The following is a 248,176-nucleotide window of genomic DNA, read 5'->3' as shown; positions in this document are numbered from 1 at the left end:
CATATCTAAAATCGAATCAGATGAAAATTACCTTCACAGTATTTCCTTGTAACAACAAAATCCGTGTCAGCCCTTCTGCATTCGGCTACTGTAATATTATTTGTAATCTCGCCTCATTTTGGTCACTTAAGTGGCCGGCATATCAATCTACACCCCGTGTTAACACAGGCATAGACTTCAAAATATATTGACATGATGCGGGGTGCAGGGCTGATCCGTAACGGGCCGATTTTCAAAAACTTTAAATTCAAATATTTTCAAAAACCAAAGCTATTTTCAAAACCGACCTAAAGCCAAAACAGGCAACGTACCTTAGCCCGGCCCGTCTCTAGGTGTCCATTGTCTTCTAGAACAACTCCAGGATGTTGGCCCTGCGTTGCTCCTTGCCCTTTGCGACCGTGTTGGGGTTGACGACCTCAATGATGAGCCCGACGCTCAGCTTCTCGATCAAAGAGCGCGCCAGCCCCTTCTGGGTCAACTTGTAGCCGGCCTTGACTGACTTGTAGTTCTCCCATTCTCGAGAATCGGGCCGTCCTCATCCTCTTAAGCTCCTAAAAAACATGTTTGTTTTAGAAAGATAGGTATTTTGATTCATCTTTTTTATAAAGTGAATAATGCTGGCCACTTTCTTCAGCCCCAGGCCACCTGGGCAGCACCATAAAGCCGTTGTTGTGGAAGCTGCTGTAGATGTTCTTCCAAAGGTGCACGGGGTCAAAGTAGACAAATCTGCTTGTTGCCGTCGGCGTAGGGGTTGGTTTAGGACCATGGTGTTTCACTGAAAGTTATTAGATTGAAATGTTACATAAAATAAAACACGTAAAAGCTGAATGTTTTTTTTAATATGGACGCCGAAATGTCTAAAATAAAATTTTGAGACACAAAATCCAACATGGCCGCAGTAGCAAAACAATGAGCTTTTTCTGCTTCTTTAAAGATATTGAAGGTGAAATAATTTCATAACAAGAGAAAACAGTGTTTTAACATGTCTAACATTAATTGACAGTCAAATGTAATGGCAGAGGCATTCATACAAGTTCCAGGAAATAACATAACAGATGTGTGCGAAGGCACAATTACAGGACTTGCAGAACAAGCCCACAGTCAATCACAGGAAGGGGGGCAGCCGCTCTCTTTTGTGTCAAAAGGCGGGTAAAACAACCCGGCTGTCCCGCATACTGAGAGGGACCCCCCGGAGATAAAGAGAGAAGACCCCGCCATCCTGCAGAGGAATTTAAACCAATCAGAGCAAGCTAAGACTAATTGCAGATATCACATAGCCAATCAATAGTCGATAGGAACATGTATTTGCATATTGTGTAGTATGAATCATTCTTGGGCAACTCGGGGTGTGTGCTTCTCCTGATAGACACAGGGAAGTACGAGGCTGTACTGAGAGGGACCAGAGACCCAAGTGCTGTATTAGATTTACTTGTTAGGAATAAATCCACTCGTGTGTGAAAATGCCGGCTTCCTGACGCCTTTCTTTTCAGAACGAATACGCGTAATTGTTGGAAGAGTGTTTGGTGATAAGGTAAAACTTATATAACACTAAAACGGAGTCAGGTAATTATTGCGTAATATTTTAAGGTATGAATTATTCCCAACAATATGGACGTAAAACATTCTCGATTCCTATGTTAAAAGCAGAAAACGTGCAGGTAGCATTTATTTTGCGTAAATATTACCGACTATGAGGCTAGTCAGTTAAAAAAATTAGCCCCCTCCATGTGTAAAGAAAGAGCTTTTTGCGTTGAAAATTCTTGTGAATAAATACTTAATCGCTGAATTCTTTATAGATATTGACCTGAATCAGTCTCGATTTTTGGTTAAAAGCAAAGAACCGTGCAGGCAGCATTTATTTTGCGAAAATATTGCGATTTTGAGGCTAGTCAGTTACGAAAATTAACCCCCGCCATAGCAAAACCGAGCTTTTTCCATTGAAAATTCTTGTGAAGAAATGCTCAAATCCCTGAATTCTTTATATATATGGACGTAAAACATTCTGGTTTTCTACGTTAAAAGCAAAAGAAAACGTGCAGGTAGCATTTATTTTTCGTAAATATGTCAAATGTACGGTGGCCGAGAGGTGTCAGGTGAAATGCAAAGTCCAAACACTTTGCAAATAGAAAAAGCACGAACCCCAATTGCAAACGCTTTGCAAAAGAAAAAAAGCTTGAATGCAAACTGCCATAACACGATCCCCAATTCCTAAAGCGCGATCGCAAATTGGCAAAAGCACGAACCCCAATTGCCACAACACGGCAGCAAATGGCTCGCAGCACAAATGCAAATTGCAACAACACAATCCCCAATTCCTGAAGCGCAATTACAAATTGGCAAAAGCAAGAACGCCAATTGCCACAACACGACAGCAAATGGCTCGCAGCATGAACGCAAAAGGCTCACAAGACAATTGCAAAGACGATGACCCAGAGGTTAAAAAAAATAATAATAATAATAAAAAATACATCACTTTGTATATTGCTATAGACCCCAATCACGTGACGTCACAACTCCGCCCCCCTGACTGGTGCCGCCATATTGTCCGTCAGCTCATCGTGTTTACATATTACCGCTACGTACATTACTCCTATTGCTGCGTGTTTTTCTGCTTGTCTAAGGAATCGCTGCCTAGTAAATGAACCCAAAAACCTTCCTGACAATTGTTAACATTGATTAATCATAATGGTGAAGGCATGTGTGGCGGTTGGTTGCAGTAACAGAGAAGATAAACGGTCATTTTAGTAGTTGCTGGTTGCCCATCGTTAAAAGGGCAAATCTCGAAAGCAGCACGGTTTGTTTATCTCGGTCCATGATGCGTTTGTGTCGACAGCCGTTAGACAGTGGCGAAAACATCAGTATGATGCCAACACGATCGCAGACATCATCAGACGGAAACTACGAAGCTCGTCGCCACGGTCGCGCAGCAAGTAGGTGAGCGCAACAACAGGTGTTGTGCCGAAAAATAGCCGCCCTGCGTGAAATGTCCCCCCTGACGGGAGCGCCCACACGGAAACAACTTTCTTGTACCGTGAATATGTATTATTTTACTCTGCTTGAACTAATAAATGTCATACCTGTGTGATTGTCATTGGGATATGGTCCTGAAAACCTGTAGACTAATACATTTCTGTTCAAAGATGGTTATGTGGCACAGTCCACGATTTGTTACTAAAGTACAGTACTAATATTTGTGTAATTGTTTAAAACTGATCTTACAGTTGTAAATCCATTACTGTAATGTGTCCATGAAAACATTTGATGTTTTCACGTCAATAAAGTGTTATAAATAAGCGCTCCCGTCAGGGGGGACATTTCACGCGGGGCAGCTATTTTTCGGCACACACCGGCCCGTTGTCGATCAAGTTTCATTTTACAATCGTGACAACGGTGAGGCTCAGCTGACCAAATGTCGGTTTATATTCGGGCCGGTGCCGATTTTGGGTACCCGACTCCTCATCGTGACATAAACTGGAGTATGATTGGAAATTTTGTGGTCTCAGGACGAGCTTTGACGCACAGGACGGGACCGGACGGGAGGAAACATTGGTTTGGGCATCAAATATGGATCTGGCGACTGGATCGACCGAAGCTTTTCCAAATAACGGCTTTTATGCAACTCATCCAGTGAGTTTACAGTGTCTGAAAGCACCGGGGCTTCCATAATTTGCAAGTGAATCCACCTTTAGAAACTACGATAATTGACAATACGACACACAATGACGGACAATATGGCGGCACAATACAGCGATCACGTGATTGTGTGACGTTGGTGATTGGGGTCTATATGTGCTTTGTGACCATCTCTACGGGCCTCCGTAAAGTTGCCCTCCCATCAGACGCAAATTTATATAAAAATGATGTTAATCGTTTGTGCTGCAATGGTTTTGTAGATACAGTATTATGCTTTTATTGAAATATTAATTTCGAGTGGGGATGTCACTCATAGCTTTTTCTTAGCTTAGCTGCCGCAGCTAATGGAGCGTACCAACTCCCTCAATAATAGAGGGGTGTAACAACTAGCAAGAACAGAGCACAAAAAAATTCAGGTCCATTTTGCAGTAAATTGGGGGGCTTGAGATATTAATGTCGAGTGATGACGTCCCTCTAAGCCCCTCATTTACTGCAAAATGGTTCGGAATTGGTGCCATTTGTTTGTGCTAGTTGTTAGTTGTTAGGACACCCCTCTGTTATTGAGAGAGTTGGTACGCTTCATTAAAATAACAGAGGGAGCGAGTTGGTACGCTCCATTAACATAACATAACAGAGGGGTGTCTAACAAGTAGCACAAACGAATGGCACAAATTTGGAACCATTTTGCAGTAAATGAGGGGCTTAGAGGGAGATCATCACTCGAAACTAATATCTCAAGCCCCCCAATTTACCGCAAAATGGACCCGAATTTTTTTGTGCTCTGTTTGTGCTAGTTGTTAGGACACCCCTCTGTTATTGAGAGAGTTGGTACGCTCCATTAGCTGCGAGAGGCAGCTAAGCTAAGAAAAAGCTACGAGTGACGTCCACACTCGATATTAATATCTCAATAAAAGCATAATACTGTATCTACAAAACCTTTGCAGCACAAACGATTAACATCATTTTTATATAAATTTGCGTCTGATGGGGGGGCAACTTTACGGAGGCCCATAGAGATGGTCACAAAGCACATATAGCAATATACAAAGTGACGTCTTTTTTTATTTTTTTCTTCTGGGTCGTCTTTGCAATTGTCTTGCGAGCCTTTTGTGTTCGTCCTGCGAGCCATTTGCTGTCGTGTTGTGGCAATCGGCTTTCGTGCTTTTGCCAATTTGCAATCGCGCTTTAGGAATTGGGGATGGTGTTGTGGCAATTTGCATTCGTGCTGCGAGCCATTTGCTGCCATGTTGTGGCAATTGGGGTTTGTGCTTTTGCCACTTTGCGATCGCGCTTTAGGAATTGGGGATCGTGTTGAGGCAGTTTGCATTCGTACTTTTTTTTCTTTTGCAAAGCGTTTGAAATTGGGGTTCGTGCTTTTGCTATTTGCAAAGTGTTTGGATTATGCATTTCGCCTGACACCACTCGGCCACCGTACAAATGTGCCACTCGTCTTTAAGTTCACTGTGGCGCTGCCATACTACTGCGAAGAGCATTTTACGTTGAAATTCTTGTGAATAAATGGTTAAACCCCTGAATTATTTATAGATATGGACGTAAAACATTCTCGATTTATATGTTAAAAGCAAAAAAAAAAAAAAAACGTGCAGATAGCATTTGTTTTGTGTCAATATTGTAAAAGGCTAGTCAGTTATGAAAATTGGCCCCCTCCACGTGTAAAGAAACAGCTTTTTCCGTTGATAATTCTTGCGTGAATAAATCCTTAAATCACTGAATTCTTTATCGATATGGATGTAAAACAGGCTAGATTCTTGGTTTAAATCAAAGAAACGGCAGTTGGCAGTTATTTTACGTAAATATTGCGAGGTATAATGGCAATACTGTGGCTGCTAATTTCTCCCATTAATTTTTTTCTACGTCTCAAAATGCATGCATGGTACGAAAAATATATAACTTCCTTAAATCCTTGAACAAATCACTCCTGAAACAATCCTTCCTGTTTGTATGCGGGACAGCTTTCGTACTTTTTAAAAAATCTGGCTTAAATCCTTGCTGCATGTGCTGACTCCGACATGCTACTACTGTACTAAATGAAGCGAGTTTGGTCCAGCCCCCTACGGGCTGACATTTCATAGTGAATACCAAATGTATCCAGTCAAGTAAATTTGACAGGCTGCACAGATTGTTAGAATTTTGTCCATGAACGATCAACGAAATGATAAGAACAAACATGCAATCTTTTAGGTGGATCCTTAAGGGTATAGCAAGCCAAATCCTTAATCTGCTGCTGGCTTCGATTTAAGGCGTATGGCGAGGTAGATCCACACTGGCGCTTTGAAGCTGGACACTGTTCAAAACATTCCAGTTCCAAGCATATACTGTATACAGTGGGGCAAATAAGTATTTAGTCAACCACTAATTGTGCAAGTTCTCCCACTTGAAAATATTAGAGAGGCCTGTAATTGTCAACATATGTAAACCTCAACCATGAGAGAGAGAATGTGAAAAAAAAAAAAAAAAAAACAGAAAATCACATTGTTTGATTTTTAAAGAATTTATTTGAAAATCATGGTGGAAAATAAGTATTGGTCAATACCAAAAGTTCATCTCAATACTTTGTTATGTACCCTTTGTTGGCAATAACGGAGGCCAAACGTTTTCTGTAACTCTTCACAAGCTTTTCACACACTGTTGCTGGTATTTTGGGCCATTCCTCCATGCAGATCTCCTCTGGAGCAGTGATGTTTTGGGGTTGTCGTTGGGCAACATGGACTTTCAACTCCCTCCACTGATTTTCAATGGGGTTGAGATCAGGAGACTAGCTAAGCCACTCCAGGACCTTGAAATGCTTCTTATGAAGCCACTCCTTTGTTGCCCTGGCTGTGTGTTTAGGATCATTGTCATGCTGAAAGACCCAGCCACGTCTCATCTTCAATGCCCTTGCTGACGGAAGGAGATTTTCACTCAAAAGCTCTCGATACAGTGCCCCATTCATTATTTCCTTTAGACAGATCAGTCATCCTGGTCCCTTTGCAGAAAACAGCCCCAAAGCATGATGTTTCCACCACCATGCTTCACAGTGGGTATGGTGTTCTTCAGATGCAATTCAGTATTCTTTCTCCTCCAAACACGAGAACCTGTGTTTCTACCATAAAGTTCTATTTTTGTTTCATCTGACCATAACACATTCTCCCAGTCCTCTTCTGGATCATCCAAATGCTCTCTAAGTAACCGCAGATGGGCCTGGACGTGTACTTTCTTCAGCAGGGGGACACGTCTAGCAGTGCAGGATTTGAGTCCCTGGTGGCGCATTAAGTTACTGATAGTAGCCTTTGTTACTGTGGTCCCAGCTCTCTTTAGGTCATTCACTAGGTCCCTCCGTGTGGTTCTGGGATTTTTGCTCACTGTTCTTGTTACCATTTTGACGCCACGGGGTGAGATCTTGCATGGAGCCCCAGATTGAGGGAGCTTATCAGTGGTCTTGTATGTCCTCCATTTTCTAATAATAATGATAATCCCACTGTTGATTTCTTTACACCAAGCGTTTTACCTATTGCAGATTCAGTCTTCCCAGCCTGGTGCAGGTCTACAATTTTCCTTTCTTTGGTCTTGGCCATAGTGGAGTTTGGACTGTGACTGAATTAGGTTGTGGACATTAGAAGAAGTTATACCTCTTTGACAGCATGAAATCTTGCTTGTTTTTAGGTGACCGAATACTTATTTTCTACTCTAATTTGGAAATAAATTGTTTAAAATCAAACAATGTGATTTTATATGTTTTTTCCCCCCCACATTCTCTCTCTCATGGTTGAGGTTTACCCATGTTGACAATTACAGGCCTCTCTAATCTTTTCAAGTAGGAGAACTTGCACAATTGGTAGTTGACTTATTTGCCCCACTGTATTTGTGTGCAAGATTAATCATTTAAAGAATATTGACTGCTGTAATGCTTAGTTGTAGAAAGAAGCTTGAGAAATTTTCGGCAAAATTAATGTCCTACTCTTGTTTTGTGACTGGTGAGATGAATGCACAATGATACTGTATATGACAGATTTTTAAGGCATAATAAAACAACTACAGTAGGTCAGGAATTCCACCTGACAGTGACAATGTCTTCTTATATATTTTTTTAACCTTTATTTATGAATTTATTTTCTGTAGAAATCTATGCGGTTATGTTATGCAACATTCATAAAAATGTATTTAGTATAGTGCTGTTGTTTTTAGTGTTGATTTCATATATATATATATATATATATATATATATATATATATGTGTGTGTGTGTGTGTGTGTGTGTGTGTGTGTGTGTGTGTGTGTGTGTGTGTGTATACTCACTGGCCACTTTATTAGGTACACCATGCTAATAACTGGTTGGACCCCATTTTGCCTTCAGAACTGCCTCAATTCTTCGTGGCATAGATTCAACAAGGTGCTGGAAGCATTCCTCAGAGAGTTATGTCCATATTGACATGACGGCATCACACAGTTGGTGCAGATTTGTCGGCTGCACATCCATGATGCGACTCTCCCGTTCCACCACATCCCAAAGATTCTCTATTGGATTGAGATCTGGTGACTGTGGAGGTTTAGTACAGTAAACTCATTGTCATGTTCAAGAAACCAGTCTGAGATGATTCCAGCTTTATGACATGGCGCATTATCCTGCTGAAAGTAGCCATCAGAAGTTGGGTACATTGTGTTCATAAAGGGATGGACATGGACTCAGGTAGGCTGTGGCATTCCAACGATGCTCAATTGGTACTAAGGGGCCCAAAGAGTGCCAAGAAAATATTCCCCACACCATTACACCACCACCACCAGCCTGAACCGTTGATACAAGGCAGGATGGATCCATGCTTTCATGTTGTTGACGCCAAATTCTGACCCTACCATCCGAATGTCGCAGCAGAAATCGCGACTCATCAGACCAGGCAACCTTTTTCCAGTCTTCTATTGTCCAATTTCGATGAGCTTGTGCAAATTGTAGCCTCAGTTTCCTGTTTTTAGCTGAAAGGAGTGGCACCCGGCGTGGTCTTCTGCTGCTGTAGCCCATCTGCCTCAAAGTTCGACGTACTCTGCATTCAGAGATGCTTTTCTGCCTACCTTGGATGTAAAGGGTGGTTATTTGAGTCACTGTTGCCTTTCTATCAGCTCGAACCAGTCTGGCCATTCTCCTCTGACCTCTGGCATCAACAAGGCATTTCCGCCCACAGAACTGCCGCTCACTGAATATTTTTTCTTTTTCGGACCATTCTCTGTAAACCCTAGAGATGGTTGTGCGTGAAAATCCCAGTAGATCAGCAGTTTCTGAAATACTTAGACCAGCCCTTCTGGCACCAACAACCATGCCACGTTCAAAGTCATTCAAATCACCTTTCTTCCCCATACTGATGCTCGGTTTGAACTGCAGGAGATTTTCTTAAACCACGTCTACATGCCTAAATGCACTGAGTTTCCGCCATGTGATTGGCTGATTAGAAATTAAGTGTTAACGAGCAGTTGGACAGGTGTACCTAATAAAGTGGCCGGTGAGTGTATATACACATACGTTTTGGTGGATAAAGAGAAATCAAAATGTGTTCAAAATATTGTTTATTTTCCTATTTTTCTTATTCGTAAAAATTAGATGTATTATTATAATTTTATCATATGAATGTAAAGCACATTTAATAAACTGCTGACATTTGAGCGCGATCTCCTGTATATTAACCAGAAGAAATGAAAAAGAACAACAGCTCTCCCATGTGGTTAAAGACAGGACTTACAACTGTTTGAAAAAAATGCAGCCTGCCAATTTTTTCTTTCCCCAAAAACGTTATTACTGTCCATACACTACTAGTATTCTAAGGAAAGTATTTCCAAAGTCTTTACAGTTTATAACGAGAAAGGATTCCAAAGTCTTTAGAATTTATAACGAAACGGATGTTAAAATATTTTAATGCATGTTGTTTATAGTATACTTTATAGAACCCTTTGTGTACATTGTAGTGTCGTGGATCCATTGATGTGAGTGACTAATATATGCGTAATATTACTGTACGTAATATAAATATGATAAATTCCTATTTGATATAATTGAAATAACACGATTAGTGTAATTTACACTATCGTAATTGAATATAGCGTGGCTTGAAAATGTTTATGTATATAAAAATATTTTATTTTATTAATCATGTATGATTTTTATAGCAATAATGAAATTGCTCATGGCAAAAAAGTTGCAGGAAATTAAGATCATTTACTGTTGAAAATTCAAAGGGGCAACAGTTGGACAATTTGTCAGAAGTGCTGCCTTAATGATTGAAGTCACTTATTGAACACACACTAGAAATCTGCCCTAATTGTATCAGAATTAGCAAGAGTTTCTCTGAAGATCATCCTGAGGGAATGCGTGAAATGTGTTATGAGTGTTATTTTCCTGTGGCTCTGCAGAGAAAACTGTTCATGGGAAACATGTTTAATATTTATGATTCAAAGTCCTTAACTGTGTGCTGTCAACAATACACATGAGTTGGGCTGAGTCACAAACTGCATAATTGTGATGTCAAATGTAACAGGAGCCAACACCGTTACATAATTATTCAGAATACGATTAGTGCCAGTGGGTGAGGGGGTGGGGGGGGTCTGTCTTACTTTATTCTGAATTTATAAGTGAGAATTATAAAGAACTATGACCAACCATTGCCCCCCTGTCTTCCGTATAATTAGGATGTTTTTTTTATTTTTGTTTTGTTTTTTAAGAAGGTATCTGTATTTCGTTAGCCCTATTCAAGAAACTCATAACTCGTTTGCTGAGATTGACAGCGCTGGACATCCAGTCATGTTTGACCGGAAGCATTAGCCATAGACTTTAAAATTACTTGACTGGACACATTTGGCATTCACTGCGTAACGTCTTCCCGTAGGGGGCTGGACCAAACTCGCTTCTTTTAGTAGTAGGTTGGAGTCAGCACATGCAGCAGGGATTTAAGCCAGATTTTTTAAAAAGTACGAAAGCTGTACCGCATCCAAACAGACAGAAAGGATTGTCTCAGGAGTGATTTGTTCGAGCATTCAAGGTAATTATTATATTTTTTGTACCATGCATGCATTTTGAAACGTTGTGGGAAAAAAAAACAATGGGAGATATTAGCAGGCACAGCGTTGGCATTATATCTCTCAATATTTACGTCAAATAACTGCGAACTGCCCAGTTTTTTGCTTACCAAGAATCGAGACTGTTTTACGTCCATATCTATAAAGAATTCAGTGATTTAAGCATTAATTCACGAGAATTTTCGATGCTCTTTCTTTACACATGGCGGGGCTAATTGTCGTAACTGACTAGCCTCATAGTTCGCAATATTTACGCAAAATAAATGCTACGTGCACGTTTTTTTTTTTTTTTTTTTTGCTTTTAACGTAGGAATCGAGAATGTTTTACGTCCATTTCTAAAAAGAATTCATTCACAAGAATTTTCCACGGGAAAAGCTCATTGTTTTGCTACGGCGGCCATGTTGGATTTTGTATCACTAGATTTTATTATTTCATTCCTACGTCCATATTAAAAAACAATCAGCTTTTACGTGTTTTATTTTATGTAACATTTCAATCTAATAACTTTCAGTGAAACACCATGGTCCTACGCCGACGGCAACAAGCAGATCTTCGTCTACTTTGACCCTGTGCACCTTTGGTAGAACATCTACAGCAGCTTCCACAATAACTGCTGTATGGTGCTGCCCAGGTGTCCTGGGGCTGAAGTAAGTGTCCAGCATTATTCACTTTATTAAAAAAACGATTCAAAACACCTATCTTTCTAAAACAAATATGTTTTTTAGGAGCCCGAGAGGTTGAGGAAGGCCCGATTCTCGAGCCGGAAGGTGCTGGCCAGGTGGGAGAACTACAAGTCTGTCAATGCCGGCTACAAGTTGAACTAGAAGGTGCTGGCACTTTCTTCGATCCAGCTAGAGCGTCGGGCTCATTTTGGCGGTCGTCATCCCCAGCACGGTCGCCATGCTTAGGATCCTCGCCATGACCACGGGCAAGGACGAACACAGGGACACACAGTGCCGACCTCCTGGAGATGTTCCAGAGGACAAGGGAGACCTGGAGACGGGCCGGGCGGTCCTCAAGTGGCCATATCTCCCCATGGCACACATGGCGTCCTTTTGAATGTCACTGTGGGACACCCTGATGTGCAGGAAGCACAAGAGCACCTGGTGGAGTTCCTGGCGGTCCCTCTTCAACTGTTTTGGTGCGAACTTCTTCAAGGATGTGACTTCAGAAGCGACGAAGAACAAGGCCTTGGAGTGGCCGGCCGGCAGGAAAAGGAGCAGAGTCGAGGAGGGCAGAAATGAGACGGCGAGGAACAGAAAGCTGACCAGAAAATGCAAGGCATATAAAAAGGCTATGTGATTGTTGAAAGACGAGGCTCACATCCTGGAAACACGACATCGATGCACTGCCTGAATTATAGGACTATTTCATAAGAATTTTATATTCATGTTTATTTAGATTTTATACTTTATACTTGCAAGTCACTTTTGAGATTTTAACTTATTTTATCCTGCACTGTAAAGGGAGATGCTCCACATTTTCATTGTACAGCTGTATAATGACAATAAAGGGCTATTCTATACTATAATAAATTGTAATTGTATATAGAATCTATTAATAATCTAGCTATAAATTATTTATAGTAAATTATTTATAATTGATTCTGCATGTTTTCCTACAGTAATAAGTTTCTGATGTGAAAACAGTGATTTATTAGCTGTTGAAAACGTGCAGTAAATAAAGAAAAATTTGCTTTTAAATAGTTGCTATTTTGGGCAAAAACTTGATATGTTAATATGATATGTTAAATATTGCTATTGATCCTGAAAATATAGGTGATTATCTCTGCATTTGGTGATTTTTGTGCATCTAGTGTCAATTTTGAGAGTTTTATAGCCATTTTAAGTTTTGTTATACGTATATAATAAATAACTAATCGTAGTTTTATACGGGAACGACTTTGAATTTTTTGATGCCGCTGCTCATGGAGACTCATATATGACTAAGGCAGAGGTGCCTGTTTTGGTTTTAGGTTGGTAGCAGCTATGGTTTTGAACATATTTGAATTTGAAGTTTTTAAAAATGGGCCCCAATATTACGAAGTCTATGCATTAGCATTCATAGCCAGTCCCCCTAGTTTGAATGAAATGCGCGTCTATCATTGTCAATTGTAGGCAATGAGGTAATAATCTCTTTACTTGAATTTAAAAAGATAGTAATAATAACAATGAATAACAATGACAAAATGAAGGAAAACGGTAAACATTCTCTCATTTATTCAGATTTCTTGTATAATTGAAAAATGCTAACAACAATACAACAGATATTCTTGTAATTTATTTAAAGATTTTTTGGGCTTAAAGACAAAAAAAGATTTTAAAAAATGCTATTTGTTCTTAATGCTATTTTATAAATTGTTTATCAACGTTATTAGGGGTTATACCCAGAGTGGGTTTCAGTTTTATATTCACTTTGTTTTTGTTCGAATTTAATTTAAAAAAAAAATATTTTTTAATTTAATTGTTGTTTTTGTTCATAAAACACACACAAAAACACAATAATAAACATCTATAAAAAGCCCTATAAAGGCTTAAAGGTGCTCACATAAAGTCAGATGGGTTTGAGTACAGATAGGAGCGGTTCCTATTCCATTATGAATACTGTTGATGCAGCTAATTTGTTATCGTCTCTCATTAATTCTCATCGGTATGTTGAATCTTTGGACAGGAGATCAGCATATCTAGTACAAGCTCATAATCTGTTATCTGCCTTTAGGCAATCAAAGAAATGTAGGCGACTAAGTTCTCGAAGTAGGTCGAGAGAAGATTAAATAGGGACTAAGAATGTGTTGTATGTGCCATCACTAATCAAACACAGTTCTCTGATTAATATTGAGACACTGGATAATTCTGCTAATAAAATGCATTATTATACTGTGTCATCTGTTTGATTTAAGTACAACTGATTAATTCATAATATGCACATTTTTACATGAAGCGTCTGGCTCCCCTTTAGTGTAAAATTTGTTACACTTTTGCAAGTTTTCAGACTGCTGACCAGTTTCACCGTTGTTTTTTAACCTCACACTACTTCAGCAGAGCCTCAACTAACATCACAATGGAAAAAACCTGGACACAACCTATTTGCATTGCTGCCTCCTGGTAAACAGTACTGATCACATGCACAAATCAAGGACAAACTGATTTAAAAACAGGTTAATCTCAATATGCTTCCTGAAAAAACAATGAATTATACACCTTTTGCAACCATTTCCACTTCAAGGCAATGTGCAAAACCTGTCACAGCTCCTCTAAGTTTGGTCTCCTCCTTGCTCTTCCATCATTCTTGAAGGAGGCTCTTGAATCGACCTCACTGACAGCCAATTCCCAGTCCATTTGATGACGTTAAGAAATCTAATCATAAAATTCATGGTCCACCTCATGTCACGGGCGAACTCGGTTTTGATCACGCAGACAAGGATTTACAATTGGCAGCTTTAGAAAATGTATTATTAACAAGTGTCTGCCCCAAATAGATCTGGGAGGAATAATCCATATAAACACACCCACCCCACAGGAGAATCGTTCGTGATAATCTTTTAGGACCATTCCCCTGAGCCTTTTCATCCCTCTGAAGAAGCTCTCCAAAGACATTTGTTTTTATGGATTTTTTGCAGTTCATAGGGATTTGTTTGGTTTGAGTAATTCATTAAGAAGGACAGGCACTGGATTTTCCAAATTAAACCATAAAATATTCTTTGTTCGCTCTCTCTCTGCTTTCAGCTACCAACAGACAAATTGTCTTGTTAATCGGCGTGTCGATATATAACACTGACTCCATTGAGTGGCATGTATCAAACCGTGCCGAGGGATTTGCGTAACTCCGACTAGAGAGGGCACAGCTGCTTCCAAGGTCGTACAAACAATCACCTCAGTGGAGGCTTTCCATAACACATGCCAGTCACACAATGGGGCCTATGCCTGAATATCATGGTGTCTTGTATGGACTGAGCTTGAAGGGATGCAGCTGGTCATGTGGTCTTCATGACAAGCACCCGGTGGGCAGGGCGGGACGCTTGTGCTGTGACATATGTCAACTCCATCCTGGCATTTACACTGCTGTCTATTTAGAAATAATGATGAACTACTTTCCCAGTCAGGAGAGAACTGACCTCCATCAAGACAAGGCACTACAATTCTAAATTGGATCAGAAACAAATTCTGCACACCTCTAGCATATGGAGGAATTTTTTTCACTGTGAAATTTATAATGCTCTCACATTTACTAAAATGTACAGGAACCTTTATCGTTGTGGAATATTTTAAATTCTCGACAATTAATTATAATATACAGAGATCTCTCGCCAATTTGCGCTTCGAAATTTGCCCTTTCAGTGATTCGCGGATTTCTGAGGTACTGAGTAAGGCTCCCTTGACACAAATGCGGTGTGTCATCTTCATCGAAGTGCATAGGTGTTTCATCATCATCATCATTGTCAGTCAAGGAGGGAGCATGCATGTACAAATCATTGTTTTCTTTTAGATATACATATCTTTTATATCAGAATTATTACATTTGCCATGCTTAAAAAACACTTATAAAGATATATACTAGTCCATATACATATTATTATTTTTTTTTTTTAATTATACTTTGGTTAAAAAAAAAAAAAAAACAAGAAAACATTTCTTTCATATATCTATTTCCAATGCTGTTGAATCTGAATAAGTATATTGAACACAAAAAACAAAAACAAAACCATTAACCGCGAAAAATGAAGGATCACTCTACTGTGTATGTGAATTCAATGGTGTGAGGTACATTTTTTGCTTGTATTTAATTTGTTATTGTATTTTTATTGCTGACTGACTGAATTTTTGAGGCTTTTTTATAAAAACACATCTTAGCATCTTAATTTATTAATGCTTCTGCGTTGAGGTGACGGAGTAGCGATGGTGCAGACCCTACGTCGTCAACAAGCATTGACAAGTTCTGCGTCAAGGGAACGCGTTGCTCTATAATACACCCTCAAGCCACTAGAGGGGTGTTGCGTTGTGTTTGTGTGGTTTTGGGGGACTCTTGTCGAATGAATTCCTTGAGTTTTCTTCCAGTTTGACAACAATGGCAACGAAATTAGACAACAATGGCAACGGAAATCGAACGCTTGAATGTGGATCTTCAGCTTATCAACATTGAACAACAAATGTTAATCATACAAATGTTGAGGCGCAGGCGATGCGGAAGATGGATGCGGCGGTGGTCTGTCCGACAGTGGATGCCGCACAGATACTGGCAGTCACATTACGAATTCTAGCCTCAGGTGGAAGCCAGCAAGCTGCAACAGCTCGCTTCAAACTAGCGTCAAGCAATGTGTCCAGCATTTTGCATGAGGTCTTCAAAGAATTTTGGACAGCCCTCCAGCCTGATTTTTTTGCCGTGTCCTACAACTAGCCAGTTGGACACAGTAGCAGATTTCTGGCGGCTATGGAACTTCACAAACTGCGTTGGAAGCCTTGATGGTAAACACGTTATCATAAAAGCACCGAGGTACTCTCAATCAGTGATGATGTATCAAGTGTGTAAACTGTCTGTTGTGAAAATTAAACATCATGACAACTCTTTTGACAACACACCTGTGCTTTATTCTTCATATACTTGAAGTGTAAAATGTAAATAAGTCACAGACTCACAGCTAACATTTCCACAAAGTAAATGATAAAGTGCACCGATCAAAAATACGACATAAAGGGATATTAAGCTGGCAGTTTTTGGCCGGCTAGGTCAACGCTTCGGATGGCCATTCGCTTCCAAACACACACATACTTGTCCCGGAGGTTCCTCCATTTTTTTATGCATTCGCTGATCTCTCCTTCCATGAATTGCTTGCCATTTGGCAATCTTTATAATGCCTTGATGAACCATTGTACTGTAGAGGTGGTCGGACTTGCTGAACTTTTCGATGATCCTCTCATCGCCGTGGTCCATTTTTGAGTGTAGCGCAAGAATGTAAATGGCGGTGATTTCGCGCTGAACCGGTGTTCTGCCAAAATATCCTACATCGGCGAAACGTCCTACATTAGTCGAATTTGACACCTAAAGTACTACCGTGCGCTCTAAACTTGTTTTGTTTAGATGCATACAGGAATAAGGTACTAAAAAAATGCCTGCAGAAAATACTTAAATGTAGTTATATCAAATAAGGACGGTTTAAACACGCTACGTGACTAATGTGGTCAACTGCTTCAAAGCTAACACAAAAAAACACAATGGTTAAAAGTATGAGAGGGTAATACATGCAAAAAGTATCTTTGAGGCTGTGAAAAGGTTCTAAATAACTAAATAAAAACAAAAATAGTGAGTAATCGCCGCCTCTAACCGATGTGCGCATGCGTGTGAATGCATGCGCAAGCGCCCTGAGAATTGTGTAGGACGTTTCGCCGTGTAGTAAGGAATGGCCGAACACCAGAAACAACAGTCTGAGCGGACTAATCACAGTCCATTTGCGCCACGTCACCACGCTTAGTCAGGATTTTGTGGAGGTGCACGTCAGGCTACGGCGGAATGTCGTAAATCGGGTCTGCCTTGATGGCGTAGGTCTGCCGCAAAAGCATAACTCGGCCTTTAGGGTGCAGTTTCCACTCAGTTGTGACCAGTTCTGCCTTTTGACCCAAGTCAGCAAAGATAAGCGGGACTTAAAATGATTAAATGGATAAAAATAGTGTTTTCAAATAATTATTTTTTTGTACAGTATATTTATGCAACTTTCATATGCCTCTCTTAAAGTTTAATATATTTTGCATTATGTTATGATTATTATCATTATTTAAGGGATTGAAGAACTACCCTGACTTAATATGGTACATTTAAAAGAAAACAGTTTTTATTAATATCATTATTATTTTTATTTATAATTATCATGATGAATCTTTACTTTTTTTTTTCTCTTATTATTTATTTATTTTGAATACATTTGGTAAGTAAGTTCCTTGCTTGACTAAATATCACCAAAACTCACCCAAAAAATGAACACTTTTTTTTCTTCTTGAACAGGACAAACTCTCATAATGAATAAACTAGTAAATATGCAGCCAATTTATGGCTGATTATAATAATTTTCTACAGATAAATTCCGTTCCGATGAGCTGTCTCTTTAGCTTAAACCACAGTAAGAGAGAAACACATTTATTTTGGTTCTTAATGCGTATTTCATGGATGTTGCTCCCGCTAGTCAAAAATTTGTTTTAACGCATGGTCGAACAAGCGGAACTTTTTCCGTGAATCATAACAACACAGTACAAACTGATAATTATTACTGGAATTGCTAATGTTTGGTTTTACATCAGCCCAAAATTTTGCATTAACACTGACACATTGACAAGAACCCAGCAATGTGTATGGTATGTATTTTTTTTATAACATTGCATTGTACTGATCTTACTCAAAAACTGACTCGCAAATAGTATTTTGACTTTTCACTGACATAAAACAAGAATATTCTGCCTTGTGTTGATATTTGTCCAGCCACTCAGATCTTGGTCCTAAATAGAAACTCAAAGCCATATCCTTTTATAGAGCTGCCACAGTTGATGGCCATGTCACCCAGCATGTGAGGGGTGGGAATGGTACCTGAGGGCACTGGATAAAGAGACCTAATTGGCCACTGCCAGCCACTTTTAGCTGGAGCAAGCCACCTTCTGACACCCTCTTGTCATGGCCCCAAAGAAGAAGGATGAGCCCGCACCTGTGGCTGCGCCCAAACCGCCACAACCTGAACGCCCTTCGACTCCTGCGTTCAACCCCTCATCTATCACGGTAAAAAAAACAAATAAATAAATCATAATCTTCATTACAAAAACAGCATCTGGAATTTAAGGGATTTATCTGCGTTAAGTGTTGCAATTGCAGACATTGGAGTGTATGGAAATTAACCCACAGTAGAACATGGTAACATGTAACAACATAATTTTCTCCTAGAATATTCCACAATATGACAGATCTTTTTTTCTTGTTTGTTTGTTTGTTTGTCTTAAATGAGGAAATTCCTCTAATATTCTGTTACTGTTGTTGGAATGAAAGTACTTTATTGTGAGTGAATGAAGACAATGACTAAAACATGCACCTGGATGCTGAGCAATGATGTCATCAAGTCCAAAATGGCAATAAAAAGAATCAATGGAGTATAGGGGTGATGTTATATCAGTTCATTGAATGAAGCTTTTTGTTTCGAGCATGCACAAAGAAACAGAAATACAGTATAACTCAGAATAATTTTTTGAGCTCAAAGGGAGTGCACTCAAAAAAATGAAACATAGTATTTATGCAAATATCTTATTTCAAGTGGGTACACAAAACTGCTTTAAGTAAGAATTAAGTTTTGTATTTAAATACAAAATGCCTAATTGATTTACTGTATATTTCGGACTATAAGTAGCACATGAGTATAAGTCGCACCAGCAATAAAATGCCCAACGAAGAGGAAAAAAACATATATAAGTTGCACCGGAGTATAAGTCGCATTTTGGGGGGAAATTTACTTGATAAAATCCAACACATAGAACAGATATGTCATCTTGAAAGGCAATTTAAAATAAAAATACAATAGAGAAAAACATGCTAAGTTTACAGTATGATAATGTTACACGATGCATGAACAACGTGCGAACGTGGCCGGTATGTTCACGTAACATAGCTATTAAGAGTTATTCAGATCACTATAGCATAAAGAACATGCTAACAAGTTTACCAAACCATCAGTGTCACTCCAAAACACCAAAATAACATGTGAAATGATATCATAATGTGTTAATAATTTCACACATAAGTCGCTCCTGAGTATAGGTCGCACCCACAGCCAAACTATGAAAGAAACTGCGACTTATAGTCCGAAAAATACGGTAAGTATGGCTTAATAAACACCTTGATTAGCTTAAGCAATTCCGATCCGAACCTTTTACATGCAAAATATGTAACCACGTTCTGTAGAAATTAAGCAACATGTCCTCTCAAAAAATATTAATTCAAGTTGAGTAAAGTTTACACACTAGAACTATTTACACGTAACGTAACTTAAAAAAGTAAAAAAAACTACATACAGTACTTTGTATTGAATTCATTTTGTCTTCTCTTTACTTTGATGAGATCCTTTTTCACAGACAATGATTTTTTTTTTGTTCATTTACCTGACATGTTTCGGTGTGTTACTTCTGCCCTCATCAGAGTGTCCGAGGTTAGACTGAAACCACAATCTCTGAATTGTTAGGTGGGCGTGCAAACCACTGTGCCACCTTTATCATGTGATATTTTTTTAACAAGAATACTATAAGGCGCACCTGACTACAAGCCGCCACCCACCAAATTTGCCACAAAAACGGCATGTGTTTATAGCTAAGACGCACTGCATTGTGGAATATTTACACCAAAAGGTATTAACCGTAAAACCTTTGACAACGGCATCATATGACTGTCATAAGATCAAATGAACCACCATGAAGCTTTGAACCAATTGGCTACAAAGCTTCAAGAAGCTACATTTGGCCATCACTGCTCCCTTGGGGGAGACAGTCAACCTCTGCTGCCACCTACTGTCAACACTGTTGTTGTCCAACATGGCTCCTAGGATGCATTGCAGTGCTACAGATGTAAATAATCAAAATTCATGTTCTGTGCTACTTATTTCTTCAGTTACTGTTCCAGTTGTTTCATTAATTGCTAGTTATGGTATTTGGTAACACTTTATATGACAGTGGCGCCATCACACTGTCACGATCATCGATGAATGCTTATAACAGATGTCATTTAGTGCTATCCGGCAAATTATTACACTTTTGAATAGATGTAAAAGATCCAAGCAAGACATAAATGGAGTTAGTGACATTATTTGCCGGATGACTTTAATGACATCTGTCATAAGCATTCAGTAATGCCCATGATAGTGACATGTCATAATTATGACGATCTTATGACAGTCTTATGACACCGTTGTCAAATGAAGTGTTACCTATTAACCTAAATAAATCAACAAATAAGCCGCAGGATTCAAAATGAAGGAAAAAAGTTATATTATTAATTAATTAATTATGCACTGCATAAATATATATATATATATATATTTTTTTTTTTTTTGCATTTTTGAAATATTTGTTTTACTACTTTTTAGATACATTTTTGGGCCATTTCCTTTGTATTAAATATCAAAGCAGCACATTTGAGATCATGGTCCTCACGTGGACCTTAAACCACACAGCATGGCCTAAAATTCAATAGACAGTAGCGGACAGCAGAGTCAAGGTCAGTGACAATGCACCACAACGACAGCAGGGCTGCAACTCGATCCAGTGGAGGCACTCGGCTTTTTATTTGTTGGGGTTTTTTTTTTTGTGTGTGGTTTTTTTTTTTTCATTTCACCTTTATAATCTGATACATGAAGACTTTTCTGTTTCTACAGCTGGAATTTACCCCCGAGCAAATCGAAGGTATGCTTTTAGGGCCCTCGTCTTGCATGCTATTTGTAGAAGACTGAGGTGGTACCCTGACTAATCTCTTTGCTAATGTGTGGAAATACATTGGGACAGCAGCTGATGACCAGTGCGTTACTGAAAAGCTCTGGAATCACAACTTCAATTTAAATGAATGGTTGAACTCTTTAGGCTTGTTGTCTGTCTGGATTCTACTTTTACACCTTTTTTCAAATCAAAACCAGCTATCCAGAATTTTGACATTTTGTCATAGAATGTCTCCTCATTCATGGGTGCAAATAAGGGTAGGATAGATCAAAGTGAGATGTCATTTTGACTTCTCAAACGTCATGGTTGAGGGAGAAATATGATTAAAGTTTTTTTTTCCCCAAAAAAGACTTCAAAGATGCCTTCCAGCTGTTTGACAGGACTCCCAACAGCGAGATGAAAATCACCTACGAGCAGTGTGGCGACCTAATCCGAGCATTGGGACAGAATCCCACCAATGCTGAGATCATGTACGTGCTTGGGAGGCCAAAAGCTGAAGGTACGTGTGGTGTTTATGTGTACTGTGTGTGTTTGGGAGTGTGCGTGATTGATTTGACACTCTTTAGCTCAGAGTAGCTCACTGTGAGAGTGAGTGTGTGTGCATGTCTTCCTAATTTATTCCCCTTTGCTGTAGACATGCAATCTAAAATGCTGGATTTTGAGCAGTTCCTGCCCATTCACCAGCACATTTGTAAGGCCAAAGACCAAGGCACCTTTGAGGACTTTGTGGAGGGCCTGCGAGTTTTTGACAAGGAGGGGAACGGCACAGTCATGGGCGCGGAGCTGAGACACGTCCTGGCCACGCTGGGTAAACATCATGTTTTTGTAATCCATATGCTGTGAGGATGAACTGATAGTCTGGAGGTCTTTTAGGCGAAAGGATGCGTGAAGATGAGGTGGAGCAGCTGATGCAGAACCAAGAGGATGCAAACGGATGCATCAATTATGAAGCTTTTGTTAAATACCTTATGGCTTCTTGAAGAAAACATGATTTCAGAGTCATTGATGAAAATTTGGCTTCCCTACATTGGAAAAACAAGAACATCATCAATGTGAATATCTTTCTATGCAGTAAGTTTTGTCCTAATCCTATTAGTGATATTTGGAAGAGATTCCTACTGTTCATAACGTAAAGCAATGAAGGAAATAAAAAGAGAACATTTCAAATTCATACAGCAAGGTTGTATGGGGAATAATCTTTTTCTATGTATGTATATTTCGACCTTGACCCCATTTTTCAAACTATTATTTTCCCCCAAATTGATAGTGCTCCTTATAATCCAGTGTGCCTTATACAGTATATAATTTCTGGTTGTGCTTATTAACTTCAAACCTATTTTGCTTGAGCAAAATTATACTATAATACCCGAGGAAAGTATGCATTCATCATTCATAAAACAAATATAAGAAAAATATGATAAAACAATAAATACAATTTAAAAAAAAAAAACTAATTCATGATGTCTACTGCCCATGATTAGCTGGGATAGGCTCCAGCACCCCGTGATCCTGGAAGGATCCATGGAAGATGAATAATAATAATTACAATAATAAAGAACAAATAACAAATGCAGTTCATTGATGCAATATAGTGCACCGTATGAGTAGGTTCACCTTTTGTATGAAAATAAAATTGCTAATTGATTGATTGATTGATTGATTGATTGACTGATTGATTGACTGATTGATTGATTGATGTCCATAAACTTCCATGGATTTCAAGTTACTTACTGTTGATTTTGGAGCAATTCCATTTCACTTCCTGTCGATTTAGGGGCCATTCTGGGTCAACACATGTTGATTTTTTTTTTTTTTTTGGTCAAATCAGTTTTGTGATCATAAAAATTAGAGATGCAGTCGAAAATTCGGCACTGAAAACTTTCAGCCTAAATTAGAGTTTTTCGGTTAAAAGACCGATTGTTTACCACCGTGGTAGAGCCATAGTCCTCTTGTGATGACATCATCAAAACACGGCAAGAAGCAAAACTACTGGTTCAGAACCAACATTCTGCAGTTTGGAAGTATTTTGAGATATCAAAGAAATATAGAAATAAATTAGTCAATGGAGGAAAATATAATACAGTGGTACCTCTACATATGAAGTTAATTCGTTCCAGGACCTTGTTTGTAAGTCGAAATGGTCGTATCTCGAGCAGGGATTTCCCATAAGAATAAATTATAATGCCATTAATTCGTACCACAGCCCGAAAACCTACGCTAAATCCTTAATAAATATTGCTAGTACTATTGCAAATAGTAACTACACAGAGCAAAACAAATAAATTATGACAAAAAATATGAATAAAAATATAATAAAAGTAATAATAATAATACCTGTTATAATGTAACGAATCAGGTATTAATGTGGCAAATGTGTTTACATGGTCTACCTGAACGCATCGCGTGGCTGACTTGACAGAGTGAGAGAGGCCGTTTTACTTTCACTTTTTTTTTTTCAGCTGCTGCGGAGAGTAGGCATGTGTTGCACAAGTTCTGAAATAAATGATAAAAACCTGACGAAGCTGGCGATTTATTTGGTGATTTTACCACAATAATAATTGTCACCTTAACTTATGAAGACTGACGAACGGATCTCGGAAGAGGACTGTCGAGATCGTAGACATTCTACAGCCGTATTGTTAGGCCATTTCACGGATGCGCACTCCACGCTCATATTTTTCTATCATTTCTACCTTAATTTCAATGGTAAGCATGACCTTTTTTCACCACCTGCACTGAGCTTCTTGGAACCCGTGATTTCTTGCACATGAGATTCTGCCGTGCATCCGTCAGCGGCGCTGTCATGTCATCGTATTTCAAGCATTTTGTCGGATGTAGAAGCATATGGTGAGTCAAATTTTATGTCGGATGTCGAAAAGATAGTGTGTCGAAGGGATCGGATGTCGAGGTATCACTGTACATTTGCTTCATTGCTGCCACACGTGCGGTCCGAAATTGCTTTCAATTGATGTCCCACGCCACATCGAGTACAGTGCATTTGAGCCCATCCGTGGACATTAGAGCGAATGGTATACAAATAATATTTACCGTAATTTCCCGAATACAAGGCGCACCCATGTATAATGCGCACCCCAAATTACCTTGTAAAATCTAGTGAAAATTATTGTACCCGTTGATAACGTGCACCCTAATTTTAGCACCAATAAATGGAAGAATACAAGAAAACAGAGCTCGTGTACAGATACAGAAATGTCATGTTACTGACTGGTAAAACACAGCACAAGCATAGCATTAGGGCTGCAGCTATCGAATATTTTAGTAATCGAGTAATCGACTGAAAATTCTATCGATTAATCGAGTAATCGGATAAAACAAATATATTTTTAGGTGAAGAGCAATTATAAATATACATGAGAAAACAAGACATTTCATCTAAACTTTAACCATTTTCAGTCAATCAATGTCTTTATTTTCAATGTATATTGTTGAAAACAGCCAACAATTGCATCTGAGATGTACCTAAAAATGCCGTTACGCATGATAACACACATCACTTAAAAGCTAGGATTTTTTCCCACGTGTTTCAATTGAATTTCTATTTGAGTCAAGCCATTTTTAAGTTCTAGTTAAGTTTTAAGTTAGTCTAAACTGTAAGTGCTGATAGGATTTTGACTTTTTGCAGTGTTCAAAATAAATGTATGATACAGGCTGTATTGGAGCACATTAGGGACCAGTGCTACTTGGTGTTTTATCCAGCAATGACTACTGAGTTAAAATTGATAGTTAGCATTATTAAGTTTTTATTTTACACCCTCATCACTCCACAATGCTATGTTATGTTAAAGCCTGTATGTAAGACATGTTAGCCACGGATCGACAGTGGTCATAATTAATAGAAACCTAGCCCTCCGCAGAGCTAACGTTACGTGAACTAGTAGTGATAGTAGCGTTAATCTTATTTATTAGCGCTTAGCGCTCTTTATTAGCGCTCTTTATTAGCGCTTAGCGCTCTACTGCTTTAAGATGGCGGCTGTTTACTAACGCTGCCCAGATGCGGCCGAGTCTGTCATTTCGCATCTAGTTCAACATACATGCGATCTCTATGAGACGCATCAGACACTACCTGCAACCAACGTAGCAACGTGCGGGCTAGTATTTAGCAATGTCGGCGTCGTTTGTAGCGGCTGTTGGCTGCAGTAATTTTTTTTTTCCCCCCCCCCTTCTTCCTCTCCGCACGTGACATCAGCGCGTTGTCCCGCATTAAAAGTAGTCCGAGCAAAACGTGATGCTTAGAGCTGTCAAAATAAACGATTACTCGAGGTGAATAAAATTACTCGGATCACTTTTTAAACTCGAGTTACTCGAGTTGCTCGAGTATTCGTTTCAGCTCTACATAGCATATTGGTAGTTCAAAACATTACCATAAACTGACAATATTTACGGTAATAATATGATCTGACAACTTCTCCAACTTACCAGAATCTAGGAGAAAACAAAACAGATGTGACTTTTCTTTTAAAGACTGCTGTATAACTTGCTCGTTTCATGATGAATAAATGTTTCTTCCATGGATTCATACGGTAAAATGAAAGTGAGAACGTAAGTCGGAAACCGAGAGAACTCATCGCTGTCGACACGACAGTAACAATAGGAACTATTGTTATTTGGGTTTGAGTTTCCCGAGGGACAGATATAGTTGACGGACACACACAGGAAGTCTGTGCTGTTACGTTTCTTATGGTCCGAGTTGCAGAGCTGCAATAAACGTTTACTCAAATGAGTTCAAAAAACTAAATTCTGTGCTTTATGAAGAGTGAATATATATATATATATATACATATATAATGTATATATATTTCTGTCTCCATCCATGTACCCGTTTATAATGCGCAGCATGATTTTACAAGTTGATTCTGGGGAAAAAAGTGCGCGTTATATTCGGGAAATTACGGTAGATACTTACATATGTATTTGCTGTGGATTAGTACAATACATTTATAGCACCACCACTTTTTGCCACATTTTTTTCCCGAGACTTCCACATCCCCTCTGCCAGTCGCCATTTAGTCCGGCCGGGAGTGATTTTGTTCGTTTTCGTCACCGCTAAAACTCGACCCACTCGCCTGGCTCTCGATCGATTCCACTTGTTGCATGAGAAAACACAGTCTTATTTTAAGGAGTAGAAGAGATTGTAATAGCCTTGTAAAGAGCTTTGCTAGTTTTGACGAGAAACTTTTTTGTTGTTGTTGTGTCACACAAAAGTACATCGAGATCTCATTTATCTTAGCAACTGAAGCAATAAGACCCATTTTTCGAAAGTCCCAATCTTGCAAGAAGGCACATTTATCAAGATTTCATCCACTGTGAGGTGTGCGAATAGATTGCTACGACAACGTCGGCACTTATGCTATTGGACGCGAGTTTGACACAAAATGCTCACTGCGCTGGGAACACACCCTCTCATAGGTTTTCAGAATCGGCACCTTTCAAACTAAATTTCTCGAGCATCTGGGGTTGTAGAACCATTGCCAAGGCAAAGGGCATGAAATGGAAAATAGTTAAATAAAATAATTTTTAAAAAATAATTCATAAAAAATTAATTATATGCATGTGTATTGTGCCTTTCGGTTTTTCGCCAAGTGTTTCCAATATTCTGTTATTGATTTCGGCCAAGAATTTTGCTTTCGTTATATCCGTAATGAAAATACAACCCTTCACAGGATCATGGGATTTTTAAAAATGTAGTCGTAATAGTGTGAATGACATGGGAGGAATAGGTGCCAACATTTTTGCGACAAAAGAGGATTCTTATTCTTATTACATATTCTTATGATAAATAAATATGATAAATTGTGATTAATCCAATTAAAATATATGTGACGATGGTTTTGATAAATAAATAATCCATAGAATTATTCGGGGAGGGGATTAATCAATGATGATTTCATTTGTACACATTGATTCAAAATCATTTTAAATAACCAGTGCAGAAAATACTCAAACATAAATTGACTCTGATTGAATTACTGTTTTGTAAGCCAACACCAGAAGTCTGCCAGGTCCTCCCCTATAAGCAGCCGACGGCTAAACAACGACAGGTGTGTGGCAAGACACTGCCCAAACTGCATTGCAGACATGGCAATAGGAACCATAAGACAACAAAAATCAAGAACGTGACAACTAATAGCATTCATGCAGTGTGTCATTGTGCCTCTGAGCCATCAGCTGAGCCACACTGTCCTCCTTTCTTCTCTTGGGAAATAACCCCCTTGCTTTGTTCTCCCACCAGCGGAAGAGACATCTTAACATGCTTCTATGAAAGCTTACTTCTTAATTAGCCACTTCATTCCTTGTGCATGTCAGTGACCATTTCCATGGACCGGCACAAAGGGACACCTAGTAAAAGATAGAGTATCTTATATTATGCTTTTTCCTCATTCAGTTTCCAGATGGTGATTCCCCTCCTGAACTGACAAAATTTATTATTTATATATTTATATATAGTGTAGTAGGAGGATTTATGGTCCCAATCGATCACCACTCCAGCACCCTCGTTCCGATGTGAGGGCTCTAATTGCCAAGTGGGACTGACGAGAAGCTGCTCGGTTTAAATTGCTTCTGCAATCGTAGACTTTGCTCGACTCGAAACTGCTTTTGACTATACGAAAAATCACTGTAAATTGCAAATAACAGTCAGTCAGGGCTCACTAATAGTGATGCAAGCTGAAATGATGGAGCAGAAAGTGATGCTTGTTTGCATGGCTTAAAGTGCTGGCAGCGAAGATCGCTCACAGCTCTCCCATTTCAAATGGATTGTACATTCATCGTCGTCAATGGCATACAGTGCGTCAAGAAAAAGGAGTGCTCTCAAGCTTTCACCTTGTGATGTTCCCTACACACTTGACACTGTCTGACAAATTGATATACAGATAAAACAAGGACGTGGGGCAGCATTGGAGCTCTTTAGTCACCTCCACCAAATGAAGGAGTCTTACCAGGCCAAAATTCGATATAAAGTATGGCCAATAAATGGACTTTTTTCCAACACCATCCACCGCCTGATTAACAAAAAATATAAGGCAATAAAAAAAGGATTTTGATCAGGCATCTGTGTGGGTAGCCATAACCGCCGCTGACTGATGGTAGGACGCCGGAAGGACCCTGTAGCAGCTTAAAGGCAGGCTGCTACAGGAAGCTTCAGGCTTGCCTGTTTTGTAAATATTGTAAGATTTTTTTTATCTTGCATGAGATAAAATGCAATGTTGCTTTTGCCTTTTAAGGTATTTACTGAATGATCCTTAGACTCTAAATCAACTTTAGTAGCAGCATTACCAGAGAATTCACGTTAGCATTAGCATTAGCATTGTGAGCATCCGCTTAAATTCTCACTCTTACTTGTTTACATCTTGTCGTGACGTCCTGTGGGGCTAAATTATTTGAAAATACTTTTCTTGCTGAGTGTGTATAATCATAAAAAGAAGTGCTGCATTTGTTCGTTTGGTAGCACTAGACCAAATTAGTCCTTTAAGTCTCAGGTCATCATTGTAAACAGCGTACCGCACGAATGCTGTTTTTAGACCGTGACGTCGCCATCGTAACGTGGAAGTGGGACATTTTCGACACGCCCTCCCATACAAACCATGTTATTTCTGCTTATTTTCTCCGGTAATCTTTCAAAAAAGAACATGCCGATCAAGCACTGCTGATATGGAACTTTTAGAAACGACTGTAGACATTACAACTTATTAAGGATAGTTTTTTCATGTTTCCCGAAACCAAAAACTTGGAGGAAAAAATGTGAAGAATGGATCAACTTGCACGGACGTCCGAAAGACCAGTTTGACGGCAACAAGGTGAAGCCATTCACATTTCATATGCAGTATGGGGCCATGGTCCTTCAGAGGACGAAGAGGTAAGCCATTTTGATGTTTTTTACTTATTTTTTAGCGTGTTTTTTTGCCGTGCTGCTTGTCTGACAATGAATGACCGGAAAAAAATTAAAATGGTATCTGACAGCCACTGTTACCTTTTCTGTTGTAAAAAACAACTTTAGCAAGGGGAAAGTGTAAATAAATTATAGAATTAAGATTTGTTATTAATGAAAAAATTAAAAGTGTTTGTTGGCTGTCACTGAGGAGCATTTGCGATTGCTACACAAAAATAGCAATGTAAATTGCCCCCATGAACGGTCAGAGACGTAAGACAACCGGAGGATATAATATATAAAAAACACAGGGCATATGGCGGTAAAGGATAGATTGTTGAAACAGGAGAATGTCATTGTCGGTGACATAAGAAAAAGGTGTCAATAAAAAAGGCTAAGCTGAGGGAGGTCGGCTCAGCTCTTTGTCCCGTCTTTTTCACCCCTTGACACTCAAGCCATCTCTTTAACCCTTTAAGGTCTGGGCCTATTTTGTCAGATTTTGCATGACTTTGAAGTTGCCTTTATATTTCAAAGAAAGAATTGTTTACGACGGCCTGGTTTGGTCCCTTTTTTTGTGACACCTTGAACTTCACGTCCAAACTGTTGTTTCCTTCACTGACCAATTATAAATCATCATTTTGGGCTCAAAAAGACCAAAAATTCTAAAATCATTTTGTCAAAATTTTTAATATTGATGTACAGTTGACAACCAAACATGCGTAACGAACCGTTTTGAAACTTTGTAATATTTATTCAACATGTTCGGATGAACATTCAACCAAAAAAATTTAGAATAAATAGTCTTATATTTGACAATTCAACATAAACAACAGGTATAGCCATTGGTGTTTTTTGCCTTTATACATGCTCTAGTCAAAACAGGTTATATACAGCAGACCGAACAGTGAAAAAATATATACCATCTAACACAAAAAGTGTTTAGAGGCCATCTCTTTATGAGTTTAGGTATTGCGGCCCGTCACCTGATGAAAACTATGTACACAAAATCAAGCTTCTTGAACACACATTTATATACACAAATTGAGAAGACTGATTGTGGGGAAAAAATATAAATAACATTGGAGAAAAAAAAGTATTTTCAAAAATATTTACAATAAACAAGTTAATTTTTTTTCAGGCATGCCACTCCGAAAAGCAGTTTCATCCTGGAATTCGACACAGGGCGACATCACACAGCCCACACTTCCATGGGGTGTCGGTCCTCTTTCCACCCTTCCATTTTCATTTCACTTTACTTTCATTGTCACTATAAATGTACATGAAAAAAAGTCAGTATTTATGAAAATAATAAAGTATAAAATAAAAATATATACAGCAATAAATAATAATGGAAATCTATATGTATGACAATAGAAAGAATACCATAGCTGAATATGTGCTACATCCCTAATCTTCATATAGAAAGAAGATCACCACAATTATAAATTCCTGCCTTGGATACACACAGTGCACGTACGACTTTGATCTGATATGCACATTTTATTATTATATACACAAACACACACTTATATTGCATCAAAATTAACTTTGTCTTGCAACATCAAAAGAAACGTTTTCAGCATTTAAAAAAAAAAAAAAAAAAAGTGAGTTTGCTTACCTCTGCTCGTCGATGGCGTCACCCACGTGTTCAAATCCGTCACTATCTTCACTCGAGGACTCTTCCGAAGAAGACGATGATGACGAATTTGGACCATCCTCTTCCTCAAGTTGATCAAAAAGCACAATTGCTTGCGCTAAATTTAATTTTCCGTTCATTCTCAAAGTCACACAAAGTCGCTGCTCGATCCAAACGGCCGTCGCTCGCCACCTCGCTGCTTCAGAACACTCCTCCCTCTCGTTCGGTGGAACCTCGCACGGCAGTTATATTTATTAAAAAAAAAACGCATTTTGTGCTTCCACTGTGACTTCGAAAGGGTTCGTTTGATTTGTGTTTTTTTTTCATGGAGCTTCCGTTTTGAAAAAGGACAAGAAATGATGGAAATATAGACATAAACAAATGATCCATGCAGCGTTTTAATGTTTTTTGAGAGAACAATAAAACTATAAAACTTAAATGACAATATCTCACGTTTTAGTTGGTCGATTGACTTCATATAATAACGAGAGTAAACCGCAACTTCCGCACTTTAAAACGAGACCAACCAACGGCATGTGGGTGACGTAATTAAAACGTGAGGGCGCTTCAAAGACGACGTGCGCTGAGGACGCGCCGGCGCATCCTTCGACTCTCAAGGGTTAATTGAATATTTGTATGTTCTTCCACATCTTTACCAGTGAATTTGGCACCAGGGACATCATTTTTGGACAGAATTGGTACGTTTAGCTCATTAAGTATCTCGTTCGTACACTATTTCCATTCATTTACAATTGAGGACAAATGGAAGGTTGACCCGCCTAGCCACAATTGCTAACGTCATGAATACGGGCAAAAGTGACGTGTTGCTTGCGGTACGCCATTTGAAGCTGTTGAAGCATTTTTAAAAAATGCCTTTATAATCTGCATGCTTAAAAAAAAGTACCGTATTGGCCCGAATATAAGACGGCCCTGATTATCAGACGACCCCCTCTTTTTCAAGACTCAAGTTTGAAAAAAGACTTTTTGAACACCAAATTAATTTCTATACAGAAAATAATTACAGTACATCCGAACCAAATGATTATAACAGTGCTATACAAATAAAGTTGATTGATTGATATATTTGAGAGAAAAAGCATGTTGTTTTGCCTCATTGAAATTTTAATATCTGAACATTTAAATATGTAATCTAAAGTGCAGTCACATTCGTAAATGAATGGCTTCTGGTTTTTTACATGTAAATAAACCAATCTTTTGTGATAAAACAACAAAATTGCAATAACTGCATTAACCATCAAAGTGAAGTCTAACTGTAACTAGTCTTGAAACAAATCTGAATAAGGAAAAACATTGCAATAAAAAAATTGCAAACTGGTTAAACTTGAGAGAAGCTGAGGTCTGTCATGACAGAACATCGCTTCAATGATATCTGGCGCCATCTAGCAGCGTGAATGGGGAGAGTAGCTGAGATCTGTCATGACAGAACATCGCTTCAATAATATCTGGCGCCATCTAGCATTGTGAATGGGTATAATGTCTAGACCGCAAATATAAGACGACCCCCTCTTTTTCACTCTTATTTCAATGCAAAAAACTTATATTCAGGCCAATACGGTATATCGGCCTCAAATATCGGTTTACTAAATCGGCTCTGGATATCGGCAATCAGCCGAAATTTTTTTAGGTATCGGCATCGTCATTTGAAAATCCCATATCAGTCGACCTATGATAATAATAATACAACAACAAAAAAACCTGGTGAATCACATTCACCCAATAGATGTTTGTTAATATCAATGTTTTGTCTATTTAATTTCTCATCCATCTAGCACACTAAAACATGCTCACAAGTCAATTATTCCCTTAAAAGGTGGAAAGGGGCTATAGACCCCACTCACCAACATCACACAATGACGTGTCGCTGTATCCGGCCACCATATTGTCCGTCATTGTTTATCCGTATTCTCAATGGTTTTAATTTGTCGTGCAATTTATAGTGCAATTCATGGAAGCCCCGGTGCTTTCAGAAGCTGTAAACTCATTGGATGCGTTGCATAAAAGGCGTTGTGTGGAAAAGCTTCACTCTATCCATTCGCCAGATCCATATTTGATGCCTAAATCGATATTTTTCGACCCGCTGTCATCGCCGTCTCTGCCTGACATCTGCTACTCTGATATCTACAACTATCTTGTCCACAGAAACGCAGCCTATTCTCACGAAACTTTGAAAAACTTTAAGAGCAGCACTCTAAGCAACATTACCCCATATGACCCTTTACTTTCAATTTTCTAAAATGGCGACAATCAATAAAAAAAAAAGTTGACTGCGATGGTCGACGCTTCAAGGATAGGTGGATATTGGACTATTTCTTCAATACAATACGCAACAACTGTGTCTGCCTCATTTGCAAAAAGACAGTCGCTGTTTTCAAAGAGTTCGATGTGATGCGATATTACCAAACAAGACACGCGGACATGTACGACAACATTACAAGGAAGACACGCAGCAAGAAATTATAGCAACTTGAAGCTAGTTTAATTTCACAGCAGCAGTATTTCGCAAGAGCTTGAGTGTCGAAAGAGAACGCCACAAAGGGGAGATTGTTGAAATTATGAATTAAAAAAAAATAATAATAAAGCAAATGTGACACACAGAAGGGTTTGCTAAAAAATGTTTAAATATATTGTTCTACGTATATCAGCCAAGGTAGCCCCCCACATTTTTACCACACCAAATCTGGCCCCCTTTGCAAAAAGTTTGGACACCCCTGTTTAACTGATGAACCGTAGACGAGGCCAGCTTTTTTCACTTGGTACCAGCTAAATATTATTCAAAAAATAATGATGGCGGAAGAAATAAACATCTTGAATTTGAAACTGTATGTTGTCGGCGAGTAACCTCGCAATGATCCTAATTGTGGTTGTCAGCCCAAAACCCTCTAAATATATATTAAATGCATCTTACCAGGTATAAAATGACTGCTACATAGTCTGTGGTGATCGTTTGGTGCCCAGTTTTCTCATCGAATTGCAGCAGTCCATCTCGCTCTCCTCTCCGGGTCTTTCGGAATACGGTAGAACTTCAAGTCTCTCCGTCTATCTTCTCTGTTACTGCAACCAACCGCCACACACGCCTTCACCATTTTGATTATTAATGTTAACGAGCAGAAAAACACGCCATAATAGGAGGAATTTACGTAGCGGTAATGCGTAAACACGACGAGCTGACGACAATATGGCACGGAGGCATGGTTGTGACGTCATGTGAGTGGGGTCTATACAAGTGTAACACCACCACCACCACCACCACCATACACATTGCAAACACCACTTTTATATGCACTTTTTTTTATATATTGAAAAGGCATGGCCACTGAAAAACTAAATGCCAAATGCTTTCTTGAAAGTGCAGCTAAAGATTTAGTCTGCTGATACGCCTTAAACAATAATCTGCAGCATTTTAAATTCCCTGTGGAGACACAGAAGGGGTCACGATCTTTGTGGAAAAGCAACAAAATAATTGAAGGTCACATATACAGTATCACATGATGGCTCTTGATTTTTGGCAGCTATCATACTGCTTCCCAATCTCTTCATCCTTCGAATAACCTTTACATATTTTGTTCATGGAGGTTGGCCTGTGATGTAGCCTTGCAAGCAAGATGGTACTACCTGATACATTGCATTATCATGCATTACCGTCTTGCCTCATATGATGTGCGAGCCAATCAGGAGAAAGAGGCGGGAGCTGCAGACGTGACCAGGAACTATGCAACTACGTATGTGTTGAATACAATGTCGGAGTGCAAAACTGTTCTTGTAGATAGGTCAATTTCTGAAAAATACAGTTAATGTCCTCATTAAAAGAAGAGCAAAGAAAGTCAGAAAAAGCTTTTTTTGACGGGAAACAATGTTGTTGCTCTTCTGTGAACCAATAAGCCATACTGTGGCTTAAAGTGCATGTGACACGAAAAAGCATGTTTATTTCATAATACACGCGGTATTTTATGCTCCTGAATGATATGGACCGCTTGGATGTGTGTGGAAGCGATCAATATATTTATTTAGTTTTTTGAATCCCACGCCATGAAATTGAGTGACTTCCGGCTTCGGTCTTGCATTGAGGAGGAGGGCGCTGTGACGTGTACAGATCAAGGAGTCCTCTTCACTATACAGCCGTACTGTTGTGGATGAGGACTAAGGATTCAGCTGATTTTTCGGATTAATACGTTTATTTTTCGCATCACGCCAGCCAAACGGCTGCAGAAAAAACTTGCTGTATGAGGGAGAGGCGTGTGCGCCTTTTTGGAGTTTCAAAAGGTTCCCTGTCACCGTGGATATTGGCCAAAACAAGCCCTACTACTGTGGGACCATTGGACTTACGAGGAAGTGAGTAAACATCTTGTTTTGTATTATGTCAAATACAAATACAGCGATTACAAAGTAAACACTACAAACTCTCTTTAAATAAAGGACTACTTATGTTTGATCATTGATAGGCATGTGAAAAGCTCTCCTCATGCACATTAGCTGCACAACAACTGCAGCCGCCCTCCTCCGGGAAACGAGTTGTAAATTGCTTTCCGCCGGGCGGTTTGCCGATCCGCAAAGACAATCGACAACCCAGTCGTCATGTCAAATAATCCGGGCTATTTATGTGTGATTTTCCATCTTCGAAGAAACATCACTCAGGTCGGGTTAGCATGTCGGCTAGCTGTCTTGTCTCTTGGTTTGTTTACATTCTCCGAAGCCGGGGAAGGGAAATGACATATGTCCGATTTAGGTGTCATAAAATATCGTTTGGGAGGTGTGACAGTAAAGGGGAAGTCGACAGTTTTGACCATTATGGAGTAATTTTGCTGTGTCGCCCTGAATAAGAGCATTTTTATTATTTCATATTCCATTTAGCACAAGACTGTTATTAGTCATGACCATGCCATTCATTTAGCAGTTGGGGAAAATACTTGGATAAAAAGAATATCCTGTAAAAATATTGAAGTAAAGAGACAGAAACAATGACATTTTGCAGATCTCTTCGTCGCGTTTTCCTCGTTGTCAATAGTTCCCCCTCAACGGGCTGACTGGTCCTTCTCAAGCCATTTATTTAGCTAATGGGGAAAAATACTTGGATAAAAAGAATATCCTGTAAAAATATTGGAGTAGAGAGACTGAAACAATGACATTTTGCAGCTCTCTTCGTCGCGTTGTCCTCGTTCTGAATAATTCCCCCTCAATGGGCTGTATAGTAAAACCGATGAGCCCAGTCTCCCGCTGACGTCATCCACCTGTTGGGGACGCTAGAACCCTATAATGGTAGGCGTGGCTAACTGGCAGATTAAAAGACTAATTTCTCGTCATCTGCGCTTTGTTACATTGTTGTATATAGTCGAATCCTCTCAAAATATGATTCTAATTCAAATAATAATGCTATTTAAGACTTTTTTTCTCCTGTCGTATGCTCTTTAATGTCTATTGGTCGCCTTCTTATGACGAGCCAATCTCGGGAAAGAGACACATGTTGCTATATCTTGAAAATTCTCTGACGCCCATGGAAGATCCAAATTAGAGCAACCAGAATGGGCGGAGCAAACAGTCAGAGGCGTAGCAAGGGTCCCCGGGGGGCCCAGGCAACAAGTAACTTGGGCTCTTCGAGCGTGTGCAAGTAAGGGGGACAGTTGGACTTGGAGCAATAGCATATTTAATAAAAGTCTAATAACGCCTTGGTTTCATAGAGCACTTTTTAGGAAACTAAAAGTGCCCGGCTTCTACTACATTAGGACATAAAACTAAAGTAACATAGTACACTCACCACTGTCTTGCTTCCTTTTGTCCTCTTCTGCTTTTTTTTCCCTTTAACGCTTCCAGAAGGATATCTTCTCTTGATTTTGGATATACTCCAATTTAAAAAAAGCCAAATCGCCGCTCACTCTCACTCTGAGTCACGTGGGGGGGGGGGGGGGGGGGTAGAGTGACTGAAGGGGGCCCTTCAGAGAACTCAGACACAAGGCTTTCACTGGCACTGTCGCACTTGTCGCTGCGACAGAGCAGTAAAGCTGCATGTGGTAAATCTGTTGGCCCTCTGGGGGCCCCTGCTGGCTGGGGGCTCTAGGCAATTGCCTGGTTTGCCTAATGTGACGCGATGCCTCTGCAAACAGTGGCCCCTAAAATACATGCACAGTTGGCATGTGTTGCCTTCAAATTCAACAATCAATATTAAACATAACCCTATTTTAATACATTCCTAATAACATAATAAACTGGCGGTGATTGTGCTAATTCATAAATACCTTCTAAAAATCGCCAAAGATCACAAATCCCTTTGGTGTATTGCACAAATAAAATGAGGCTCCCTCAAGTTGCAATAACGCTAAATGCAGCTTCAGTGACAGACTGTAGTCCTGTAAGAGCCAGCAATGGATTAAGATGCATTTTTATTGGTTTCTGCAATCCAACAGTATTTTTAAACTAGCATCTTCAAAAATCATGAAAATTCAACAGTTAAGGCATTTGCCATCAAATGTGTGAAAAAGATCACTTTAAAACCATACTTTTTGAATAATACAAACTGACAGCAATCCAAAATGTATCAATCAGCAAAATTAATTGAGTTTAAATAGGAAATTAAGTGCAGTATGTCTTTCCTCAAATTTGATTAAAATTACACATAAACCTTAATGGAGGACATCAGTGTCTTCCAATAGGGCTTGGTCCCTATCGTCTGTAAACCTTACGTTCTTGTAAAAGTACATGTTTCCAATCTATGGGAAGTTGGGATAGCAAAACAACATTATCATTAACTTAAACTTTCATGAAGGCTCTGGTGCGAGAACTAAGGTGCTAAAACACTGTTGTTGTTCTTTTGTCAACACTTTGAAGACTGTTTCCCTCATTATTCTGCCATTAATGTATTCTTTTTAATAGCTAATTTTCGTATAATCAAGAAGTGCTGATTTAGATTAGGATGATTCCACCTATCGTCAATAGCTACGTCCCAATTCAGAGTCTGCACCCTTCTAGGCTGCGTCTTCCTTCGTCGAAGGACTTTGCTGGACGAATTTGAAGGAGGATACATCTCCGTGGTACCCAAATGGGACATTCTAGCCTTTGGTGTATTTTCAGGTTGCACCGTGTTAATGGAATTAATTTTCTTTAACATCAAGTGAAATATAGAGAAACAATATAAACTTATGAAGCAATATCTGAACCACAGCTATTTTTTAGCTTCAACTTATTACTAAGCACCAACAGTCATGTTCTTCCTGCCATTGAATCAGCACGAAAAGCCTTCCGGGATGCAGCTGATAGTGGAGTGCTGTAGCGTGGTATGTCCTCCAAAATTGGCTTAAATTGGCTGACGAGGGGAACCCATTATGAGTGTGTGATAAGAGCATCCTCTGAGTTTTTAGTGGATAGGGACAGGACTTCGCGCAGTATTGTCATATACAGTAACTGCCCTTCTACTGCGCACTTGGGGTATGCAGACTCTGAATTGAGACACAGCTTATGTCGTTGTTAGTTTGGGGCATGATTTTCCTAGGAATCAACATAAACATCATAATGCAATCAATGCAACACTGTTTGGAGGGGGGAAAAAATCAGCTAAGGAGAATATCAAAAGTCTTAAAAAGGCGGTTCACTTCGTCAGTGCTTTAAGCATTGCTTCTGGCAGTCAGGAGGGATGAAATAGAACAGACTACTACAATTAGATTGTCACTGGCGGCGAACTTTTCTGACACATAACGACTGTATGATTTCCGTAATATAATTGTAGTTTGCAAATGACAGCTGGTCGGAAATGGCTTTATGCCACAAACCTGAGACAATATACATCATCCAACGGCATGAGTAATTGACTATCTGTATGACACGCCAAACAACAGTTGACAGTTGGCAAAGACTCCAACTCCATTAGTGTCATCCGTCTTCGTGTCACATATGGAATGGTCACTCGATATGACATTCTAATGTAAAATTTAAGTAGACCGTAAAGATCACAGGCTTGCCCACTTCATACCAATCAATCTCATTTAATTTGCAAACAAGAGAGGTCTGTTTTGTCACCTTCATTTCCTCAGCTGCTTGGTTGTTGTTTTCAACCATCATGTTATATTGTTTGTTTACTATATGGGAACAAAACATAAATATGTGGGAAAAAAGGTTTGTACCTGTGGCACCTGGCTGTGAGGAAGGTGTGATAACAATTTAAGCTGTTTAGAATTTTCAATTTCTATCTGTATTTTTTTAAGTCTGTTTTCCATGAGACTTTGTTAAAGAAGAGGCATTGGCAATAGAAGCACCATGCACAATAGTTGTGGAACAAAAGATTAGTAGTACAGTAGCATCATAGATGACATTTGATTAATCCAGTAATTTAAAGAATATGAAAACGCAAAGGGGGTGTGAGACATCAATAGAACCGTTATGTGCCAAGATAACAAATATTGATAAAGTTAACAAAAAAATCAATCTCATTAATGAGCAATTATCGAAAATAGATCGAAAATGACGAACATTTCCGAAAGTGTTCCGGAAACAGCCGAATGGGGCGGAGACGTCATAACAAGGAAACAAAAGGTCGAGGCAGGTGCCATCGTTGTTTATTGACGAGAGAGTTGCGTTCGTGTTTTATCAAAAAATCGCTAAAATGGTTCAAACCTGTCATGCTATGTGGTTTACAAATAGCCGTTTGTCGCAATGTAGTACCCATGAGTTCCCGAACGCGAGAAAAAGAGCTGGACTACGCAGACAATGAGTAAAGTTCGTCAGTGCTAAGAGGGCTAATTTTGCAATTTTACAGGAAAAGGGGAACCTGACAAGCCAGAAGATGTGCCTACAACCTCAAAGAAAACTAAATTTATGCTACTTCCCAATCACTAAAGACCCACGAACTGCGAAGGAGTGAATTCGTGACCCGTATGTGAATAAATCGAGTGATTCGAGCATGTCTGTGGAACAGGAATATCAGCTTGTAGAGATCGCAAATCACGGCGACTTAAACGTACATTTGAGACAACAACTCTACCGAAGTTCTGGATTAAAGTCATTTCGGAATATCCCGACAACGCTTGGAGCGCGCTGAAAACTGTGCTACAATTTCCAACATCGCTAGCTTGATGCTAGCTTCTCTCACTCTCCCATCTCGTCTCAACGAAACAAACTCAGCCCTCCCACTGATTCAGCGGGTGAGTTGTATTTTTTTCCCTGCACTTAACACGACAGGGCTAAACACAAATGCTATTTTATATTTGCTGTATTTTTCTGCCGCACATTGCCGGTGTTCTGACAAAGTTGGCATGCGCATAACGTTAAAAAGGACCGCGAATGCAGCGATTCCTCAGTACACACTACAAACTTTCTTTAAAGAAAGGAATATTAACTTACGTTTGCCATGTTTGGCGCACACAACAACTGCACGTAGCCCTCTCACTTAACGACTTCGCCGTGTCGTTAAGCGTTAATTTACGCCATTTCCATGTTGCACATGTATGTTTGTGAGGTAAAAAGTTTTTTAGCACCATTGGATAACATTGAGAGTCCAACTGAATATAAAAGAGGGACACCGGTCCGTGAAAAAAAAGACCCAAATCGCACCGGTCCGTGGTGCAAAAAAGGTTGGGGACCCCTGCTCTAATCCCATTCATATTTGTGTCAGTTGGCAGAGCGAAACCGATGATAGCATATTAAATGATAGTTATTCTATACATTACTTTATTTTGCGGTCACGGTGTATCAGCTTCACAAAAAGAAATGCAAAACATACCATTTGGTGTTTCCCACACGAACTGTTGTCGGGGTTTCATCAGTGTGATTGCTCCCCTCAATGATCCTTTCATTAGGCTGCATTGGTTTTCGTTTGGGCTCAAATTGATAACCTAAAACACCAAAGAAAGGTTCATAACTCTCCTCATCGCCATTAGAAGAATGTTTGTTACGTCGGATTCGTCGCTGCAACTAGAAACGTAATTGTCCGCCATCATCGCCGCCATTCAGTACTAAAGCACTGAGCCGGTTGTTTCCTTGTTTTGATGTTACGCACACAATCTGCCAGATTTCCGGGATCTCGGGGCGGGTCTTTTTAGCTTGAAATTGACCCAAATTTCTCTCATTTTCTTGGTGTTGCGATGTGTGTAATTACACGAAGTGACATGATATGAATCCAAAAGACATTCGTTTATGGATAAATGATGGAATATTAGCATTTCCCCAGGTGTTGACATACACTTTAAAGATTTAATACACAATTTATTGAGCAGCCCTGTTAGTACTGGTTTGCATGTCTCACTGATAATATATTTATCTTAAAAAAAACTTCATATGGCAAATGGAGTTCTGTATTTATATAAGGCATTTATCTACATGTCTTTATACAGCACTTTACATAAACACACATTTACTATTTCACGCACACACCAATGATGCTGCTGCCGTGCAAGGCGCTGCCAACCCATTGGGGGCAAATTAAGGTTCAGTGCCATTGGCATCAACAGTGGGCAGTTGTAGCAGGAATTGAACCGCTGACCCTTGGCCCCAGGACAATTCAAGCTACCAACTGTGCCATGACGACGGCCTCCTCAAATCTGAGGTAAGCAAGACTGTGTTGCATACTGGAGTGCGTTGATCAATTGTAGATGAGTTAAATAAAAGAATAAAGATAATCACATCATTTCTTGGGTGACTGATTGATGATCATTAATAATTAAAGTGCGTACGACAGGAGAACAAAAGTCTTAAATAGGATTATTATGTGAATTAGAATCATATTTTGAGACAATTCGACCGCAGTACAATTTAGCAAAGCGCAGATGACGAGAAATTAGTCTTTTAATCTGCCGGTTAGCCACGCCTACAATTATAGGGCTCTAGCGTCCCCAACAGGTGGATGATGTCAGCGGAGTCACGATTTGATCTGATTTAGTATGCAGCCCTTTGAGGTGGAATTACGGTATTCACAACGTGGAAAACGCGATGAAGAGAGCCGCAAAATGTCATTGTTTCAGTCTCTCTACTCCAATATTTTTACAGGATATTCTTTTCATCCAAGTATTTTTCCCCAATAGCTAAATAAATGGCTTGAGAAGGACCAGTCAGCCCGTTAAGGGGGGAATTATTCAGAACGAGAAAACGTGACGAAGAGAGCAGCAAAATGTCATTGTTTCAGTCTCTCTACTCCAATATCTTTACAAGATATTATTTTTATATATTATTTTTATCTTTTTTATTTTTCCCCAATAGCTAAATAAATGGCATGGTCATGGCAAATAACAGTCTTGTGCTAAATGATATATGAAATAATAAAAATGTATTTTATCAAGACGACGTGGCAAAATTACTCCATAATGGTCAAAATTGTCAACTTAACCTTTACTGTCGCACCTCCCGAACGATACTTTATGCCATCTAAATCGGGCTTATGTCATTTCCCTTCCCCAGCTTCGGAGAATTTAACAAACCAAGAGGCGTGACAGCTAGCCGACATGCTAACCCGAACCAAGTGATGTTTCAAAGTTTTCGAAGTGGAAAATCACACATAACCAGCCCGGATAATTTCACATGACGACTGGGTTGTCGATTGTCTTCGCCGATCGGCAAACCGCCCGGTGGACAGCAATTTACACCTCGTTCCCCTGCTGCTACTCACAGTAGAGCTCGCAGGGGAAGCAGCTAGACAATGACCACCGAACAAACCGGCCGACATCGAAGCAGCGTGTAGCTGCCAAATGGTCAACACGAATATGGCAAAAATAATGCTTTACTACACGGCGAAGTCGTAAACAGCGAGATACTCAGTGGAGGAGGGCGGCTGCAGTTGTTGTGCAGCTAATGTGTATGAGGAGAGCTTTTTACATGCCTATCCATGATCAAACGTAAGTACTTCTTTATTTAAAGAAAGTTTGTTGTGTTAACATTGTAATCGCTGTATTCGTGGCTATTTTTAACACAAAGTTGCAATTTCTGATCAGTCGGAAAATTTGACAGAACACCGGGCACATGAAGAGGGCTATAAGCCGAGTATAGTGCTCTCCCGGCGGGGCGATGTTCGACAAGCCGCCAGTCATCGGCCGAGGGGACAAGGAGCATGTCAGCCACAAAATGCAAGCCACCTACATGATTAAAATGATCCCAGTATTTGACATAATACAAAACACGATGTTTACTCACTTCCTCGTAAGTCCCATGGTTCCACAGTAGGAGGGCTTGTTTTGGACAATATCCACCGGTGAATGGGAACCTTTTGAAACCCCAAAAAGGCGCACACTCCTCTCCCTCATACAGCAAGATTTCTCTGCAGCCGTTTGGCTGGCGTGATGCAAAAAAATAAATGTATTAATCCGCAAAATCAGCTGAATCCTTAGTCCTTCTCATACAACAGTACGGCTCTATAGTGAAGAGGACTCCTTCCTCCGTACATGTCACAGCGCTCTCTTTCTCGAGACTGTTGCCGGAAGTCACTCATTTTCATGGCTAGGGATTTAAAAAAAAAAAATAAATGTAGCGATTAGAGATGTCCTGATCGATCGGCATCCCGATCAATCGGGTCCGATCACGTCACTTTCAAAGTATCGGAATCGGCAAAAAACTATTGGCCATGCCTTTTTTTAATATATATATATTTTTCAATTAAATCGTTTTCTAATTGTATTTAACGTTACAGACATAATATGTTACACTCATCCAGAGTCTTTAGTTTAGGCTTAAGGTAGGGTTATCAAATTTATCCCGATAACGGCGGTAATTAATTCTTTTTAAAATGTACAAGTTAAAATATTTAACGCAATTAATGCATGCGCTGCACGTCCCACTTACGCATTGTCGCGCTCAATCTGTAATGGTGCCGTTTTACCTATATAGAGAGATAAAAGGCAGCGTAAAATGAGTAGAGTGAATTTTGGCAGCTTTTGGAGCCTTTTTTTGATTAGCTAAAGCCTTACAATCAATCTCCCTACAATTAGAAATATCATGGGAAGCAATGTGGGGAAGCAAGGTAGCAACTGATCTTTTTCTTATCACCATATGTTATTTCCCAACGCAGAGAAGATATACAGTGGGGAGAACAAGATTTTGATACACTGCCAATGGGAAAACCCATTGACAGAGTATCAAATACTTGTTCTTCCCACTGTATCAATTGGTAGCACTATGCACAGTCATGGTTCCACTTCCCATCATGCATTTGGGCATGGCTACAGTATCATTTACTGAAAGCTCAACAAATACACTAGATGGCAATATTTAGTCACAATATACAAGGTCACAAGTCGTTCCATCCGCGGATCCCTCTCACAGAAAGAATGTTAATAATGTAAATGCCATCTTGAGGATTTATTGTCATAATAAACAAGCACAGTACTTATGTACTGTATGTTGAATGTATATATTCGTCCGAGTTTTATTCATTTTTTTCTTAATGCATTGCCAAAATGTATATGATCGGGAAAAATTATCGGGAATGATTCGAATTGAATCGGGAGCAAAAAAAAGCAATCGGATTGGGAAATATCGGGATCGGCAGATACTCAAACTAAAACGATCGGATCGGGAGCAAAAAAAAACATGATCGGAACAACCCTAGTAGCGATCACTTCCACACACATCCAAGCGGTCCATTTCATTCAGGAGCATAAAATACCGCGTGTATTATGAAATAAACATGCTTTTTCGTGTCACAGGCACTTTAACAGTCATCATCTATGTCGATCATGGTAACTCATTCACTTGAGTGCAAAAGACATCCAAACCATTTGAACTGGAAGGGATGTCAGTGAATGATTGCCATTAATGGCATCGTTCACCTTCTCAGATTTAACAGATTAGACATGTAGTACCATCGATCACACTAAATCAGGGGTGCCCAATCCCAGTCCTAGAGAGCCCCTATCCTGCTTGTTTTCCATGTCTCCCTCCTCTAACACACCTGAATCAACTAATCAAGATCGTTATCAGGCTGCCGCAGAGCTTGCTGATGAGCTGATCATTTGATTCAAGTGTGTTAAAGGAAGGAGACACGGAAAACAAGCTGGATAGGGGCTCTCGAGGACCGGGATTGGGCACCCCGGCACTAAATGCACAATCCATTTTGACTGGGAGAAGCTGCAGGCCCCCCTGTCAGCCCTCCCAGTTTGTATACCATTACACTGTTATGTAGGTAAAATAAAAAAAAAAAAAAGTAAAATGTGTGACCTACGGTTTTTTTTTTGGGGGGGGGGGGGGGGTTGAAAAAATCAGTTCAATTCAATCAGTTAATGATAGGATAATTACAATACAATTAATAAAAAGTTAATAAACAACTTTTATGTAAAAGATGTTATTGAATGCATAACACAACACTTGTTATATATTTTTTAAATGTTTAAGTAAGATTACCAACACTGGCCACAGGCAGGCAATGAGTTAATATATTTTCACAAGGTAAACGTATAGTACATTGCCCATATACAGTACTGCAAAAGGGCCCTCAGTGCCTCCAGTCAAGTTTATTTGGAGGATACCATGACAACTGTTAAATCAATTTTACCATGGTTTCCAAGATTTTTACAGTTTTCCCTGAGCAAATATTTCATACATCATGTAGCTAATATTTTAAATTCCTAATCATGAGATTGACTTAAATGGGGACTCTGCATTCTGTCTGTGTAATTCAGAGTTACAAGATGCATCCTTTGAGAGGCTGAACCGGGGGGCAGGCGCTTTGGCCAAGGCTGTGCGATGTCTTGAATGTACAGTTTGTTTGAGGGGCTGAGAAAATATGTCACGTCGGGAGTCGTGGTTTTGACTCCGACGTTAGAGGGCGGAAGCCAATGAGCGGCTGCTACCTGCCTCCGCTTCCTCCCTCCCTCCTCTTTTCCATGCCCACATAGTCACTCACTAGTGCAGAGCGAGACTAGCGAGCAAGCCTGTTTGACACATCTGGAGCGTCAAACTTACTTTTTGTGTGTCTCTGCGACGATTTTCAACAAGGGACATAGTCTTCCTTTCTTTTCAGTTTGCTCTTTTTGGCGAAAGGATAAAGTTCGATTGTATTTTCGCTCGGAGTGTCACACATTCTGCCACACGTGGAATACGCGATGGCGCCTCGCAAATTAATGCGTAAAAGTGGTAATTATTGAGAAAAGTAGTGTGTATTTTCGCAACGGGGGACATAACCATCGCAGCGGATGGTGTCAGCATTGAGTGACACTCCATCCCATCGCCTGCAGCAACCTGGCTTCTAATTATTAGTTTTGATTGACAATTTAACCAAGCTTTCTTTTGGAAGACGTGGCTGGAATAAAGCGTCATGGCTCCAAGTCTGAGTGGGACTTTTTTCAAAAAGACCTAAAAATACAGCGTTGGGTTTTCTCTTCTCCCTACAAAGACTCATTTGAACTTCCCACCGCAGAAGGCAGAGCGACATAAATAGTGCTGACATGTGGATGTAATTTCACGAGAAAGGGAGGGCAGGGGGGGTTTTAAAAGACACATATGCAAAAAAAGAAAAAGAAAAAAAAGGGAAATAAAGTGAGCATTGCTGAGCCCATAAGTGTTCAGATGATAGAAAATTAAAAGCATGACTGGATTACAGCGTATAAAGGGCAAAAGAGGGCACATGGAGTGATTAAAAAAACAGTACACACCCCATTTAGGAATAGTCGATAAATTAATTCAAATCTGAGCATCATCAGCACCTCTTTGGGAGGACTCAGAGGAAGAAGTGACAGTAGCAGGTCAGTGATGGGCTCCGCTGCGATGCTCGACAGTTTGGATTGGCTTCTCATCTCACTGCTCTGCACCTTCTGCCTGGTAAGAACTCTCTTATCTCATCATCTGATAAACATGCGCTTGCTAGGAAAATGTGATTTTGATGTCATCTGCCAGGGCTGCTTCCCTTTAACGCACATTGCTGACAGCATTCAACAAGCAGGGTGTCTCTTGACACTTCATTAGAGAAACCTTTACATATTTTGAAAGGATCTGACAACGATGCTCATTCTGTCCGTTTTGTGGTTGTATTTCGCAGCAGTTCCTTGCATTTTACTCTCTCACTCAGCTCGACAACAACAACAACAAAACATTTGAAACATGCAGCTTCCAGTACATCTGTTTGATTTTGCCTGACAAGAAAATCCTGAATATTTTCTCTTAAAACCGATTTTCAAATTTTGATTACGAATTCTTGGCAAAAAATTAAAAATAATAATAATGACAAAGTATTTGGAATGTCTTCTATTCATTTATTCCTTTTCCATGCTGCTTTTCCTCACGAGGGTTGCGGAGGTGCTGGAGCCTATCCCAGCTAACTACTGACAGTGGGCAGGGCACACCTGGAACAGGTTGCCAGCCAATCGCAGGGCACAAGGAGACATACAACCATTCACGCACACACTCATACCTACGGACAATTTAGAGTGTTCAATCAGCCTACCATGCATGTTTTTGGGATGTGGGAGGAAACCGGAGTTCCTGGAGAAAACCCACGCAGGCACGGGGAGAACATGCAAACTCCACACATGAAGGCTGAAGCCCGGGAATGAGCCCTTGATCTCAGAACTGGGAGGCGGACGTGCTAACCACTCAGCCACCGTACAGGAATGTCTTCTATTCAAACTTTTTTTTTTTCTTTATTCCAACCGAACGCGCCAGTGAATTTAACTTAATTCGGGCTGCAGCTAGCGATTATTTTAGTTGTCGATTAATCGATGAACTAGTTAATTCGAATAATCGCGTAATCGGATAAGGAACATACTAAATTAAAATACCTGAGCTGAGCCTCAAACGGTATAAAAAAATAAAAATAAAATAAACGAGGATCTACGTAAGTACAACCAAAGAACAATTGGCTAACTTACATAACAAAAGTCTTCTAGCTTAAATCCTATAAAATGCTAACCTTTTTTTTTTTTTTTTTTTACAATGCTCTTAACAAATGGTTCAAACACATATTCCCACAAAAATGGCTAAATATACCTATAAACTAATGTTTGAATGCATTAAAAAACTAACTCAAACACTTAGCTTATGTTGGTCTAAAACGGGAGCAGCTGGATTCAGCCATGTGAAATGAGTTAATTTCATATTCACTGTTGCCACTAGAGGAAAGTGTTTCCACCCAAATCAATAAAACTAAATGCAAACACTTTCAAAACAAACCATTACAATGCCATTTTAATAAAACAAATACTCGAAGCAGCAAATTTTAATTCGAATCTTTTTTCTAATCGAATCGAGTCGAGATAATCGATTAATCGTTGCAGCACTAATGTTAATACACACAGAACAGTCCCTTGGGATTAAGGGCATTTTATCTATACAACAGACTCCAGCTCTGTTCTTAATTAAAGCGATAATGAAACAAGAAAGTGTAAATACCATTTGAAACAAAATCAAACATTAGAAAAGGAAGTCAGGGGCGAAATTACTAAACTGCAAAGCGACTCGAAAGTTTGTGTCGAATGGTGACCAGCAAGATAATATCTCGGCACCATTCTCTTGGATCGCCTGCGTTTATATACAACTGTTAATAAATTGGAATTTGCTGCACGTGCGATGTCGGGAATGCCTCCACTGAGCGGCTCTGTAACAAAACAAAATATGACCAACAGCAGAATGTGAAAGTAAGTCAGTTAATCTGAAACCAAATAGTCTGTCAGCAAGTCAGTTTGCCAATCAGCTAGCCAGCCAGTCAATCAAGTCAGTCAGGTGAAATAGGTAGGCAGTCAGGCTCAGGGTGATATGGTGTCATATTTCTCCGTTGTCTTACTTGCATAAATTAATGTTAAGTGCAAAACTGTTACTCAATAATAACAATATGCAATAGGGGTGTAACGGTACACAAAAATCTCGGTTCGGTACATACCTCGGTTTTGAGGTCACGGTTCGGTTCATTTTTGGTACAGTAAAAAAAAAACAAAATGCAAAATATAAATGTGCTAGTTGTTTATTACACACTTTTGTGCTTTCAACAATAGGAACATTATACAACATGAATAAAGCTAGAATTCTGCTCCAAAAGTTGCGGGTATTTAAAGATAATCCAACAACAATTTGCCTTTCAGACCCCGCGTATTGGTCAGCTTTCTTTCTGAAAGAAAGAAGAAAAAAAGTCCTGTGCTAAAGAGAAAAGCAATCCCAATGACAAAGATTTTAACATGTATTTTACGAATGAAATGCCTCAATGAAACATTTTTTTTCTTATGAACGGTTTTCAAAAGCTTTATTGGTGGCTTTTCTCAAGTTAAAGCGCCACACAGAAATGAATAAATTTAAATGTGTAAGCAGGATGTGTGTATTATTCTTATTATTTAAGTACAGGTGTTTTAGCTCATTTCAATTTATTTTATTTCACTGGGCTATTGTTTATTTTATTATGTGTTTATATTTTACAAATGTGATATAGTATTCATTGATATTGTATATTTTAAGTTGTACAACTTCAGTTCCTATGTCAATATTAGTTCCTACTTGTTTTATTGTGGTAGGAGGGCTTTGTATTGAACACGGGGCCGTGTTGGTTATTATTATAGCAGAGAAGAAAGCCGTAAATCAACAAAGACAAGTCAACTGTGCCCCGATCTACCACTCAAGAGATCTGATGGACTCAAAAAGTAGGTTACGATTGCATATTAGTTTGAAAATCGACCGGATCCACCGTATTATTACACGAGTGACTTCCGGCCCGATCCTAGCTAGTAGTATTGATGCAGGAGGGCCGCGTCTCGCTTCAAATAATAAACTCTGCAGTTCTTTTCGCGTGCGTCGCATTGAGCTGCTTCTGGGACGCATCTAACATGCGGCCGCACTGCGACTGGTGTGCATTGGCTGATTGACTAACTCCCGCATTTCACTGCGTTCTCGCCGCGGCCACGTTGTCGAGCCGTTGACGTTTCTGGACTGTCCTACCGTGTTGGTCCTCATTATAGGAGAGAAGACGGAGTTAATATATTCTACACAAAGTAACTGTAACCTGATCGACTCACAGCCTCGAAAAGTAAGGGTTATATTACGTCAGAAACGTACGGTACGCATCCGTTCCGAACCGACTACTACGTACCGAAACGGTTCATTACTTTTACATGTACCGTTACACCCTTAATATGCAAGGTGGCAATCAACTTATCTAAACAAACACAAATATGCACCCCAGCGAAGATAACAAACAGAATGGTCCCTTCGGTTTATGAGCACCTCATCTTTACAAAAGACATCAGACAAATTAATGAGCCAATGAACAATGTGCATTTAGATTCAATTTTCAGATGTAGACCTATGCATTTTCCCAAAATATGTTATTATATTAAAACAAAAACCAACATGGCATGATTTAAGTTTCTGTAATCTAGTAGCGGCGATCTTGACTAGAAAACAATACAGAGGGACAGACACACAGACACATACTGGACTGTCTCAGAAAATTAGAATACACAATATTCTAATTTTTTTGAGACAGTCCTGTGTATATATACAGGACTGTCTCAGAAAATTAGAATACACAATATTCTAATTTCCTGAGACAGTCAGGAAATTAGAATATTGTGTATTCTAATTTCCTGAGACAGTCCTGTATATATACACAGGACTGTCTCAAAAAATTAGAATATTGTGTATTCTAATTTCCTGAGACAGTCCAGTATACTTTCATACTTGTGGTATAGTACAATATACACTCAGCCAGACATGGCGTTATATTACTGTCTGTCGTTGTGTTGTCCATAAATGTGTGCAGAGGAAGTAAATGAGGAAGTGTTGATCGTTTACAGGCTGCTAGTTATTTGACAATCCACTGCAATCCTTCTACATATACAACAATACTTTTCATCATGAGATAATACACTTACTTATAGCGTTATGCAATTTGTGTTCAAAGTTGGCTGGGCAAAAGTAGCTAAATCGCAGGTAGCCATGTTGTTGTTGTTCTTATTGTTTAAGATGCCGCTCTCTCGTGGGAGGAAGTGGAAATGCAGAGAAACTACGGCGGCTTAGATAAACCAAAATGGTGTGGTTATGAAAATCGAGCGTACCGATTTAAACGTTTTGAACATCATTTTAACTGGAAAAGTCTGTTTCGGTTCAAAATTAATTAATCGAACAGCCTTAGCTTCCAGTAGTGCACCGCTGCATATTGCATAACACAATAATCAAAAACCTGCCAAGTTATAAATGCATTACCGTTGATTTACAACAACTGTTTTGCAACATGTCCCAGCAAAATGACTCATCTCCACCTATAAGATCCAGCTAATGAGTAAAAAAAGTCATGGTTTCCTGAAATGTCCCAGCCATGTCTCTTTTTGGCCTTTGTGCACTCCAGCACGTCTCAAGGAGACTTTCACAGTGGTGGACAGAATTAATCTCTGTGACTTCTCTTTGAGTCTTGAAAAAGTCTTTAAATGCTCTCTTAAACATGCTTGATTTTACCACAAGATCTTTTGGAAATGAAGAGGGTCATCGTCAGGTCACCAAATTGTCTCCAGCTCAGGCCAGACCTCAGTTGCTTTGTCACGGTAAATGTGTAAATGAGTAATTTCATATAACATGTAACGATACGATATTTTTGGATATTACAAAGTCTGCCACGATTTGATCAAAAGGCTTTTGATTGATTTATACAATACCACATACACATTTAACACAGTCAGTTGAATTTTACCTAAAGTAATACAAAAATAAAATACAAGGTAATTTTGACACTTTTGAACATCTTTGTTTCTGAAACCTTTTAGACACTTGAATGAAAACCGTTCTAAAAAAAATTTTTTTTTAAAAAGCCCTTCTAAAAGATGACAATGTTGAATGATGTTTTGTGCTTCCATTGATTTGATTGAACCAACCTAGTATGTATCCTCCAATTAAGGTTACAACGAAAATCAAGAGATGCCACAGCTTGAGTGGTGTCAGACAAAAATGGAAGAATTATTTCATTAACTACCATGGAGGGCTGTAAACGGCCAATCCATTTTAACATGAAGGGGCTGGCAGTCCAGCATGATCATTCACTGTGAGCCCTCCAAGTTCAAATGGATTGGACGTCTAGCACCGTCAGTGATGAAGGAGAGGCTGGGAATAGGTCAAACATGTCCAGATGGTAGAATGCCCGCTACCGCCTCTGCGCCGAGTGTCTTCTGTGTGCTTTGGCTGAGGCAGTTGCTCATTCAGCAGGCACTTTGCCCGTCTTCTGAGGATCACCCCGGTCCATTGGTGTCGATGTCACAGCCGACACAATTAACGCCAGCTTCACTGATGTGTACCTGCGTTTAGCTCAGGATGTTTGCTCAGGCTTCCTCCCTGAGATTTTCTTTTTCCAAGCCGTGACCGAGAAAAATAAGAAAAAAAGGGACGTGGACACATCAAATGCCAAAGCAAAGAGTGGAAAGTCTGTGTCTGTGTTTGTAGAGAGAACACAAAGCTTTTTCAATTTTGACTTGCCTCAACTACCAACCATTCTCACTATGTTGATTACTTTGACATTCCCTGCTGTTCTTCCAAGATGGATGATTTTCACGTCCACAACCAACTGCAAAGAAAGTACATTCAAAGCGGTTCCAAAAAGCAGCAAAATTGACAAAATTATTTCCGTAATTTCCCGAATATAACGCAAACTTTTTTTCCCCAAAATCAACTTGTAAAATCATGGTGCGCATTATAAACGGGTACATGGATGGAGACAGAAATATATATTAGGGCTGTCAAACGATTAAAAATTTTAATCGAGTTAATTACAGCTTAAAAATTAATTAATCGTAATTAATTGCAATTAATCGCAATTCAAACCATCTATAAAATATTTCATATTTTTCTGTAAATTATATATATATTCTGTAAAATAATTTGTTGGAATGGAAAGATAAGACACAAGATGGATATATACAACAAACATATGGTACATAAGGACTGTAGTGGGCATTTCACTCTACTGTCATTTAAATCTGTCTATGCTGTCCTCACTCCGAAGCGTCTACTTTTTCCAAAGCTAGACAGCTAGTGAACGACGCCTTAATAATCAGACTTCTTCCTTTTTCATCTGATTTATTAATAAAATGGCCTCAAACCACTGTCCTCTTTAGACCGTAGTGAAACTACAAAAAAAAGTACACAAGCATTGCATTAGCAACAACGTTAGCTTAGCACGCTATACGGGTTCACTAAACATAAACAAAAACCGTCTCATACAAAAAATATAACATTTCGCTTACTAACATAATATGTACATTCTTTACAACAACCATACTTACAGACAAATCTTGTCCAAGGATCATATAAGCACAACATTACAACGTAGGCGTCAGCCCGAGACGTCGTGCAGCCATATTGAACTGGCAAGAAAGCAATAAACCATGTCGCAAAGCGACCACAAGAGTTCGCTGTTAGACAGCAAAAAAGACCTTGCTGTAAAACTTACCAAAAGGCAGAATACTGTCTGAGCGGGACATGTGCGTTAATTGCGTCAAATATTTTAAAGTGATTAATTAAAAAAATTAATTACCGCGCGTTAACGCGATAATTTTGACAGCCCTAATATATATATATATATATATATATATATATATATATATATATATATATATATATACACACAGTATATATACAGTCTATAAACCTTTTTTTTTTTTTTTTTTTTTTTTTTTTTATGTACACGGCCACGTTGTGTTGAAGAAACGTATGCGGCGATCCGTTGTTGACCATTACGGTACGTGACGTCACCATTTTGTTTCGGTAGTATTTCACTCTGATCGGCCGAATTATGTTGTCTGTGTTAAATTCTGCTTTTTTCACTCTTCATAAAGCACAGAATTTAGTTTCTTGAACTCATTTGAGTCAACGTTTATTGCAGCTCCGCAACTCGGACCATAACAAACGTAACAACACAATCTTCCTGTGTGTGTCTGTCAACTATATCTGTCCCTTGGGAAACTCAAACCCAAATAACAATAGTTCCTATTGTTACTGTCGTGTCGACAGCGATGAGCTCTCTCAGATTTCCGACTTACGTTCTCACTTTCATTTTACCGAATCAATCCAGGAAGAAACATTTATTCATCATGATGAAATGAGCAAGTTATACAGCAGCCTTTAAAATAAAAGTCACATCTTTTTTGTTTTCTCGTAGATTCTGGTAAATTGGAGAAGTTGTCAAATCATATTATTACCGTAAATATTGTCAGTTTATGGTAATGTTTTAAACTACCAATATGCTATGCTTGTGCTGTGTTTCACCATTCAGTCAAATGACATTTCTGTATCTGTACACGAGCTCTGTTTTCTTGTATTCTTCTATTTATTAGTGCCAAAATTAGGGTGCGCGTTATAAACAAGTACAATAATTTCCCCTAGATTATACAAGTAAATTTGGGGTGCGCATTATACACGGGTGCGCCTTATATTCGGGAAATTACGGTAGCTTTAACAGAGAGGACACATGATTATTCACCCTGAATGTACTTCATAAAACAGCACAATCTGATTTTCAAATTATTTCTTTATTATATAAAAAATAAAATTGCTTGAATTTCCCGCAACTGGTGTAATGTTACTACAGAAGAGTGATGTCATTAATAAATGGGGAATTTTCTAAAAGGGACACAAACATAACTTAACAGAGTAGACAATGATACTGGGGACGAACAGAAAACCCTTTATTAAAAAAATTTTTTTTTTTTTTTTTTTTTAAATTCAATTATACACGGTTACGCCTTATATTCGGGAAATTACGGTATGTTTTGTTCAGTGTTCGTCAACGATGACGACAAATAAAATACTTCAACAACGAACAATTTTTTTCATGACTATGATGTCACAGTGACGCATTAAAAACATATCATGGGAGACTAAAACATAACGAGATGGATGCCAGTTGTCGTCTGACGACAGTAGAACGAGATGGAAATTCGCCATAGTTTCCGTCATAAATTCACAATGTGTGATATTTTCTAATTGTATGTGTAGTTAGAACGCATTTAGCAGAACGCATTTAGCAGTGTTTGTTCGTGTCACTCATGTGATGTGGTGCACTCCCCCCCAAACACACACACACACGCTTACTCACCAGTCGGTAAGCCTGTGCCCATTCCAGGCTCATTTTGTGAAACATATGTGTCAGGTGCTGCTTGGTAAGTTTTGTTTTCCTATCTTGGCTAATGCCATGTTGCTTTATTCAGCCTTTAAAGGTCTATGTCGAGTGATAATCACACACTAAACTAACTTGGAGTGTTAGCATAGCGTTCGCGTTAGCATGGCGTTTTCGTTAGCATTAGCATTTAGCGCTGTGACTTGGTGTCTTCTTAAACTCTTTAACATTTTACATACAGTTCGTAGCGTCCAGGTGAGTTTAATTGATTGCAAATAATGTGCTGTTTTCCTGCTGAGTGTGTATTATCATCATGAAAATGGTGATGTCCTTGCAGACTCTAGTTATGTGCTTGTCTGTCATGTTCATTTGGAATTGTTGGAAACCTTTTATTTATTTATTTATTCATGGATGAAAAGTTTTGGAGTTTGTAGACGAAAACATTTTGAGAATTGTCCACTAAAACTAGACTAGATTTGTCTGAGTTTTCGTTGACTAAAAGTAGACGAAGACAAACACATTGTTGAATGACTAAAATATGAAGAAGACTAATAAGTATTTTCGTTCAAAAGACTGAGACGAAAATTAAAATGGCTGCCAAAACAACACTGGTTTAGTTGTGAAGTGACCAGAAACAACAGTTCATTTCATCAACATTCTCATTCTTGGCATACTATTTTATTATCGTTAAAATACTTTTTTTTGCACCTCTTGTAATACTAAGATCCTGTTTACGAACACTTTGTAATGTTTTCTTGAAGAATGGCATTCTTATTCCTGAAATATTTATATATCTATTTACCTTTATTCTTAAAAAAAAAAAAAAAAAAAAGATCTTCATTATTGTGTTTATTGATGTTGGTATATATATATATATATACAAATGTACAAAAGTGTTTTTTTAAGTGTAGAAAAATATTCATAAAAGATTCAGGCTTGATTTACTTACTTATCTCTATCTCTGACTTAATATTGCTTCTTTCCCATTAGAGCAGGGCGGTAAACCGAAAATTTACCGTCACCGAAATTCTTAACGATGACCGACGTAATTTTGACCATGTCGGTAAATTCGGTAAATTAATAAAACAAGAAAACAGTCTTTTCATCCCGCTTTGATTCTGTGTTGTTCGTCTATGTTCATTCCCCTTTAAGAAAGCAGTGAATGTGCTTACGTAGGGAGTCACGTGATCATCAGGAAGCCAATCAAACAAAAGCCCGGTAAGCTAACGCTAGCAGCTAACGCTACAAGCAAAACGTGATGGAGTGTGGCTTAAGGGAGGTTCACCAAACTTTCAACCGACATTTAGTAGACTCTTGGTGGCATCCAGACGGGCTTTCACCCGCTGTCCTCCTTTGTTCTCACGATTTCCGGAGATGGTGCTTTCAGTGCTTTCTACTGGTAGCCAGGCTAACGCTAGCTAGCGGCTAACGCTACAAATGAACGTTATGGAGTCGGATAGAGGCTCTAACCTGGTCGAAACGGATGAACTTAATGAGTGGATTGGGCACGGACTGCATCTAGCAATTACTATGTGGCGTTATTTTGTATCTGTCTGTGTGTGTGATTCCTCTGATAGCTTTTGTGATGGTAAAGAATTCTGCATAAAGTACAGTCCAACGGCGAAACTTATAATGACCGAGAAATGGCCCCAGCTATTTTTATTGTGCGTGCATTTATGAAAAAATGCACTGGGGGGGAAAAAACCCTTAAACCATAAAGTAAACACTTGTATTTAATAATTATATCACAGCAGCCATTAACAATAAGTTGTCTTTTTGAAGTGTACTGTTCAAGCTGCAAGTCATTTGTGTTACAATTACATGTTTGCACAGGCATATTGATTTTGACAATGTACATTGTTCAAGTCATACACGCTGTTATAAATGTTCATATTTGAATTCTTATTGCTTACAATACATTTTTATTAGGGCTGTCAAACGATTAAAATTTTTAATCAAGTTAATTACAGCTTAAAAATTAATTAATCGTAATTAATCGCAATTCAAACCATCTATATAATATGCCATATTTTTCTCTAAATTATTGTTGGAATGGAAAGATAAGACGCAAGATGGATATATATTTTCAACATGCGGTACATAAGGACTGTATTTGTTTATTATAACAATAAATCAGTTCTAAATCAGTTATAGAAATTTTATATTAAAACCCCTCAATGTTTTCGTTTTAATAAAATTTGTTAAATTTTCAATCAAAAAATAAACTAGTAGCCCGCCATTGTTGATGGCAATAATTACTTACACTATAAAATCAGTCGCACCCAAACGCCAGCAGAGGGCAGCAAAACTCCGCAAAACACAATTAACAGGTGGGCCTTTCACTCTAGTGACATTTAAATATGTCTGAGCTGGGCAAGTGCGTTAATTGCGTCAAATATTTTAACGTGATTAATTAAAAAAATTAATTAACGCCAGTTAACGCGATAATTTTGACAGCCCTAATTTTTATAAATTTAATGTTTAGACTGCATGTACAATTGTTAAATACAGTATATAAAATTGAATGCTGGTAAATAAATCAACAAGAAATAGTTAATCTGTATTTCATGCATTGATTCAGATTTTCAAATTATATAACAGTCCGCTTGGGCGAATTTATCGTCATTTATCGTTATCGAGATAAATCTGCTCAATTTATCGTGATACATGTTTAAGGCCATATCGCCCAGCCCTATTTCCCATGTTAAATTAGGCAATATTATATTCAATTGTAGGTTTACATGTAATGCAAAAGATGATTTCCCCCCCCCCCCATAATACTAACATCCTCTTTATGAACACTTTTCTTCCAATAATGTTCTTGAAAAATGAGTCTTATTCTTTTGAAATATTTATTTATCTTATCTTTATACTCTAAAAGTGGAACTTAATTATTTTTTTATTTCATGTTTTATTTTAACTATTATGACGTATTTTAACCGTAATATAAAATCTTCTGAAAATATTTATGCTTAATTTATTGATTTATCTTATATTTAGTGTTTTAAAAATGTCTGTATTCCGTTACCTTTTTTTACATACATACTATTACAGAAGTATTCCTCTAAAATCACCATTTTTTTTCCTACTAAGTTTGCAACAACTAATCGATTAAGTCGATAATAATCGATTAATAATTTTGTTGCCAACGAAATTGATTATCTATTATTATCAGAAACTAATTGCGGGTGTATGCCATGTAAGTGCATACGCAGTAGCAACTGTAAATAATACAACAATGTCAGTGTCGAGTGACTCTGCCAATGCAGCTGAGGCACACGATCGTACTAAAACATCACAAACATGGCAGCATTTGTGCCTCTACTTACGAACGTCATACATTGTGGGCTGCTAGTCGCAGCTTCCAGAGTTAACTGAATGTTACATGATTATAGCTGCTCTGCCATTTGCTACTGCCTCGCATCTTTCTGGCATCCAATTGGCTGAAAGGGACCTCTCCTGTATGTGTATGTGTGTATCCCAGCATCCTGTTCATTTGCCTGTCATGTTCCGACCGTTTTAGATTGGTGTATTAAATGTTATTTGTTATTCTTTGTATTTTTACATTATGCACAATTTTCACTTCAATCTTTTATAAAACATAAAAATGCATCAAAACATTAACGTTTTGATGGATTTTGGGGGGCTTAGAACAGATCAGGGCATTTAGATGGAAAGCACTCAATTTTCAGTGTATGTAACTACTTTCAGAACCAATTAATTTCGTAAGTAGAGGTACCACTGCACTAGTATTTGCAAAATGGAATTTGCTTGGCGCATATCATGTAGTCTCGTGTCATATAATTTGCGCGGAATCTATTAACTTTGCACAGTTAAGCAGGTTGTTAAACACTTCGTGCATGGGTGTAACGTATCACTTGGATATAATGAACCATTTTGGTTTGCATTTGAGTTCGTTTCACTGGCGTACCGTTACTTTTTTTTTTGTTTTTTAATGCATTTTTTTCCTCATGTAAGATAGGATAGGGTGGGATGGGATGGGATGGGATGGGATGGGATAGGATAGCTTAGCTTAGCTTCATTTGTCATTGACACCAGCTCTCACAGATGACAACGAAATTGCGTTCGATGAGTGAGCATCGGGCCGCTGCAGACGTTCAGATCTAAACTAAGCGGAACAGAAATCCAGTGGCAGTTTCCACGCTTACACCATTAGTGTTGGACACTATATCACGTTTCAAAAGCATTGTTTTTTTAGTTATTGTTTTATTTATCATTCAATTCATGCTAGAATGTTTAAAGTGCATGTGACACGAAAAAGCATGTTTATTTCATAATACACGCGGTATTTTATGCTCCTGAATGGTATGGACCGCTTGGATGTGTGTGGAAGCGATCGCTATATTTATTTAGTTTTTTTAATCCCGTTTTTTTAATCCCGCGCCATGAAAATGAGTGACCTCCGGCTTCAGTCTTGCATTGAGGAGGAGGGCGCTGTGACGTGTACGGTTGAAGGCGTCCTCTTCACTCTACAGCCGTACTGTTGTGTATAAGGACTAAGTATTCAGCTGATTTTGAGGATGAATACGTTTATTTTTCGCATCACGCCAGCCAAACAGCTGCAGAAAAATCTTGCTTTATGAGGGAGAGGCGTATGCGCCTTTTTGGAGTTTCAAAAGGTTTCCATTCAACGTGGATATTGGCCAAAACAAGCCCTACTACTGTGGGACCATTGGACTTACGAGGAAGTGAGTAAACATCTTGTTTTGTATTATGTCAAATACGAATACAACGATTACAAAGTAAACACTACAAACTTTCTTTAAATAAAGGACTACTTATGTTTGATCATTGATGGGCATGTAAAAAGCTCTCCTCATGCACATTAGCTGCACGTTAGCTGCACAACAACTGCAGCCGCCCTCCTCCGGGGAACTAGCTATAAATTGCTCTCCGCCGGGCGGTTTGCCGGTCCGCAAAGACAATCGACTACCCAGTCGTCATGTCAAATAATCCAGGCGAGTTATGTGTGATTTTCCGCTTCGAAGACTTTGAAACATCACTCGGTTCGGGTTAGCATGTCGGCTAGCTGTCACGCCTCTTGGTTTGTTTACATTCTCCGAATCCAGGGAAGGGAAATGACATACAGTGGGGAGAACAAGTATTTGATACACTGCCAATGGGTTTTCCCATTGGCAGTGTATCAAATACTTGTTCTCCCCACTGTATGTCCGATTTAGGTGTCATAAAATATCGTTCGGGAGGTGCGACGGTAAAGGTGAAGTCGATAGTTTTGACCATTATGGAGTAATTTTGCCATGTCGTCCCGAAAAAGTGCATTTTTATTATTTCATATTCCATTTAGCGCAACTTATTTGTCATGACCATACCATTTATCTAGCAATTGGGGAAAGTACTTGGATAAAAAGAATATCCTGTAAAAATATTGAAGTAAAGAGACAGAAACAATGACATTTTGCAGCTCTCTTCGTCGCGTTTTCCCCGTTGTGAATACTTCCCCCTCGACGGGCTGACTGGTCCGTCTCAAGCCATTTATTTAGCTATTGCGGAAAAATACTTGGATAAAAAGAATATCCTGTAAAAATATTGGAGTCGCGAGACTGAAACAATGACATTTTGCAGCTCTCTTCGTCGCGTTTTCCTCGTTCTGAATAATTCCCCCTCAATGGGCTGAATAGTAAAACCGATGAACCCAGTCTCTTGCTGACGTCATCCACCTGTTGGGGACGCTAGAGCCCTATAATGGTAGGCGTGGCTAACCGGCAGATTAAAAAACGAAATTCTCGTCATCTGCGCTTTGCTAAATTGTTGTCGAATCATCTCAAAATATGATTCTAATTCACATAATAATGCTATTTAAGACTTTTTTTCTCCTGTCGTATGCTCTTTAAGTAAAATAAATATATATGTTAATTGCTAATAATAATAATAAATATATAGTATTTGACTTGAAATATGTGTTAAAATTTAGTTTGACAAATGTTTTTCCTTTTTTAATCAAATTTATGGTGTTTAGTTTGGTTAGAAAAATAAATGAGTCAGTGACAAAATTTATATCAGCACTTGGCCAACAGAGGAACAATGTCAGTCAGCATCACTTTTTATATTTGATTGAACTGGACTTTTCCTGATTTTTGTACTGAGAAAAATAATATTCAACAAATTTCATATAATTAAAAGAGTACAGTTGTACACTTGTACAAGTCAGAAAGCGATAATTAAATATTATTTTCCAAGGAAGTAGTCATTCATTTTGTATTTATTGTTACTTAGGACATGCCTGAAAGGACTTCAAGTTAAATTACAAAGGTAAATAAGAAAAAAGTGACATTTATCCGATTAATCATTTAATTAATGGTCCGTTTAATCGATTGTAAAAATAATCGTTCGTTGCAGCCCTTTCCTGCATTCTTATAGTTTTATCCATGTTTAACTTCCCTTTTTATTTGTGATTAAGATGTGTTTTTAGGTCTGTTTTCCTTATAATTTTAATTTTTTGTCCTTGTATTTTTTTTTTTCACGCAATCGTAGGATTTCATTCATTCATTCATTCATTCATTCGTTCATTTTCCGTACCACTTATCCTTAGGAGGGTCACTAAAGCCTATCCCAGCTAACTATGGGCAGTAGCCAGTAGAGCTGGGAATCTTTGGGCACCTAACAATTCGATTACGATTACGATTCAGAGGCTCCGATTCGATTCTAAAACAATTATTGATGCACCCCCCTCCTTTTTTTTTTTTTTTCTTTCTTTTTTTTTCAAATGTTTTGTACATTAGTTCCAAAATTTTTCAAAAATACTCTCAGGCTAAACCAAACTACTATTTCAGTATCAAGTTAACATATAATAATAAACAAATATACAAAACTAACAGTAAATAAAAAACTCCAGTCCCCATTCTGTATCAGCAGCTTTAAACTACATTCAATTAATTTAATGTTGTGAATCAACCGTTAAAGTTGTCAAAATTGCTCCCATTATTCCATAATTTCCCTTTTGTTTACTTTCGACATGTGAAAGTTTTAAAACTATTTTAAAGATAGATTCAAGTCAATATTTTACCGATTTAGGAGTATTTTGGATAAAAAGTTAATTAAGTTCGCTTGGAAGGTTCGCTACAACAGCCTTGCAGGGAAGTGTACTGCTTTAAGATGGCGGCCATTTACTAACGCCCGCATCTAGCTTTTTGTAGATGTGCTGCTAACGCTACCGAAGCTATATTGCATCTAGTCCTATATAAATGATATCTACCGTAACATTATGTGGATGTACTTTGTAGCAACTTTTCGGCAGCAGTCAGGTATGTTGTTGTGTTTTTTTATCTCGTGGCATGAGTTGAGCTAGAGCCGTGAGTTGAGCATTGGCACTACCCGAGGGGCCGGGTAATGAGAAGCATGATGTTGAGCTACTCTCGCTTCAGTCCTCATTGCGTCCCGAAGACCGCGCGGCGCGCTGAGTGTGTTGTACTTCCGCTTTACTTGGCATATTTCAATAATCGGAATTTGGATGTTTGTGAATCGTTCTCGAATCTTCCACGGCCGAATCGCGAATAATCTAAGAATCGGAAATTTTGCACACCTCTAGTAGCCAGCGTATACCCTGAACTGGTTGCCAGCCAATTGCAGAGCACATAAAGATAAACATTCACAATCACACCTATGGATTATTTTGAATGACTAATACGCCTACCATTTATGTTTTTTGGATGCGTGAGGAAACCGGAGTACCCAGTGAAAAACCACGCAGACCTATGGAGAACAGGCAATCTCCAGGAAGGCTAGAGCCCAGGGTTGAACCCTTGATCTCAGAACTGTGAGGCAGATGTGCTAACCAATGTTCCCTCTAATTTTACATGTATCTGAGCAGACACACAAGCTCCTTGAGCAAACTGAGGACCACTGTGAGCAACATCAGATGTGTACGCTGTGGCTACACACCAGTATCACCCCTGCTCAAAACCTTGGACCATAGAAAGTTACATGGTTTATTAAAAGAATGGAAATACAGCAGCAATTTGCATTAGTTTACTTTTAATATGATTGATTTGGCCTACTTAAAATGAAAAAGATGAAAGTCTCAATGTTCCTGAGATGTGTGCTATGTTATATGTGAGAGTCCTGCTATAACGATTAGAAGAGTCCTGCTTTGGCCTGGAAAAGGTCCAATTGTGGCATAGGTGAGTTAATAAATATATCATGATGAACAATTGCAATGGGAGTAACTCCCACATTAAAACTGCTGTGACAATAAGGACACTCAAGATTCCTATTTTCCTTGTCTAAGCAGCTATACAGGAGAGGTTAAAAAAAAAAAAAAAACAGAAAGAAAAATCAGTCAGTTTCACCGCTTTTTCTTCTATTTGCACATGCTGTACTCTGACAGCCATTCCATCTTAAAAGAACCACATTTCTTTTTTACTTCGGCTTGATGAGTGTAGTATTGCTGCCTGTTCTTTTCACCATGATAAGGGGTTAGGATTTGCATTTTCCACTCCGCTGCACTGTTGTTGGCTAGCTAACCTGCAAGGCACTTATGGGCTGCGTAGCGTAAGTGAAGTGAACTGTATCACATTATTGGCTAGACACCTGTTGCTCATCGAGTTACGATACAAAATGGTACAGAAAACAATTTTGTTGGTCTAATTAGCAAAATTATATCAGTTCAAACAAAATATACGTATATATCAATTAATACTGTAGCGCTTGCAAAATTGGCAGCGGAATGTTGCTTCCGTAAATCAGCACAGGAGTCTAGCTCACTTTTCACTCTTTATTTTTCTCTGCACCCACCCAGGTCATGCACCTCACAACTGTATACAATTGTGGTGTAGTAACTCACCAATGGGAGCGTCGCGTTGCTGTATCGAACGCACTAATAAGAGCGCTGCGTTGGCGTATAGAACGCACCAATAGGAGTGTCGTGCTGCGACGCCGACAGTCCTAGTGACACTACAATACGTTTCTGTTCAATTTTATTTTGTGCGCTACATCGATTTTCTTGTGCGCTGAGTTTTTGCAAGCAGTGCGTGATTGCGCATGCGCGCAGCTTAGGGGGAACATTGGTGCTAACCACTCTACCAGGATTTCATGCTTATGAAACTAAAATTCATGTAATGTTTGTTCACATTTTTTCTTCTAAAATTACAGTACCTGTATTATTTTTCAAATTTATTATGAGTATGAGAGCATCTTTAAAACCTTAGTCTTTCATGAAACAATTTTATTCTGACAAAATGACATTTGATGTTTTGCACACAATACAGTTTTAGTCTTTTAAAATTTCTGCTTTTTTTCACAAAATTTCATTTTGCCTTTAAAAACACAAAGGATTTCAGAAAAAAAAATCATGGTTTTATTTTGGAAGCATTAAGATGTTTCTTTTAATTCTGCCTTTTTATTGTATTTTTTGTCTACAATATTACACATTTAGTTTAAAAAAAAAAGAAAAAAATCAGAACATAACGTTATTGTCATATGTACCAAAGGTAACTAAACTGAGACTCCTTGACTATTCTGACTCGATTGTTGTAATATTCCAACTTTTGCTCAACTCCAACTCTACATCAGGAAAGTTCTCTGGCAAACAAAAAACTCGCTTCAGAATAAGTACTGCCCTCACTTGCTTGATTATTGCAATTTATTCATTAAGCGGAAGCAGCTTTCGGGAAAACCTCGCTAGCGTTGAATTGGGACCTCATGACCGGTGTGACTTGTGCTTTTGGGCTATGAGTGGCTCCAATTATGTTGGACTTTTTTGTGTTGCCCACGCTAATTTAGTGGACGTGAACATTTGCAATGTGACGTAGAGTTTCGAACATTATTCTAATCAATTTTGTCGCTTGACCAGTTCATGGGTCAGCATTAATACATAATGACATTATAGCGAGACATTAATCAAAATGTGCTCTGGCAGAGATGCTGCGGTGGCTAAAACAACACATAGGAAATTTTCTTTTGATCCATTTGGACGGATGAACTTTTAATGCATTAAATGTGTTTAAATGTGTGTTTATTATGTTTGCGGTTTAATTGGAATAAAATAACATTTATGAACTTCACATGAATATTGCAGGAAACTTTCAAGTCATATTACAAGACAAAAACATATTTGCTGTAAAGTAGACATTTTACAAGAATTTATTGACAATTTTTTTTAATTATGAGATAAGAATATGCTGAAAAATACAAACTAGTGGGACTGAATTCACAACATTAAGAGAAGAAACTGTCATTGATATATTTTCCCAAAATAATTTGCAAGATTAGAAAAGAAAATATATCAAATATTATTTTATTATTATATAAAATAATTCAATAATTTAATATGATAAATGTTCATCGCTTTTCAATTTTATATTTTAGTACTTCCCTTACAAAGAAAATGATACAATATGTTCGAAATGAAATGAATGAAAATCTTAAAGCCATAACACGAGATTGATATTTTTAACAATAGTTTTTCAGTACATACGGTAAGTTGCTGAAGCTTTGTTGTTGTTGTTTTTTTCATCTTAGGCTGTCAATATTTGACTTGCATGCAAAGAGTCTGGGACCCCAAAATGGCACTTAATTAAAGATTCAGTCAACATTCACTAAGAGCGCTTCAAAGCGTTTGGCAGTAGCCTTGATCATGAGTTTCTCTTATCAGTCCCCATTAAGACAACACAACCCTGCCTGATCAAAATGGAGCCTTTTTTTTAAAACCTTTTCACACATCCCCCTCTGCCAATTCACCTGACATATTCATTTAATATGATCTACGCAAGAAGTGTGTCAGGATTTGCAGCTGACGTTTGGAGCACTGCACATGCATGTATGTCATCTGTGATTATGTGATTGGAACGCGCTATGTCAGGATAGCTTCTGGAAGCACAAGCAGGGCTCTCTGGTTCTTTAAGCACGAGAAACATGCAGTGGCAACATTGCTATCCTTGTGTTCATGTTTTTGAGTGAAACACCTCATGGGCTAAAATCCTTTAAAAGTAACATATTATTTACTGTGCCGAACTGTGAAGAAACGGAATTCAGCTGCAGCATATAAGCCTGAAGGGCTTTTTTTTTCCTGAGGACAGATGGTATTTAAACCGCCAGCCTTGGTTAAGTGTGATTGTGACTTCCAAGTGAGATAATGTGGTCGCTACATTTTCGCCTGTTTTTTTATTTTGTTCCAATTCGAGCATATGTAAAACTGTGCTCATATGCATCTTCCAACTTCCTCCCACATCCCCAAAACATGCACGTGTGCCATTCACGACCACTGATGGCGATAGATGTGAAAGATGGACTAAATGAAATGTTTAGATTTTTTTCTAATGATTTTTTTTTTTTTTAACCTGTCCTGTTCAGCTGCTTTGACATGGAGAATGGGAATCTATGAGTGTCCTTATTGTTTGAATAGTTTTAATGTATCACATGGGAGAATGATATACTCTCATTGTGATTATTCATTGTGTTTCGTTTATTAGGAAACAACGAGCAGCAAGGGGTAATGGAGGGGACAGAAAGGAAAATAGAAGCGGAGAGACAGAGAAGGAGAAGAACAAACAACGACAACAAATGCATTTTACACCTACACTATCTATGAATATAGTGGTGCTATCGTGAGCAACTTTTATTTCTCGTGGACACCATGTGGGGGGCAGAAGGGAAAGAGGAGTCGGGGTGAGTCAAAAAGAGATGTGATTAGGTGAGGTGGAGCGTACACAAATCAGCAATGTGAATTGTAGAACCAAGTGATATGTGAATCACCTGTACATGTGGATATTTTGACATCCTATTCTATGCCGCCTGATCGCTAATCCTGGCACTGACATTCTCTCTACTTGAGTGTGTCTGATTGTACCTAGTTTTTTCTAATGTTTTAAGATGTTTGAGAACCACGAGACGGTGGGTATTTATTAGCATTTTTCAACAGTCAGCCACCTCTTTGCTGAGATGTTTGAGGAGCTTGTTAAGTTAATAGGAAAGTCTTCAGTTTTGTGCAGTGGCCATGTTTGGCTCAGGAAAAGGGCTTGTTTTCTTGACTTACTGTGACCTCTCGCAGCCCCCCCCCCCCTCAACCTTTTCATATGAAAAAGACCAGTGCAACTCTATGCCACTGTCAGCCATGCAATGTTGCCTAAGTGTGTCTGGGTGGCCTGTTCTTTAATGAGAGCCATCAAAGATTAGAGTGGTACTTTAATTGGGCCAGATCTTCAAATTCATCAATCAGGAAAAGCTTGATTTAGAAGCGTAAACAAATTTAATGTGATTAAAGGGTTTGAGAAACGCGGAGCATATTAAAACATATTCAATTTCGACACCATTTTGGGCTCATTTCAATTACCACTAAATACGTTTGAAGAGTAACAATTTTATAATGGAAACTGGAGTATTTGTGTTTACTACAGTCAATGATGAATAGTGAAGTCGTGTTAAACCGGACTATTTGATCAGTGTAATTTCTATGATAATGTGGAATATTGCCCAATTATAGTACATACCTAGCCTCGCATTATTACAGATGTGGGCACAATGACTTATTGCCTCTCATGTTGCGTTTATTTATATGAGGTTGTGTGTCAATGTTGTCCTGCGGGCCACCCGGTGGGCGGCGATATGCTTGGAATCCAAGAATACACTCCATCGTGTCCACGTGAAAATTCTCAACTGTGCCTCTGCTATTGACTGAATCTGTTATCCCTTCCCCCCACTGTTTCTCTAGGAATAGAGTTTCAAATATACAAAATTCTTCAAGCTTCCACCACAACCCTCACTTGCACCACAAGCACAATCATCCTGAACGCAAGTGGATTTTTGATTGGCGGGTCATTTTTCTCTGAAAACTTTGATACAGTGTTACCATGAGTTACGTGTTTAGTTCAAGATGTAAAGTATATTAAACAAATTAGTCAGATAGTATTCAATAATTTCCCAATTGCTATGAATTGATTCATTCCAGCTTCTCCCAAAACATATTTTTTTGGTAACATATTTACAATAAAATAATACAACATTGTAGGATGTAAACATCATTAAAGAAAATGTTAAAAGAGAAAGTGGTTTTATTAAATGTAATTATGATATGTGCTGTAGTATTCATGTGTTGAAAGTGTCACTTCGAGGCATGACCTTATAACTCAGTGATGTTAGCATCTGGAATTGGATCGGCAGGTTTTTTGTGCTTCAGGGAATACTGCATTGACCTGTGAGGGAACAGTGTTTAAGCAACTCTCATGCAAAGCAACTAAGCATTCAGTGCTGCTGCACCATATATGCAAATTGGGCATCGCGTGTTTGCCCTGTTAGTGGTCAAAGGTTTTTTTTGTTTTTTTTTTTGTTAAGAAGCCACCATATTAGTGGGAGGGACAATACTGCACTATTAGCACTTTAGCACCTCTTTAACCTGGTGTTATTATTCCTTTTATTGTACGTCTTAATTGGTAGCATTTGTACTTATATCATTTTTAAATTTAATTTCATGTTTTTAATCCCTTTTTCTCTAGCACTTTTTTACTATCTGGCACCCTATACTTTTTATCTTTGCTGTTGTGTGGGCACTGGAAACTAATTTCCCTGAAGGAATTCTCCCAAAGGATAAAGTTTATTGAATTGAATTGCATATGCACCCATGCCATGTTATTCTTCAGACAACTAAAATAATAAAATTAATCATTTAACAGATTTCATTCGCCTCACTCTCTCCTCTCATCATGACATCAAACCCATGTATATACTCCCCGGCCACTTCATTAGGTACACCTTGCTAAGGATTGCTAGGATTTCTTGAAGCTGTGGTGGTGGGTTGCATCGGAGTCGGACCGCCTCACCATGTCGTGCCACGGCAAGATTGCGTCATTATGACAATTTTTTTTTTTTTTTTTTACACATTTTGTTTCCCAAGAAGAACCATAACAAAGATCTATTTGAAATATTTCATTAGCCAGGCTAATGCCGTAGCTCTCAGCTACGGTACATGTACGTAAAATGCTTAAGTGATTACAGCTATATTACCCTACGTCATGGGTGTCCAAACCTGTCCTCAAGGGCCGCTGTGGATCCTGGTTTTTGTTCCTACCAATCGAGCTTGGACAGTTTAACCAATGAAGTTTGTGCTAAAACAAGCAGCACCTGACAGCAATCAACTGATTACACTTGTGAGACACCAGATTGGTGAAAACATGTCGTCTTGTTTTGTAGGAATGAAATCCAGCACCCACTCCGGCCCTGTTTTTTCCATCAATTTACCTCCGAATATACTTGACAGCCAGCCATTCATATGAATGGGGTCCGCCCTCGTCGAAGCGAGGTTTGGAACTACCCGAGGCTCCACTACCCGGAAGTACCCGGAAGTCAAATCGTATAATGGATCCCTATGGATCTATACGGCTCTGGTTTTGTCCTTTGTAGTCAACAAGCCTCATATTTTCTTCTGATGTCAATGTAACAAGCAAAAAAGAACAACCTGTATCCTATGCAGCAAAACAGCACTAAAACATAACCTCCTTCGTGGTTTTTCATAGTACATGAAGTTTTTTTCTTTGTATGCTCTAGTGTAAGAGTAACTTGCCAAAAGAAATGCAGTTTTCCTCATCTGCCAGAAGAGGCTTTTTTGGTCTGTCATTAAACATTTTGGCAATTTCAAATCATGCCGCTTTCAAGACATTTCAGTGACCATTATGGCTTTTTTTTCTTTCACTAAATACTGCTGACGTCTTTACAATATTATTTTTTGTGTTCTGTCCATTTTTGCAGGACTAGACATTATATTCTTTTCCTTAGTCATTAACTTAACGAGACCTAAAGTGGAAGACATGTACTTAAATATTTCACTGCATGCCAAGAGATGACAAAATTCTCAAGTGTGGCACACGATTGTTGTTAGGCCAAACTCAGTTGTAGCGCACCTTGAACTCCGTAGTGCTTGTTTACAAACTCCAGTGTGAGTATTAAATGCCCTCAATGTATATGTGCTAATCCTCTTATCGTTCTACACGACACATTTTACGTAATCGGGTCAGCACTCGAAGCAAACAACAAGGAAACAAAGAAGACTAATTGATATGGGCTTCTATGCAAAAGGTTTTTTACTGGCCTTGTTTAGTTTACTCGGTCCTCAAGAAGCGTGTGCTTGTTTTCATGAAGACCTTTGCCATGTGATTTGCCCTAATTCCTGGAAGGCATCATGGGAATTATTCTACATGTTATGTGTGTTGGCACCCCCGCCCTCCACATGGCTGCTCGGGGCCGAAAGATGCCGCATATATTACACACAAATGAATGCCATATTGAAGGTCACATTAGTGTTACAGGGATCTCAAGGAGAAAGTCTTGTATTCGTAGACTATTTATATTTCAAACTAATATTATAAGCCGTCTGCCTGCTGGCTATTACTCTATGTGCTTAGAAGTACTCGATGATTGAAAAGTTTAAACACACAGCTTCTCACGCAAATTTTGTTTATTTAGAAAATTCCCCCAATTATCCTCGTTCTTTGCCAGTTTTAATTTTGGGTGCCTCACAGAGTGCACTTCAATCAATGTGGCTGTCCAATTGACTCTTGGCTCCTCATGAAGTAACACCAAAACAGGATCTTTGAGCCTTGGTGCCTAATTAGTCCTCAATGTTTAATTACAACGAAAGATATTTTTTTCAAGAAATCAAGTTGGGCGGAGGACAGTGGGGTAGCTTGCTTTCTGCCTGATTACAGACACCTTGTGTACTCAAACTGCCTGTTCCAGAGTGGGCATTTGAATACTTTGAAAATTATCAATGAAGTCTTTATGGAGATAAATTAGTTTTACTTAATTTTCGTTTAATTAGTTTAATTTTTCCACATTTTATAAATAGTTCCTGGCTGTGGCTGTAAAAAGAATATTAATTTGATATGCTCTCATATAAATAACCAATGAATCAATAACTTCAGAATGCTCACAGACCTTCTTAGATTGTAGTTAAAAACACATTTCGTGACCCATTATTTTGTTCAGTAATCATTCACTCCCTGCCCTATTTGTTAAAATGGATCGGTCCCTTATTACCTTCATTAGCAGCCAATGAGTTAAGTTCTTTCCTTGAACTTTTTTAACAAATGGTCCTGTAAAATGTACCGTATTTTTCGGACTACAAGTCGCACCTGAGTATATACACTTAATAAATAACTAAATTAAAAACTATGAACTCTTAAAATAATGAACAAGGGGGGAAAAAAGTGACACACAGCAAGGTAAATGTCCTCTGTGAAGGATTTAAGACACACCCCCTGCTCCTGAAGGGATACAGGTGCCTGGATGCATCCACTGTGTATAGCTAATATACACTGACTCTGCCATTCTCCCCTGCCGCACCTGTCCTGAATCTCGCCGATCACTGGCTTGCTAAATGAGAAAATCTGAGTGCCCCTTACTGGTTGCTCTTTTCAACGCTTCCCTGTGGCCAATACACCCGCCAGGTTTTCCCCGAGGTCCTAGCACCCTTCCAATTACATAACAAAACTTTTTTTTTTTTTTTTTAAGATAGATTTTGTCTGCGAGCCAGATGCAGCCGTCAAAAGAGCCATATCTGGCTCGCGAGCCATAGGTTCATGACCTCTGCTCTAGGATGTAAAAGCATAAGTGCTAATGATACTAAACTCTTGCATTCATCTCTGCACCAATATCTGGCTGAAGCCCCTTCCACATATACCTGAACACAGTTAACATCCCGGGATTTAGATGGGTAGCCCTTGTGTGTAAAAGCAATTTCCCAGGTCGACTGAGACGGAGATTAAGTGGACATTTAACGGGTCGCGTCTTAGTATTATTTCTGGGACTTTCCCGCGACAAGGCGTGTGTGAAAACACGCGTTTGATTCCCGGGTCACAGCACGATGGCTGATGACGTAAATATCATGGCGGTCCGATCATAATTTCCTCTTTCTTCGCAGTAAGACGAAAAGCGGAAAACAAACATCACAGTTATCAACATGGCAAACTGGAAATGGCAAAATTAAACTGAAAACATAATGAAATTTAATTGCTACTGGATCTTAGAGCCAAGGAAGAGAGTCCGTCGTCCATCTTTGGAAATGTGTGGTTTATTTTGTTGCTGATGTTAAGGTCCTTAACTGCGGAAACAAGGTTATACCTCGAAGCATAAAACAATGGAGGATGCGTTCAAGGGTTTATTAAATAGAAACAAAAATGCACACGATCGCGGAAAACGGGGAATAACCCGATGAGCCCGTGACAGTAGTTCGACAGGAATCAATAATACTCACCTAAGCGGTAGGCGGAGAGCCGATCAGACAACAAAACAAATACACAAAAATACCGGCTCAACGTAGGGGATTTCAAAACAAAGGCGGCAGACGAACAAGCTAGCAAATGCACAAAATTCGAGAGTACAAGGTGTCGAATGGCGCCAGGAAAATTATCCATTTTCCTGGATCGCCTGGCCTTAAATACAGTCTTGATGAGCATCAATTGGCTCCAGGTATGACGTCGGGAACGCTCCCTCAGCCGGCTCTGTAAAAAAAACATGATCTGACCAACAGAACGTGACAGTTGATGCTGACCAAAAATGACGTGATGTCCGGGTTATAAAATCGCGCCATCAGCCCCTCCCACACATAGAGCACCGAGACGGCAACACAGGACAAGTCTGTGAAGTGTCCAACCCATGTCATTCCCAGGATATCGCTCCATTTGTGACGCGAGTAAATCCCGCGCCACCTAACAAGGGAGTTTTCCGGGATATGTGTGTGAAAGGGGCTTGAGAAAGAACGAACTATCCACCAGCCCCTTTGCAGGGACTTTATTTAAAAGTTGACATTGAGATTGAGAGATATTTTGTGCAGAAAAAAAACACATTTTTTTCACCTTTGAAAAGAACAGAAAAAATTGTATAAAAGTAACTCCTATGCTCACTTGAAGGGGGGCATGCGGAAAACAATGGCAGCCCGGCACATACAGTTCATCATTCATTCATCAGAGCTTTTTCTTTTTACGAAACGATTATCCTGGGAGAGCTTTCAGGTATTTTCTAGTGACCTTGTTTCTTCTGCAGCTGAATGTAGTTTTGTATATGTCTCTTTGAAAAATGAATGAGTCCATTAGGAAACTCCCAGCTGTCTGTCATGATAAATATTGCAGCGGCCCACAATTGCTGACCCCATTGTTCTCGAAAGAGGTCAAGGTCAATCTGCCTCTTTGAAGATTTGATAACCGATTCCAAGTTTAAGAAACACAAAATTGTGTAAATTTTTTGCAAGCCCAAATTCTAATATACAAATACATGAGACTACCAAGTGTAAATTTAAATTCCAACATTCTATAATGTCCTGAATCAATAGAGTTGCCTCAGGTGCACGCCCCCCTTTTATTAGCATGAATCAGTATCTGCAGGTGAAGCGCTCAAATGTTACTTACGCATCACATCCTCGCTTCCTGTAGTGCTGAGGCGAATCCCTCCAGCACATCTTTAGCGACTCCTTAAGGACAAATTGGTTCTATGAAGCAGAATGGGGCGGCGTGTATGAAGCTATTGAGTTAGACACTATTTGCAGCTTGGTCTCCGAATAACCATGTAAGGAATAAACTATGAAGTATTGAAAATGACTTATTGGTGAGAGTAAGCAAGGTATCCATACAACAATGTACACAGACATAGTGCTCTAGACTGCAACCAAATGGTCACATTTTGTGACTAAAATTAGAGCCTTTGAGAGTAGTTTTTTTTTCATCTACTTGCATATGCGCAACGAGAAACATTGCAGGGTTTCTTGTTTTTGTTAGTTTATGTTGCCCGCAATCTCCTTCACGGTTAAATCACCAGTTGTAATGAGTTGGTTTGCCAAGAAAAAATACAACAAAAGAAAAAGAAGGTGGCTCTGAGCAATGTGTGAAGCAGTCGACGCTCGGCCACCCCAAGTCACACAGGCGTGCTATCACTTTCATTTTCGTGACATTTGGACTGTCAAATTGCTTTCAAGGACCCTTCACATCCCGGCCACCACCTCTTTGACCTGCTGCTCTCTAGCAGACGCTACAGGTCCCATAAAATAAGGACCAACAGGCTGAGAGACAGCTTCTTTCCCAGGGCCATTACTACGCTAAATAAACACCAAAAAGTGAACGCCCCATAAACGCTCCTCAACTTGTGTTTGTAACCTGCACTAAACAGTGAACCTGCACATTACTCGGACCACTTTTCTTGTTATAGAAAATTTTTATTCATATTTTATTCTTGTGTTGCATAAATGGTGCTGCTAACTTCCGGACCGTATTGCACTACTGTATTTCTGTGTTGCACATATAGTAGTTCAGTCTAAGCAAGCTATAATTACTTATAGCTCTAGAGTACATATTTTCCTATTTATTTATTTTATTTGAATTAAACACACATTTTTTTATACTGGAGTGCCACGTCGAATTTTGTTGTTGACAATGTTCATTCTTTGCTGACAATGACAATAAAGTTCTATTCTATTCTATTCCAAAAGGAGAGCGTGACGACACTCTCCCTCCCATGTGATGTATTCAAATGTGTTCACGAAAGAAATGGTGCTCACAAAACGGACTCAGAAGAGCTCTTAACAGAACATAGAATATACAGTACACACACACACGTATATATATCACTGTGTATATATATATCACTGTATATATATATACATATATATATATATACATATATGTATATATATATACATATATATATATATATACATATATATATATATATACATATATATATATATATACAGTGCTGCTCGAAAGTTTGTGAACCCCACAGCGATGGTCAGATTTTTTGTAAAAAAAACTAAAATAACCTTATTAAATGTTAAGTTATACCCAAATCCACAATACTGACATTCCAAATAATGGACTGAAACAAAAGAAATAGTTATATTGTCATTCTTTATTTAACAAAAGTGGTTGATTTAAGAAAAACTCAGATATCATGTGTGCAAAAGTATGTGAACCCCTTCAGTTAATAGGATATTGCGCGTCCTTTTGCAGAGATTACCTCAACCAAACGGTTTCTGTAGTGACTAATCAGCCTCTCACATCTACTTTGGGGGATTTTTGCCCATTCTTCCTTGCAGAACGCAGTCAGTTGAGAGAGGTTTGATGGGTGTCTGGCATGAACTGCTCGCTTCAGGTCCCGCCACAGCATTTCAATGGGATTTAGGTCAGGACTTTGACTGGGCCAGTCCAGAACACGAATCTTCTTCTTTTTCAGCCATTCCTTGGTTGTATTGCTGGAATGCTTTGGATCATTATCATGTTGCATGATCCACCTTCTGCCAAGCTTTAACTTCAAAACAGATGGCGTCAGGTTATGTTCTAGGATTTGACAATATTCCTCAGAATTCATGATTCCCTGGACTATGTGGAGTTGTCCAGGTCCTGAGGATGAAAAGCAAGCCCAGATCTTGACATTCCCACCTCCATGCTTCACTGTTGGGAGAAGGTTCTTTTGGTGGTATGCAGTGTTGACTTTTCGCCAGACGTGGCGGTTTTGGTTGTGACCAAACAGTTCAATTTTGCACCTACATCAGTTGATGAAAACTCTTTTTAATTTAGTCTCGACAACACAACTGTTAAAAAAAACAAAAAAATACTGAATTGATTGATTAGGAAATCAGGTTGAAATAATAGAAAATTCCAAAATGTTGAGGGGGTTCACAAACTTTTGAGCAGCACTGTATATATATATAGTGCTGCAACGATTAATCAATTAACTTGAGTAATTCGATTTGACAAAAGATTCAAATTAAAATTTTGCTGCTTCGAGTATTCTTTAAAGTGGCATTGTAATGGTTTGTTTTGAAAGTGTTTGTATTTAGTTTTATTGATTTGGGTGGATATACGTCCCTCTAGTGGCAACAGTGAATGTGACATAACTCATTTCACATGGCTGAATCCAGCTGCTCCCTGTTAAGACCAACATAAGCTAAGTTTTGTTTGAGCTAATGTTTTTTTTATGCATTCGTAATTTAGTTTATAGGTATATTTAGCCGTTTTTGTGGGAATATGTGTTTGCACTATTTAATAAGAGCATTGTAAAGCAAAAAACATTTTATAGCATTTAAGCTGGCGGGCTTTCGCTATGTAAGTTAGCTAACTGTTCTTTTGTTGTACTTAGATCCTCATCTATTTTTTTATACCCTGAGGCTCAGCTCAGGTATTTTATTTTTTTATGTTCCATATTCAATTACTCGATTAGTCGAACAGACTAGTTCATCGATTAATCGACTACTAAAATAATTGATATCAGCAGCCCCACACACACTTTATGGCTCTCGTTGAATTACATTTTACGTTGTGTGCTATGTTGGCTGTTTTTGCTCTCTCGGTCAAAATGGTTCCCGACCCCTGACTTAAACCGATGTATATCTTTACATTTTGCTTTTTTTAAACTTCGTTTTCGTACATATATTGATTTCTTTTTTTTTTTTCATGTTACAGCTGGGTCTCCCTAGAAAAATTCCCATATTAACCTAATTTGTAAGCAGGATACTGGTTGATGTCAAAACTGATAGAGAATAAAATACAGATTCCTAATTTCACAGTTTTATGCATTTATTATGAAAGTATTTATCGATTAATCAGTAAAAATTAAACTTTGTCTGCCAATTTCCAGTGTGTACCCCGGAATCTTCTGCTTGTGCCCCTAAAATTTTAAGTTAGGGGTCACTGTGCTCCTTGTAAAAAAATGTTAGTCTGGAGCCCTGAGATACAGGGGTTGAACAAAATAATGGAAACACCTTTAAAAAAATCAACACTAAAACAAACAACAAACTAACTTTTGTGGCAATTACAGCCTCAGTTCTCTGAGGTATTGATTCATACAACTTTTTGTTTCCACAGACTTATTTTAAGCCATTCTTCAGTTAGAATACCCTTTTAGAGACGATGGTGATGGAAATCGATGTCTTAATTGAATCTCTAAAACAGACCAAAAATGCTCAATAATGTTGAGGTCTGGGGATTGTGATGGCCGTATGAGATGCTCAACTTCATTAGTATGTTCCTCATGCCATTCTTTAATAATTATGTTCAATGATTATGATGCCAAAATGTTAGGTGGTTCCATTATTTTGTCAACTCATGCATATAATATACAGTGCTGCTCGAAAGTTTGTGAACCCCACAGCGATGGTCAGATTTTTTGTAAAAAAAAACTAAAATAACCTCATTAAATGTTAAGTTATACCCAAATCCACAATACTGACATTCCAAATAATGGACTGAAACAAAAGAAATAGTTATATTGTCATTCTTTATTTAACAAAAGTGGTTGATTTAAGAAAAATTCAGATATCATGTGTGCAAAAGTATGTGAACCCCTTCAGTTAATAGGATATTGCGCCTCCTTTTGCAGAGATTACCTCAACCAAACGGTTTCTGTAGTGACTAATCAGCCTCTCACATCTACTTTGGGGGATTTTTGCCCATTCTTCCTTGCAGAACGCAGTCAGTTGAGAGAGGTTTGATGGGCGTCTGGCATGAACTGCTCGCTTCAGGTCCCGCCACAGCATTTCAATGGGATTTAGGTCAGGACTTTGACTGGGCCAGTCCAGAACACGAATCTTCTTCTTTTTCAGCCATTCCTTGGTTGTATTGCTGGAATGCTTTGGATCATTATCATGTTGCATGATCCACCTTCTGCCAAGCTTTAACTTCAAAACAGATGGCGTCAGGTTATGTTCTAGGATTTGACAATATTCCTCAGAATTCATGATTCCCTGGACTATGTGGAGTTGTCCAGGTCCTGAGGATGAAAAGCAAGCCCAGATCTTGACATTCCCACCTCCATGCTTCACTGTTGGGAGAAGGTTCTTTTGGTGGTATGCAGTGTTGACTTTTCGCCAGACATGGCGGTTTTGGTTGTGACCAAACAGTTCAATTTTGCACCTACATCAGTTGATGAAAACTCTTTTTAATTTAGTCTCGACAACACAACTGTTAAAAAAACAAAAAAAAAACTACTGAATTGATTGATTAGGAAATCAGGTTGAAATAATAGAAAATTCCAAAATGTTGAGGGGGTTCACAAACTTTTGAGCAGCACTGTATACGGTATGTATATATTTACAAGTAAACAAGACTGTACAAACTAATTACAAAGTGAACAATACTGCTTGGTGAAATTAGGTCCCATGCACCGCATGTGTAATGGTGCATCCCAAGTTGAAATCCTGATCCGGCTCCAATTATGTCTCACAAATAAGAGGCCTGCCAGGAAAACTGTTGTCAACATAGAGAAACACTCTTGTTTGTCTGCTTTTGGCGATATCCAATTTTTGATTAGTCCCCTGATGGCCAATCTGTCAACGAGGATGCGATTTTTAGGGTAAATAGTAGTATGAGGCCAACCTTTCCTGTCCAGATACACTTCATCACATGCAAGTTATTTATATTAAAAACATACATAAAATATTTACCCTGGTCGCTGTAAAGCACCTCTATTATGGGAATACAGTCAAATGTTTGTTTAATGTGCTTATTTTGGTCATTTGCCATTCTTTACACCATGGGCTAACATTGACTTCCTTGTTGTTGGCATACATTCAACAGAGGGTCTCAGGGGTTTGGGGGTTGTACTTTTGCAAAATAAGAAAAAAAAAATTATTACTGGGACCAATCTTGTTTTTAGTGGCCACTGGGCTATCAAGAGAGCAAGAGAGGGAGAGAGAGAGAAAAAACAACATGAATGTTACTTTAGACTATTGGCAGTGGTTGAAATGTTTCAGTTCCGGGATATTATGAAGCATGTGAGTCAGTGCCACTCCTCTTCAACACTGCAATTTGCATTTGACGATAAAAACCGCAGGCCGCAAAAAAGACTGGTTGTCCTTTGGAAATGCTCGCAGACCTCATTTTGACTTAAAGCAGCGTTTAGCCCCTAATTATACCCTCCACCGCTCGCCAGACTGAAGCGCGGTCCCAGATGGAAACAATGTGTGCTCACCAAGCCGCTGCAGCTCGGGCGCTTTGTCAAATTAAAAAAGGAAAAAAAGACAATCCTGATGTTATATAAGTGATTTAATACAACGAAGTATGGGTCAAGCTTTGGGAATTTAAAAGCTACTAATGGTTATGTAACAAACGGTCATATTATAATGGAGCAAGGTGGAGCCACGCGCGAGGTTGCAGTAATAATGCTGTAAATTTAGTCATGGATGAGTGATTATGTACATAGACTAGGATTATGAAGATTATGGTCTGTAAATATATGATTTTAAAAGCCACTAAAGCGTTTTCTCCATGTCTTTATGTAACAAATGGTGTCGTCAAGTCTGCATCAACTGTAAATGATCACGTCGGGCCCTAATCCTCCATGTTAAAAATAAAAGATACTTGACAAGTGTTATATTAATGCCAAAAATATGTCAGTTTTAGATAAATATATCTGCTTTACTTATGTTAATCAATTGTGTTGCTCATAAGGAAGTAAATATAAGAATACGTAAAGCTTGAAATTGAACCATCTGCCAAACAGCTGCTTGTTTGTTGTGAAATGACTTGAGTTCAATGACGCTGTACAATTTTTGCTCGCCAGTTAAAGCAAAATACTTTCATAAAGACAATTTGCACCCTTTAAAATTCAGTAGTCGGATCTCAAGGCGCCGTTGTACAATGTTCCGCTGATACCCTGGTCCCATTAAGTCGGCTTTTTTTTTTTTTTTTCATTTAATAATTCTGCAGTAGGCCTATTTGTGTTTAGCTGTAATTCCCACCCCTGTCACCAAGACTACAGTATAAAGTGATGGTTTTAATGAGTTTTTTTGTTTTTTTTCATAATTGCTCAGAGTATGTTAAATTGTTAATGCACTTGCAATTGGAAAAGAAGAACCAAAGTTGCCGTCACAATTATAGGAGTTAGAAGAATAGTAAAACGTGAGCATGGATATGCTAGAGTTGCTGGACTGGGACTAGTCAGCATGTCTGAGTCACAATTTATAAAATGTGTCTTTTTTCTTACAGACTCCAGCATTCTTGTAAGGAGCTTGCCTGTTCTTGCTGAGTCTTTTTGTGTTTTCTCTAGATAAGCAAAATGAAGTGATTGTGTTGGGGAACATATCTGATCAGGGGCCAGGTGGGATGAATGTAGAGTTCTCAACTTCCTGAAAGAAAAAAAAAAAAAATACGGACACCTCATTGGTAGAGCGACCCTTTAAATATTTTTTGGACTTGAGTCATATAATCACATGGAAAAACAATAATTATCAGCAATTTATTTTTAATACAGAGTATACTAGAATTAAAACTGTCATGCTAAATTTACAGTTGTATAATTTAACGCTTAAGGTCCTGAGCCTTTATGTGTGCGTTTTTGGCCGTTTTTGATACTTGTTTTTATTTTGTTTGTTTGTGTAAACTCTCAGGTAAAGTTAAAGTTTTTCTTTTAAAATTAGATGCATTCAAAGTACCATCATTAATAACATTTTCGCAAATGATCATGTAATGTAGGCTTTCTTTTTGTAACAAATTATAAAAGAATTTAGGACTAGTAGGTTCGTCTGCTTGAGCTTAGTGAAGTGTGTAAGTTGAGACAGACAACAAGATGTGGGTTAAAATCACTCAAAAAAATAATTTGACAGAACACAAATATATGTATAATTAGTGAAAATGGAGTATACAGCGAAAGCACCATACCAATATTCGTTCGTTCTACAAACAAGACACTAGTTCGATTTTGATGATATTAAGGGACGAAGCGTGTCCCTTGAAAGCTCAATAAGGGTCATGTACTTTTCTTTCTGAATACTGGATGGTTTTTTTTAAGGGACAGTTGGCAACCCTAGATAAATATGTCCGTGACCCTCTGTCAGCTGTGATGTGTACACCCACTTAAAGTGCGTACAAAAGGATAAAAAAATATCTTAAATAGCATTATTATTTGAATTCGAATCATATTTTGAGACGATTCGGCTATATACAACAAATTGGCAAAGCGCAGTTGACGAGAAATTAGTCTTTTAATCTGCGGTTTAGCCACGCCTACCATTATAGGAATCTAGCGTCCCCAAAAGGAGGATGACGTCGGCAGGAGAATGGTTTCATCTGATTTAGACTTCAGCCCATTGAGGGGGAATTATTCAAAACGAGGAAAATGTGACGAAGAGAGCAGCAATCTCTCTACTCCAATATTTTTACAGGATATTCTTTTTATCGAAGTATTTTCCCCCAATTGCTAAATAAATGGTATGGTCATGACAAATAACAGTCTTGCGCTAAATGGAATATGAAATATTAAAAATGCATTTATTCAGTACGACATGGCAAAATTACTCCATAATGGTCAAAACTGTCCACTTGTTGCACCTCCCGAACTATATTTTATGTCACCAGCTTTTGTCATTTCCCTGCCTGACCCGGCTTCCGAGATGGAGGAAAGAGCGTAAAAAACGGCGGGCTGGCAGTGCTCGTCGCTGGGAATAAACGTCTAAAAAAAGCCCATTCTTGGTGGAAAAAAAAAACGTCCGACATCAGAGCACACAGCTGCGCGTGGCCAAGCCGAGGAAAGGTGCATTCTGGGCGGGCACGCGAGGAGGCCCGATCGGGCTGGATCAGCCAACTTGTCGTTCTACTGTGGCCACGGTGGGCTGGCTGTGCTTGTCGCCGGGAATGAATGCTGAAAATAGCCCATTCTCGGCCGACATCGGAGCACGGAGATGCTCGTGGCCAAGTTGAGGAAAGCGCATTCTCGGTGGGCACGTAAAGAGGACCAGGGGGGCGACAAGCCACCGATCACCAACCACAAAATGCAAGCCACTTCCTTATTAAAATGTGTGCCATGATCCCAGTATTTGACATAATACAAAACACGATGTTTACTCACTTCCTCGTAAGTCCAGTGGTCCCACCGCTGTCAGAACTGTTTACACCAATCTCAGGGTGAACGGGAACTTTTTGAAACCCAAAAAGGCTCGAACGCCTCTTCCTGGTGCAGCAAAATTTTTCTCCAGCACATTTGGCTGGTGTGATGCGAAAAATAAACAAATTAATCCTCAAAATCAACTGAATCCGCAGTCCTTCTACACACTGTAGTATTGGATGTATACTGAAGATGACTCTACGGCTGACGTCACATTCGGAATCCTAGTCAATCCAGGAAGTCGCTCATTTTCATGGCGCGGGATTCAAAAAATTAAATAAATATATCGATCGCCATCACACACATCCAAACGGTCCATTTCATTGAGGAGCATAAAATACCACGGGAAATATGAAAAAAACATGCTTTTTGTGGTCATACGCACTTTAAACACGATATTATAGCTATGCACATCATCATACATTAGGGGTGTAACGGTGCACAAAATCTCGGTTTGGTACGTACCACGGTTTTGAGGTCACGGTTCGGTTCATTTTCGGTACAGTAAGAAAAAAAATGCTAAATATAAATGTGCTAGTTGTTTATTACACACGTTTGTGCTTTCAACAATAGGAGCATTAGCCTATACAAAGCTAGAATTCTGCTCAAAAAGTAGCAGGTATTAAAAGATAATCCAACAACAATTTGCCTTTCAGACCCCGCGTATTGGTCAGCTTTCTTTCTGCAAGAAAGAAGAAAAAAAGTCCTGTGCTAAAGAGAAAAGCAATCCCAATGACAAAGATTTTAACATGTATTTTACAAATGAAATGCCTCATTCATTTTTTTTTCTTATGAACGGTTTTCAAAAGCTTTATTGGTGGAAGCAGGATCTGTGTATAATTCTTATTATTTAATTACAGGTGTTTTAGCGCATTTCAATTTATTTTATTTAAATGGGCTATTATTTATTTTATCATGTGTTTATATTTTACAAATGTGATGTAGTATTCATTTATATTGTATATTTTATGTTGTATAACTTCAGTTCCTATGTGAATATTTGTTCCTACTTGTTTTGTTGTGGTAGGAGGGTTTTGTATTGAACACGGGGCCGTGTTGGTTATTAATATAGCAGAAAAGACAGCAGTAAATCAACAACACAAGTCAACTGTGCCCCGATCTACCACTCAAGAGATCTAATGGACTCAAAAAGTGGGTTACCATTGCATATTGGTTTGAAAATCGACCACCATATTTTTACATGAGTGACTTTCGGTCTGCCCGATCCTAGCTACTGGTAGTAGTATTGACGCTGGAGGGCTGCGTCTCGCGTCAAATAATAAACTCTGCCGTTCTTTTCGCGTGTGTCGTGTTCAGCCGCTTCTGGGACGCGTCTAACACGCGGCCGCACTGCGACTGGTGTGCATTGGCTGATTGACTTTAACACCCGCGTTTCACTGCATTCTCGAGGCGGCCACTTTGTCGCGCCGTTGACGTTTCTGGGTTATGCTGTCCTACCGTGTTGATCCTCATTATAGTAGAGAAGACGGAGGGTTAGGGTTACATTGCGTCAGAAACTCGTTCGGTACGCCACCGTTCCGAACCGAGCACCACGTACTGAAACGGTTCACTACAAATGCATGTACCGTTACACCCTTATCAGACATTATTTCAAAACCCTCCCCTCATCCACCCGGGTCCCCTTTACACCCGCAAACAAGTCCCCCTAGAGGCCCAGGTTTGGCTGGAACTGCAGCCCCCCAAGCTAGCGCCGCTCCTGGAGAGATCATCCCAACCACTCTGCTATTGGGCTTGCTATGCACCAAGCGGTGCAGTTCAGCTTGGTTCACGCATTTTGTGTTTGTGCTGCTAAAGTGCCCGTTTCAGTGAACTATCTGAACGAGTGAGTATTCGTTGTCAGTCTTTTCACTCATCGTGGTTATCTCGAAACATCCACTTAACTGGATCTTGATGAGTTCAGGACACAAAACAATCAAATTGTTTCTTATGTTCTTGGCAGTTATGTTTCATGCTGGCTGATGAAAATAGAAGGGTACAAAGCGCCAGCGTCTCATATTCACTGTGGGGAAGTTCAGGAAATGACTAGTCAACCGCAAGTTGCTTGAGGACGATGCATATATATCCAAAATGCACAGGCATCTCCAATCAGGACTTGTGGCATTCTCACATTTCCACTTCTTAAATTTGATGGTTTTCTTACCTTGGATTAACATAAAGTCTTATTAGTTGCAGTGGTTTGTTTGCTAAAATCATTTCGGTGTTCTGTTACGATCCAACTGCTATGCCCACTGGTCAGGATGGCGTGTCTAGTATACAGTAGCAATACTCACAGATCCTAAATACACTTCTATCAATATTGGTCTAATAGAGCATTTAAGTCATCAGGCCACAGTTTGCGCACGCAGAGAAGTAGAAACCTGCTGTTTGTTCAAGTTGAGTTTGTATTCTCGCAAGTGCCCAATGAAAAAAAGAAAAAATGTTTACACGGCGCATTTTCATTTTGGCTCGTTGTGAAAATCACAGAAAGAATACTGTGTTTTGAAATGAAATATAGTAAATAAGAATGTGGATGTTTCTCCCCCTGCAAACGGCCGTGTTGACTCTCGTGGTTTGGACGCTAGCCATCGGAGGTGGAGGACTTAGTAGAAAATAATCAGGCTCATTACCCAGCATCTTCTTCTCCAAACGCTACATGTTACACTGTTGTAAGCGGTTTTCCTTTACAATTCTGAGTGCACAGTGTACAGTATCTTAGGGAGTTATTAAAAGAGATTTACATACACATGATTTCCATAGAGCTTGTTCTTATTAACTATACTAGTGAGCTACAGTCTATGCCAGGTAAGCGTGTGCAGTATTTTGTAATGCTTTTTGTTAGAAGTACACAAATTTAAACTATTATTTTAAAACAAATTGGAAAATATAGTACAGTGGTACCTCGACATACGATTGCTTGGACACGATCTTTTCGACATCCAATGTAAAATTTGACTTGCCATTTGTTTTTACATCCTACGACATGCTCGAAATACGACAATTTATGACAGCGCCGCAGGTACTGTGTTTATATCGCGAGACTGACGCACACTGGATTTTCTTGTGAGAGAAATCAACATAAGTTCCAAGAATATTAGTGCAGGTGACGAAAAAAGAAAAAGTTAAGGCTTACCATTGGAATGAAGATGGGAATGATACAAAAATATGAGCATGGTGGGCGCGTCCATGAACTTACTTGACAATACAGCCGTAGAGTGTCTAGAATCTCGACGGTCCTCCTCAGACTTCCGTTCGTCAGTCTTTATAAGTTAAGGTGACAATTATTATCGTGGTTACATCGACAAAAAATCGCCAGCTTCGTCAGGTTTTTAATCATTTATTTCAGAACGTGTGCAACACAACATGCCTATTGTCCACTGAACAAAGTGAAAGAAAAAAAGTCCTCTTTCAAGCCAGCCGCGCGGTGCGTTCAGGTACGCCATGCAAAACACATCTGCCAGATTAGAACACCATTCGTGATATTATTACAGGGATTATTATTATTACGATTTTAATTCATCATTCATTTATTTTGCTCTGTGTAATTGCTATTTGCATTAGTACCAGCAGCATTTATTAATGATTTAGTGTAGGTTTTCAAACTGTAGAACGAATTAATGGGATGATAATGTATTCTTAGGGGAAAATACTGCTCGACATACCACCATTTCGACTTTCAAACAAGGTGCTGGAACGAATGAACTTCGCATGTAGAGGTACCACTGTATACTTTTGAAAACAATAATCTCTGTCTTGTGCTTTCGCTGGTGAATATGGCATCCAGACTTGAAATCTTAGTGAAATTAATGACACAGGTCGCTACCACAATCAGTGTAACACATGCCTTTTTGTGACAGAGGAAATGAAGTCTTGCAGCCTCCCTCTATTTGCTCAAGCATGCAGCGCGTGCCTATTCCACAAAATTAATTAATTCCAGAATCCTACAGAAATAATTGATCTGGAACAAGGCCATGCAGTGGGTGAAAAAAGCGGTAAATGTGGGACTAGCTTTGCTCTGCTCAGACAAATTTCACTCAAACATATCTTTATTTGTGCAAATATTATCAGGATGCCAGATTCGCCGACAATAGTTTAAATGGATAAGACAAGTATAACGACACCACGTTAACAATTACGGTTTGACGCCAAATGTCATAATTGTGACGAAAGCAAAGCATACTGGAAAACATCTTCCCCTCCAATTTCCTAACATCCCACTAAACTTTTGATGCCGTGAAGAGCTGTTAAAACTGCAATTACAAATCCCATAGTGCAGGGCAACAAATGCCTTATACATTGTGTATCCACAATCATTTCATCGCTTTACTTACAGTGTAATGGTATGAAAAAGTGTCTGAACCTTTTGGAATTTCCCACATTTTGGCATAAAATCAACCTCAAATGTGATCTGATCTTTGTCAAAATTACATTGATGAAAAGACAGTGTCTGCTTTAACCAAAACCACCCAAACGTAGAAGGTTTTCATATTTTAAAGAGAATAGCACGCAAACAATGACGGGGAAGGGGGCGGCTAATAAGTAAGTGAGCCATTAGATTTAATATTTTGTTCTTCTGAAACCATTCTGAAGTTTATTTACTTCTTTGTTTTGGATCATTAGCCACGTTTACATGCTGACTTTTATTCATACCGATTCAAATCATTCCGAATGGAAATTTCAGATCAGCTGTTTACATGTTACTTCATCTATTCCGATCCAGTGTTTACATGTGACTGACTTTATTCCGAAAGGACGTTTGACAACTGCCGTCTGACATGCGCAGATTAATCAAAACAAAGCGTCACGTTGCAAAACATGGAGATCGATCATCGGAGTGCTGCTGTTTTAACTTTAACCCACTTGTTGTGTTTTTGGGGTCGTATCCGCTTCTGCTGTTTTGCTCTTTTGCCTTGTAGTAGCCGGTTTTCCACCGGTTTCTAATCTGGTCAACGCTCCGGTCTATTCCGGCTTCGCGTAACCTCTCGTGAACTTTTTTAAATAGTTCACTGTTCCTCGTTTTACGCCCGTCCAAGCGAGCAATTATATTCAATTCTTTTAAAGTTTGAATTAAATACAATCTTTCCGCCGGACTCCAATTAGGTGCGCTGTGCTTGGAAGCCATGTTGCAAGTGACGTTACTTACGTCACAAAGTGACGTCACCACGTCAGTACGTAGCATGTGCAGAAATAACACAACCAGACACCATTCCGCTTCCCTGTTGACATGATATAATTTTACTTCTAATCGGTTTGGTTGAAGGAATATTCCACCCCTGTGAGTCGGAATGAAATTCCATTCGGTTTGGGCCTGTTCATTCCGAATGAGGTGTTTATATGGAACACATTTATTCGGTTTGAACAAATATTCCGATTGTAATTGGAATATTTGGCTCCATGTAAACGTGGCAATTGTCTTGTTGCAGCATCCATCCTCTTTTTAGCTTTAACTGTCTGACAGATGGCCTCAGGTTTTCCTGCAAAACTTTTAAATTCATTTTTCCATTAATTATTACAAGTTGTCCAGGCCCTGAGGTAGCAAAACAGCCCCAAATCATGATGCTACCTCCACTATGCTTCACGGTGGAGATTAGATGTTGATGTTGGTGAGCTCTTCCATTTTTCCTCCACTAAAGACGTTGTGTGTTAATCCCAAACAATTCAAGTTTGGTTTCATCAGTCCACAAAATATTTGGCCAAGACCTCAGTGGACTGTCCAAGTGCCTTTTTGCAAACATTAAAAGAGCAACAATGTTTTTTTTTAGACAGCAGTGGCTTCCTCTGCGGAGTCCTCCAGTGAACACCATTCTTGGCCATAGTTTTACACATAGTTGATGTGTGCACAGATATATTGGACTGTGCCAGTAATTTCTGTAAGTCTTTAGGTGACACTCTAGGGTTCTATTTGATCTCTCTGAGTATTCTGCGCTGAATTCTTGGCGTCATCTTGGGTGGACGGCCACTTCTTGGGAGAGAAGCAACACGGCCAAACCCTCTCGATTTGTAGACAACTTCTCTCACTGTCAATTGATGAACATCCAGACTTTTAAAGATGGTTTTGTTTCCTTTCCCAGCTTTAGACAAATCAACAATCCTTAATCGAAGGTCTTCAGACAGCTCTTTTGACCGAGCCATGATGCACATCAGACAATGCTTCCGATCAAGACAGTTCTTACCAGGTGTCTTTTTTATAGTGGGCAAGGCAACTTTATACCACTCATCAGTGATTGGGCACACACCCGACTTAAATTGTTTGGTAAAAATTGGTTTCAGTGGCTCATTCATTCTCCTTAGGCAGAGGGTTCACTTACTTATTTTTCCCCCTTCTGTCATTGTTTGAATGCTATCCTCATTGAAATATATCTTATAAATGTTTGGGTGGTTTTAGTTAAAGCAGACACTGTTTTTACATCTGTGTGATTTTGACACATCATATCACATTTGATGGTGATTTTATGCAGAAATGTGAGAAATTCCAAAAGGTTCAGATACTTTTTTATACCACTGTACATTACGGGTGTAATGGTACATGTAGTAGTATTGAACCGTTTCGGTACGTGGTGCTCGGCTCGGAACGGACGCGTACCGAACGAATTTCTGACGTAATATAACCCTTACTTTTCGCGGCTGTGAGTCAATCGGGTTACAGTTTCTTTCTGTAGATTATATTTATTCCGTCTTCTCTACTATAATGAGGACCAACACGGTAGGACAGTATAACCCAGAAACGTCAACGGCGCGACAACGTGGCCGCCGTGAGAACGCAGTGAAACGCGGATGTTAAAGTCAATCAGCCAATGCACACCAGTCGCAGTGCGGCCGCGTGTTAGGCGCGTCCCAGAAGCAGAAGTTTATTATTTGACGTGAGACCCTGCCCTCCTGCGTCAATACTACGACCGGTAGCTAGGATAGGGCCGGAAGTCACTCGTGTAAAAAATACGGTGAATCCGGTTGATTTTCAAACTAAAATGCAATCGTAACCTACTTTTTGAGTCCATCAGATCTCTTGAGTGGTAGATCGGGGCACAGTTGACTTGTCTTTGTTGATTTACTGCTGTCTTCTCTGCTATAATAATAACCAACACGGCCACGTATGCAACACAAAACCCTCCTACTACAACAAAACAAGTAGGAACTAATATTCACAAAGGAACTAAAGTTATATAACATAAAATATACAATATAAATGAATACTACATCACATTTGTAAAATATAAACACATAATAAAATAAATAATAGCCCATGTAAATAAAATACATTGAAATGAGCTAAAACACCTGTAATTAAATAATAAGAATAATACACAGATCCTGCTTACACAATTAAATTTATTAATTTCTGTGTGGCGCTTTAACTTGAGAAATTCCACCAATAGAGCTTTTGAAAACCCTTCATAAGAAAAAAAAAAAAAAGTTTCATTGTGGCATTTCATTTGTAAAATACATGTTAAAATCTTTGTCATTGGTATTGCTTTTCTCTTTAGCACAGGACTTCTTTTTTCTTCTTTCTTTCTGAAAGAAAACTGACCAATACGCGGGGTCTGAAAGGCAAATTGCTGTTGGATTACCTTTAAATACCCGCTACTTTTTGAGCAGAATTCTAGCTTTGTATAGGCTAATGTTCCTATTGTTGAAAGCACAAAAGTGTTTAATAAACAACTAGCACATTTATATTTTGCATTTTGTTTTCTTACTGTACCGAAAATGAACCAAACCGTGACCTCAAAACAGAGGTACGTACCGAACAGAGATTTTTGTTTACCGTTACACCCCTACTGTATATGCATGTAAAGGACCATTACTGTATTCAAATCATGGCAATAATGTGTAATCAATGCAAATAAATTACATTTAGATTAAGGAGATTGAAATGAGAAATGTTGCATTCCAAAAGATGTTTGCTGAACTCTCTCTGGTCCCAAAGAGTTTGTATTCTTGACACAAGGGTCAGGATCATAATAGGGATCTCCTGATGCGACTTGAATAATCACTGTCTCTCATCATAAATTCATGCAACAGTTCTTCGCTATCTACAACACAATGGAATTGGCTACATTCATGCGGATTTAGTTATCCACGCACGATTACTTTAGTCCAGCAGTGTTGATTGTCATGGTGCAGCATGATGTTTTGCTTTGAGATATACTACTTTTATTGCTTTTTAATTCAGAGCTACAAATACTTTGGATTCCTCCCACAATCTATCAAATAACTTAAGTGAAACTTCCCACCAAAAAGTCAGTCTTTGTCCATTTTAGCGCCAGTGATTGTCCTCTAATTTTGTATTTTAACTTTGACATGAATGCATTAAATACAGGATGCATATTCTCATTTCCCTGGGTGGCAAATTAAGCACCCGTTGAGCTTTTCTTTTGTAAATGTGAAATGCCACGAAGAAGTACAAAACGATGATTAAAGTGCTCCTGCTCAGAAGGTAACGGCTCATTTGTTTCCTTTCAAAATGTGACAAAGGAATCAATGCAATGATGAACGCTAAATCAGCACACTATGCCGAAGATCCTCCACTAAAGTACTCTAGTCTTTCCTACAGGTGAAAATATAGCGACCGGGTCCCGAGGGCTCAGCTGTGGAATATTCTATATTGACTTTCCTGCGCACAGTCAACAAGTAGCATCTATCCTTGTTCACCCGTGGTCGAATGTTATTCCGCATGCGGTTATTTACAGTGGGAAACCATGAGCGTCTCTATTCTGTGGAGAGTATTCAGCGTCAGTAGCAGAATGGCAATCTTTATTTCCAGGCTGAAAATAGCGAGGATGGCGGCTCAGAGTGACGTATTGTGGTTTTTTGGAGCTTCAAAATTCGTGGAGACCTCACAAAATTAGGTGATGGGTTTCTCAATTCGTACAGGAAATAACCTCCCAATGCCTTTTAGAGGTACAGGTAATAAACATGAGCAAACAGTAGCAAAATTATCATGATCATACCTTCTGTCTTTTTAAAAGCTGCTTAAATAGCATATTTCCTCAAATACTGGCAAGGCTGTATATTTACTCAAGCACAGATGATGGCTTCCCAGAAAATATCATAGAGGCCTTTATTGATCATTTAAACCATACCAAAAATCATGCTTCTAGGGCAAGTTATAATCAGTTCCCAACTTTCAACATTAAAAGACACTTTGCTACTTCTACCAACAACCCAGGTTAAACTTAGAACTTAGAAGAAGAAGAAAAAAACGGATAGGTGACTTTTTCGACTGTATTTGAATTTATAAAAAAGTGAAACTACATTGTAAAATGCGTTGGAGAAAGGATTATTTCTAGAGACGTGACCGAAAATTTGGCGCCAAAAACATTCAGCCAAAAATAGCTAACATTTTGTTTTCGGTTAAAAGACCGAAAGTTTACCACTCAATAGTGCGAAGAACCGTAGTCCTCCTGAGACGACGTCATCAAAAAACGGCAAGAAGTAACACTACCGGCTCACAGCCAACATGTCAGCAGTTTGGAAGTACAGTGGTACCTCGACATACGATCGCTTCGACACACAATATTTTGAACATCCAACGTAAAATTTGACTCACCATTTGTTTCTACCTTATTTTTCGGATTACAAGTCGCACCTGAGTATAAGTCGCACCAGCCATAAAACGGCCAACGAAGAGGAAAAAAACATAAATAAGTCGCAACGGAGTATAAGTCGCATTTTTGGGGAAAATTTACTTGATAAAATCCAACACATAGAACAGATATGTCATCTTGAAAGGCAATTTAATATAAAAATACAGTAGTGAACAACAAGCTGAATAAGTGAACAGTGCATGATTAACGAAATGTGAATATACTGTCCTCACCAGGACGCTACGGCTCGGTCCTGGCTATACAGCGAGCTAAACTCCCAAATGACGATGCTGGACGTCTGTATAATTTGCTGAATCAATTTCGTCCTCCATACTAAACACGTTTGCATCAACGTAAATAAATGATAATTAGGTGCTATTACAGCAATGACACAAATGATTAGCATGTGTTCGCTAGCATTAGCACATCGTTCAAACAGCCACACAACTGGCTCTTAGTGTCCGATCGAGGGTGGAAAACATACAACAACAACAGAAAAGATGATACACACAGGCGTTGCCTCGGTAGAGCTATTTTACAGCATAAACAATGAACGTAGGTTCGTAACCATGTTTCTCTCTCGCTAACTCGCCCACTCACTCAGAGCTGCGTAGCTGTCCATCTTCTTCTGGCGTGTCAGTGCTCTTTTTCGCGTGAACAAGTGCGAGTGGGCCCCCACGTGGGTGTGAAATTGCCACAAACTAAAAGGATGCATTTCAATATAAAAAAGTCAATAATACAATTGAACACACATTGCCAAAAGCAGAACACGAACGTGGCCATAGCTATTAAGTTATTCAGATAACTATTGCATAAAGAACATGCTAACAAGTTTACCAAACCATCAGTGTCACTCCAAAACACCAAAATAACATGTGAAATGATATCATAATGTGTTTATAATTTCACACATAAGTCGCTTCTGAGTATAAGTCGCACCCCCAGCCAAACTATGAAAAAAAACTGCGACTTATAGACCGAAAAATACGGTACATACGACGACATTCTCGAAATACGATGATTTATGACAGCACCAGGGTTTGTTTTCCCGCAAGACGGACGCAAGGCGGTTTTTCTTGTGAGAGAAATCAACATGGGTTCCAACAATGTTAGTGCAGGTGTTGAAAAAAGGAAAAAGGTGAGGCTTACTTTTGAAATGAAGATGGAAATGAAAGAAAAATATGAGCTTGGTATGCCGTCTGTGAACTGGCTCGACAACACGGCCGTAGAATGTCTACGATCTCGACGGTCCTCCTCCGACCGCCGTTCGCCAGTCTTTATACGTTACAGTGACTATTATTATTGCGGTGAAATCGCTAGAAAATTGCCAGCTTCGTCAGTTTTTTATCATTTATTTCAGAACTTGTCCAACACAACATGCCTATTGTCTGCTGAACAAAATGAAAGTAAAAAGACCTCCGTCCCTCACTCTGTCAAGTCAGCCACGTGGTGCGTTCAGGTACACGCGCAAAACACATTAGAACACCATTCGCTACATGATTACAAATATTATTATTATTATTATTATTACAGTGATACCTGGTTTTCACGATTAATGGGGACCAGAACCCACCGCGATAAGTAAAAAACCGTGAGGTAGCAACTCCAACCACAGCCCCCCCCAGCTCTTTGGATACAGGATAATTTAATAAAACATTTTGCGCGTACAGTACATTCTGTATATATTTTTTTGTGTATACAGTGCAGTACTTTGAAACATGTAAATGCAATATTAATGTATGTAAATACAGTAACTTGCATAAGATGAATAAAATGTACTCACCACACTTATGATCTTGATAAATGACGGAAAAACTGCAGTCTCATCCGTGTTAAACATCTGCTTGGGGAAGTAGCTACCCTTTTCAATTAATTTGGGAAATTGATCCTCAACGTAACAAACAGCTGTGTCATGGTCCGCCGAGGAGGCCTCCCCATGCAACGTAACGCTGCGAAGGCCAAACCTCTTTTTGGATTTCTCGAAACAGCCCTTGCTGGCACCAAACCGCAATTTTCTTCACTCGAGGCACTGGTACTAGGCGGTGGTTCATCTTTGTCGTAGTCGTCATCACTGCCATCTTCGTTCAACTCTCCTTTCAGGAATAAGTCCATCATACAGCGCTTTGGCTTTTGCCCGAATAATCCCAACAGTCCTATATCCACACTGTTAGTGCATTTTCCATTTTTACAATCCTCTTGTTGCGAGGAGTCACAACTCGCTTAGTGTCCATGGAAAGCAACACTGAGGCCGTCTTATGGATTTTCGCTTTGGCTTTTTTTATGGAGCGAACAGTTGATTCGTTTAGTCCGAATTGGCGTGCAACAGGTACATAGCTGTGGCCAACTTTAAGCATGTCCAAAAATTGAACTTTCTCGTGCACTGTCATAAATTTTCTTTTCTTCTTGAGTTCGCTAGAGCATTTAGCAGGTGGACGGCATTTTGGAGCCATTTTCAACAACGTGACAAGCACAAGAAGGCGAGCGAGAGCTGTCCCTTTCGATAGCAGCCAGGTTAAACGTCTCGGCCAATAAACCTGTGATATTCCCGAGTGATGCTGGCCAGCGAATCAGAGCGGTGGATTTTGAATTGGGCGGGCTCTCCTTGCCTTCTGCTAGAGAATGGGCAGCTTTTACGCCATACTTTCTCATGTTTTAATTTTTTTTTTTTTTTTTTTGCTGAAAAAAATCTGCGATAGACTGAGGATGCGAAATTTGAAGCGGGAAGTAGCGAGGGATAACTGTATTCCAATTTTTATTCAGAATTTATTTGTTTTGCTTTGTGTAATTGCTACAGTGCCTTGCAAAAGTATTTGGCCCCCTTGAATCTTGCAACCTTTCGCCACATTTCAGGCTTCAAACATAAAGATATGAAATTTAATTTTTTTGTCAAGAATCAACAAGTGGGACACAACCGTGAAGTAGAACAACATTTATTGGATCATTTAAACTTTTTTAACAAATAAACTGAAAAGTGGGGCGTGCAATATTATTCGGCCCCTTTACTTTCAGTGCAGCAAACTCACCCCAGAAGTTCAGTGAGGATCTCTGAATGATCCAATGTTGTCCTAAATGACCGATGATGATAAATAGAATCCACGTGTGTATAATCAAGTCTCCGTATAAATGCACCTGCTCTGTGATAGTCTCAGGGTTCTGTTTAAAGTGCAGAGAGCATTATGAAAACTAAGGAACACACCAGGCAGGTCCGAGATACTGTTGTGGAGAAGTTTAAAGCCGGATTTGGATACAAAAAGATTTCCCAAGCTTTAAACATCTCAAGGAGCACTGTGCAAGCCATCATATTGAAATGGAAGGAGCATCAGACCACTGCAAATCTACCAAGACCCGGCCGTCCTTCCAAATTTTCTTCTCAAACAAGGAGAAAACTGATCAGAGATGCAGCCAAGAGGCCCATGATCACTCTGGATGAACTGCAGAGATCTACAGCTGAGGTGGGAGAGTCTGTCCATAGGACAACAATCAGTCGTACACTGCACAAATCTGGCCTTTATGGAAGAGTGGCAAGAAGAAAGCCATTTCTCAAAGATATCCATAAAAAGTCTCGTTTAAAGTTTGCCACAAGCCACCTGGGAGACACACCAAACATGTGGAAGAAGGTGCTCTGGTCAGATGAAACCAAAATTGAACTTTTTGGCCACAATGCAAAACGATATGTTTGGCGTAAAAGCAACACAGCTCATCACCCTGAACACACCATCCCCACTGTCAAACATGGTGGTGGCAGCATCATGGTTTGGGCCTGCTTTTCTTCAGCAGGGACAGGGAAGATGGTTAAAATTGACGGGAAGATGGATGCAGCCAAATACAGGAACATTCTGGAAGAAAACCTGTTGGTATCTGCACAAGACCTGAGACTGGGACGGAGATTTATCTTCCAACAGGACAATGATCCAAAACATAAAGCCAAATCTACAATGGAATGGTTCAAAAATAAACGTATCCAGGTGTTAGAATGGCCAAGTCAAAGTCCAGACCTGAATCCAATCGAGAATCTGTGGAAAGAGCTGAAGACTGCTGTTCACAAACACTCTCCATCCAACCTCACTGAGCTCGAGCTGTTTTGCAAGGAAGAATGGGCAAGAATGTCAGTCTCTCGATGTGCAAAACTGATAGAAACATACCCCAAGCGACTTGCAGCTGTAATTGGAGCAAAAGGTGGCGCTACAAAGTATTAACGCAAGGGGGCCGAATAATATTGCACGCCCCACTTATCAGTTTTTTATTTGTTAAAAAAGTTTAAATTATCCAATAAATTTTGTTCCACTTCACGATTGTGTCCCACTTGTTGTTGATTCTTGACAAAAAATTTAAATTTTATATCTTTATTTTTGAAGCCTGAAATGTGGCGAAAGGTTGCAAGGTTCAAGGGGGCCGAATACTTTTGCAAGGCACTGTATTTGCAGTAGTACCAGCATAATTTATTAAGGATTTAGTGTAGCTTTTCGGGCTGTGGAACGAACTAATGGAATTATAATGTATTGTTCTTGAAAAATCCTGCTCGACATTCGACCATTTCGACTTACAAACAAAATCCTGGAACGAATTAGCTTCGTACGTAGAGGTACCACTGTACGTATATGAAAAACATTTTAGAATAGGCCATTCATTCAGGATGCGCCTATAGTGTGGAAAATACGGTATTTGAAAGCAGATTTTTCTTGATTTAGGTGAAAAATTACCAACTTTTAGCTGTATGGGCTTATTAAGAACAAATAGTAATATTTACTTAAAGTAAGTGGAATAATCTGACGCACTAACCTGTTAACACGTCTTTAAAACTCAAAACAAGATGGAGAAAATTATTTGACTAATGTGCATTTGGTGTGGTTTTGTACAATGATTTTATGGCACAACCACTTCCTCTGCCAGTCGCCGTTTAATTCAGCTGAGAGCGACTTCGCTCAGCTTCGTTGCCACTAGGACTCAGCCCACTTGTCTCGCTTTCGATCAATTACACTTGTTGCACTAGAAAACAGTGAATTTTATTTTAATGAGTATGAGAGCTTGTCATAGCTTTGTAAAAAGCTCTACAAGTTTCAGCGAGAATGGAATAGTTTTGTGTTGCTGTGAACTGCAGTTCCACACAAACGTACATCGAGATCTCATTTATCTTAGCAACTGGAGGAGTGACTCCCATTTTTCAAGTGTCACAAACTTCCAAGAAAGCGCATTTGTCAAGGTTTCATCGGCCGAGACGTCCACCAAACAGAATGCTACGACAACGCCGGCACCTCTGCTCTGGGAGGTGTTCAGAGAGCCACAAAATGCTCACTGCCCCCGAAACACACCCAAGATGTTTGCGTACTTGTGAGAAGGGACCATATTTCATTTCTGCCTGATCGTTTCCAAAATGAAAAAAAAAAAGACCAATGCAAAGGGCATTAATCAGGAAATAATATATATATATATATATATATATATATATATATATATATAATATATATATATAATATATATATATTTATTTTTTTAAATAAATAAAAAATTAATTGTTTACATATGTAATATTCGGCCTTTCAGAATTTCGGCCAAGTTTTTCCAGTATTTGGTTTTCGCCAAGAAATTTGCTTTCGGTATAGACAATGGAAGCAATAAGGATGGATGAAGAAGTCTGAAAGACGGGGTCACCAAGGTGGGGTATCAAACCTGGGGTGGACAACGACTACTGTACCACTGAGCCATACGACCCCACAGTATCTAATAGGTAATGACAGGTTAACGCATGTCAGCACACGGTATTAAACGTTATCTCTCAATTAAATCAACATGGATTTTGGGAGCGCATTAATTGTTCACTTTTTAACTAATTTTGTAAGTGTTTTTGCAGCTCGTTACCTCCTGTTTGTGTCTGTTCTGTCTCTCACCGTATGCTAAAATCACCTCATGGCCAAATAGATTTCCCATCACAATGTAAATGTGCACGCTGCAGAAGGTCCAAGCAATGAAATTGATTTTTCTTCACAAAGATGCACTGAGCAATAGAAAATCTTGTGCTGATGAGACTGCGCTTGTCCTGAAGCTCTTTTTTTTTTTTTTATCACTGAAACTAAATGAAAGGGGAAAAAAAAAAAGAATAACTCAACGGGAAATTCATTGCAGTGGTGGAAGAATATTGTTTGTATTTACTATTGGGTTTATGCCTCCATGATGCATAACTAACATTTTGAAATTGTCAATTGAAGTACACAGTCAAATACAGCCTCTATATCAGCTTGATAAGCGCTTCTTGCGAATGTTTTTCATGTCCCTACTTTGTGACACGCTGCGTTAAAACAACTGGTCCCTTTTAATGTGTTTTTGGTTGAAAGGCAAATCCCAAGGGCAAACGGTGAGCTTGTCAAGAGGAGCTTTAGAAACGACATGTTTCGTCTGATAGAACACCGCACCTGGAGCGCCCACATTCAAACTCGCTGTGTGAGGAAAATCTAGTTTTTGTCCCCTGTCAGATGTGATTAAAGGTCACATCCACTCATGGATATGAACTCAAGAGTAAAAGCCAAAAATATTCTGATGTTTTTTTTTTTTTTGTCTTTCATGAAATGAAATTGAATTAAAAAATACAGCTTTTTGCAGCTTTTTGCTCAAGATCTGTAGAAGAACACTTGGATTGAATAATAAATAAATAAAATACTTTTTATCCAGGCCACCTTTGTTAGGGTTGCGTGAGCAAGAGGGGATCCCAAAGCAGACACACAGGGGGTGAGAGGAGTAATCGTTTATTGGCGATCACGAGAATGTGGCTGGGGTGGATGACTTGGCTCGTGGTAGATGAGCTGGCGTAAGACGAGGAGGCTCGGAAGCAAGGCAGGCGTGGAATCCGACAAGGGGCGCGCAGAAAACAGGACCTGGGACAAGAGCAAGGAAGTCGTAAGCCAGTGAGCAAAGATATCATATAGGAATGCGAGAAACAACTGACGTAGGAAACAGACGAGTTGATCTGGCGACGAGGTGAGGCGTCCACTGGCTTTTAAAGGCTGCTGATGGTGATAGCCTGCACCTGTGGCCGCTCCACCCGTCTGACCTCCAACCTGTAATTAGGATAAAATATGCACACCTGCCGGAGGCAGTTGAGAACTCAGGAGTGAGGAGCAGAGGCCCTAACAGGACCCCCCCTCCCACGGGCGCCACCCGGCGCACGACGAAGGCGATCAGGGTGGGCGCGGTGGAAATCCCGAATGAGCGCCCGAGACAGCACCCACCGGGACGGGACCCAGGAGCGCTCCTCAGGACCATAACCCTCCCAGTCCACGAGGTACTGAAGACCCCTACCGCGGCGGCGGACATCCAACAGGCGCCGCACACGGTAAGCAGGACCCCCATCGACCGACAGAGGTGGTGGAGGGGGCGGAACAGGGGGGGACAAGGGACTCGTTGAGACAGGCTTCACGTGGGAGACATGGAAGGTAGGGTGGACACGGAAGTGGGCTGGGAGCTTGAGGCGAACGGCAGCAGGATTCACCACCTTCTCAATCACATAGGGTCCAACAAACCGGGGAGTCAACTTTGCAGACCCCGTCTTCACCGGCAAGGACTTGGATGAAAGCCACACCTGTTGGCCAACTACATAGACAGGCGCAGGCGTGCGGCGGCGGTCAGACTGCGCGCGGGACTTATCGGAGGCACGTAGGAGTGCAGAGCGTGCCTGCTCCCAGACTCTGGAGCACCGATTGACATGGCTCTGGACTGACGGGACCGCAATGTCTTGCTCCTGCGAGGGAAACAGCGGGGGTTGGTAGCCCAAAGAGCAATGGAATGGGGACATACCGGAGGAGGCGTTAGGCAGGGAGTTGTGCGCGTATTCAATCCAAGGGAGCTGGTCACTCCAAGTGTTGGGATGGGCCTGTGTGGTACAGCGGAGGGCTGCTTCGAGCTGCTGGTTTGCGCGCTCGCATTGCCCGTTGGTTTGTGGGTGGTACCCAGAAGACAGACTAACACCGATACCTAGTGCAGCACAGAAAGCCCTCCAGACCTGTGATGTGAACTGCGGTCCTCTGTCGGAGACTATGTCGACTGGGATGCCATGTAGGCGGAATACGTGGTGGGTGAGCAGATCAGATGTTTCCTTGGCTGAAGGGAGCTTGTGAAGGGGGACGAAATGGGCTGCCTTGGAGAATCTATCCACCACTGTGAGAATGACTGTGTTGCCTCTGGAAGGAGGGAGACCGGTTACGAAATCCAGGGCGATGTGTGACCAAGGGCGACTCGGGATGGGCAAGGGTCGGAGGAGTCCGGAGCTGGGTTTGGTGGATGTCTTGCTACGGGCGCAAACGGTACAGGCGAGGACAAATGATCTTGCGTCTTCTGACATGGAAGGCCACCAAAACCGCTGGCGCAGCACGGCAAGCGTCCTTCTGATGCCGGGGTGGCAAAAGAGGCGGGACGAGTGCGCCCACTCCAGCACCTGGGAACGTAGGGACTCGGGAACAAAGAGGTCAGACTGAGGGCCCTCTCGGGGGTCCGGGTGTTCACAGTGGGCTTCCTTCACCTTTTTCTCGATCTCCCACTCCATCGAGGCAAGAAAGCAGGTCTGGGGTAGGATGGGAGCGGGATCCTCCTTTGGTTCGCTGGCCTGGAACTGGCGTGAGAGGGCGTCTGGCTTGGCGTTTTTTGAACCTGGGATGTAAGACAGAGTGAAGTTGAAACGGGAGAAAAACAAGGCCCACCTCGCTTGTCGTGGGTTTAGTCTCTTTGCTGACTTCAGGTATTCAAGGTTCTTGTGATCGGTTAACACGAGGAAGGGCTGGGATGTTCCCTCCAGATGGTGGCGCCATTCTTCCAAGGCCATCTTGACTGCCAAGAGCTCTCTGTCCCCGATGCTGTAGTTTCGCTCAGCAGGAGACAGCCTCCGGGAGAAGTAAGCACATGGGTGCACCTTGCCATCAGCCGGCCGCCGTTGTGACAGAACTGCACCCACGCCAGTCTCTGAAGCGTCGACCTCTACAATGAATTGAAGAGACGGGTTAGGCGGGACCAACACAGGTGCTGAAGTGAAACGGGCCTTGAGGTCTTTGAAGGCGGAACTGGCAGCGTCAGACCAACAGAATCGTGTGGTGGTAGAGGTGAGGGCTGAGAGAGGGGCTGCAACCCTGCTGTAATTGCGGATGAACCTGCGGTAGTAGTTGGCGAATCCGAGAAAGCGCTGGAGCTGCTTTCTGTCCGAAGGGCGTGGCCACTCAAGGACCGCCGCCACTTTGGCCGGGTCCATACGAAACTGCCCTTTGCCCACAATGTGGCCAAGAAATGTTGTTTCGGCGACGTGAAACTCGCATTTCTCAGCCTTCACGAAGAGCCTGTTTTCGAGGAGACGTTGGAGGACCTGACGGACATGATCTTCGTGTTCTGAGGGGGTGCGTGAGAACACCAGGATGTCGTCGAGGTACACCACCACAAATCTGTTAATGAAGTCCCTGAGGACATCGTTGACCAGGTTCTGGAAAACTGCAGGGGCGTTTGTGAGGCCAAAAGGCATGACCAGGTATTCATAATGCCCTAAGGCCGTATTGAATGCAGTTTTCCACTCATCGCCTTCCCTGATGCGGACGAGGTGATAAGCACGGCGCAGGTCAAGCTTACTGAAAACTGTAGCGCTATAGAGGGGGGTGAATGCGGAGTCGATGAGTGGAAGAGGGTACCTGTTCTTAATGGTAATGTCGTTCAGGGCTCGATAGTCGATACAGGGCCGCAGGCCGCCATCCTTCTTGCCCACAAAGAAGAATCCTGCACCGACCGGGGAGGAGGATGGACGGATGGTACCAGTGGCCAGGGATTCGGTGATGTACTCCTCCATCGCCTCCCTCTCTGGTTCTGAAATGTTAAACAACCGACCCTTGGGAAGGGCAGCACCAGGAAGGAGATCGATGGCGCAGTCGTATGGACGGTGAGGTGGGAGCGACATGGCATGATCTTTACTAAACACCTGCCAGAGGTCATGGTAGCATTCTGGAACAGCCGACAAGTCAGGTGGCTCCACCTTCTGGACAGGATACGACGGCACTAGTGCAGATTTGAGACAATTATTGTGACAGAATTCACTCCATGCAGTCAGTTTTGGATGGGTCCAATCAATGGAGGGATTGTGTTTCCTAAGCCACGGTAACCCGAGGACCAATGGAGTGTGGGGGCTTACAAAAACAAGGAAAGCGCTCACCTCTTGGTGGTTGCCCGACAGGAGGAGCTTGATGGGCTCAGTCTTCTTGTCCACACTGAAGAGGAGCTGGCCATTGAGTGCAGTGGTCTTCAATGGAAGGGGGAGCTGGTGTGTCGCCAGCCCTAGTTGGTTAACAAGTTCGTGGTCAATAAAGTTTTCGTCTGAACCACAATCAACTAGGGCAGTAACAGTGCGTGACTGGCCCTTTAAGAAGAGGGTAGCTGTGAGCTGGAGCCGACGTGAGGAAGCATGAGACATGTGACTTACTAGTAGTCCTTGTAACGGCGGTTCTGGACGCACTGGGCAGGTGCGTAGAAAATGTCCACTCTTTCCACAATAAACACAAAGACGTGCGTCGTACCTGCGTGTGCGTTCCTCCCTGGAGAGCCTGGTACGTCCCACCTGCGTTGGCTCGGCGTTCACAGCAGGGGGAGATGTCGCCAGCGCAGCCTCAGCGGCCTTTACAGGAAGTGGAGGCGGGGGCGGAAAAGCAGCGAGGCGAGTGCGCGGGTCGCCCAGCTGTTCCATGCGTTGTCTCTTCCTCTCCCGCTGGCGATTATCGATTTGAATCGATAATCGAATCAAGTTGTCCAGAGAATCCGGCCCGTCCCGTGTGGCCAATTCATCTTTCAAGGATTCGTTCAATGCGCCGGTGAAAACCTCCTGGAGTGCTGCGTCGTTGAAGCGGCTTTCCACCGCTAACGTCCTGAACTCCACCGAGAACTCGGCGACGCTCCGAGTCCCCTGACGAACAGACATGAGCCGCTTCGCTGCTTCTCTCCCGCGGATCGGATGGTCAAAGATTTTTTTCATCTCCTCAGTAAAACTGGAGTACGTGTCACATACGGAGGAACCATTTTCCCACACTAAGGAGGCCCATTGAAGCGCAACACCCCGCAAGCAAGAGATGAGGTAGGCGATCTTTATTTTTTCCCCGTGGTACGTGGAGGGCTGTAGCTCAAACACAAGGCTACATTGTACAAGAAAGGCGCGACAAGTGCCGAGGTTGCCGTCGTAAGGAGCCGGTGCGGGGACGTGAGGCTCTCGGCCTGTAGCCAATGACGCCGGGTTACATGCGGGTATGTGGCACGAAGGGGTAGCATCGTAACCTGGGGCTGACTGGGCTAAGCGGGCTTGTGGAAGTGGTGTGAGCTGCTCTTGTATGGCTTGGAGTGAATGGGAAATGTCCGTTACCTTATTGAAGAGGAATTGTAAGGCTTGGTGGTGGTGCTGGAGGGACGTGGGCGAGGCGGCGGGATTGTCTGCGGGATCCATTTATGGCCAGATCAAACTGTTAGGGTTGCGTGAGCAAGAGGGGATCCCAAAGCAGACACACAGGGGGTGAGAGGAGTAATCGTTTATTGGCGATCACGAGAATGTGGCTGGGGTGGATGACTTGGCTCGTGGTAGATGAGCTGGCGTAAGACGAGGAGGCTCGGAAGCAAGGCAGGCGTGGAATCCGACAAGGGGCGCGCAGAAAACAGGACCTGGGACAAGAGCAAGGAAGTCGTAAGCCAGTGAGCAAAGATATCATATAGGAATGCGAGAAACAACTGACGTAGGAAACAGACGAGTTGATCTGGCGACGAGGTGAGGCGTCCACTGGCTTTTAAAGGCTGCTGATGGTGATAGCCTGCACCTGTGGCCGCTCCACCCGTCTGACCTCCAACCTGTAATTAGGATAAAATATGCACACCTGCCGGAGGCAGTTGAGAACTCAGGAGTGAGGAGCAGAGGCCCTAACAACCTTCTTGCAGTCTTTTGTAAAATTGGATACTCAAGTTCATCTGAAAAATACACCATACCATAATATTGCATAGTAGCAATTTATCACTTAAGATTGGTCAATATGTCAAAATAAATGACCCTCAAGGAGACCGATCAATAGTATGGATTTGCACATAAAGTTTCTGTCCGACAATGACGGTGTGTGAAATGAATTGGATAGACTTTACATCACACTGCTGGTAAATTATGGTGCTGTTGTTGCACTTTTGACTTGTAGTCGTCTAACTTATGATTTTTTTTTTTCTTTTACCCTGCAGGCCCATGCGGATGACGTACTCACCAAAGAAGAGCAGATAGCGCTGCTGTTCAAAGCCAGGCGCAAGTGCGAAAGCCTTGTCAAGTCGAGGCAAGGCAAACTTCCTGGTGAGTGGCGAAGCGGTGCTGGTGTTGGCAAGCAAGTTTGCATTCGTGAGCTGCCACTTCTAAAATTAATCCTCATTTACTTGTCCAGTATTATACTCTGTACTATACAGTGGCGTGCACGGACAATTTGGGGGGCAGGTGCTTAGAGGGGAAAAGAAGGGCTCCTTTTGCAGTGTATGTAAATGACAGCCTGGCTGCCTCGCTAGAACAATGTGAATTATTAAAAGAAAGAACAAAACATTGCAGATGTATGACATCATTACATATTTATTTATATATTAAAAAAATATCAAGCTATTCCAAAATAACAAGGGTAAAAAAAAAAACACTTTAGTTTTCTTTTTGTTTCCTTTCGAGGCATGACTGCAGCTGCAAGTGGGAAAAAAAAAAATACAGTCATGTGAAAAAATTAGGACACCCCATTAAATATTCAGTTCTTTACTAAGAAATGTTCACAGATCAATTTTTGATCTTGTTTTTCTTCTCTTGGAAAATAATTGGATTCAATTGCAGGTAAACAACAAAAATTAACAATGTTTTACTTATTAAACCAAATTTATCAACGAAATTGCATATTCTAACTGAGGAAAAAGTTAGGACACCCTACCACCTTATAGCTAGTGTTATCCCTTTTGGCTGAAATGTCTTCAGTGAGACGCTTTTTTTTTTGCCATCTACCAGCTTTTGACATTGGTCTGAAGAAAGTTTGGCCCACTCCTCAATGCAGAATGCTTTCAACAGTGACTGACTGTTGAAGTGAGAAAAAACACCATGGTAAGATTAAAGGAGCTGTCTGAGGCCTTCAGAAAGAAGACTGTCGACTCTTATGAGTCTGGTATGGGATGTCAAAAGATCTCAAAAGAATATAAAATCAACCATTCCACTGTCCGGAAAATAGTCTACGAGTGGAGGACACTCAAAACAAATGCCAACATGCCCAGGTCTGGCCGCCCACGAAAGTTCACTCTGAGAGCAGACCCCACCTACTGTTGATGTGAAAGTGCATGCCTCTGTAATCAAAAAGAGACTTCACAAGTTTAACCTTCATGGGAGGTGTGCAAGGAGAAAACCTTTGCTCTCCAAGAAGAACATGAAGGCCAGACTGAAGTTTGCCAGAATGAATGTAGACAAAGACCAGGACTGCTGGAATAATATTCTTTGGACAGATGAATTTAAAATGGAATTATTAGGACACCAGAAAAGAGGACATTTTTGGCATAAACCCAATACAGTATTCCAGGAAAAGAATCTCATACCAACTGTGAAGCATGGAGGTGGAAGTGTCATGGTGTGGGGATGGTTTGCTACAGCAGGACGTGGTTAGCTCACCAACATAGAATCCACCATGTATTCTATTGTGTATCAGAGGGTGCTTAAGGAACATGTGGGATCATATGTGAAAAAAATTAAAGATGAAGCGAAACTAGACCCAGCAAAATGACAATGACCCAAAACATGCCAGTAAATCCACCAAGGACTGGCTGAAAAGGAAGAAAGTCATGGAATGGCCGAGTCAAAGCCCAGATCTTAATCCTATTGAGATGCTGTGGGGTGACTTGAAACGGGCTGCAGATGCAAGAAACTCCTCAAACATCTCACAGCTGAAAGTATTTTGCGTTAAGGAGTGGGGCAAACTTTCCTCATACTGATGTCAAAGACTGGTAGATGGCTTCAAAAAGCGTCTCATTGAAGTTATTTTAGTCAAAGGGGGTAACACTAGCTGTTAGGCGGTAAGGTGTCCTAACTTTTTCCACAGTAAGAATATGCATTTTTGTTGATATATTTGGTTCAATGAGTAAAACAATGTTAATTTTTGTCGTTTACCTGCAATCTAATCACTTTCTTTGGGGTATTTTTTTTCTCTGGGGTGGCGTGGCTCAGTGGTAGAGTAGTTATCCCCCCAACCCAGAGGTTGTGGGTTCAATTCTCTGCCCTGATGAACTCGTCTAAGTGTCCTTGAGCAAGACACTGAACCCCACGTTGCTCCTGTGTCACCAGTAGGTGGATGGCGAGATAGTGTAAAGCGCTTTGAGCTCCTTGAAAGGTGGAAAAGCACTATATAACACCATAACACCATTCTTTCCCAAGGATAAAGAAAATCAAGATCAGACATTGATATGTGAACATTTCTTAATAAAGAACTGAATGTTTAATGGGGTGTCCTAATTTTACATGACTGTATATATATCTATCAAATGAGGGAGCTTACAGTTTTCTTGAAGCTTATTCACGTTCTACTACACACACTCAGTTTCACTTCGTCCAGGTGAATTTCAAAGTTACATTTTTTTATGTGCGTTTATTTTGATTCTGTTTTTTTTTTTTTTTTTTTTTCCAAGCAGCAACATACTCTCGAAGCAACCGTACTATTACTGTACTAAACATGCAAAGACATTTCAAAATATTGAGCTATAATAATATTATGTCCGTTACTAAGTGCGGCCCCTTTAAGAGACGCTCTGGACGTGTGGGCTGTGACTTAGCGGGAAACGAGCAAGTGGAGTGAGAGAAAATGCGCTGGGATCTAGTGATAGCAGTCGCACTCTGCAGCAGCCCGCTGTATTATATATTTTTTTCATTGTTGTCGCATTATAGTGAGTGAAGCCATACATAACTCCTCTCCTCTCTCAGCCGAGAGCATTACAGTATATTGTTTTAATTATTTTTCCTACCGACACTGATTGTTAGCTGGTTGCCACGTTACATCTATTAACTGATTCATGGTGAGCGGCTAGCCTAGCTTGTTTAAAAGGTGAGACTGGGCATTTGGCTAATTTAGAGAGGTGAACAGAGACAAAGGCTACTTAACCAGACAATTAGTTAAGCAACTGATGTATAGGAGGACACATACACATTACTTGTAACCTCTGCTTAGGGGCTGCAGGCGAGGGTGAGGAGAGGGCGTAGATAAAAGCTATTGTATTGTGCTGCGGCGTGTTTCCATGTTTAGAGGACAGAGGGCACTGTTACAGTGATTATGGCTGCAACGCTTGTGGGGCACACTCATTACTAACATAATAATGATCATGACTTTATAACCTTGATAAGGGCACTTGCTCGGTTAAGAGGGCAAGGGACAGTGCTTGAGCACCACCTGGTGTCTATGTGTGCACGCTAGTGATACTATGTATAATACTGTATTGTTCTATATCATATCATATTCATTGTACGACTCATTGTATACTTTGACGACGATAGACATCTAGTCCATTTGGACTGGGAGGGGCTGGCGGTAAATGACCCTCCCAGTCCAAATGGACTAGATGTCTACCGCAGTCAAAAGAAGCCAATGACTATTGAAAAAATGTTATCACATAAGTTTTTTTTTTTTTTTTTTACTGTACTCTTATTCTCATTTGCTTGGTCTATTCAGTACAAAAGTTTCATCTCCTTTTTTGGAGCTAAAATTTAAAAAATCCAGACACTATTAGGGAAAGTTAAATGTCTTTTTTGCTGGACTGCAGGATGAAACATAAATGTGTACAACATTATGTAGGCATGTCAAAGGCTAATATCCATAATGATCATGGTGTTACAAAGCAAATTTAACGGGACCCAAGGCCATCTGGGTCAATCAAATTAGAAGGCGTCTTCACATAGAACCTGGGAGGCCAGGAACAAATTAGAAAGCCATCCATCATGTCTCTTTCTATCCATCCATTATCATGAATATTTTATGTGCTTCACATGCTTTATTAAACCACCTGCCAAAGAGACTATCCAGTATTCTCTTATTGTATGTATTCAGTATCATCCATTCATCTTTTTACTTCCAGGCCATATTACACTCAACACTCAATCCTAGTTCATTACCTCATTGATCATTCATTGATCGGGTTTTCATCCCGACGATTCCTTGTAGCTCTTTTGACTCCGAAAACTGTCAGAGACTACTGCTTAGTGGAATGATATGTGACGTGATTTTTTTCGGTTGGGGGCAACTAAATGGGCTTATTGGCCCAATTCTGGATGAAACTGAATGATTGAATGATGAGTGAAGACATACATTAGGTAACATACAGGAAGTGTACTGCGGGGAGTTTTGGATGTGGACCCCAATAAACAACCACGATCAATGGGGGCAGAAAGAGCCAAAAGGATAAGTATGATATTTCAAATCAATAGCGTGTTCATTGAAAGAGGCAATGCTAAATATAAATACAATGCGACACTTGAAAAAAAAGTGACTGGCATGATGAGTATACAGTAATCTCTTTGTAATTATAATAATAATAATAATAATCAACTCTAAGGGGTAATCAGTTTCTGAAATAGAAAATTACTATAAACAAAGTCTTTCCCATACAAAGCTGTTGTTTCTTTCGTGATTCTTTTCAAGTCTTTTTTTAGGTATCAGTGCTTGCTCAGTTTTCATCCATGCACATTATCCCATTTAGTTTTGTGACACACCCACCACATGAAAAATGGGATTTTCACACACAAAGCACCAAAGCTACATGATTCCGTGAGATAGCTGGAGATAGCTTTGAATCATAAAAAGACCTTAGAAGATAGACCTTTTCTATAACTTGTGTCATATCAGTCAAGCACACATTACCTTATTATGCTTATAACCTTACACCAGCGGACACCCTTGGTCAAAGGTTTGGATGCTCTTTCTCATTCAATTCAATGAGAAAAAGTTTCAAAACATATTACTGCATGTGTAGTTGGCCTATACCTACACCTACACTCACTATAAAGGAGGACTGGTTTGTTTTTTTAATCAAAATAATAACTCTAGACACAGTGGCACATCAATTTCCGTGTCAAGCAAGTGTTGTAACTCATTTACTGCAATTTATGGCAATTTATCATACCTCTCATGATCAATGACAGCTAATGACTCAATTATCTAATAGAAGTCCACTTGTTTGTTGTCTGTGTTTTCAAATGTCTATTCCTTTTGTTTGTCACAGTTAACATGGCTATTTGTCAGCAATTTTCTGTCTTTTGTTGTATTACTTGGTTATTGTTTTAATTCTGTAGAGGTGTTTTTGTTTTTTAAAAGTATTTTCGATCACAGAGCAACAAGATTGGCAACTAAATGGAACAAATGAGGCGCAAATCGCTTTTTCCTTTCTTCTGCTTTCCTCGTGGTATTGCCTGGGGGAATTATTTGTATCTCCGCAGTTGTCTGAGGAAAATTGAGATCCATCAGAAACCCAACAGCACTGCGGTTTTCTGTCCACTCAATTTTTCGGAAGGATATTTGGAATTTTCGTGGCCAAACCAATATTATGTATTCCCACTAGCGCCAAGTGAATTGTGGTCGCAGTGATTGACCACATGAAAATGAAACATACAATTAAGTGTTTGCTTCCAGGATATGGACACAAAAGGTTTTGTGTGGTACTTCCAAAGGATGGGTTTGGGCAATATCCAAGAATCTTAAATGAGATTGTGAAAATGTGCCTGTAGGCGCCAAACGGTTTTTAAAATAATAATGACATGTTTACTCTCCAAATGTATTTCAGAGCCACTGCCATCAGAGTGCGTGTTCGTGAGCATACATGCGTGCGTGCATGTTGCTCATCTAACCACCAGCCGGCTTAATCCGTCCTGACGGTTCAGTTTGACTGCGAGGCTCAGTGTCACACTTCAGCTGCACATTCGGACTCATACCTCACATATTTACCAGTCAAAACCCTTTTTTTTTTTCTTTTTTTTTTGTTTTAATTACTTCAATGAACCATCAGTGAGACAATTAATTACAACTGCTGTATACTATAGAATCCTATTTTAAAGATTCATTACAATGAATCTAATAACTAACTCTGTTGTTTTTCCCCCCAATAATTTGAATACACATGGCCGTTGTGGGCTTTTACAATTTAGCAAAGAGAAAAATGAAGTCTAAAATTTCAAAGGGGGCAATCCATCTTTTTGAGAGAAGCCATCAAGAACAGTGAAATCACTCCCAGTTCCAATGTATTGGATTTTGTCAATGGCAGCTTTTGAGTTCAATAAATTGTAACACTGCCGTGTTTTAACTTCACCGAATATACACACACACACATACATACACACATTTTATATATGTATGTATGTATGTATGTATGTATGTACAGTGCCTTGCAAAAGTATTCGGCCCCCTTCAATCTTGCAACCTTTCGCCACATTTCAGGCTTCAAACATAAAGATATGAAATTTAATTTTTTTGTCAAGAATCAACAACAAGTGGGACACAATCATGAAGTGGAACAACATTTATTGGATAATTTAAACTTTTTTAACAAATAAAAAACTGAAAAGTGGGGCGTGCAATATTATTCGGCCCCTTTACTTTCAGTGCAGCAAACTCACTCCAGAAGTTCAGTGAGGATCTCTGAATGATCCAATGTTGTCCTAAATGACCGATGATGATAAATAGAATCCACCTGTGTGTAATCAAGTCTCCATATAAATGCACCTGCTCTGTGATAGTCTCAGGGTTCTGTTTAAAGTGCAGAGAGCATTATGAAAACCAAGGAACACACCAGGCAGGTCCGAGATACTGTTGTGGAGAAGTTTAAAGCCGGATTTGGATACAAAAAGATTTCCCAAGCTTTAAACATCTCAAGGAGCACTGTGCAAGCCATCATATTGAAATGGAAGGAGCATCAGACCACTGCAAATCTACCAAGACCCGGCCGTCCTTCCAAATTTTCTTCTCAAACAAGGAGAAAACTGATCAGAGATGCAGCCAAGAGGCCCATGATCACTCTGGATGAACTGCAGAGATCTACAGCTGAGGTGGGAGAGTCTGTCCATAGGACAACAATCAGTCGTACACTGCACAAATCTGGCCTTTATGGAAGAGTGGCAAGAAGAAAGCCATTTCTCAAAGATATCCATAAAAAGTCTCGTTTAAAGTTTGCCACAAGCCACCTGGGAGACACACCAAACATGTGGAAGAAGGTGCTCTGGTCAGATGAAACCAAAATTGAACTTTTTGGCCACAATGCAAAACGATATGTTTGGCGTAAAAGCAACACAGCTCATCACCCTGAACACACCATCCCCACTGTCAAACATGGTGGTGGCAGCATCATGGTTTGGGCCTGCTTTTCTTCAGCAGGGACAGGGAAGATGGTTAAAATTGACGGGAAGATGGATGCAGCCAAATACAGGAACATTCTGGAAGAAAACCTGTTGGTATCTGCACAAGACCTGAGACTGGGACAGAGATTTATCTTCCAACAGGACAATGATCCAAAACATAAAGCCAAATCTACAATGGAATGGTTCAAAAATAAACGTATCCAGGTGTTAGAATGGCCAAGTCAAAGTCCAGACCTGAATCCAATCGAGAATCTGTGGAAAGAGCTGAAGACTGCTGTTCACAAACACTCTCCATCCAACCTCACTGAGCTCGAGCTGTTTTGCAAGGAAGAATGGGCAAGAATGTCAGTCTCTCGATGTGCAAAACTGATAGAAACATACCCCAAGCGACTTGCAGCTGTAATTGGAGCAAAAGGTGGCGCTACAAAGTATTAACGCAAGGGGGCCGAATAATATTGCACGCCCCACTTTTCAGTTTTTTATTTGTTAAAAAAGTTTAAATTATCCAATAAATTTTGTTCCACTTCACGATTGTGTCCCACTTGTTGTTGATTCTTGACAAAAAATGAAAATTTTATATCTTTATGTTTGAAGCCTGAAATGTGGCGAAAGGTTGCAAGGTTCAAGGGGGCCGAATACTTTTGCAAGGCACTGTATGTATGTATGTATGTATGTACGTATGTACGTATGTACGTACCGCACACGAGGTAGGCCTGGCCAGGAAGGAGCTTGAGACGCCAAGGTGTCTAACCAAACAGTTCTTTAATCAGAAAAAAACAGCGGGTTTAAAAATGGCAACTTAAATCTGCTCTCAAAATACTTTCTTCCAAGTCTCTCCTCAATCTCCTTCCGCTTCACCCTTCGCTTCATATGGTCGTCTTCTATATTGTCCTCCAGGCCAGCTGCAATTAGGTGGCTTAAGCAGCCACACCTGGAGGCATTGTGCGGCATGCTGGGAAGTGTAGTCTTTGGGCTGGCGGCCATTTTGACTTGATTCTTCAGCTCTGGAAAAGGAATGTAACGGGCCTCCACTACCTGTCCCCGCCTGATTTTACAATATATATAGGCTTTTTTTTTTTTTTTTTTTTTTTTTAAAGAATTTTACAGGTGACAGGATACATTTTTCGTAGAAAAAAAATTGTAATTATGTATTATGGGCTCATTTTTACGGTATATAAAAAGTTGAACGGTATGTTTCGACTTTTCATTTTACTTTATAAGCAACAATAAAACTGGTTTTAGGTCAGCCCAGCACTAGGCAAGTGCCGGTATGAGATTCTGACGGTATGAGATAACCTTAAGCATAAATGTCACGGTATCACGGTATTGCAATTACAGCTCTAAAATGTGTTACTTTGAGATATCTGTTTTTCAAAACATATTAGCATTTGAAACATAAGTATAATACAAGTTAAAAAAATAAAAAATAAAATAAAATAAAATAAAAACAATATTCTAAATAAAATCAAAATAAATAGTCTTTTGGATGAGCGTAAACCCACAGCCACGGCTTAACATTATTATCATCAGAACAAAAATAATTGAATTATTTCCATTGAAAAGCACGTGTGTAAGACTCTTATCATGTTTACATTATACACACACTCTCTTACTCAACACAGACAGTTGCCAGAGAGAAAAAAAACATGTTTTGCCACCGCTAGACACACTAAACACCCTTGAGTTTACTCTCGTAGTGGTGGGAAACGTTCATGACAGTGTTTACGAACCTTTGATTTTGTATAAATGCGAAATCATATTGAAGGTATTGCCTCCTCGGCAGCCACTCTCCGTAAACATGTTTTACATATCGGTTTTCTGTAGTCGAAGTATACCCACACAAGTGATTTTGTTTTCTTCGATGGGGGGGAATAAGTTCATGAGATTTCACCTCCTCCAGCCATCGTGTAGCACAGCACATTCACTGACACTGAGCAACAACCAGCGGGGGAGGGTTGAGCCTTGCAGTTGCAAGCGTGGGATTTCTCCCTGCATTTATGTTACATAAAAAATAGCTAATACTTTAGAGACGGTATGACAGAAAATTTTTGCGGTTTTGAAACCGTGACGTTTGCATACCACGGTATACCTTTAATCGGTCATCGCCACATGCCTACTCATCACAAGATGGTGAGGTTAGGCAAGTTCTGAGAAATTCCTAACTCTCTTATAAACTGATCAAAAACTGAGTATTTTACAGTACTGTAATTGCCTTTGGATGCCACAATTTGATTACCGTATTTTTCAGATTATAAGTCGCAGTTTTTTTCATAGTTTGGCTGGGGGTATGACTTATACTCAGGAGTGACTAATGTGGCAAATTATTAACACATTATTATATCATTTCACATGTTATTTTGGTATTTTGGAGTGACACTGATGGTTTGGTAAACTTGTTAGCATGTTCTTTATGCCAGTGTTTTTCAACCTTTTCTGACTCACGGCACGTTTTTACATTGGAAAAAATCTCGCGGCACACCACAAACCAAAAATGTTCCAAAATTACTTTCTGTACAGTATATTTATTTATAAAATAGTTTCTCAATATTTATACTTAGTCAGTGTGAAACTTGAGCCTGTGTTGATGAACCCAAAGCTGATATACTGGCAGGAATCTTCATCAACAGCTCTCAGTCTATGTTTTATTATTATTTTTTTTTATAGCAGTTAGGCTTGAAAAGCTCAGAATTATCAGACAGGGGGACTTGAGCAATGTCTTTAACCGCATCAGGGCCGAGCAGCTCGCTGACAATAGCTTTGCAGGCAGGTAGTATTAACGTCTCTGCCACAGTGTGGGACTTTGGATTTAGCAACAAGGTAACTGGCTTTGGGGGCTTTCTCATTTACCTGTGTACCTTTTCTCAAAAAAGTTGCCTGTTTCTTGCCTGTTTCTCTGTGTTTTCACAAAGGCGAACAAAATAGTCCATCGACTTGTTTTAAACCGACGGGTTTTTCGTTTGGGGATGACGTTTTTACGATAGCTGCTTGTGTCGCGTTCAAGAACTGCTCAGATTTTTAGCCGTCAGCCACCTTGCTGCCCTTGACAATGTGTTGGAATAAAACACATGGGGAGGATTAACTGTCGTCACATATGGATAAAATGGAAAGGACACTTTCGTGAATATTGGCTCTTGACGAGTCTAATCAAATGATGTACAGTAGATGTGCTAGGGTCCACATTGTCGCAGACAGCAAGGTAGCTGATGGCTAGAAATACGAGCAGTTATTGAACGCGACAAGAGCAATACCTCGCTCATTTGCACACGACCGTCACTACCGTCACTCGTTCTACCTCCCCCTTCTTCCTACTGTAACTCCACCCGGCGACGTAAAAAAAAAAAAAAAAAATGTGATATTGGATAATTTCTCACAGCATACCTGACAATCTCCGTGGCACACCGGTTGAAAAACACTGCTTTATGCTATAGTTATCAGAATAACTCTTAATAGCTATGATAAGTTAACATACCGGCCACGTTTGCATTTCGTTCTTCATGCATCATATAACATTATCATACTGTACACTTATTCAGCATATTGTTCTCTATTGTATTTTTATTTTAAATTACCTTTTAAGAGGACGTATCTGTTCTATGTGTTGGATTTTATCAAGTAAAGTTCCCCCAAAAATGCGACTTATACTCCTGTGCGACTTAAATGTTTTTTTTTATCCTCTTCAATGCGCATTTTTGGCCTGGTGCGAATTATACTCAGATGCGACTTATAGTCCAAAAAATACGGTACATATTTTTGTCAAAAACTTGTCTAAATGAAGCTCCTCAACCGACGAAAACTTGATTTTTTTGGGTTGGGGTGGGGGGTCACTTATAATATACTCTAACAAAAATACTTCGCAGCTCTGACTGTATGGGGCTTCATCCTTTAGATACTACATCTTTTGTTGAGTAAGATGTGTAAGTTATTGGCAAATATTGTGCTGCCAACTCTTGAATCAATTGAGATACCCACTTACCATGCGCCACTGTTCACTGACCTCTTTTGCTCTTAAAGTTAAAAGAGCCATGATTAATATTTCACCTGATTAAAGAAACATAGGTTTCGTTGCAGTTATATTTTTTGTGGATGGATGAGCACGTAGCGAATGCTCCCATTTCTGCTTGATTAAAGGCTTTTCCCTTTAATGGCCCCATTAAAGGTATCCACCGTTGCACATCTTTTGGGTGAATCCTATTAGTGAGTTAAAAAGTAGCATTTATGTAACAATTCTTCATGTCGTTTTGTTACAACTCGGATGTGTTTCTGCATACTTTTGGTTTACAATTTATGTCAAACGAGATAGGAGTTTGATTTATGGTGAAAAATGCAGAATAATTGCAAGAACTGAGGCAGACTGATAAGAAGAGACACCCTTTAGCACTTTGTACTCCTATGAAAACTCATTTATACATTGAATTAATCTGAGAGACTGTTTTGTAATTCACTTGGTTCTGCTGTCTTGGTCAGAATGTGTTCGAATGAGATCAGCAATTAAATCTTGAGGTGGTTATTTTCGTATTTTAAATCAGCTAGACTCAAAGTCTCAAAAAGCAATGCAAGCAGAGGCATACCCAGATAGCAGACCGACTGAGTAAACGTTGATTTCCCATCAAAATCAACAGTGTGGTTGACATCGACATTTTCGACAATAAACAATGTTGAATCAATATTGCAAATACCAGTGACACCTGACAGTGATGTTGAAACAATATTATTCTATTGTATGTCAGGCGATGGTTGGGTTAACATTGTTTTATTGTTGATGAACTAATGTTGACAAATAGTCGATTTTTGATTGACCGAGATATATGATTGAAAAGTCAGCGAATTATGGATGAGTGGGAGTTATGGTTGAAAAATAGTTGTGTTGACTGGGAAGACCGCGAATCACCTCAAATGAACTCCACTGGAAACACCTCACTTAAGGATAGCCATATTTAAAGGTAAGCCTGTTGCTCTTCTTCCGGGCCTTAATTATGATGTCTTACGGTGGGATGAACCGTGTTTGTCATCTAAGTTTTATATAAAACGGTTTGCCTCACACAATGTGACAAAGTTGCCTAAATTGTAAGAAACAGTGCATTGGCTGAATTGGCATACAAGCGAAGACCTACTTATCTTGGATGTTAGCTAACTAGATCTTTGTTCAAGCAAATTAAATTAATTTTCCAATTAGGTGCTAAAATCGCTAGCAATGGAGTCTAGTCTAGATTAATTTATTGAACACTAAGACAGTGCTGTCATTTTTCCACCCTAGCTAGCTAGCTCCGTTCCCACATGTGGTCCTAATTTGGTGTGAGATTGAGTAACTCACTTAAAAATACTGTACTTAAAAGTACTCACTCAAAATACTGAAGTATGTTAAACTAACCCATGATATCTGCTTGAATTCCACGATATGAATTAACTGTAAATGCCGTTTTGTTTGTATTCTTCAGACTTACTGAAGAGGAATATAGGGATGGACGCATCAGAATATGCATTCGCTGCTTTTGTGCAGAAGTGGTTCCGGTATGCCCCAGACAGCATTAAAAATGAAAGAAAACATTGAGACAGCGTTGTTCTACTATGAATAAGTATCAAAACAATATTTAAGTTTTGTAAGAAATTCAACATCGGAACAATATTAATCGAGGGTGCAAAAGTGATAACAAATCAACGTCGAGTGTCAACATTGATTCACTGATATAAGATCAACAGTAGAATGTTGATTCACCATCTTTTCAACGTCGGTCTGCTATCTGGGGAAGACAGTCAGCCATTTTGATTTAACAAGACCATTTATTCTGTTGTGTCATACTTAGTTTGTAAATATACAGCTGGAAATGATTAATTCCTTCTCATAATGTAGGTCTTAACTAGTGACAAGCAAAACGAAGCGAAGTCCAATGAAAGCTTCCTGGTGATCCATGTAAGTGTTTACGCAGGAGTGGTAGAATGGTGTCGAAAATGTTGGACTGTTTTTAGTAGCTTTGACCAAAGTTATGCGGTGTGTTCTTTTTCTGTTGTTGCTTTGTGGTGTGGCCTTGAAAGCGCGGAACACCCAGAGGATGACGGTGATTATGCAGTTTTTCAAGCTTTTTCAGGGTGAAGGGGACTCATTTCTGTATTTTTCTCATCTGACCACCTGCCAAGGAGCTTTTGATGTCTAGACTGTTGTTTTTTCAAAAGATAGTCTCAGGGGCTAGAGTGGCTGTGGAACAGATCGATGATTAATCCCACTACAAAGATACTAGCGATATTAGTAGTGTTAGTGTTAATGCTTGCTTATACTGTGTGCTAGAGCGTAGGTTTGCAAAGGGATGGTACGGACATAACTCTACCAACTTTTCGGGATGCTTAAATTGTCCCCACCAACTTTTAAGCAACCTTATTTGCATTATCTAATAAGTTCAGTTATCTAGGTCATTTAGATTGTCTTCCCATATGTTGTAAGGACAGAATTCACCCAACCATTATTAAGTGAATTATTTTCATTATGTTCAGTTTTACATTTACTCCCTTTCACTTGTTGAATGTGCTGGTCCAATTTTTTTCCTCAAACTCTTGTTTGATTGGCTGATGACTTCATCCCTTCCACACGCACACATTCATGCACACACAGCCAGCCCGAGTCCCCCGACACAGAAATACAACATACCGCCTCCTCCGCCCCCTTCGAAGAGGAGGGATATTAGAGGTTTTGTTTCGGCCAGTTGCAGCCACTGTAATTAATGTAAAAGATGTTGTGGAGGTGGAAAACACACCACTAATTTTGCTACTTAAAGTCAGAGCTGCATCAGAGTTAGCATTACATTGAACTGTGTTAACTTGCTAACCTGCTAAACTCGAGTGGGAAGTTGCTCAAAAGGAAGTGTCATCCTGCGTGTTTTTTCTACTGTTAAACTGTGAGAAACGCAGTGAACTCCGAAACTATAGAACCAGAAAAACATGAGCAAGAAGCTGATTAGAGAGAGAAGTCCCAGGACTCAGTCTCTGTTTCACAGGAAAATGCTGACAGTCAAAAAAAAAAAAAAAAATGCAACACATGCATTTCATTTATTAATTAAAATCTATGTACTGTATTTATTTTCTAAATTATTTATATTATTTTTATTTTTAGCCTTTGCAATCATTTTTTTCATATAATCATACATTCATCATAATCTAGGTTAAAAGTTTAATACATCCCAATTAAAAGATTTTTTTTCCATAATTGCTCAACCCACTGATGCACTTTAGAGATGCTTGTGGACAAAAGCAGTAGTGTTTTACCTGAAGGAAGGATTTTTGCTAATCCCTGACTAAGATTTTTTTTTCTGTTATATTTAATATATTTATTTAGAAAGACAATCTTGAGTGGTCTTAAGACAAATGTTTATCTTGTTTGCATTCCTGGATATTTAAGAGATTATTAACAAGTTGGACTTTATTGTGTATGCTAATATAATTTTTGTTCAGCTATTGCAATTTAAATTTGTTCATAAAATCCAGAGATTTATTCTTTTTTAGTTTTAAAAATGTTTCTCTAGTAGTTTTTTTTTAAAACAAAAGTTGGAAACGAACGGATTATCACACGTAAAAGTTATAGTGAAAGTATAAATCAATACAGATTTAATCTGCATTGATCATTTAGCCTATCAATTAATTAGGTTCATATTCGTGAGAAATGTAGCCCTGACCCCCGTTCACCCAGTCTGTTTGATCATATTAATGCCCCGTCCCAGGCAAAAAGTGTACATGCAGGGTATGCTGTTATTTCGTCCCTACCAATGTTGAGACCAAACCTACGTCCTTCACTGTACGTGCCGTGTGACCAGTTCAGATTGTACATCTAATAATAATAATCATAATAATAATAATACATTTAATTTGAAGGCACCTTTCTGGCACTCAAGGTCGCTGTCCAATCATTTAAAACATTTCAACATATTAAAAGTGAGAAAATGAAAGTATATAACGTACAGTATAAGGAAATTTAAAATACTAAAAGAGATATAGGGGCAGTTAAAAAGACCAGAACTAAGTGGTTATTGTGGATAGGCTAGTCTAAACAGGTGAGTTTTGAGTTTTGTTTGAAAAAAGGGGGAGGGAACCAGTGTTCCTGAGGTCGGGTGGCTCGGCTCCCCATGGTGCTAAGGCGAGCGGGGGGGGACAGACAGTTGTATGGAGGAGGAGGATGTAAGGGAACAGGAGGGAGTAGTAACATGAATGAGATCATCTGATCTTAATGAGAACAAATTTGACAAAAAAATGGATGGACACATTTTATACTTAATAAAGGTCAGAAGGAGGGATATTAACTATTACCATAACAATACAATAGTTATATTCTATAACTACCGTATACTATATTAACTGGTGTTACATTTCACACCTGCTCATGTATTTCCTCTATTCCCTTCAACAAAGCAACCACTTCACCTGTGACACAACTTCAATGGCAGAGATGTACTCCAAGAAACTGAATGTCTCATTTCATGTAGAAAATGTCAGCAAAGTTACCTAGCAGGGAAATTAATCTAATATGTTGTCTACTTTGTTGCTTGGCAGAATTTGACAGACATACACTATGCTATTTAATTGGCTACTTGCCTGTGAAAGGGGAATAAACCGCCAATTATAGCAGGCAAAGGGGGATCAGTAGGGACGGATCCCCCACTTAGGAAAATACATTTACACCAACTATGTGTCAACATTTTAACTACAGCTTTGGTGACCTGTTTGCTTATTAGTTTTAGGTTACACCTTGTCTTATTTGTTTCCCTATGTTTCTGGTTATTGTCTCGTCCTGATTATGGTTTTCATTTTCATATAGCTATGTAGGGTATGCATGTCTTGTCCAGATTTTCATCATTACCTATTTGTTTGTATTTTGTTCCTTGCTTTGCTTTGTTGCTTCATTCTGTAAGGGCATTGGTGATACGTTTGTAGATAGTAAATCCTAGTGCATTCACAGACTCAAAATTATTATCAAGGAAATAACACACAAATATTTCAGTGATGTACTGTATGGTTCCTAATTTAAAGCATACCACACAAATTAGCTGTAAACTATTAACCAATATTTAATTGGAATGGCAACAGAGTTTGAAACCTTATAGCTCAGTCAACTACATTACGTCCTTCCAGTGCTGTTTTCGTCAATGACGACAACAATGAAAACATTTTGTCAACGAACATTTTTTTCCATGACGATGATGTCACAGTGACGAGCTGAAAAAGCGTCTTTTAAGGCTTTAACTTGACTAAAAGATTTCCAATTTATGTCTGACGAGAAGACAAGGACGTGAAAATGCGCCATCGTTCCCGTCATATGTTCACAATGCGTGACATTTGATAGTTGTGCACGTAAAACTTTTTTTTTTTTTTTGTGCTGTAGTCAGTTCATCCTGCTTCCAAGGCAGCCGTCATTCACGTGACTTGTGCACGCCCCCACACTCCTCCGAGTCACTCCAGATGAGCAGTGATCTAACATCAACATTGATGGCGGCTCCATGGGCGAGGATTCCTGGTTGCATTTTATCTATAATCCCACCGAAAGAAGCTCCCGCCCGTCACACTTGTGGGCACATACTTGGTGAAGAAAATACCTGTACTACGAATCTGAGACAGCACCTAAAAGTTTGACATGCTGATATTTATGCCAAGGTAAGTTGTTAAAATTCATTTAAGATATCATGGACCTATAGTTTTATTCAGCAAACGGTCCGTTAATCCTTTTAATATGTATTTTCCACATTTTTTGGTGGAAAGGGAGCGCCGAGTTTAGGCTAATATTTTAGTTTATCTGTGCTGATATAATTAATAAGCCCTTGAAAGCATAGAATGTGCAGCCTGCTTACATTTAATGGGGAGAACATTTGGCCATATTTAATTACGCAGCACGTGCTTCAACCTGTATTTGGACGGTCTACTAGATGGTGTTAAGATGTGTTGCTTTTCCCCATAGTTTTAAAATGACAGCAAATCTTAATTGACCTATATAAGGTTTGAACATATGCAGCATACGTGTACAAACAATGACTGAACATCTCCCTGTTTATGAAGCACGTTGCTGCGTGCTACATTGGATTACCATAACAGTCTGTAACGGAGACCATTTTTCCACCTTGATTAATAGTTACTTCATTCACTTGCATTGACGGTAATAGACATCTAATCGTGTGACTCTTCATCCTTCTGCTGTGAAGTTGTCAGTTTTTCAGACAGTTTGTAGGTTGGCAGCGAATATTAACATTCATTTATATTGACATTCTTTGCCAGCCCTCCCACTTTTAATGATTGATGAGATCAATGAGTTTATATAAAACACTGAACAGGTCAGTTACAGACTCTTTACATTAGTCTTTTTCATTGTCTAGCCAATATGTGTTGAATTACAACATGCATACTACTGTAAATGAATATTCAGATACTCTTGTCGTGTATATAATGCTGAATGTTTTAATTGAATTTGCAAATGCATCCCTCTCCTCCCATCCAGATCCCTGAGGTCGAAAGGTCGTCTAGTATTGCCACAGTGTCCAAATACAAGCCAGACTCGTAGGAACAATGTGCCAAAGAAAATGCGCTTGCTCTTTGGATCGGGCGTACCGTGCTACCTGCTTCCACAGTTGAGTTACTGCTGTGAAATTCAATTTGGTCCTGTTCTAAGTGGGCCAGGAGTTGGCTATTAGTTTTGTGTTGTTTTACAGTTATCAGGGTTTGGCCTATTTTGATTTCCAAACATGTTATGTATGCTTCCTTAAGTTCCTTATAAATTGTAAGCTACATATGACTTGTACCTTGTGCATTTATTGAGTAAATTTCACCAAAATAAAGCTGGTGTTGTGAAAATAAATGTTTACTTGACTGTCAATGTTCATTCGAAATTGTTGGAAACCTTTTTTTTTTTTAACTAAAACTTTGTGTATCCATCAACCAATACTAGTTTATACTATGCTATACTATACTAGACTAGACTAGACTAGACTAGACTCAGGGGTGCACATAAGTGGTCCGTATGCGCGCATGTGTACTGGATGTAGACAAACGCGCTGGCCCTCAACGGCTTCCATACGCTTTTGCGTACCAATGGCTGACCACTATATTTGCGGCGGGCACGAGAAAATCACTTCTCAAAATGTCAAAGAGGCAGTGTAATTATTTCCGCGTTCCCCCACCCCCGTCAAAAGACAGACAGACGACAGAGACGTTACCGGAGCTACCGAAAAAAAGGACTTTTGCTGAAAAGTGGCTGCAGGAGGTACCATGGCTAGAAGCAAATGATGCTCGCACGGAAATGTGGTACAAAATTTGCCGGGAGAATGTCGCTGATAAGAGCAGCGCATTTTATGTATGGTCAAAGAATTTCAGCCATCCAAACTTTGAAAAGCACGAAAATGAAACGAGCGCATGTGACAATTAAGCAAACTATCAATGTCAGACAGGACCCCACTCGCCCTATGGATAAGTGGCGGAATAAATTAATGAAGAACAGAACAGCGCCATGCACAGACAAACGTGTTTTTGCTAGCATTTCACAAAGCTAAACATGCACGTTCAATGAGCTCTTATGAGGAGGACATCCCACTTTTACAAAGGCTTGAGGCTTAATGTGGGAGCCGCATAATGCCCTTTATTTTGAATTAGTGCTTTTATGTTTATTTCTTTACATTTCACTTCAAAGTAATGGCAATTTTGTTGTGGCAGTTGATTTTAATCACACATTAATTGTTACTATAATTAATTAAAGGTAATTGGCTCTAAGTAAAGCTTGTCATAATTTTTTCACATCAGGCGGGTCGGCTCTCAAGCGCAATGAGGACCAAGTCACATCTCCAGGTCCTCCTCTGAGAACCTGGGCAAAAAAAATATGTGCACCCCTGACTATACTATACTATACTATACTATACTATACTATACTATACTATACTATACTATACTAGTTTTTTAAATTTTTTATTATTTTTTTCATTAACTAAAACTAGACTAAAACTTGTTTGAATGTTTGTTCATCGACTAAAATTAGACTAAAACTAACACATTTTGAAATGACTAAAATATGACTAAGACTAATAAGTATTTTTGTGGAAAAGACTAAGACTAAAATTAAAAGGGCTGCCAAAAACAGCACTGCGACTTTCATAGTTATAAACTGTTTCCACAGTTTGGGATTGCAGTTTACAGTGGCAAGGAGCGAAGTGAGTCTGTGAATGGACCAAGTTGCAGGGAAGAAAGGTTGGGCTGTATGTGCAAAATCCAAAAAGATGTACAAAAAACACTACAAGGACACAAACTTAAGAAAAGCAGAGAACTAAACACAAAGAAATTGACAAGTAACTAAACACAAAGAAATTGACAAGACAATGAGAAACACTTGGGATACAAAAATAACAGAGGGAGACCTAACAAGAACATGTAAATAAATAATAACCAAATTAGTTGACAAAAACAAGAAACCAAGGGAAAACAATCAAAGCAAGGAACAAACTTAATCAAACAAAAACGAAATGATCAAAAAAGTGCAGCACAAAAGTTCCACCAAACTGCCTCAATGCTGTTCTAGATTTCCTCAGGAAAAAAAACACTCTCTGTATTATATCAACTCTCTTTCTCTCTGTACTGTATGCTCTTGTTATTTGTACTCAAAATACACCCAAGTCCCAGACAAGCTTCTCATTGAGGGGAAACACACTGAGGCTAGCGTGGGGGGAGGCAGGGAGGACAGTGTGGTGGGAAGTGGGATCGATGCCTCGCTTTGGGTGAAAAATAGCTGAAGTTTGTGGTCCGTGCGTAGAATAACATCAACGGGGAAAAAAGTGCAGCAGCTGTTTTGACATCTGCGGGTCATAATTAAAATCACGCCGTGGGTGTCGGGTCCATTTGTATCAGTAATACCATACTTCCCTTATAGTCTCATCTTTGTTTACATTGTGGTTAATTTGCCTATTTAGTGTGTATATGTATGTATGTATGTACAGTACGTATAAATACACAGTACATGCATATGCTATATGAGTGTCTAATTTAGGCTCGTTGCTGTGCAGGTGGTCCTATAGTAAGAGATCAGGATGTGTGGTCAGGAGGTATACCATAAATCTGCTTTTTGATTTAGTGAGGAGCAAAAATGTGGTAAATGTGTACCCCCGCGCTCCTCTTTGATTGCAGGAACTTAATGGACGGACTGCAAAGAAAGCATAGTTTTGGTTTTATCCCAAGCTGGTTATTAGTGGTCAAAGTTAGGCAGATGTTTTAAATAATGGCATGATATGAGTGCCAAACCATTGACCAGGAATTCGAGGTGGGGTAGAAGGAGTGGGGGATATTGTTATCAGAGGCCTGTGTTCCATCAGTCTGCTGACAATTATTTTGAATGAGCCTCTGGCGGAATAGATGATACAGGACTTTTGTGTGTGTGTGTGGAGGGGGGGCAGGGGTATGGTATAGTAGAAGTTTGAATGTTTGTTTGTTTTTCTAGTTATGAAGCTTTATTTAGAGCATGCACAAAAAAAAATAGAAATACAGTGTAGTTCAGAATAATTATTTGCACTCGAAAGGGAGTGGGAAGAAAAAAACTTATTTAATCTCACCCCTGATCATATCGTCCAGCATTCTTATTTTGTGGGATACTCCTGTCCTTCGATTTTAAGTCCACACAATGAAAGAGAGAAAAAACAAGAAAAAAAAAAAATTAACCAAGTGACAACCAACTTAACCAAACAAATTCAGAGTTGGCTCATTAAAAATAATTTTCATTGTATACACCAATTGCACATTAACAGCAACACAATGTCAGTAAATGTAATTATATTGTGACACCACCACATTTTTACACAACAATTTAAATTTTGGGATATTTTGATAGTGATTGAAGTGATTGTCTAAATTGTTCCAAGATTTCACTCTACATACAGGCACACAAAAACATTTGCGAGTTGTTCGAAATCTGGGTAACATAAAATCTCTAGAGCCTCGTGGACTAATGAAGAAGTACCTTTTCTCGTAGGCACCGTCTGTTTGTATTACTCGAACACTTTCCTTAACTTTTTTTTCCACTATTTATTAGTGAGAGGCTTTTGAAGATTTTGTTTTTTATGTGTCAGCTGTGGGCTTTCCATGATAATTTAGTATCTATAATAACTCCTAAAAATATATTTCATACACATTACCCTAATAGCAAAATATAACTGGAGCGGATATGGGCCAGGTGTAAATGTACTGCAAATTTCGGCCCAACTTCGGAGCCACTTGCCGGATCAGCATCCAGTTTTGGGCCAGAATTGGTCCAGAGTAGCAGACAGACATTAATGTATGGCATGGATATGGCACACGTGTTACCCAATCTGGGCAAGATCTCAGTATTAAATTTGGGTTGCATTTTGTTCAATGTGTCATAGTGTAATGTGTTTATATTGCAAATTAAATTTGTCTATCAAAAGCAATAATGACGACACTTCTTTTTCATGCCATTTATTAATGCTAACATATTATTGCAACATACAACAACATAACAATAAAAGTTTTTTCACAAAATATTTTAATTGGAACAAGCAACTCCACATTAAAGTGCCTACAACAGGATGAAAAAAAATCTTAAATAGCATTATTATGCGAATTAGAGTCATATTTTGAGACGATTCAACTATATACAACAATTTGGCAAAGCGCAGATGACAAGAAATTAGTCTCAATCTGCCGTTTAGCCACGCCTACCATTATAGGGCTCTAGTGTCCCCAAAAGGAGGATGACATCGGCAGGGTCATGGATTCATCTGATTTAGAATTCAGCCCAATTTTTCTTGGCTTTCGAAGCGAAAAATCACACAAAACTACCCAGGGTCATGTTACACGGCGGCGGAGTTATCGATTGTCTTTGCTGATCAGCTTCCCGCCCGCCGGCGAGCAAGTTACAGCTCGTCGGACTTGTTCCCCTGCTGCGGGCAGGAGAGCCCATTTGGCGGGGAAGCAGCTGGGCAAACCAGTCGACGTCGGAGGAGCGCGTAGCTGCCACGTGGTCAACACGAATATGGTGTAAAATAATGCTTTACTACACGGTGAAGACGTAAACAGTGAGAGAGCGTTGTGCAGTTGTTGTGCAGCTAACATGGATGTGTCTGAGAACTTTTCTACATGTCCGTCAATGATCAAACATAAATAAATAGTCCTTTACTCAAAGAAAGCTTGTAGTATTTACTTTGTAATCGCTGTATTCGCGGCCATTGTTAACACAAAGTTGCAATTTCTGATGGGGTCGAAAATTTGACAGAACACCGGGCACACGAAGAGGGCAATAAGCCAAGTATAGCGCTCTTCCGGCTGGCACGCGAAGGACCGAGGGGAGGTGCGACTAGCCGCCGGTCGAATGGCATTCTCGGTGGACAATCAGCCACAAAATGCAAGCCACCTCCGCATTAAAACGTGTGCCATGATCCCAGTATTTGACATAATACAAATTACGTTGTTTACTTACTTCCTCTAGATCCAATGGTCCCACAGTAGTAGGGCTTGTGTTGGCCAATACCCGTGGTGAATGAGAACCTTTTGAAACCCAAAAAGACTCACACGCATCTCCCTGGTGCAGCAACAGTTTTCTGCAGCACATTTGGCTGGCGTGATGCGAAAAATAAACAAATTAATCCGCAAAATCAGCTGAATCCGCAGTCCATCTGCATGCTATAAAGCAATGCTGTATTGTGAGATGTTGACCCGGGTGACATCAAATTCGCATTCCTCCTAAACCCAGGACTGGAGCCTTAAGTTACTCATTTTCATGGCGCGGGATTCAAAATTTTAATATATAAACAATCGCTTCCACAAACATCCAAGCAGTCCATTTCATTTAGGAGCATAAAACACTGCGTGAAATATGAAATAAACATACTTTTTGGCGTTTAAAGATGACCCATTTTTAGACTGTAAACAACATATTGTATTTGTTAACGTTCTGTGGTCACGGGAGATCTAATTCATTGACGATGAGAGGGAGTGGTAGATATTGGTCGATGAATCTAGTGGGCCGTTTGGTGATAGAACAGGTGAACGGGCAGGCAGGCGTTTTGCCAGGCAAGCAGAGCAGGATCTAGGGGGGGGAAAAAACACCAAAATGAGCTCAGTATCAGGATTACAAGATTCTTTGTTAGCTGAAAGTCACAAACCTGGAGGTGAGCTGTTGATCTGGAGATGATGTGAGGCCAAGGAGAACACAAGGAGGAGGGGCTCAGTTTGACTAATAGTATTAAAACTTTTAAACATTCACAGCAACACAGAGTAAATGCTTTTTCCCTCCATATGTTGTTATGCAACAAATTTTGAATTATTTAACTCGTAGACATGGCGGATCACTTGAATACACCGGCCATTTTATTAATACTGGATTGAATAACTTGTTTAGCAGTCAAGCAGTGACTTCCAAACGCGATTATGACTTTGAATAAAGCACTTACCATACAAATTTGCCGTCCGCGGATTTTTCGTGACTCCTGCGTGCTCTTCTGTTTCGTTGCCTTTCAGGTGCGCACTGATAGTGACGTCACATGTCAACCGTTAAATTTCAGAGTTTGAGCGCATCCGGTCTGCACGGTCCGCCCTCCCCTCCCGGAACATTGCATAAGCTGTCATTTGGATTGTCATTGTGCTGATACGGGCCGCATCTGGCGCACTAACGTTAAGCGGGTGTGATACAGTATCTATGCGGATCTGGCGAGCTGAAGCCGGATGCGGCATGCAGTCGCCTGCTATTGGGGTATTGATTGGGACCCCAGCTTTCATTATCTGTAATTCTGGGTTATAATGAAGGTGACTAAACATTATTTTTGTCTCCTTTATGTCAAATGATAATTTATAAATATCCATCCACTTCTTTATTTACTGAATTCCTCATTTACAGTAGTCACCAGTTCATTTAGAGTTTCACAACTCTAGAATATGTTGGTGTCATCTGCAAAAAGTATAAATTTTATAAATTAAGATGCATTATATGCATCATTAATATAATAAATAATTTTGGTCCCAAAACAGACCATTGAGAGACCCCATGAGAGATATTCCGATGACCATTTTTTTATTGTACCCTTCCTGTTAGATAATTTCTCAGCTACTTCCCAGCAACCCCCCTGATACCGTACAGTTGTAGTTTTTTGAGTAAAATTGTGTGATCAAAGGCTTTCTTTAGAGCGATAAAAATTCCAAATGCATGTTTTTTTCATTTTTTAATCCAATTCATTTGTGATTTCTTCACCTCTTTATTTTCACCTTTTATTGTGACTAATCATTAGGGATTATATTTTAAGTCTAAGATAATTAAATATTGATTAGGGTTAGCTAAATTATTTTGCCAGTTGACTTTTTGCAAGAGATTGGGCACGCTATTTATAACGAAGATCTGTCATTCAGAACCACTCAGCATGTTTAAAATACTGTGATTAGAAGTCTTAATTGCCTCACACTGGATGGAAGGACAACAATGTGTGCTCTCTGCTTGACCCACAGTGCACTAAAGGGTTGCTCATTTACTCTGTAAAGGTCATTCTTGTGGCCCACTTTTTTTTTTTTTTAAGGCCAACACACTGCTGCTTTTGTACAGAACTGTCAGTGTTTCCCACAGGATTTTAGGAGACTGTGGTGGGAGGGTCTCTGACCCTCAGGGTAGGGTGTTTGTGTACATTTTCAAGCCTGGTGTATCTCTTTAGGGCATTTTGAGACCACTGAATGTAATATAAATTGCTGTATGCGGTGTCGCCGGATCGCGCCAAATGCAGCAGAATGCAGCAGACAGTAGTCCCGTAGCCTGGTACACCAGACTCAGCGGCAATATGTTCCAATCCGGGGTAAATTCAGTTTTACATGACCAAAAACACATCGAGTCGCTAAAACCAATAGTCTGTCTCGCGCTAGCCATGTTGAATATATTGAAATGTCTCTCGCTAGTTTCTTGTCGCTTTACCGACGTCGCGTTAGCCCGTCGCTGATTGGTCCGCTCCGCTGTCTATTTGCTGTGGCTGGCTCCCCCCTGGAAATTTTTTTCTGCTGAATGGTGGCCAGACTCATACTCTCATAGCCAGGCATGAAAATGGGTCAGGGGTTAAAAAGGTGAGAAGGGTGTGGAGGAAATATGTTCCAGTACACTGTACACCCCAACAAAATATTGAGCTCTGTCGGCCCACACTGTGTTTCAGCAGGGCCGTGCAGAGACCGGTGGAGGGGCAGGTGCTCGTATATCAAAAGGGGCACATGAACAAGTATTTAATACACCTTAAAACAACATCAATTTTAACCAGCTTTAGATAATAATTGGCTGTGACTGTGACATACTTTAATTGGGAGGGGCAACAGTGAATAGAAATCAAAACTGTCATCAACACTTTCTGGCTGTGACTCAGTCAGTCTGCCTCTTTTCTACCTTCAACCTCTGCATTAAAACTTCCTTCCTCAACTTGTTCATCTGAGAACAAACCACATCAGATGGTCACTGAGCCACCAAAAGCACAGTTTTTTCAAAACTATTATTTCGTTATTATCCATACTTAACAACTCTAGCACCTAATGATTAATAAAGCAATGACATAAAATCTTATAGAAAAATAACATTGTAATTGTGTTTATAATTGTATTTAATACCCGACTATCCTTGCAAACTTGTTCTTACCAGGTCTGCTATTCACCCAGCTGATGAGGTATCCACTGCCTTTAGCAGCCTCATCCAACTCCTTTTTTTTATCCCTCAATCTCCTTTCCCTACGAAGCATGTCTATGTAATGAAATATAAATATTAAAAAAAAAAAAAAAAACACTCCCCGGTGGCTTTTAGTTTGAAATCTTTCTTAATTTCTTTCTCTCTCAATAACAATGGAGGTAGATTTGTGTTTTTATTATTCAATCAAAAAACAAAGTTACTTCTATCAAAAACAAAGTTGCTTCAATCAAAATACAGTATATACTTTTAATCCCAAAAAAGTCACTTCAATAAAAAAAAAATCGTTTTTGATTGCAAAAATAAATTTGAGACAAAAAAAGCATTTGAGAACTATTTTTCTTGATTGAAACACATTTTTCCATTGAAGTAATGTTGTTTTGTGTTTGGGCCACATTTTGGCTCGGACATTTGTGTCTTTATTATTCAATCAAATAAGCTGCTTCAAACAAAAAATATATATATAAAAATAAAAACTTTGCACATGTGTCAATCACCGTTTAACAAAGCCTGAGAGGGTTTGAGTAGACTCACTATGAAGCATTTAATAAAGCCAATCATTTTCTTACTACTTTATTCTTGTTTAAAAATAATTCGGTGGGGCAGTAACATGTTTAAAACTTATCATAATTCTTACATTTTGAAGTGCTTGAAAACCATTTATAAATGATACTTTGGTGAAAAATGTGAAAAAACATGTCTTATATATATGTATCTATTTTCCAATGTAAAATCTGAATAAATACATTGAACACGCACAAAAAAATGGGGAGGGGGTGGGGGGCTACTTCGCGGTTTTCACTTATTGCGGCGGGTTCTGGTCCCCATTAACCGCGAAAAACGAGGGATCCCTGTATTTCTGAAAAGCTTTAAGAAACAAGAGTCATTCCCACCACTCGTCGGGCCGGTGTTGTGCCGACACCGGCCGTCAGCTCAAGTCCCAGCCGAAAATAACGCGTCTCAGGTGGACGACGGGAGCGATACGAGGCGCCCCCCTCCATCCGAGAGCATGCCGCTTAATTTGACTCAACAGTGTGTTTCTTCGTTTATATTACCGCTAAATACACAAGCTTGCCGCCAATTTAACGGGAGCTATTGTTTTTTCATGGGAGATTTGGCTAGCTCTGGCAGTGTTCAACGCAAGCTGCAACGAATGGCATTAACTTTTTTATATCGCAAAATGTGAAAACGATTGAAACCATTACTCACCAAATTCAATCTGCTGGCAAATACAGGCAAGTGTGTATGCTGCGCACTGGTCAGCCCCGGTGTGGATAAGGCCTGCTTTTTGTTTTCGCAGCTTTGCAATGCAACCAAAGGCTCTCCGAGCACTCCATGTACACGTAAGGTGTGCGCGCGTTTGGAATAATGGAAGGCAGCTTGGGCCGATGATTGGTTCTCGTCAGCGAAGCATCTAGAAGGATTTGCTGACTGTCCAAGTGTCACTTTTTTAAAGAACGGATTTCTTAAGTGCTCAGTTTACGTACTAAGTTAATCACATGATGATAATAATAATAATAATTAATTTCTCCTCGGATCTACGCAATTCACGTAGGTCGACCTTTTTGACTTCAAAACGGCGAATTTCGCCGAAAGGTGAGAGATTTTCATGCCTGCATAGCACAGCTATGAGTCTGGTGTACCAGGCTAGTAGTCCCGTCTATGAGCGCGACCTGTTGGCGCTTGTCCGTGTGTGTGCACGCACGCACGCGCGTGCTCTCGCTCGCGCGGGTACTAGAGTGGAGTGGGCTACAGCTGTGTAATCGGCTGACTGACGCATCTGATTATTATTATTTTATTTTATTTTTTTTTCGGCGGGGGGAGGGGTCAAACGAGACTGTGGCGGGCCCAAACGAGACTGTGGCGGGCCTCTCGTTCATTGGTGGGAAACACTGACTGTGTAGTATGTGATGTGATGCTATGTTGCTCTTCTGTCACCTCCATAGGTGGTAACTGCTCACCAGAATGGGACGGCATTGTGTGTTGGCCTGAAAGTTCTGCAGGAAAGCTTGTGTCCACCTCATGCCCGGAGTACATCTACGACTTCAACCACAGAGGTGAGATCGTGAACATGAACATGAAGTCATTAGTAGCATCAAGCTGATTTTCCTCAACGTTCTTAAGATATCTTCAAAATATTGTAGCTGTCGTGGGATAGCACAAGCCCCAAAAATAAGAAATTCAATTTAACTGTTTTGCTGCAGCCATTGTTTCCTAAAACAATAATTCATTTTAAAGAATCATTCCTGAAAGTCGGACAACTGTGAACTAGTGAATTAAATTGAATTATTATCAAAACGTTTTTGACGTAAATTGAAGATTAATTGGAATCCCGAATTCCCAAGCATAAAATTTCCAAATGCATTCCCTCTATGAGCCATACCAAACCTTAGGATAAAATGGTCTAGTCTAGTTTATTAGATTCCTTTTATAACCTGATCCTGCGGGTGAAAACGGCACAAACCCAGAATGTACCCAAAGTCATTGTAGTATCATAGAATAATGCAAAGGTTTTCAAAGTAATATTTATATTTTAGAATGCAGTGGAATGAAAAAGTATCTGAACCTTTTGGAATTTTTCACATTTTTGCATAAAATCACCATCAAATGTGATCTGATCTTAAAATAACACAGATGAAAATACAGTGTCTGCTTTAGCTAAAACCAACTAAACATTGATAGGTTTTCATACTTTAATGAGGATAGTAAGCAAACAATGACAGAAGGGGGGAAAATAAGTAAGTGAACCATCACATTTAATATTTATTTTTAAACCACTCATAAGTGATTGGGCACACACCTGACTTAAAATTGTGTGGTATAATTTGGTTCACTTTCTTATTCTCCCCCTTTGTCATTGTTTGCATGCGATCCTCGTTAAAATATGAAAACCTATAAATGTTTGGGTGGTTTTAGTCAAAGCAGACACTGTTTTGTTATCTGTTTAATTTTGACAAAGGTCACATTTGATGGTGATTTTATGCAGAAATATGAGAAATTCCAAAAGGTTCAGATGTTTTTTCATTCCACTGTAGTTTTGTTGTGTCATTGCTAGTATTGTCGATAAGTTGGCCACCTTTTTTGCCACTATTGTTTAAAGAGAGACTAAAAGAGAAAGTCATTTTTTAATATTTCAAACTGTGTCTTGCATAAATGGAGGGTCTTAAATGTGCCACTTTAAGCATAGAGCATTTAAATAAAGCATTATTTAGATTATATATCTATATTTATTTTGATTCAGTAGAATTCTTTTGCTGCTGGACCAATTCCTGTCCTTGTCAATTTTTTCCCCTGTCACCTCCATAAATCGCACAAATTGTTGTGTAAACCTGGTAAAATGGCATTCAAGGTAATAAAAAAAATGATGTAAAAAAATAAATAAAATAAAACATTCTGTGCCACTTTAAAATAACACGGGCTGTTCTTCTGATATAATAACAGTTGTAATATGAGAATTACAACTTTTAAAACTGTGGACTGAATGCTTCAAGTCCCAGTATTAAAAATAAATAAATGCAAAAAACGCTTTTAAAAAGAAAAAAAGAAAAAGGTAACAGAAGAATATGGAAAACACCATGACCCTCATTCTGAGAGTGTTAATCTCTAGCCAGAGTAAAGGAGCATGTGGGTCAGGATATTATTAATCCAACTTAACAGTCGTTTGTGATCACGAGGGAGCTATGTAATTATTTACGCTGGAATACGAAGTGGGGTGCAAACACTTTGAAATTTTGAAACAGCCACCACATGACGAGAAAAAAGCAAAGCAGGTCCCTTCCTAATTATTCAAAATCATTGTGGTTCACTTCACAATCTGAAAGAATCTGTGGCTCGACCCTACTCTATGTTGACCACACACCCAGAGGTTTGCCATCATAAACATTGGACAACATTAACACTCACAATTGTAAGCTACAAGCAGACCAGAGTGGAAAAAAATCAGTATTAACGATCCCTATACCACAAGATAATCTATTAGAGAAATTCTTTAAATGGGCCTTTGTGGAATATGAGGACAAGGGAAGAAAGGCTGAAATAATCAAATTACATTAGTCTACATGTGTGTACCCTACATTTATTCAGGAGACCAAGTGCACAGTACTTTCTCATTTCATGACAATGTTGAAAAGAAAGATAACTAAGGCTGTTGTGCTTGCTGTGTAGGACGAGCATACCGTCGATGTGACAGCAACGGGACGTGGGAGATCTCCGCAGCAAACAACAAGACGTGGGCAAATTATAGCGAATGTGCCAAATTCCTTTATCATTACAACCAGAGCCAGGAGAAGGCAAGTCTCACACTACTTAACCTTTGACTTTTTCCTGTGCTGGGCTTTTAAGAAGTATAATGTCTTTTACCTCATTGATTGAAGTCTACAAGTGACAAACTAATTTAAATTCACAATAGAAGCATGAATAGAGTCACATGAATGGACGTCTGTCATCGTCAATGGCACTGAACGAGTTAATGTGACTTTGCCATTTTATTCTATGATTTAAATGTGTAGTGTTTGTGCTATCCAATAGACCAAAAGGCTATAGACCCCAATCACCAACGTCACACAATCACGTGATCGCTGTGTTGTGCCGCCATACTGTCCGTCATTGTGTGTCCGTATTCTCAATGGTCTCAATTTATCGTGCAATTTATAGTGCAATTCATGGAAGCCCCGGTGCTTTCAGACGCTGTAAACTCATTGGATGTGTTGCATAAAAGGCGTTATGTGGAAAAGCTTCGGTCAATCCATTCGCCAGATCCATATTTGATGCCTAAATCGATATTTTTCGACCCGCTGTCTTCGCCGTCTCTGCCTGACATCTGCTACCCTGTATCTACAACTATCTTGTCCACAGAAACTCAGCCTATTCTCACAAAACTTTGAAAAACTTTAAGAGCAGCACTCTAAGCAACATTACCCCGTGTGACCCTTTAGTTCCAATTTTCTAAAATGGCGACAATCAATAAAAAAAAAAGTTGGCTGCGATGGCCGACGCTTCAAGGATAGGTGGATATTGGACTATTTCTTCAATAAAATACGCAACAGCTGTGTCTGCCTCATTTGCAAAGAGACAGTCGCTGTTTTCAAAGAGTTCGATGTGACGCGATATTACCAAACAAGACACGCTGACATGTACGACAACATTACAGGGAAGATACGCAGCGAGAAATTATAGCAACTTGAAGCTAGTTTAATTTCATAGCAGCAGTATTTCGCAAGAGCCCGAGTGTCAAAAGAGAACGCCACAAAGGCGAGATTGTTGAATATTATGAATTAAAAAAAAGAATAATAAAGCAAATGTGACACACAGAAAGGCTTGCTAAAATTTGTTTAAATATATTGTTCTACGTAAATCAGCCAAGGTAGCCCCCCACATTTTTACCACACCAAATCTGGCCCCCTTTGCAAAAAGTTTGGAAACACCTGTTTAACTGATGATCTGTTGACAAGGCCAGCTTCTTTCACTTGGTACCAGCTAAATATTATTCAAAAAATAATGATGGCGGAAGAAATAAACACCTAGAATTTGAAACTGTATGTTGTCGGCGATTAGCCTCGCAATGATCTTAATTGTGGTTGTCAGCCCAAAACCCTCTAAATATATATTAAATGCATCTTACCAGGTATAAAATGACTACTACATATTCTGTGGTGATCGTTTGGTGCCCAGTTTTCTCGACGAATCGCAGCAGTCCATCTCACTCTCATCTTCGGGTCTCTCGGAATACGGTAGATTTTCAAGTCCAACCGCCACACACGCCTTCACTATTTTGATTATTAATGTATACCAGCAGAAAAACACGCCGCAATAGGAGGCATGTACGTAGCGGTAATGTGTAAACACGACGAGCTGACGGACAATATGGCGGCTCCAGTCAGGGGGGCGGAGTTGTGACGTCATGTGATTGTGGTCTATTCTATCCTTAGTCACTGGACAGATACTAAAAGGTTTTTCTAAAAACAGAATATAAACAAAGTGTAAAGTAGAAATTAAAATGTGAATAAATGTGTATAAATATGCAGAATAATGATAGAAAGGAAGATTATGTGAATAGGAAGAACATTTTACCACATTTATTGACTTGACTATATAAAAAAAAATGAACCATGAATACAAAAGGAACAAAACATAAAGAACTTAAGATCCTGCCTTAAAAGATTAGACATGACGACTGGATGTTTCATGGAATTGCTGTTTGTGCTACAGTCCACAGCAGGTGTCCGTCAATGTGCAGTTGCAATATAATATAAGAGTTTCTTTCATATGACAGATAAAGCGTCATGCAGACAGCAGAGCGCATCAATGAGATTAGGCATAGATGATGGGTTTTACAGCCCCGGCTCACTGTAGGCATGCCATTTCACTCTAGGTGTTCCTTGGGCATATCTGATAGGCTACAATTTGGACTTTTAGGTCGTCCTTATCAAAAAGCCTTTTCAAGGATAGACATTTCTTCTTCTTTCATTTCAACATACAGTCACCTCACCAACGGAGGAGAGTGTGCAATTGGGCAAATTCATCTTGCCAAGCATTGGTTCGATACGAGTAGGGCAGTTTGAGAATGCGAGTTAGTTTGTCAGCATAGTTTGAAAAGATAGATAGGGCGACGGGCTTTTTTTTCTCTCTCTCCTGCTGCCTTGAAATCAACTAAAAACTCACAGATTAAGGGCAAAAATAGCAGTAGTTTTATCACAAGCAGAAAACTTTCACTGTTCTCATGATTAATGATGTTCTGATCTGATAGAGGGTGAACTCATTCAAGGTTGGGAAACAAATCTCTGAATATGGTCATCTATATGGCCTCATACTTTCTAGCTACATGGTTACATATTTATACAAATTATTCTTATATTAATTACACTACCGTTCAAAAATTTGGGGTCACCGAGACAATTTTGTGTTTTCCTTCAAAAGTCACACTTTAATTTTTCAAATGACTTGCAAAATGATAGAAAATATACTCAAGACATTGACCATGTTCGAAATAAGGATTGTTATTTTCAAATAATATTCTCCTTCAAACTTTGCTTTTATCAAAGAATGCTCCCTTTGCAACAATTTCAGCTTTGCAGACCTATGGCATCCTAGCTGTTAATTTGTTGAGATAATCTGGAGAAACTTTACTCCACATATTCAGAAGCACCTCCCACAAGTTGGATTGGCTTGATAGGCACTTCTTGCATACCATACGGTCAAGCTGCTCCCACAACAGCTCAATGAGTTTAAGAGCTGTTGACTGTGTTGGCCACTACATTACAGATAAAATACCAGCTGCCTGCTTCTTTTCTAAATAGTTCTTGCATAATTTGGAGGTGTGCTTTGGGTCATTGTCATGTTGTAGGATGAAATTGACTCCAATCGAGCGTTGTCCACAGGGTGCATGGCGTTGCAAAATGGAGTGATAGCCTTCCTTATTTAAAATCCTTGACCTTGTACACATCTCCCACTTTACCAGCACCAAAGCAACCCCAGACCATCACATTACCTTCACCATGGTTGACAGATGACATCAAGCATTCTTCCAGCATCTTTTCAGTTGTTCTGCATCTCACAAATGTTCTTCTCTTTGATCTAAAGACCAAACACCTCAAACTATGATTCGTCTGTCCATAACACTTTTTTCCAATCTTCCTCTGTCCAATGTCTGTGTTCTTTTGCCAATATTAATTGTTTCCTTTTATTAGCCTGTCTCAGATATGGCTTTTTTGCCCTGAAAGCCAGGATCCCGAAGTTGTCTCTTCACTGTCGACATTGACACTGGCGTTTTACGGGTACTGTTTAATGAAGCTGCTGGATGAGAACCTGCGAGGCATCTATTTCTCAAACTAGAGACTCTTATCTACTTGTCTTCTTACTTGGTTGTGCAGTGGGGCCTCCCGCTTCTCTTTCTACTCTGGTTAGGTCTTGTCTGTGCTGCTCTCTGAAGGGAGTGGCACACAGCGTTATAGGAAATCTTCAATTTCTTGGCAATTTCTCTTATGGAATAGCCTTCATTTCTAAGTACAGATTGTCAGGTTTCATGTAAAAGTTGTCTTTTTCTGGCCATTTTAAGCGTTTAATCAAACCGACAAAGGTGATGCTCCAGATACCGAACTAGCTCAAAGGAAGATCAGTTTTATAGCTTCTCTAACCACCAAAACTGTTTTGAGCTGTGCCAACATAATTGTACAAGGTTTTCTAATCATCTATTATACTTCTAAGGCAACTAGCAAGCACAATGTACCATTAGAACACTTGAGTGATGTTTGCTGTAAATGGGCCTCTTTACAAAACTACGTACATAGATATTGCATTAAAACCGGACGTTTCCAGCTAGAATTGTCATTTACCGCATTAATAATATATAGAGTGTTTTTCTAATTAATTTAATTTTATTTCCATTGAAAAAAAACTGTGCTTTTCTTTCAAAAAGGAGGAAATTTCTAAATGACCCCAATTGAACAGTAGTTTATATTTACAGTCATGTGAAAAAATTAGGACACCCCGTTAAATATTCAGTTATTTCTTAAAATGTTCACATATCAATGCCTGATCTTGTTTTTCTTTATCAGTGGAAAAGAAAGTGATTTAGTAATTGTCGGTGAATAACATAAATTAACATTGTTTTACTCATTAAACCAAATAAAAAAAAATCTTTCAGCTGTTAGATGTTTGAGGGGTTTCTTGCATGTACAGCCCGTTTCAAGTCACCCCACAGCATCTCAATAGGATTAAGATCTGGGCTTTCACTCGGCCATTCCATGAATTTCTTCCTTTTCAGCCAGTCCTTGGTGGATTTACTGGCATGTTTTGGATAATTGTCATTTTGCTGGGTCTACTTTCACTTCGGCTTTAATTTTTTTCACAGATGATCTCACATGTTCCTTAAGCACCCTCTTATACACAATAGAATACATGGTGGATTCTATGTTGGTGAGCTGACCAGGTCCTGCTGTAGCAAAGCATCCCCAAAACATGACACTTCCACTTCCATGCTTCACAGTTGGCATGAGATTATTTTCCTGGAATACTGTATTTGGTTTACGCCAAGAATGTCCTCTTTTCTGGTGTCCAAATAATTCAATTTTAGATTCATCTGTCCAAAGAACATTATTCCACAAGTCCTGGTCTTTGTCTAGATTCACTCTGGCAAACTTCAGTCTGGCCTTCATGTTCTTCATGGAGAGCAAGGGTTTCCTCCTTGCAAACCTCCAATGAATGTAAAATTTGTGTTGTCTCTTTCTGGTTGTAGAGGCATACAGTTTCACATCAACAGTAGCAAGAGCCTGCTGGAGGTCCCGTGATGACATTTTAGGGTTTTTGGTGACTTCTCTTAGCATTTTGCGGTCTGCTCTCGGGGTTAACATGCTTGGACGGCCAGACCTGGGCATGTTGGCAGTTGTTTTTAATGTCCTCCACCTGTAGACTATTTTACGGACAGTGGAATGGCGGATTTTATATTCTTATTAGATGTTTTGAAATCCCTTACCAGACTCATAAGCGTCCACAATCTTCTTTATGAAGGCTTCAGAAAGATCTTTTGATCTTGCCGCTGTTTTCTCTCACTTCAACTGTCAGTCTTGAAAGTATTCTGCGTTGAGTAGTGGGGCAAACTTTCTTCAGACCAAGGTCAAAGACTAGTTGATGGCTACAAAAAGCGTCTCACTGAAGCTATTTCAGCCAAAGGGGGTAACACTAGCAATTAGGTGGAAGGGTGTCCTAACTTTTTCCTCAGTTAGACCATGCATTTTTGTTGATATATTTGGTTTAATGAGTAAAACAATGTTAATTTTTGTTGTTTACCTACAATTAAATCCCTTTGTTTTTCAGTGATAAAGAAAAACAAAATCAGACATTGATATGTGAACATTTCATAATGAAGAACTGAATATTTAGTGGGGTGTCCTAATTTTTTCCACATAACTGTTTAGGTTAAATAGCTATATGCTGTCATGGGAGTCCCTCAAATGCGGATTATTAAAATCAATCCCAATTCTCATTTGACTACCCCGACAGCATTGAACCCCAAACGCCATCATCATATCAGGAGAGTTTTAAATTGACTTTACTGCGGCCGCAATAAGTGTTTCCGTTGTCCTAACCAATGTTCTTCCAACAGGATGTATTTCATCGTTTGTACCTCATCTACACTGTGGGCTACTCCGTCTCGCTTGGTTCTCTCATAGTGGCTGTGGTCATCTTGGGATATTTTCGGTGGGTCATCTTTTCCTTCAGCTTGATCTCTTGGAGAAATTTTTTTAATGGAAGATTTTTTATGTAATTTGAGGAGAAACAAAAGTCGTAATGTAACAATTAGACCAGGTGTGATTAACTAGTATTATTAAATGTATTAATATTTACATGGGGACTTTATCATTAAATTGTGTGTTTTACATTACAAGCATATGTGAAAAAAAATTTGGTCACTATATAATGCAGTGCTTCTCCTCTCTGCCGCCACTGTAAATAGTATCATTTGTCTATAAAATTATGAGTACACCGCTTCATAACATTTTCCTTTTTAATTTTAAAGTAAAAAAAAAATAATAATAACAATTTTAATCAACTTACAATAAAGTATAACTTTATTAACATTGTTTTGTTTGTAATATAATAGACTTAAAGTGCATCAATATGCCTGAATTACACTTAGGGTAAGGTAAGCTAAAGGTTTTTTGACCATTTGATACTGGGGGGAAAAAAATAGTAAAATAAATAAATAAATAAATAAATAAATAAATAAATATTTAAGTCATGAGGACAATATCCAAAATACAAAAATTAATAGGACAAAAACGTTGTCATTGAACAGAGGGACAGATTCATTTTTGCTGCTCCTTTGCTATGGTGTGGGGTTATTTTGCACCAAGCAACTTGGTAGGCCGCCTTATATGATGCTAACCTGTGCTCAATGGTTTACTGATGTAACACTGACAAAGCAGGACGATTGTTAGCAAAATTCGCCACGTTTTCGCTGAAAGAAAATCAAGCGGTTTATCAATGTGATTGGGGTCTAATGTATTTAAGTGACGTCTTAATTGATTTGGTTTCCTGCTGTCCGCTGCAAACATTTTAGACACAGTAAACAGACTGGTCTTTCCTCATTTCCCACTGTATTAAAAGTCAAAGCCAAACGCTAAATACTGTATGCTTCGTCATATTTCCTCGTCTTAGCTCTTCATATCTCCAGTGATCTTTGCTGTGTGTGCTTGTTTGGTTAAAAAATACAGTGCACACTCTGAAAATGAGAGCGCCACTGCCACCCACTGAGTGGATGTGCAATTACACTTTATTTTAGTACGCCAAAAAAATGTTCCCCGAGGTCACATGCGCCACCCCCGGCATCGCTCTGCACCCCCCTGGGGGGGTTAAGGTTTAGGGTTGGGGGGGGGGGGGGCACATCCCACTAGTTGCGAAGTACTGAATTAGTGTAATTGAATATATACATGTGTAAAAATAAATGAATAAATAAAAAAATAAAGAAATAAAATAGAAAAGACTCTTAAGGTGACTTAAGGTAAAGACAGAAATTCATTTAACTTGCATGCATTTGTTTGTAGGCTAATGTTTTTCAGGATACTACAGTTCTTAAAGCATTTGACACATTTTTTTTGTAGCCGACCATTAAATAATTCTCTTGAATCAGGCTTTGCATGGGGAATGTATGCTCTTAGAAATATGTCACCATCATCGTTAATGCACCATAGTTCACATTATTCCCCATCTCTGCTGTCAGTTATTTCCTGCCTTGAAGTCTCCAAGCTCTCAATCATAGGAATCTTAACTGCAGCTGATTTTACCTTTGTCTATTCAATTCTTTAATGCCTTATGCTACATTCTAGAAACATACTTCAGTAGATACCTGAGAATAAACGAGCTTTGGTAGTTCCCACCAATGTTTACATTCATACAATGTGTTATGGGAAAGCATGCATAATACAGTATACTGCACTGTATTAAATGCTGCCTTTGACTTTTAGAAGACTTTGAGGTTCCTTGCGCCTCAGGCATCTTTAGTTACCTGACATTTAGGCACTTGGCAGATATAACCGTCACTGTTCAAGAGGTCCTTCTTTCTCCACGGAGAGACACAATGTGGGCAACATTAAGAATATGATCAAAGCTGCAAGTGGCGATCAACAGAACGTTGCGCCCCATTTTTCATGTGGTCGAGCACTTCTTAAGTGTAGCTCTGAATAACTAAACAGCACATGACAACGCTTTAGGCTTTTGAACAGTCTGGAGTGGAGCAGTGGTAAACGATAAAGTAATTCTCAATAAATTATTTTCACGCAGAATTCAAAATGATAAAGATGAATGAATATTTAGAATGTGGTTTAGGTTCCCCTATAAGGGGCTACAAGAGAAAAATATTCCACCCGGCTTTCTAACAAAATAAATGCGCCGAAGTTGGTAACATTCAGCATACTGATATTTTCATGGCCAGTTAATGCAGTGGCGATTTGTCCGTCCTTTTTTGGATGGAGGGAGGCATCAGGAAGTGTCAGGAATTGAAACTCTGTTTACAAATGTTTCCCCTACCAGCATTCAGAAGGCTTCAGGACCGCTCCTTACTGGCACCAGGCAAAATGTACAGAGCCAAATGAGTTTAATAAGCTGTCCCATGGGTCCATCTGACATTCTGTCTACACCATTCAAAAAGCACTCCAGTCACGTCTAACCTCAAACATGTCAGCTCGGAGACACCGGCGCTCCCAACTGTTTTCCCAAGCACGAACAGCAGATACTTCGCATTAATATGTGGGTTTCTCAACCGGGAAATGTGGGATTGATTGGTCGCTGTCCAATGCTTCCAATCAATAGGCTGTCTTGTCAAATCCTTAGCTCATTAAACAGACAAGGAATGTTAGAATGCATTGGGATTAGCATTATTGACATCGAGATTTACTCTATCATGTTTAGATGTAGCCAACGTTTGGGTAAGAGTCAATATTCTGTTTTTTTTAGACGTTCGGAATCAATCATTTACGTTCGTGCGCGCCCAGGGTTGTAAATCATAGGCATCATTAATACGCACAGAGAATGTGATAAAGCAACTTGTGTTATTTCCGAGCGAACTTTTAATGGATTTTATTGTTTATCTTTTTTCCGCCAACAAAAGACTTAATGTTTGAGGTTTTTGCTACACTAGTGAAGGTCAATATGATAGTACCAATGGAAAATATATACCCTTTTTATTCACATACTACTTATTTACATGAATGAATCAAGCCTGCTTTTATGCCTTACTTTCATGGTTGTGCTCAAGATAGCTGTCCTTTGTTATAATGTAAGATAAAAAGGTTTTTGTGTTTGCTGTTAGACGTCTGCATTGCACCAGAAACTACATCCACATGCACCTGTTCGTATCCTACATGTTGAGAGCTGTGAGCATCTTTGTCAAGGACGTTGTGCTGTATTCGGGATCCGCTTTGGAAGATGTGGAGCGAGTCACAGTGGAGGAACTCAAGTCCATCACTGAGGCTCCCCCGGCCAACAAAGCACATTTTGTAAGTGTAAGACCCAAGGTTAAGAACTGTCCTCCATTCTGTCAGACTAAACTCAATTATTGAAAAAATCAATCATTCAATAACTACAAATGACTTGAGTTATTAGACCTTATTATCAAAACACTTTAACCATTGTGCCCTTTGACCTCTTTACTAACCAAAAACGCAGCAACAACTTGGGCAACAGTTTCTCTCATGAATGAAAGTGTTGACAGGGCTTCTTTAAAAAACAATTAGTGATTCGTCCAGTAGAGTCTAACTCTTTGTTCTCAGATCAAAACTAAGTAACATTAGCAGGTTCATCACATTTGCCAAAATTCTGCCTGTACCTGAGATAGACGCCATGCCATCGACACCTACACTTTTCTAGCTGAACAAGGAATAGGAAGTTACTGAAGTTGCTTCTGTTCAACAATGCTATTTTTCACCAACAAGATGATTTTAGCAAATTCCAATTCAAACCGTGGCGTCATCAACACGATGAGTGTTCAACTGTTTTATCGATTTGACCACTTGACGTTCTAAACCAGGGTTCAGCGAATCCGTACATGATGCCACCTATCCTGATGTGTTTCCCCTAACAAACCTAAATCAAATGATCACATCAACAGCAAGCTCTCCAGAAGCATGATATTGATCCTGATTATTTGATTCAGGTGTGTTAGAGGAGGGAGACATGGAAAACACAGGAAAAGTGGCCCTGAGGTCTGGATTTGGTGAACCCGGATCTAAACTTTAATTTTAGCCACCACCAGAGGGGAATATTGCCCAATATGGTGGCTCCCTGAGATTACATAGAGATCGATGAATTATTTTGTTTAATTCTGATACAAGGAAGGCAATTTTAACCAAATAATACCAGTATGATTATATACTAAGTGTATACTCCAACGAGCAGTTGGACAGGTGTACCTAATAAAGTGGCCGGTAAGTGTACGTTTATATATACTGTATATGTATACAGTGTTGTCAAAAACGGCGTTAGAGTATTACGGCGTTATTTTTTTCAGTAGTGAGTAATGTAATTAATCACTTTTCTCATCTTTGCAACGCCGTTACCATTACTGAGAATGTAAAGGCATGCGTTACTATGCATTACTACGCTGGTCGAATGACGCGAGAAAAGTGAGAGACTGGGACTCACGGAGAAAGCAGAGTGTGAATGGGGAGAAAGAAAGGGAGTTGTGACGCCGTTGCAAACGCGATGCTAGGTGGCTCCAATAATACCTGATTGTAGCCGATAGCCTACAAACTATGCCAACATGATGCTACGATAGATATCACAAGTAGAGAGAACTAGATGTGAAATGATAGACTCGCCGGCGTTAGTAAACAGCAGCCATCTTAAAGCAGTAGACTTCTCAGGAAGACTGTGTTGTAGAAAACCTTTTGAGCGAACCTAAGTAACTTTTTTCTAAAATACTCCTAAATCGGCAAAATCTAGACTTGAATCTATCTTTAAATGATCAAACAGTTTTAAAACTTTAACATGTCGAAAGTAGACAGAAGGGAACTAGTGCAGTAACGCGAGTCATTTTAACAACTTTAACGGTTGATTCATTACATTAAATGACTTCCAAACATAGCAAAGGTTACTTTCTAGCAATATCCGGGCAGTACATATACAGTATATATTTACTGCCCAAAACAGTGTGCTTCCTTGTGCACTGCCCGACAGCTATAGCTAACATTGCATATAGCTAACATTGCATGTGATCCAATTAAACAAAAGGCTAGGTCCTTTCTTGTATTTATATGTTGTGATTCGTTTAAGTATGTGAAGCTGGAACAAACAGTACACGCCAGTATTCAAATACCATGTAGACACCACATTTCACTAAGCTATAAGTAAAGGTTAGCTTCCATACAGCAGGACCTATGAACAAATTTCGTTCTTATAGCTTTTCCCCATCAACACACATATTATATACTGCATATTAACAGGTTGGTATAAATGTAAAATGCTTACAGACATGTAGCTTCCGAGGCAGAAACGTAACAGAAAGCACACAACAGTGCCTTTGCGGCCGACAGGCTACGTAATGTAAAAGTGAATGAGCATGTGTTCCAAACTACGTCACACAGTGGATGCAGTGAATTATGACCACAATGTGGCAGTAACGTACTATAAAATATTAAGTGGCTCTAAACCATGGTGACTCTAGTCAGCACAATAGGTTTTTTTGTATTATATACGGGAGAGCATAAATTAAAAACCCGATTCCGATCCTCTGAATAATGCCTTGATGGGCCCGATTTCTGATCACATGATCGGATTGGGACATCCCTCTAAATAATAGTACTCTAATAGTCCACAATGTTGCATAGATTAATCTGTGTTTGTGTTCCGGAGAATCAATCAATCAATCAATCAATTAAATGAGATCAGAAGGTCGGCCGTTATTCATCAGCACTTTACTTGTGTTTAGTGAAAGGTGTGAAGCATTGAGCTTCGAAAGGAGGAAGTGGTCAGTTTCTTTTTTACAACGCCTCAGCCTGACTTTTCCAAGGTCGGAGCAAATAAACGGTGCTTTTTTGTCGGTGTGCCAAGCATTTACATGAGGCTGGCACTGCTTGGCTTTCCACACTACCCCGCACCCATCCCCTCCTCTCCGCCCCCTGTCCAAAACTACACTTTAAACTGTGTGTTTTTCATGCATCCGTGAATATGCAAGCTACTAATCTACTTAATGCCTTCAGTAGATTATATCCATCGCAAAAAAAGGTATTCAACATAAAACTGGTTTAGTCTTTCTCTCAGCTATTGATACGACAATTAAAGCTATTGCTATATTTGCTTACGTAAGTGAATGTGAAACTAAATGAAATGTCCTTATGTAATCAACCTCTGCTGCTACAGTAATAATAAGGCCATCTTCATTCGTCATTTCATTCCATGACTGCATATTGGACTCTTTGTTTTTCAACTGATTCTTGTTTTCATTATAAATAATATTTCATTAGTATATCATGGGGCAGTACATTGGTTGAGTGATCAGCATGTCCACATCACAGTTTTGAGATCCGGGGCTCAATCCCGGGCTCTGCCCTTTCTGTGTGGACTTCGGTTGTCCTCCCTTATCCCAAAAACATTAATATTAGTCTGATTGAACACACCAAATTGTCCATAGGTATGAGTGTGTGCGTGAATGGTTGTGTGTCGTGACCTGCAATTGGACGGTAACGAAATCAGGGTGCACCCCACCTAATAGAGAGAAACAGAGACTGAATCGAGGTTATTATAACTTCCACTCTAAGAATAAATCATCTAAGCATAAACATGACCATGTCCAAGGAAAACAATACCTTCTAGAACAAGACAACAATAGTTGCATTTTTTATTCTCAGGGTTGAGTTCACATTGTGATAATAGGTGCATACTTGCTCATAAATGTATACAGTGAACCCCCCCCCCCCCCCCCCCCCCCCCACACACACACACACACACACATATTTGTGGTCCTGCATTGAAAAGTTCACGTAGTCAAACGTCACTCTTGGACTATGCCTGATAAGACTAAAGGTGCATTTCTTGGGATAAATAATAACAACATAAATTGCTCGCACGAGTGTAGTTTGACAGCAAATATCGAACCATGTTTCATAGTTTTTTTTTTGTTTTTGTTTTTTATAATAACCAAATAGCTTAAGTTATTATTAGGGCTGTCAAACGATTAAAATTTTTAATCGAGGTAATTACAGCTTAAAAATTAATTAATCGTAATTAATCGCAATTAATTGCAATTCAAACCATCTCTAAAATATGCCATGTTTTTCTGTAAATTATTGTTGGAATAGAAAGATGGATATATACATTCAACATACGGTACATAAGGACTATTTGTTTATTATAACAATAAATCAACAAGATGGCATTAACATTATTAACATTCTGTTAAAGCGATCCATGGATAGGAAGACTTGTAGTTCTTAAAAGAAAAATGTTAGTACAAGTTAGAGAAATTTTATATTAAAACCCCTCTTAAGGTTTCGTTTTAATAAAATCTGTAAAATTTTCAATCAAAAAATAAACTAGTAGCCCGCCATTGTAAATGTCAACAATTACTTACACAATGCTCATGGATGCTGAAGCCTATAAAATCAGTCGCACCCAAGTGCCAGCAGATGGCGGCAAAACTCCATAAAACACAACAAGTGAGCATTTCACTGTGTACTGTCATTTAAATCTCTATGAGCGGGGCATCTGCGTTAATTGCGTCAAATATTTTAACGTGATTAATTTAAAAAATTAATTAACGCCCATTAACGCGATAATTTTGACAGTCCTAGTTATTATATAAGAAAGTATAGCATTGTACTGCGAAAAGCAGTGCTTTCTGGCAGACAATGTTTTCTTTTGTGTCACATGATACACCTTTCATGGTACCACACATTAAAATGAACAATAAATTGAACAAAAATATGATGCTCTAATAAGTGATGTAAAAATATGCTTCAGTTGTATTTAACTAGGGTGTTTCCATTTTATATTTTCTCTTGTCGTGTGGGTGTGTGGAATGTAACCCTCGGCGGTGGTATTTATTGTACATAAAAATAGTTGATTAAAAAATATATATGTATATTTATATAAAGGCATTAAATAAATTGGACACTGGCACTTGGTAAATATGTACTGTTTGTGTACACAACGATCCCCAATGCAAACCGTTTTTCTGATCAGCCTTCACACAACGCAATCAATTTTAAAAGCCAAAACATGACGACAATCAAGAGCCATCAGTAATCAGCAGCGAGTGGCCTCTAATTACTACAGCGATGTGACAACTAGGCAACAGGCTGCAAGGGGAAGCACAACTGGAGCAGAATCAATGGTTGACCAAATTAACTCTCTCCTGAGATTTCCGCTCATTCTGTCATTACAGCAGCACATTATGTGAAACAGAACATTCCGCAGACACAATGACAATTGTTCTTTTATTCTCACTGTTGCATAATGTGTAGTTGAATATGAGGCGCATCTGTGAATTCTCACAAAGATTAGGATTCACAAAATTCAGTTATATATGAGTTCAGTTATTCACCTTGAAAAGATTGTCGGATTGTGTGATGTTTATGCACTACTATTGCTTGCTTTAAACAGGTTGAGATAACACCTCTGCAAAAAACACCTTCGCCGGAGTCACTCGTAAAGATCATTCTATTGAAAGCGTGGTCCGATCTTTTAAGCTGGCTTTTTATGTGATGCTAAAGAAAAGGTCCTATTTCAAGTGGGCTTTGCAATTCTCTTCTGAAAGTGACACCCACAATCCCAACCAGACTCACTACTTTATTTTGGTGTTATGCTAGCTGTTGTCAACATTTTTCAATGGATACAGAGCATTGCCAAGGATAAACTGGTCACAAAATTGGGAAGCAAGATACAGAAAGTAGTGGAGGGTACTTACCAGTGTTGTTAGTCTTACTTTGAAAATAAAAAAGTAATTAGTTACAGTTAAAAATTGGTACTCCCAAAAGTGAGTTAGTAATTCAGTTACCTCATCGTAAGAGTAATTAGGTACTCAGCGAAGTAACTGATGTTACTTTTCATGTTCTACACGTTATTACATTATAGATTCTCTGACATCATTCATATAAAAGATGTTTATATTAACTGATTGAATTGAAGTGATTTTTATCATTAGATAAAAAAAGTAGGTCACACATTTTTAAGTTTCACCTATATAACAGTGTAACAGTATACAAACTTTCAAATGCTGTGAGAAAAAAAGCCTTTTTTTTTCCTGTTCCTCCTGTCTTTGCTCTAGTTGTTTTGATGAAAAAAATATATATCACACAAGGTTCATGGACACGTCATTCAAGAAAAGTTTAGGGCAAGTGACTATTTTTAGTCATAAAAAATACATACTGTATACAGTATATTATTGTAGCGTCTACAAGAACAATATGATTGGAAGATAATGTAACTCGGCAGGAAAACAGTACATTATTTTCAATTAATTGCACCCTCCTGGACACCACGAACTTTATGTAAAAAAAAAAAAAAAAAGTTGACCTAGAGTATAAGATGATGCTCCCCAAGCTAAATGCTAATGCTAACGAGAACGTGAATGCTCTACTAACAGTCCAAACCATGCACCTAGCCAATCATCACCGCGTTTGTAAATGGCATCACCATCCCCTTCCTTCCTCCCCCCGCCCACTCTGCACTCTGCAGGGCAGGCAGGCAGCCAGGCGGATGTGTGACAAAATCAGACAAGTTGCGCTTCATTCAAACAAATTGTAGTAACACGCCCCTTCACATCTTTAGTCACGGTAACAGCGTTGCAAAGATAGGAAAAGTAATTAATTGGAATACCCGCTACTGAAAAAAATAACGTTGTTAGAAATGCAGTTATACTCTAGCACCATTATCAACAACACTGGTACTTCCTGGTTCATAAAGAATGGCACAAGATGTATTGGAATTGCGCTTCGTTGTTGCCAGTCTACAAATGTACTGTATCTTCTATTTTGTTCTTTGGGGCTTAATGGCAGTTGGCAAATAAAAAAGGTGTGTTACTGCCATCGACTGGCTACAAATGTATCATTTTCAATATCTATTTCTAAATAAACTGTATCGATGAATTGTTTGTGGCTGCTTGTGTGACTCGCATCTAAATTAATTCTGCCACTCCAAGAGAAACTAAGGCCATTTGCTTCAATTACTGTATTCGTGCAGATTGGCTGCAAGGCGGCCGTGACGCTGTTCATGTACTTCCTGGCGACCAACTACTTCTGGATCCTGGTGGAGGGTCTGTACCTCCACAGCCTCATTTTCATGACCTTCTTCTCGGACCGAAAATATCTTTGGGGCTTCACTCTGATCGGATGGGGTGAGTTGATCTAATTATTATGCTGTCATGAATAGGTCTAGCAATTTCGCTGGGATCAATTTCAGTATCCTTCCATCGGGGCTTCACTGTACCTGCATTGTACACACTGTGCATATTAATGACTTAAGCACAGCGCATACAATGTGGATGCGGCGGTCGCCCATCTTCATCATGGATAAGCAAACAAGCAAGTGACTGCGTGGAGGGCTTCTTCCCTTTGAAATTGTTCATATCTGATTTTGTAGGTGTGCCGGCCATGTTTGTGAGCATTTGGGCGACAGTAAGGGCCACATTTGCTGACACAGAGTAAGTGCAATTTGTATTTTACCTACATGGTAGAAAAATAAAATGTAAAAGTTTTGTTAACTAAATTTTCAGTAAGCACAACTCAAGTTTTGGTCAGTTGAGTGAATAACTACATAAGCCAGACTGTACTTGTAGGTCACCTTTATATACAGCATATGTACGTAAACCTAAAGTCCCCCATCACATTTTTTTCCCACACTAATTAATAACTGAATCTTCTCTTGTCATCTTGGTGGATGAAGTGCTCCCTTTCTTTTTTCCCTTAAGTAAAAGTACAGATACAGCGTCAAAAATTACTTAGGTAAATGTGCAAGTATCTAAGAAAAAAATTCCTCACGTAAATGTACAAGAGTACTTGCTTTAAAATTTATTTTACAAGTAAAAAGTATAAGTACTTACTCCCAATGCAAAAATGTGATTTATATATATTTTACTGCTGTCAAATTTATCGCGTTAACAGGCGTTAACAGGTTAATTTTTTAAATTAATCACGTTAAAATACCTGTGTATGTGAATGATCCACTCATGCATAGCCTCAAACAGATTACATTGACGCCATTTTTTTTGCACATTGTGAGCTAAGAGGCAGAGAAAGGCGAGTGGACACAGGCATTCATTGGACCGCGCCATTTATTGGCATAAGTTTCGGCAACTACTTCACAACAAACATAAGTATCTTTTAGTGAAAGCACAACAAAAATAATATTCCTATCTCTTAAAAAAAAAATGTTCACAAAAAGAAACGCGCCCAATCAAAAAAGCTATGCAAAATACACATAAAACTTACTCAGACTTTGGTCAAACTCTATTCAAACATTACGTTTAGCTCCACAAATACACTTGATGTCAATATTTAGTCACAATACACAAACTATCAGATGTCTCGTACGTTGTGAAAGCAGCACTCAAATGACCGTGAAGGGAACTACGGCGTCAGTCGAGGGACAAAACACAGTCATTGGCTTGATTTCTAAGTAATTTAAAACTCGCCATTGACACCTTGTGGTGTATTTCAATCCCTACCTTACGTAGTTAAAAACACTGTGCAAGAATGGCAGGGAGCCCATGTGACGTCACCGCTCGCCGACGTCAACAATGGCGAGCTACTAGTTAATTTTTTGATTGAAAATTTTACAAATTTTATTAAACGAAAAAATTAAGAGAGGTTTTAATATAAAATTACTATAACTTGTACTAACATTTATCTTTTAAGAACTACAAGTCTTTCTATCCGTGGATCCCTTTAACAGAAAGAATGTTAATAATGTTAATGCCATCTTGTGGATTTATTGTTATAATAAACAAATACAGTACTTATGTACAGTATGTTGAATGTATATATCCGTCTTGTGTCTTTTCTTTCCATTCCAACAATAATTTACAGAAAAGTATGGCATATTTTAGAGATGGTTTGAATTGCAATTAATTACGATTGATTAATTTTTAAGCTGTGATTAACTCGATTAAAATTTTTAATCGTTTGACAGCCCAAATATATTTCAAACATAAATATACTATATAGCCGTGCAGTGTGATATATATATTTTAAACATATTATACAACCGTGCCGAATGGAAAAAAGTCATAAAATGGACTGCACTGTAAACAGAAGCTTATCAAGCTCAAAAAACTCCAAACTTATCTTAACGGCGGATTGCAAGCAACTATCAGGTGCATACCCCCACCTACTGCACAAGAGTGTGCAGCACCCATTTGAAGGCGCGCTGCTCTCACTTTTTTTTTTTTTTTTTTTTTCTAGTCGGTCAATATCTTGTTCACCTTCGTAATCCTGCACGTACTTGTGTTGCTCCCTCTAGTGCTCAATATCGATTTAGTTGCAAGGAGATTTTTAATTGCGCTGGAGGCATGAAAACGAAACTATCAATTCACAGTAAGAAAAAAACAAACAAACATAACGTTTAACGCAGGCGACAATTTGAAAGGTATTCGAGTAAAAAGTACAGATATCTGCTGTAAAATATAGTGAAATACATGTAAAAAGTAACACTTCATATTTGTACTCAATTAAAATTCAGATACACAAAATGTACTTAAGTACAAGTACGAGGTACTTTTACTTTGTTCCACCATTGCAGAGATTCATAACTATTGAAATCGTGCAATAAAAATAATTTTGGGAATGGTTTGCCCCTGCATCGCAGAAACCGATGCCCCTGCATCGCAGAAACCGATGACGTAGTCATGGTAAGGATTTTGGCAGAAGGCATGGAACTCGATGGAAAACAGCAGACGAGACTCATAGACTTTATCATGTGACCGGTATGAATACTATATTAAAACTGGATCAGAGGAAGAAGTAGATAGGTAGTTACCGAAGAACATGATTCCTCCCTGGAATCATGGCTTCAGGACCTACCATAAAAGTTCAAATCAGAGGCAGAAATTCACCGTAACACGTTGTGAGAGAGAGGGTAAGCAAGCGGAAGGGAGAGTGAGAGCGCTATCCATGCATCCATCCATCCATCATCTACCTCTTAATCCGGGGTCGGGTCGCGGGGGCTGCAGCGGATCTCAGGCGCCTGAATGGTAAATATCTTAGCTTTACTCCCCTCGACTCCACACAACAGCATGAGTTGAGATTGAAAAATGAATAATTTATCACCTGAAAATGTTAAAACCGACATTTTTTTTTACTGTGCAGGCTTGTTGTTTTGGTGCCTATGTCATTGTTAACAACTATTTTTGGCAACACATCATATGTCACTTGGTTAAAAGCTGTCTTCAGTAAAATGTTTTCATTAAATCAACAGCATACTTACTGGCTCACCCACTCTATGTGCTTGATGCACTCAGCTCACGGATTGGTCGGTCGGAAAAGAATAGAGACTTACATCGACAGTGTTCATGCTGGAGCGATTTCCTGCACAACAAGTATTGACCATTGTTCCAATAAAAATCGATTTAATTTCTTGGAAAAACAACTAAAATGCTGGCCGCCACAGCAGTGAAACTAAATGGAAGAGAAAGTTGCTGGCAACAGCAAAATGGGATTAAAATGGTGACTCTGGGTTCTGGCCCAGTGAACTTCAATCTATCACATTCAGTAAAGTATCCCCAGACGTGATGGAGTTACTTTAAATTGTACTTATGTACTGCTTACTTAAAATGTTGAGTGCTGATTACTTAACATAATTTATGCTTACTTGGAATTTTGAGAAGTTTCCAATGAAAACATTCAGTTGCAAATTACATGATTGACTTGAAATTTCAAGTTCTGCTATTTTTTTTAATGCATATAAAGTGGTACGATTTCGATTGAGTCTTTGTTTGGCGCCCTACCAATTATTTAGGCTTTACTTCCGAGCAGTGACTTGACTTATGAGTGCATTGTGCTGCTCCAGTGAAGCAAAAAAAAAAAATGAAATCAAGCAATTAAAGTCAGTTAAAGCCACGTTTTCAGACAAATATGTCTTGGGTTCACGAACTATGATTCCACACAAGCACACAGAATGCTCAGTTGTGGTCACGCTCAGATAACGTAAATGTCACTTGCAGGTATTTGTTGTGGTATATTATGCTGAATTTCCTGTAAAATAGCCACCAATCTGCCTCGCAAGAAAGTGCAAGTGACTTATGGAATGCAACCTCCACTAAATGGATACAACCTGGTATCCATTTTTGTCTAAAATGAAAATATATTGTACAGTGGTACATCGACATCCGATCGCATCGACATACGATCCTTTTGACATCCAACGTAAAATTTGACTCGTCATTTGTCTCGATATATGACGACATGCTCGAAATACGACGATTTATGACAGCGTCGCAATTTCATTGTTTTCCTGGAACGAACGTGGATTTTCATGTGAGCGAAATCAACATGGGTCGCAAGAAGGTTAGTGCAAGTGGTTAAAAAAAGGAAAATGGTGACACTTAGCATTGAATATTAAGATGGAAATGATAGAAAAATATGAGCATTGTGTGCGTGTCAGTGAACTGGCTCAACAATACGGCCGGAATATATCTATGATCTTGATGGTCTTCCTCTTGAGGGTAGGTTTTTGGGCTGTGGAATGAATTAATCGAATTGTAATGTATTCTTATGGCAAAATCCCGCTCGATATAGTACGACCATTTCAATTTACAAACCAGGTCCTGGAACAAATTAAATTCGTATGTAGAGGTACCACTGTATAATAAATTTTACATGTACATTTAACACTATATTTTGATCAAATAATTGTTTAATAATAGTAAATTTATACATATGAGATAAACATGATTTTTTTAAAATATGTAAATAATAAATATGTACTCTGTTTAACAATGTATGAAGATGTAGTCCTTTCAGTTAATTTAATGATTAACTTATGAACTTAAACTAGAAACTGCAAATTCAATGAAAAATTATTTGGTATAATGTTGAATTTATTACGAATTATGCACTATGAATACGTGAATATTCAAATACAATACTTGACATATTTTGCATCAACACACATACTGTATACGTTATATACCGTCTGGTATCTAAAGTATATATTAACAAATGTGTGATACAGTGTCCATTTTACAAATCAAATGCAAACCTTGTGCCCAAAGGTTTGACCGTACTTGAATTTTAAACAACCAACGTAAAAGCATTTGTACTCCATCAAAATGTGCAAGGTCTTCTCGCTAGGTAAAGACTTTGCTGGAACATCCCAGTCAGCAGGGAAGCCACTTAGTGACTCGGCCTCCTGTGAGCAGAAATCAGGCTAACCGAGCATGATAACAACCTCTTTGGTAGTATGAACATTCGGCATTTACTTTATCACTCAATTCGGTTGATGATTAATTTGCTGTTGCAAAAAGACTCCATTTGATTTAAAATTATCACGAGATGGAGAAATTTTATTTGGATTACCGTATTTTTCGGACTATAAGTCGCACCTGACTATAAATTGCACCAGCCATAAAATGCCCAACGAAGAGGAAAAAAACATATAAATCGCACTGGAGTACAAGTCGCATTTTGGGGGGAAACTGATAAAATCCAACACATAGAACAGATATGTCATCTTGAAAGACAATTTTATATAAAAATACAATTGAGAACAACATGCTGAATAAGTGTACACTATGAAGTTACATGATGCATGAACAACGAAATGCGAATATACTGTCCTCACCAGGACGCTACGGCTCGGTCCTGGCTATACAGCGAGCTGAACTCCCAAATGACGATGCTGGATGTCCGTATAATTTGAAGAATCAATTTCGTCCTCAATACCAAACAGGTTTGCATCAACGTAAATAAATGATAATTAGCTGCTATTACACAAACAGTTAGCATGCGTTTGCTAGCATTAGCACATCGTTCAAACAACCACACAACTGGCGCTAAGTGTCTGATCACGGGTGGAACACACAACAATAGAAAAGATGATACACACAGGCGTTGCCCCTGTAGAGATATTTTACAAGCATAAACAATGAACGTAGGTAGCAGTGTTTTTCTCTCTCTCTCTCCCCCTCGCCCACTCGCTCAGAGACGCTGCGTAGCTGTCAGTCTTCTTCTGGCGTGTGAGCGTTCTTCTTCCCGTAAACAAGTGTGAGTGCGCCCCCACTTGGGCGTGAAAGCTCCACAAACTAACAGCATGCATTTCAATATAAAAAAGTCAATAATACAATTGAACAAACATTGCCAAAGGCAAATGTGGCCATAGCTATTAAGAGTTATTTAAATAACTATAGCATGAAGAACATGCTAACACGTTTACCAAACCATCAGTATCACCCTAAAACACAAAAATAACATATGAAATGATTGGGGCTGTCAAAATTATCGTGTTAACGGGCGGTAATTAATTTTTTAAAATTAATCACGTTAAAATATTTGACGCAATTAACGCACATGCCCCGCTCAAAAAGATTAAGATGACAGCACAGGGTCATGTGCACTTGTTACTTGTGTTTTTTGGAGTTTTGTCGCCTTCTGCTGGCGCTTGGGTGCAACTGATTTTATGGGTTCAGCACCATGAGAATTGTGTAATTATTGACATCAACAATGGTGAGCTACTAGTTTATTTTTTGATTGAAAATTTTACAAATTTATTAAAACGAAAACATTAAGAGAGGTTTTAATATAAAATTTCTATAACTTGTACTAACATTTATCTTTTAAGAACTACAAGTCTTTCTATCCATGGATCGCTTTAACAGAATGTTAATGTTAATGCCATCTTGTTGATTTATTGTTATAATAAACAAATACAATACTTATGTACAGTATGTTGAATGTATATATCTGTCTCGTGTCTTATCTTTACATTCCAACAATAATTTATAGAAAAGTATGGCATATTTTATAGATGGTTTGCGATTAATTACGATTAATTAATTTTTAAGCTGTGATTAACTCGATTAAAAATTTTAATCGTTTGACAGCCCTAGAAATGATTTAATAATGTGTTAATAATTTCACACATAAGTCACTCCTGAGTATAAGTCACACCCCCGCCAAACTATGAAAAAAACTGCGACTTATAGTCCGAAAAATATGGTAGAAAAAGAAATGTGGAAAAACATGGAGAGCAAGCCGCGTTACTTTTTTATCAAACCTTTATCCCAATTTTGTTTTTTTTATCTTCTCCCAGGTGCTGGGACCTAAGTGCCGGCAATTTGAAATGGATTTATCAAGTGCCTATACTTGCAGCTGTCGTGGTAAGTGCACGCCCTCCAATAAGTGCGGGCTCCCATTGGGAAGGAAATGATGGCATTTGGCTAGCTCCTGTTGTGTTACAGCTTTCCATGGATCACTATGCTTGTCTTCTCATATCTTTTTCTCAGGTCAATTTTGTCTTATTTTTAAATATCATAAGAGTCTTAGCAACCAAACTGCGAGAGACCAATGCGGGAAGATGCGACACCAGACAACAGTACAGGTATGTTGATGTGTATATTTTTAAAGCGTTCTGATTAGAGGTGGGAATCTTGGGGCACCTCACAATTCAATTACGATTCGATTCTAAATCAATTATTGATGCACCCCCACCCCTTTAGCTATTAGCTACTTCTAATGTTTCGTACATTAGTTACAAAAATAGTGCAAAAATCCTCTCGGGCTTAAATAAACTAATATTTCAGTATCAAGTTAACAGTTCAAAACAGTAAATAAAATACTCAAGTCCCCATTCTGTATCAGCAGCTTCAAACTACATTAAAGCTTCAACAGAATAAATCGTAGCATTTTGCAGAAATATATTTTTATCCAACTAAAAGTGAGCTCAGGTGTAAATGACAGACAATGTGTACTACTATTTCAGTACAAATGGCTCAAAAAAGTGCTTTTCTGCATTAAGTTGTGTAGACATGAACATGTAAACATTAACTGGTTTCCCTCAGGTACAAATAATTTTTAAAAAACTCAAGTCCTTTTGCATCTGAAGCTTAACAATTTTAGAGCACCGCTTAGCAGCTCAACCATATTAGCAATGTTGTTTATTGCTCTTTTGAAGCATGTGTGCTTTCAGTTCCCTCGCATCGGTTATGAAATGGGCAGTTACTGTAAATACAAACAATTCGGGGGCTACAGATGTCCACGCATCACACGTAACGGTGACTCTGTCTACATTCGACAGCGATTTCATGATTTTTACTTTTCATGATTTCGTGATTTTTACTTTCGTCGTAGAGAGCCGGGTGTTCAGTCAAATTTTGCACCCTATCAGAAATTGCAACTTTTCGGTTCTGCGCATGCGCATGTTAAAAATGGCCGTGAATACAGCGGTTACAAAGCAAACACAATAAACTTTCTTCAAATAAAGGAATATTTACCTATGTTTGATCATGAACAAACATGTAGAAAAGTTCTCCTCAGACACATCCTGCCATGTTACCTGCACACAACTACTGCACGCCGCTCTCTCATTGTTTACATCTTTGCCGTGTCGTTAAGCATTCATTTACACCATATTCGTGTTGAACATGTATGTTTACGATGTAACTTGTTTATTTAGCTCCTTTGGATAACATTGAGAGTCCAACTGAATGTAAAAGAGAGCTTATTCACTAGAGGTGTGCACCGACACCGCCCTCACGATTCGATTCGATTACGATTCGGAAGGCCACGATTCGATTCGATTCGATTCAGAGGGTCACGATTCGATTCGGTTCGATTCGGCAATGCATTGCGATGCATTAAAGCCTGGGATGCATTAAAATTCTAAAGCAAAGCATATTTTTTGTGAATCATGAGCCAACACAAGCGGACAGACATTAAACAACTTTTTATTGGCTCTTGTGTCACTCCTGGTCGAAGTCAAATGAAAATAGTATACTTTCATATATATCTTTAAAAAAAAAAAAAAAATCAGATCACAGCATTTAATTAGTGCTTATAATGAGACCAGGGCTTTCTCTTTTTTTTTTTTATTTTTTTTTTTACACACAGTAGCAGCCTTTCACACAGTGCAACATCTGAACTCCTGTGCAAAATCAGTAATAACAGTCACTGTATTTTAGTCACAACGACCCATCAATAAAAATATTCAAGTAAATATTAAAGAAAACGACAAAGAAAATATTGTAGTGCAGCAGCATCTTTATCGCAATATCAATCCAGGGATCAGTTCAGTTGCAAACAAAACATCAACTAAATTGCAATGTAGAACAAAAGTAAAATGTAGGCCTAGCCAATCTTATATCTATAATATTTCTCGCTCCCTCTTTCTCCGTTTCAGCCATTGTTATGTTATGTCCTATCTCTCTGCTCTCTCGATTACAACTGCGCTTGTCTGTGACGTTACTCCGGTAAGGAGTAAGGTTCCTCGTCCCCCCTGCATAGAGGTTAGATCTTGTGCCCGAACCCAACCCAACCCGAAATGTTAAGCATTCACGTTTCGGTGGGTCGGGTCGGGCCGCCGCGCCGGACTAATAAAGTTTGTTTTTTTTTTTTAAATAAAAAAAATAAATAAAAAAAATGCACAGAGGGCTGTGGCGCAGCCCTCTTTTTCTTCTTCTCCTCCCGTTATTTCGTTGTGTGAATGCTTTTATAATTCTCATCAATATATGTAGACTATTTAAATATTGAGTAAACTTGCGTTTTTTTCCTGCCAACTGAGAATTCGTTACGAAAGACACTTTTATTTACGCACACAAAGACAAATGTGATCCTTTTGAATCTTCTCCTCTGTGTGTCTGTAAAACCGTTTTTTTTTTTTTTTTCAATCAAACTTTCCCAGCGTTATTTCGTTGTGTAAATGCTCTATAAATTTCATAAAAATATGTAGACTATTTAAATATTGAGTAAACTTGCGTTTTTTGTCTGCCAACTGAGAATTTGTTAGGAAAGACACTTTTATTTATGCACACAAAGGCAAATGTGATCCTTTCGAATCTTCTCCTCTGTGTGTCTGCAAAACCGTGTTTTTTTTATATTAAACTTTCCCAGCGTTATTTCGTTGTGTAAAGGCTTTTATAACTCTTATAAAAATATGTAGACTATTTAAACAGTAAGAAAACTTGAAGAAATGAAAATAAATTGCTGCTGCTGCTGCGTTTTTTTTTTCCGCATCACTCGGCTCCGGCATGCAAATCTATAGTTAATTGATCTGGCCGGTCGGGCTTCAATACCAACGGGCCGTGTTGGGTTGGGCTGGAATTTTTTAGGCCCGATCTAACCTCTACGGGCTTGCTTTGAATGTAAAGTAGCTCTCTTTACAGGTAAACATGAGAATAACAATACAAATGGGGAAACCAAATCCATTGCATCACCGGAATTGCGCAGGGAAGATTTTTGAACGTACTTATATATTTTAAAATGCGCTGAATCGATTCAGCGTGTTGCCCGCATCGAATCGAATCGTCCCTGCCCCGCATCAGGATGAATCGCCGCATCGATTATTGTTGACACCCTTATTATTCACCGCCACAACAGCTTTGGGAGCAAAATATTATAAGGGTGCTGTCAGGGAAATTGACTTTTGAACACCAAGACAAGTATTAAATAAGAGAACAGAATCAGACTCAGCCAAGGATTGTCTTGCTTCGAAGGCTTTATGAACAAGAGCTCTCGGGTACAGACGCGGACCCACGCACAAAGCGTCCCCTCCGCATGTGGACAAAAGAGAAATGCAGAGCATGCCTCTATTTATGGGTTGACATCATAGAGACAAAACCGAAACTTACTATATCATATCCTGGTAAAAACATCTCAAGTCACAGAAAAACATCTCTAGTAGAGGAAAAACACCTCAAGTTATGACCTTGAACACCGGCTCTGGCTAGAACGATAATGAGCTCAGTCTGATAAGCCACAGTTGCCCATTGTATTCATTCAGGGCATATTGGAAAACACAGGAAGATAACAACCCATATTTGGCAGATTGTGATACAGTCTACAATAGTCAAGGCTATGGGAAGGCACACTCAAACAGGTTAATATCACAAAGATGCTCCATGCTACAATGTTCTCATACAAGCTTAACAAAAGCATACAAAATATGATGTATAATGGTTGTGTTTTAAGCATTAATAAAATTCTCTCACACGTGCAAAATTTGGCAAAACACCAGGAAGGCCGTGTCAGTGAAACTGTCGGGATTGCATGACGTACCTCGGTTCTATTGCTTTCAACATTCTTCGAAACCCCTATTTTCTAGTAGAATCCAAAATAAATCCCCACGTCTGCTTTTAAATTTATGTGAGCAGGTCTGATCTCACGGAGAGGTTGGTTGGTTAGGTCAGCCATGTTTGTTGCTTATTTGTATCTAGCGGTATGAGTTGTGGGTGTGTACCCTCGGCGGTCCGTTGCTTAATTTACGTCCTGACTGTGTTTTAGTTCCGCTTTACTTGGCATACAAATTTAAATAATCGGAATACGGATGTTGGTGAATCGTTCTCGAATCTTCCACGGCCGAATTGGAAATTTCACACACCTTTAGTTCTGAGAAGCTACCAAACAGATGTTTAAAAAAAGAAGAAAAAAAAGTGGAATCTGGCAAAATTACTTTTTGGGCAGAAGAGCCTGTAATTCATTAAATGTTGCATGTGATGTGTTTTTTCTTTTTTTATCCTCAACAATGTTGATGGTGCTTATGTGTGAAATTTTTGTTTGTGCTACATAGAACTCCACATATTCCATAGGTTCCAATTGAACCATTTCTTTCTACTTCTTTTTCAAAGCTTTCAATACTATGTATTGCAGTGACCTGTGGTGAGGTTTATGACAAGTAAGACACTGATTTCCAGTCAGATTTACAAATATACAAAAATATGTATTTCTATTTAATTCCAATTTAACTTATTTTAAGCCAAAACAAATAACTTTATGGTTTTACTTTTACTTGTACATGAAATCCATGCGACGTTCCTTCTGGACTAAAATGTTTATTTTCTTAAGAGGTCCACCTTGTTGTCCTTCAGTTTTAAAAGTCAATAAATTTCTTTATTTCAATAAAGATCATTGCCTGGGATGAAAGCCATCCTTGACTAGTCCTCTTCCAATTGTGTTTTGATTTTTTTTAATGCTAAAAAGGACTAAGTTTAGTAAGGCTGATTATTCATGCTTATTTGGGCTTCTAAGAAAATTCTTCATATCACAGTATACATTTTTTGTCTTGACACTGCCACTCGTTGGAAACATAAGACGGGAAGCAGAAAAGGCGTTTTCTCGTAGGACATCCACACAGTCTGTCTTTTTTCGCGTGTACCACTCCAAAAGAGCGAGTGACATTTGTTTTTTCTTCTGACTTATATCTTCTTCGTTAAGACAGCGCATTAGTTTACAGGCTTGAAGTCAGCGTATGATAGGCGCCCTCTGCAGCCCCATGAGGCAGGCTTCACAGAGTAAATTATTTACAGCCATTTTATAATTCATCCACGAGTTTTAAAAACGTTTCCGGAAAACATTTCATACATTACCCAGATTATGGAAATACAGGACATATCAGTGTTTTATTTGTTATATACAGTGGTGCAAATAAGTATTTAGTCAACCACCAATTGTGCAAGTTCTCCTAATTGAAAAGATTAGAGAGGCCTTTAATTGTCAACATGGGTAAACCTCAACCATGGGAGACAGAATGTGTAAAAAAAAAAAAAAAAAAAAAAAATCACATTGTTTTTTTAAGAATTTATTTCCAAATTAGAGTGGGAAATACGTATTTGGTCACCTACAAACAAGCAAGATTTCTGGCTGTCAAAGAGGTCTAACTTCTTCTAACAAGGTCTAACAAGGTCTAACGAGGCTCCACTCGTTACCTGTATTAATGGCACCTGTTTTAACTCATTATCAGTATAAAAGACACCTGTCCACACTCTCAGTCAGTCACACTCCAAACCCAACTATGGCCAAGACCAAAGAGCTGTCAAAGGACACCAGAGACAAAATTGTAGACCTGCACCAGGCTGGGAAGACTGAATCTGCAATAGGTAAAACGCTTGGTATAAAGAAATGTGGGAAACTGTGGGAGCAATTATTACAAAATGGAAGACATACAAGACCACTGATAATCTCACTCGATCTGGGGCTCCGTGCAAGATCTCACCCCGTGGCGTCAAAATGATAACAAGAACGGTGAGTAAAAATCCCAGAACCACACAGGGGGACCTAGTGAATGACCTACAGAGAGTTGGGACCACAGTAACAAAGGCTACTATCAGTAACACAATGCGGCGCCAGGGACTCAAATCCTGCGCTGCCAGACGTGTCCCCTGCTGAAGAAAGTACATGTCCAGGCCCGTCTGCGGTTCGCTAGACAGCATTTGGATGATCCAGAAGAGGACTGGGAGAATGTGTTATGGTCAGATGAAAACAAAATAGAACTTTTTGGTAGAAACACAGGTTCTCGTGTTTGGAGGAGAAAGAATACTGAATTGCATCCGAAGAACACCATACCCACTGTGAAGCATGGTGGTGGAAACATCATGCTTTGGGGCTGTTTTTCTGCAAAAGGGACCAGGTCGACTGATCTGTGTATAGGAAAGAATGAATGGGGCCATGTATCGAGAGATTTTGAGGGAAAATCTTCCATCAGCAAGGGCATTGAACATGAGACGTGGCTGGATCTTTCAGCATGACAATTATCCCAAACACACAGCCAGGGCAACAAAAAGTGGCTTCGTGAGAAGGATTTCAAGGTCCTGGAGTGGCCTAGCCAGTCTTCAGATCTCAACCCCATAGAAAATCTGTGGAGGGAGTTGAAAGTCCGTGTTGCCCAATGACAGCCCCAAAATTTCACTGCTCGATCTGCATGGAGGAATGGGCCAAAATACCAGCAACAGTGTGTGAAAAGCTTGTGAAGAGTTACAGAAAACGTTTGGCCTCCGTTATTACCAACAAAGGGTACATAACAAAGTATTGAGATGAACTTTTGTTATTGACCAAATACTTATTTTCCACCATGACTTGCAAATAAATTCTTTAAAAATCTAACTGTGATTTTCTGGGGTTTTTTTCCTCATTCTGTCTCTCATGGTTGAGGTTTACCCATGTTGACAATTGCAGGCCTCTCTAATATTTTCAAGTGGGAGAACTTGCACAATTAGTGGTTGACTAAATACTTATTTGCTCCACTGTATAGTGGACAGAGGTGGGTAGTAACGCGTTACGTCCTCTCTATTACATTTACTTGAGTAACATTTTGAGGAAAATGTACTTCAAAGAGTAGTTTTTCTAAGCCATACTTTTTACTTGAGTAGATTTGTGAAGAAAAAACGCTACTCTTACTCTGCTACTTTGGGCTCCACAAGAGTTGTTTTCTCTTTATATTAGATTCATTTTTTTGCCAGCAATGACAAGAGTAGATCTACCAATTTCTCATCTGACACCATCACTCTGACGCAACGCTCTGTGATCTCGCCAGCCCGTTCAATCACATGGCATCTTAAAAGCACCGTAAAAAATGAAGTACTGTATTTGACATAGAGCGTGCCCTCAACATGACTCGAACATGATAAGCCACTGTGTTTTGTAAGCCACATGCTTAGGGTCCGAATTTTCTGCGTCAACGTGTTCTGCTAAGTCTAACATGTCCGTTATTTAATCCCGAGAAAGCTCATGCAGAAACTCAGCAATTACTGCCATGTTGGGAAGGAAAGAGCACTACCGTGACTCCAGAGCCATATAGCTTGACTTGCTTAACTCAAACCTTGGCTAGTTCACGCCAGACCACCGAATTTGACGAGCCAATGACAGATAAAATTATTTCATCCTGTAAAAGGGGAACAAGAGGGCAAGAATGAAATAAATAAAAAGTGAAATAATTGAATAAATAAATATTGAAATAAATGAATAAATATTGAAATAAATAAATTAAATATTAAAATAGAAGCATTTTAATGATATATTTAATAATTTATTTAATTGTGCATTTATTTAATTTTTGCACTCCTGGTCGTCCATAGTATGGTGCTGTACAAGAATATACAGGGAAATGCATTCCCCTGCCTCTCTTTTTGACCAATGAGCTGATGGAACAATGACAAAACGAAATCCCACTCGTCTCCAGTGCTGTTATTCCTCTTCTAGTCACTTTAAAAATATAATTAGTTACAGTTACAAATTAAATCTCCCAAAAAGTAATTGAGTTAGTAACTCTCTTACCTCATTGTATGAGTAATTAGGTACTCAACAAAGTAAATGACGTTTCTTTTCATGTTCTACACGTTATTCCATTTTACATTTTATAACATATTTCACATCAAAGATGTTTATGGCACACTGAAACACACTGAAAAAGTAGTTTCTGTTCTTGCACTCCTCTTTAAAAGAAATTGCTGTATTTTAAGCCAAAAGAACTGTTGTGTTTGATAGAACAATATGTTTATACTGGACTGTCTCAGGAAATTAGAATACACAATATTCTAATTTTTTGAGACAGTCCTGTGTATATATACAGGACTGTCTCAGGAAATTAGAATACACAATATTCTAATTTCCTGACTGTCTCAGGAAATTAGAATATTGTGTATTCTAATTTCCTGAGACAGTCCTGACTGACTGTCTCAGGAAATTAGAATATTGTGTATTCTAATTTCCTGAGACAGTCCTGTATATATACACAGGACTGTCTCAAAAAATTAGAATATTGTGTATTCTAATTTCCTGAGACAGTCCAGTATACTGCCATAGCAGATTCATGGCGCATTAAGCCCCCAAACTATTTTTAATTTGTCCGTTTTACCGTGAAAACCCCCGTTTACAGATGTCGCGCAACCACTTTTGTTTCAAACCAGCCATAAAACGAAGGTAATTAATTATATTTATTATTCAAAATGTCTGTCGTTTTTAGCTTAGAATCATTAATTGATGTCTCATATTTCGTTTAAAAAAAAACGACTTTGAAAAATTATTCAGTCACATATTTTAAACTTTTAACAATTTATGTCATAATGAAAAAAATGGCGTCTGTAAAAAAGTCACAGACATCCACCTCATAACCATCGCTTAGTTTTTTTTTTTTTTTTTTTTGTTACTGTCGCATTTTCTCCGATATGTTAGATGATAAATAATTGATCCAAACAAAGAAAAATTGACAAAAAAACTTTTAAAAGGGAAAATATACGAAAAAGAAAATCTCGACCACTCCTTGATGTCTGCGATTTCTGCATCGCGACTAAGCCTGTTGCAATATGCAATAATTCCATTTATTGCACGATAAATGAAAATGAAGGCGGTATTTTTTCCGCTGTGATTTATCGCCTCACATGCACGTGCGTACGCGCGTGCGGCAGACATGCTGTTAAAAGTTCGGATTCCTTGTTACCAACTGCGCAAAATGCATCTTCGTTCCAGGTCCGGCAAAAAATAGCGCCGGGGCCAATCGTTCCCATTATATCCTATTGTTCAATGTATACCAGCCGCGTCAGTGCTCCGGATTGACTGCGGACCATCTCCGGCGTGCCAGTGTTGTTGACGTGTGGGCGCTCCCGTCAGGCATGACATTTCACGCGGGGCGGCTATTTTTCGGTACAACACCGGATATTTGAGTGGCAAATTAAGAGCGCTGTGCTTCAAACTCGTCCTGTTTATGAAAGTCGATTGTCATATGCTGGTGTTGTGCAGTAAGCAGACGTGACTTTTGTGGCATTTGCTAACTTTTTTAATGCGCGCACACACTAGATATCATGAAATAGCAAACTAGATGTACTACGTCCCATGCCATTGGCTACGTGAGCCCAGAGTGATTATGGGACATGTAGTTCATATACTACATTGATGAATTATAAACCGCCATGACTAAATGGAAGTTAAAAGGTATGACAACACCTGGGGAAATGCTAATATTCCATCATTTATCCATCAACGCATGCCTTTTGAATTCATATCATGCCACTTCATGAAATTACACACATCGCAACACCAAGAAAATGATAGAAATTAGGTCGATTGTCAAGCTAAAACGACCCGCCCCCGAGCTGCCGGAAATCTAGCATATTGTGTGCGTGACGTCACTATAAGGAAACAACCGGCTCAGTGCTTAGTACTGAATGGCGGCGATGATGGCGCACAATTTTGTTTCTAGTTGCAGCGACGAATCCGACGTAACGAACATTCTTCTAATGGTGACGAGGAGAGTTATGAACCTTTCTTTGGTGTTTTGGGTTATCAATTTGAGCCCAAACGTAAGCCAATGCAGCCTAATGAAAGGATCATTGAGGGGAGCAATCACACTGATGAAACACCGGCGGCAACAGAAACACCGAATGGTTTGTTTTGCATTTCTTTTTGTGAAGGTGATACACCGTGACCGCAAAATAAAGTAATGTATAGAATAATTATCATTTAATGTGCTATCATCGGTTTTCGCTCTGCCAACGGACACAAATATGAATGGGATTAGAGGATTTGTTCTATATATTTTACGAGCGATGATTTATACATGTGTCCAGTCCTATATCCAATGCGTGATATGTTTTTTTATTATAAAAGAGTACTCACTCTGGCCATTTCCCTCTTTTGCTTTGCCTGGGGTGGTGGGGTGGTCTCATCAGAGCCAGTCATCGTCCTCTTTCTTGTTATCTCGGGACATTTAGGTGGCTGGTCGTGTAGGTGGGCACCGCATCTGCTTTCAGCAGCAATTTCTTAGCAAAACCTGATTTCATTTGTCCATAGTTCGTATAGCTTTCAGGTGTAAAATGCGCAACACACAAAACCGTGCCGGAGGCTGGGACTGCAAAATTAGCCCTCTTAGCACTGACGAACTTTACTCATTGTCTGCGTAGTCCAGCTCTTTTTCTCGCGTTCTGGAACTCATGGGTACTACATTGTGACAAATGGCTATTTGTAAACCACATAGCATGACAGGTTTGAACCATTTTAGCGATTTTTTTTAATAAAACACGAACGCAACTCTCTCGTCGATAAACAACGATGGCACCTGCCTCGACCTTATGTTTCCTTGTTATGACGTCTCCGCCCCATTCGGCTGTTTTGTGTAATTCTGCAAATATTGTTAATTCAGTACGTGACACCACAAATGGGATGTCTTGCTCATGTAGTAAACCTAGCTGCTAAGAGAGCTGTAGCAATCAACAGTGTGCCCCGCCTCACTTGACAAACAGTAAAGATTGTTCTCAGCACTTTTATACTAAATTTCTTCAGATCAGTAAGAAGTAAGCACATAGATATTATGCACTAAAATGCATGTTTATATGATGGCAATTTGATTTAAAAAAAAAAAGAAAAAAAGAAACAAAAAATTGTTTTTTTTTCAGAGCATTAAATGTATTGGATCAGATCAAAAATCGTGTCCCCCGTATCAAAAATAGAACCGAACCGTGACCTAACTGTATCGTTGCAGGTTGCATCCCTATGCAACACCATTGCAGAAGCTATGAGGGGAAAAGTTTTCATTTGCTTAAATGTTTAAGTTATCAACTGCAGCTGTATTTTTGTTTTTGAAAAACACATTTTATTTATTCTGTGTTTCTGTGCGGTATTAATATTGTTGTCTTTTACTTAAGAGGCATGGTCTGTTGTTTATAGTTGTGATTTCTTATCGCGTTTAAATGGGTGTACTTGATCTATTAATATATACTGTGTTATTGTAAATTGGTTTTTAAAAAAATGGGGGGGAGGGTGCAATAATATCGCATATCGCACACTAAAATTTGTTATCGCGACAGGCCTAATCGCGACCCTTGTTATATTACCATGTTTCACCCATAAAATCCCCCAAAAATCCAGCTGTGGCCATTCAAATCTCTGTCTTGACACATAAATGCTACATGGAGTTTTTGGATCGAAACAAGGTAAGTACGCGATAATATCTCGTTAAAGTCATGGCGTCCGTAATTCTGCTCTCGCGTGCTCTCACCTCCAGATGCTGTTTAAAAATTTTTTTTTTTTTTTCATTCCCTCCTGTTCAAATTTTTTTTCCCCGTGAAAGTTGAGATTTTTAGCTTTCCAATGATGTATCACACATGCATATCGGACAATTTTGAAATTTGGCCAAATTGGGGGGCTCAGAGCGAAACTTCAAGTCACCTGAGTGTTTTCCGCCTTATATTAACTGATTAAACTGAATTTTTCATTCCAAAAAAAACTTCTTCACTTTTTTTTTTTTTTTCACCTATATAAGAGTGTAACGGTATACAAACTTTAACATTCAAATGCTGTGAGAAACATAGCCATTTTGTTTTTCCTGTTGTATTGAATCCCCACCGAACAGCGACACCTACTAATCTGTGACTTCTGTGTATCGTCACACCCCTAAATATAATAAGTATTTCAATATATTTTTCAATATAGAGGTGAGGCTCTGAATCTTCTTCCTCTCCTGTCTTTGCTCTAGTTGATTTGATTAAAAAACATCACACAAGGTTCATGGATACGTCATGAATGCAAAGTTTTTTGCAAAAAAAAAAAAAAAAAAACTAGTATTATATTGTAGCGTCTACATTCTGATTCTGATTTAAAATGGCCAAACACAATTATGTGATCGTGAATTCACTGACCACTATAGCCTTAATTGTAGTCTACAAATTATCAGTCATATTTACCACAAATTTGCCCGTATTTAACCAACTGGCTAAACTATGTAAACTTGAGAGCACAGCTTTTTCAACTCTGGCAAATGGAAATTAATCCTTGCTTGTTTTTGTAATTTAAAAAAAAAAAAAAATTCTACCATTACAGAAAACTGTTGAAGTCCACATTGGTGTTGATGCCGTTGTTTGGCGTGCACTACATCATATTCAACGCCATGCCTTATACAGACGTGTCCGGAATCCCATGGCAGATCCAGATGCACTACGAGATGCTCTTCAACTCCTTCCAGGTATGTTTTTTTCCATTTTGCTATAATGCCCTTCATTGTTCGCACCCCGCATTTCTCTGCCTGTATTAAAAACCTGTGGAAAAAGAAGAGCCACAGTTGCCAATGCTGAGCTGTGTATTGCTTTTTGGGGGCCTCAACATATCCCAAACTCACCAATATCTGCCTGTTCCCATATCTTGTTGAAATGAATATTTACAAGTGCCCTGAGAAAAAGAGGGGTGGGGGGACTCGACGCTAAATTTACCAACTGTCTTTGAGAAATAATTAAATTTTTTACAGGAAATGATCTCATTCAGTAAAACCTCCGTTTTGTGATTAATCTATTTGAGACGACAATTTTTTTTATAGATATGCACTTGCACAGAGAAACAGTGTGAAATAAATAAATAAATCAGGGTTCGTCTTCGTCTAGTTTTAGTCAACGAAAACTTTCGTCTAATGTTAGTCGGCAATTCTCAAAATGTTTTCGTCGATAAACCTCAAAGGTTTTAGTCCATGAATAATTATATAATTAAAAGGTTTGCAACAATTTTGAATGAACATGACAGAAGCGCACATAACTAGTCAACAAGGACATCACCATTTTCATGATGATAATACACACTCAGCAGGAAGGCAAGGCAAGGCAAATTTATTTATATAGCACAATTCAACACAGGGCAATTCAAAGTGCTTTACATTACATGGAGATCATAAAAATCACATTAAAATCAATAGGACGTAAAAACAAAGACAATCGAAATAGGAAATAATATATACATAAAAATTGCATTTAATCATGTAAAGAATAAAATAATAATGATTATAATAATAAAAAATAAAGAAAAAAAAATAATGTTATTATATAATATATATAATCTGGGGGGGGCACATAAGTGGTCCGCATGCGCGCATGCGTTCTGGACGTAGACAAACGCGCTGGCCCTCAATGGCTTCCATACGCTTTTGCGTACCGATGGCTGACCACTGTATTTGCGGCGGACACGAGAAAATCTCTTCTCAAAATGTCAAAGAGGCAGGCCCCGCTGAGTACCGTAATTATTTCTGTGTTCCCCCACCCCCGTCAAAAGACAGACAGACAGACGACAGAAACGTCACCGGAGCTACTGAAATAAAGGACTTTTGCTGAAAAGTGGCTGCAGGAGGTACCATGGCTAGAAGCAAATGTTGCTCGCACGGAAATGTGGTACAAAATTTGCCGTGAGAATCCCAATGTCGCTGATAAGAGCAGCACATTTTATGTAGGGTCAAAGAATTTCAGCCATCCAAACTTTGAAAAGCACGAAAAAAACAGAGAGCATGTGGCAGTTAAGCAAACTATCGATGTCAGACAGGACCCCACTCGCCCTATGGACAAGTGGCGGAATAAAGTTAATGAAGAACAGCGCCATGCACTGACAAACGTGTTTTTGTTCGCATTTCACAAAGCTAAACATGCACGTTCAATGAGCTCTTATGAGGAGAACATCCCACTTTTACAAAGGCTTGGAGTTAATGTGGGAGCCGCATAATGCCCCTTATTTTGAATTAGTGCTTTTATGTTTATTTCTTTACATTTCACTTAAAAGTAATGGCAATTTTATTGTGCCAGTTAATGTTAATGAAGCATTGATTGTTAATATAATTAACTGAAAGTAATTGGCTCTAAGTAAAGCTTGTCATTATTTTATTGCATCAGGTGGGTCGGCTCTCAAGCTCAATGAGAACCAAGTCACATCTCCAGGTCCTCCTCTGAGAACCTGGGCAAAAAAAATATGTGCACCCCTGTATATAATATACAATATATAATAATAATATATAATGATAATAATAATATGAAAACAGCACACTATTTGCAATTCATTAAACTCACTTGGACGCCACGAGCTGTATGTAAAATGTTTTCCAAGAGTTTAAGAAGACACCGAGTCACCGCGCTAAATGCTAATGCTAACGCGAACGCCATGCTAATGCTACAAAGTTTAGTGTGTGATGATCATTCAGCAACATGGCATATCTAGCCAAGATAAGAAAGCAATACTTACCAAGCAGCACCTGACACATGTTTATCAAAATGAGCCTGGAATGGGCACAGAGTAAGCGTGTGTGTGGTCGGGGGAACAAGAAGGAGGCGCAGCACGTCACATGAGTGACATGACCAAACACTACTAAATACAGATACTAGATACAGAATACTAATTAAACATACAATAAGAAAATATCACACATTGTGAATTTATGACGGAAGATATGGCGAATTTCCATCTTGTTCTGGTGTCGTCAGACGACAACTGGCATCCATCTCGTTATGTTTTAGTCTCCCAAGACACGTTTTCAGCGCATCATTGTGACGTCATGAAAAAAAATTTCCGTTGACGAAAATAGCACTGATTGAATGTGGCCAAAAATAATGCAATCAAACTGTATCATTGTACTGTTTGCTTTTATTTTTAAGGTCTGACTTCTGGCAGGATATATGACATTGACGTCGCCATTGAGCTTGCCCGATTTTGACTAACTATGTAGCTGTAGTTTTGGTCCTGAAAGAGTGAAGCTGGTCAATTTGTCGAGTTTGGTTGGCAAACTTTCTTTTTTAGACTTTTTATCAAGGTTACCGTCTGGTTGTTGTATTTTTAAATTTCATGGGTTTCCTCGCTTCTCTTTTGACAACTTTTAGCTGAGCCAATGCAATCATGACACTGTACCTGAAAGTAAATTTGAATGAGACCATTATTGTGTCTTTTTTTGCCATATTATTGTTTGTTTCAATGCCATGAGAGTTTTTCAGATGTAAAATAGCGTATGGAACTTGGCTTCACCGTACGAGACAAATTTGCAATTCTTTATGAAGTTTATAACATTTTGTTTCACTCTTTTTTGTAGGGCTTCCTCGTGGCAATTATTTACTGCTTTTGCAATGGAGAGGTAAGGATTCCAATTAAACATCGATATCAACAACCACTGCCAAATGGCACTAAATCGGTGGCGTTGTGTTCAAAGGTGCAAGCAGAGATCAAAAAGTCGTGGAGCCGTCGAACTCTAGCACTGGACTTTAAGCGGAAAGCGCGCAGCGGCAGCAACACGTACAGCTACGGTCCCATGGTGTCGCACACCAGTGTAACCAACGTGACCGCACGTGCGCCGCACGCCTTACACCTCACTACCCGGCTGGGCCCGGCGCCTGTCAACGGCCACCGCAACCTGCCCGGCTACATCAAGAACGGCTCCATGTCCGAGTGCTCGGCTCCGTCGTCAGGCCAGGAGCTCCACGCCGCACCGGAAGAGCTCTGCGTTGATCCTGGTCAGCAGCCACCGCCACGCGAGGAGGCCGAGGACGAGAAGCCTTCACCTGTGGTAATCGAGGAGGAGCGGGAAACGGTTATGTGAGCCCTCCTCCCCACCCTAGGAAAAGTAAAAACCCCAAATTTTGTGGCCAAGACGCTTTGAGCTGCCACAGTGAATGTTTAACAGTCTTAAAATAGACTGTCTTATTAAATTAAGTTTTTTCCATCCACTGCCACCATTGTATGACTTTCATTTGTTTTCTTTATGCTACTTTTGGTTGCTTTAATAAGACTGGAGTTTCCAGGAAACCGCCTTAATCAAGCTTACAAACAGGCGTGGAGATATGTTGTGAACTTGTTAGTGTTGTTTGGTTTCTTTTGCAAAAAAAAAAGAAAAGAAAAAAAAAAGAAAGAATTTTAAAATGTTCTCATCAGTGTTAAAGGTGTGGCTCTCAGGTAATTAAAATATGCTTTGGATTTTTCATTTTTATAATAAGCATTTAGCAAAACTTTTTTGTCCAAAATGAAGTGTTTTTTCCCCATTCCATGCAGTTGAATGTTTGCAATGCTGTTCCATATTTTTTTTTTGTATTTGGCATCACTGGAGGACCTCCAAAAGCATCTTTGTGTGTCCCATGTGTTGCAAATAGATATTTCTATAAAGCTGATCGAGTGCTATATATGCTGCTTTGATGATGTACATACAAGTCACAATGTTTACAAATGCCATTCGAATCGTGAGCTAATGTTGTTGTTGCAAATCAGTGTTTTTGTATATTTTTGTGTGTACTGTATATCTGAAACTATGTGTATAGATCAAATCCAAACTACATCATTTTGAATTCACATCTGCCACACAGTTCTACGGTTTAGTGATCGAAGTGTGGAGCCCGCATGTTCCTTGTGCTGTCGTGCATTTTCTCCATGTATTTTGGCCTCCTCTCACATTCCAATATGCGTGATGGACTCATTGATGACTCTAAATTAAATTTCATAAATAGACTCGTTTTACATGTAAATTACCTAATTCGTTCCAAGCCCTATTGACACACCACATTAAATTTTGTAACTGAGGTAAAATCGGAATAAAACAATAGCCAAACACATTTTAATCATTCCATATACTTAATCTAACCGTTAATATCTGTAATGAAGTAGATACTAGAACAAAATGCAAAGAAAAAAAATACATCTTACCTTTCGAGTGAGACAATGTCTTCTTTCACGAGATTGATGGTGCCTATAGCCTATCTCCTATAATGTAATCAACCGTCTGTGAGCTTAAAAAACCCCTTCGTGAGATAAAAACATGAGGAGCCTTGTGCTCAGCAACAACAACACCGTTGCGCCTGTACAGGTCATCATACTGCGACACCCAAATTGAGATGTCATCAACAATAGGCCAATAGGAGAGCATGATGGGAAATATTATGACCAATAGGGCAGCAGGATCTTATGGCACGATATTTAGAAGAAGTCAATACGTATGATACAGTATAGTATTCTTGCGTCTCGTAACCTTAAATTTCTTAACAAATGTGTCATAACCTGAAACTAACATTTGTAGAGACGTTCGTAAGTACAGGTACCGCTGTATTCATTTTTAAGTATAACCTTATTAACCTTATTGATCGCTGCCAGCACAACAGTCAAATTGGATTGGACGTATATTGCCGTCATTGGCAGAGAAACATGATCACTCAATTATAGCCTTCTCAGTGGGAATGGATTCGATGTCTATAATGAGTTGAGGGCGACAAGCAACAAAATCCACAGGTTTAAGGATATTGCAATATAATATTTATATTTCCACTAATGAAACAAACTTTTCAGAACAAAGAGAAAATGTCTAGCAACAGAAAAACGGCAAAAAAAATCACAAATGCAATAGCCATTTATCACATTGTATTTTTTTTCTATATGTAAAACAAATTCCTGATATACTACAGTTTCCTAAATAGATTTCAACAAGTCATTTTTCACCCCTGAACTAATGGAGAGGCACTGTTTCAGTTACAAACTCCATTAAGTCTTGGAAATGTGGTGTTGTAGTAAGGCAGAGAAGTGCAACAGAATGCAGGCTGAATTTAAGCGCCTTGTGTGGGCTATATTTAATTACCGTATATTTTCATAATTTATGGTGGGCCAATAAAAACTGGGCAGTAGTTGGCCCGCGGGCCGTAGCTTGGACACCCCTGAAGTATTTCTCCTTGATGCCTCGCAGGTTTTTCTCTGCACTGTTTTTATGTAGTTGCGATAGCTTAGAGCTTATTGCCTCATTAGCAGAGGAGCACCTTTTCGCCCTTTAGGAAGTCAATTAAAAAATGTGAACAGTCATCATGGCTCCTGTTTCTCAACCCAGACTTCAGGATTTTAAATGAACATAAAGTTGTACTCAAAATTTAGTGCACATTTGTACAAATAAAAAGTAAGACACTACAATTACAATGGAATCTCTTATATTCAAGAAATCCTGACCAAAAATGGCCTTTGTTTTTCTAGCATTTTAAAAATTTGTCTTACTCCAAGCCAGAAATGTATGACTTTAGTTTATTATATTAGAATAAAAATTTTAAAAAACGTGTGATTTTAGAGGAGTGATTGGCATATTGATTGACATATTTGGTTGTAGTAATGAAAGTATGACTGTAGAAGTTTTTTTGTTTGTTACACTTGTTTAGACTTTGTTTAGGTGTTTTATTTGTTTTTTTTTTTAATTTTTTAAAATTTTTTGTAGAGGCATAGCTTTCCTGAAAAATGTTAGATTTACACAAATGTATGGTTTTAGGGATGCATTTCAATTTCAGTTTTGCGTTAAATTATGAAGTGAACAACTACAAAGAAAATTTTATGACTTATGGGTAAACTTCAAAATACAGTATATGACCTAAAAAGTGTATTCTATACCAGCAAAATGTGATTGCAATAGATACAAGCCCAGTCACTTTAGAAGTTTTTTTGTTTTTTTTCCCCCAATTAGAAAAACAGTTGATTATAAAAATTATCAACTTTACAAGTGTATTTCATGTCTGAAGTTTTGGTTGAACTCCAAAATATGCAACCTCGAGGGTGTATTTTTATTGTACAGTTTGGTTAGATTCTGAAATTTGCAACTATGAGGAGAACTTTTAACCCCTTGACACCAAATTAAAAAAAAATATATATATATATATATATTTTTAAAAACTCTTTCACCTGTGTTTTTGCCGTCAGATGCTCAATCAAATTGAGAAATGTAATTAAATACAAATTTAATTAATGATAAAATAATGATTGTAAAAAGTACATATAATTTATGTATGGCGCAAATTATCAATAACAGGCATCTACGATTAAAAAAAGTACAGTGATCCCTCGCTACTTCATGCTTCAAACTTCGCGCCCTCAGTCCATCACCGATATTTTTTTCAATTAAAAAAAAAAAAAAAAAAACAGATGAGCTGTCCTGAGTCGATCGCGTAGTCTCACTCTCCCTCCATGTTTCCCTCCGTCCCTCCCTCCCTTTCCCTGCTAATTGTTGGTCAGGCAGTGAGTGCACTGGAGTTGCTTATAAATGTTAACAATGATTGACAGACGTTGATTTTGCCAGAGAACCGAGCTTCAAAGCACCGCATGTGTCAATCATTGTTTACTTGTTAAACAGTTGCTGTGGCAACTCATTGTGTGTAACGGAGGAGCTTGAGCGGATTTGACTGGACTCACATTTAATAAAGCCAAGCAATTTTCTACATATATATATATACACATATTTTTTCATATGTTCTGGTCCCCATTAACTGCGAAAAAGGAGGGATCACTGTATAGAGGCTGCTTTGATCTGGAATGTCACTAATTTGCAACAATAGGTATCAAGGGGACATCTTGACTCATATACTGTATTATGAAAATTTAATCTTTAGTTGTGTAAATTGTGTTTGTTTGTTTGTTTGTTTGTTTGTTTGTTTTTATTACCGGTAGATATTTGGGTTGTGCTTTGAATTCACAACTTAAGTTGCATGTGAGTTTATACAGGTGAATTTTCTCAAAAATTTCAATTCAACTTATACTCGGACCTTTACTTCCTAGAACATTTGTGAACATTTTAGAGCAGGTGTGCCCAAGTCCGGTCCTCAAGAGACCCTATCCAGCTTGTTTTCCATGTCCCTCTTCTTGAACAAACTTGAATCAAATGATCAGCTCATCAGCAAGCTCTGCAGGAGCCTGATAATGATCCTGATTATTTGAGGCAGGTGTGTTGCAGGAGGGAGACATGGAAAACAAGCTGGATAGGGGCTCTCGAGGACTGGACTTGAGCACCTGTTTTAGAGGTTCCATTGTAATTGACAACTGGTATTTGGTATAAAAAGTCTTAATTTCGGAAATCTTGAAAGTATAATTGAAAATAATCTCATTTCATAAGAGGCAAATCAATTTTCCTGAGAGCTTCTCATCAATCCAATTTGAAGACATGTGTTCCATTTTCCCACATTACAAATTCATTCTCCTGCCTCTTCAGCTCAATGCGAGGTGCTGTTTTTGTTGTTGTTCCGATGTAATCTTTTATCACAGGCAAAATCTACTGTCTAGACATTTTTAATTAAAGTCACAGTAGTGAACTTTCACGAATAAAAAATAAACATCTGGAGAATTGGATGGTATTTGAGCACTTTATCTCAATTATTGTGATAATTATTATTGGATTAAATATAATTAAGTCATCTGTTTTGATTGTACCATGTCAAATGATTGTGTTATGCGGCCAATATGCATATAGAGCTAAGAGTAAATAGAAAAATATCAAGTATGTATTATTGTTGTCTATTTGGAGCCTGTTGCCATAGAGGTGCGAGAGCCAATGTAAATATGCGTGTCAACAATGTGGCTTTTGAATAGGACAATAAACGTGGAACTTTGACCCTAAAAATGTTAGAGGTGTTTTTTTTTGATCGAGCTACAATTCAAAGTTGGGTTGATTTTTGTTTGTGTGTGAAAAAATTGGATTAATCAGCGGAGAATTATCTTCATGGTTACAATAATTTTTTACCCAGTTTCTTTTCGAGCCACGGTTTTGGAGAAAATGAAAACTAAGAATATAGTGATGAAAAAGTATCTGAACCTTTTCAAATTTCTCACATTTCCGCATAAAAACACCATCAAATGTGATCTGATCTTTTTCAATATCACACAGATGGAAAAAAACAATCTGCTTTAACAAAACCCCCTAGGTTTTCATATTTTAAATGAGGATAGCATGCAAACAATCACAGAAGGGAAAAAATAAGTAAGTGAACCCTCTGCCTGACGAGATTTAAACAGAAATTGAAACCAACTTTAACCAAACGATTTAAGTCAGGTGTGTTCTCAATCACTGATGAGTGGTTTAAAGCTGCCCTGCCCACTATAAAACACACACCTGGTAAGAATTGTCTTAATGAGAAGCATTGTCTGATGTGCATCATGGCTCGGTCAAAATTGCTGTCTGAAGACCTTCGATTAAGGATTGTTGATTTGTAAGTCTGGGAAAGGATACAAAACCATCTCTTAAAGTCCTAATGTTCATCAATCGACAGTCAGAGAAGTTGTCTATAAATGGAGAATGTTTGGCACTGTTGCTTCTCCCCCAAGGAGTGGCCTTTCACCAAAGATGACGCCAAGAGTTCAGCGCAGAACGCCCAGAGAGGTAAAATTTAAAAAAAAAATTAAAAATAAAAAACCCTAGAGTGTCTGCTAAAGACTTACAGAAATCACTGGCATAGTCCAATATCTATGTGCACACATCAACTATATGTAAAACTATGGCCAAGAACCGTGTATGGGAGGACCCCACGGAGGAAGCCACTGCTGTCTAAAAAAAACATTGTTGCTTGTTTAATGTTCACAAAAAGGCACCTGGACACTCCACAGTTTTAGTAAAATATTTTATGGACTGATGAAACCAAAGTTGAATTGTTTGGGAGTAACACACAACGTCATGCGTGGACGAAAAATGGAACAGCTCCCCAACACCAATTCCTCATTCCCACTATGAAGCATGGTGGAGGGAGTATCATGAGTTGGGGCTGTTTTGCTACCTCAGGGCCTGGACAACTTGCAATCATTAAGAATAAATTCAAAAGTTTATTGGGATATTTTGCAGGAAAACCTGAGGCCGTCTGTCAGACAGTTGAAGCTAAAAAGAGGATGGATGCTGCAACAAGACAATGATCCAAAACACAGAAGTAAATCAACTTCAGAATGTTTTCAGAAGAACAAAATACACATTCTGGAGTGGCCAAGTCGAAGTCCAGACTTGAACCCCATTGAGATGCTGTGGCATGACCTAAAGACAGCGATTCATGCCAGACGTCCCAGGAATCTGACTGAACTACAGCACTTTTGTAGAGAAGAATGAGTCCTGATTGATGTGCCAGACTGATCTGCAGCTACAGGAAGCGTCTGGTTGAAGTTATTGCTGCCAAAGAGGGAGCAGCAAAATATTAAATGTGATGGTTCACTTATTTATTTTTCCCTCTACTGTCATTGTTTGCATACTTTCCTTATTAAAATATGTAAACCTATAATTTTTTGGGTGGTTTCAGTTAAAGCAGACACTGTTTTGTCATCTGTGTGATTTTGACAAAGATCAGATCACATTTGATGGTAATTTTATGCAAAAATGTGAGAAATTCCAAAAGGTTCAGATAATTTTTCATACCGCTGTAAGTTAAATAATATGCCTTTAACATATGGCAAAAAGTGAAGTTAAAAGTATGTTGGTTGCAAGTGATGGGAAAGAAAAATGGCAATTCTCTTGATATCCTATTTATTTAAAATATGCTAATTTATTTTTAATTAGTACAAGTACAATCATATCAATACATAATAAATAGAAGTAAATCAACTTATTGTTCAAGCACAATAAATTCACTGTTATTGGTCTTAGTTTAAAAAAAAAAAAAAAACATGTTACAGAGATTCTGGTGATTTTTGAGGGAGAGAGAGTGAGGTAATTTATTGGGAGATACAAGTGTTTGGAGTTGGACATTTGTAAATCAAGGTACCGGTGTATAGTTTCTATGACATCACTTGGGAGCTTTCTTGCCGCCTCCTTTGGTTCCTCTGTCAGCCTTATCTGCCGTTTTCCTCCCTTTTCCTTCGCCGCCTCCTTCCTTGTTGGCCGCCGCCTTCTTCTGCGGCCTCTCGTCAGCTTTGGCACCTTTGCTGCCTTCTCTCCTCGCCTCCTTGTTTTTCCTCTCGCCTCGATTGCCGTCCACTTTCCCTGAGATGGTGGCCACGGCCTCCTCCTCTTCCTCCTTCTTGTCGTCTGCTTTGGCTGCTGCATGGCGAGAGACAATGTCAGAGATGCTTTTACAATGAAGACTACATAAGTAGGAGGCAGGTGATGGAGGCACATCTGTTTGTTCTAATGAGCTTGCTCATTTTGTGATGAGATTCTTTTGAAGTGAAGGATACAATGGAGCAGTCATATTTTATAACTATCCATTGTACAAAAGGGCAGCCGAGTTCATGTGTTTGTTGTACTAATGGAGAAACACAGTCATTTGAATTCTGAAATGTACCTCCTTATGGGTATATTTTTCAAGGCAAAAATATACCGTATTTTTCAGACTACAAGTCGCACCTGAGTATAAGTCGCACCAGCCATAAAATGCCGAATGAAGAGAAAAACAACATATATAAGTCGCAACGGAGTATTGGTCGCATTTTTGGGGGAAATTTACTTGATAAAATCCAACACATAGAACAGATATGTCATCTTGAAAGGCAATTTAATATAAAAATACAATAGAGAACAACATGCTGAATAAGTGTACAGTGTACAGTGCATGAACAACGAAATGCCAATATACTGTCCTTACCAGGACGCTACAGCTCGGTCCTGGCTATACAGCGAGCTAAACTCCCAAATGACGATGCTGGACGTCCGTATAGATTGCTGAATCAATTTCGTCCTCAATAACAAACAGGTTCGCATCAACGTAAATAAATGATAATTAGGTGCTATTACAGCAATGACACAAACGGTTAGCATACGTTCGCTAGCATTAGCACATCGTTCAAACAACCACACAACTGACAAGTGTCCGATCGCGGGTGGAAAACACACAACAACAACAGAAAAGATGCTACACACAGGCGTTGCCTCTGTAGAGATATTTTACAAGCATAAACAATGAACGTAGGTTCGCAGCCGTGTTTCTCTCCTGCTAACTCGCCCACTCGCTCAGAGCTGCGTAGCTGTCCGTCTTCTTCTGGCGTGTGAGCGCTCTTCTTCACGTAAATAAGTGCGAGTGCGCCCTCACTTGGCCATGAAAGCGCCACAAACTAAAAGCATGCATTTCAATATAAAAAAGTCAATAATACAATTGAACAGACATTGCCAAAGGCAGAAAGCGAACGTGGCCAGAGCTATTAAGAGTTATTCAGATAACTATAGCATAAAGAACATGCTAACAAGTTTACCAAACCATCAGTGTCACTCCAAAACACCAAAATAACATGTGAAATGATATCATAATGTGTTAATAATTTTCACGCACCCCAAGCCAAACTATGAAAAAAACTGTGACTTATAGTCCGAAAAATACGGTAATAAGAATATTGAGCAATGTTCAACCTTCGTGGCATACATTTTTCACATGCCTCCAGTCTCAGTTTACGGCAAATTGTGACTTAGATTTTTTTTTTTTTTTTTTCAAGAGCCCAGAAGGAGGGCTCAGAAAGTCACTCACTTTGCTCTTCTTTTTCTTGACTTTACTAAAATGGCTACTCTTCAGTTATTTGTGGACGGAGCAGAATGAAATCTGGAAGGTATATTCTCGGGATAAATATGCAATGTTTCTTGGAGTCCGAATTTTTTATGTTTTTCTTTAAGATCTGATTAATTAATTAATTGTGAATCTTGATTTTAGTTACTTCAGTCGTCCAAGAAAGGGCTTGAACTTGTTAAACTCTGAAATATACAACCTCAGGTGTATAATTTTCTTGTTTTGCTCGGTTCCAGAATCAATGATTTTTGTTTTAGTTCAAAGTGAAATTATAATCAGCATTTTTTTCAAATAGTTTGTAGAGCTTTTTATTTTTAACACTTTGCTTGAGCTCAAAAATATAAGATTTCAGTGGTGACTGATAGATACTCTATAGACGAGTTTCCTGAGCGAAACATTGGCAGTGCATCTTTGACGATTTCTGCTCCGAACTTCAGGTTTAGACAGAACATCATGAAGTGCGGTTGAGGTAAGCAGTGCATGTTGACAAAGTGAAAAACAAAAAATGAAAGTGATAAAAGAATTACAGTTATAAGTAAAGTGGTTAAAAGGGGAGAAATAAAGTTTCCAAGAACTGAAAAATACATACAATCTTACCAACCAAGACTTTTTTAGATATCTGCAAATACGCGATTATAAGGATGTTAAGATAGGTGGGGACGAAGTACACCCTATAATACAAATATGATCCTATGAGAATGTTATCCCTAAAACTGTGTCAACTATACAGTGTATCGCATATTGAGAGACTCTGTAACTGAGTCAGCACTGTATGTAAAAATGAAATGGGAAAGAGAGATGGGCGAATTGATACCAGAGGAGAAATGGAACAACATGTGACGGTCACACTTATCAACATCACAATCACCTAAATGGAAGGAATTCAATTGGAAAAACTTAATTCGATACTTCATCACACCTAAAATTAAAAGTAAACAAACAAATAGCCAACAATCTTGCTGGAGACGATGCAACGACTTGAATCCAGACCATACACATATATTTTGGACATGCATTAATATTCAATCATTCTGGGAGAAGGTTCACTCAGCTCTCTGTAATATGTTGGGATACACGATTCCCAAATCCTGTCAGGTATTATATCTGGGACTTTTAGAGGATGTAATACATAAACAGGACTAATATATTGTGAAAATTCTCCTTGTGGCTGCAAAAAAGGCCTTAACAAAGAACTGGTTAAGAACTGAATCTCCAACATATGAACAATGGCTGCCAATAGTGGACGAAATACTAGACATGGAACGGCTTACATATAGGCTAAAGATAAAAGAATACTTGTTTTGGAAAAACTGGGGGAAGTGGCTGACTTACAAGAACAAAAGGGGTATAATATGGATCTCTGGCTCATCATGATAGAGGGGAACACAGGCCCGTTTGGTGCTCATTAGTTATATTTTTCTTTGTTTGGTGTTGGTGTTATTCGGTGGTGGGGAATATCGTGTTTGTGTTTTTGTGTGAAAATTTGAAATAAACAAAAAATATATATATATAAAAAAAATTTTTTTTTTTAAATCAAACCAAAGGAACCCACAGAATCTCCAAAAATGGATTCAGCACGGCATAGATGAGACTTCTAGACTTTTTGTGCTGTGCGTGAACTCTTGGAAGCGCCTATATACTATATGGTTGGAAGTGGAATGTTTTGATCAGTGACCAGATAGTACTGTAGCTATAATGCGCCAGTGTGGCTCTACCTCGCCGTACGCCTTAAATCGAAACCAGCTGCAGACAGTAAGTTAAGGTTTGTATGTTTGCTCTTAACACGTCGTTGGTCATTTGTGGACCGGCCACTTGAGTGACCAAAATGAGGTAAAATTACAAATAATGTTACAGCTGTCGAATGCAGAAGGGCTGACACGGATTTGTTGTTACAAGGAAATACTACAAGGTATGTACATATTGTGAAAGAATATTTTATTCATGCTTACAAAACACAATTATTAACTGCTGTGAAACTATATGCTTGCATGTGAGACTGTATTCATGTTTGTGCGTTCCAAATATGTGTACTTTATCTATTCCTTTGAACATTTTACAATGGGTATCTGTTGGCTGCCTTATCTGATTTGACTCTCTCTTGTACCAGCTAGAGCTAGTGCTCAAGGTCGTGACTCAAAATGTTTTTCAAAGGAAAATCACCAGAGGTGGGCTGTAATAAGTGTCATTTTTGCTTTCATAGTAAGTATCGTTTCATAGTAAGCCTAGGTAACGCCCTTTCTTCAGTATATAAAGGCTTGACTTGTATTATCTCCTTGTACTTCTGCGTGGTCACAGCACTTGTCTGGATCACATAATTTTGCACCTTGATATATATCTTGTTTATATGGTCTTCGAAGCAGGCAATCCTTGGCTGAGTCTGATTCTTTTCTCCTACTTGATACTTGTCTGGGTGTTCAAAAGTGAACTTTCCTGACACATATAAACAAAAATAGTATGTCATTTGTTTTTTTAATGCAGATATTGATCGCAATAAAACTTTTGAATGGCATGATTCCATTTCTTGTTTGATTTAAAACGATTGGTGCATGTGCACAACAGGTGAATAAATCCAAATTTATAGAAAATATTAACAAAATTGGAGCATACGAGAATGTGACAGCAGACAGCACAGTTACGGTGTGGCTAAAGGGAGCCTCGCCACACTTTCACCCGACATTACAGAGACCCTCAGCAGCCTCCAGACATGCTTTTTTCCACTGTTCTCAATAACTCCAGCTCCAATAGTGTATCTTAAAGTTGCTGCAGTTAAAAAGCTCATAGTTCTCGGGATTGAGCTGACGGTCTGCCGCAAAGCTAGCCACTTTTTGTCCCAGCCCCAGGCTATCGGCCGCCCCCAGGATTCAAGCCTTCCATCATCAAAGTAGAACGCACTTAGTCTTGATACAGTATATGTTCATCAATGTACAGTAAGTGTTGTTGTGAGGCACATCAAGTTGTCTGCCCTTGCCTAACTGTGTTTTCCACCTGTAAACAAACGAACAAATACTTGTAACACTTGCATTTATGCGTTTACACAAGTGTCCCATCCCACACGTACTGATTAGCAACAGGCTACCAGCATATAGCATGTGTTGCTGCCACAGCAGTACAGTAGTGTAGTAGATAATATTACTAGGGCTGTCAAACGATTAAAATTTTTAATCGAGTTAATTACAGCTTAAAAATTAATTAATCGTAATTAATCGCAATTAATCGCAACTCAAACCATCTATAAAATATGCCATATTTTTCTGTAAATTATTGTTGGAATGGAAAGATAAGGCACAAGATGGATATATACATTCAACATACTGTACATAAGGACTGTATTTGTTTATTATAACAATAAATCAACAAGATGGCATTAACATTATTAACATTCGGTTAAAGCAATCCATGGATAGAAAGACTCGTAGTTCTTAAAAAAAAAAATGTTAGTACAAGTTATAGAAATTTTATATTAAAACCCCTCTTAATGTTTTCGTTTTAATAAAATTTGTAAAATTTTCAATCAAAAAATAAACTAGTAGCCCGCCATTGATGTCAATAATTACACAATGCTGATGGGAGCTGAAGCCTATAAAATCAGTCGCACCCAAGCGCCAGCAGAGGGCGGCAAAACTCCATAGACACAACAAGTGAGAGTTTCACTGCACTGTCATTTAAATCTGTCTGAGCGGGCCATCTGCGTTAATTGCGTCAAATATTTTAACGTGATTAATTTAAAAAATTAATTAACGCCCGTTAACGCGATAATTTTGACAGCCCTATATTAAACATCATCATAATTACAATTATCCTTGTTATAACAATATTAAAGACAAGTCGTTTCATACTCAAGATTTTAGCTTTAGTAGTTTAGTTTTTGAGCACTGGACACATAAAAATGCGGTCATAGGGAGAGCATACCTTCCATAACACCAGCAGCAACATGGCTACATAAAAACCCGTTTTTTGTGGTGGCACGGGCTTGGTTCCACATCTGCCTTCATTAACATGTTGCCCTCTCATGTCGTGATGATGGCAAATGGATGCGATATTTCTAAAGTGTCTTTTTGGAGGGATTTTGATGAGTAATGTTACTCCAGCTCCAATGTTGTTTAGGGTGGAGAAAGTGTAAAACGGATGTCGCGAGCAGAAATGCGGAAGTAAAGCGGAAGCACCTCGGAAACTTGTCTATTGTTATTTTTCTCACAAACTTTTTGTTAAATTCCAAAATGAGCAAACTTTTTGTATAACTATAATTCAAAATTAGAAGTATTTCACTCCAATCATTCAGCTGAACTCCAAAATCTACAACTTTTGGGGAATTTAAAATGAAAGGGCATATTTTCAATTAATATTTTGGTGGCATTCCAAAATGTATGACTGACGTAAAGGTGCATCTGTGTCCTCTTCTAATGAGCCCGCAATGGGATGTCATCCAAGGACAAGGTTAGCCATCTTTGTTGCACTAATGACAATATAGCAGAGCCGAATAGAGAATATTGTTCCACAGAATCAATCAATGTCAAATCAACCTTTTATGTTAGAAAACTCTTCCATCTCTAATTGAATACAATTCACAAAATAACCCTGGTGCACACTTAAAAAAAAAAAAAAAAAAATCAATTTTAATCCCAATTTTGCTCCTTCCCCATCAAGGACGTCAAATGTAGTGAGTTCTGAAACGCATGATTTCAAATGTGTATTTTCATTTTGTTAACTATTTGTAAAATCCCTGTATAGAAATACAATCTCATGGAGGTATTTTATTGTGAAGGTACACTACCGTTCAAAAGTTTGGGGTCCAAGCGACCCCAAACTTGGAAGTGTACATTTATGACTAATTTGAGTTCCGTGGCAAATTGTTCCCTAAAACTGCTCATTTTGATCTGTGAAAAGTATGACTAGGGGCATTAACCTTACAGCAGTGGCGGAAGTTGGTCTTTCAATGAGGGGAAACACAGTGTGTCCGCCTGTAAGTGCTTTGTGACGATGGAGGGGCTTAGCGGCACCCGCTGCTCAGTCGGGAAAGAAAATGGAGTGTCTCCAAACACAAGTACCGTGATCAAAGAATGTTGAAAGCAAGCCGAGGTACATGATCCCATCCCAACACCGATTACCGTATTTTTTTTGGACTATAAGTCGCAGTTTTTTTTATAGTTTGGCTGGGGGTGCGACTTAAACTCAGGAGCGACTTATGTGTGAAATTATTAACACATTATGATATCATTTCACACGTTATTTTGTAGGGGTGTAACGGTACACAAAAATCTCGGTTCGGTACATACCTCGGTTTTGAGGTCACGGTTCGGTTCATTTTCGGTACAGTAAGAAATCAAAATATAAATGTGCCTTTCAGACAATGCGTATTGGTTGGCTTTCTTTCTGAAAGAAAGAAGAAGTCCTGTGCTACAGAGAAAAGCAATCCCAATGACAAAGATTTTAACATGTATTTTACAAATGAAATGCCTCAGTTAATCTTTTTTTTTTCTTATGAACGGTTTTCAAAAGCTTTATTGGTGGATTTTCTCAAGTTAAAGCGCCACACAGAAATTAATAACTTTTTAATTGTGTAAGTAGGATCTGTGTATTATTCTTATTCTTATTATTTAATTACAGGTGTTTTAGCTCATTTTCAATTTATTTTATTTAAATGGGCTATTATTTTATTTTATTTATTTTATTTTATTTTGTGTTTATATTTTACAAATATGATGTAGCATTCATTTATATTATGTATTTTATGTTGTATAACTTTAGTTCCTGTGGGAATATTAGTTCCTACTTGTTTTGTTGTGGTAGGAGGGTTTTGTATTGAACACGGGGCCGTGTTGGTCATTATTATAGCAGAGAAGACAGCAGTAAATCAACAAACTCAAGTCAACTGTGCTCCGATCTACCACTCAAGAGATTTGATGGACTCAAAAAGTGGGTTACGATTGCATATCAGTTTGAAAATCGACCAGATCCACCGTATTTATACACGAGTGACTTCCGGTCTGCCCTATCCTAGCTACCGGTAGTAGTATTGACGCAGGAGGGTCGCGTCTCGCGTCAAATAATAACCTCTGCCGTTCTTTTCGCGTGCGTCGTGTTGAGCCGCTTCTGGGATGCGTCTAACACGCGGCCACACTGCGACTGGTGTGCATTGGCTGATTGACTTCAACGCCCGCGTTTCACTGCGTTCTCGTTGACGTTTCTGGGTTATACTGTCCTACCGTGTTGGTCCTCATTATAGTAGAGAAGACAGAGTAAATATAATCTACACAAAGAAACTGTAACCCGATCGACTCACAGCCTCAAAAAGTAAGGGTTACATTACGTCAGAAACTCGTTCGGTACGTCTCCGTTCCCAACCTAGCACCACGTACCGAAAGGGTTCAATACAAATACATGTACCGTTACACCCTTATTATTTTGTTTTTTTGCTTGCTTGTTTTGTAGTGAAACTGATGGTTTGGTAAACTTGTTAGCATGTTCTTTATGCTATAGTTATCTGAATAACTCTTAATAGCTATGGCCACGTTCGCGTTCTGCCTTTGGCAATGTGTGTTCAACTGTATTCTTGACTTTTATATATTGAAATGCATGCTTTTAGTTTGTTGCATTTTCACGCCCAAGTTGGGGCGCACTTGCACTTGTTTACGCGAAGAAAAGCGCTCACACGCCAGAAGAAGACTGACTGCTACGCAGCGTCTGAGCGAGTGGGCGAGAGAGAGAGAGAGAGAGAGAGAGAGAGAGAGAGAGAGAGAGAGAGAGAGAGAGAGAGAGAGACACGGCTGCGAACCTACATTAATTGTTTATGCTTGTAAAATATGTAAAATGGTATCGAGGACGAAATTGATTTGTATTATTTCTATTTTTAGTTTCCCTCTTCAAATAATCGTCACGTCGCGCTCGTCACGGTTTGTCCATAACGAACACAATGTTCAAACATAGGGGTGTCCATATGTGCACTTGGCAACAGGACACCCTAGGCCACAGTTCGATGATCGACTTTGCAATCGTGCCATTGGACTTGCGGCCGCATGTTTTGGACACTGAGTGAAGAGAGGGGCGGAGCTGTCAACTGATCACCACCTGGTGGTGTGTTGGCTCCGATGGCGGGGGAAGATGGTGGCCAGACCTGGTAGGCCCAAACGTATTGTGAGGGCCTGCTGGGAACGTCTGGCAGAATCCCCTGTCAGAAACAGCTTTAACACCCACCACCGGCAGAACTTCTCCCTTGTCCCGGGGGAGATGGGGGACATTGAGTCCGAGTGGGCCATGTTCCGCACCTCTATTGTTGAGGCGGTCGATCGGAGCTGTGGCCGTAAGATAGTTGATGCCTGTCGTGGCGGCAATCCCCGAACCAGCGACACCAGCGGTAAGGGATGCCGTCAAGCTGAAGAAGGAGGCCTACCGGGCCTTTTTGGCTGTTGGGACTCCGGAGGCAGCTGACAGGTACCGGCTGGCCAAGCGGACTGCAGCTTCGGCGGTCGCCAAGGCAAAAACTCGGACATGGGAGGAGTTTGGCGAGGCCATGGAAAACGACTTCCGGATGGCTTCGAGGAAATTCTGATCCACCATCCAGCGTCTGAGGAGAGGAAAGTAGTGCACCATTAACACTGTGTATAGTGGAGATGGGGTACTGCTGACCTCGACTCGGGACGTCGTGAGTCGGTGGGGAGAATACTTCGAAGACCTCAATTCCACCGACACACCTCCCTCGGAGGGAGCAGAGTCTGACGACTCCGAGGTGGGCTCTCCAATCTCTGGGGTTGAAGTCACTGATGTTGTTGGAAAGCTCCTCGGTGGCAAGGCACCGGGGGTCGATGAGATCCGCCCAGAGAACTTAAAGGCTCTGGATGTTGTGGGGCTGTCATGAATGACACACCTCTACAACATCGCGTGGACATCGGGGACAGTGCCTCTGGATTGGCAGACCGGGGTGGCAGTCCCAAAGGGGGACCGGAGGGTGTGTTCCAATTATAGAGGGATCACACTCCTCAGCCTCCCCGGGAAAGTCTATTCAGGGGTGCTGGAGAGGAGGGTTCGTCGGGAAGTCAAATCTCTGATTCAGGAGGAGCAGTGTGGTTTTCGTCCCGGCCGTGGAACAGTGGACCAGCTCTACCCCCTCGGCAGGGTCCTCGAGGGTGCATGGGAGTTCGCCCAACCAGTCTACATGTGTTTTGTGGATTTGGAGAAGGCGTTTGACCCTGTGCCTAGGGGAGTCCTGTGGGGGGTGCTCCAGGAGTACGGGGTACCGAGCCGTTTGGTAAGGGCTGTTTGGTCCCTGTACGACCGGTGTCAGAGTCTGGTCCGCATTGCCGGCAGTAAGTCGAATTCATTCCCAGTGAGGATTGGACTCCGCCAAGGCTGCCCTTTGTCACCGATTCTGTTCATAATTTTTATGGACATAATATCTAGGCACAGCCGAAGCGTTGAGGGGGGCTGGTTTGGCATTGCATCTCTGCTTTTTGCAGATGATGTGGTGCAGTTGGCATCATCAAGCCGTGACCTCCAACTGTCACTGGGGCGGTTCGCAGCCGAGTGTGAAGCAGTTGGGATGAAGATCAGCACCTCCAAATCCGAGACCATGGTCCTTAGCCGGAAACGGGTGGCATGCCCTCTCTGGGTCGAGATGAGATCCTGCCCCAAGTGGAGGAGTTCAAGTATCTTGGGGTCTTGTTCACGAGTGAGGGTAGGAGGGAGCGGGAGATTGACAGGCGGATCGGTGCAGCGTCTGCAGTGATGCGAACTCTGCACCGGCCCGTTGTGTTGAAGAAGGAGCTGGGCCAAAAGGCGAAGCTCTCGATTTACCGGTCGATCTACGTTCCTACCCTCACCTATGGCCACGAGCTGTGGGTCGTGACCGAAAGAACAAGATCCCGGATACGAGCGGCCGAAATGAGTTTCCACCGCAGGGTGTCCTGGCTCCCCCTTAGAGATAGGGTGAGAAGTCTGGTCATCCAGGAGGGGCTTGGTGTCGAGCCGTTACTCCTCCGCATTGAGAGAAGCCAGTTGAGGTGGCTTGGGCATCTGGTTCGGATCCCTCCTGGACGCCTCCTTGGAGAGGTGTTCCGGGCATGTCCCACCAGCGGGAGGCCACGGGGTCGACCCAGGACACGCTAGAGAGACTATGTCGCTTGGCTGGCCTGGAATTGCCTTGGAATCCCGCCAGAGGAGCTGGCTGAAGTGGTTGGGAAGAGGGAAGTCTGGCCTTCCCTGCTAAAGCTGCTGCCCCCGCAACCTGACCCCGGACTAAGCGGAAGATGATGGATGGATGGATGGATGGATGGATGGATGGATGGATGGATGGATGGATGGATGGATGGATGGATGGATGGATGGATGGATGGATGGATGGATGGATGGATGGTGTCATATCGACAGCCAAATTAAAGTCAGCAAATTATACGGATGTCCAGCATCGTCATTTGGGAGTTTAGCTCACTGTAAAGCCAGGACCGAGCCATAGCGTCCTGGTGAGGACAGTATATTGGCATTTCGTTGTTCATGCACTATACACTGTACACTTATTCAGCATGTTGTTCTCTATTGTATTTCTATATTAAATTGCCTTTCAAGATGACATATCTGTTCTATGTGTTGGATATTATCAAGTAAATTTCCCCCAAAAATGCGACTCAAACTCCGGTGCGATTTATATATGTTTTTTTCCTCTTCGTTGTGCATTTTATGGCTGGTGCGATTTATACTCAGGTGCGATTCATAGTCCGAAAAATACGGTAACTGACACGGCAGTCCACGGCTCTCAACAAGCAGACGAAAGTAGAAATCGTGTTATCTTTGTCGAATGTAGTCCAAGCCGCCGCTATCTGTGATGCATGGACATCTGTAGCGCCCGAATTGTTTGTTACTGTAACGGCCCATTTCATGACCGATGAGTGTGAGCTGAAAGCACACGTGCTTCAAAAAAGAGCAATGAACAAGGTTGCTAATATGATTGTGCTGCTAAGCAGTGCTGTAAATGAATTGAACATCGCACAAAAAAAATACATTTCTGGTGTTACAGACAACGCAGCTATTATGGTTTCTGTTGTTACAGACAGCGCAGCAATTATGGTTGTCGCTGCCCAGCAGGGTAACTTTAGCTATCTGACATGCTACGCCCACACGCTGAGCTGTGATTTTTCATCTGCAGGAGTCAATGAACAGTGCAGCAGACTTGGAATTTTTAGAAATGAATTTTTTCAGTAGCTAAACACACTTGTCCTGTCCTGTATATTGTTGAGCTTTGGATGCAAAAGGACTTGAGTTTTTTTTTTTTTTTTTTTTTTTTTTAATTGTTTGTACCTCTTCGAAATCCGTTAATGTTTACATGTTCATGTTTGCACAATTTAAAGCAGAAAAGCACTTTTTTGAGCCATTTGTATTGAAGTAGTAGTACACACTGTCTGTCATATATACCTGAGTTCACTTTTAGTTGGATATAAATATATTTCTGCAAAATGCTATGATTTATTCTGTTGAAGATTGAATGTAGTTTAAAGCTGCTGATACAGAATGGGGACTTGAGTATTTTATTTACTGTTTTGAACTGTTAACTTGATACTGAAATAGTAGTTCATTTAAGCCTGAGACGATTTTTTTTGCTATATTTGTAACTAATGTACGAAAAATGAAAAGCAGCTAATAGATGGGGCGGGGTCTTGCATCAATAATCGATTTATTATCGAATCGTGAGGTGCCCCAAGATTTCAACCGCTATTGATAAGTATCTTATATTTTACTTTATTCCAATAATGTGATGTATAATAAATGTTTTTGGATAGTCATTTTGAAGTTTAAGGGGGCATTTAGGGGTGCTTAAAGGGTTAATTCTGACGGAAATTCAGGTTACGTCACCGACGTAGGAGGGGAACTCGTTCATAACCCAGGGACTACCTGCATACATTTGATCACTTATTTTTGGACATTTTTTATGTAAATGTATAAATTCAGGGGCTTACTTTCCAATTATGTAAATTCTCCAAACTAAACCAAAATAACTCTAAAAATTGTAGATTCAAAGACTCTTTGGTTGAACCCCAAAGTGTTTATATTTATGCTATTCACTGTTAGGGCCTCTGCCCCTCCCTCCTGAAACCTGGCCCACTTTAGGCAGGCGTGCATGAGTTTTTCTGATTGCAGGTTCAATGCCAGACAGGTGGAGCGGCCACAGGTGCAGGCTATCACAATCAGCAGCCTTGAAAAAGCCAGTGGACGCCTCACCTCGTCGCCAGATCAACTCGTCTAGTTCCACTGTCAGTTGTATCCCGCCTTACTTACATTTTTGACTACTATTCTCGGCTCACGATTTTTGCTTCTGTCCCAGGACCTGTTTGTGCACGCCCCTTGTCGGATCGCCACGCCTGATTTCCCCCCACGAGCTTTTCCTGCCTCACGTCGGTCTGGATCTCACCAGCAACGCCCGAACAATAAACAAGACCATTTTTGTTCTCACAGCCTGTCGTCCCGTTGTCTGCTTTGGGATCCTCTCCCATCCGCGAACCCAAACAGTTTGATCTGGCCATCATGGATTCCGCGGACAACACAACCAGCTCGCCCCAACCACCCGATTACTACCGCAACCACAATCACGTCATACAGGAACTCTTCAACAAGGTAACGGACATTTCCCAGGCACTTTTATCCCTCGAAGCCCGCTTAACACATTCCCAGGCACTCATGACATGCCGAGAGCCTCACGTTCCCGCACCGGCACCTTATGATGGCAACCTCGGTGCGTGTCGCGCCTTCCTGGTACAGTGTAGCCTGATCTTCGAGCAACAACCGCACACATACCACGAAGAAAGAGCCAAAATTGCCTACCTGATAGCTTGTTTGCGGGGCGTCGCGCTTGATTGGGCTTCCTCATTATGGGAAAATGACTCGTCCGTGTGTGTTACATACTCCTGTTTCAGAGAGGAGATGAGAAAGGTCTTTGACCATCCAGTCCGTGGAAAGGAAGCAGCCAAGCGGCTCATGTCGGCTCGCCAGGGGACTCGGAGCGTCGCCGAGTTCGCGGTAGAATTCCGGACGTTAGCGGCAGAAAGCCGTTTCAATGACGAGGCGCTGCAAGAAGTGTTCATCCGCGCTCTTAATGAGCGCCTTAAAGATGAATTGGCCACCCGCGATGAACAGTCTTCTTTGGATGGAGTCATCAAACTTTGCATCAAAATTGACGCGCGTTTGCGTGAACGTCAGCGACAGCAGCTCGAACAGCCAACCCCCCTTCCTCCTCGCTCAGCCATCTTCCCGCGGCCTGCTCCACTTCCTGCCCAGGCCACACACATTCCACCCGCAATTTCGCCCCCTACTGTAGACGCCGAGCGAGTACAGCTGGGGCGCGCCAGGCTGTCTCAGGAGGAGCGCACACGCAGGTATGACACCCGCCTATGTATTTACTGTGGGAAAAGTGGCCATTTTCTGCGTGGCTGCCCGGTGCGTCCTGGCTCGCCAGTAAAGGCACTCCTGGTAAGCCACATGTCTCACGATTCCTCTGATCGGCTCCAGCTCACCGCTACGCTCTTTGAGGGGCCTGTCACGCTCGGTTACTGCCTTAGTTGATTGCGGGTCGGACGAGAACTTTATCGACCACGAGCTCGTGACTCAACTAAGACTGACGACGCACCCGCTCCCTGTGCCCTTGAGGACCACGGCACTTGATGGGAAACTCCTTTTCAGTGTGGATCGGAAAACCGAGCCCATCAAGCTGCTCCTGTCAGGCAACCACCAAGAGGTGAGCACCTTCCTTGTCTTTGTGAGTACCCGTACACCCTTGGTCCTGGGGTTACCTTGGCTCAAGAAACATAATCCCACAATAGACTGGACCCTCCCCAAGTTAACCTCATGGAGTCCGTTCTGCCACGTTAACTGTCTCAGATCTGCTCTAGTGCCGTCCTGTCCTGTCAAGAAGCTGGAGCAACCCGACCTGTCCACTGTCCCGAAATGCTACCACGATCTCTGGCAGGTTTTTAGTAAGGATCGTGCAATGTCGCTCCCGCCTCATCGCCCTTACGACTGCGCCATCGACCTCCTTCCTGGAGTGGCTCTTCCCAAGGGTCGGCTATTCAACATCTCGCAACCAGAGAGGGAGGCGATGGAGAAGTACATCTCCGAATCCCTGGCCACAGGCACCATCCGTCCCTCCTCCTCGCCTGTCGGCGCTGGCTTCTTCTTCATAGGCAAGAAGGATGGCGGCCTGCGGCCCTGTATCGACTACCGAGCCCTAAATGACATCACAATAAAGAATAAGTACCCTCTGCCTCTCATGGACTCTGCGTTCACCCCCCTCCACAGTGCAACAGTTTTCACTAAGCTCGATCTGCGCAGCGCATATCATCTTGTCCGCATCAGAGAGGGTGACGAGTGGAAAACCGCATTTAATACGCCCCTGGGGCATTATGAATATTTGGTTATGCCTTTTGGCCTCACAAACGCCCCTGCGGTTTTTCAGCATCTGGTAAACGATGTCTTAGGGGACTTCATTAACCCTTTCGTGGTGGTCTACCTTGATGACATCCTGGTGTTCTCCCACACCCCCACCGAACACGAAGTTCATGTCCGTCAGGTCCTCCAGCGTCTCCTCGAGAACAGGCTCTTCGTGAAAGCCGAGAAATGCGAGTTTCACGTTGACGAGACCGCTTTTCTCGGCTACATCATTAGCAAGGGCCAGTTGCGCATGGACCCAGCGAAAGTCAAGGCAGTCCTGGAATGGCCACGCCCCTCCGACAGAAAGCAGCTCCAGCGCTTTCTTGGGTTCGCCAACTTCTACAGGAGGTTCATACGTAACTACAGCAGAATTGCGGCCCCTCTCACAGCCCTCACCTCCACCACTACACAGTTCCGTTGGTCTGACAATGCCAGTTCCGCCTTCAGCGACCTCAAGGCCCGCTTCACCTCTGCCCCTATACTGGCTCCTCCTATCCCATCTCTCCAATTCATTGTGGAGGTGGATGCTTCTGAGACCGGCGTGGGTGCCGTGTTGTCACAACGGCGGCCCACTGATGGCAAGGTACACCCATGTGCTTTCTTCTCCCGCAGGCTGTCTCCTGCGGAGCGCAACTACAGCATTGGGGACAGAGAACTCTTGGCAGTTAAGTTAGCTTTGGAAGAATGGCGCCACCATCCTCACAGCCTTTCCTTGTCCTAACTGATCACAAGAACCTGGAATACCTGAAGTCAGCCCGGAGACTCAACCCGAGACAAGCCAGGTGGGCCATGTTTTTCTGCCGATTTAACTTCTCAATGTCTTACATCCCAGGTTCAAAAAATACCAAGCCAGACTCCCTGTCCCGGCAGTTCCAGGCCATTGAACCACCTGGGGAGCCAGCGCCCATTCTCCCACAGACCTGCTTCCTTGCCTCGATGGAGTGGGAGATTGAGGGGAAGGTGAAGGAAGCCCTTCGTGACCACCCAGACCCCAGAGAGGGCCATCAATCCGACCTCTTTGTTCCCGAGTCCATGCGTTCCAAGGTACTGGAGTGGGCACTCGCGTCCCGCCTATTCTGCCACCCCGGCATCAGAAGGACACTGACCGTGCTGCGCCAACGGTTCTGGTGGCCCTCTATGTCAGAGGATACCCGATCTTTTGTCCTTGCCTGTAATGTTTGCGCCCGTAGCAAGACATCGACGAAGCCCAGCTCCAGACTCCTCCACCCCTTACCCATTCCGAGTCGTCCATGGTCACACATTGCCCTGGATTTCGTCACCGGTCTCCCGCCTTCCAGGGGCAACACAGTCATCCTCACCGTGGCTGACCGATTCTCCAAAGCAGCCCATTTCATCCCCCTTCGCAAGATCCCCTCAGCCAAGGAAACTGCAGACCTGCTCACCAACCACGTGCTCCGCCTGCATGGCATTCCGGTAGACATTGTCTCTGACAGAGGGCCGCAGTTCACCTCGCAAGTATGGAAGGCTTTCTGTGCAGCTCTGGGCGTTGGTGTGAGTCTGTCTTCAGGGTACCATCCGCAAACCAACGGCCAGTGTGAGCGTACCAACCAGCAGCTCGAAACTGCCCTCCGCTGTACCAACCAGGCCCATCCTAACACCTGGTGCGACCAACTCCCTTGGGTTGAATACGCTCACAACTCCCTGCCGAACGCCTCCTCAGGTATGTCCCCATTCCTTTGTTCCTTGGGCTACCAACCCCCCTTGTTTCCTTCACAAGAGCAAGACATTGCAGTCCCGTCTGTCCAGAGGCATGTGAGTCGTTGCGCCAAAGTCTGGGAGCAGGCACGCTCTGCACTCCTACGTGCCTCCGAAAAGTCCCGTGCCCAGTCGGACAGCCGCCGCACACCTGCGCCAGTCTATGCGGTAGGCCAGAAGGTGTGGCTGTCGTCCAAGTCCCTGCCGCTGAGGACTGAGTCGAGGAAGCTCTCCCCCCGGTTTATCGGTCCCTATGAGATCGAGAGGGTGGTGAATTTGGCTGCAGTGCGCCTCAAGCTTCCTGCCCATTTCCGTATCCACCCTACCTTCCATGTCTCACAAATAAAGCCCGTCACCTTGAGTGCCTTGTCCCCCCCTGTTCAGCCTCCGCCTCCGCCACTGTCGGTCGACGGGGGGCCAGCTTATAGAGTGGAGCGGCTTTTGGACGTCCGCCGCCGAGGCCGTGGGGTCCAATACTTGGTGGACTGGGAGGGCTATGGCCCGGAAGAGCGGTCCTGGGTCCCGGCCCGGTGGGTGTTGTCCCGTGAGCTAATCCGGGATTTCCACCGCACCCATCCCGGTCGTCTTAGTCGGGCGCCAGGTGGCGCCCGTAGGCGGGGGGGTCCTGTTAGGGCCTCTGCCCCTCCCTCCTGAAACCTGGCCCACTTTAGGCAGGCGTGCATGAGTTTTTCTGATTGCAGGTTCAATGCCAGACGGGTGGAGCGGCCACAGGTGCAGGCTATCACAATCAGCAGCCTTGAAAAAGCCAGTGGACGCCTCACCTCGTCGCCAGATCAACTCGTCTAGTTCCACTGTCAGTTGTATCCCGCCTTACTTACATTTTTGACTACTATTCTCGGCTCACGATTTTTGCTTCTGTCCCAGGACCTGTTTGTGCACGCCCCTTGTCGGATCGCCACGCCTGATTTCCCCCCACGAGCTTTTCCTGCCTCACGTCGGTCTGGATCTCACCAGCAACGCCCGAACAATAAACAAGACCATTTTTGTTCTCACAGCCTGTCGTCCCGTTGTCTGCTTTGGGATCCTCTCCCATCCGCGAACCCTAACATTCACCATAAAAAATTAGATGAATTCTAAAATATACAACCTTTAAAGGTGTTTTTCACACAAGCCTTTTAGTTGCATCCAAGAGTAAATGACACAAGAGAAATATTCCTTTGCAAAATGTGAGACAATAGTGAAGACACTTCTGTCTTTTGTGTGTTTTCATTTGGGAGCTGTTTACCCCTTTGATTGGATCCTCTGAGGTGGAACAAACAATGTACCAGTCATCAATCTCCAAATATAGAAGGAACAGGTCAGCTGAACTGTAAAAATGTTTGGGTTTGCATTCAAAAATTGCAGATGGACTGTTAAACTTTTAGATTTTGGTTAAACAGTGGGACTTTTCGGGAGTATTGTATTACAAACATTTGACTTCCTGTCTGAAATGTATGCATTTAAGATTCTATTTTATTGTTGTGTTTCCTCGGATAATTGTTTAAAAGCAACCACCCCCCCCCCCCCCCCGAATAATTGAATTTAGAGCTGTATGGAATTTTAGGAAAAAGCAGACATTATTTTAATTGGATGGAAGGGTCGACGGACAAATGGGTAGAAACCTGTTTTAAAGCTACATACATTTATTTTTCTACAAGCATGAAAAAAATATTACTTATAAATATTAAAGCAGAGCTCATCGGCTTTCGTGATCTGCAAAGACTGGCAATTTCTTCCTGTGAATAATTTGTTCATTTGCTTATTTTGATGTGTAATCGATTTGCAGAGATTTCGATGAAGGCCCAGTGGATCTTTTGTGTGTTTTCCCTCTAGTTGAAAAATAAACATGATGGATGAAGGCATTGGAGAAGCCAGGAAAACAAACAAAAGGCTGAAGAGCAAAAGGACAAACACAAAACAAATGTCAAAAGTCGCCCAAGGGGCTTAAAAACCTAACATTAAAATCTCTTTGTAGGGAGTTGAATCCAACTAATTTTTTATAACTCATTTTTAACCTAATTAGTATTTATATTACAAACAAAATTGTTGGTCAAGTTATCATATTCTGTTTTTCTGATTATCTGTCTTCCTTCAGGCGTTTTTTTTTTTTTTTTTTAATGGAAAATGTTACCATTACTTTTATGCCACTTTATGATAAAACATCCGAGCCATGGATGCTGCATGTGATGACATCACAACAGAGAATATGCAGAGGCTGGTTTTGCCACTCTAGGAGAGTCTTTCATCGCTGCATTGCAATGATTATGCTGTATTTATGATGTAGATGACAACATTGGGCTGGGAAACAGGAACATGGATGCGCCAGAATAATTTATTGATATTCATATACAATATCAGTCTCATTATGATCCCCATAACAAACTCAATTGAAAATTTGCATATTAATTCTCTTCCTAGAGAATATTTCACCTCACAAGTAAGATCAGTGAGAGTGAATGTGTAGAAGCAGAATTGCAGATATACAAAGGTGAAAACATTTCTGAAAGGCAATTATCAATCATTCTGGACAATAATAATCCAATTTATTAGAGTACACAAACATGCAGCAGCTTGATGCATTACACCTGACAACGTACTCAAAGTGCGTGTACAATACAATAAGGGTACTCTACACACACACACGCACACACACAAAGAAAAAACAAACATGGCAATGATATTTGGCCAGCTAGGACAACTATTTAACATACGCCCTCGGTCAAAGTGTTTGAGACTCTCATTCAAATGAATGGTGAAAAGTCTCAAAATCTAAAACCGAAAGCAAGTATAGCCTACTTGGTAACTAAAATGAACCTTACACAGCAAGGCTGTAGAGCCATATAGGTACTGCCACAGATATCGTCACTATTGACTGTCACTTCATCATTCTTTGCACGACGCCTTATCAGAGGGGGCAGAGCTTTATATAGTAATAACCGAAGACGGCACACGCTCATGTGGGATTTAAGCTTGGATTTATTTACGATTGGATTTAACTACGAAAGTTGTACCGCAGACAAAGAGGAAGGATTCTCTCAGGAGTGATTTGTTCGAGGATTCAAGGTAAATATTATATTTTTCATACCATCCATGCGTGATTGAAGCATTTATTCACAAGAATTTTCGCCCGAAAAGCTCCTTTTACGCCAGGCGGCCGCTAGCCTCATTCGCTAACATAGTGTAACGGTTAAATGTGTCTCATGTTGATGACGTGGGCAAGCGCGGGAGTCGAGTGCAAAAAGAGAGGGAAAAAGTGGTTGTTATTGAGTGGTTGGCGGTTCAATAAAGAGTCGGGACGGCTTCGCCCAAAAGAGCACAAGTCTACTGAGTTTTGTCTACCACGAAGAGTGTGCCCACAGCAACCCACACGGTCCGCTACATTGGTGGCAGCGGTGTTTTTGTGTGTTTCCGGATAGTGGATACTTTTTGCCTCTTCGGACTTTTGCTGGACTTTTCTAGTCGGCTGCTACCTGGCTAGCTGTGCTCCTGTTTTGGGCGGAATGTTCGGCGCTTTGAAACGCGGCAGCATGGATTGCGACGTCGATGAGGATTATTGTGCTCCGTGGACGGATGCCTCGAGTGGCGTGAGAGTCGAACTCCCTGCGCCTTTTCGCGGGGACGGCGCCAAGCCTTTTGCTACTTGGGTGAAGCAGTTTGAGGCCGCCGTGCGCGCGCAGGCGAGGCCCGGGAGTTACGCTGCCGCTCTGGTGAGTCTTCTACCCACGAGGCTGGATGGCGCGGCTTTCCTGCTGTGGGACAGTTTGGGTCCGGACGTTCAATGTGACTATGGGCGAGTGAAAGAAAAATTGAAGGAGGCTTTCAGCCAACAACAATTCCTGTTGTATTTCCAAACTTGCGTCGCTGCGCGGCCTCGTCAGCCTAATGAGAGTTTGGACGTTTACGCGGCTGATATCTCCAGGCTTGTGGCCGAAGCTTTCCCGGACTATGACAAAGTTGCCAGGAGTGGTGAGACCTTTCGGCGTTTTCTTGCCGGTCTCGATCCTGCCCTGCAGGCTAAGTGCCACGAGCAAGGGGCCACTGACGTTGAGGAGGCGTTGATAATTGCGGGCCGTTGTGAACGGGCCAGGTTGGCTCTGAAGTCGAGCACACCTCCTGTTGCGCTCTCCATCCAGCAACCTGCTGTTGTGGCAACCCTCGGTTCATCTTCTCAGAGGGCGGAGGACGGAAAAGTGGACTCGACGGAGAAGCTGGTTCATATGCTGGGGCAGCTCAATTCAAGGATGGATGACTTGCAGTTGGAGGTGTGAGAGCTGAGATCGCAGTCTCGTGACGTCGGGCGTGGTGGTCGGCGTTCCCCTTTTCCGGAGGTCCGTCAACAGAGCCCGGGAGAGCGTCGCGAACATCGTCGTGCCTGTCGCTGTGATTGTGGTGGAGTTGGCTGCAGATCGACTTCCAGGGGCTTCCGAGCGGAGGACGACGTGAGGGGACGGTCCCCTGAACGTGGATCTCAACGAGGATTGGACAGGCGGTGGTCTCCACGCGCCCGCGACGCCGAGTTGGGTTCTGCTGGATACCAGCACGCCAGTGGGAGCCTTTCGCGCACTACGGAGGAGCAACGTGCAAGGCGCGGTGTCAGGTTTTTGTCACCCTCTCGACGCTCACCTTCCCCACATGGACATGGACAGGGAAACTTCCTGTAGCTGGTATCGGGACCCAGATGCCAGCGTTGTCGTCGCAGGGTCAAAGTGAGATTACTACAGCTACACCTCCTCGTTCGGTGGGTGAGTCTGAGCCTACAGCTTATATCAAGGGACTGGTCGAAAACATTGACGTGACTGTGCTAATTGATTCGGGGTCTACTGTTTCATTGATTTCTGAGGAATTTAAGATGTCCATTCCAACCCTGCGTAAACGTGTGTTGAATACACTGTTCCCGTTGGCACGGACGGTAAATGGGCAAATGTTAGATGCCTTGGGAACCGTGGTCCTTCACATATCTTTGGGTGGTAGACCTTATGAACAAACAGTGCATGTTGTGCGGGGAGCTACACAAGCTGTATTGTTAGGTTTTGATTTCATGCGCCAAACCAACGCTATTATTGATGTTGGTCGGGGACATGTTATCCTTGGGGATGTTCAAATTCCTCTCTTGCTAGCTACTGACATCATCCCAAACTGTTGTAACATTTCTGTGTGTTCTAGCATCACTGTTCCCCCCTGTTGCGAAATACTTGTGCCCGTCCAAGTGGAACGCTCTCACGTTATGGGGCCACCTTGTGACTCTTATTTGGGGTGTTTAGAACCGGAGGTGCGTGACAATATGGGTTTGGTGGTTGCGCGGTCAGTGGCTCCTGTGATTAATGGGTGCACTGTGGCACGGCTGCTCAACCCAACGGACCAAGAATTTGAATTACATCCTGGCACCCACCTAGGCATATGCCACCACGTCAAAACGGGTGACATATTTTCCCCTGATGAAGACGTAACTGTTAGGCAGCTAAATGCCCCCCTGCCAGACGTGTCTGATTGCCAGTTATCTGACATTGAGAAGCATCAGTTAGAGGCCTTATTGGTTAAACATCGGGGGGTCTTCAGCCAGACATGTAATGGCAGGAGCAATCCCGATTTGATCAAACATCAAATTCGAACGGGTGACCACCCTCCAATTAAACAGCGTGCGTATTGCACCTCTCCTGATAAGCGTAAGGAAATAAATAGACAGGTACAAAAACTTTTGGAGAGTGGTGTTATTGAGGAGAGCTGCAGCCCATGGTCCTCACCTGTAGTTCTCGTCCGCAAGAAGAATGATACGTGGCGTTTTTGTGTTGACTACAGAGGCCTGAATGCAGTGACTATTAAAGATTCTCATCCATTACCCAGGGTGGATGATTCGCTAGATGCCCTCGCGGGTGCCACCTGGTTCAGTACCCTAGACTTTTCGGATGGGTATTGGCAAATCGAGGTGGCACAGCAGGATCGGGAAAAAACTGCCTTTACAACAGGCCAGGGTCTATACCAATTTAAATCAATGCCAATGGGGCTCACGAATGCCCCAGCAACATTCCAGCGCGTTATGGAATTGGTGTTGAAGGGGCTGCCTTGGCACATTTGCATGGTGTATCTTGACGACATTCTCATTTTCAGTAGGTCATTTGAAGAACATCTTGCCGCGCTGGATGAAGTATTTTCTCGGGTTGGAGCTGCTGGCCTGCGGTTAAACGCGAAAAAGTGCTTTGTAGCTCGCGATCATGTCGTCTTCCTGGGTCATGTGGTGTCGGCAGAAGGTCTTCGCCCGGATCCCAGAAATACGGATAAAGTGAGGTTTTGGCCCGTGCCTCGATCGGCTACGGAGGTCCGCGCGTTCTTAGGACTCTGTTCCTACTATCGGAGATTCGTGAAAGGTTTTGCCCAGCACGCTTTTCCCCTCAGTCAGCTCACAGGTAAACATGTCCCATTTAACTCATTTGCTCCCGGAACCGTATAAATACGTTCTATTTCCAAATGCTTCAGTGTCCCGATTACGTATTTATACGTCTTTTGCGTTTTTTTGTACAAGAAGCATCTAGAGCTTTCGATCTATCGCCAAAACAAAAAACAAGCCTCAAAACCCATTTTAAAGCAATAAAACTGGCCACTGGAGGGCAGTAGCACATTTGTTAAGAGCCCACAACTCAATTCAAACAGTACAACTTTATTAGGGAAGCTAGCAGAGCCCCTCCGCAGTTTGCTGCTCACGTCCACCGCACGCTCGAGGGTCCTGCACGGAAACGCGCACGGCCAAACCAGTTCCCCCCCAGGAACATAAGTTCCCCTGGTGAACGAGACAGTGGTCACAACCACAAAAAAAGACTTTTAAAAAAATCCATCTTTACGAGACAGTCGGCAATGAGGGAAAAGTTTAACCGCTGTCGCAGCCACCAAACGTCATCTCTCAGTTAGGTAAGTGTGAATAAATTGTTACTTTGCTATGAAAAGCTCTATTTGGCTGGTTGTTCATGTTATTTTGTAAAAGGAAAACATTATTCAGATGTTTGGGATGTCACTGAAGCAAAAAATAGCCGTGTTAAAGTCAAAATTATGTTTGAAATTTTTGCGTTTACAAAAAGCTAATTTTCTCCGTTTTTTCATCAGAAATTGGAAAAATGCTCAAACTAAGCTATTTTCTAATGCTGATTTCTAAAGAATGAAATAAGGTATGAACTTACTTTTTTTTTCTGCTGAAAGAAGAGAGTCTAATCTTTCTTTTGGTGGGTTCCATGTTTATATAGCAATAGAACAGAATTTTTTGTGGGCCGTGCAAAATCAGTCAAAATCCAGTAAAATGGCCGGGAGCGAAGGGCCTCGCTCCGGTGAAAATGGCTGGGAGTGATTGGACCACGGAGTGTCAAGAGGCGTTTGAGTTCCTCCGAGCCGCTCTCTGTGCTGAGCCCATTATGAGGCACCCCGACTTTTCACATCGTTTCCTCCTGTATACGGATGCGTCTCTGGTGGCTGTTGGGGCTGTGTTAGCACAAAATACAGATGGTGGTGAGAGAGTAGTGGCGTACGCTAGCCGCTCTCTCACGGCCGTCGAACGGCGGTGGTCTACGTATGACCGAGAGTTGTGGGCGATAGTCTGGGCAGTGCGTAATTTCAGGCATTATCTTGGCTTTAGTCCTTTCACCATTATAACAGACCATCAGCCACTTGTGGGCCTTCGGCGACTGCCTATTGATCATGACCAAACTGGGCGTCGCAGTCGTTGGGCCCTCGAACTTGATCCCTATGACTGGGTAGTTGTGCACAAAGTGGGCGCTCAACATACTAATGCTGACAGTCTCTCACGTAGACCCATCCCTGGTTCAGAATTGATGAATGAAAATACTCATGCTGCGACCCACATTCTTGTCGATTCAGGTACCCAGACGGAGAGTGTAAACACCCGTGGGTCGGTGTGCGGTGTGGAGTCTCCTACTACTGCTCCTGGTGCGGATCCCTGTTTGAGTCCCGGTCTTTGTCCAAATTCAATCTCCCCGTCTTCTGGGGATCGGTCTCTAATTTATACTTTGTCCCATGATGGCTCGAATATCAAGGAGCTCCAACAGGGTGACGCTGACATTGGCCAGGTTTTGGGCTGGCTGGCAGAGGGCCGGAGACCCCCTCGGTGGAAGTTGAAGGCTGCCTCGCAGTCTTTGAGGAGGCTGTGGCGTGAATTCCACCGTTTGGCTTCCATCGACGGGCTTTTGTGCAGGTGCGTGTGGCTATCTGAGGTGGGTCAGACTTCTCAGGTAGTTGTCCCCACTGTGTTAGTTCCCGAGGTCCACAAGCATTTACATGGCACTCCGTTAACCGCTCACCTTGCCTATGAACGTGTAGTGTCGCGCGCCAGAAGTGTTTGTTATTGGCCCACCATGTCTAAGGATATCAAAGCGTGGTGTGAGCAGTGTTATGCTTGTCAGCGGAGAAAATCACCTGTTCCCAAACATCATGCTCCTATGAGATCTTCACAGGCTGAACGGCCTTTCCAACGAGTGGCGGCCGATATACTCGAGTTGCCAATAACATCCAGGGGTAATCGATATGTGCTGGTTGTTGAGGACTACTTCACTAAATTTGTCAACCTCTATGCCATGTGTGATCAAAAGGCCACCACAGTTGCTGACTGTCTTTTCCAAAATTATATCTTGGAACATGGGGTGATGGAAACATTACACACGGATATGGGGAGACAATTTGAGTCAGATGTGGTGAGGAATTTGTGTTGTCGGCTCGGGGTGAAGAAAACGCATACCACACCCTACAACCCAAAATCTGACGGCATGGTTGAGAGGTTCAATAGGACACTGATTAATCAATTGGCAAAAATCCTTTTGTCCTGTGAAGGGGAGTGGGACTCGTTCCTGCTACAAGTAGCGTTTGCTTACAATACGAGCGTGCACTCGAGCACAGGTTTCACACCCTACTTCCTTACGCATGGCAGGGAGGCCCGTACACCGGTTGATGTGGTGCTTGGGGCGTCAGGGCATAGCGGACTAGGTGATGGGCCCCATGGAGACTTTGTTGAACATCTCCTCTTGCGTTTAGAGACTGCTTTTTGCCGAGCTAAAGATAACAATATTGTTGCGAGCGAGAAGCAAAAGGCCTTTTACGACGCCAAGTTGAGACATGAACCTTATGAGGTTGGGGATCTCGTTTGGCTAAATGACCCTCCAGAATTCCGACGTAAGCTGGCTCCTCATTGGAAGGGACCTTTCGTGATTAAGCGTCGTATGGATAAGAATGATGAGGTTGGAGTCACTTATGTAATTGGTAGTCCATTTGGGGAGGACAAATCGTTGCAAACAATTCATTATGACCGGTTGCGGCGTTACAGCCTGCCGGTGGCCGTCCCCGCAGGGATTTCAGAGGCAGTGTGTCCCTCCCCTTCCCCTTCACTGGTACCACCAGGGGGTACTACTGCACCAGGTAGTCCTACTGGCGGTCACCTATCTGGTGGGGACTCCTACAGCATTTTCAATCCCGATTCGACTTCCGATGTCGCTCCTGCCTCAGCGGACTCAGGTCCGAGTCAATCGCGGACCGGTAGGCTGCTAAGACCCCCCCGTCTGGTCGAAGGATTATTTGTGGGGCTAATTTGTGCCTTTGCTGGGCCTTGTGTTTGTTTAGACTGTGTTATATAAAAAACAAAACAAAAAAAAAACAAACAAAAAAAAACAAAACAAAAAAAAAAATCTGTTGGTCTGTTTTCACATGTTCTTTTGTGTGTGATTTGTTGTTGTTTATGTACCAATGTTTTATTGTATTTGTTATCTGAGTGGGAAAAAAAAAAAAAAAACAATTGTATTTTGCATCGAAATGTGGACATTTCTTTTTGTGAGGGGAGACTCCTGTAACGGTTAAATGTGTCTCATGTTGATGACGTGGGCAAGCGCGGGAGTCGAGTGCAAAAAGAGAGGGAAAAAGTGGTTGTTATTGAGTGGTTGGCGGTTCAATAAAGAGTCGGGACGGCTTCGCCCAAAAGAGCACAAGTCTACTGAGTTTTGTCTACCACGAAGAGTGTGCCCACAGCAACCTACACGGTCCGCTACAATAGCGTGGTATGGTATTTTGTCAATATACGTAAAATAAACGCTAACTGTACGGTTTCTTTGCTTTTAACCAAGAATCAAGACTGCTTTGCGTCCATATCTATTAAGAATTCGGGGATTTAAGCATTTTTTCAAAATAATTTTAGCCAGAAAAGCTTCTCTTATTCCAGGCGGCCGCTAGCCTTGTTCGCTAACATAGTAGCATGGTATGGTACTTCGTCAATATACGTAAAATAAACGCTAACTGTACGGTTTCTTTGCTTTTAACCAAAAATCGAGACTGTTTTATTTCCATATCTATGACGAATTCTGGGATTTAAGCATTTATTCACAAGAATTTTTGCCAGAAAAAGCTTTGTTTAGGCCAGGCGGCCGCTAGCCTCATTCGCTAACATAGTAGCGTGGTATGGTACTTCGTCAATATACGTAAAATAAATGCTAACTGTACGGTTTCTTTGCTTTGAACCAAGAATCAAGACTGTGTTACGTCCATATCTATGAAGAATTCTGGGATTTAAGCATTTATTCACAAGAATTTTCGCCAGAAAAGCTCTGTTTACGCCACCCGGCTGCTAGCCTCATTCGCTAACAGTTTATGGTGTATAATGATCATAAAGGGATATTCTATTCTATAATAAGTTGTGATTTTATATAGAATTTATTAATTATCTACTTACATATTATTTATGATTGATTCTGCATGTTTTCCTCAAGTATTAAGTTTCTGATATTAAATTGAGTGCTTTATTAGCTGTTGAAAACTTGCAGTAAATAAAAAACAAATAAGTTGGTATTTTGGTCTAAAACTTATATGATATGTTAAACATTGCTATTGATCCTGAAAATATAATTGATTATTTCTGCATTTGGTGATTTTTGTGCATCTAGTGTAAAATCTGAGACTTTCATAACCATTTTAAGTTGTGTTATATAGAAAATAATCAGGATTTTATAAGGGAACAAATTTTTTGATGTCACTGCTCATGGAGACTCATATATGGTTAAGGTAGGTGCGTGTTTTGGTTTTAGTAGTGAAGGATAGTCGTGCAAAGAATACTTACAGGTAGCCCGTGGGTTACGACGTATGATTTCAACTTTATGACACGGGAGTCTTGTCCGCTATATTGTCTACAGTCGTTTTTTACTTTTTAAAAAAATTTTTATCATGGCTTTTGTTTTGTGAGGCATGCTTTTATTTTAGTGCAGGAAGCATAGAGCAAGTATCATAGTACATCCACACGCGAGTAAGAGTGGATGTACACATGAAGAAGAACACACGTGCACACACGAGGAAGAGCGCACGCGCACACATGAAGAATTCGCGCAGCCAAGAGAGAGAGAGAGAGAGAGGGGAAAGAAAGCCTGCGCACACAATTGTTGCTTGTGAAGCATCCACAGAGGCAACACCTGTATATAACACCTCTTGTACTGTTAATTGTGCATTTTCACTTGTGGTCGAATACTTGGGGGGAGTTTATGTGATTGTTTTTGACGATGTGCAAACGATAACTGATACATGCTAATCGTTTGTGTGCATTGCTATTGCTGTATCCGCAGCTAGTTATAAACACAAACTTGAAATACTTTTATTGAAGATGAAACAGATTAAATTTCATTCTGCAAGTGTTGATGTTATGAGGAGCTGAAAAAAGTCAGCAAACCAAACAGACGTCTGACATCGTCATTTTGGAGCTCAGCTCGCTGTTTAGCTAGGACTTAGCTCCAACGTCTTACTGAGGACGGTACAATGACGTATAATACATATTAATGGAGAGTTATTTTGAGATTTGGGGGAGTTTTGGGGTATTTAAAGTTAATTCCAACTTGTGTGGAAATTCGGGTTACGTCGCCAGCGTAGAAATGGAACTTGTTCCTAACCCGGTGAGTACCTGTATATATTACTGAAGATTTGACACAAAACGGTTGCATTTCAGGGGCCATTTACACAACAACGGCAACGGGAGTGACAACGCAAAAAGTTTCCCAAGTAACCCTATCATTTACACGGCGACAGCGTATTGGGGGGATGAAAACGCAAAAATATGAAAACGTCTTCTAGAATGGAAACCTTCGAAACGCTCCCCCCGGTCGTTGCCATCTAAACACATGACAACGCGAAAGTGAGTTTTGAGTGACAACAGACGTCCGTACGCACGCCTGGTCCAATTTTAGAAAGAAGAAGGAAGAAGAGGAGCATAAACGTGAAAAAGCCAGATGTTTGTTGTGATGAAAAAAACTTTTTTTAATTGCATAAACATATATGCTTAGCGCAATTGCAACATAGCAATTATATACAAAGAGTTTAGATGACATACTGCTAAAGCTAAATTATACTGTATCATTAGTAGGGATGGGAATTGATAGGATTTTTATGATTCCAATTCCATTATCGATATTGCTTAACGATTCGATTCTTCATCGATTCCCTTATCGATTCTAATTTGGGGGGAAAGAAGAAAAAACGTTTTAATTGGCATCGAGTTTGTTTAATCAGAAGTCACAACTTTACAAACTCACAACAAGGTCAAAAGAGGCCCAAAGCCTCAATATTAACTGTGGCAATAAGTGGCAAATGCACAAGAATGTGTAACATTTTACTGAAACATTTTTCTAATAGAAATAAAAAATATTGGTATATATTGGCATAGTTGTCGTTGGTCTGCCGTTGGCAAGATGTGTTAAACTTGCAGGGGTCCTCAAACTTTTTCCTGTGAGGGCCACATAACTTTTCTCTGATGAGGGGCCGGGGTCAGTTTGCAACAGAAAAAGAGTGACGATTGCAAGAGTGCTTAAATGTAAAAAATTATTTGTTTTTCAGAAAGCCACAATCAAATAACCCTTTCTGGATACTTCACGGAACAAAAGTAAATAAAATAAAAATAATAATATAATATAATAATAATTAATAATAATAACACTATCAATCAAATAGATAAAACCCTCTCTGAATTCTTCACAGAAAAAGGCCAGAAAATAAATAATACAATTGAGAAAAAAAAAAAAAAAATTCAAAATGCTCTCTGGTATTGTTCAGGGGGCTGGACCAAATGTCGGGGCGGGCCGTATCCGGCCCGCGGGCCGTAGTTTGGGGACCCCTGTTAAAGTGTATTATTTACCAGTATATGCATGCCTTTTAGTTTTTATGGTGCTTTCACGCTCAAGTGGGGGCACCCTTGCGCTTCCTCACGCGAAGAAGAACGCGCTCACGTGAAGAAGAGCGCGCTTACACGCGAAGAAGAAATGCTGCATCCAAGCGAGTGAGCGAGTTAGTGGGAGAGGGAAGCACTGCTACGACCCTATGTTCTTTGTTAATGTTTGTAAAATATCTACAGAGGCAACGCCTGTATGTATCATCTTTTGTGTTGTTGTTTTGTGTTTCCACTCACGATCGGACACTTAAATCCAGTTGTGTAGTGGTTTGAACAATGTGCTAATGCTAGCGAACGCATGCTAACAGTTTTGTTATTACTGAATTAGCAGCTAATCATCGCAGATTTACGTTGATGCAAACCTGTTTGTTATTGGGGACGAAATTGATTTGTTTCATTTCTGTTTTAGTTTCACTCTTCAAGTGATGGTTGACTAAAGTCAGCAAATTATACCAACGTCTTCTGTATCATCATTTCGGAGTTTAGCTAGCTGTATAGCTGTCTCGGTGAGGACAGTGCAGTCTATTCCCTCCCAATGCAGTTATCTCCACTTTCCCTCCCGATGCAGTTATCTCCACCTTCCAATGACTGCAAGTCGTTTTGTTGTAATTTTTCCTCGTGAAGTGAAGTGTTTCGAGCGTTTGAACCTACGTGCTGTCATTGTTATATTTACGGCTGCAAAGCTCGTGCTAAACCATCGTAACCTTTCATTTTCACCCTCTTTCCTGGTGAAGTGTAGCCAAACTTTGGAGCGGGTGGTTCTTGGCGCCATGCTAGTTTGATGCGTCTGGACAACAAGACAGTCACGACACATTATGCGTCTTTAGGAATCGTTAAAGGGATCTTTAAGGCTTTTTCATTGTGATGTCGAGGCCTCGAAACACTAGGAACCGGTTCGGAATTGGAATCGGATTTCGATTCCCATCCCTAATCATTAGCCGGGCCTGTTGTTTCAGAAATATTTTCAGTATTCAGCCAGCTGTGGATACGTGTCAGTTAAATTTACTCCCTCTCCCACTTTAGAGAAAGTTGGACAAAGTGTATGGTGGACTAAAATTGTGTCTTGCTGATTTTCATATGATCGGAAATGCTTTTATATTGTGTTACTGTTAGGTCTAAACTTAATACTTGAACTAAGAAAGCAACAAAAGACCTAGGAAGGGACGGAGGAAGAATCAGACTTGAGACGTAGATAAAATTAACACTGGTGGCCACCAGGGAGAAGGCTGAAAGTGCAGCACGTTTGCTCACAACAAGCCTCTTCTCAGCCTCCTTCCGGGGGACCGCGTCTTTTATTGACAAGTGGGAGAGCATTCATTGCGCATGCGTGAGTTTCGTTTAGCTGTTATAGTATCATTTACTGAGAACAGAAACCAGAATGAAACATTATGGTGACGTCTACTGAAAACAGAAACCTTACTCTTTTCATTGTGTAAGCACTAAAGCACAAGCGAATAGACTGTTACATGAGAAAACATAATCATAACACCTAGTTTTAAACACACATAATTGGTTTAATTATTGTAAATACTGTTAGTGTGCAAAAGCATTAAAGCACATCTTACAGTTACATTGTGTTATTCAAATAAATTTGCCTTGCCTAAAAGTGCCAAGGTTATTTATGTAAATACACCATTAAATATGCAATTAATACCGTATTTTTCTGACAACAAGTCGCACCTGAGTATAAGTCGCACCAGACATAATATGCCCAATGAAGAGAAAAAAAACATACAGTATAAGTCGCACCGGAGTATGGGGGAAATTTACTTGATAAAATCCAACACATAGAACAGATATGTCATCTTGAAAGGCAATTTAATATAAAAATACAATAGAGAACAATATGCTGAATGAGTGTACAGTGTACAGTGCATGAACAATGAAATGCGAATATACTGTCCTCACCAGGATGCTACGGCTCGGTCCTGGCTATACAGCGAGCTAAACTCCCAAATGACGATGCTGGACGTCCGCATAATTTGCTGAATCAATTTCGTCCTCGATACCAAACAGGTTTGCATCAACGTGAATAAATGATAATTAGGTGCTATTACAGCAATGACACAAACGGTTAGCATGCGTTTGCTAGCATTAGCACATCATTCAAACAGCCGCACAACTGGCTCTAAGTGTCCGATCGCGGGTGGAAAACACACAAAAACAACAGAAAAGATGATCCACACAGGCGTTGCCTGTGTAGAGATATTTTACAAGCATAAACAATGAATGTACGTTCGCAGCCGTGTCTCTCTCTCTCTGTCTCTTTCTCTCTCTCTCTCTCTCTCTCTCTCTCTCTCGCCCACTCGTCTCCTTCTGGGGTGTGAGCTCTCTTCTTCGCGTAAAGAAATGCGAGTGAAATTGCCACAAACTAAAAGCATGCATTTCAATATAAAAAAAAGTCAATTATACAATTGAACACACATTGTCAAAGGCAGAATGCGAACGTAGCCATAGCTATTAAGAGTTATTCAGATAACTATAGCATAAAGAACATGCTAACAAGCTTACCAAACCATCAGTGTCACTCCAAAACACCAAACTAACATGTGAAATGATATCATAATGTGTTAATAATTTCACACATAAGTCGCTCCAGAGTATAAGTCGCACCCTCAGCCAAACTATGAAAAAAACTGCGACTTATAGTCCGAAAAATACGGTAAATTCATAGTTCTGTGGTATAGGGGACTAAAAGTGCCATGGACGTAAATGCAAACATTTGTTATTTAATTTGTCATGAATTCATTAAAATGGCAATTCTGTTCAAGTAAAATAATATTCAATTTCATTTTTTTTATTATCACATGTTATTTCATTCATTAATATTGGATGGCCCTGTGTAGTTGCAGTGCTTCATGAATTTATTTTATTTTTCAACCTCTCCCGTCAAAATTAGTGTCCGGATTCGAACACCTGATTAAGCCAGTTACAATATGCTGCTAAAGTTAGGCGCAATTACGGTATTGTCATGCTGGTTTCACAATCAACAGCTATTTGACTAATATAATGTAACATCCTACTTTCCTCTCTTTGTAGATGCTCTTCTGAAATATTTTCCTTCCACCTCTTTACATCCCGGGCCATCTTTTACAGCCAACTTATCCACATCAGTACCAAATCCAAGCCCGCCAAGTCCAGTGCCTCCCACAAACAAACTGCTGGAGGAAAAAGAAATAGTGTGAGTGTGAGTGTTGAAAAATTTGTGGTGAAAATAGCTATTGTTGTGGGGGGTGAGGGGTGGGGGGGGGGGGCACCAGCAAATATGTTGCCTTGGGTACCAAAGTGGTCAGGAACGGCCCTGTCCCTGTGTCTAGTTAAGTGTAGGTTAAGTAAGGAGTTGGGCTAGGGCCTATTGTCCCAAAAACCCTTTGAGTTTCACATGCCTCGCACTACCGTACCAACAGCAGGCGTGGTTTGTACGAAGTGTGGTTTGCAGTGGCTGTCACTTGGCTTTAGGCTGCCGTCAGACCCTTCTCAATATATTTGTCGGTGAAGAGGGTGAAGAAACGGACGATTTCAGTACAATACAGTACGAACAGTCCGACTCTGTATGAAAACATGTCTTCAAGTAGCAACCTTGTACACGGCCTAACTGCGTTCAACATTGTTCAAGAATCTAGTCAACTATTCACTACTTTAATTACACTTATTACAATTGCGCTTCGCCATGTTCTTATTTGACCAGGACGAAAAAGGAAGCGGCAGAAGGGAACGTCTTGGAACAGCCCTTTGTTATTGAAAGAGTCGGTACGCTCCACGGGAGTTAAGGTCCCGGAATTACTGTAATTTTCGGACTATAAGCCGCTACTTTTTTCCTTCATTTTGAATCCTGCGGCTTACAGTCCAGAGCAGCTTATTTGTTGATTTTTTGGGGTTAAAAGGCAACACTTTATTTGACAGCGGCGTCATAAAACTGTCATAAGACCGTCATAATTATAATAATAATAATAAATTTTATTTGAAGGCACCTTTCTGGCACTCAAGGTCGCCGTAAAATCATCTAAAAAACAATTAGAAAAATTAAAGACTAGAAACAGTAAAAATAAGTATAGAACGTTCAAAACAATAAAATACTAATCTATGAAAATAATTAGCAGAACAGTAAAACACAAAGAAATCAGGGATTAATATTGATATGCGAGTCTGAACAGGTGAGTTCTGAGTTTCGATTGAAAAAGGGAGTGAGTCGGTGTTACTGAGGTCGGGCTGTAGTGAATTCCACAGCCGGGGAGCAGAGCAGCTAAATGATCTGCTCCCCATGGTGCTGAGGCAAGCGGGGGGGACAGACAAGTGTATGGAGGTGGAGGACCTAGAGACACGGGAAGGCGTTGTAATATGGAGGATGTCAGACAGGTAGGGAGGGGCAAGGTTGTGGATGGCGTTGAATGTAAGGAGGAGAACTCTGAACTGGATGCGGAAGTGGACCAGCAGCCGATTGAGCTGGAAATTATGTCACTAACTCCATTCATGTCCAGCTTAGATCATTTACATCCATTCAAATGTGAGATAATTTGCCGGATAACACTAAATGGCATCTGTTGTAAGCATTCATTAATGCTCATGACAGTGTCATGTCATAATTATGATGGTCTAATGGCACCAGTGTCAAATAAAGTGTTACCATATACCATACCTAGCAATTAATGAAACAACTGGAACAATAACTGAAGTCAAAATTAGCACAGAACATTTTGATTGTTATTTACATCTGTAGCGCTGCAATGCATGCTAGGAGGCATTTTGGACAGCAACAGAGTTGACAGCGTGTGGCATCAGAGGTTGACTGTCTCCCCCAAGGGAGCAATGATGGCCAAATGAAGCTTCATATAGCAATGAAGCTTTGCAGCCAAGTGGTTCAAAGCTGCATGGTGGTTCATTTGGTTTTATGATAGCCGTATGATGCCGCTGTGAAATAAAGTATTACCGGTTAATATCTTTTGGTGTAAATATCCCATAATACAGTGAGGAAAGCTGTGGCTAATAGTCCAGTGCGGCTTGTGTACGAACAAATGTTGTTTTCTGACAAATTTGGTGGGGGGCGGCTTATAGTCAGATGCGCCTTACAGTGCAAAAATTACGGAAATGTGCTTCCTTTTTTTTTTTTTTGTGCTGCCACCTACACATTGGGAATGCCTACAACGTCGGCAAATTGCAGGTTTTATGCACTTGTGCACACAGTTTTCCGCACACATAATGATTGTGTAAATGCGGAATTAAAAGAACGGCAAACGCCTCTTTTGCGTTATTGGGTAGGATTGTGGTCATGTAAATGTGGCTTTATGCTGTTCACCTGTTTGTTCTCCGGGGCCAACATGATTCCGTTACCATGTCAACCAGGTTGTAACTTAGGTGTTGACACTAGTTTCAACACTTACACTTTTGAGTGGTATAGAGTGGAATTGGTCACTGAGACATTTTGGCAACTGCTAAAAAAACAAACAAAAAAAAACACTGTCTTAACTCCACAGTTAACAGGTTGAAATTAAAAATAAAATTTTCCATTATGTTTTCTCTTTTAGTGTTTTTATAATCATTTATCACCTTTTCATAAGACCACAAATTGGAGCAAGTACAGCGAGCCATGAACAACCAAAAAACACATTGGCAGAAAAACTGTGCTCAAATGTTGTGTTTTTCCAAGGTTACATCAGTATAATAAAAGAAAATTGCTTAGGATGCTGTTTTCCCATGCATATCAACAGAGTAGAGGACAAACTGAAAGATTCTGCTCAAAGAAAAGAAGGAAAATCACGCTGTCTCCGGCAAAGCTTGTGAGCTGGGCTGCTCTTCAGTGAGACCAACCAGAGAGCGCTGACTGTCGGTATGGCTCTCGCTTTGGACCTGCTCAGAGAGCGTTTGGACAGTGGATGTGTCAGGAATGGCTAGAAATAACAGTGAGAAGAACGGAAGGGGAACAAGAGATGAAGAGCCAAAGGAAAGAGGAGATTAAGAGGTAAGTAAGAGGACCAAGAAAAAAAACTTACATCCCGGCACCTCTGTCAGCTCATTAAGAGGTGGCACCGTCTCCAAAGTGTTGGCATATTTCTTGGCAGCCTGTCGTTGTGCATGACGCGCTTCAATTTCCTTCTTGGTCCTTGGGATTCGACATTTGAAAATGCAACACAGGGTAATCACTGGAGAAAGGAGGTTAAAGGTAGAAATAGTAGATGACATTATTGGTTAAGATGTTCAATTGTCTTCTATTCAATATTCTGCAGAGTGAATTCAAAGACTTGTTTCAAAAGAGATTTTTTAAAAATTATTTTGCATAATTCATTGGAGATAATACGAGATTTTCAGTTGAAGACAAGGGCGTAGGTTTGGTCTCAACACTGGTAGGGACGACATAACAGCATAACCTGCATGTGGTTTTTTCCTGGGGCTGGGACAATAATAAGAAAAAACAGATTGGGTGAACGGGGGTCAAGGCTACATTTCTCACGAAAATGAACCTAGTTAATCGATCGGTTAAATGATCAATGCAAAATAAATCTGTAGTTTTATGTGTATTGGTTTAGGTGATACACAGTTCGATTCAAACCTTTGTTTTCAAAAACTACTAAAGAAACATTTTAAAAACTTCCAGAATAAATGTCTGGATTTTATTAGCAAATTTAAATTGCACTATTTGAACATAAATTATCATACACAATCAGGGCTGTCAACAGACTTGCAGGGGCCTGGGGACAAGGGACACATTATAGCCCCCCCACCCCACCACTGCCACCGGCTTGTCACGACAACATACATAGTACTTTTAACGCTTTGCAAGCAATGGCATTGTAAATGTTCAAATTATTTTATTTGAGATGCACAGTTAAATTTAACCGTAATGTGATGTTACACAACATAAACAAACAATTTCCATCTATTGTCCCACGTAGGCTACAATACAATACAACTGATAGTTCTATGCCTGTCTGCTAAGCAACAAAACAGTATAACTAAACATCCTGTGCCTGCCCCCTCCACATCCCTGGGGTTATCAAGCCCTCAAACATTGATGTACCTAGATTTTTAGACAGCAGAGTCATTTTTAACATCGGTGAAATCCAGTTTTTGAGCAAGCTCATGCTCAATGGAGAGCATGGCTAGTTTTTTTAGCCTGACCTGTGATAAGGTGGAGTGTAGGTAGTTTTTAATTATTTTCATTTTACTGAAGGCTCACTCTCCTCCAGCTACAGTCACTAGCAAAGACAGATCCGAGTCTGTTCAGCATCGCGCACCTGCTCCCCCAGAGTAATATATATCCCTGATCTCCCATCACCTTCTCTCTCCTCAGCTCAACGCGAGCAGCATGTCTTGTCATACTGCAGCTCAATAGGCTACAAGCGGCCGGTTACAGACTCTTTGGTCACGGTGATCGCGAATGCAAAGGTTCAGTGTTAGCGGCTGTTGTTCACTTACCGACATCACCGTCCACAGCCAACTCTAGCCCTAATCCTCTGGCTTCTTGTCCCCCTTTTGAAGACGTCATTATTTTTTCTCGTTCACCTCTATGACCTTCACCTCTTTTTCTTTTTTCTTTCCTATTCTGCGCACCCGCTTTATGATGACTTGCCATGCTTAGAGTTTATAACAATGACAAATTTTAATTTCCCGCTTCAGAGCGCATATGTAGTGTAGCCTTGAGTGCGCCAGAGCGGGGTCAAACCATTCTCTGCTAAGACAGAGGGGGTGGGCTTTGTGCAAAAAAGGGAAAAACCTATTTGAAATATTTTATATGTTAAAGTTTTTTTTTAAGTGTATATCGAGTAGAACATAATATTTAATCAGACAATGATTAAAAATATATATATATATGTGTAACGGGTACACGCAGGTCCGCGTGTGTGAGTGCAGCGTGGAAAACCTTCCCTCTGATGCCTTCATGTGGGTGCGCTGGAGGCTAGGCCGTCAGCTCGAGCTTATGACCTAGCGATTAGTGTTTCTGCCTGCCAAGTGGACGCATCATGCGGCACGGGTTCGAGTCCTGACCTGAGCGAGGGGGATTGGAACGCGGTTGGTGCGGCGCGGACACACCGGTTACATATGTGAATGTAAAGTAAAATAAATTAAGGGTCACTCAGGGGCCCGTATGGTCCTGAGGCCCGGGACAACATACCCGGTTGCCCCCCCGTGTCAACTACGTTTACTATCCAGAAATGCAAAAAACAAACATTTGTCTTAAGAGCACTCAACATTATCTCTCAAAAGAAATATAACTGAAAACTTCTTAGTCAAGGTATAAAAATTGAACCTTCCTTAAGATAAAACACACTGCTTTTGTCCACAAGCACAGCTAAACTCAACAAAAAAGTGAAAACTTTTTACCTCGACTATGATTAATGTATGATTATATGAAAAGAAAATGGCTGCTGAGACCGCAAATACAAATATTTTACAAGAAATAATGTAGAAAATAAATAAATAAATTTTAGATAAATGCAAGTCATCAGCCAATCAAACATGCGTTTAAGGGGAGAAAATGGACCAGCATATTCTGCAAGAGAAAAGTGGTAAATGTAAGTCTAAACATAATGAAAATAATTCACTTAATATTGGTAGATTCAGTTCTATTCTCACAACATATAGGAATACAATCTAAATTACCTTTATAACTGAACAAATTATATAATGTAGATAAGGTTATTTAAAAGTTGGTCGGGACAATTTCAGCATCATGAAAAAGTGGTAGTGTTATGTCCCTAATGTCCCTATACAAACCTACGCCCTTGACTGAAGATAAAGGCGAATGTTTTAAGACACTTCGGCGCACAAGCAGGCCTGAGAGGATTGCAGATTTCCCCATCGACTGGCGAGACACACAATTAGGGTCGGAAAGACAAGATGCTAATTGTTACATGAAAGAAGACTAATGGCCGCAATAATGTAATTTCTCTAGCAATTAAAAAAACAACACTAATATTCTTGGAACACGAGTACACGATTGTGTAGTTTTTAAGCCCAATTAGATTATTAAATGCAGTGTGGCTGTGGTGAAAACATTAACGCCTGCACAAAACATGTTTTAATGAAAAGTCTGTGGCATGTACTGTAAGCTTGTGTTGGATATACAGTAGGTGCGGTCACCACCTGGCATCCACTTAGTGTGAAAAAGTCGTGTGGTGCCAACACATTAGGTAAGAAAGATTCATAGAAAAAAAGTATTACTAAAAAAATACTGAATGCACAAGAAATTGAGAATGTTTATGCTTCTGAAACATTGTCTGAACAACAGTGTCCAGGATATGATGATCAATTCAGTAACCAGGGTCGACCCAAGCACACATGGTGCCCTGGGCGACAAGATGTGCTAGAGGGTGCAGGAGACAAATAATCAAATACTTTTATGAGCTCATTTGCAATGTGCATACGTGTGCACAGTTAGTATCTGGTGAATAACTTGAAATTCACTGGCATTTCAATGTGTTTAGCTTATTCAACATGAAACCACATCAGTTTAACTATAAACCAACTATAGTGAACATTTGCACGCAATCTCCCTTCAAACCACTACATTACGTGCTCACATGAATTATTTTGATATGAAGCTAACTAGGCCTGTCGCGATAACAAATTTTAGTGTGCGATAATTTATCTCATAAATTATTGCGATATGCGATATTATTGCGCCCCCCCCCTTTTTTATAACAATTTACAACAACGCAGTGAGAATATACAGTATATATTAATAGATCAAGTAAACCCATTTAAACGCAATAAATGTTTACTCTTAAATTCAAAAATACTTTTTAAGAAATCCCTACTAAAAACAATAGACCATGCCTCTTAAGTAAAAATCAACAATATTAATACCGCACAGAAACACAGAATAAATAAAATGTGGTTTTAAAATAAAATAAAATAAAATTGCACTTAATAACTTAAGCATTTAGGCAAATGAAAACTTTTCCCCAAATAGCATCTGCTACGGTTCTCCATAGGGAAGCAACGATACAGTAAAGTCACGGTTCGGTACTATTTTCGATACAGGGGACACGATTTTCGATTCGATTCAATACATTTAATGCTCTGAAAAAAAAAAACAATTGTATTTTTTGTTTAGGTTTTTTTTTTTTTTTTTTTTTTTTTTGTATAAAAGTCCTGAGAACAATCTTTACTGTTTGCAAAGTGAGGCGGGGCACTCTGTTGATTGCTACAGCTCTCTTAGCAGCTAGGTTTACTACAAGAGCAAAACATCTGTGTCACGTACTGAATTAACAATATTTGCAGCATTATCTATAGTCACTGGTATGGATTGATTTGGCCTGCTTAACTTCCATCTGTTATGGCGGTTTATAATTCATCGATGTAGTTTATGGAGTACGTGTCCCATAATCACTCTGGGCTCACGTAGCCAATGGCATAGGACGTAGCACATCTAGTTTGCTATTTCATGATATCTAGTGTGTGCGCGCATTAAAAAAGTTAGCAAACGCCACAGAAGTCACGTCTGCTCATTACTGCACAACACCAGCATATGACGATCGACTTTCATAAACAGGACGAGTTTGAAGCACAGCGCTCTTAATTTGCCACTCAATGTTCATCATGTCCATTCAGCTGTCCGTTGTCAAAGCGAGGTTGTTCGTCGCAGCCAAGTCGGTAAAAATGTTTTGGCAGACTTTGTTGTAAATATACGGAAGCGCATGCAACAGTGATATATGATCTGCTGCATCATAAATCACTTTGTGACTTTCCACCTCCATGATGAAAAGTTCTTCATCCATGTTCGCTGGTGTTTAAACCGTTAATAAAACACTCGGCTTTTGACTGTAGGCCTGGATCCGCTCATTTTGACGGATGCGTCTCCAGCAAAAATAGAAAATCGCCTTAACCATTCGGCGGGCTCCAGCATGCCGGTGATGGTCCACAGTAGGCCTGAACGATATATCGTTTAAACATCGCCATCGCGATGTGCGCATGCGCAATAGTCCCATCGCAAGGACGTGCGATAGTTTTTTCATTTCATTTTTTTAAATCCACAAACGTTTGTTTTGAGGAAGGAGAGAGAAGGAGAGCGCACAGCTGCTTTCCCTCCAGCAAGTCATCGGCTCCTCCCCCTCCCCCCGGCAGCGGAGTGGAGGGAGGAGGGGCCGTTCTCAAAGTGAAAGCAAGCAATCAACACGTTAGAGGAGCAAGGAAGACTGTATCCAAAAGGAGTTTTGGAAGTATTTTGGCAAGAACAAGACTATAAGGGACAAAAAACAGCCCTGTCGACAGTGCCTCGCCATGGTTGCATCAACAAGAAGTAATCTGTCGAACATGTGGGACCATTTAAAACGAAGGTATCTATGCATTCCTGCTAAGACCTTCCCATCAGAGGCTTTTTAGTACAGGTGGGAACATTGTTACATGCCAACGTTCTTGTCTCAAGCCTGCAATAGTGGATAAACTAGTAGTCTTGGCCAAAAACCTATGAGACCCAGTTGAGAATTGCTGAGCAAGGAAGGTGGACGATATGCAGACAAATACATAACACAGCTGGAGGAATGTCTTTTCTTCTTTTTATTCATGTGACAGCTATCAGGAAGGCAGGAAATTTGGTTCTGTTATTCATCAGTTATTTGCAGTTATTCAGGTCAATTATTTACTAGTTCAATTGAGTTTCTGTTTCTTTTATATTTATTGTAAATCGTATTTTTCAAATAACTATATATAGTACTGCTGCACATAAAGTTTTGACACTTAATATTTTTGTTTAAACAACTTTTACAACTTTGTTGCCGTTTTGCAGTTTTATATTGTAATATTTTGTGTAAACAGCTCAGGGGACTAATGCACTTGCACTTTTATTAGTCAGATTTAATATTTAAGTTCAAATATGTTGACAACTTTGTTGTTTTACTGAGGTTTTTATTTATTGTTATAGTTTGTGAACAACTCTTTTATTTGTCATATTTAATATTTTTGTTCAAATATGTTTACAACTTTGTTGTTATTTTACAGAAGTTTTTATTTATTGTTATATTTTGTCAAAAACTTAGGGGACTAATGCACCTGCTCTTTTATTTATCATTTAATGTATTTGCTGCTGTTGAAGTGTAAAATATTGTGTTCAATAAATGATCTATTTTGTGCAGACATGGCTTCCTGGATCCCTTCATAAAGCAATCTTCATCATTCACAAATGAAACGGTATTATATGAATACACTGTGGTCACGGTGTGTCAAAGTAAAGTATTTCCAAACAGCTATTCAAGTCATCTAGTGAAAATTTCTTTAAAAAAGATAAAAAAATATATATATATAATATCGCAATATAATATCGCAATATATTGCAAACCTCAAAAAAATTGCAAAAATAGTTTTTTCCAATATCGTTCAGGCCTAGTCCACAGTCAATCCGAGCACTGACGCGACCGGTGTAGGTTGAAAAATGGGATATAATGGGAATGGATTGGCTTCGGCGCTATTTTTTGCCGGACCTGGAACGAAGATGCATTTTGCGTAGGTGTTAACAAGGAATCGGAACTTCATTGCAACGTTAGGGGCGCCAATTATAGACACATTCACATTGACATTCTCTGGTATGGACTTCCAGTTTAGACAGAAAAACATGAAGTGCGGTTGAGGTAAGCAGTGTCTAGACAAAATTAAAACTGCACAATCAAACCAGAGGAACCCACGGAATCTCGAAAAACAAATTCAGCACGACGTAGATTAAGCGACGTAGATTAAGATTAAGTGTTGTTCTTATCACGTCGTTGATCGTTCGTGGACAAAATTCAAACAATCTGTGCAGCTTGTGTTAACATGAGGTGTAGATTGATACACCGGCCACTTGAGTGACCAAAATGAGGCAAAATTACAAATTATATTACGGTTGCAGAATGCAGAAGGGCTGACATGGATTTTGTTGTTACAAGGAAAATACTACAAATTATTTTTCATCTGTTTACATTATAGTTATGGTATTATGAGCTCATCATAAATGTACATAAAAACACAAGTAGTATGTCATTCTTTTTTATTGCAGATACTGATTGCAATAAAACCTTTGGACAACATGATTCTATTTCTTGTTTTATTTAAAACGATTGGTGCACGTGCCATAAATAGCATAAATCGAGCCTTCCATCATCAAAGTAGAATGCATATGTTGTTGTGAGAAGGATCAAGTTATCTTCCCTTACCTAAAAGCATTTTCTACTTGTAAACAAACAAACAAAAACTTGTAAAACTTGCAATTATGCATTTAGAGTAAGAAGCCCATGGATGACTTGTAGTTGATGAGTGTTTGTTTTCCAGTTCTTTATCGCTGTATAACTAGGTACAATCATAATCATAATAACAATATCAAAGATAAGTCGTTTCATGCGCAACATTTTAGCTTTAGTATTTTTGGAGCACTAGACACATGAAAATGCAGGAATAGGAAGAACATACCTTCCATAAAACATGGCTACATAAACCCCCGGTCTTTGTGGTGGCACTAGCTTGGTTTGACATCTGCCTTCATGAATATGTTATGCCCCCTTATCATGATGATGGCAGATGGATGCGGTATTTCCACATTGTCTTTTTTAAGGGATTTTGATGAGTGATGCCACGCCAGTGCCATTTTTGTTTTGATTAGAGAACGTGGAAAACGGAAGTCGCGTGCAGAAATGCTGAAGTAAAGCGGAAGTACCTCGGAAACTTATCTATAATAGTAGACAATCCCACACGTGCACCACGCGTGCATCTGCCCCTAGCAATTTTCCGCACCGGGCGACCGCCCAACCCGAACTTGCCAGGAACCGCCATTGTCAGTAACTGCTATTGACAGCGAAAGACATTTGATCAATTTTAATTGGGACGGCTAGCCTAGCAGTCAATGATGCAGTTAAAGTGGATCTATCCCCATCAACTGAGACAATAGGTTAACCGTGTCTGCAAACTTCCAACAACCCTCCCCATGAAATAAAAACATACAAGACACTTAAAAAAAAAAAATAAATAAATAAAAAGTTTAATCATCAATTTGAAGGCTAATATTGAGGCAAGGGCCCCTTACTGATTAAGGAGAAGAAAAAATGCTACCTACCAACTGCTAAAACAAACACAGCAAAGATGCCGATGACCTGCCATAAGCGCAGCCCCCAAAATACAACAGTCTCTGATGTGACGGGGTCTGGCTTCTTTGGGGGGTCCGTGGGTAAAAGCTGAAAACACAATTTTAATTTAAAATTTTGTACAAAAACAGTCTACACTTAAACGTTAATATTTTTTAGTATAGTTTCTTGAACGTTATTATTATTTAATGTGTTAATACAAGAATACTGAATCTATTTCGAAACACCTTTTGTGGAAGGTGTTGGTAAAGAGGAAAACTATTGAATCGATTTTCATAAATTTGGTCAAGGAAGGAAAATAAAAAGGGAGACTTTTTGTAGTACATTGCTTTTTGTTTTATTTTTATTTTTTTTTTAATCCCCAACAAGTAATTTACTTCCTTATGAATGTGTTTATTTGTAGCACCTTGTCTAATCATTGCAGTCACAGCAGTGTCACACACTTCCATGTTGAGTTTGAATTCTGTACATTGACAGCACTTAAGTGTCTTTGTCCAATGCATTTTGCTCTCCAATCTTCTCGTTGAGTGTTGTGCTTTGACGCGTTGAAGACTGTTATTGTGTTTGTAATAACAGCACATCGAGTATATGATATCCCAATATGTTACTCTCTTACTTTGACACATACACACACGCACACACACATACACACACACACAGTTCCTTTTTGTTTTGAGATGCACTCTGGATTTACAATATGGCACAATAATATCAAAAACTTGATTATTTTTTTTGAGGCAGCCATTTGTAGAAGTCTGGATAGCCTTGGTAAAGCTCGATGGCTCGTGTTGCATAGTATCGATTGCTAAATTGGGCAGCAGGAGGTTGTTGTTGAAACTCTACACTATTATTGTATTGTATGGCCAATAGATCAGAAAAAGCTTATTTATTGAATTTACGGCAGTCAATGATACATCAACGTTATTACATGGTGTACAACAAAATGGAGAAAAAAAACGCATCATATGCAAAAAGACAAGCATAATTTTAATATGACCGCATCATCTACAGTGGCATGAAAAAGTATCCAAACCTTTTGGAATTTCTTTCATTTCTGCATAAAATTATGATCAAATGTGAGCTGATCTTCGTCAAAACCACACAGATGAAAAAACAGTGTCTGCTTTAACTAAAACCACCCATTTATAGGTGTTCATATTTTAATGAGTATAGTATGTAAACAATGACAGAAGGGAGAAAAATAAGTAAGTGAACCATCACATTCAATTAACTCATTCACTCCCAGCCATTTTCACCGGAGCAAGGCCCTTCGCTCCCGGCCGTTTTACTGGATTTTGACTGATTTTGCAAGGCCTACAGAAAATTCTGTTCTATTGCTATATAAGCATGGAACCCACCAAAAGAAAGATTAGACTCTGTTCTTACAGCAGAAAAAAAGTTCATATCTTTTTCCATTCTTTAGAAATCAGTATTAGAAAATAGCTTAGTTTGAGCAATTTTCCAATTTCTGATGGAAAAAAACGGAGAAATTCAGCTTTTGTGAAAGCATACATTTCAAACATAACTTTGACTTTTATGCTTTAGTTACATCCCAAACATCTGAATAATGTTTTCCTTTTATAAAATAAGATAAACAACAAGACAAATAGTGCTTTTGATAGCAAAATAGCAATTTATTTACACATAACAAAATGAAAGATGACGCTGTTCTGGCCCCGACAGCCGGTTAAACTTTTCACTCATCGCCGTCTGTCTCATAAAGCTGAATTTGTTTTAGCTCTGCGGGCTCTGCTCGCGAGCAGCACGGACTTAAAGGCATGGTCCGCTGCACTACTGGTCCCGGTCGTTCTGCTCTGTCGGCCGCCGCCTGGCATCCATTCCATTGTCTTCCGCCGGCGCCCGGCCGTGCGGCTTGGCTTGGTTGCAGGTCTTACCAAATGCGCTACTGCCCTCCAGTGGCTAGTTTTATTGCTTTAAAATGGGTTTTCAGCTTTGTGCTTTGGAGCTAAATTGAATCACGACCCAAAGACGTCTTTTTTTTAAAAAAAAACAACAACAAAAAAACATAAAAGACGTATACAGTGCCTTGCAAAAGTATTCGGCCCCCTTGAATCTTGCAACCTTTCGCCACATTTCAGGCTTCAAACATAAAGATATGAAATTTTATTTTTTTGTCAAGAATCAACAACAAGTGGGACACAATCGTGAAGTGGAACAACATTTATTGGATAATTTAAACTTTTTTAATAAATAAAAAACTGAAAAGTTGGGCGTGCAATATTATTCGGCCCCTTTACTTTCAGTGCAGCAAACTCACTCCAGAAGTTCAGTGAGGATCTCTGAATGATCCAATGTTGTCCTAAATGACCGATGATGATAAATAGAATCCACCTGTGTGTAATCAAGTCTCCGTATAAATGCACCTGCTCTGTGATAGTCTCAGGGTTCTGTTTAAAGTGCAGAGAGCATTATGAAAACCAAGGAACACACCAGGCAGGTCTGAGATACTGTTGTGGAGAAGTTTAAAGCCGGATTTGGATACAAAAAGATTTCCCAAGTTTTAAACATCTTAAGGAGCACTGTGCAAGCCATCATATTGAAATGGAAGGAGCATCAGACCACTGCAAATCTACCAAGACCCGGCCGTCCTTCCAAACTTTCTTCTCAAACAAGGAGAAAACTGATCAGAAATGCAGCCAAGAGGCCCATGATCACTCTGGATGAACTGCAGAGATCTACAGCTGAGGTGGGAGAGTCTGTCCATAGGACAACAATCAGTCGTACACTGCACAAATCTGGCCTTTATGGAAGAGTGGCAAGAAGAAAACCATTCCTCAAAGATATCCATAAAAAGTCTCGTTTAAAGTTTGCCACAAGCCACCTGGGAGACACACCAAACATGTGGAAGAAGGTGCTCTGGTCAGATGAAACCAAAATTGAACTTTTTGGCCACAATGCAAAACGATATGTTTGGCGTAAAAGCAACACAGCTCATCACCCTGAACACACCATCCCCACTGTCAAACATGGTAGTGGCAGCATCATGGTTTGGGCCTGCTTTTCTTCAGCAGGGACAGGGAAGATGGTTAAAATTGACGGGAAGATGGATGCAGCCAAATACAGGAACATTCTGGAAGAAAACCTGTTGGTATCTGCACAAGACCTGAGACTGGGACGGAGATTTATCTTCCAACAGGACAATGATCCAAAACATAAAGCCAAATCTACAATGGAATGGTTCAAAAATAAACGTATCCAGGTGTTAAAATGGCCAAGTCAAAGTCCAGACCTGAATCCAATCGAGAATCTGTGGAAAGAGCTGAAGACTGCTGTTCACAAACACTCTCCATCCAACCTCACTGAGCTCGAGCTGTTTTGCAAGGAAGAATGGGCAAGAATGTCAGTCTCTCGATGTGCAAAACTGATAGAAACATACCCCAAGCGACTTGCAGCTGTAACTGGAGCAAAAGGTGGCGCTACAAAGTATTAACGCAAGGGGGCCGAATAATATTGCACGCCCCACTTTTCAGTTTTTTATTTGTTAAAAAAGTTTAAATTATCCAATAAATTTTGTTCCACTTCACGATTGTGTCCCACTTGTTGTTGATTCTTGACAAAAAATTAAAATTTTATATCTTTATGTTTGAAGCCTGAAATGTGGCGAAAGGTTGCAAGGTTCAAGGGGGCCGAATACTTTTGCAAGGCACTGTAAATACGTCTTTGGGATACTGAAACAATTAAAAATAGAACATATTTATACGTTTTTTGAAGCAAATGAGTATCTTGTGGCCCTCCTTTGGCAGCAATAACTTTAACCAGATGCTTCCTGAAGCTGTCGATCAGTCTGGCACATCGATCAGGACTAATCTTGGTCCATTCTTCTCTACAAAACTGCTGTAGTTCACTCAAACTCCTGGGAGGGCAGGATAGAGCGTTAAGAGCTTTGGCGGACTTTCTAGTTGCCACCGAGCTGAAATGGATATAAACGTCATTACGTGATTTGGCCACATTGAGAAAGGCAGCAATGTGCCATTTAGGTATCGAGTTTGGCGGAATTCAACAGAAGAAGAAGAAGAAGAACAGACTCCTGGGATGTCTGGCATGAATTGCTGTCTTTAGATCATGCCACAGCATCTCAATGGGGTTCAAGTCTGGATTTTGACTTGGGTACTCCAGAATGTGTATTTTGTTCTTCTGAAACCATTCTGAAGTTGATTTACATCTGTGTTTTGGATCATTGTTTTCTTGCAGCATCCATCCTCATTTTAGCTTCAACTGTCTGACTGACGGCCTCAGATTTTTTTTTTTTTGCAAACCATCCTGATAAACTTTTGAATTCATTCTTCCAATAATGATTACAAGTTATCCAGGCCCTGAGGTAGCAAAACAGCCCCAAATCATGTTGCTCCCTCCATTATGCTTTATACTGGGGATGAGGAATTGATGTTGGGGAGCTGTTCCATTTTTTAACCACACATGACATTGTGTGTTACTCCTGAACAATTCAACTTCTTTTTCATAAGTCAAAGCCCAAACTTCTGTGGAGTGTACAAGTGCCTTTTTGCGAACATTTAACGAGCAACAATGTTTTTTAGACAGCAGTGGCTTCCTCTGTGGAGTCCTCCCATGAACACCATTCTTGACCATAGTTTTACATATAGTTGATGTGTGCACAGAGATATTGGACTCTGCGAGTGATTCCTGGAAGTCTTTAGCAGACACGCTAAGGTTCTTTTTTACCTCTCTGAGTATTCTGTGCTGAACTCTTGGCATCATCTTTGGTGGACAACCACTCCTTGGGAGAGAAGCAACAGTGCCAAACTCTCTCCATTTGTAGATAACTTCGATTGATGAACATCCAGACTTTTAGAGATGGTTTTATATCCTTTCCCAGCTTTATACAAATCAACAATCCTTGATCGCAGGTCTTCAGACAGCTATTTTGACCGAGCCATGATGCACATGAGACAATGCTTCTCATCAAGACAATTCTTACCAGGTGTGTTTTTTTTTTTATAGTGGTCAGGGCAGCTTTAAACCACTCATCAGTGATTGGGCACACTTAAATTGCTTGGTAAAAAGTGGTTTCAATTGCTCTTAGGCAGAGGGTTCACTTACTTATTCTTCCCCCTTCTGTCATTTTTTGCACGCTATCCTCAATAAAATATGAAAACCTTTTAATGTTTGGGTGGTTTTAGTTAAAGCAGACACTGTTTTTACATCTGTGTGATTTTGACAAAGATAAGATCATATTTGATGGTGATTTTATGCAGAAATGTGAGAAATTCTAAAAGGTTCAGATACTTTTTCATACCACTGTATAAATGGAATTAAATGCTTTCTGTGAAGAAAGCAAGGTAGATTGACTTACCTAGATTTTTTTCAATTGACATTTTTTGTGTTGAAAGATTCTGAAATACTGTGTACAGAAATGTATATTTAAAATAATAAATAAATAAGGATTTGAATTGTCTGCAACCATTTCTTCAATTTACATGTGCTCACGCGAGAAAGGTTCTGTAGAGACTGAACTGTTGATCTCAATGAAATTTAAACCTGATCCGGGGTTCACACTGGGGTCACGGTTGACTATTTTGGTATATTCAGCGTCCTTAGACTGTTTTAGATTTCCTTTGTACAAAATTGAACTAACTTACTATGCACAGTAACACACTATATTTGCACTCTTCTAATATGATAAATGTATATGAATTAAAATAAAAAATTAGTAAAATCTGCAGTTTTTGTATATGAACTTTGTTTATTTTTTTTTAACTATATATCATATACACATCATCATAATAAAAGATAAAAGACCAAGTAGCACCAGTGCCTAATGTTCTCCAATGCAGCAGGTATCATACATTTATTTTGAACACTGAAAAAACTCAAAATCTTATCAGGACATCCAATTTAGACTTAAAACTTGAATAGAACTTTAAAATAGCTTGACACAAATTGGAATTCAATTGAAACACGTGGGGAAAACACCTAACTTTTAAGTCATGTGTGCTATCAAGCGTAATTACATTTTTAGGCGAGAAATAAGATTTGTTTTCATAAGATCTTTTGTTTTTTGAGTGAAGGTACTGAATTTGTTTTTTTTCTAGCCACATTGGATATGCAATTGTTGGCTATTTTCAACAATCAATGTACATCTAAAATAACGACATTGATTGAAAAACGATTCAATATTTGCTGAAATGTCTTGTTTTCTTATGTATATTTATAATTGGTCTTTACCTTAAAATAAAAATAAAAAATAAATAAAATTTAAAAAAGTTTTATCCGATTACTCAATCGATGGAATTTTCAGTAGAATACTCGATTACTAAAAAATTCGATAGCTGTAGCCCTACATATTTCCCAATTTCCAATGTTAAGAAATAAGAGTGCGGCACAGCACATCAAGTCACACATGTTAAAAGCCTTAATGATTGTTCTCCAGAACTATTATTTAGTAATTATGTTGTTGAAGCAAGGACTGAAAATGGACAAAACAATAAATAACAGCCTATTTTTATAATTGTTCCACAGAAACACACTTGAAGAGTGCAGAGAATTTCTGCCCTTAATCAACTCCCACCGCCAGATTATCTTTAATGAGGATATTTAGCATGCCTCTTGAATACCTTTGATTGCCTTTATGTAAATTCACATTTCCTCATTCTGCCAGTGGAAATTTCATGCAGTGAGATTAGGGTCCTCAAGCTAGCCGCATGCTATAAACACGGCAGAATAAAGACCCCACACAATCCAAACCGTGCTCTCCTATGACGCAAGCTCGCAAGCTATTACCATAATTATGAACATATTTTCAAATTGGGAAACGGAGAATGATCACTTTCATGTACAATTTATAATAATGGGAAAGCGAAAGCATGAAACTATTATACCTCTGTGGCCTTCAATTTAGGAATAATGTTGAAAGTATTTTCCTTTCTTTTTAGTGTGTGTTCTTGCCCGTCGTGTAAAAGGAGTATGAAGATAATGGGCAGCGTTGGAGAAGCGTACACATATAAAAGGATTCAAACTTGGTGGGTGAATCTTGTCGTTTTTATATTTTTTTAAGCAATTGGTAAAGAAATGGCTACAAAATCTGTACTATTATATAAATCTGACAAATTAAATGTTTCCAACCCTAACTGCGGGTGTCTTCAGAATCCTGGACTCATCACTACAGTGTGTTACTTTGAAACTTTGCGCTTGTTGCGGGGCATCAGAAAGTTTTGTGACTGCCTGGCTCTGATTGGTGGAATAAATTCAAGCATTGCAAGTGGTTATGCAGGATAAGATTCTCTGTTAAACGTAAATGAATAGATTATCATGCCAGCAATTTAATATAAAAATAAAAGCATCCAAGCAAATGTAACTCACTGTAACAGATAGGTACCATTCTTGAAATACTCAAGTAAAAGTATAAGTACACTGCTCTAAACTATTTCGCTGCTTAAAACTACATATATGGATTAAAAAAAATGTTTTATGTTTGGCAATGTTCGACCTCAAAATGGTGTATTCCTAGTATTTCTATACTCTATTACTATAATATTGATATAATCCTGAACTTTTTTCCTCACAATATCCTGCACATCAATATCAGTCTGGAGTCAATAACATGTCTGGGAGAAAATCTCTGTAAATACATTGGCTGCAATAATCTCAAGGAGACCATAACAACATGTTTGCTTTTGAGATGACCTGCTGGAGGAAGGTGACGATGGTATTGGCGGTCTTACCTCAGGGTCCGGGATCTGTGATAGGATGCAGGACAAGCAGTGGGACAATAGCAGGAGGACCACTGCATCCCCGACCATCCTCTTCTGCTCCCTGTGCCCACTGCCCTTCCCCCCACGTCTCCTTATGATGGTACTGGCGCCAGAATATACAGAACCTACCACACCGGCGCCCCCCTGCCCCTCCACCCCCACCCACACACCCACCCGGGTGATTAATGGTGGCTATCTCCCACCCTCTTGCAATCGTCTGCTGCCCTTCTCTGCTTCAGTGCTGCAGTAGTCGACACTAGGAAGCCTAGGCAGCAGTTGTTGGGGCACATTAATTAATTAATAGAGGTGGTGTGCTTTACAGCCGACTTGTCCTGTTGGGGACACTGCACACACACACGCACACGTGTTCAGTGGGGGATGGGCATTACAGTAAGAATGAGATACAAGCCAATAGCAGCAAGTATCCTGATCTTTATTACCTGCAGAGGCGTAGCCGAACAGTCTGTCCAACTGCAAAAAAAATGCATCATGAAGATTTCACCAAAATGTGACGAAATCAGCTTTATCTCATGTTTATTAGACGTATTGCCAAGTGGGTGTTGTCAGCTTAGATAATTAACTGACAGCCATCGACGGCAATAGACGTCCAACCCATTTGAACCAGAAGGGCTAACAGTGAAATATCATGCTTCTTTACCATTGATGATGATTATGATGATTGATGTCCAATCCATTTGAACTTGGAGGGAATCACAGCAATCCTCTCTGTTCATATAGACTTGATGTCTATGGCTATCATTGGCATTCAATGACTTTCTTCAATTCCGTACCTCAAAAAGACACTTTCTTTGTTATCATATCCCTGTAAAGCAAAGATAAACATTGAAATCATCTGTTCATACCAGGGAGGGCGGACGCTATATTCAAGTTGAAGCACTCGAAGCTATTTGGAACAATTGAGGATTTTCATGTTTCTGATACAATATCATGATGTCCTTTGATCAGTTGAGAGTCAAATTTAAACTAGACAGGAAACACTTTTTTGAAGGGAACACAGATAGAAAGACTTGGAGTTCTTAAAACATAAACGTTATTATGAGTTAGAATAATTTGAAATGGAAAACCCTCTTGATGTTTTAGTTTTCATACAATTTGTAAAATTCGTTTAACTAGTACACTGGTCGGCAACCCAAAATGTTGAAAGAGCCACATTGGACGAAAAAACAAAAAACAAATGTCTGAAGCCGCAAAAAATTAGAAGCCTTAGATTAGCCTTATAATGAAGGCAACACATGCTCTATGTATCTGTATTAGCTATATTACCCTTTTATCAAAATGACTAAGTCGGCTAAAATAACAAAATGAGGCTTCATGATTTAATGTTTATTTTTCCTGCAGTGCATCCAACGCACCACGTGACTACTCTTGTATGATGCCACCTCAAGTTTAATTTCATGACAATATTAACCCTTAGATGCACAAGTTACTGGACCCTTCCATAAGTGGGTAAAAAATGATCCATATTAGAACCAATGTGTTTTTATGCCATTTTGGTGAAGAATAGTCACTTGTACATTAATTAGTAGGATATTTAGGGCCACACAAGAATGATTTCATGCTTGAAATATCATTATGATTCAATTAACATTTTTTGGAAAAAAAATAAAAATAAACTAAATAAATAAACAGAACAGCAATAGACTACATCCTTCCTTGCATTATATCATCAATGACGAAGAGCCCCCATGCATCTTTTTGGTGAGACAGCGGTGCTATGCCCTTTTCTGAGGATATTGTGGCTCTGTGTTCTGCCCGGGGTGGTAGGTAATTCTCTCTAGTAAGAGCCCTACCAACTCATTCTGTTGGCCATGATTTGGACACTTTCTTCTTCAGAGGACACATAAGTGGAATCTTATAAGTCAGATTGATCCTGTTCAGTTGGATTTCCAGGTGGACAACTGCCACTGCCACCTGGACAATATTCTGGGTCCTCATCATCAGAAATTTCAGACACTTGAGTCCAACCCCGTCACTGCCTCTCCATCATCCAACATCTGTAGGACCATTTCAGTTGTAAATCTAGCACAAATCCGATTTTTTCGTGTTTTTCCGACTCAACTGAACGGGAAAAGTCGCATAAAAGTGGACCATTTTTAAATTCAATCCAGGTCACTTTCGTATGTGGTTAAAATCCCCTCCGGGCCACATTTTTCCAGAATATGGCTGCGGTCCGAACTGTCAAGTCCCCCAAATTGGAATTCATGCAGCAATTAACATCAGCAAAGAGCAAGAGAGACAGGGTGCTACGGTAGCGGTGCAGCTGTGCATTAGCGTTAGCACCTAGGTTGAACGCGGCTTTTGGGGAAGGAGCGGGCTTGACAGCAGTCATAAAAGAATAAAATGAGTTGAGAATAAGCCTGGCAATGTTCGGTTTTCTCTCTGCTCCATTGCTCCTGCACACGCGAGCCAGTTTGCTCAGCGCATCTCATACTGCGATTTAGAGCGCATGTGTGATACTTGAACAGGCTCAATGGGCAAAGGCAATCTGAATGGGTAAGCCAAAAAAAACACATATGACAAAAAAATCAGAATTGTGCATTAGGACCTGCGGTATGAACCAAGCCTTAGTTAGCTAGCTAGTTATGAAGTAGGTTAATTTGTTGATAAATAATAATAAAGTGTCATGAAAGGCACACAACATACTATATGAAGATAATACTTACAGTACACGTATCAGCTCTTGCTGTGTAAAATATTCTTCTTAAGGGATGTCACTTTTTACATACCTAGTCTGTGTGGTCCACGGTAAATTTATTCCTGACAGCCAAAGTTGATAAGAATGTAAAATTCCTATTGGATTCCATAGAAAATGCATGTGGGTCATTTTTGATCCACTTGTTGAAGCTTAGGGTAGTAATACAAAAATGAAAATTCCTTCAAATGTATAAAAAGTTCATCAAAAATTTGAATGGCATTATATCAAAAACATGTTTTTTGAGGAATACCTGGAATATGAATTGATAACAATTTTTCATTCCGAAGATATTTTAAGAAAACTGTTAGGTTTTGTGTTGGTTCCCTCCTAGTGTGTCCTTGTAATTGCCATTGATTTCACCTGGTGTACCACTCCTCGTGTATCCTCCAATCTGCGTCCACCTGTGTCACCCATCTGTTCCTCATTGTCTCGTTACCCTTTGTCTGCGTGTGTATATAAGCTCCCAGTTTATTTTCAGTCCTTGTTGCGTCAATGTCAATGCCCATGTGCTTGTCAATGTCAGTCTCCGTCAATGTCTATGTCAACGCCACTTTCAAGTCCTGTCCAAGCCCTCGTGTTCGTCTCAGTAAGTTTTTGATATCCAGCCTTTGTTAGTGACCTGAGTTTTGTTTGCTGCATTTTTTGGGATCTCCACATTATTTGTTGATACAGTGGTACCTCTACATACGATCACTTCGACACACGATCTTTTCGACATCCGACGTAAAACTTGAGCCGCCATTTGTTTCTACATCCGACGAGTTGCTCGAAAAACGACGACATGACAGCACTGCAAACGAACGCACGGTGGATTTTCTTGTGTGAGAAATCAACACAGTTTTCAAAACAAGTTGATACAGTTGGAGAAACAAGAAAAAAAGTGATGCTTACCTTTGAAATGAAGATGCAAGTTATAGAAAAATATGAGCTTGGGGTGCGCGTCCCTGAACTGGCTCAACAATACAGCTCCATGGTCCTCTTCCGACCACCGTTCGCCACTATTTATAAGTTAAGGTGGCAATTATTATTGTGGTAACATTGCCAAGGAAATCGCCAGCTTCGTCACGTTTTTATCATTTATTTAAGAACTTATCTAACACAAAACGCCCATTCTCTTAAGCAATTGACTGCTCTCAAGAAAACGAAAGTATTATCTCTACCGCACCGACCTATCTCACTGAGACGTCAGCTTCGCGGTGCGTTCAGGGACAGTAAAAAGTGTCCGCCATATTAGAATCCGATTCGTTACATTATTTACAGGAATAATTATTAATTCTTATTATTATTATTATATTATTCTGAATTATTTATTTATAACTTATTTGTTTTTCTATGTTTAATTGCCATTTGTAACAGTGCCAGCAGTATTTATTAAGAATTTAGTGTATGTTTTTAGGCTTTGGAACGAATTAATGAAATTATAATGTATTCCTATGGGAAAATCCTGCTCGACATACGACCATTTCGACTTACAAACAAGGTCCTGGAACGAATTAAATTCGTATGTAGAGGTACCACTGTACTTTGTTTTTGCTAGCCTTAATTAAATCGTTTTTGCATCGTCTACCTGCCTCGCCTCCCTTTCCCTGCATTTGGGTCCGCACACCGCCTGCCTGCACCGCACTACCTGACAGAAAACAACCTCACCGGGTCATTTTTGACCCACTTGTGCATCTAAGGGTTAATGAATTATTTCATTGCTTCTATAAAATTAAATAAATGCAATAAAGAAAACTGATTTTTGATGTCATTTTTATTTGAGGTTTCGCAAAACAGCAAAATGGAACGTGCATAACATGCCCCTTATCTAGGCATGTCTTTGATTTTCTGTATTTTCCCGGTTTTGTTTTTGAAGTCTGCAAATAAGTGTTCTTATATGTTGATGAATGCATCCTTCATGTACACGCCATCTGTGAACGGTTGTCCACGCTTTGTTATCTCCCGGGTTGCAACAAAACAGCAGTACCTGTAGTGGAGTTTGGCGATGCAATCCACTTCTTAAATCTATTTTTGCGCTCTTCTAAGTTCTTCAGAAGCAATACAATCGCATTTTTTCTCACTCCCAACTGGGTACTTGGCTGCAAATGTAGAATGCTTCCCTGGAAATGTCTTTCCACATTACTCTTTTTCTCATTTGACAACTTCTCACCATGGAGTAAATATTCAGGCAATGCTTCCGCATTGGCAATGAATGCAAATGATTCGGTCCAAGAAGTTTTGAATCCTCTGTTCTCCAAAGTTATTGTTCTCTTTTTCACTTTCGGATCCATGGGCCATCACACGGCCGCCAGTTTGTTTACAATAGCCACCTGCCTGGCATCCCGCCCTGCTGACGTGTGTCGAAGACTATAACGCAAATTTTTGTTGACAGAAATGTTAAAATTTAATATTTATTCTACACATTTTTACAGCACTGAAAAACATTAAGAATGTTTGTGTCATTTTTGTTCTAATACAGAAACCATATCAAAACAAAAAATATATTTCCCTCCCCTATCTTTTTCCATTTTCGAAAATACTCCAGGGAGCCACTAGGGCAGCGCTAAAGAGCCGCATGCGGCTCTTAAAACACGGGTTACCGACCCCCGAACTAGTAGGTCGCCATTGTTGTTTACGTTGCAGGGGGTTACGTCACATGGTTACGCTGCCGGGCTTCCAGAATATGACACTAGCGACATGTTATCTGTTCAACCCTTTCACTTTGAACCCAAGAGAAACATTAACGAGAATGACAGAACTGTTAATATTTCACAAAACGAGCAGCAAAAGCAAAATGAACAGGAAATACTGGATGAGACGAGAGTATGACAAAGCCGGTGTTATGCCAAAATGTGCTACACCTTCAAAACGTCCTACAAGAGGCAAATTTGACACCCAAAGTACTACCATGTGCTTTCAGCTTGTTTTGTTTAGATGCATACAGACAGAACATACTAAAGATGCCTTAAGAAAATACTTAAGCGTAGTAAAATCAAATGAGGGTAAATACGCTACGTGACTAATGTGGTCAATAGATCAACAGTATGCTTTAAAGCTACCACAAGAAAAGAATGCTTAAAGGTATGAGAGGGAAACACATGCAAAAAGTATTTTTACGCTACGTGACTAATGTGGTCAACAGATAAACAATCTGCTTTAAAGCTACCGCAAGGAAACACAATGGTTAAAAGTATGAGAGGGAAACACATGCAAATAGTATTTTGAGGCAATTAAAAGGTAATAAAAGACTCAATAAAAACACAAATAGTAAGCACTCGCCGCTTTAACCGATGTGCGTATATGCTGGACGTCTCGCCGCGTAGATGAAATTGCATAACACCGTTAGTGTTTGTTTGGTGAAAGAGAAAAACTACGTCATCACACTGAGCTTAAAAGATGGCAGCCTCCGTAGGTCAAAACATGTACTAAATATTATATATTTTTAAATCAATGGCAATATTTTATGTTTCTAATAACATAGTTTAGTGAAAGAGAACAATTGTGGCTTATTAGAGCCTACAAGTCTTTTAAGTCTGAGGCTCCCTTTAAATACTTGCAGCTTGCAACAGGATATTGCTCTCATTAAACTTCTATTTCCCCTTTTCGAAGATTTAATGACTAAAGACCAGTTTTGGTAATCTTACGTTAAAAAGTAACTAGTTACAGTTACAAATTACTTCTCGCAAAAAGTAATTGCGTTAGTAACTCATTCACCCCATTGTAAGAGTATTGACGCAGCACAGTAACTTTAATCGCTTTTCATGTTCTAAACGTAATTATATTCTATAACATCTTTCATATCAAAGATATTTATACTAACTGATTGAAGAATAAAAACACTATACACACTATCTATTTAGAACATTTGGTATTTATTTGGATCATATATATATATATATATATATATATATATATATATATATATATATATATATATATATATATATACAGTACTGTGCAAAAGTTTTAGGCAGGACACCTGCCTAAAACTTTTGCACAGTACTGTATATTTTTATTATATTATGTATATACAGGATATACTGTATGTATATATTTTCCACAAGTGGAAGCTTCCATGATTTTAATAAATTTAATAATTAAAAAAATATATATACAGTACTGTGCAAAAGTACTGTATATATACATACGTATATACATATATTATATCAGATCTATATTGTTACAGTTACAAATGTAAACTGCCCATTAACCAGTGTAAATATCTGAAACTGTACATTAGGCCGGTACGTTGTACCTGTACGTTGGCAGACCGGGGTGGTGGCCCCCCTTTTTCAGAAGGGGGACCGGAGAGTGTGTTCCAATTATAGAGGCATCACACTCCTCAGCCTCCCTGGTAAAGTCTATTCAGGGGTGCTCCGTCGAGAAGTCAAATCTCGGATTCAGGATGAGCAGTGTGGTTTTCACCCCGGCCGTGGAACAGTGGACCAGCTCTACACCCACGGCAGAGTCCTCAAGGGTGCATGGGAGTTCACCCAACCAGACTACATGTGTTTTGTGGTTCTGGAGAATCTTGTCGTACATGTCAGCGTGTCGTTTGGTAATATCACCTCACATTGAACTTTTTAAAAACAGCAACTGTCTCTGCAAATGAGGCAGACACCGTTGTTGCGTATTTTAGTGAAGAAATAGTCCAATTTCCACCTATCCTTGAAGCGTCTACGGTCGCAGTCAACTTTCCTTTTTTTGTTGATTGTCGCCATTTTAGAAAATTGGAAGTAAAGGGTCACACGGGGTAATGTTGCTTAGAGTGCTGCTGCCTTTTAGTAGTGAGGAACAGCATTAAGTGTGTACGCTACTTCGTATTGTCGCCATTGTAGAAAATTGGAAGTAAAGGGTCACACAGGGTTATGTTGCTTAGAGTGCTGCCGCCTTTTAGTAGTGAGAAACAGCATTTAGTGTGTAAGCTACTTCATATGCTGGTAGCAGTACTGCTGACCAATTTATTAAGTCTGTGTGCTGGCCAGACGTTATTGATTTTATGACAGAGGCTGGGGCCGGATGAAACTTGACCACAGGCCGCATTTGGCCCCCGGGCCGGACTTTGGACATGCCTGCTCTAGAGCATTTAGCAGGTTCAGGACACTTTGGAGCCATTTTCAATGACGTCACAAGCTCAAGAAGGCGAGCGAGAGCGGTACCCTGGCAGCAAGGTTAAACGTCTCAGCCAGTCAGCTTGCGATATTCCCGAGTGATGCTTGCCAGCGAATCAGAGTGGTGGATTTTGAGTTGGGCGGGCTCTCCTTGTCTTCTGCTCGGGAACGGGCTGTTTTTACACCATATTTTCTCAATTATTTTATTTTTTTGTGTACATATTATTATTATTTTTTGACTGAAAAAAAATCCGCGATAGACTGAGGGCGCGAAATTCAAAGCGCGAAGTAGCAAAGGATCACTGTACTCTAACGCAGTTATTAACAACACTGCCTTTTATTATTTATGTCAAGAAAATGAAACTATTACTACTACTATATTAGGATTACTGGATCAAGCTGTGGACTGTAATTTTGTGTTGATGGAGGATAAAAAGGGAAGGGGATGAAGGTGGATGCTAATCATGGCATTTGTTTATTTGTGTTGTTGGCGTGTTTTTTTTTTTTTTTTTTGTAGTATTGTTTTGGTAGTGTGAATGATCACTTTGACAATCAATAAAAAAATACAGTGGGGGGAAAAAAAACATGTATTATAAATTTCACACGCCACAGAGAATATTGTTAAAAATACTGCCAAATTTGAAAAAAAAAAAAAAAAATAGGCTCCAAAATCGTGAAAAGTCTCTGCTCTCAAATGCTGTAGGCGTGTGCTCTGCAACCACACTTAATTGCCAATCAAATATCACTACTACGATCTGAAAAAATAGATAGACTCAATGTCGTTCCTTTTGGTCTGCAGCAGAATAGATTTTTTTCTACAAAATATCTGTATGCTTCATTACTTGTAGTTTAGCAAAATCAAATATTTGTAATTTACAGCAGAGCTATAGATAAATACAAACATATCAGACAGTTCTGAGAATACTGTCACAGAACAAACTCGCAGTCATCATGTGTTCTGTGTATTTTTGAAGAGGCAACGTTCATTAATGAAGATAAACAATACATCTCTTCAAAAAAAAACTATTATATCAAAGTTGTTAATTAGCCCCTGTGATCACTACATGGATTGAATAAAATAAACACAAATAAGGAGACAGCAGAAAAATAGAAGCAAAACAGAGAGGAAATGCATAAGCACAATCAATAATATAAAGGCGCTCAAGTTCTTATAGTGTAAGGGAGGGCCTTAGATTCATATCAGTGGCACAACTAAATCACGAGAACAGCCGATGCCACAGAAAATTACATTGCACCAAATTGCAAAAAACAGTTCAATTACATATTTACACAATTCAGAACTACGTGAAATAATTGCCAGTCGTTTCTTGTGTTTTCATCAAGTATCTTTAAGCATAATGTATTAAAGACAAATCTATAAATTTATTGTAGGAATACATATGGATGTATGCGGCAAGGAGAATTCTTTTACAACACTGTAAATGCACACATTAAACATAAAAATACATATATCTTCATACGTACTGTTTTTAACATGTTTCCTGACTTGCATCATAAAAGACGCATTATGAAATTTCACAGTTTGGAATGTTTTTTTGTGTGTTTGTTTTTTGTTTTTGTTTTTTTGTCGCACCAACCCTGAAACTTTTTCAAAACACCCAAAATGAGAAAGTACCGTAATTTTCGGACTTTTAAGTCGCTACATTTTTTTCCTTCATTTTGAATCTTGCGGCTTATGGTCCAGTGCGGCTTATTTGTTGATTTATTTGGTTCAATAGTTAACACTTTGACAGTAGCGTCATAAGCCAGCCATAAGACCGTCATAATTATGATGTGACACTGTCATGGGCATTAATGAATGCTTGTGACTGTCACAATGTCATTAAGTGTCATCCGGCAAATTATGTCACTAACTCCATTTATGTTCATCTCAGATGTTTTACATCCATTCAAAAGAGATCATTTGCCAAATGGCACAAAATGACATCTGTCATAAGCATTCATTTATGCTCATGGCAGTGACATGTCATATTTATAATGGTCTTATGATAGTCTTAGGGTGCCACTGTCAAATAAAGTGTTACCAATACCATAACTAACAATTAATGAAACAACTGGAACAGTAACTGAAGACATAATTAGCACAAAACATGAATTTTGATTGTTATTTACATCTGTAGCGTTGCAATGCAAGCTAGGAGGCATGTTGGACGACAACAGTTGACAGCAGGTGGCAGCAGAGGTTGACTGTTTCGCCCAAGGAAGCAGTGATGGCCAATAGAAGCTTTGCAGCCAAGTGTTTTAAAGCTTGATCGTGGTTCATTTGGTCTGATGACAGTTTTATGATGCCACTGTCAAATAAAGTGTTACCTGTTGATATCTTTTTGTGTAAAAATATCCCATAATACAGTGAGGACAGCTGCGGCTTATACTCTGGTGTAGCTTATCTATGAACAAATGCCGTTTTTATGTCAAATTTGGTGGTTGGCGTTTTATAGTCAGGTGTGCCTTATAGTCTGAAAATTACGGTGCTCAGGCTTCACCAATGGTGCCATTGACAACATGAGTCACCTTGCCTTGCCTTTCCTAAAAATCGATCATGAGACATGTATGATATTGTCATTTCTAACTGAAGTGATTGTTTGAAAATGTAAATACTTGGAGAGATTTATATTTTATCAAAAAGCATGTTTAATATTTCATGCGGTGTTTTATGTTCCTGAATTAAATGGACCGATTGGAAGTGTGTGGAAGCGATCGTTTTATATATTCAATTTTTGAATCCCGCGCCATCAAAATGAGTGACTTCCGGCTTCAGTCTCCGGTTTAGGACGAATGCGAATGTGACATCAACCGGGTCAGCATCTCAAAATACAGCATTGCGTTAAAGCGTGCAGAAGGACTGCAGATTCAGCTGATTTTGCGGATTAATTCGTTTATTTTTCACATCACGCCAGCCAAACGGCTGCAGAAAATTGTTGCTGCACAAGGGAGAGGCGTGTGAGCCTTTGTGGGTCTCAAAAGGTTCTCGTTCACCACGGATATTGGTAAAAACAAGCCCTACTACTGTGGGACCATTGGACTTAAGAGGAAGTGAGTAAACATCGTATTTTGTATTATGTCAAATACTGGGATCATGGCACACGTTTTAATACGGAGGTGGCTTGCATTTTGTGGCTGATTGTCCACCGAAAATGCCACTCGGCCAACGACCGGCAGCTTGTTGCACCCCCCATCCCCCCACCCAAAAATACTTTGATATAAAGAATATCCTGTAAAAATATTGGAATAGAGAGACTGAACAATGACATTTTGCGGCTCTCTTCGCCACATTTTCCTTGTTCTGAATAATTCCCCCTCAATAGGTTGAATTCCAAATCAGATGAAACCATGACTCCGCTGATGTCATCCACCTGTAGGGGACACTAGAGCCCTATAATGGTAGGCGCGTGTCATATCTGTATGCCTTCTCAGTTATTTTGTCATTCCAGCATCTGATTCAGCTGGATGGGCGGGGCCGTGGCAGCACACCTGTGGCGCATTAGGAGCGCTCATTATTTAAGGACTCCTGTCACCGTCTGCGAGTGTCGGACTATTGCTTGTTTGCGTGTTACTTGCCTTGCTTACCGCTGTGTGTGCATCATCCTTCGAGCTTCCCGACGTTTCTACGGTCGTGTCCTGGTTTGATCATTTTACTTTTATGCCCTTGTGGACTTTGTAGTTAGATTTTTGGTACTCTGTTATATTCACGTCTTATAGCGTGCTCTCTTAGTTGTGCTTTGTTATACTCGCGTTTTTAGGCGTGCTCCCTTAGTTGTACTTTGTTATACTCGCAATTTTGGCGTGCTCCCTTTGTTGTACTTATTAAATACAAACATTCACTATTTCTGTTTCTTGGTCTGTGATTTGGATCCGCATCAACGGCTTGCTGTTCACAACAGTGCGGCTAAACGGCGAATTAAAAGACTAATTTCTTGTCATCTGCGCTTTGCCAAATTGTTGTATATAGTCAAATTGTCTCAAAATATTATTCTAATTCACATAATAATGCTATTTAAGACTTTTTTAATCCTGTCGTATGCACTTTAAGCTAAAGCCAAATTGAGCCAAAGAGTGAGCATGTGCAGATAATAGGACTAATAGTCCTATCATTAGAAGGCATCATTATTTGTGATGCTGATCATGTTAAGATATTGTATCAGCATTCATGCAGCATATATTCTACAGTGTTAGGAATATTTACAATTGCAGACACGCACACACAGCACATGAGGTGTGTAAGCGTCTCAGGTGGCATGACCTCATCCAATTACTGTTGTGTGTGAGAGAGCTGGATCTGTCAGCCACGCATAGAAGAAGAACAACAGCAACATGTGATGTGCAGCTGCTCTGACGTGACATTATCATCTTCATCAACAGACCCACACACAATGCTACGGATGTCTGCATTGCTGATATCGCAGCCAATGAGTCAAACTTCCAGCCCAATGCATGCACATTTACATCAATACACTTGCACCATGGTGGCCATTATTTTTAAATCACACATCGTGTTTCAGTTTAGACCCTACAGTTGGCGAACAAGTGGCTGGAAGCACATGACTCACCACATTAACATTTAGTCAACTTACTGTTTTCACTGCTCCGACAGCAAATAATTGGAAAAATAATATTATTAACTACATTGACAGTTGTTCAGTAGTATTTAAGATTATTAGAAAAATGTTGTGACTCATATCAATTAAAGGTGTTACCCCAAACACAAATTATCCAAAGAACAATAAATGTCAAATGAAAAACTGATCTTATTGGGGAAAATACATTCGTACATCTGGTGATTATCATGCAACCCGAGTTTGCATTTGCTTATTAATAATAATACATTGTGTACATAATTGAGCCTCATGATTTATTTGTTGAGTGGGATTATTCTAACATTAAATATGATGTGATACTATTACATTTGAATTTAAACTTACATTTGTACAACTAAAGACCTTACTTGTGGAAGATACATGGTATTCTTGATATTGATGATGCAAGCCAATTACACAATTCATAAATATTATAAGAGGGCTCCACTTATATTATTTAATTAAGGTTCAGGTTAATGTTTCATCAAGTACAATTATCAATACTGTACAAATAAAGGCCTTAATCCTAATAAGCAGCTAGTACTTTTAAAACTAATCATACAGACACAGAATTCATGTGTAGACTACACATAATAATCCATGTTATATTGTAATTTTAATATTCAACATTTTTTCTGAGCAAAATAAATAAAATAAAAACAGGAGTGGAGTACATCAAGCAGCATATATAATCATATTATCTTAATTTGTGGTAAAAAGGAGACAGGCGGGTATGACTGTTAATGGCAGGAAAAATAAATAAGAATATAGTCCTTACCTCCAACAAGAAGTTGTAGAGGTAAAAACAGGAGTCTGCAACTTCCAAGAAAAAGAAAGTTGTACAGTATTAAAGGGAGGATATCAGCAGTCCTACTAAAGGTACGCTCTGTGTAATAAGTCATGACTGGCTTGCAAATTAGGCAATAAAGCCGTCAAATTTGCTTTGGCACACTGAGCTCAAGCACAAGGCAAGATCTTGGGAGTCTTTGTAAGTAAAAAATTATTTGCAAATATGTATATATATATATATATATATATATATATATATATATATATATATATATATATATATATATATATATATATATATATATATATATATATATATGGTGGACAAGACAGAAAAAGCTGTTTCTGCTCTTGCACTCCTCTTTAAAAGAAAGAGCTGTATTTTAAGCCAAAACAACTGTTGTGTTTGATAGAACAATATGTCTATATGCTGCCATAGAAGTTTCATGGCGCATTAAGCCCCCAAACTATTTTTAATTTGTCCGTTTTACCCTGAGAACCCCCGTTTACAGACGTAGCGCAACTGCTTTTGTTTTAACCGAGCCATTAAACTAACGTAATTAATTATATTTATCATTCAAAATGTCTGTCATTTTTAGCTTAGAATCATTAATTGGTTTCTAATATTTCGTTTAAAAAAAAAAAACGACTTTAAAAAATTATTCACTCGCATATTTTAAACTTTTATACAAATTACGTCACAATGGAAAAAAATGGCGTCTGTAAAAAGTCACGGGTATCTACCACATAACTATTGCTTAATTTTATTTTTTTTGTTACTGTCGCATTTTTCTACAATATGTTAGATGATAAACAATCGATTCAAAGAAAAATGTTTAAAAACGTTTAAAAGGGTAAAAATATGAAAAAGAAAATCTCGAACACTCCTTGATGTCTGCGATTTCTGTTATATTGCCCTGTTTCACCCATAAAATCCCCAAAAATCCAGCTGTGGGCATTCACAACTGTGTCTTGACACTCAGTGATACATGCTACATGGAGTTTTTGGATCGAAACAAGGTAAGTACGTGATAATATTTCGTTAAAGTCATGGCGTCTGTAATTCTGCTCTCACATGCTCTCACCTCCAGATTGGGTTTTGCTGTTAAAAAAAAAAAAAAAATTCTAAAATGGCCTCCTGTTCAAAATTTTTCTTCCCCCAGAAAATTGAGATTTTAAGCTTTCCAATGATGTATCACATATGCATATCGGACAATTTTGAAATTTGGCCAAATTGGGGGTCTCAGAGCGAAAATATATATATATATATATATATCAGGGGTCGCGTTAACCGAATATTTTCCGTCGTTGACCGGTTTTTAAAAACGGTGACGGAAAAAACTGAAGTCCATCTGTCATTTTGACAGGTTGCAATTCACACCCCAGACCACAGGCAACTACTGTCAAGGCAACTGAGTGTCCGAAGTTTCTTCAAAAAGCCCCAAAACGACGATGGTGTTGATAAAAGAGGTGAAAAAAGAGGGACTGGTGCAGTGGAGGATGAAGGATGACAACGAATCAAGTGAATCGCCGGTCCACTCCTCACTGCGGCCAAAAAAGCGGAATTATTTCAAGGAAAATATGGAGGGTCCCACCACTGTGTGTACTCTTTTTGCTAAGCTGAGCTCGCATACCACGGTAGCACGTCGGCTATGAACAAACACTTGACGCGCCGTCACCCAGGTGTATTTCGGAAGACAACAGGAAACAACAAGCTAGCGGATTGTAAACCCATACCCACTTTCTAAGGATTTTTTAAAAAAATTTAAGTTGCCTTTATGTGCGTCGTATCAACTTGCATTTTTATTTAGTAATCATAATACATTAAAATATATATATATATGTAATGGAATTATATCATATTTTATTATTATTAAATGTATTAGGATCATGGAAGGTCCCACTTGGGGGGGAAAAATATATATATATCCTGTATATACATAATATAATAAAAATATATATGGAAACACAGCACTGGCCTGCTTACTGTAATCCATGACTGCACTAATGTTAGTTACTTTGTATTATGCATCAAGATATAGTCATTTTAAAAATTTAAGTGACTGGTAAAAATAGACTATGACCGGATTTTTATGACCCTGTCAGTCAAAATGACAGACAACGAAAAAGTCTAGCGTAACCTCTGATATATATATATATATATATATATATATATATATATATATATATATATATATATATATATATATATGCATTTTTAGTTTAAAAAAAAAAAAAAAAGAGGGATCCCATTACTATTGCACTGACATTCATTGTTGAACTGAGGCAATGTGAGTAGTGCTCATTTTTGTTTTATCTGATTGTGTGTTTTCAAAGTAAATGTGTTTTCTTTTGTGTGTACAATTTTAAATGTATTTCACATTTGACATGGTTCACTAATGCAGATCGTCGTTTTTAATTGAGATTGCTGTAGTTGTGTCTCAAACGGGTTACTAGGTAACACGTTACTGTAATCCGATTGCTTTCCTCAGTAACCAGTAATCTAACGCATTCATTTTTACAAACCAGTAATCTGATTATTTTTCTTAGTGTCTGTGCGTTACAATTTTGGTAATGCCTCTTAATGTATGTACAATGAAGAATGTTGTAGTCATATACAAAGAGCATTTTGAATAGAAAATGTTTGAAAGGTTCTCAATTCAGCCATCACTACAGGCACAACAAACCTGACGCACAAGGACCTCTGGTACTTTACAGTAATTTATGTAGGGAGCAAACCTTAATCTGTTATACACAAATGAGCGCACGGCAGGTGGTTGTAGATTTCAGGTCTGTTGTTCACAGCACCTCAGCACATCCGAACATCAAGTGTTGTATTGTGGAGAAGGTGAGTCGTTCATGTGCGTGTAATCTATTTCTACTGGTGTGGAATCGTCAACCCAATGGCTGCCTCCCTGTGTGGTAAGCAGGCTACACATTCATATATGAAGAAATGATGCAATGCATGGCAAATACAAAAGGCAATATTGTCAGGACAACTCTGCCCTCAATATCAGTATTTTTCTAACTCTTCTCACCCAGGGAGCCCTCGGCATTGCTGGTGACACTACATACCCCTCACATTCCCTATTCAGCCTAGTGCCTTAAAGTGATCCTCTGATTTAAATACATGTAGGCTCTAATAAACCACAATTGTTCTCTTGTACTAAAATATGTTGTTAGAAACACTTAAAATGTTAAATCAATGGCAATATTTTATAATATTTAGTCCATATTTTGACCGTTAGTTGGCGCCATGGTTTGCGGGCTCGCAGTGATGACGTAAATGGTATCTTTCCAAATGTGTAGCGTGTTCAACAATTGCTTATTGCTGCCTAAACCCGCGAAGTAAAATGCCACGATGTGCTGCTTTTGGATGCAATTGCCAGTCAAATGGAAAAAGGGAGTGAAGTGAGTGGTCAAGGTGGAATTATTATTTTTAGTGAATAAATGTGCATAAGTGGAAGCTACTCCCCCCTTTGTGGTCCCTGTATGCATCTATCCTACCCACCACGCGTTACAACTGGCGCCCGAAAATTTTTCCTGGATCCTCAGTCAAGTAAAGGTCCCATCGCGTCTGCAATAATGGTTTTGGATCTGTCCATTTATTTTTATTCGTCGGTCCCACAGCGGCTTTTCGGATCAGTCTATTTTGTGGAATCGACGGCCTAATCGCGGCTGCGATATTGCCATGGGATCGGTCTAATTCCTGGATCTTCGAGTGAGTAAAAAACGCGGATTTGGATTAGTATTGCTATCTTTTTTGTTGACTATTCTTCGTGGGAGTTTTCCACAAATCATACTAAATAATTAAAGCACTATGTCACGCTACAGTGACGACAGTGACTCTGACGTGGACCTTACAACAATGTTGGAGTTCATCAGGGAATGTGTGTTTGCGTACTGCTGAGCTCCCGAGTGAAGAGTGGTCAAGGTGGAAATATTATTTTTTGTGAATAAATGTGCATAAGTGGAAGTTT

General features: G+C 39.8%; 3 protein-coding genes and 1 long non-coding RNA gene across 5 annotated transcripts; 3 read left to right on the top strand and 1 right to left on the bottom strand.

Moving 5' to 3' along the window:
- Window positions 1-18,250: 18,250 nt before the first annotated feature.
- Window positions 18,251-22,702, top strand: myl13 (myosin, light chain 13). Its single transcript, XM_057857364.1, has 5 exons — window positions 18,251-18,444; window positions 21,077-21,104; window positions 21,484-21,633; window positions 21,769-21,942; window positions 22,008-22,702. The coding sequence occupies exons 1-5, from the start codon at window positions 18,343-18,345 to the stop codon at window positions 22,112-22,114; spliced, it is 561 nt and encodes a 186-aa protein (XP_057713347.1). The 5' UTR covers window positions 18,251-18,342; the 3' UTR covers window positions 22,115-22,702.
- Window positions 22,703-45,468: 22,766 nt separating this feature from the next.
- Window positions 45,469-177,077, top strand: pth1r (parathyroid hormone 1 receptor). Of its 2 annotated transcripts, none has more exons than XM_057857479.1 (13): window positions 45,469-46,393; window positions 103,271-103,376; window positions 131,016-131,126; window positions 133,234-133,358; window positions 139,169-139,263; window positions 142,373-142,559; window positions 149,239-149,392; window positions 149,638-149,698; window positions 156,301-156,367; window positions 156,494-156,588; window positions 168,786-168,927; window positions 171,790-171,831; window positions 171,907-177,077. In XM_057857479.1, the coding sequence occupies exons 1-13, from the start codon at window positions 46,325-46,327 to the stop codon at window positions 172,291-172,293; spliced, it is 1,641 nt and encodes a 546-aa protein (XP_057713462.1). In that variant the 5' UTR covers window positions 45,469-46,324; the 3' UTR covers window positions 172,294-177,077. The 2 variants fall into 2 exon arrangements, with proteins under 2 accessions (XP_057713462.1, XP_057713463.1); XM_057857480.1 differs by lacking the exon at window positions 45,469-46,393 and adding an exon at window positions 97,404-97,492.
- Window positions 177,078-179,123: 2,046 nt separating this feature from the next.
- Window positions 179,124-231,085, bottom strand: tmie (transmembrane inner ear). Its single transcript, XM_057856457.1, has 4 exons — window positions 230,977-231,085; window positions 223,249-223,366; window positions 215,222-215,371; window positions 179,124-179,484 (listed from the first exon to the last, which is right to left on the bottom strand). The coding sequence occupies exons 1-4, from the start codon at window positions 231,052-231,054 to the stop codon at window positions 179,231-179,233; spliced, it is 600 nt and encodes a 199-aa protein (XP_057712440.1). The 5' UTR covers window positions 231,055-231,085; the 3' UTR covers window positions 179,124-179,230.
- On the top strand, window positions 198,962-230,251 carry LOC130929359 (uncharacterized). The gene is made up of 4 exons (XR_009066867.1): window positions 198,962-199,120; window positions 212,274-212,415; window positions 214,940-215,190; window positions 230,188-230,251. It is a non-coding gene; the product is annotated as an uncharacterized LOC130929359 (long non-coding RNA).
- Window positions 231,086-248,176: the final 17,091 nt, after the last annotated feature.

This window comes from Corythoichthys intestinalis, chromosome 14 (genome assembly GCF_030265065.1).
Source record: "Corythoichthys intestinalis isolate RoL2023-P3 chromosome 14, ASM3026506v1, whole genome shotgun sequence".
NCBI lineage: Eukaryota > Metazoa > Chordata > Actinopteri > Syngnathiformes > Syngnathidae > Corythoichthys > Corythoichthys intestinalis.
Note: the sequence above shows the minus strand (reverse complement) of the source record. Positions and strands in the feature narration are given on the sequence as shown.

Coding starts and splice junctions, on each gene's coding strand:
- pth1r (XM_057857479.1), top strand. CDS start 46,325: ATGGGCTCCGCTGCGATGCTCGACAGTTTGGATTGGCTTCTCATCTCA. Junction 149,393..149,637: donor CTTCACTCTGATCGGATGGG/GTGAGTTGATCT, acceptor CTGATTTTGTAG/GTGTGCCGGCCATGTTTGTG. Junction 168,928..171,789: donor TGCTCTTCAACTCCTTCCAG/GTATGTTTTTTT, acceptor TCTTTTTTGTAG/GGCTTCCTCGTGGCAATTAT.
- myl13 (XM_057857364.1), top strand. CDS start 18,343: ATGGCCCCAAAGAAGAAGGATGAGCCCGCACCTGTGGCTGCGCCCAAA. Junction 18,445..21,076: donor TCAACCCCTCATCTATCACG/GTAAAAAAAACA, acceptor CTGTTTCTACAG/CTGGAATTTACCCCCGAGCA. Junction 21,105..21,483: donor TACCCCCGAGCAAATCGAAG/GTATGCTTTTAG, acceptor TCCCCAAAAAAG/ACTTCAAAGATGCCTTCCAG.
- tmie (XM_057856457.1), bottom strand. CDS start 231,054: ATGGTCGGGGATGCAGTGGTCCTCCTGCTATTGTCCCACTGCTTGTCC. Junction 223,367..230,976: donor CACAGATCCCGGACCCTGAG/GTAAGACCGCCA, acceptor TTGTGTTTTCAG/CTTTTACCCACGGACCCCCC. Junction 179,485..215,221: donor GCTGACAGAGGTGCCGGGAT/GTAAGTTTTTTT, acceptor CTCGCCATGCAG/CAGCCAAAGCAGACGACAAG.